This window comes from Euwallacea similis, chromosome 5 (assembly GCF_039881205.1).
Source record: "Euwallacea similis isolate ESF13 chromosome 5, ESF131.1, whole genome shotgun sequence".
Classification (NCBI taxonomy): domain Eukaryota; kingdom Metazoa; phylum Arthropoda; class Insecta; order Coleoptera; family Curculionidae; genus Euwallacea; species Euwallacea similis.
The window spans coordinates 4,656,895-4,873,304 of NC_089613.1; the positions used below are offsets into that span (position 1 = coordinate 4,656,895).

Here is a 216,410-nt window from a genome sequence, read left to right on the forward strand (position 1 = left end):
ATTTTCCGCTTATCAAAAAAAAAAGAGCCACATAAGATACACTTCCACATGCACATACAATACAAGAATAATATTATACAGGGTATTTCAGGTTTTAGCGTACTAATTTTAATCCCGTATTCTACATCCGAAAATGATCCTACTTGGCTCTATAAACCACAATCCAAAAATACTGTTTTCAGGAAATACAGGATATTCACTCCTAGATTACCCGTTCTAGTATTACACCTGCTCAAGTTCAATTAAAAAAATACAGAAATGAATTTCTCCAAAATGCCTTGAGATATTTGACTGAAAATTTGTGGTTGTAGATAACTAAGAAGAGCGCATATTTTGCAACAAAATGTGTAAATCCAGCGGCACGCATACCAGCAGGTTATTGAAGACTTATTGATTTTTCAAAAAATAAAAATTATATATTGCTTGTTCATTATTCTGAAGAAAAAGGCTATTCAGTTTTTCGTATAACGCACTGTGTGCAGGTAAGAAATTGCTAATACCGCCAATATGAGTATTTTTTTAAGAAAGGCCTGTGCCTACCTTACGGAACTTAAGTATTCTTTCAATGAAATGTTTTCGAAATATAATTTATGTATGAAATAAAGATTATCTTCGAACGCTGAATACATGGTTAAAATTTGTGCCTTCAAATCTGAACCGCCCTATACTACTAAAAATTGCTATAACTCAGTAACTATTAAAATTAAATTAACCAAGCACCTAAAGAAAACTTATGATTAAATAAAAAAAGAAATAAAATTTTTATACTCTGTCAACCGAAAATTAATAATTATTTATGTAATGAATACGCAATGAAAGGTTTTACGAGACAAAAGTGAAATTATGGTGATATTGCTCTAATACAAATTACCTCTGTAATTTGCCTGCGATTTGTTCAGCACCAGAATGGGAAACCATTGTTAAAATATCAAATTTATAGATTAATGAAATTGTCAATAAAAAAGTGTGTGAAATTGCGCAAAATTGTAGTAACACATGTCGAATTAGGAAGAAACCAACTTTCCCGCTTATGGCATCTATTAAATGTTCCCAACATTTTTCAAAAAATCCCACGTCTTTACCTCGCAAATGATAAGAGCTAGCAACATCATTTTTTTAAGCCTCAGGGCAAGACAATGACCTCCAAAGCGTTGATCCAAGCAGGTATCATTTTTCTGATATTATTTCTGAACGTATCATTGTCAAGGTTTGATTATTAATATTGGGACGAACAGAATATGTCCCTTCAATTGCATTTTGATAAATATTTAATTTAATTCAAATCACAATCATTATTTAAAGTAAACCAGCACCAAATGAGTGGCACAGAAAGAGCTCATACCAGCACTTAGAATCACTAATTACAATTTCATTAAGCAAAGCAAATTGATATAAATTATTCCTCGAAGCGCCGCAATTAAAAAAATATCTGATTCGGTCTGAGTAACTGTCAAACCCAGTGGGTTACGGCGCCAGAACCACGGGAAAATGTGGGCACCATTAAAGCTAAAACGCTAATAAAAGCGGAGCTCCATGGCGAAATGATAATGGCACGTTTCAAGATAGGAACTATACATTGTAGAGACATCAAAGTCTTCAGAGGCGCCATTGGGACGATTCTTGTACTTGAGCTTATCATCGATAATCTAGGTAAAGGTGCGCCTAATAGCTCATGGACTTATTATTATACGGAAATACCGGCAAACTAAAATTAGCCGCTATAGAAGACAAGAAGCTGCTGAATATTTATAATTTGCCTTCTACGGACTTTTTCACCTCAGAATCTAAATTTAAGCACCATAATTATTATACAGGCTGAAGAATCCGGGCACAGAAGAACCATTTACAGACAAGATTATGCATTTGGAACGGCGAAGTGTGTGCTTAGCCGTATTTGCAACCCGTAATTTCGCTTCGTGTAATGGTGAAATGAAGATGACATTAAGTTTTTGCCGATGGTTGATGTGAACGGAAATGGTCGTTATCTGAAGAGATAAATGGGGGATTTATTTATAAATTAAAATGCCGGGGGGCACGTCTAAAAGCGTCGGAGTCAAGCTAGTGTTGGATACGCATCACCACTATGGATTCTCAATTTTTTGTGTATATTTTGAAATAAAATATCTCATAATCGACCAACGGGGTCTGAATGTATCGGCTGTTGATGTCTCTTAAACATCAACAATAGAGTGTGGTAGAAAAGGCCTTGAAATGTAAAGACATTTTAGAAACACGTCTTTAATGGTATCGTTGTTTTATGAGATAATCGACCTACATATTTTAAGAATTGGATTAGATTTAGATTTTTAATCGAATGACCTGTCACTTTCTTGTCCAGCTCATTCCATCTGTACGCGAGGAAACCTCTTCGATAATTTGTACCCAAGTTTTAAAAATTCAACATATCCTCTTTGCGAATTCTTTATTTACGTCTCGTTTATACATATGCGAGTATAATAACAATAAATACATAATCAAACACAAATTTCTAATTTTATCTATTAAAACTCTTATTTGCCATCGCCATTTGCATCCATTCTTTTCTGATGTAGCTGCATTAATGAAGTCAAAAGATACGTGTTAACTGCACCAAGAGCCTATATTATTATTTAACAATATCAGCACTTCTACCAGCTTCCGCTTTCTAAACTTGTGCAATAAACATAGACAGCTATGTGATATAGAGTAGATGACACAAAAAATATTTTGTGGAGATGGCACAGTGGTGGCTAATGAGGGGTATAACAGTAAAAATCACGATTTTTCTTACTCACGCTCTCACTGAGGTCAGTTCAAGGCAAATGCATACCTATGCAAAGGACTCTACTATAAGTAATTATTTTACTTCAATCAGGATTTTACAAGAAATGCAATGTCGCTTAATTATTCCTGAACCAATTAAAATAGAATATTGATAAGGCCACGATAGTAGTGGTCGTGGATTGGCATTTAATTCATGCTAAGCCACTTGGTAAACAGAATTATGAAAGAATTTATTCAAATCAGATATCTGCGGCCAAGCGATGGTCAATTACCTCCTGATGTCAATTATTAGTGTTTAGACCCACATATCTGCATAATATTTAATCTGGTTTATTATACATTAAGTCATATCGTAGGACCTTGATGATGAGCTTTTGAAAAAATTATACAGGGGCGAGGCGTTGCAATATTAGAAATCATTGCCAAAACCAAAAATCTAGAAAGTGTTAGAACATCTACCTGCAAAATCATCAATCATAAGAGTGTATCATTTCGAGGTAATTTTCTGGTAATATCTGTCTGTCCTGCACTGTTCTCTTCTGACAACCCCTTTATAAATGACTGCAACTTAATTGCAACTATTACTCTGTTAAACTATGTTCATGTATCATATTTTACCTCGAGGTGAATTTTGTTAGTAAATAAATAAGCAACAATAATTAGCATTCATCCTCGACGTAATAGTCGTGTGAATTTGTCTATGGGCGATGGAATCTCATTAGATTTGAATCATAATTGCTAAGCTTAGGGGCAGACGTTGATCTGACAGTGATTTCATGTTTGGATGTTGATCTTCAATGATGGACATGTGTCTAGATTGAGGTGTTTTGATGTAGTGCTTGGAAATTACTCACTTTGAGTTCTCAATGTCTTTTAGAAGTAATAAATTACTGAAATATTCGGGGGCGAGGAGGCAATTTTGCGTTAACCGACTCGAGGTTTAGTTGCCATTCAATTAAAGCTATCTTGGGGACATCTTAGAAACGTAAAAAATAACAATTACTGTTGAAAAGAAGTTTAAAATGGTAATGACGACGTTCATTTTTTGGTCAGTTCCGAACTAGCTGGAAATGTATTCCAAAGAATAGCGGTTTAGCTAATTGATAAGTTTAGTAAAACAAAATATTATTATTAATTTTGACGTTGTACACATGTAAATTCATTTCAATTTCAATTCAGTTCATTTGAACTCAAGCATTAGAATTCAAGAAGAGGATTCTAATATCTATATTCTTATATCTTTATCTAATAGGGAGATCCAAAAAGTTTGATAGATACAACATATTTTATTAATTGCCAGAGATTTTAAATTACCGAACTTCCATTTACACGACTTTTAACTTCTCAAAATCGCGTTAATTACATGCAACTAGTGTTAAATATTTTTATTAAAAATTATGCTCGTTGCAGTTTTAATGCTATCTGTCGTGATTTGATCAGAATAGGACATATATAAAAAGATAAACGAAATTTCATAAAATGGCGGTCGGCCTAAAGTATAAAGCCAACAATTCATCTAATATGGAAAAAAATTGTAAAAATTCAAAGATTTGAAACGTTCCATCACTAATAATTCACATCCTGTACAATAAGGAATGAATTGCAGAAAACCTAGCGATAATAATGCATAGGACACATGTTTAGCTGAATAGCCAACGTCGGCAAAGAAATGTCAAAGTTATAGCTAGCCAAACTTAGGCAACTTTTTGAGTTTCTTAATTCATCTAGTACTCAATTTTGATCTGCTTATTGTCAAGAATGAAGAAAAAATTCTTGATATCTTGGTGAATACAAATATTCTACATTTTTACACTTTATTCTCAATATCTTTATATCTCAACTCCCTAACTAATATACATATTTATAATAATTATTATATGCCCGTTGATTCTTAGTAGCATCTTTGAAATTCTCGTTAACAAATATTATTTACATTAAATAATGTTTTAAACCTTCTCTTCTAATTTTGTACCAAACCCCTTTGACGTATATTTATTTATGATCTAATCATGTAGATATCCCTAAAAGACATTTAACTCTATTAGTAGACCTAGTCGGTACTATCATCGTCATCGTCGATAATTGCACTTTGATCCCCTGAAGTCGTTTTTCTTTGCATCAGTACCGCTTTTAGGTTGGTTTTCGTGGTAGAGCCCCATTTTTCCTTAACAGCCTCCGAAGACGTCATTAGAATAGAATAGGAGGAGTTACCTTCTCCTTCTTTACTATGGTGAATACCATAAAGGAAATACACCAACATACCTGAAATACATATTTACTTACTTAAGTCAAATCTAGAAATATATAGTTTGGGATTATTACCAATTATCATCCAAACAAAAAACCGCAACCATGTTAATATATTCAAATGGACCATAAACTCAATATTGAAAAGGATACTCAGAGCTGGGATGAATGGGACTAATGGGACTTTGAAGCGAAGGTTGGCAGTGTTTTGATGGTGGGCACAAATTACCACCAAACCTAAAATGCTTTAATTAATAATAAATCAATTTCAGCTGCAGCAATAACTCACATCCCACCAAAATTAGTATAAAGAAGGTGGCCAAAACGACAGTCCACCAAATTATACTCTCTAATTCCCAGGTTGCCATTTGGAAAAGAGTGCACAGGGCACAACTAAATGTTGTAAAAATGAAGACCGATCCTGTGACTACACTACCAGGTTCGCAGTTGCCGAAAATTGGTCCCAACCTAAAAAGGATGGTTTAAAGATGTCTAAGTTATTTAGGTTTAGGTAGGACTCATTATATGAACTTACCAACTGTATTGAACCCTTAAAGTCCCAGTTAAGTTGACGATTTCTGAAGCTGGTGTTGTAAGTTCAGACGTTGAAGCTGATATTTCGGAACCTGGAGTTGACGCTGGTTTGCAGGCGGTAGTTTCAAAGCTTGGCCTAAAAATCCAACTTCTTTTACCACCCGCTCTAAATAATGTCTTAACCATTTTACCTATATCGCAGAATGATAACACTCGCGCTTACAATAGTGTAAGCCAAAAGCGTCCCTATAGACATAAATTCAACCAATTTTTCCAAGTCGAAAAGCAGAGCTATTAGAGCCGAGGTCACTCCTGATATGACCAAGTTTACGAGCGGTAGCTGAGTCTTGCTGTTGACATTTCCTGTAAAATTGTCTATAGTTGAGGATTAGTTGAGATATGATTGATTACCAAGAAAGCCAAAAAGAAGACCGTCTACTGCCATAGCATACATACACCTAGGCAACGAAAAGAGAGACCCAAAGAGGGTGGTTGTCATTCCGCATATGGCCCCTAGGGATACCACGTATTTTACCCAGTGTTGTCCGACATTTGAAAAAGCGTCGGGCAAAGCAGCACTAAAAAATTACAATATAAAAAAGATATTACAAGATGTTTCTATGTATGTCTAAAATTCTTAATAATCAAGGTATTTTTTGGCAAAAATATTGGTCTGGCAACACGGTATTAGAGTGTTCTTCGTAGGATTCAGGAACTAAGAAAATTCACTTTTTCTGACACTCCTTTTACATTTGTCCTTGTATTTCAACTAACCTTGGATTGATTTCGTAATAAGGTACCAGAAGAGTCAAAGCGGCGCTAACTAAAATGTATCCAAGAGTGACAATTCCCATGGAGATAACCGTCGCCATTGGGATGGAAAATGAAGGATTCTTGGCCTCCTCTCCGGAAGTTGCTATACTATCGAAGCCCACAAATGCATAGAAACACGTAGCAGCACCTTTATAAAGAAATATTTAATTAGTATAATTAAACTATAATTCATTCTTATATTAATAAAACTGATTATAACATTTTAATTACCTGCCATAACCCCTCCGAACTTATAGGGCAAAAATCCGCCCCCTTTAGCCCAGTTTTCCTCGTCGGCATAATAAATACCCATTACGATCACAATACCCATGACCGATAAATTTATTATTGTTAAGAAACTGTTAACCATCGCCGAACCTTTTACGCCTATGCCTAAAAATTATATACTTCAATCAGATGCATTTTTCAATTATGCGTGTTTAGTAACTACCTAAAAGAAGAGCATAAACCAAACATACAGAAAAGGCCAAAAAATCCGGATATTTCCCCAATAATTCTTCGTGCATTTCCCCAGTTATACTTATAGTGGTGTTACTAATGATGCCCCCGAAAAGGGAGTCTACATAGCCACTCCATGCCCTTGCGACGGAAGCTGCACCTGAAGCAAAAAATTTCTCATCATTTGAACGTTGATGGAAGAACCTTTATTTACCAATCATGTGCTCTAAAAGAATATTCCAACCAATAACAAAAGCCCAAAACTCTCCGATGCTAATGTAGGTGTAAACGTAAGCAGATCCGGCTTTAGGTACCCGGGTTCCGAACTCTGCGTAGCAGAGAGCCGAAAGGAGGCAGGCCAACCCCGCTAAGAGGAAGGACAGGATTATTCCTGGACCTGCAATGTCTTTTGCCACTGTCCCAGTGAGAACATAGATACCAGCTCCTACCATATGGCCAACTCCTAAAGAGTAAAATGAGTGAAATGTGAATTTTTGAAAATTCGTGACTCACCGAGTAGGGTGATGTCAAAGGTATTCAAACAACGATTCAGGGGAGTATCCATTATGTCGGAGGGCAGCTGTTTCGACCGATTCATTTTGGTGCAAATTCCAGACATGACGTGTTTTAGAATTATTTTTCTGGAGCCAGGCATGTTAAGGACTGTCTACTAAAACTACTTAGACGGGAAGATCAAATATGCATAGTAAGAGGTGGAATGATTATTACACTTGACTACTTACCCAAAAAATTGACCGAGTGTGAACTAAAAAAAAATATTTACCCGAGGCTGATGGTAAAATTTGAACTATTATTTGTTAAGGAAAATCTGAAATTGTGCTGGGATTTGTGCAATATGTTTCTCCGACACTACTGGCGATGGCAAGGAGGTTCTGGGAAAACGAACTCGGATAGGCGCATGCTTTCCAGGAAATCGATTTCCTTATTTCGAGCCTGATTAAATATTTGAATTTATTATATCTTAATTTATTTTCTTTGGATTTTCTTCGGGTAGGCCAATTGGCTATAGATAATACGTACGTTAAGAATAATAGTTCTATAGGAGAATTGTTTACCTTCTTTTATTCTTCTAGTGATTATGGACATTCAGAACTATATGAATCATATGCTTCTATAGACGAGTAATAAAAGATAAAATTGAATACGAAAATTTGTAAAAAATTTTTAAACAAAATGTAATAATAAATAATTAAATTTACTATATTCTTGATATTATAGTGAAGAAAAATTTTATGAACTTTTAAGTTAAATTCTTCCTCCAAAAATATAAATTCGACAAAGTTTTAATGTTTAAAAATACCAACTAGCAGTGAAAGATACAATGCTAAAACTCGAGTATATTAGATCACTCGACTTGTTTGTTAAATTAACTCAAATAAATATAGGGACATTAAATTTTCCTTGAGGAAACATTTTTGTTTTACTCATTATTTCGTTACAAGGAAATTATTCACGTCAACTTTAAATTGTTACTATAGATTAAAAATGAAAATGCGAATTTGTGTATGATCCTTTAGTTCTTGATACTATGGTGATGGTAGTTTGTCTAGGTCCATATTAAATGGTTTTAACATTAGCATTGTTTAAGTGTTAGATACACTGTATCTTTTAATTCTATAACGGTTTCAAGAATTAGTCAGATATATACAATGAAGTACATATACAGTATGTACAAGATTGAACTGGAAAATATAGATCACTCTGTTCTCATACATTTACTTCACAGAAATGGGTAAGGGAAATATTAATTTTAATGACCAATAATTCGAGAAAAAATATGCTTTTCTATTTTTGTGTGCCTTTTCTCCTTCCTAAAATCTAATCAAAATTCCAACAACACAAAAAGCAAGAATTTTTTTAGCGTGCATCAGTTTAAGATCTAGAAAAGTAACTCGAGATGCTTATCATATTCACTTTAGTTACACCCCTTGTATTTCAATAATTAAATTTTTCATATGGATAGATTTACTAGCAATCCCATACTGTTGTTTTATTAGGTCAAAGGGCCACACCTTATAATGATATGCGGGACATATCTTCCTGCATTTTGTTTATGTTTGGTGAAGCACGATATGCAACTTGAAAGTTTCCGGATATACCCTTTTATGTTTCCGACCAATATACCCTTTTATGTCGTGTAATTAGATTTTTTTTAAATATAAGCGTATTAAATTAATTTTTTTTGTCATGTTAGATACAGAAAAAACGACTGAAGTTTTTAAACTGTGAATGATTTTCCAATAGTGCTAAAAGATAGTATGGTATACGATCACGAAAGGACCTCTATCAGAGTGCTCTAAATACCATTTCGTTGACGGCTTGTTTCTTCCCAATCTAATTACTCATATGTGTGCACTATCGGATCCAAACGGAAGCCCTACTTCCGCATGGGGGGCCCCACTGCGACGCTATTAGCGTGTTTAGCTCACCATTTCCATGCAGTTCAATATTATGGTTGTTGTACTTTTACCACCGCTTCGTTGCGTTGCGTGCCGTTTTCTTTCGTGATTTTGGCCGCTTTGTTTCTGGCTTGTGCACTGGGTATCGAACCACTGTGCGCGCTACTCCGGGTGCTTTACCGGACCGCGAAAGCTCCATTTGAGGTTTCGTCTTCTCTGGTTGTGTTTTAGTGCAGGAATTTCGGTTCTGGTTCATGCTCAATTTGTGTGAAAAAATCGGAAATTAGGTGAGTTATAGGTAGCGGAAAATGTTGTTAAACAGCACTTGAGTAGACAGGTGCTTTAATTAAATAGAATTTAGAAGTAGCAAGCATGGCGGAGGCTTTACTTGTAAATGCGGAATAAATTTTTTTTAAGTCATTTGTATCGCGTGCCATAAGTTTGGCTTAGCTTAGTACGCTTAAAATGATAGATAATATATACAATAAACAACAATCATGGCAAAATAGTCAATTTAAACTTACCTTAGGGAATAAGCATGTCGATGCAAATAGCGGTCAGTGATTTTTGGTCGTTAAATCTGGTCAAATTTTGACTACATTAGTATTTGTTTAGCTTGAATAAAAAACAAAAAAAGGTCGATCTCGTGTTAGATATTACTTAATTTTATTGTCTGTCAAAAATCCTTAATCCAGGATTTTATACAGAAGCTGACAACGTGGCTATTTCCAACGGTATGTACTGTCAAAATTTTAACTCCAAACTTAAAAACAATTGCAAGGCGCGGCGTTGCAATTTACATATTTAAATGGAGATCATAGGTAAAAATGAAATGAGATAAAGAAGAATTATAATTTAAAAAATCAACGAAGTATCCTGTCACTACAAATCTCGGGTTTTGGTAATCGCCATTTAATGGAAATCATAGATAACAATTAAACAATCAGAGAAGAACTATTACAATTTGCAACAAAAAATAAAGAAATAAATGTATAATAATAAAATATACACAAACATTTCTTAGAAATTTCCACTGATCCCGAGTCAAACTTTATCAATCTTTCATGGCTCAACCAAATATTATTATTATTAAACAATACTAATATACATTTTCATATTATCGTATGCTTTTTTCATTTGCCAATTTAGCAATACAATATTAATACCAAACAAATTTGTACAACAATAATAATTCCAAATTGCAAAACTTGGTAAATTTATTAAACGTGCGCATTATTTATAAGGTAAATTGCCTTCTAAGCTAAAGCGTGAAGCACTTGCCTGCATAATAATATTAAAAAGACGGTAATTTTAAATGGAAATTATTAACATTATATTTCATTAGGTGCTGCTTTCTTTTATGCTCAACATTACGAGCTATTAAAGGCATTCCAATTCTTAGGTGTAGAATTGATTAATTTTCAAATGTTATGAGAAATATCTTTTTTATTCAAAATAGAGAAAAAATGGAAAAATTAGTTTAATAAGTACAAAAATATGGGTTGAAGAATGTTTACGGTTGGGAGCACATTAATACAGGAAGCGTATGATGGTGAATCTATGAAACCATCAGAAATTAAATTACTTGATTATGCAAGAGGTTCATGTTTTTATTTTGATTTGAACGGTTAAGCCACTAACTCTCACATTATATCAAAATTAATAATCATATTTTCTAGACAAACTAAAGATGCATCTTAAATTACAAATATACGTTTAATTTCAATTAAATGTTGAAATTTTTCTATCTACCCACGCAAAGATCCGTTGAATTTTCCATCATGTATGATAATATGGTTCATCAAACTTCGGCCATTCAGATATATAAACCAGCGGCAATTTCGTCCATTTATCTATATTATTTTTATTTATATTTATGCATTAGTTTAGTAGAAAATTGCACGCGTAGGAAGATGTGCCTTAATATAGGTCGAACCAACTTTATGTTGTTGGTCGATAAATCCAAATTAAGATTATGCGGTAATATCATACTAACCGGTCAACCCATAGAAATTTGAAGTATCCTTTAAGTGGGTTAAGGATGCTGTAAAATCGATTCGAAGACTATAATTTCGTTTTAGTTGAATAATGCAAAGTAGAAATGCTCCCCGTTAAATGCCTGAAGACCATTTCCCTCTTTTTGCAATTGTTAATTAAACAATTTTTGGTACTTGTTCATCCTCATGACAATTCTACGATTTTGGTTTTATTAAAGAATAGAAATCTCGTGTTTCGTTTTTGTTTCAAAAATGTACAATTGACGTGATACTACTGAAAAGGTGATTTCCTGTCATATCAAATTCTCATCATCCTAAATATTGGTAATTTCTTAGTTAACATAGCAGGCCTAACCGGCACTGAAAATGTGCCATAAAACACATAGCATTTAGCTAATTTTGTGACCAGATGATCGAATCAATTAGGTCCGTCACACTTTCTTTTCCTGTCTAGAGCGATGTCAAGCCTGGCCATTACCGTTCCTATTGTTGAATTGCACAAAAAATTCAAGCTTCCATTAAATTATTGTCTAGGAATTGCACATTACTGTTGTTAGTTCATTTTGATAGGCGAGTTTGGAAATAATGTCATTACTTGTTCTCATTATGCACAAGAGAGGTACCAAAGTGTCGTGTTGTAATGGCTTCGACGTACACTGAGTACCAGAAGTATTCGTACACCAAGACCAAAAATAAATTGATACTATTTTTTATTCGTTTAAAGTTTTTAATCTCTGGATTAATAATTTAATGTTAAAGTGTTCGAATTAAGTCTTAATATGCCTAAACTAATTGTTGACCTCCATAAACAAGGAAATTCGTTACGTGAAATTTTTAAAAGTGTTAACAAAACCCCTAGTACCGTTGAATACGTTAGAAACAAAATTAAGAATACGGGAAATGTCCTATCAACTATCCGTGAAGGAAGACCAAGGAAGATAAAACATCGGCGACGCAGCTTTATTAACCGTAAAGTAAAACATAACCCTTCAATTAGTGCCGTAAAACTCACATCGGATCTTGAAAATGCTACTGGCTCCAGAGTATCCGCCCAAGCTGTTAGAAATGTGCTAAAAGAAGATGCATTCCATGACAAATTAACCGAAAAAATATCTTGGATTAACGATACCAGTCACAAGAAAGCACGTGAATAAGTCAGTGGAGTTCTGGCGTCGTATAATCTTTCCAGATGAAAGTAAATTTAATATTTTTTGATCACACGAACGTCTTTACGTGTGGAGATACACAGAAGAAGCCCTGAAAATAATATCTCAAGCCCATTGTAAAGCATGAGACCTTCATTTTATTGATGGAACTATGGAGAGGTTTATATACCCAAATATTTTAAGTGACCATTTGGAGCAGGAAATGTCAAACTTATTTTTTTGTTTCATTTCAAGGCCAACTGGGTTTTAAATCTGATGTTTATTTAATGGAGCATAGTATTCACCGGTTTGTTAAATATCAATTTGCACGAAAACTGTTGGAGATTTGGATTTTGAACAGCATTACCTTTTTTATATAAAAATCTTCAAATTTAATATTTTTCTTACAAAATCGTTAATACAGTTAAGAACCAAAACGTTTAGGCACTTTTTAAGCACCACTTTCCCTGTATCACCCGCTTCTGGAAAAAAATGTGACAATTTCATTCTAGAAGTTCAGAAAGAGCACAAAAAGTTACAATAACAGCATAAAATTTCATTGCTTAATCTCGAAACATTTCGAAAATTTTAATAAAAAAACCATCCTCAGAAACCAACATTTCACACCCTGTACATCGAACACGATGCGCCTTTCGATATATGTTTATAGTGAGTTTTCGTCATATTTTGGGACCTAGAATACGTGATTAAATTTTTGGCACTATGTTCAGGAACACCTTGTATAACATACCTCACGTATTGAGAGCACGCCCAGAGTTCCCAGAGCTCAATCTAATTGAGCACTTGCGGTCACACTTAAAGAAACAAATTGAGAAACATGACATAACAAGCAAATACGCTTTGCGAACAGTTCTTCTGCAAGAATGGTCCTCAATGTTTCAAGAGATTATTGAAAATTTGGTTTCTTCAATACCATGATGGTTGCCGAGTGTTGTCGATTTCAACAGGTACCAAACTATCGATAGATACACACGTTCTTATTTGTTTTGTTATTTGATTATGATTTCCCGTAGATGAACGAATACTTTTTCCGCTACGTACTGTGGTTCCTATGTTATATTTTAATATTCTAGTAGGGAAAGTTTGAGATAACCTTTATAGAGTAGAGTATTCAATCATATTAACTTCATCATTAAGATTTGTTATACCGATTCTACTAATGCGTTTATTAGATATTATGGCTAGGGCGAGCCAAGTAGACCATAATAAAAAAAATTAACACTTCCTATGGCAATTAAAATGCATTTTCCCCTCTGTTTGTATTCTGTGAGGTCTCGTAAGCTCCCGCGTCTCATTTAGAGATATAATTTTTTTTTTTTTTTAACATACAAAAAGCTCATAAATAATTGATGGCGCATCCTTAGAATGCATTTAGGGCAAGAAACGTTAATTTAATCTACTTAAGTAAGTACTTGCCGTAGTTTTCTCCTTTAAACATCTGCCAATTGGCTTTGCAATAAACCTAAAGAGAGAGAGTTTTATGGCACTTGAATGGCATCGAGATTGGACGAGTGAAGTAATATATTATCAATTTCTACGTGCCTTCACTTATTTAATTTGTTTCAAATTAAAAACTTATTTCCATTAAGTGAGTGTCTCGTGCATTTAATGGAAGAAATAAACAGCCACCGCAAGATCTCAGTGATATTACTGGTGGTAATAATCGCGTTAATGTATAATTATTTGACACGTGGCTTCTAATTACATTAATGAAGATGTTACATTTTCTTTGTAATAAACCAAACACCGTAGGATGTCGTTATTGTAACTAGATCAATTTTTCCTAGAAACTCCGCATTTTTAAATTATTAATTAAATTGCCTTTCTTCTTGTAATGTTAACACGTCACGATATGCGGACACTAACTAAATAACATCAAGTAAAAGTGTGTAATACACCAATTTAAAATTGGGACTTTCCAAGAATACCAAGTGAGAGTTTCACGGTAACGAAGCGTTTGTATGGTAATGTGCATTTTTAATTGCTACAAATTCGTCATCAAACATAATAACGAATCCGCGATTTCCTCCTTTATACAAAATACTTTGTTAATAAAATGATAAAGGACTACTAATTTCCTAGTCTGATTGTGGTTTCAGTTAATCTAATTCAGGTTTATTACGCGTTCTGCCTTAGTGGTCAATTATTTTTTCAATAGGTATTTAGGTGTTGTTGAAATCTGGTTACAATGAATTATTGATTAATAAGTGTTACGCGTGTTTGTTGCAGAATTGCCAAAGACATCATGGATAACGAGTATCAACAGATATTGCCCAAGGTGTCTGGGTATTTGGAGAAAAAGGGGAGGAAGGTAAGTTGTAGAATTTAGAGAAAACAAGCCATAAATAACAGAACATTTCTGTTTATCAGTTTTCGGGCAATTTGACTCAAAATTATATTTTCAAAATATTCGGAAATTATGGCTTAGCTTTGGACGCTAAAAATACACTTTCCTTATAGAAGATCTTTGTATTATTCGATTTTTTTAATCTCTCGCTCATTAGGATTAATTCACCGATAGAAATCCCTCTTTCTTCTCCATTTTTCCTTCTCCATCTCTTAATTTTCCAGTAAAATAAAAATTAATTTGATGAATTCTCCTTACCTCCTGAAAATTTTTTTCCCATTGGAGAACCTGTATATTACTGATGCCAATCATAATGAATTATTCTTTAGTATACTTTACTGTAGCTATCTTTATGGGTTTTTAAGTAATTTGAGCCTTCATGAGACTATAATTTCAAAATGTAAAAAAAAAATCCAGTTTTTCATATGGAGCACACTGTTTATTACCTGATTTCCTGAATAGCTACTCATTAAGCTGAATTAATTTGTCCAAATTCCTACATCCATCCCGCTTAGTTTTCAAGACTTAATGTCAACAATTTTTAATTATTTTTAAATTGAGGTTTGACTCTCTTTAAAATTTGGAAAGTCGACCGTTTCGTAACATCCCGCCTAAGTGAAGTTACAGAAAATTTTTTTAACTAAATAAGAGTAAGACAATTAAATCACTTAACAGGATTTGAGCCTATTGGGTTTGATTAGTGGTCAGATTCATGCGATAATGCACTTTTTCTTTTCCAACGTGGCGGTACAATTCATCCTCTGTTGATGTTATTTCAGATATGACACTCATAGGATGTTTAAGGGTGTTTCATGGTATTCCTTTAAGCCCTACTAAAATTGTGTATAAAACGTCAGAGTCATGTCACATTTCATTCTTTATAATTTAATATGAGGATAGCGCACGATCCCTTCACGATGTTGGTTCAATTGTAGGGTAAACAGAATTTTAGCATTAACCAAGTACGGAATCATGTTAAAATTATTATAATTTCTCAATTCAGTATTCGTTTAATTCATTGCAAACTTTTAAATCCCGAAGCTAAAGCTGAATCTAACTTCATGTTCAAATATCTCTATTATAATTTTTATATTATTTTCATTTTGAGGTGACATCGCATTCGATAGTTTTTGGGGTAAACTATTTAAAAAAAAACTAACAATCTAATGAAATAAAGGCCATTTAATTTTAAAAAATTTTAAATCCAGTTCTTCCAAGTAACGGCGAAAATTATCAATTGTATTTTATTAAAATCGAAGACATTATGCTGGTTGATTTTGTACCAAATAGGGCAAGATAACAAATAGTTTTCAAGGTAAATTATTTAAAAAAGTGCAATTGAAAAGTCTACGTCACTTAGTTTTTACAAAACCTGAGCTGGACTGCCACGCATCCGACATCTTTCGCCCGTTGTCCAAAAAATCATATTCTTAATTGATTTTAATATTAGACATTCGCCATATCCAGAAAAAAGCTTCAATTTAAAGAACGATGTTCTTCATTCACAGCCATTATTTTTCAGGTCTATATTCAATTATGTTATTCCCTTTTTTAATTTTCATTTTTCTCTTCAGAATTTTAATCAGGAATTCCACAAATGAACCAAAAATGAGAATTTTCCAACGTCGAATTTCTGAGGCGTGACAGTCGGATTATAACCCAAAACTAATTAAGAATTTTTGTATTGCCATCATTACATAATTGATCCTCTGCAGATAGCTAAAGAATTTTCTTGGAGAAAATAGATTAGGATGGCATTCAATTAAAAAAATTGGTTTTAATTGTGAACTAATGACAATGCGAAAAATGCAGGCAAAACCGTTTTTTGGGTTTTAGATTACATATGTAATTGATTTTGTTTCAAATCATGATTTGTTAACAAATAATGTTAGGGATGAAATTTTAAAGCTTTAATTTACTTAGTGAAAGCAAATGCAAAGAAAACTCTTCTTTCTCTCATAACAACCTGGAGATAGGATTTCTGTCTTCCTATAATAATGATCATAAAGTCATTCATAAAAGAGTTATTCAAAGGCTAATTTAGCAGCTGTCACGAGAGAAAGTAATAATAAAAGGTCATCGGTCATTTGATATACCTTTAATAACTACGATTTAGATTGTATTTATTTCCAAGTCAACTCACAGATTAACATTGAATACAATTAATTATATACAAGAAGTCTGGTGTACGCCCTATATAATACTTTTTTGACATTCGTTTTCCCCTAGTCTCATATCCTGAATAATGGCGTTGCCTGCTTCCTAAGAACTTGAAACTTTTCAGAAAATGATGAGTTGCTACAAAAAGTACTGGTTCGTATTAGAAGGACGTCTACTGCTCTACTACAAGTCTAAAGATGAATACGACGCCATATCCCCTTGCAAAGGATCTATCAATTTAGGCCCTACATCTAATGTTAAGCCTGGTAATGCTAATTCTGGAGTATTCCAGATTGAAAGCAAAACTACCACCATCACCTTGGTAAGAATTTGCACTCCCAGTAACAGACTCCTATTAGCACTATCATCTATCAGAGAGCTGAAAGCAAAGATGACCAGCACAAGTGGATAGAAGCATTAATATCTGCGTTAAATCAAAGAAGCGAGTACAGGAAATTGAACCACTTTAGATACTCTACTAGTGATTTGTCTCCCATTGCCAAGAAAGCCTTGTTGGACAAGCAAAAAACTCTTCCGCGGAGCTTTGATAGCGGCTCGGTGGACTTTCAAATGACCATTATAGAGAAATTGCAGAAAATGGGAGCTAGAAACTATGGTAACTTCAAATTGTTGCGTAATGAAACAATAATCTTATTTTTTATTTTATGCAGGTATTGGACCAAAACTTCGCAGATCCAAAACAACCTTGGCGCGGACTCATCAGATGTCTTATTCCAACGACTCTTTACCATCCAAAGATAATGATGAACTGCATCTTCATAAAACCGGATCAGTTATTATAGACAATGACTGCTATAATAAAATTAGCATCCGCAATAGTGTGGAGAGTGTTGAAGCTAGTTCTGAAGGTATTTACGAGAGAATTCCTTCTTCTGATTCAGTGTTTATACAAAGGTAAAATGTTACTTAATATGTAACATAGCTCATCAGCTTATAATTCAATCAAATCCAGAGAAACTTCAGGAAGTCTTAACAATAACAGATCATCATCGTTAATGACAGAGAATGACGTGTACTGGACTAAGTACACCGTAGATGTGCCTGTAGAACCTGAATCTGGCTACGAAATCATCGAGAATAATGATAAAATTCAATCTGGAATTACCAAAGTACTTAAGGAAGAAAACATTTATGCTGAAGCCGATTTGAAGAATGTCAAAAGCTTTGAAGGACTTGAAAATGATCAATACATTGATATAGAGAATTTTAGAACTAGTTCGACTTCCAGTCAGGGTTCTGCTGATGGTAATTTTGTAAATATATTTTATTAATGAGTTAAAGAAGTTTATTTCTAGACAAAGAGAGGAAGACAGGTTTGTTTGGTATCGGTAGGAAGAACAAGTGCGGTAAAGACAATAAGGAAGACAAGAAAGGAAAGATTAAGAAATCTGAAAGTTTTCTGCAAAGGGTGTGGAGTAAGAAATCGAAGAATAAGAAAAATAAGAAGAATATATCGTTAAGTGCAACAGATATTGTGGACAAGGTGGCAATGAGCGATAGTGAAACTCTGAAGACGTTAAGCGAGCTGCAGCAGATTCTTCAGAGGCAAAACAGCGCGATCAAAGTAAGTATAAGAACTGAGAAAAATTAGAAATCAAGGAATATGTCTTATGAAAATATCATTTAAAAGTGTTTTTTGACGACTTTCGACCAATCCCACTAATCTTATTTTTTCCCTGATTAATGAATAAAATTTCAATTAAATTAAAGATGGAGCCTTTTTAAAAAGGTACATCTCAAATTTGAAAATTCCGAACTAAATAATTCAAAAATTAGAAGAGCTGCAACGAGACAAATACAAAAAATCTGAAAGATCAACATCCTATATCTTTGTTATGTTTCACAAGAATTATCTTTACATACTAAATCATCTTATTTTCCAATTTTTTGTCAACTTCTAAAACCTTAAGCAAAACACACCTTTGACAGCGTTACTCCACTCACATATATCAAACATTTGGCCACAAATCTACCAATAACACCTACCCTAAAACTACAAATCGACCATAAATCAAGGCACTGAACATAATCCGAAAGACAATTCTTGACTGTCAAGTTCCCTAATTGTAAGCACGTGTTTATTTATCTAGATTGCCCTTTAACTTGTTCGAATGCCTTTATAAAATCGATGCCCCCATAATGACGTAATTTACCCTAATATCTTGATGTGCTTCAATTTAAGAAATGTTTCAGCAGCTGCACCAGAGAACTAGCGCTGTAAGTGCCATGGAAATGGGCATTAGTGAAATGGTTTATTGTGGAAATGACGATGTACTAGAAAAAAATATGACAGGTGAGTGTATTCGGGAATTACTATTTTTTATTTGAAAACTTGGAATATGTTTTTTCTCCCACTCACCGGAAAAGTTCCCTTTAAATGATTCAAAGCAAGCTGCAAAATGTCCTAAAAAGCCTAAGCAATAAAAAATATTTCCTGCCTAGGCAGCAAAGTAAAAAATACATTTGTATACATAACGCAAATTTTCTCCCTTAGATTTTTTCGTAACCTCGTCTGGGACTCAACTATAAATATCGCCTTGTGAAACTAATATTTATTTTTTGCAGGATTTAATCATGAAATTATAAGTCACAATGCCAAAGGTCCCTCCTTACCACCCAGAAACCACTCACAATCTACATCTAAATTTTCCTTAAGTCCGATATATAAAGAAGTGCCCATGCAACATCCCCCTGCAATCCCACCTAAAATGAAGCGCAAAAGGCACTCTGATGCCACTTTAGACCAGATTTACAACGATTATATGTCTAAACAGGAAATATTAGAAGAAGTGCTGAAAAACAAAGATATTGACGCTCAAAAAAAAGAAGGTAATATCAAAGACCTTTTTTGTTATTTTAATTGCTTAAAAAGTTTTCTTTGGGATATTAGGCAAAGTCAGAGAGCTAATAAAAAAATTTAGTAAAGAGTCTATAGCTCATGAAGAGGGTGTTGAACTAAGGAACAAAAATCAAGAATCGACGCGTAAATCTGAGATGTTCCCAACTAATTCTAAAGATCTTGATAAACTGCTAGAAGAATTGTCAAAAATCACCACGGCCCCCATTATGACTCCAGGAGTTACCATTAGTTTAATCAATCCAGAAATTTCCGATAAAGACGTAAGTTGTCCTTAAAAACAGAAATTCTCCCTAGAAACAGTTCTTCAACAGATCAAAAAAATGGCCCCAATTCGAAGACGAAGATTATCCGATCCAGACTATGACGTTCCACGTCCTCATAGGTCACTAGTAAATATTCGCAAAAGGGATGAAAATGCCCTTCAGGCGACGAGGTTCTTTGGACCGATATTGCAACCCTCGGATTTTGAAGACTGTGTACCACCAAATAAACCGTAAATACATTATTCATGCATATTTTTTTAATGAATACTTATATCTGTGTTTTCATTTCCAGGCCATCTCCCCCTACAGACTACCATTCGAACATCCCGAGCATGACTCCAGACTCTCTGGAGATAGATAACCGTAAAAAGGACTCAATTCATTGCCAAAGTCACGACGAGTTGCGGACCATTTCTTACGAGTCTCATGACTATTTGCGCTACAATAAGGAGAGTCATCACAATCTCAACCTTTTGATTGAAACGAATTATTCTGATTCCAGATTATTTTTTAAATCAAACAACGGTTTCAGTCCGGATTCACAGAATATTATCAATCTTAATCAGACTAAGATGAATCAGTCTGATAGTTTTTTCGTAGATTCGCTTGATCCTTAATCTGTTGATATAAGATATGGCGTAATTTTGTCAAAAAATCTGTAATAATATACCATATCTTTGGTAGAAACATTTAGGTAAATACCTAAACAAAATCAATGTTTTCCAATAAAAATAGCTGTGGAACACAGTTACTCAATTTGATCTAAGGCAAACTTATTCTGTTGAAGAACCAATTGCAATATAGTTTTTTTTCTCAGGACTACGTCGATGACTATAACCTGTACAAACGCAGTCAAATTACACAAAGCAACACCTGATTTTAGACAAACTTCTATACACACTAACAGAAGAATATAACCCAGTGCCATTTTGGCAAGATTTATTTAATAGCTTGTCGCAATTTTTAATTAATATGATCATTTTAATCCTTTCAAAAATTTGTATTAACAATCTATAAGAAATTATCATACATTAATTCATGATTTTTAGTTTGTTACATGGCTATTTAAAATTAATTGTGATGGCTGAACAACGATAAACTATTGAATACAGAAAAAAGTACCTTCAAATCTTTATATAAGAGATATAACCAGTAGTTTTAAAGCGCAAAAGTTATTATAAAAACCGCTTTAGCAGAATTGTTTTTACATTTAATACATAATTAATTTCTGTATGATTATTCTAAATATACAGATCTTAATTTATGTCACTTTGATGTTATTTTAACGTTTTGATTGTTAATTTTAAAAAGTTAAAGTTTCTAAAGTTTTCTTTGGTGAGGACTCGAGACGTTATGCAGAAGCCCATTTGCTTCTAGATCCGCCACTCTTTTGAATTTTTGGAAAATACTGTCTGTTCCAGAAGTTCATTTAATTTAGTATTTTGCGCTTTTTTATACCATACCATTTGCTATTTAAGTTTGTGTTTACCGTATGTATAATTGATTTAAATGTAATGAAAGATGAATTATCTTCGTATTTTAAAAAATAATTTTTTTAAAATTTAATTATAATTAGTAAATTAATAAAAAAATAAAATTATAAATAGTAAATTAAAATATTGCGCAACTTAAAGATGCCAAAGAACTAGCCTCATTTATTCCTTCGTTTCGTAAATTGCACATTTTTAACGTGCAACATAAGACATCATATGTTAGAATTTTAATCCTGTTACCGTTTATATTTAAAGAATGTAAGCTATGAAACTGGGAAAATGTCAAGTTGGAAGTACTATGAATTAAATTTCTGATTCAATCTGATTGTTTTTTATTTTTAGTGTGGTGCCCTTTCCTTTTTATACTCAAAAACCAAACACTCTCAATATACAAAAATTCCAAATTTATTTACACAAACATAACACAAAACATCATTTTTTGCCCTTTTTCTTCCCCCCTTTAATCTTCTTTCTGACCCCAGTAGCTCCTTCTGTATCATCCTCGTCATCCCGACCATCTTTCCGTTTTTTATCCTTTATATTAGTCAAGTCTCGCATTTCCGTTTTGGCAATTTTTTGAGACTCTGCCACTCGCTCTTGCAAGGACATCACTTCGTCTTCTTCTGTCTTGTACAGGGGCAGCTGTTTGCCTATGAGCTGTTCTATGCGTTGGTATAATTCCACATCATACTGAAATTTTTATTACCTCACTGCTCAAATTCGTGTGGTGTTTGTAGCAGTAAAATTATGAGGAATTAAATCAATGATAATGACGAAATAAAAACTTGTATATCATCGTGATTTAATTAAATTATGTAAAATTTCTGAAATAATTGAAATTTGATGTAAGAAAAACTTACTTGAGTGACGAAAGTGATAGCTTTCCCAGACCTGCCAGCACGTGCAGTTCTTCCTACTCGATGAATGTAGTCCTTACTGTGCGTTGGAATGTCAAAATTAACAACTATATCCACATGAGGAATATCCAAACCTCTGAAAAACATTACCATCTATTAAAACCTTGTACATCCTATTTTAAAGCAACTATGACAAATATTATATAAATTCTCAGAGGTAGTAATGAAACTATAGTTTCAGTTTCATAGTTTACTACTCAATCTTCAAATTATGCATGATAGGAATATAACATTGAACAAAAACTCTTATAGTGAAACTGAGGAATAAACCCACCTGCTTGCGACATCAGTAGATATCAAAATAGAACGGGTTTTGGCTTTAAATTTAGTCAATGCAGCCAGTCTCTTATTCTGAGACATTTGCCCATGCAAAGGAACAGCAGTAAAACCCAGATTTCTCAATAATAAGGCAGTCCTGATGGTATTATTGCATGTAGAACAAAAAATCATGAAACTGTTGCCGGCATTTTCGTTCAAAATGTGAACTAAATAAACATCCTGAAAATTGTAAGTTATTAATTATGCTATGCCTACTTACCTATTGTTGAAGGCATACTTTAAATTTCACAGGTATAAAAATGTAATACTGCTGCAATTTTTCCACAGTTTGGTATTTTGTGGATACTTCAACCCTTACTGGACTCTGCAGGCATGCCCTTTGCAGTTTTTTTACTTTTTTAGTCATAGTAGCAGAAAATAGAAATGTATGCCTTTCCCTAGGGATGACTTTAAGAATTTTATTCACTTCAACCTCAAAGTCCATATTTAGAATTCTATCGGCTTCATCCATTACCAAGTATTTTAAAGCTCTAAAATATTATAAACCCATTTTTATATTGGAAATTTTTAAGCAAATAAAGAATTTTAGATCAAAACATGTTTTTCTCAGAGGTAGTGACGAATGCTGTAGATAATATCATTACAGTATCAACCAACAGTGTATGCATCATTGATATTTCAAGAGTTAAATAATTTTCAGTTGTCTTAAAATATAAATAAGAATATAGTACCTTAAATTAAATCCTTTAGTGTTAGACAAATGGTCAACCAATCGACCCGGTGTGGCAATTATAATGTGAGGCTTTTTAGCTAATAATAAAGCTTGTGAGGTCATGTCCATTCCGCCAACAATGACCACACTTTTAACACCTATTGCTGATCCTGAAATAAAACAAAATTTTCCGTGCTCAAAAATTGTGTCAGATTTATAATTTGAAAAATGTATAACATTTTTAACACTAATAAATGTATTCATGCATAAAAAATATAAAAATTAATAAATTTTAAATAAAAATTATACTTTCTCATGCATTATTTTATTATTAAACCTTGCTTGGTCCCACATTTTTCCTTACCCAATGCTTCAAACTGCTCAGATATCTGAAAGGCCAATTCTCGGGTAGGAGTTAAAATCAAAGCAAAATGTCTCTGTGGATTTTTTAATAAGGCTTGCAGTATTGGTAAAGCAAATGCAGCTGTTTTACCAGATCCTGTTTCAGCTAACCCAATAATATCCTTCCCTTGCAGGGCCACAGGAATGGATTCCCTTTGGATCCTTGAGGGGGATTTCCATTTCAATTGTTCACAGGCTTTACATAAGGCATCTACAAGGCCCTAATAAGTTCAATAAGTAAATAATCGGCTGTTAGTAGTAAATTGAAACTTACCAGGTCTTGCCATGAAACTGGAACATCTTCAGTTTCTTCAACGGCATGTTCAGGTGCATTTTCTTCGACACCACTACCGTTTAAACTAGGCTCTTTATCACTATTTAGAGCCATAATTTATGCAAATATTAAATAATCCGTTTGGCTGAGGAAATTTCTATATTTATGAAAGTAGATTAGAACATCTTAACCAAGATGTTGAAACCTGAAAAAACCCAACTTTTGTAATGCTTTTATCCAGTCGCAGATTTTCCAATTCCACGTGGTTAATAGAAAAATGACAACAATAACCTCAAACCTCAACATTGGGAACGTAAAACGTAACCGCCGAGTAAGAGCTGCTTACTGTGCAATGGTTATATGGATTGTCACTTGTCAACTTTTAGAGCAAGTCGAACAATTGCACCAGTCAGAATCAGATTTCAATGGATTCCAATTTTGATTGACATTCAGTAGTATCGATATACTATAATTAATTTTTATTAATACTTGTAACGCAGTAATTATTTACATTTTTCTTCACAATTATTCTAAGGAAAGAAATGGAAGAGACAGAAAAATAAGATTACTTCTCAACTCTAGCAGAAAGTTTACGATAGTCGAATTGCTTATTGATCGTTAATTCTTATTTCTAGTTTCTAAAGTAGTTTAAAGACATAGAATTAATATCTCAACCAAAGAAGATTCTAGGTAATGCGTTCGTTAGCTGGAATCTTCTTTGCTCAAGCTCCTCATGAAATTCAGACAGAGATTTCTTAAAACCTTAAATCGACCCGAAAATCAAAAACCTAAAACCAAAAATCTCGATTCCATTCTTAATTTTTATACCGTTGAAGTTTTAAGTATCGATAATCTAATCCGTCTATTTCATCGGTACGTAGACTATGCCAAATACTTCGTCGCAGTTCTGAATTTTCTGATTCTGAGATACTGTCACTGTTCTCCCGTTCCGCCTTCCGTGTCGTTAAAATTCGTGTTTAGCAAGTAAACCGCCGACGATTCAACGGACATTCCTCGACGGTACGAACAATCCATTTCTTCTTGTTTCGCTTCGTTACGTTTGCTTGGCTTCGATGACTTGTTTTTCAACTTCAGCAGCTGAGATTCAACAACGTAGGCCGTTGGTAAGAAGTGTATAAAGACCACATTGGCTTGAACGTGCGGTAAAGTTCTATGACTTGAAGAGTGAACTCTGAAGAAACAGAGGAAAGAGACGACTATCGTGGTCAACCGATTCAAGGCGAGGAGAGTTGATGTTCCAATTTTAGATCAATTTCCTGGTTTGCGTTAGTTGAATTCTCCATTGAATGCCAACGATCTTTCTTCTTGAACGTATTAGTTTCTTTCGGATTCGCGAGAATTTCAACGAAAATGTCGGGGACAGAGTGTGTTGACTGCTGTGGGAAGGCGAAAAAGTGAATCGCCACCAGTGTTGTTTTTTGCGTCATTTTGACCGGGATTTTTTGAGTGATTCGGTGACATGACAATTTAACACAAAAATGGCCTCAACGTCAAATTTCCAGGCAAAGGTGCTTATGTCCAAGGGGAAGAGGGCCACTGCCGCATACATCCACGCGGATTGTGCCGCCGAGCGGAATCCCCAACATCTCAAGGAAGTTTTGGATAATCTACTAAACCCTATCAAACCCATAGATGAATGGGAGACCATCGACTGGTGCAAATGGCTCATGGCTGGGGGGCGAACGCCCGATGAATTTGCAAGCACAGGTAGGTTCCCATGTAAAATTCAGAATTGCCAACAGTGTGGCCTGTATTAACCTTGTCAGTGGCCTTCACTAAGCACCAATTGAGTCACCTCCAAATTTAAATACAATTTAAGCATTTTATTCTAAGTTTGAAGCCCAAACTTTAGGATGGTATTGAGAAGCTTGTTATTAAAATGGATTGAATATTTAGGCCTTGAATTGAAATGAGCTTAGGTACTTGCATTTCATTGTGTAATGCAGGACATGATATGGTATTAATTTTTAAATCATTTTTTAAAATTTTTTGTCCATCTGGAGGTTCATATTTGTCCTAGTGATTGTCAGATATAGCCTTGGATGTATCTAATTCTAATTAAGTATCTCATACTCTAATTTTCTGCTTCAGTGCTATTTTCCTACTATACCATATACTCTCCTAGTCAAGCTCCTAGTACTTGTCAATTTGCTTAATAGTTACGAAATTTAATACCTATATAATAGGTACTTAAAGTAAAAATATTTTCAGATTGATGCACCTGACTTGTAAATTTACACTTGCTCACATGTATTTATCCAGCTAGTTTTATAATGGTGCAATGAAATTGTCAAACTTTGCAAAATTGTCAGATGTCATTGAATCATGTTAATATGTAGTTATTCACCTTTAAAGTAGCTGTTACCTATAAACTCAGTTTAACTAACGTTGTTAGTTTTGTCACCAGTAAATCACTTTGCAAATTAGACATTGTCTACTTTTGATTTAATATTTACAGAAGATTTATGTCAAATATAATAAAATTAACTTTGTATCCAGTATTTCATTTTGGTATCTTGAGAAGAAAGTGTAAACATAGCAACAACCCTCAATTTATAATTAAATCGAATGTCGTCAAATTTTCAAAATTTCATAAATCTGTAATTGAAATTTTCTGAGGTATTGCTTAACTCTTACTGGTACAGAAATTTGAAATGAAATATTTTCCAAGTGGAGCAAAGATTTTTTTTTAAATGCTAAGATTATATTAAGATTGATTGCTATAAGTGGTTAAATAGAAAGTTACATATGCCCTATTTACTCTAATAATATACAGGGTGTTTGAAGAAATAGGTGGCTAAAATTATGTATGTACGTCCAGAGCACATAGGTACTTTATTAAATATTAGAACGATATTGCATATGTGGTTTAAAATTTGATCCACCACCATTGTAATGATTGGAAAGTGATGATCCATTTTATTGACAACGGTTGCTGTTAGAGTTAACTGAATCTTTAACTTGTTACTAAATCTTTATAACAAGTAATGTCAAAAGGAAAAGGTTTCAGCCAAAGGATCTGTTTTGCCAGAAAAATATGCAACAAGATTTTAAAAATGTTTAGTAAGAAATTGACAGTAGGTTGAATGACCACCAAATAATCACCATTATTTTATAAAAAAAAGAGATTTCAAGCAGTTTTGATATGTCTGGGTATTGAATACTCAATTTCATATTGACTTATGTCTACTTAGTAATTTTTTTTTGTTTACATTAGAAAATACTTTAAGGTTTAATAAAATAGTGTAAGCTTGCCTTCTCGAATGCCATGAATAATTTTTGGTGTTTTCACGTTATACGTCTTTTCAGTAAGAATAAAAATTTTTTTCTTAGTCACATATGTAAATTGATTTATTGCTATTTGGCAGAGCATTGATTCTCAAGTAAGATTTAAAGTTAGGAGAAATTGAAGCCAGTCATTCAAGCGAAGTTGTATATAAAAGTCAGTTCAATAGAGATTGAACTGGCACTTGAAAGACCATCTTTATCCCATAAGAATAGCATTATTTGACATTCAGTGATAACAATACTTTTCTTATATCCTTAATTTTTATGACATGATTCGAGTCATAGTTCTAGCTCAATTGAACCGACTTTCATAAAATTAGATATTAGAATACAATTATAGGTGCTTAATTTTTCAAAATTTTTACCTAACATTTAAATAACTAAACACATTTTATATTAAACAAACCCTCTTGACTGGAAATGGTAGGGTACTTTGGCCGAGTTGTTGAACGATGGCTTAAGCTCTATTCTAGTAAACGCGACCCTCAATTCTTATATACTATGAATACAACTAAAAAATTTGTTTGTCAGATTGCTGTTATTGTGCCAGCAATGCATCTCTTGTGGACGTCAAAATGTATGAGGGTCAGGTTAAGGTGAATCAAACTTAAGCCATAACTTAAAATTTTGAACTTCGAGTACCTAGGTAACTTGATTGGACCTCAAAAACAGTAGGAGATAATTTAAGGTTTTGCAAAAGGACCTACAACTTGATCTAATGAAATGGTTTGGATGGGTCATCGTCGTTTTTACTACTTAAGTATAGACTTTCTAGGATCAATGTCAAATTTGACGTAAAAACTCTCATAAAGCCGTGTAAAATTCAATGCGACAAAGCCCCTTTTTTCTCAACCAATGAAGTTACTAGTTAAGTTTTCTCAATACAACTTTGTCTATCATCTTCAACGGAAACTTATAATGAATTTTAATGAATACTTAATACATACTTAATTCAGACATCTTGAAATCATTTAATGTGTGAAATATTTTTATTTGGACATGCCAAGCACTCGATTGCAGTGGTTCTATCGGTACTTATCTCAGTAAATTGCCCTTGACTGAAATAGGATCTACTTGAGGATCTATCTCCCATCGGTCCAAACACGATTCATATGCAGACAGACTTTCAATAAGCAAAGTGCAACCATACACATACAATCTCAGAAGCATTTACATAAATCGAACGTTTAACCGTACGGTATTAATAATTTCAATATGATATTATTCAAGTTACGTCATAATCTAGTTCCATATGTATTTTTCTATTAAAATTATGCAATTGGTATGACTTGGAATATTTAATGGAAGTAAACAAGAACTCGATGGTGGTTACGCTATCTAAGAAGTGACCCTGAGCGAAGAATTTTTCTTTATTTGAGCTTTGTCTTCCTGAAATTGTAAATAATAAATTCCTGGGGCATTCGTATGCTGCTTGTTTGTTTTTTTGCTTGGAATTTCCTTGGAAAGGACAAAAATATTTTGCAGAAATCTGCTGTAATTTTCAACATTATGGTACCTTCTTCCTTCCTACTACAGGTATAGAGTGCTTATAAAATTGGCCCCTGCTTGTATTTTAATTTTATTACTTTTCAAAAACTTGTGATTTCTCAAGTGATCCGTACTGGAACTTGTGTGGTTCTTATATATTGTCCTTCACGGATTTGTTTTCAAGTCAAATATACCAGGGTTTGGAAAAAGATTTCTTTTTTAAATTTGTCTTAAAATTTTAAGAATATTTCATGTGATATGGGCTATTCTATTTTCAAATTGTTTTCAAGGTAAAGACGATTGGAATATGACAATTCTTGCATCTTCACTTAAAATCGAGTATAAAACAAAATATAAGAAACCAATATTGAGGATTTTAAAATCTGATAAAGTTGTGTAGATATTGATTCTAAAACATCTTTTGGTAATAACTTTAGTGCTGAAAGCAGAACTACAACTTAAAAAAACTAAAATTTCAATTTACAATATTTTTACCTTTTATAAGAGCATAGTTTCACCAAATGACAAGTAAAAGTGGACGTAGCAAATAATTGCGAGCATTCAACTAAAATTGCCGTCATTTTATCGTCAGAGATGTGTCACGTATCGGTGGCACAATCTGTACTTTTACGAGATGATAAGAGCTCATGATAACTTCATTTGTTCAGATTGCGCCACCATGAATTTCTACTGCATTTGCCGAAAAAAGAAGACCAAACTGTCAAAACCTACATATGTATAACCTTTTTAAATTAGGTCATTGGTTTTATCTACCTGGGGACATACAATCAAGCTGATAGTATATTATTCCAGCTTGTCTAAAATTTTGATTTGCTATTGAAAGTAGATGTTTTTTCCAAAATAATTGACAGACAGGATGACTGAATTTCACAAATGAGTAAGGTTAGAAATTCAGCAAATGTAAAATCTTATAAGGTAGGTGCTAAATCCTTAACTTCCCTCCTTCAGTTATTTAGAAGTTGAACCTGAATGCGAAACCAATATTTTTTTATAAATTGAAATAATTTATTATAGAGGGAGTGATAAGTTTCAATTCTTCCTCAATATCTATGCTAATTTTATATTAATAAAATAAAAAGTTCCTATTTGCTCAAATCGTCCTGATATATCTGATAAATACCTGATTTTTTTAATACCCAGTTAGGGAGTTACAGCTGTCAGTTAACAACTAACTAATTAAGCAACTGGCAAATGAAGTGTTTTTAAAACTAAAATTAAAGAGATCAGGGTAATCGCTAATGAAATTTTTATACACCGAAATACCTACCACTATAAATACAATGAAAATAGTTTACTTTATAGGTTAGGTATTTTCAATACAAATTATGTATTGAGTCACACTGTATTTGAACATATTAAAAAAATATCTTTAATTTATGCTCTCGATACATCATGCAAGCTTTTCCTGGATTTCTACCAGTTTGTAAGATATTTATGCTACTTAACTTTTTTAATGAAACAGGTTGATTATAAATGATTATAAATCAACCTGTTGTTTTGCAGTTTTTTCAGATTTATGTTTATTATTAACTTTAAAAATTAATTTTTTTTTGCTTTGAAATTTCACAAAACCTAGAAGTAAGTGTAAGTTTTAGCGCCAAAAAATAGGTGGTTAGATAAATGAATAAATTTGGTAGGGCAGTTGCTAAAATTAAATAATCGGAAGGTCGAGGTATAGTGGGGTTTATTACTATTAACAAAATTGGTGCCAATAGTTGCGGTTACACAAATCATGCAGTGAGCGTTTATTGGATGTAGTTACTTATGGCATCAATATTTTAACTCCCGATTTGGTTTTTTACAAGGAAGTTGTACATTTTAAATTTTTTATATCACACAGTGAAACCACAAAGTACGTAATTATGTCCCGAATTTGAGAATTTTTGACATTTTGAACCAATAAACTTATATATTCAAATTAGAAAAAAAATACTAGTCGGTGATGGTGGCGTAAAGTCGAAACGTCTGATATATAGAATGCCAGGTACATTTTATAGGTAAAGGAGGAAGCAAGATATTAATACAGACCGAATAAATATTAAAGCCAATCTTGCAAGTTTTTTAACTTTTTGAATTGATGGTGATGAACCTGAATTTGCGCCACCCTGTACACGTGGTTGTATGTTCGAGGGAAGTCCCTGCACTACTGTAAGATTTATTGTGATTTTTAAGGATTTAGCAAGGGATGTAAACATGTTTGTTTTAATATATGCTTTATATATATTGTTAATGGTGAAGTATTTGGACGAACCAAATCAAAACCCAACGTTCAGTGGCGCTCGCCCATCAGTCAAATCCCGAAATAATTACCACCATTCGCAGGAAGGTTCTTAATTGCCCCGGTGGCAACCGGTTTGAATTATGTTTAATTACATAACCAGAGCTGCGATGGCCAGCAGCTGGAATAAATTGACGACCATTGCGATTTCATTATGCTGACTTATGTTCCCGTGCTGATCACTGATGACCGGTGGAAGTGCACTTGTTCGCTCGTTTCCTTCCTTAAGCATCGTACTTCCACCAGTATAATGATATTATTCTTTCCTCAGAATTTTCATGGTCTTTAACACCTGTATAACCATAAAACAGATTCTTCTTCATGTGATGCCCGAAGCATTCAAAAGTACCAGCAGTAGTTGCTTTTCCTTTCATCAGTCAGTGGACTTGGGCTAGAGCATTGACCTTGCCAAAAAACGTGGTGCTGATGCTTGCTCGTGTTGGGTAAACAAACTTGGCTCCTTTGACCAGGCCACACGATGGGAGCTTCTCATTCAATCAATTTTTATTACCCATCATGCAGGTAGTTAAGGTCTGACATATTGATGTATTGTTCAAGCAATCTGCTTTATGGTAGATTTTCAATTCGAATAATAACTCAAAATCCTTTTGAATTCTCTTGATCGTATCAATTATTGCGCTATTTTCTTGTTGTGCTGGACTGACACCTACAGTATATTAGAAGCAAGAAAGTGTTTATACAAACCGCGCCGGTTACTTTCCCTTTTCGTACATGCTATTATTTGCTGGTCATGGGCAGGTAGAGAGAGAGAGAGAGAGATATGTCATGTCCACAATGTAGGTTACGAAAATTCCTTTATTTCGGCTACCTGCTAAATAGGGCTTTGTTAGTAAGGGTGCCTGCCCGTCGAGTTTGCACGACCATGGCGATGATTCTGCAAATTTTGATAGTGAAGCACCATTGTTTCTATTGAAAGCGGTTTCTCAGGAGAAATTCTTGTGTTACGAATTTTAATAACACAATATGTTTTTGATATTGAATACATAAATGAATATTAAATTCGTAGTAAACTTGCTAATGAACTTACATCAGCAATTGTAGTTTTGGAGAACGTATGTTTGTATTTTCAGATATTTTTCATGGGATTTGGTATTTCATACCTTGTTCGTCATCATCTTGCATTATTCCCTGATGAGGCTAGTAATTATTTCAATATCACGCCGCTTCTTAGAATAATCTCAGTACCATTAGTAAAGAATAAAGAAGTGAATTTTATCAATTTGGTTTTTACGATATTTTGCTCAATATTTGATGCGGCTTATTGAGTTTTGAAGGTCGAATTTGACTCATTATTGTAAGGTTCAAATACCTTAAATATACTCGAGATTTTTCGAAGTGGAATTCAATAATTGTATGGATCATTTGAATGAAGTATTATTAAATTGCAAGATTTGAGTAGTATAGATAATTAAATACGAAGGAGTTGCTTCACGATGAGGTTTCCAACCGGAAAACGCAATAATATACAGAGTAACATAAAGATTCGAGAAGATAGATGGAGATGTCTAGTACGGGGATCTCGTAAACAGGAGAAAAGTTGTGAATTTAACGGAGACATTTTTAACTAAAAATAACTTTGTAGATCGGGTTGCTACAAAGCCGAATTTAACGGACAAATTTCGCGGTACAACCCCCTTTGTAGACTGGGTAACTACCCAGTTATTTCGAAAAATAAAGTATGAAACTGTAGTCACTCTTGTAGTGGAAAACGGAGCGTAAATCTGTCTGACTGCTTGAGAGTACTGAAAAATCCTGTAAGAGGAGCAATGAACGTGTTTCCTAAGTTATTCGTTACATGAAACCTTTGAGATATTTTTTATAGCTCAAAAAACAATAGTTTGGTTGATAGTATAGTCTCAATGGACGTCTTAGTGGATTGTAGAGATAATAGGGTGCGTCTCTATTGTCTAATTAATGATTGATTATAATTGGACGGGCTTGCTTTGCTTCTAAAATTGGTATGTATAAGGCTATCTATTATACATATATTGGCCAAGTAGCTACCGGACTTATTTGGAAACACCCCTGTACCTAGAATTTTAGTTATACACGACATACTTACGAGAAACTTAGCAGATAGAAACTAACCAGAACTAATTAGAACAAACTAGAACCAAACCCAGCTATCCAGCATTTTCTTCGATTTAACTTAATCCTGAATTTGTTTCGCTATTATTGCATTAATTCCTTTCCAAGGCTAAATTTGTCATGAGATTTGTGCTGAGTGTTCTCAGATATACGAGAATAAATATCAAGAATAAGTAAATAAATTGTGTTTCAATCGAGGATATATTTGTTAAAAACGTTTTCTGTGCTTCTTTAGAGCATTTTGTCTTTTAACATGATTTAATGAAATGCTGTAGAGTAAATGTATAGAGAGTAAGCGGATAGGGCTAGAATATTAGAATGTGGACTATCCACTACATTTATAAAATAAAGTGTGAGCGAGGGAGTCAGTTTTGATTGAACTAATACCAATGTAAGTCGTCAAGGCTCATAAATTCTGTTAGGATCATGGCTCTTATCCGAATAACGTTGGTAATATTACGAGCACTCCTAGCGTATCGTACGTTGCTTGAAACTGGATTTATGTATTTTTTTCTTTTTCATATGTTGAGTGAATTACATAATTGAAATTCAAACTCAATCCAATTAACCCGTTTTCTTCAAAAAACTGTCGGGATTTTTAGGTCTACTTAAAGTGTATTAAAACGCCATGAAATAACGAATCGCGTCCTTAACGAAAATTTAGAGCACCGGTCAGGGTCACCTAGGTGTTCATGCTAGACCACGCCAAGTGTATCGGTCTGTGGATTTTAGATAGACAGAAATTAAATCATTAAATTCCACAGGATTATAAATTGCCCTGTGCTTTGGTTTAAATTAACATCCTATAATCCCCTCAACTTATTCACGGCCATTATTTCTGGTAAAGCGTGAGCAACTGAAGTCTTCATCTCGATCTTTATCAGTTACGACCGGCAGGTTATTAAATTAATTCAAAATTATGTTACAGATTTGGCGTGTTAGATTGTATATCAAGCATAATGAAGGATGAATTAAATTTATACTCCCTAAACATCATTCAGTGCAGCAACAACGTAATAAAATATCAAAATTGAAGAGCCTTGACCTATTAGGTTATTGGTCACAGGGTCATTTAACTTAGTTCATATTACATATTACAGCCTTATCGGCCATTCAATCTGCAACAGTGCAATGGCGAGAAGCTTAACCAAAGGAAGCGAAGCATGCACTGTAAACACAGCTATTACCTGCTGGTAAAGATCTCTTAAGGTCCTTTACCATAAAGCAATAAAATTATTATTAGGACGTGATTACCATGGCAGAATCCAGGATGTAATGTTAAATATTGAACCAGGTCTCACAACTGTAGAAATTGAAAATATTCCACAATTCTAGTACCTTTTTAAGCAAATGTATTCAAAAGCAAAATGTTATCTAATTTGAAGAATTTGGGTTAATTAAATACAATTATTCATGAGAGCTTTGGAAAATAAGCTATACCACTTGTTTTCCCTGGTCAAAATCTCCAAGTTTTCTTTACAATGGTTGTTGTCCCTTGTAATAATTGATATTATTTTGTCTTTTTGGTAATTTGTACTCAAATTTCAATAATTCAAGTTATTTTCTCTGTGAAACTTCCCTTTTTTTTTATTTCACAATTAAAAATGTAAAAATATTAAAACATGCGATATGAAGCAAAATGCGGGGGAAAATCCTCTATAATAACCCAATGGCTTATTAGATACATTGAAAAAAGTACTTGGATGAATTCTCGAATTAATTTGTAACCTCTTTGCCGCCACCAACTTCCTTTTTAGGTGTAAAGCACCCCGTGCACCTCTAGGACGCTACGACTGTATATTTACGCTGATGACTACTGTTTTTTGGATCATTTTCATTATGTACATATAATTTTTTTGTTGCAGTACGAGCCTATGATAACGCAACCACATGCGGTTTAGTATGGACCCCAAATTTCGTAGCTTATCGATGCCGCACTTGCGGCATATCACCCTGTATGTCCCTGTGTACAGAATGCTTCAAAAAAGGTAACCACCATAGACACGACTTCAACATGTTTCTGTCCCAAGCTGGAGGTGCGTGCGATTGCGGCGACACTTCTGTTATGAAGGAAACTGGGTATGTGTGTATTACCAATTTGAGTAAACAAAGTTGTTTTTGCTTTTCATCAACACGGTAGTTTTTACGTAAATGTTCACAGTTTACAAAGATTCTTTAATAGGTTTTGTGATCGACATGGTCCCAACAAAGCTTCAAGTAAGGGTTCAGCTCCAACAGACCTAATGTGCGTGGCAGAGGCGATGATGCCTCGAATCATCTTGAGGCTGATTCAGCATTTGAGGGAATTCAGCTCTCTTAAACCTGCACCTGATGCTTACAAAACAGCTATAAGAGATGCAGACGCGTATATCACTATGCTTTTAGACTTCAATAACATGGGAGGGCTTATGCGGAGAGTTATGACCTCTGCTTTAACTAACCCCACTGTATGATTTCCCATGGAACCAATTTTTCTCTAATTAATTTTTTTCATTTTATACAGAAATACAAAGTTTTGAACGAGATTCCAGAAGTAGTAGATTCAGAATATGCCCAGTACCTGCTTGATTCAAAAAGGGTGTATGAGGAAGCTTTGATGTCCCTACCAAATCCTGATCCGGACGTCAATGAAGATTTGAGGGATTGTCCTTCACTACAAAGAAACTTAGTACACAAAACGTTTTTAGAGGAATTGGTGTTTTGGACTGTGAAATTTGAGTTTCCTCAAAAGGTTTTTTAATGTTTTTGCTTTGATAAAACGCTTTACCAAGCAAATTTCAGATCGTTTGTCTGCTTCTAAACATGCTGCCCGATCCAGACTATAAAGAAGCTCTCACCAGAGCTTTTGTGCTACATTATAGCCGCATCAGCATTATGCTCGAAAACAGTGGTGATCCGGACACTTTGAGCAATCGAGTGGTTCACGTTAGTGTACAGTTGTTTAGTAATGAAAGCTTAGCGTTGCGCATGACGGAACAGCTCAGTTTGCTGCACGTGATGGTGGTTAGTTTGAAAAGTATGATGAGGAAGATACTCATTAGAAATACTTTACATTGTGAGTATTAATTGTTTAAGATTCTGCAATTTGTGAGCGGATTTTGTGTTAATGAAAATTTTTTCAATAACTTGATATTTCGTATGAAAGTTAAATGGAAAATCAACCCTGAAAAAATGCGGAAAAAATTTATAAACGTTACACGTTGACAAATTTTATAAAATCTTATAAATGTGTTCCATCCAAAACTTCCACACTGTATACGCATACAAGTATATGTACAACTGCATTTATTGGCTCGTTTAGAATCGGTGAATGTGCGCACACACGTATGTCTTTTTGCCAGTTCAGCAACTAACTAAACTCTCGGCCGATTAAAAGTGTGTTGTGTAAAATGACCCTTTAAAGATTGGTGCAGACTGCTAACTTGAACTAATTTGGACCAAAAGTCTGTAAACTATGATGGTGGTTAGAGATACCGTGGCCTGCACATTTTTGCCGACCGTTTAGACAATTGGTTGATTGGCATAAAGACGCATATTCATCGATTCTAAATTAACCAATACAATTAAATTATTTATGTCACTTTCAGATCAAGACGAAAACTGGCACAACGTGGTGGATTGTGCTAAGTCAGTAATGAAAGACCACTGTTACTGGCCGCTAGTCTCGGATTTAAACAATGTCCTCTCGCATAGGCCTGTAGCCTTGAAATTCATGGCTGATGACACCTTATTGGAGATGTGGTTTGCTTTTTTAGCAATGTTCCAAGGTACATCTATTTAACTAATTTCTTTCTCCATATTTCTGAATTCTGCATTTTCAGGCATGAACGTAAACCAAAGAGAATTGAATCAACACATTGAATTCGAACCTAATACTTATTACGCAGCTTTCAGTGCTGAATTAGAAGCTAGCGCATATCCGATGTGGGCTCTAGTAACTCATTTAACTGATCAGTCTACCGCTCGTTTGACTAGAAGAGTTTTAAACGCTTGTATTAAAGAGTGGTTTGATTGGTTGAGTGTTACAGGATATAAAGGCCCTATAGTGGTATGTTGGAGTCTTCTATTTGCCGTTCACATATTAAATGGATCTTGGTGCTCTTGTAAATTTTTTCAATATATGTAAAAGAGAGTTGATAGGAACGAGGTTTCAGATGAGATACATTTAATTTGTGGACAAGTTATATATGAGATGAATATTTGTGAAAATAGTTGGTTTCAGGAGGATAGCATGCAAGTTTCGTTTCATTTGCCATTGCACCGGTATCTGGCGGTATTTTTGTGCCAAGGAGTTGCCAAGCAGGGGATCAGAATAGAGGAGATTCTACCCTCCAGTGATACGTTACTGTCATTGCTTATTATGCATCCATTGCGAGTTCAGGTGAGTTTTAATAATGGGGAAAAATGAATGAGAAGGAGGGAGAAGTATGAGTAGATATTTATATTTATGTAAATGTAGTATCAAAGAGATCGGGTATTATGATTGTCATCGTTTTAACAATTCTGAGTATTTATTGAGTTGCATATAACACAGACAAAATATAACAAAAAATGGGATAATCTGATAAGAGCCTAATATTTTTCAATGTTGCTAGGGAAATTTTAATGATTTCTATATAGTGATAATGCCAGTTAATTAAATAATTCATATAAGGTTTTATCTTTATATGTCTAAAGCTGAAATCTCACACATCTATTCTGATGTCAATCCCTAGGGGACTCTTAGTGGTATTCTCCTGCCCCACTTCCTCCACAGGAAACTGTACCAATATCAACTTGCTATAGTCGTAAGTGATAAGTTTCGGAGCTACAAATCCTCCATAGCCGCCTTTGCCCCTATAGTACACTCCTGCTCCCCTTAAAGGAACTTGTGGGTAGTTTGTAAGTGGAGTAATATCGACGAATGGAACTGTTGTTTGCGCAGCATCAAGGTCCATGTCTGTATGGGTAAATTCTACATAAGGATCTTCTGTGAAATAATCCATTTCGGAAGGTGGCGAATTTGTCGGGATATCTGCCTTGTAGATTTCAATTTTATTCCTATGAGAAAAGATTTGCAGGGAGACTGTTTGGTTAGATGTTTTCTTACTTACTTTCCACCTTCAGCATTATAGGAGTAGTTTCCTTCAGTTACTAGTATTTTGCCGCTTTCGAAGTCAAATTTGTTGGCATGGATTTGGAGGCGTATTTGATTGTCAATAAATTGAAATCGGACTCCTGCAACATGAGTAATGAAATATCTTTTTACTTTGTAGCGATGAAATATTACCAGTCATCACCAGATCGCTGTCACTTAGCTCAATATCGTCCATTGCCATTTGCCTACTCTCGTATGTCATTGTGAAATAATCTTTCATGTTGTAGACTCCATCATTCGTGATTTTATAGTGTTCAACTGGCACCCACCTTACAGTACTATTATCCACATATCCGTAAGGCAACAACTTTCCTTCCTGTATTTGCAAGTGCATGATTCTATTCTCTTTGATAAATTTCAGGCCTGTTACTACCCTAATATTTTAAAGAAAATTTTAAGATTTAAATAATTGAATTGAGAATACAAGCGTACCTGTTATTTTGAATGTCAGCCATAACCGGTCTTAGATTGATGTACCTGTCAGACTTAGGCCCTTGTTCGTCGCAAATACAAAAACAATAAGAACAGCGCACGAACCACCTCCACCAACTGTCAATTGGTTTTTTCCAACAATTAGATTTTTTTCCGAAAGTGCGCCCACTTTGGTACTCGATGTAGTCGTACCTTCTTGAGCCTGTTTCCTGCAAAATACAATCCACAATCCGAGAGATCATTAAAATAAGGTCTTACTGAAGGACAAATATTCATATGACTTTCGATAAATTGACATTTTAACAGCCTGCCATTGCACCTTTCGGTTTCCCTGCAATATTTGCTTTCGCTGTCGTAACAACCGTGGCTTGTACCCGAAGGGTAAGCCGCACAAGTTTCACGGCAGGTGCCACCACTGCTCATATCCACTTCGTTTTGAATGTGGCCCTGAAGAAGTCTCGTAAATTCATCGTAGGTTTTGCCTATTTGAATATATATGAAAGAGTAATAGAAAAGTTAAAGATAATATTCTGTATTCGAGAATATAGCCTTAATTAAGTTACCTTTTACGTGTTTCTTTGGGTCGCATTGCCAAAATTCCGAAGGAACAATTTCCATGATGCCTCTAAATACTGACGTTGTTTCATTAACTCGTCGCTCAAAATTTGTTTTAGTTATTTGGGATAATTCGGTGTAGTTTCCTGCAAATTTCTTTTTAAAGAATGAAATTTTTGTGAATTTGTTTTGTCCAACCTGGTTGTAAAATTCTGTTGTTCAGATAAGCGAATTGAATCATCATATAACATTTAAGACCATTCAATGCGATAGCATTGTAGAGATTATAATAGATCTGCTGCGGTGATTGGTTGTAGGTTTGACAAGGATATTCTTTCATTAGTAGCTAAAAAATTGCAAAAACCTTTAAAATTGAATCTAATTGAAATTTGGTATTATATTAAAAAAAAATAACAGGTCTAAAACGAGAAAGTTTTATTTAGAACACTTTGAATTATGACGTCAAGAACTGAAAAGAATTGATATCATATGCTACCGATTTGCCGAAAAATTGGATTCCCACAAAATTTTGAATAACAGAATCCTTACGGAATGCTGTCCGGAAATAAAAAAAACGCCAGTCTGTGAACCAATGAAAATCAAGGGCCACATAGCTTCATTTACCTACTATCATTAATACGAATACTTTCTATATACGAGGGCCGTTTGATAAGTCAGTGTCTTTTTGAATGAAAGATATTTTTTCGGACAAAAAACGTTTTATTTCTGAACATAGTCTCCTTTTAGCTCGATATATTTAGTCCAGCGTTTTTCCAATTTTTTTTTATCCTTTCCACATAATAGGTTTTATCAAGGTTCTCAAAATAGGCGTTTGTTTCAGTGATGACCTCTTCATTCGAACCAAATCTCTTAGCGCCTAGCCATTTCTTCAGGTTTGGAAACAGGAAATAGTCGCAGGGGGCTAAATCTGGACAATATGCTAGGTGGGATAGTATTTCTTAGCCTAATTTATGGATTTTTGCCATCGCCTTGTTGGCCGACAGATCCATCTTGACCTTCTTTGATGCACGTTCACCTGGAGAAACTCACTGTTTCGATTGTTTCTTGGTCTCTGGTGTGTTGTGATGAATCCACGTTTTGTCAACGGTTACGAAACGGCGCAAAAACTCGTTTGAATGACGGCTGAACATTGCTAAACACTCTTTTGAAATGGTCACACGGAAGCATTTATGGATAGCTTTTTCATATCTAAATATTCATGTAAAATGTGATGTACCCGCTCAGTTGAGATGCCTACAGCCTCAACCATCTCACGCACTTTCATTTTTCAATCGTCCAATATCGTTCCATGGATTTTATCGACAATTTCTGAGGATCTCTTTTGGAAGATCTAAATGTTCTACGTCGCTTGTGCTGGTACGACCACAACGAAACTCAGTAAACCACTTATTAACCATTGAAATTGATGATGCAGAGTCTCCATAGTATTTAATAAGCTTTTCCTAGGTTTCGGTGATGATTTTTTACGTAAAAAAATATCTTTTTCATTTTCGTTGAAATTCACGAGGTCGTCTGCTTTTAATGACTGTTAAACACAAACCAAATAACGTAGCTTGCTCAAAATTGGATAGTAGTCTACTAAAAGATGACAGTTCACGAGAGTGGTGTTGCATTTAAAGTTATTACACGAGAAATTTAAAAAATCACTGACTTATCAAACGACCCTCGTACATTTGTATCTATTATATAGAATTTTTGTTTAATGTAAGCTGTTAGAAAAAGAAGAATGATGGTAAATGTAAGTATTATTAATGTCGTTTGTTACAAGGGCTACAGAAGGATTAAATTGGATCATTTTTTATCGCAATTTGAAAATTGGACATTATGGGGTATTTTTTTCTAACCGAATTAAAATTAACGAAATATTTCAAATATTATTCCTTTCAGTCAACCTACATCGAGAATATCTTTTGCCATATTTTCACTGCCAAACGTCAGGTCATAAATCTTATGAACCGTGACGTTTGCTCCTGTTTTAGTGTTTAATATGTCCTTGATTATGTCATCCAGGTTCACAGCTTCCTTCGCCAATGTTTCATCACTAAAGTTGCTGTCGTATAATTTAATTCGATCTTCTTGCGCTCGCCTGAATTTTTGATACAAATTCTCAGTCTGTTTGATATCGGAAAACAGAAAAAGATATGCGTGGATGTTTCTTATCGGTTCTGTGCCTCGAAGGTTGTCACTGGGCATCTATAGAATGAAAAGAATCCAATCGCTGTAATTTATTTCCCTTGTTTCACTTACTAGTTTCATGGTTTCGTCAAACTCCCGAAACTGTTTTATCACTTGATATTGGGCATCGATTTTGTTGCGACCTGGTGTGTCATGCAATACATATTTCCACAATTTTCCCTCGAGTTTCATGAAATCTAACCGCACTTTGTCCATTAAAAGGTGCTTTTCACACATAACTTTTCCTGCTACCACAGCACTTAGTATACATAATCGAATAATTGGATTTGCCATGTTAAGTAGCCACTAGAAGGAATTGTTAATGACTAGTTCTTTGTCGACGTTGGGTAAACAACTGAACAGTGATTAGGCGGCGTAGTGTGCGATAAACTTTGGATTTTTATGCTCAAAAGAGCAGATAAAGCTAAGTCGGGACAACGGAATATGTCTCGAAGTATGTATATTGTTGCTTTTGGTTTGATGGGTCAGTTGCCTTGTTTGATACTGTGAAATTCTTGAAGGACCTGGTATCATGGAATGACTTTGAAACTGTCCCTAATAAGTTTAGATTTGATATAAACAGGCTTATATTTCGAAGAGCAATACCTTTTTTTTTTTTTTTTTTTTGATAACCTCTTAATATTCCATTAATTGTCATGCTACTACAGAAAATTAATTTCGTATATGATATGCAAAACATATACAACGTGTAGAAATGACAATTAAAATAGAAATTATGATTATATCAAACCACAACCAGAGGAAGAGGTGCAACTTTACAAACTTTTAACATAAGAAATTATTTTTCAATTAGTAAACATTCTAATACATATATTTGAATATCTATTAAGCTATAATTTCCGCCAGATAGTCACGAGTTCTAAGAAAAGGTGCAATAAACCCCCCATAACCATCCTTGCCCTTGTAAAATAATCCAATTCCTGTGAGAGGTACTGCAGGATTCGTAGTTACTTCCTGGGCATCGAAGAACGGTACGATAGTTTGGGTAACATCCTTGTTAAAGTCAGTGTTGGTAAAGTTTACATATGCCGGTCGAAATGATTTCAGTTCTGAAGGTTTATCCGTGTAAGTTGAGACGTCCGGGTTAATTATGGGAATGTACTCTCTAAAATTATCTGATTACTCTAATAATTGCTAATGAATTGGGTGGCTTTTTGTACCTATTTAGTTCTATGTTGATTACAGTTTTTTCTTCCCCAAATATTAGAGCACCTCTCTCCAAGTCGAATTTATTGAATGTAGCGCCCAAATACAGTTTCATGTGAATTAGTTTAAATCCTACTCCTAAAATTATTAAAATGGAAATTGTCTTTACTGCATGGTCGTTTGGTACCTGTGAGAATGTAACTGTTATCCCCTGATTCAATTTCGTCCACAGCAATGGTTCTACTTATGTTAGTAAGCAAAAACAAATCCTCGATATTCATCATTCCTTCAGTTATTGTAGTGAAATTGTCTGGAGATAGCCAGGCCACATTGGATTGATTTATACAGCCATCAGCTAGCAGCTGCCCTTGCTGAATTTGTAGGTGTATTATTCTGTTCGTTTTCACGAATTTGAGACCTGTCACCACCCTTAAAAATTCGTTGTAAGGCGTGGAATCACCTCTTTATCTACATACATGTTTTCCTCAGTATTAGATTTAATCTGCTTCAAGCTAATGAAACTATCAGACTTCATATGGCGCTCACCGCATGAAAAGAATTGCTCTTCACTCCAGTTTTTGATGTTTGAATTATTGCGGTACTGCAACTGCTCCAATCTGGTATCGTTATTTATTTGAACGTAATCGTCTTTTGTGTAAGGGAAGCCCTGAAAAAAAAAATTGCTAGGTATGTAATAAAAAAATGTTAACGATGACGATATAGATGACTTATACAATATGAATGTGAGTTTAGGTTTCCATTGGTTGGTTGTACTTTTGGGTGGGCCTTTGGAGTTTTTGCTGCGTAAACTTAATAGTCTAAGACAATTATAAAAAAACAGAATATATGCTTGTTTTATCTTTTTCTGTATCTACGTGAATAAAAGCCAGATTTAACCTGGGAAATAGTAGAAAATGAAGGGTTTTTAATTATTTTTATTTTACATAAAATATTATTATTTAGCGTTTTCCTAAATGGGTTTTTGAACTTAAGTTAATTATTCAAATGGGTTTTTGTAAGAAAAGTCTAAAGGGTATTTTACGTTTTGCCAACTCAAAACAATTCACCATTCTGTCAAAAAACCATGACAGATTACGGTTGTGTCATCAATTTTCATGCATTTTAAGGTTGTTTTGTACTTACTGACAGGCAAATTTTACCACTCATTTCTACTGTGATGCATTGTAGTTGATGTCCATGGCAATCTGCCATCCAGTCTATTTCTAAGCGATATCCCTCTAGACTTGGGATAAAGCCTTGTAGTAGTTTGGTAAACTGAAGAAAATTTTCACCTGCAAAAATTTTGAAGATAAAAAGTTACTACTATATACATACTATATACCTCTTTTGAATGCAGGAGGATCACATCTTCGTATTTCAGTATTAAAACTTCGGTTGTTGTTTTTGATTAAGGCATGAAGGGTTTTTTTGTGAATATTTATGATAGAGTTCAAATGATCTAAACGTGAAATGTTTCATTGGGTTATAATTTTACAACACCAACTTACCGGTCAAATTTGTTTGTTCAACCATATCGATAAACGATGTCATTATATGCACTTTTAAGAGGGATACCTCTAAGAATTTGTACATTCTGCTTAACAATTTCTGTTCAAAAACAGTAACGCGATTACACCATGCTATTTCGAATCTCTAATTGTGGATGTGTATGAGATTAAAATTTTTACTACTCGTTTGCTACTTACTGTGAATTCAAACATAACATGCATGTTGACAAACCGGTACATGTGTGTTAATATACTTTCAAGACGATCTATGTAGGACGTTAATTTTGAAAATATATTTTTATAGTTGGGTATGGAAAAGTACAAAGCTATTTCTCTCAAATCTGTATCAGAGATTTTTCGATTCGGATTTTTTTGGGTGCAGTTCTCAATTTGTTGGATAAATGAATCATAGCCATTGGAGTCCACTACTCCCATGAAACTCTCTGTTTTATAAACAAAATATTTATACTCCGTGGATGGATGCCACCTTTCAAATGTTGAAAGCTAAAAATGTTATTGAACTTTGTAATATTCAAACTGTACCTATAGGTATGTCCCTTACCTTCTTAACTTCAACGTTATTAAAATTTTGAATGAATGTTACGAAATTGTACCGATCATCATCCCCATTTATTTCAACTCTCGCCGATTTATCAAACAAGTCTCGCGCATTTTTTACATTCAGTTTTGAACAATATAGTACGTGTACCGTAAGTAATGCATAAAAAACATACATTTTCAACATAGTTCCGTCTTAAGAGTGATATGAAACTGAAGAGCCTAGCAACTTACATTCGCTTTGTTAGTTGCAATTTTCGAATGATCTTTAGATCCTCTAAGTTTATCATTGATTGACCTAGTATTGCGAATATTCATTATTGCATTTAAATAATTTTATTTACGTGAAATAATTTTTTAAAAAATTTTAATGTTATGTCGTATATTTTTCAATATCCACGGATTTGTGTCCAAGACCTTCGGGACCTCTTTCGGGAGAAAAAACCCATAAAGGTGATTATGAGTCATCTACAGTTTTATTCTTTTAACGCATACGTGTAAATTGCAATTTTCTGACTTATCGTTTGTAACTCTCTGTCATGCTCTCTGAACTTGCGTGCCAATTCCTTCTCCTGCTTGAATAGGATGTAAGAGGTGTTTTTACTCCATTGTTTCCATAACTTATCTTCCATGATTATGAAATTTGCTTTTAGCTGGTCTATTCGCAGTTTTTTGTCGTTACTGCTCCATGAGCAATGGATAATGTTGACCAGGAACAATAGTCCCAATAGACTATTTTGTTACAACATCGTAAATCTCAGGTTTCTTTTATTGAATGGAGATTTTGTTTGCTGGAATTGGTTGGTTTAAATTATAAATTTGCTGTCCTGTTTAATTATATTATCGTGAGTTAAGGAGATTGATAAAATTGCATATATAAAACAGTGCTGGGAAGATGATTTATTATTGTGTATTGGTTTATTTTTAATTTATTGATACATTTACGGTGTCCCATACAATAATAACGGGTAGTTATTGAAAAAGCTCAAAGAAGAGGGTGAATTGTAAACGTAAGGCGTTTGTTCAAATCTCATAATAAGACAAATATAACAAAAATAATTTTGACGTATTCCTGATGAGATTTGAAAATGTGGGAAAAATTTGCGTCCATAATTTATAGAAAAATATATTATTCTATTACATTTATATATTAATTGTACCACACTATAAACCACTTTTTGTCACCTTTCACTGTTCTTCAAACCTCCAAAAGGGATTTCACAATGCATTTTTCAGGAAATCCAGTCGATACAAGGCTTCCATAATTGTAGGTTTTTATACGAGGCGCTACAAAGCCTCCGTAGCCCTCATTACCCTTATAGTAGATCCCTACCCCTGAGAGTGGAACCGCAGGCTCAGCGACCACTTCTTGTATATCCAGAAACGGGATTGTATTCTGTGCCGCATCCTTTCCAAAATCTGAGTGGGTAAACTCAATGAGCCTATTTATATTATTGTGAGATTGTGATGGTAATTTGGTTCTAGTCGGTATATCTGGAGCTTCAATGTTGATTTTGAATCTACTTTAAGTTACTTAAGAATAATCATTTCATTTATGTCGACATGTTCTTACCTGTTAATTATACCTTTGGAGATACTATGTCTGAGCCTGTGGTTAATTTTCCCGGTTATCCAATCAAAAGGATTAGTGTACATTTGAAGATGTATCACACCATCTGTGAACTTAAAACCAACTCCTGTATGAATCAAAAAACCTAAAATATGTACACGTGGCAATATATGTTTTTTTATTGACCTGTGATGACGTAGTTGCCATCTACTTCAAGATCATCCAATGCCATAGATCGTTGACTGTAAGTCATCATAAAGTAATCTTTGCCAAGCATTTGTCCGGACCCTACAAGGTTACATGTGTCCAGATCCACCCACCGCACTGTGTTTTGATCTATGACCCCATAGGGCAATAGCTTTCCTTCTTGGATTTGGATATGTAAAATTTGTTTAAGTTTAACGAACTTGACCCCTGTTACTATTCTGAAAGGTAATTTATTCGAGATTTGAATAGTGAAAAATAGTACCTATATATGTATAGTAGTATATATAATATATATAATAAGTAATACCTGTTGGTTTTACTGTTAGCCGTGGCCATTTTCAAACAGATATGTCTATGTGAGTTAATACTACTGGCACACAAACATATACAATAGTGACATCTGGCTAGTCCTCTGGTCCAGCTACTTACATTTGTTTGTTTGGGGCAGTAACTGGGCAATCCATAGGTTATCCCATTTTTAAATTTGATATACTCATAATCCCTTCTTCGTATAGAGTGGTTCTAAAAATAAACATCAGAAAATTAATTTTTTTTTCACAAACAATAATATTACTGAAAAACAAATTGAAGCCTCGGAATCCACAAAAAAACAGTCTCTAATCGTCCCTCTACATGCTCCAATACGTCCTAATGTGTTACAATATGAACTATTCTGTTCGTAACATCCATAAGAGCTTGAAACAGTATAATCATTACATGATTTTATGCATCGTCTATCTTTGTTCATGTCAGCCTCATTTTCAATATGTCCTTGCAGTAACCTTGTAAATTTGTCGAAATTTTGTCCTGTAATGCAGCTGTAATTATTGATTATCGTAATAATGGTCATATTTCACCCTGTCGAAATGCCGATGGGTCACATTTTTGAATGGTACGATCTTGTTCGGCTAGAGACAAATGCTGGTGCATAGTCTGTGTCCAGGATAGAAAACTCCGTTTTGTTGAAGCGGCATTATGAAGAATGTCTGAAAAAATATAGATATAAAATTCATTTAAATTGAAATAATATTTTCATACTAGTATAGTTCCCGACTAACAACATATTCCTCAAATTTGAAAATTGCAAAAGTATGTATGCCTTAAGTTGGACGATGCTTATTACATTGTACAGATTGTAATAGAGTTGTTGCACTGATTGAGAGATATCTCTAGCCAATCTATTATCCAATTGTGAACATTTAAGTATTTTTTTAATAGAATGTAGTAAGTTATTCTCTCCATCGAATACTGTTTTGTGCATACGATTTATAATACGCAAAATGCCATTATCTCGGTGATTTATGTCATTAACTAGCCCTAAGGTGTTGCATTGATCCATTTCATGGGTTAATTTGTTGTCGTGAGGATTGGAACAAAATCTCATATATCCTCTAAAACTCTCGTATGTTCGGTCAACTGCGCTGATTTGATTACACAATATCAAAGAGATTTCCAGATGTCGCAAATCAAACAATTGACTATATTCACTAGATATCTGTAGGGATTGAAATAAATTTTGAATTAGAAGAGAGTAGAAGAGTTCTTGCACTTACCTACGTTCCTTAGATCTTTATCGAATAATGCAAATTTCGATATCAACCATTTTTCGTTTTCGCTAGATGACTTGTAAAGCGAGATATATTTGTTTACGTGGTTCCATAATTCATTTTCGACTTCTAAGAATCTCACTCTAATCTTGTCCACTTGCAGTTTTACTACATCATTCCAACTACTTTGAAATAAGCTTAACAAACACAACACAGTTAAGTAAATTCTCAACATCATACTTGTAATATTCAAGAAATGGGAAAAGGTTCGATGTGCAACACCATCGCCTTGGGTTCAGTTTGATATTTTTGCTACTTTATTTACCAATAAAGGAAAATTTAAGTATATTTCGGTTGATAATCGTACACTTTAATATGGTATAATCTAGTTTAATCTGGTAAAGGTATTGTAGCCTTTAAACTGTTTGGTTTAAAATGCGGGTTCAAAGTGCGTTTTCCAAGACAGGAAACTCTTTTGTACACATGAATTGTGATCATAAGGTATTAATAGCTTCAGATTTTGCACTACCAATGCTTTAAATTAAAATAAACACGTGACAATTTTTCACTGACATGCACGCCCCATATTGAATCAGCAATGGGTTTTATTGGTATCTTGGAAATTAAATAGAAAATTCTAAAATTTAACTGCAAAATACTAACTATTTAATTACATCAAAATATCTATAGAAATAAATAAAGTGTTTGTTATTACTCGAGGAATTTAAATGTGCGATTTGGTCACACGGTCAAATATTGCATTATTTTTTGTTTTGGATCAAGTGTCAATATAATATCTGTTTGCTTATATTATGCCCCGTTTATTTCAAATTTGCGTGATTGCCTTAATTAACTGTTGCATTTTTTGATCAAATGTAGAGATTCCTTATTGGATATCAAAGGGGCAGTGACTTGGAGAAACTCGTAGATAGCATGTTTTAAATTTGCAATATTGATTTAATTTAACTGTTGTTCTCTTCGATTAGATACAGGGTTTGCTGCTGTTGGTTATCAAAGAGTTAGTGATTAAGCTTAGTAAGTACCTAAATTTTGATAGTTTCTAATTTGTGCACATTTCATTATAATTGTTTACATATTCTGCGCGTAATTAACGTTTTTGTTATGAATGAATATTTAATATGACATCATAATTATTGGGATTGCACGATTTAGATCATGTATCCAGAGTGTCCCGGATAACAATGTACTCTACAGGGACCTCGTAAACCATAAGAGATAGGGAGGAGGTGGTTAAATCAGAGAAAAGTTACGCCTTTCTGTGTTCTGCAAAATCAAATTTTCAAATTTGAAAAATTCCGATTGAATCCGAAGTTATTTGAGAAAAACCGACTTTTCGCGATTCCTTTTTTACTATTTTCTAATTTTATTTCAAAAGGTATGTTAAAATAAATTTGATATTGTCATTGTCACTTTTTCTCCTCTACAAGATGGCATTTTTAAACTTTCAATCTGACGTTTAGTTTCTTCGAAACCATGCCGCTTACTTGTTCTAAATTTACTTTATTTAGAATTGTTAAATTTTATTTTCACTTGTTATTGAAAAAAATCATGGAATCGGCGACATTCGTGCATTTCGGAAGTTTTTCGCCCAGTGTTGTTGACACGTACTTCTATACTACGCTGCTTACAATCATTTTTATGTGACCTTTGACTACAAAAGCAAGATGGTAATATCGATATTAAGTTTACTCGTTATTTGTAAATTCTGTGCATGCCCAAACTTTCAAAATTACACTGCTGTATTGGTTTGTACGGTATTGCACAGACGGTCTTGGGTATACTCAGACAGGACTGCATCTACACTACACCACACATGCACGTTTCAATCTGGATTTCATAGCCGACTAATTATTGAAAATTATGAAGATGGCAACTGCTCGTACTGGACGGCGTACGAGGAATATTTTATTCCTTACGTTTTGAAACAAAGGTCAGTAATGAATGAGCAGTATACTTGACCGTACGTGATTAATAAGGCACAGTGATTGAATCTAATAGAGCGGGCGTGGGCTTATTGCCCACAAGATTTGATTACTTTGGGGGAATGTTCTTCACACTTCATTTTTATACAGGATGTCCATTTAATAGTCTCTCGGACTCCTATGAATTTATTTGTGATTTCATAAAAAAATCAGTTATGGGGATATATATGAGGCTATTGAAGGTACATTTTAAAATTAGTGACAATTATACAGGGTATCCCAAAAAACCGGAGCGTCATAAAGTGTAATTTTTTTTAAATGGGACCACCCGCATTTTTTTCACGTGATAGAATCCTCTCTTAAATCTATGTTAGTTTCTAGTTTTCTTTTATCCTCGGACGCAGTGACTTGGAGCTATACCGTTTTAAAAGAAATTTTAGACATTTACAGTGCCTCATAAAAAAAGTAATATTGTAGTTACCTTAAGTTAGATTTTGATCATTTAAGGGTGGATTCTCAAAAAAGAACCCCCTAGCAGGTACTAATACTTATTTAGCCAAAAATGCATACAGGGTGTCCACAATAAAAACTTTAATTTTCACCTATTCAACTTCAAGTTTCTTGATTTTTTCAAATAGGATGATGTATTTTTTATCACATAGGATGAAAGAACATTCAATTTTCTTTATTTTGATATGAAATAATGTCATATTTATCTTAAATGTTAATGAAATCATTAATTATTCCAAGAAAACCTACATTCGTGGCTAAGTGTCTGAGTGTTTAGCTTGCGTTGCTATGGCTTCGATGTCTTTTGTTTTAAGTTTTCGCAGTTCATTTACGGTTTTTTGTTTCTTCGAAATTTGTTTATTTTAAAACTGGCCGTCGACATGAAGTATACTCAACACTCAAGTATACTCATTATTAGTATGATTTATGTAAATGGTTCGCGGGATGAAAATTGTTTATTCGCATCTCGGGTTTGCGCACAACGATTTCCTAATAGAAGGCCTCCTGATGTAGAGACTAGAAAGTCTAAAGGAGCTTTAGCAGAAATTCTAAAGAGTAAAACGCCTGATAGGCTTAACCTAAAAGCCAAAAAAAAGTTTATCATATTATTTTGGAGTAGCACTGTGGAAGCAATATCAGTATTTGTTTTCGCATATTAAATTAAATATGTGTAACTTACAAGGTAGTGCATTTTTTCTTCATATTTGATAATTGCAGAAGCATCTCATGAATGTAATCGGTATTTGTTTTACACCAATATCTACCTTATGGATATTTATATTTCACTTGCAAAAGTTTCATCAAGATGCCAATGGAACTTATCTCAAAATTATTATTTCTTTCTTACCTATGTATTTCTGTGGAAAATTTCGCTTGATCTGTCTATTATATGTGATACCAAAGTTCATTTCCTCCATTAGAATGTTGTTATTATACATATACAAGGTGTCCCATAACTAATAGTGCATAACTGAACCACAGATTTCCTATGTAAAAATATTAAGATCTAACCCAATTTACCTATATCCCAAGATAATGATCGAAATACAGGGAGGTAAAACTAAAAACTACCTTTAGACATTTTTAAATTATTCGCCAACAAAACTGGCACATGCCATTAAAAATCTGAGGTTGTCTTGAGATGGGAAATTGAAATTCTAATTAAACCGTAGACAACACTATCAACAACTTTTTCCATGCATTCAAAAGTTCATACATTTTTTGGTTTCTAAGTATATTCATAATTTGAAGAAACTGTTACATTTTCCAATTCGAATCTCTTATTTTATGTTCAGTTGCATGAAAGTCGATTCTGCTGATTCAAAACTAGTACTCGAGTCATCCCATAAGTGTGTTAATTGCAATACTATTTTTATGAGATGGTTCAAGTATCAGTTTCGATTCAGCCGAACAGATTTTTGTAAAACTGAATCTTAGTATGCTGTAGATTACAACAAAATTACAAAAACTTAATCTAACTAAGAACACTTATAAAACATTTTAATTTATTTCAACATTGTCTTCTATATACGGAACCACCCTGTGTCCCATCTGGGGCATCTTGCTCGACACATGCTTGGCAAAATTATAGGTTTTGATCCTGGGCGCGATAAAACCGCCGTAGCCCTCGTTACCCTTATAATAAATACCGACCCCCATAAGGGGCACTGCAGGCCTGTTTACCACCTCTTGGATATCGATGAACGGGATGGTCGTTTGGGCCACGTCTTTATTGAAATCCGTATGGGTGAATTCGACGTATTTCTTGGAAGCGCTAAGGTGCATCCTGGAGGGACTTGGAGTTTTAGTGGGAATGTCTGGCTTATTTATCTGACATTTGGTCCTAATGTTAGATAGAATATGTTTGAAATAGGTGAAGTCTCATGGAAACCTCTTTTTTTACCTTCCCTCACGACTGGTTTCGTAAATGTAGTGACCTTCCTTGTGGTTGATTTCTCCAGTATGCCAGTCGAAGGGACTCACGTGGATTTGGAGGTAAATTTTGCCGTTCCTGAATTGAAAACGCACACCTGTAATAATAACTTTTGCAAAAAATTGCAGGGTTGGTAGGTGTAAACTATCGTAATTTTGACCAGTCGTTTTAACCTGATTAAAGTGTGGAAAAGTATGGTTATTACCAGTGGTTGTATCACAACATACCACTTTAATTGTGGTGGTAGAATTACTTTGAAGCAATTAATGATCTCTTAAAAATAAAATCCAAAATCACCCTGTATTTGAATAGTTCAGAAAGTTCTTCCCAGGTGCAGAGAAAATCAAATAATTTTTCTGGATTTTAAAGAACAATTTTCAAATTCTCGATATACTTTTAAAATTTAGATTTGTATGGAAGAATTTCTCCTCGTTCTGAATACAAATTTTGAATTTCAAGGATAACAGAAATCTCCCCAGAATTTGCGAACAAATTTGAAATTGGCATATTCGAAAAAAAGTAAAAATTTTAGGTACAGTATTCTGAAAGAACCTAAACCCTAAAGGCAAATATATATATATATATATATTTATATTATTTTTTATAACGTGGATAATATGGTTTTCGATTGAATCACTTTGGACTAGTGTCCTAGTCAAAATGAAAAAGCGAGCATTCATATAATCCTATTTAATGTATATAAAAAAATTACCTGTAAGTACATGATTATCTTCATTCACTTGTATCTCATCCATGGCCATTGATCTCTCCATATAACTCATAGTGAAGAAGTCAATCTTTTCTTGGACCTCTCGATCTGTTATTTGATAATTGTCCAGTTTGACCCAATGCACTGTTTGCTCGTTTACGTACCCGTAAGGGAGCAGCTGTGCTTCTTGAATTTGAAGGTGCAGAATGCGATTGTGTTTGACTAGCCTCAGACCTGTGACTACTCTGTTGGTTTTAAAAGAATAACTTAAATTTGCAATGATAACATTTACAAGAACATGCCTGTTACTCTTTACATCAGCCATTACAGGCCTCAGATTGATGTATCTGTCCGAAGAAGGTCCCCGTTGATCGCAAAGACACATGCAATAGTGACAGCGGACGAACCACCTGGTCCAGCTGTCTACGGTTCTTTGGTTTGGACAGCTATTTACTTTCCCCATGGTTTTACCATTATGGTATTTCACATGGTCATACCTCCTATTTGATTTTAATACCTGTAGAAGCAATTTTTTGTTGTTTCGATTATGGTTAATGTTAGAGGAGTTATAACAACTTACAGAGGCGCATATCGTGCCGTAAGATTCTACGAAAAAGCAGCCTATAACGGTCCCGCTGCAACTTTCTAATTTTGAACAAAAATCACTTTTGTAGTCATAACAGCCATAGCTCTTGGTAAATTGGTAGGCGCCACAAGTCTTCTTACATGTTCTATCACTGTTAATATCCACCTCGTTTTGTATGACTCCCTGTAGAAGCCGAGTAAATTCATCGTAGGTTTTTCCTGTAAAATCATTACAACTATTGAGTGATTTGCAATATTATTGTATTCACTAACCAGGAACAAAGACCTTAGGATCGCATTTCCATATGTCTTGAGGCTGCTTCATGGCAAGAGCCAATCCATTAATGACATGGGTTGTCCTTTGCTCGTACTTTCGTCGAGCGGCAATAGACAAATTATTGTTATCGCCTTTAAAATAGGAAGCTATTTTATGAATAATTGCCTATAGTTTATAGGCTTACCTTTCTCCCATATCAAGTTTCCAAGGTAAGCGAACTGCTGCATCACGTAAGCCTTCAGGTCGGTTAGGGCAATGAGGTTGTACAGATTATAGAACATTTGTTGAGGAGATTGAGCTAGGTCTTTGCACCAGAAATTTTCAGTGGTGAACTACAAATTTATTGCTGATAATTATTGTGCTAAAAAATAAAAAGTTCTAGTATTTAAGAAAGAAAGCATAACCCTCAACATTATCTTTATGTGTAATCCCTCTATAAAATTAGAACATTTTTACTTGATAAATGATTTCTGGAATATTTGACCATTGCCATACTTTTAAAAAACTTTGTACACATTTAGTCCGTTAGTACTTACGCGATATATCTCTTGCTTTATGCTACCCTGATGATCATAAGCCAACTCGTACACTTGTTTCATAATTTTCTCTATACTAGTATTATTGTTCAATACATCATATGTTATATCCTCTATGGCCACCTTGTTTTGAGACCCTTGCAGTTGAAATTTTAGATATTCCTTGAATTTGTCATATTTAAGGTCTATGACCTTTAAGTCGGAGTAGAGGAACAGGAAGTCCGGAATTGTTCTTAAAGAAGACACCCCATAAAGAAGGTCCTGGGGCATCTAAAATTTAAGTTATTTTCTTGTTTGATGCTTAATAATGCATTTTTTTCTTGTTTCAGGTAAGCTAAACATTGGTACATAGCTGAAACGGGTAAGTGTTTACTACCTTCAATAATTCCTGGTTAAATCTGGAGAACTTCTTTGCCAAGTACATTTCTGCGTCTTCCTGTTTTTGGTTCAGTAGCCCGTTCTGGGACAGATTCCATAGTTCGTCTTCCAATTCTAGGAATTTCCATCGTAACTGGTCGATGAGTAGTCTTTGTTCGCAGGAAATAGCCCATAATGAGCTTAAAAGGAACAAAATTGGCCAAAGGATCTTCATTACTAAAGCTCTAGTGTTGGTTGGGAACTAACGATTTTGTTTTGTTGGTTGATAACCTCTCGCCTCGGTTATAGAGCTGATAAGGCATAGAATAGGTTTCAGTAAATTTCTCATATTGTTTCTTTTACGACTCGGTGTTTACTTTTCCTTGAGAGGAAATAGAATATGTTCTGTGTAGGTTAGTAGTTCGCAAAGAGAATACAAAACAAAATTACTCTGATCCTGATGTTAGTTAATGTAATTTTTGATAAAATTCTTTTTGACATCTTTAAAATTTTGAGCACTCCTTTATTTATCGCTTTTTTAAGTATATGTCCAATTTATCTTGTCTAAGTATTTAAAATTACTTGTTACATCCAGTAACGGTCAACAGCAATTTTGTTGTCATTATGATTGGTCAGCTGGAACACTGCTCGATAATCATATTTACACTGGAATTTTGCCATTTACAGACTTCGTTTTTTACTGGTGTAATCTCAAGCGAATGTCTCATAGCTAGGAAACAATGTTTTTCATTTGATAGCAATATAAATACATATGTGGTTTGCCCGGAGATTAATGTTTCACGAGATTATGTATGTTTTTTAATTTAATTACAGAATGAATTGGTGGAATGCATTTGAAAGGAAATCTATCTTCTGGTCTTTATGTGTAATTCTCACAAATTTAGTAGAGTAATATAAATAGATATCTCTACGCTTGTTTTTTTAAAAGTTGGGTCTGTCTTGGTTTTGAACTTCAAATGCTTTGAAAATTCAGTCCAGAAGAAGTTTAAAAGATTTCTAGGAAACGGAGAATATTTCTCTGTAGTTTTGAAATTTTCAAAAACCGAAACTGTCTACTCAGTATCACTAATCTAAATTGAGAAAATTAATTAAACCTCCCTAAATTCCAGAATCTCAAATCCCTTAAAAACTCTTATACAGAAGTATTTTGAAAAATCTGTAGGAATTGAAAAAAACTATGTGTGTGTGCGAGACTCCTAAAAATCGAAGCTCACTTTAGAGTGTGCAAGAAGTTTTTGGAACTGTCTTTCTTCTCTGATAGGTTCTTTTGACCCTTAAATAGGTTAGGATGATCTTCTTCGTGGAAAGGATGAACTATTTCACTGAACAGAAGGCACATTGTGTGAAAAGATTTGTACTTCATTTATTTCAATGTATTACGCATTTTTATTGCCTTAAAAACTTTTACAAAAGTAATTCTTTTTTCGTTTTTGTGCATTTATGCACAAATACAATTTATGCATTTATAATAATTAATGAACATCACAGTACAAATAACTTAACATTCTAATGCGTCTTAAGTTTAAAATTTTAACTGGTACAATAAAATGGTAACCAAAACTATCCCGAACTTACAGACAAATTTTAAGTCGTCGTTGGAAAAAAAATGTGAATTTTATTCATAGTTTAAAGACAAAAAACATATTTTGGAAAAAAGCCACTTAACTTTTTTTGACAACTTGATTTTGAAGGTTCCAACAACAAGGATATATTATTAACTAACTGATTGAACCTTCTTGCAATACAATGTTGTCCACACACGCGCGCACAATCTAATTACATTTAATAGTAAAAAATAAAAAAATTAGCACTTGATGAATACTTTTTTTCACGAACAATATGAAAGTAGCATCTTCAATGTATCTCCTCAGAAGGAAAAGCCGCCTTCAGGTATTTGCTTACATCAAAAGTAATTATTTTCGGGGCAATAAAACCCCCAAAGAATTGCCTTCCCTTATGGAAAATCCCCGCCCCGACCAAGGGAACTGACTCCAGGGATTCCACCTGAAAATCAATAGGATTGCAAAATTGGATTCTATTAAGAAATATTTTACCTTCTGAGCGTCCAAAAATGGTACTGTGGTTTGGGCAACATCCCTGTCTATGTCAGAATGGGTAAATTCAATAAACTGATCTGAGTGGGACGTTGGGATTGAAGGGCTAGTCGATCTTGTGGGGATGTCGGGGTGGGTTAAATGCAGTTTTTTCCTAGAAATGCATAAATTTAAGAAAAATAGAGTAAATAGACGGGCAAAATACCTAGGTTTATCAGCTGCCACATCAGTATTAGGATTGTCTTTCCATTTACTGTGCTCAGGCTTTAATCTCCCAGTATCAAAGTCGAACTTGGTGATGTAAATTTCAAAATTTAGGTGGGAGCCAATTTCCTTGAAACGCACCCCTATAAAATTGAGTTTATTCACAACTGCATAGTAATTTGAGTATTTTTACGATTTTACCTGTTAAAACATGCCCCTCGTCAGCCTCCAAGTCATCCAAATCTAGACGCCTCTTTTCCCAAGTGAGAGTATGATAATCCTGCCCATTAAATATCTTCCTGTCTGTGATCTTGTAGTTCTCAACATCTTTCCACGCGACTGTGCTCGCGTTAATGGTCATGCGGGGCAATAGCTCCCCTTCCTGGATCTGGAGATGGATCACACGGTTCTTTTTGATGAAACGTAGACCGGTAACAACCCTGGAAGTGCATCAGTTAGTATTTTTATTTTTCATTTTTCAATGTTCAATTTTAATATTATGCCAATACTTGTTGTTCTGGATATCCGAGATGGAAGCTCTCATGTTAAAGTACCGGTCAGAAAACCCTCCTTGTTCGTCACAAAGACAGAAACAGTAGGAGCAGTGCCAGAACAACCAACGCCACCAACTATCCACTTTTGTAACACCTCGGGCGCAGCCCTGTTTTCTGCCCAATACCCTCCCGTTTTCGTATTCCACGTATTCATATCGTCTGCCACTGAGAGGGTTCTGTTGACAAATAATGTCTTTGCTATAAATGTTGAAAGCTGTGATAGAAATACTTACAGCGTTACATATCCACATATCAGAATCAATGAATTTGCAACCAATAATCTTCCCACTGCACGTCCTTTGTTGCCTGCAGTAAAGGTTCTCGTAGCATCCGTGGCTCTTGGTGAAACTGTATTCTGCGCAATTTTCCCTGCAAGTGCCCTCGGAATTTAAATCCACTTCGTTTTGAATGTAGCCTTGCAGCAAGTTGGTGATTTCCTCATATGTTTCCCCTGATTGTAATATGCTATAAGTAATATCATAAAAAAAAAAATAATGAAAATTTTAACCTTGTACGTGTTTCTTGGGATCACACTTCCATAATTCCCTGGATACGTTCTCCATTGCGGTCTTAACTGTCAAAACACCGTTGTTGGTTCTTTCCTCGAATCTCTCCCTACTGTGCTGAGCTTCTTTGGTAAAATTTCCTTTAGTAACAGTATAGTGTCTTAATTCGACGATTTTTTGTGTGTTTAGTTTTACCTTTGCCATAGAGTCTAAGCAACATATAAGAGAATTGAATCATGGTGTAGCCTTTGAGTTCGGTAAGAGCTATCGCGTCGTACAAGCTATAAAGCACCTGTTGAGGACTTTGCTTGGCACTGCACATCATATCTCCCTCAACTTCCTATAAAAACGTCATTTAATACCAACATAACTCATTTTGTGACAATTGTGTGCAAAACTTTCTCTCTTTGACCAAAATTACCTTTCCGACATCTTGAAACAAATTTTTATCGATAACTTCCTTGATCCTATCCAAAGAGTATTCCACTCCATTTCTCGGATCATTCAGGACAGAGTCTGTGAAGTCCAGCCATGCCTGCTGAGGGGAGGGAATGCGCCCAGGGGCGGTTTGTTGTTTTTGGAACCTTCGAAATGACTCGTATAGAGCGAAAATGCCTCTGAGGTCTGCATATGCTAGTTGCAGGGACCACACTGAGTCCAGATTTTCCAAACCGTGAGTGAAGTCATGGTCAAAGTGCTTTAAGGGTATTCAAATTATTCTGATCTGAGCAGTAATTTTTGGTTCTACCTTTTTAATTACATGACCAAAATCTTCGAATTTCCTTATAAGAGTAATCTCTTGAGGTTCATTGGAGGTGGCAATGAGATTGCCATTGATAGTAGAGTCTCTCACAAAGTTCCACATTTCCTCTTCCAGTTTAAGGAATTCATACCGGAGCCGATCGACCAGAAGCAATTTTTCAGGATCTCTAGACTGGACATTGCTTAGACATAGAGTCAACAGGATATAGAAAGCAATTTTGAGCATTTTAGGGCCGGGGCATTATAGCATGGGAGTCCGATAGACAGGCGGTAACCTACATATTGATTGAAATTTAAAACAATACCAGCGACTTCTTGTTAAGCGAAATCATCAAAGACCCTTTTCCTAATCGCGTTTCTTTTGCCAACGAATATCTTAGTCATGTACGTTAATCCAAACAATAGTCATAATCTCCAACGTTGCCGTTTAATAATAAAATATAATTGGATTATTTCGTTGATTTTGTTTTAATGCCGAAATATTTAGACACAAAAATGTGAATAGGAAGCATTTTTTTATTATTAAAAACGATGAAAGTCATGGTGGTAGAATGTGTAGCCAAACACAAGTTAGAAAGAAAGTAGAAGATGACTTATATTAATTTATTAAATTATATAGTGACGTTAACTTAAATTTACTACAGAAGTTAGTAAATATAATGTGCAATTGTGTGTTTCCAAATTTCTGTTGGATTCGGCGACTTTCGGCAGTTTCCGGAATCATTGCCATTCATAGTTACTAACCGAGTGTCAGGGGCCTAGGCTATTTGCACAATACTTCGCAGAAGTAGTAATTTATAATTAGAATATTCTTACTATAATCCATTTTAAGGATTTTTTCAATATTCATTTTCGAAAATCTATACATCAACATGTTAATGTTTTAATGGCATTCTAGTTGATCTTAAAACCAATATAATTTTATAGATTTCAATTGAGCAATGTGAAACTATTAATTTTCTATAATTCTATAAATTTCTATAAATCTTTTCTATAATTGCTTTTAAACATTGCGTTTTGGTTTGCAAACGAATGTGCTTGTCGTATACGTTTAAATCTTCATAATGCAAGCAATAGTTTATTGCTGGCATCATCATTACCGTTTAATAATAAAATATTATATAATTGGGTTGTTCCGTTGGTTTTGTTCGTTGGCTAGAATTAGGTGTCGTATACCCGTAGATGTTGGTGGAATTTATTAGAGCTTCTATTTTGGTCTTTACTCCAAATCTGACTATTTCCAACTTAATGCCTATATGAACTTGACGGTAGTAGAATAAATTCAGCAACAATGGAACAAAATGTATATTTCTTTGTCATATAGATCAAGGCAAAGTCCAATGTACCCGAGGTGTCTTGTTAACATATCTTTGTCTCTGCATAATATAAAATAATTTCTGGTTAGCAACATTCATGCGTTAGTTGTTATTCAACGAAACGAGTTTTCTGCAAATAATAAATAGATCAGTCATATTCCCTTCAAGGTGTTTTATGGAAGTAATTTAGCAGTTATTGTACTGAGGTCAAGCATGATACAGATGTTTGTGTTAGTTTTAATCTTTGTCTCAACGCCCAATTAAAGCACGTGTCTCGTAAAACTCTCATTAGGTTTTAATGTATTAGCTTTGAAAGTGGCATACTGTCACGCTCCTGCAGCCATGTAAAATCCAAATCAGCGCTATTGTGTATGGCATGTCATCATCAAAAACGGAAAAAATTGAACAATAATAAATAATATATTTCAGGTAATAAGTGCTAATCGAATCTGCGTACCAGTTAGGCTAAAATATGTACTTTCTATTAGTCAAAGCGGCTGGCTCCTTTTATGTAACTTCTTTGGTTTAATAACTCAATAATTATTGACTTACACCCGTTTTTGATTTGTTAATCCTGTAAAAATATGTCACTCACATACAGCCACTTTCTACTTGATTTATCTCTTGTTGGCACCCGAATAATGGCAGAATCTAATCTTCCTAAGCAAACTTGCGACAAGGTTGGCTTTAAGATGTGTCTTCTCACTTCTACGAGCAACTGACTGACTTTAAAAGGTGCGCCAGCGGTACTGGTGGTACTCGATTAACTCAATTATCTGACCTCCGTATTGTATGTATCAGAAAGAGAGGGAGAATCACGAAATAAGGAAATGGCATGTGTGTGCGCGATGGTGAGACTCTACCAGGTGGTGGTAGCAAGCCTACACTTTGTCTAGGAGGGTTGATACCTGACTGCCTCATATGTCCATTGCTAGAACTTAATGGTATTGAAATTGATAATAATACATAATACATTTTTGTAAGCAGCGGACAAAAACGCTCAAAACATTAGGGTTCTACTAAAATCCCACCTTAATAGTGCAATTTGATGCACATTTTAAGCCTTTAGCATTCTTATAGAGGTAATACTATTTATATGTATATTCAGGGTATAACATAAGTAATAACTTTAATTTTAAAGGGGGATTCCTTGTCATATTTTATTAAAAAATGTTCATATAAACATGTGTCCTAACTTGAATCATTTTCCAGATGCAGGGCACCAAAGTTTTATTGAATAATCGATTTTTTATTAATTATTCAAAAATCTTTGCATCGATTTTGATAAAGATTTAAGAAGCCGACAAGTTTGTTTTTGTAAAATAATAAGAAATTTCTGTGATAAGTAAAAATAAAGGATGTCTAATAAAATTTGTTCTCATATAGGCTAAAGACTAAAAATGACTTTTGCCCGAATATACAGTGTGGAAGTTTTGGATGGAACAATCCAAATAACTACGATGCCGAACATATATGGCCAAAATCCTCGGATACGCCGATTTTTATTTTTTCTTGCGGTTTTTTTTTTATGGTAAATTCATGTATACAGGGTAGTCCAAAAATCAGGTACGACCATCAACTTTGTTTTTTCAAATGAAAACACCTATTTTTCATTTCATTTTTGAATTCTACGCAACATTCTAAGTATGTTTTACGTACCATGTCCTATACCTAAACGCAACCGGTCTCGAGAAATTTACGTGATTACGGTCGTATGTGATTTCTAGACTACCCTGTATATATGAATTTACTATTAAAAAAAATCGCAAGAGAAAATAAAAATCGACGTGTCCGAGGATTTTGGCCGCATATGTTCGGCATCTTAGTTATATGGACTGTTCCATCCAAAACTTCCACATTGTATGTATAGTACTATGAATATATATAGTACTGATTAAGTCAGTAAACGAGATAATCTAGATGCGATAGTATCTAGATGATTTCAGCGGATTTCAATTTATAGTGATGTGACGACGGACTGAGATATTTTGAACATAAACCAAATTAACCTGTACGTAGAAAATGAGGAAGAGCAGAGTTATACGATACCAAAACACAGTGTTGATTCCATTGAAAAGAGGTCTTGCATTCCAAAAAGAATATCTACTTAAAAGAAAAAACATTATAATAGAATGTTCGCGAATAAATTATGAACAAAATTCAGTTAGCAACAAAGTTATTCTGCCAATACAAAACTAAAAGGAACGATCCACAGAGTAGTGAAAAATCTTTTTAACCCCGGCCACCTAACCATGAAGCAATACTCTGCTTGTTGACTGGAGGTAAATAGAGGGTCATACTGCGTCACAGGGAATGAGTCATCTGCGGAATACAATTCTTATAGTCTATTCCTGCTGGTCATTTAAGTTATACATTTTGCTGGGATAACTTGCTTACTCGTTTTAGTGCACAACATCGTGCTTTAGTTGGTGTTGCAATATTATTTATAAGTTTATTAGATCTTATCGTTAGTAATGGACAATAACTATGGACATAGTATAGTACCTGTTATGCCAAGTGGAACTAATTATAAAACCGAAGGTGAGAAATGAGAAGAACGCCTGAACAAAATGATAATAAAACTTAAAATTATATACAAGATGGTGACTTGTTCTTAACACAATAGTTAAATTTTTAAAACAACAATAGTAACCTGTTAAATGAGGATAAATTTGTGTCATTTAGCGAGCTTTCGAATTGTTTCCAAAAAATGGCAGCGACGCGTTCGCGTTCTTTGTTTTCAAATTGGTATAGATATACGAGCATACTTCCAATATAAACTGCTCATAACCAATAGTTTATTTTGGTGACCTTAGAGTATCAAAAGGGGAAATGAGAACATTCATATTGACATTACTCATAATTTGCAAGTTCTATACATGTGAAAAATCAAGCCTACTTTCGAGATTTCACAGCGGTATTGAGAAGTTTGACACTTCATATTTGGACTCGGGCAAGAAAGCGACACCTCCTTCACCGTACCATGCATGCAATCACCATCCAGTGTTGCCAATATTTTCACGAGCCACCTCGACTTAGATGTAAGACTGATATAAAAATATTCCCTACACCGAACTAATTATTACTACGTAGTATTTTTTAAAAAGCAGAGACGCTTACAGAAACCATGATAAAGACAAAGAACAAAGCTAAAACGCCATACTCAAACGACATACTAGAGTGACAAGATAAACACACCTTAGAGTGACAATTTAATAAACGAATTCATAGAATTTCAGATCGAATTCGGTTTTACTTATTTATTAGATATAGATCATCTTTATCACAACAATGATCTTCACTGCCATTCTTTTCCTGCAATTAATATTTTCATTAATCTGCACTTCATATACAATTCGAATGTCTTTTCACAACTAAAACATCTGATTTACTGATAAGGTCTTGTTACATCCATAGATAATAAGAACCGGGACAAACTCGCTTCCTTTACATGAGTTATTGTTCAATATAGAACGAAGGTCAAAGTCATGCATTTTACTTTACAGCGCCGAGATGAATACTTTTCAAATTACGTCATGTGCATAGTTTTACAGATATTTTGAGTGTAACACACAAGTAACCATATAACACACAATGACGAATGCACATTGTTATTTTTTAACAATACATTTTAGTCTTGCACTAAAATCGATAATTTAAATTTGGGGAAATAATTTGTCAACTGATCACTTAAAATAAAAGTTTTGCACACATTAGGGGATGAATTAAAAACCCAAGAAGACAAACAGTTTTCCCTTTTCAGCTCAGTTGTACAGTCATGGTTAGAAAAAAAGTCGGTTCAGCTAAACCCAACTGGTACTTGAACCACCCCATAAGTGGTTCAATCACCAATTTGAAACTGGGCCTGAATGTTCCCCTTCCCAGAGACAAAAGTCTCCCAAATTCGAATATGAATATTTCATTTTCAATATTATTTATCAGTGTTAATCCGTTGAAGTCTGGCATTTGGACATCAGTCAAATGTGGATTACTATTATTTGGATTTTTGGAAATTAGTTCTAAATCTTACAATAACTTCTTTCCAAACTTACTTGCGTTGCATTGGCCAAAAGCTCAAACAGTCCCCCATGTGTGATGCCCTTCCGGTGGGGTACTATGAAGGCGTGGATTCGTTCCACCAAATTAACGATGGAACTGGGGTCATGCGATATGACAGTCTCAGAGAAGTCTTCTAAAGTCAGTCTTTCATAGTCTTTTTGCTCAGTGCTGTATTTCTGCATTCTTCGATAATTGATATCCATGCGAGTCATGTAATCGAGGAGGTCATTTAGGCGGAGCTCAAGACGTATCCTCTCAGGGAGGTTGTGGAGGATTGTGGTCATAGATTGAGTGCCTGATAACAAGTTATAACCAACTTTCTTATATTCATGGTCGTTGGTATAATACAGTTATATATATATTTTATTCAAAATGTGAATGTTTTGACAATTAAAAGCCAAACACATTTCTTTTGTTGGGCAACTTGCCTATTTAGTATTCAGATGAATTGTGAATACTTGCAAATCATTATGCGTTATTATTACTCATAAAAGTTCTAAGAAAGAAAAGTTTCATGACTTCATTGTCCTAATTCTGATGTGAATTAGTGGATTTTAAAGTGAATGGCCAAGACCTGCATTAATTAGCGCTGAGAGTCTTAAAAATCGAATAAAATAGTAAATTGCTTGTATAGCTCGGGATAGCCCCTGGATTTTCTCCGGGAAAAGGCAGACTAACTCTTCTCAAGATCAATTGTGTTACTAGATAAAAACTTTTGATGAAATAGTATGTATTTTAGCGATTCCGGGAAAAAAACAGTTATTTACAACGCATACGCCCATTACAACACACATATCGCAGAAAAATCTTGTATTTACTTTTATACACATTCACATTTTTTTCTTCCGTTTATTTCACAGATTACGTGTTTTATCAATAACATTTTATTAAATTTCAATTAATATTTATATCAATGTAATTGACTTTGGATCAAGGTGAATACACTTGAAGTATCATCATAGGCCTACTTTTCACAAAATATAAACATCCAGTCTGGAAGATCTAAACGGGCAGGTCATTAGCTTCTGGAAGCCTTGAAAAGCACTTCTAATAATTTCACTACAATATCACTTTCATTCACGCATTAATCGACGCCAAACAAGTAACAGTTATTGCTGGAGATATAATAGAACTGGTTGATTACAAATTACAACCAGTTTTTAACTACAACAACTCTTACCTATGGTATCGACTCTCGCAGCCAAATCCTCCAGCTTGGAGTTGATCCTCTCGATCTTCCCGAACAATTTATTCTCAGTCTTATGAAGAATAGGAATGGGAACCTCGGAGAAGTCGATGTTTTGATCCACCAAGTCCCACGTCTTCACTAAAGCGACGGTAACGTCTTTGGCAACTTTAATAATATCCAGCACCCCTGAAACGGTGATTAAGGCGGTAGTGTTGCTGATGTGAAAAGTGGCTAAGATTAGAGCGAATGCGAAGAACAACCGCGGCAGGGCCATGTTGTTCTGCTATGTTTCACATGGAATTTTGATTGATTTTGATTAGAGCGATATCGCAGCCATGCAAATGTTCAAAAGTGAAGCACGGTCGCAGAACTAACGGAGACAGGCTGTCGACAAAATCTAGTGAGAACCAACGGTTTCGTCTGCGAACGATCGAGTACGAAGTACCACCGAGCGAAATGTAACGAACAGCTGAACAAAGTAAGAACGAAACGCTTAATTGAAGAGGTAGTACCGGGCGCCACTGGGATAGGTACTGGTTTACTGTTATCAAGTTTTATTACACATATGTACATATATACAGAGTGATTGTCGTTTGTAGAATATTTCTGTCAAAGGCCATGACCCTGAATTTTATTTCATATTCTGTCTATTTTCACTGCAGAATATGTATAAGTGAATCCACGTATACCGGGTCGAACATTTAACTGGAACCCATATTACAAAAGCCAATCATTGTTAAATAGTGAGAAATTACTTAGAGATTTTAGTGCGCTTCTATTCGAGAGGAAAAATCTAATATAAAATAATATCAATATCATGATTTTCACCATCATTATGCATAAATTTTATTTAACAGACACAAAATACATTCTCCAAAATTGGTAAAATTAATAACTGGGACAAGCCATACAGGGACGTTTTTGAATCATAAGGAGTAATTTAATAATTATGAAAATCATATCTATCAAATTACACTGGCTATGTCAGCGACTTTTCCAGCTTGTGACAGTTATGAAATTCCTCCTAAAGCCTGGAAAGACCCTCGTAAATTTAACATCCATAAAAAAAAACCATTTTTATCACAATAATGTAGTTTGACATCCACAAATGTTTTACATTATGTATTCGTATATACGAGGGTCGGATTTAGCAGAAACTGAGCTTAAGCCATGATTGAATAGCTCTGCCTAAATCTAATATTTAAGTATTTATTTCGGAAACTAATTTCGCACTCTATATCTTATTACTCATATCAAGAAACCAATTATGTTATTTATTTTTCAAATAATAAGATCAACATTGTGTTATTTTGAGTCTTCTTATGGCAGCAGGTACCCCATTCATCTTCATATATTTACAATTTCATGCTGAGATCTACTCCAAGAATCTCATGATTCATTTCCTGTTCTACTGCTCACTCATATTCAATGCATCGGAGATATTCAATTTATTTTCTTTTTCGCAGCATTTTTTATGAGTCAGCTTTTCATGTCCAAGAAGTGTTATTAGTACGTCAATATTTACTTCCATAATTACTAAAAAAATGTCAAGAGAATATCAGTTGTTGTTGAACTTGACAAGCACCATACGTATCTGTGTTTTCAGGTAGCGTTCTATGAAATACTCAACGGTCTTTGGGTCCGGAACGGTCTGCAAATCAAAGGCCAAGCAATGACGTACATTCAGTGCAATTTTTGTAACTCCATGGTAGACGCTGATCTTTATCTGCTTCAAATATGCTGCACTCGAGTGAATACTGAGCGCTTTCTTAGTATGGTGATCGATCAGTAAGTATAAATTAAAACCCAAAGCTATAAATATCAGTTTGAAAATGTGCAGGTTCCATGTCAAAGAATTCATGAGCTTGGTGCCCTTCAGAACCCATCAAAACCCTTTTTTCGAGGGCGAGAACGACACTCCTATGTTAGAGAGCTGCCTAACATTTCTGGCTACTTTAATTAGCGTTAGAACCAACTTAGGTGGTACACAACCCAATGCTACTCCTTTTCATATAATAAGGCCCTTTGATATAGGTCTTCCTGATACTGTTCTGAACAGGCTGGAAATGGTAACGCTGCTCTGCATGGGAGATAAGACGCATTCACAGTTGATGGAATTGATGCCTGAGAGGTATTCTTTAATTTGCGTGTGTTGGTAAATCTCTTTAATAATTTGAATAAATAGGTGTGGTACTCAAAGTAGGGATTTTGAGTCTTTGTTGGCCGAATGCGCAGACTATAGAGCTCCAGCTTTAGAAGCCAGTGGCAACATGCAACAGGGCATGTACGTACCCAAAGCGAGTGTTTGGGAGAACCATTATGATCCCATTCATGTTTTACTGAGAGCGGTGCATAGGAGAGATTTTCAAAACTCTATTGATAGATACACCGAATAGTGAGCTGCTGACTTAGTTTTGACGTTGGTCTTGACGCTATCACGTAATGTTCAGTTGCAGGCAAACTAATAAACTGAAGCCTGGGGTAAATCCCTGGCCGCCCTTCAGGACCCCCGCGAAAGTAGGAGATAACTACATAGATCCCCGTCATATTTTGACTTGGAACGTCTTTCATGCCATGGCTTTTGTTATTCTTTATAAAGCAGTAAAAGGGCTGGTGTCCGAGCATGTCATGGCTTTAATTGTGTTCCTCTTGGAACAGTCCATTAACATTACCAATAATTTTAAGGGAACTGTAAGTATATCTGAGTACAATGTTGCATTTTCTAAAGTTTTACTTCCTTAGTATTCAAAATTGTGCTTGACTCAACAGAATAAGCCCCATCAAGTAATTGATGGGGACTTAGGCAACTGGTTCCAGACAGGATATGTGTTCGATAACTTCAAAACCGTGATTCCCAAAGTGATTTTCCCTACTACAGTGCCTGACATTGCCCCCACACCCATCATTTATAGTTCGGCTGAAAGTGAGTATTTGGATTTTTTGAATTCATATGGTTGCAGATTGTGGATGGTTTCTAAAAACAGGTGATATAGGGGAAGACGAGGCGACTTCTTCCGATTCCGACGACGTGGTCATGTCCTCAGCAGAAGCAGCAGATAAACCCTTAATGTTGGAAGCGAAAAATGATGAAAGAATCGATCAGGATGAAGATTCTGAGGGGGGAAATTTGAATATGGCTTTGATGCTGTATGCGACTGGTACAAGTTTATCGTTTTCTGGGTTATTCATTCTTAATAATTACTTGATGCATTTTCTTTTAGATCATGATCGAAGCATACCTGAGTCTCCAGTTGAAATTGTATCTCCTGCATTGGCCCTATTACCTTCGCCAGAATCCGCAATTGAAGCTATGGAGGTTGACGATCGCACTGTGGCCATTCCAGGAGATAGAACTTTGGCTAGGCAATGTAAGTAGGGTAACAGACATTCTCTCCATGTCTCTTCTTTTTTTTTGACGGCTAATCCGTGTCTGGGATTTTGATTGAAGTCGTGAGTATAATATTTATTATGAAGTCAAAAAGTCGAAAAATTGCTTGGACGTTTGATTGTCTATTGTACAACGGTACTGTCAAAAGTTGCAAATACTGCTCTCAAATCTCATTATAATTTATATGGACTTAGCGACAGAAGAGGGAAGATTATTATTTGATTAACTTCGACTCCCAGTTTTGATTAAACGGTGAAGAAAATATTCCTACTATCTGTTTAATTTACTCATACCAGGGAACGTTAAATTTAAGTATTTTAGAATTGAGACGGCTTCTTTTGACTCAACAATATGATTCTTACCTCAGGTCTTGTGCAGTACTATTGCAGTGTTGCCCGATGTCGGAGAAATATTTCTCTACATTGGTACTGTAATTTAATTTTCGTGTTTCTACTATAGCATTGAGGTTATGTATAAAGGTCATGTATAAATTCAATCGACAATTTAATTATTTCAATAAAAACTTTCCAAATAATCAGAACTTAGCAAAAAATTGCCTTCTTAATTCATTGTTTCTGGTGACTTTAGTCCGTGTAGGGGCACTATAATCGGTCACTTTTATATGAATAATTATTGTATTATTATATGTTTATTATTACATTGTGTCATTTTTGATTATCTAATATTAGTAATACTGATACATAATTATCAATTATAACTCTAGAAAAAATACCACCAGTAGATTCTCACAATGTAAAAGGTTAGCTATATTTCAAATTTAAGTTAAATATCTTATAAATTGTAAAAGTTATAAAGAAAAAATTCAAAATGTTTTAGAACTGTATCTCGAAATGATGCGTTTGCGAAATTATGTTTACGGGAATTTTTTATATACATATTAATTTTAAAAGTTCTGTTCTCTGTTAAAGTTATGCTAGAAAAAAAAACGGAAATACCCTCTATGTTATTTAAGGAAGAAGAAACTATAACTTCATAACTCTTCCCTGTTCCAACAACACATCTCTATAAAAATGAATTTTCCTTTAGCTCCCGATTCTCCGGCACCACCCGCACTACCTTCGCCTGCTTCCACCAATTTTCCCGCATTGATGGCCGGCAACGAAATGGTTAAAAAATTGCCCAGTAAGTATCTTAAACCTTTGGAAGAGGTTTCTTGAATGGTACTTACTCTCGGAATAATCGAATCCATAATATAATGGAAAAGATTTGAGGCGACAAGAAGGTGTGTGAAGCGGCTGTCCTTTAATTTTTAGTTGCCCTGTCTTTGATCAATATAAAAACGTGAGAATATGACATGGCATTATTCATCGTCGTCTTACAGCAAAGTAAATGAGTAACATACAAAATCCGCTGGTAACTTTGAAAGTGAAGCGTTTTACATAATACTTACTTATGAAAGTATAATTCAACGCAAAATTACTAGAAATTGTATAGCCAGTACGTATGGTACCAATTTTCATTATTAGGAAATTATATTATCGATTAGAAAATATTTTATTGGCCTTCAACTTTTTATGGTTACCAGGCGAAGATAATATGACCTTTAAGACTATGAAACACACAAGGAGATTATATCGTTCGCAAAAAGTTTACTTGCTTTCTTCTTGTGTGTACCTTATATTTCATGAAACATAAACCTGAACAAAAATAACGTAGTAAAAGAAATATTATATTTATTAATTTTACACAACGAACGTTTTGGGTACTCTCATAGTAATGGTTAATGTCGAAGACTCGATATTATCTTACTTTTTTAAATGTACATATGGATTTTTTTGTCCTACTGACAGAGTTATAGTCCCACGTTGTATTTAGTACACCCTGCAGGTTTTCATATCTTTATTTTTAATTTATTATGTTTTTATTTTTAGGTTCCTTAAGCAGATTAATTTCTCGCCAATCCAACTTAAAGCAGCTTCAAAGCACCAGAAACGAAAAGTTCGCGTTACCCTCAACTTCGTATACTTACAGGAGAAGGGCCGGCTACAAGGCTCGAAAATCTCCCGGTGTAAGCTGTTGTTGACATTTATATCCCCTCATAAATAATAGTTTGTTTTTTTTCAGAAATATCCTGAGGATCAACCATCTGTCGAAATCAATGAAAGCATAGTTTCCCTGCTTTTAAATCTTCACTCGCAGCTCTCTGGAATTCCCGACAGTTTTGATCCTGATGATGATGAGGTGGATTATTTTGTAGCCGGTGATGATAAGGTTGGATATTAAACCATGAAAACTCTACTTCGTACTGTCAATGAGCTTATTTAGGTGCCTTGCGGCGACGGACCTTTCTACGTAGGTAAATTATTGAAGAAAATCGCAATGTCCGACACAGGTTGCTACAATTACATCCAGAGCGCCAGGAATCTGTTATGGCCTTCAGTGGAAGAGAATGAGAAAGCTAAGAAAATGCGCGAGAACAAGGAGAGGGAGGAGAGACGACGCAGGGCAAAAGAAAGACAGGTAATATTATTTAAACTCGTAAAAAAAATAATTTGTGGAAATGTTTCTGTATTTCATGCAGGAGAAATTAATGGCAGAGTTTGCGAAAAAACAAAACGACTTTTGGAAAAGAGAGCAGGAACGAATGGAAACGGACGAGAATCCAGAAAACATGGATCACGCCGAGTTCCCGATTAGTAAGCAGGAATACGACTGTGTGATATGTAATATAAGGTAGGAATTAATTTTATCGTCGAGATTTGACAATCCAATGCACTTTTGAATTTTTAGCTCACCTAGTACAGAAGATAAACCCATGGGTCTAGTAGTTTTAATTCAAGCGACAAGCGTGATAGGTCATAGAAGGCGGTATGGAGAACCCGAAAGGGCTACTTTGCCCACTTGTGATGAGGAACGAGATCTGCTTCGGAAAGACGATACTTTGTCTGCCGAATTTGATAAACGGGTCGAAGAGTTAGACAGGCATTTCGATCCGGTGAGCAATTACTTAAGATGTATTTGTTGATTTAATTTCATAAATTTCATATTAGCAAGATAAATCTAATATCATTGAATAAGACATCATGGATTTTCCCTTTTTTTAGCAATCTTGGTTTCTCTCTGTAAACACTGGCTGGGACGGAGGCGTTCACGTGCAGACCTGCGGTCATCACCTGCATTTAGACTGTTTAAATTCTTATTTAACTTCTTTACGATCGCAGCAGCGGCAACAAACTTTGTCGCCTGAAAAGTAAGATATTTATTTACTCTCCTATTAAAACAGCATTTTCCTCTACTGTGTGTTAAAACAATTTTGGTTATAGGGGTGAATATCTATGCCCGCTATGTAGACAATTAGCAAATTCTGTATTACCACTGTCGCCCCAATACGGCGATAAATCTCAGATGGTTAGGGCTCGACCCAATGAGAGTATGTCACAAATGCTTGAAGAAATTAGTGGATTTTTAAAAGATAATGATCAAAAGCCTGTAAGTTCCTGCATAATGCGCTCTAATTTATCTTTCTTTGCTTTTTTTTTTGTTATAGAGTTCTTCGTGTATGGCGGAAGCTATAGGAAAAGTCATGGGCGATATGAGTAACAGCACGCAAATAAAGCCCCTGTTCAAGCCGAAAAATGAACCAATTCCTCAAAGTTTGTTTTTGTTTGTTACCTCGATAGCTCGAACGAATTTGGAGGTGGAGCTGGTGCAGCGAGGTGGATCGTTGGTGATCTCGCCCAGCGATCCTCCTAATCCTTTACTCCCAAAAAGAGATTGTATAGGTAATTGTATTGTAAGTGTAAAAATGTTGGACTAATTCCCGCCATTAGTTCCTCTACTTCACGTTCTGGCGGTCCACGCCCGCGTTGCAAGGAGTATAGCGCGATGGCCAGCCTGGATGACTTTCCAGCAGCTCTGCGGCCTTCCGTCCAAAGATCCCATTACCTCTCTAGCGCCGATAGAACGAGAAGTACCTGTATTACTTAAGGACCCCGTAGCTTTATTGCTCCAATTCGTCCTGTTATTGCCTTTACATTTAGATCAAAGTAATTTAAAACAAAATTCTCAAACAATAACTTACAATACATTTTTATGTATGATCTCACCTATAAGTGGGTTAAATACCGACGTTTCCATCTAATTTTCGATGGTTTTTTAAGCTTAAAATTAATATACTACTGTCCAGGTAGCTCTCAAGCACTGTTTCGATCGATTATGGCAAAGCTAATTAATGTATTATGGGATGCGAAAGCTATTGTGTATAACTAGAAAATTTGAAAAATTGAAATTTGGAAAATGTTGTACAGAACATCCGGGAATAACACGCACATACCGGGTAGTGCCAAAGTGCATCACTCTATATGCACAGCAAAAAAATCTTTGTACAAGCAAATAATACTTCAAAAAATAAAATCTTTTTTCTTAGTTTTTTTTTTTGTCGAAAATATCAATGCTAATGGACTAATTGTATTAAAACATAAAGATTTATTAATGTTTGAAGAAAAAATGTTTTCAGGTATGCTAAGGGCATGCATATCGACAGGTCCTTGAATATGTTTAAAGAAAAAACTGGTACGCCACCGATTTTTCAGAAAATAATGTTTTAATAATTTTAACTTTACTTTTGAAGGAAAAAGCTTTTTTGAGTTATTTCGCACGATGTACCGTTTTCGAATAAAAAATAATAACTTAGAATTTACATATATTTTTACCTCTTCACGTTTCACTCTGATTCTTGTCATAAAAGATTGCAGTTTGGAAAAGAAATGGCTAGAGCATAATACGATCATTGTAGATGCTCCTAAGTTCAAATTTCTAGTTATACTTTTCGCATAATCGCACGATGCAGTACCTGCTAGAACTGCATGTATTGTCTGTATAACACATACTTTTAGTGTTAAACATTAAAATTCCGTTCATAATTTCGGTATTTTAATAACTTCATGGTTGATTCCTTTGATATCGGTCTTAACCTGCAATACTGAGATCATAAAATTAATAAAGTATACAAATGTTCTTTACACCAAGTACTTTTTGCAGCCTATTTTACATCAACGGTTCAAATGGTGTTTAACCTGCTTTACTATCAAGTGGTAGCCCAAGTGTCATGCGGATTGACCAGCGCGGAACGGTCCAAGGCCACTAAAGACGCCTCCAATGAAACTGTGACAAATCTCTGTGACGCTTTAGGTTTAGTAAACGAGTGTCTCGGTCACACGGACCTCTATATGGACGACGATGACGATGATGAAAGCGAAAGTGAGCCCTCGTCTGAGGAGGAATCGAAGCGCAAATTAAATATTGTCGCTTTGGAGCAGCAGGTAAATACTTTAATGGTTGCAACTAATTAAATTTAATATTAATTTACGCAAATAAGGAGAAACATATCCTCAGATTCGTTTCAGTTTTTCAAGGTTTGAGTTTGGTGACAAAGATTTTTATATTTTTCTTGAAGCTTCAACTTCCACAATTACAAGACTCATTTACAAACAAAAATATTTATACTAATACTTTAATTGAACGAGAAAAAATACAGAGAAAACTTCATAGTGAGAAGTGAATTCAAAGAAAGGAGAATTTAATTGAAGACGCATTCGAGAGTTGAATAATTTAGGAAAAGAGAAATATTAGAGTGGTAAAAAAAATCAACTAAATGAAAGCATCAAATATGTGACAGGGAAACTGAAATAAAAAATTTGCTTTTGAGGAGGGCGGTAAAGGGCAAAAGTTAACTAAACGGCAACATTTCAAAAAGTGAAAAATATTGACTGAGAAAGAATCAGAGAAAATAAAAGAGAAACATTGAATGTGAGAAGTCAGTCCAAAAAAAGAGAAGGGCATAATTCATAGATTTAATATTAAAACACAAATCTTCTTCAAAGTAGACAGAAAGAAATGGGTGAGGATTAACTATTAAACAAACTAAACTTATTGGAAGAGAATATTTAAAAAAGAAAAAAATATTTACGTAGAAAAATTCAGACGGAAAAAGATAAAGAATATTGTAGAGAAAATGAAGAAAAAGACCCAAATCCTAATTTTGGAGTACATTAATTCTTGATTTCTGATTTATTGTCATTAAAAATATATAGTAACAGAAAACAGATTTTCTTGGAAACTTCAAAAATCATTCGTTAATGGATCCAAGTTTTGTTATTCTTCATATTGTCGTTCGGGTATTGTGACAATTCGGAAATCTAGGATGTTTGACCGTAGCAGAATACATTCGCTTCTCTCACTCTTCATTTCAAATGTTCGGCAATTGTACAAATCAAGCTACAAGATAGTCGAAAGAAGATTCCACTATGAAAAAAAATGTATTGATAAAATTGCTAATGATAACTTTTTTTGTAATACTTATTCTATATTAAAATATATGAATACATTTCTTTTTTTTTTTCTAGAAAAATTGCCGCCATAATTTCTTTAACTATATTCATTTTAGGTGCAAAAACTGTGTCTGCCATTTTTGAGGATAGCGTCTCTACTAAAGTTCCACATTTACCAGCAACCTCTTCCCGAGGTCCGAAATGCCCAAAGCGAATTCGTCCGCTTAGTGTACTATTTAGAATTAGTTACCGAATCCATGGATTGGGACCGCTTCAATGCTAGTGTAGCTTTAAATTGGCCTCAAGGCACAGGAGTGCATAGGTAAGGAAAATTCTAGTGTAAACATTTTGTAAAATGGAGCGGAAAAATACCTGTTTTTAATGGTGCCTCATGCTTTCTGTATGTGCTACAGAGTTGAAGCAGACGGACGATATATATAGACGACTTTATGAATTAAAAATTACCGCTAGTGATTTTGTCAGAATATGAATTTTCAGTGTATGGCAATTATTATCATATGTATAGCAAAAATTGAAGTAAGTATTTTTTACGAATGTTATTTTCTGATAGAAGCAGTGTTGGCCGACTAGTATAGAGAAATATTGAATTTTCATTGGAAGGAAGCAGAAATAAAACGTTTAATAAAACGTTTGAATAAAAATGTATTATCTTCATTAGGGTTAAGACAAATCACAAGATGGGGAATTTCTGTTTCGTAGAACAATAATTCGATTTGTTCTAATTGAATAAGCTATAACTACATAACCGCTCTGTTGTCGGTTTGATTGATTTCTGTAATCGTACCGTTATGGTTATTTTTCGCTGTCATGATTTCTACGACGTTAACAATCTTAAAGTTACTAGACACTTTAAATTTATGATTATTTTTGAGTTTTTATTAAAATTCTTAGACTTCAACGAAAAAAATAATATTAACATACATGTTTTATAAAGCTATCGGCGCATTTATATTTTCTTCCAACTTTACTTAAACTTAGATTCGTGAAAAAAAAGCTGAGTTTTTTTCAGCTTTTCAATTTAACTTATAATTACCATTTTATTTTGAGGCTGACCTCTCAGGTTGAAATGTAGACTTCATCTTCCATATTCGTAAGTTGTCTTCTTATGTTGTAGGCAGCCGCTGCAGCTGCTCTCCTTCTTGGCACCACAAGTTCAGATAATGATTCAGAGAATGTTTGGTATAAGCTTCGATGATCACTGGCGTGCACTGAATCTTTAAGATCATGTCGCTCCGAAGGAGATCTGATGCGCTCCGGAGAGGTTGCATCATTTTTAGCTTCCAACTTCGGAGCTTCCTGTTCCACAGCGTCCAGACTCGTAGACTCGCGGCTGGTACCTTGCAAATTTATCACTTTCTGATCCGTTGGCTTCAGAGCCGTAGCCTCCAAATCGATAGTATCAAGATCGATGCCTTCCAGATTCATGCGTTCTAGATTGATGCTTTCCAAATTAATGACATCCAGGTCCATAATATTATTATTTATATTGCTAAGTTCCGAATTGATAAGTTCAGGATTGGCAGGTTTCAAATTAATAGGATTTAGTAGTTGTATCATCATTGCTTGTTCCGCAGCGGCTGCATTTGCCTTTATTGCTTTCATTTTCAAAGTTCTTATCTGGTTATCTGAAGTAAAAAATGTATTATACCAATGATTAATCCCTTCAAAGTTGCTTTGCATTCTGCGAGATTGATTTATTCCTAAATACGGCGATTCGAATACATCCAGTTCATCAAATAGCCAAAGGTGTGGGTACTGATCATTGTTGATGGACTGCATTATGTATATATGACATTATAACACTATCGAGAAGTTGAGCACGTCGCACTGTCAAATATGTACAAAACTGAACCGTCCTTAGTCTAAGGACGTTCTAACAAGAATTAATGTCTTACGTCAGAAGGGCCTACTCGATTCTCGTCTAATTCGTACCCCTGTCGACAACGCATGCGTCTGTCGTAATACTGTTCACGGGCATTCTGTCTCCTCACTGTAAAGTGATTCAAAAGGAAGTACCTAGTTTTTTTTATACATCACGAATCAGCGAAAAAATGGCATTTCATAACAATAAGTGTCAGCCATGATTTTTACTAATATAATATCATTCCTTTCTGAAGAAATTTTAAAAAATAGACGGAAATTTGAACTTTATTAAGCTTCGGCCTGTATACATAGAACAACAGCACTCATTATTGTTTCTGTTTCTATTGCTTTCATTTTACAACTAGTTGTGAAATGTAATTGATTAATCACTACTTTCGATTATGTAAATTGTTATTTTAATTAGGTATATATTCAGCTTATTCAAAAAGAGTTGCATTATCTTCTTCAGTTTGCAAAATACTAGTAAATTTGATACCTATTTTAGTTTTTTCTTTCTTAAAAACAAAACGACGAACGAGAAACCCTCAATTTTCAACGCCATTTAAGTTATAAAAACGTTTTATTCGTTTATTTGTACTTACACTTATGTGGGAGCAATAAGTTAGTTTTCTCACTTATTTTTATGGAATTCTCAGTCGAAAATTGCTTAGGTTTTAAGATTATTTTCAGTTCTTTTCTTTAGAATTAATTACTAATATTTATCATTTCATTATCAAAACATTTGCTTGAAGATTTTTACCAATCTGGTGATTGTAAATTGTTGGTTAAATTGATTAGACATAATTTAGTTTAAATGATAAATGCCAGGTGACAGTGGTTTTTCACAGCAAAGGTAGGAGTTTTTTTCTATATATATTTTTATCCGTTTATTATCTCTTAATAATGTTCAAAACATTTAAAAAAAACAGATTTAAAAATTGTAGAAAGCAAAGTGATTTTGTTAATATACAATTTTTAATCTACTATGTTTAAAATTCTTTAATAAAACAGTTTAAAACTTTAGATCGTGAGTAAAACGAGAGTTTACAAACAAATAATTTTAAACATAACAACCCTGATTTTCTAATGTAACCGGAACTCCCTCAAACCCTTTAGAAAAACTTAGGCATATTTTGCACGTACACCAAACATAAATGATGATATTATTTTTGTGATGTTCTTTGTGTTTGGTTTAAGGAAAAGGGAATAGGAATTCTGCATTCGTGTTGGTACTTTACACTTTCGTCTACCAAAAAACGGAATACAATCGCTGATGGAAAAAACAGATTTATATTCGAGATAATATTCCATTGTTGGATTGCCTCAATATTTATATGTACAGAGTGGGGAAACTATAAAGTGAATCTGGATAATCATAGAAGATAGAGAAAAACAAATAAAGCACCCTTAAAGTCTTTTTTGGAGAGACGTCTAGTAGAGTACCATCATTTAGTTATTATATTAATTACATTAATATGATCCCTAAATTATTAGGAAATTTTTTTGACTAGATTGTAAGGATTTTTTTATAATTAGATCAGTTTTTCAGTTATAACATAAAGTTGCATTTTTTCATATTTAAGTTGTTAAATACGCCAACGATGCGACGTCCCGACTATAGGTACTTTAATCTTAAAAAACTGGTACTAGCAAAATACTTTAAGTATTTTATGGTATAGGTAAAGAGATCCGAAATTTAACAATATTCATTATTGTTGTCCGAACTTTCTTAAAATAAATACAGCTCAATTTTGTCTATTTTGCAAAAGCGCTCTCTTTTGTGATGTCGGATAGTGAAAGTAATCAATCTCCCGACTCTGAACCCGAGATTCCCAACAATAGTATCAAAAGACGTGTGGAGAAGATAATCAAGCAACTTGGGGATTATTTGACCGACTGCAGTGTATTTAAGAATTTGGAGGAGTGTAAATCCTTAGAAAGTCCTAGAAATGTGCAAACTTCCAAGAAAAGACCCAATCTTCAAGGCGCAGGTGATTCTATACCAAGCCCGGCATTAGCACTATTAGTGGTCCCACCTAGGAAACCATATTTTGAAAACTTGAAGATATCCAAACCGCCAAGTCCTTGTAGAGAGATGAAAGCCTGCAACAGAAGACGTAACAGTCAAGACGCAGTTTGTTCCACACAAAACCAAGCATTAGCGCTATTAGTGGTCCCACCTCGAAAGGCATATACTAACGCTATGCACCAAATGACCAATCAGTATAAAAATTCGGGTGGTAGTGGTGCCTACATATCTAGGTTGAGCTCACCTTCGGATAAATATTCACAGAAGAGTCGGCCACAAAAGGTAACTCCAATCAAAAAAATTCCGACACCGCCGAATTCCCCAAAAAAGAAAAGAGCGCTAATGGTAGTTTTCGCGAAATGCCTTAACGAAAGCCTAACTTGAAAATGATGTGGTATAAATAAGAGAAAACTTTTTATGGTAAAGGTTCTGGATGTCAATTTGTGTTTTCTCGTGCCGTTTACTTTTTAGAGTCAGTCCTAATTGTCCTACGTTTGTGCCTTATAGTATAACAGTTCTTTTAATTTGCAACTGTTAATGAGTAATTTTATATAATTAAGTTTTAATGTAACTTAAGGCTCGGTTTTTACATCAATTCCTTATTATTGTGAGGAAAGCGGTGATAATAAGGAGTTTAAAGTAAGGCGTAATTAAAAGTATTAAGGTCTATAAAAAAACTGACGACTGACTGGACCTAAAAACGTTTGACAAATTGTTACGTATAACATGCAAATCAGCTACAGTGTGAGATAACGATAGTGATAATAGTTTTATTATGCGTATTTTATAATTTTATGTGATAAGCCTTTGTTAATATGTTCGTGTAAATTATGAAAGTATGGGTGGTTGTTCGTAATATTTCATTTAATGAGCACAATTCTTTTTAATTGAAAATATCGATAATTGTTGATCTTGTTTGAAACAGAGAGTATTTCTCTACAATTTTAGACAAAACTTCTAATTTGTCAACACTGGTTATAGATTGGCACCTTACGGCATTTCGACGCATGTCTTTGTGTAAGAAATGGGATTAATATAACACTAATTACACAAAATAGCATTTTCTAATAAGTTTCATAAATGATTTTTTTCTAATGTTAACTTATTCAAGTTGTGCCTCTATATTATGTAGAACTACAGTAACCATTGTTGTTACTAACCTCATTTTTTAACTGAGTTATGAAATTAAACTTAATTCGTCATCGATTGTGATTACAAAAGCTATGTTCTTACTAACTGGTTACATAAATAGCTATTTTCCAATTTTCACAAGTAAAGTAATAATTTTCTTGATCGATATTACGGGTAGTTACATAATAAAATAGGGCTCTTTGATTTCATAACAAATGGGTACCCGTAACGGGAATAGTTGCTACAATTTTGCAAACACAAGGTACAGTTTGAATATGTGCAAATGTATGCTATTTTCTGTAACCCCTGTCATGTCGTGAGACTTCGCTTGGCTCGTCTCCCAAAATCCTTTTAGTTATTAACACTAAAAAAATGTAACTTGGCAATGATGGTACGGAGGTCAACTCGGTCATTTGTATTTGCAATCAAAACAGAAAGGACAACATAGCTATTTTTTTCAAATCAGGCCATATGTATGCACCTTTTTAGCTTTGTTCTTAATTATTTATTTGAATTTTGTAAATAAGCTTTATTATGTTCTGGTGCTAAAACTTTCGGAGAACCCTCTCGAGAAATACTTCACGTACATGGGTGAAAGCATTGTGTACACAACCAGCACTATTATAAGGTTTACTGAAAGCATCGTTGCAATACCGAATTAACAAGTATATATCTCCTCCTCAGGAATGGTTACTGCTAACGTACTATTAAAATACCAAACACGAAATAGATTAAACTAGCATTAGATAAATTTAAAGTAATAAAGAGAAACCTAGTTACTGATATGGTATTGTAGATTATAGAGAATATTATGTCACACCCTGTTGTTATTGTTGGGTTCTCATGTTGCAAATTAATAATTAAAGGTTTTCCGTCCACCAACAAATGGATTTTTTTCAAATATTTGATTTTTGATAATCTAACCTTTTACGATCTAACAAATGTTTTATTCTATTTCAGGTACTCTCCTCAGTCATGGTGTAATGAATTCGCCACGTTTGTAGGAAAAAGTCAAATCGCAGCTAGGTCATTTTTAGTAGATCAACCAATTTTGTGGCATCCGCCAAGATTATTAGCTTTACCTAGGGAATACGAAAAAATATTTACAGTAAGTATCTAATAAAGAAAATAGTCTACTCTACTCCTTTATGATGGTATTTTTGACCAAGGTCTTCGACATCAGACAGGTTTTATTGTCTTCCTAACAAGAATTATTGCACGTGACAGCTTTAAAATATTCAATTCTACCTCTTTTCAACCATTTTTGTAACTGCAGGTATTTTTCAAGGGCAAACCGAACCGTTGGACAAAGCACTGTGAGGATGGCTATAAATAGCTTAAACGTCCTGCATTAAAAACTATTTCGATACGCTCACTTAGTAAATACGCCATTACCAAAACTTTTTTCTATGTGAATATTTTAGATGAAAATGACTAAAATCACTAAAAGATTTTACACTGTCTACATCTAGAATTATACTTTAAATTTGGTGTAAGAGGTTTCGCGGTAGATCTTAACGTGCGTATGTATATGCGAGGGAAAACGTGACAGCCCGAAGATATACTATTGATGAATTGTCCTAACGAAAGTCGCATATTAGCATCTTTGACAATTAAGGCATTTGAATTAAAATTTTAACCTCTTGACCAGGAGTTTTTTGATACATCCTTTATTTTAATTTCCAGTATTATCACGAACGACCCTGCAATCAATGTCACTCTGTGGCGCAGGAAACGAGTATATGCCTATTATGTGGCACCATCGTTTGCCTGAAACAAGGCTGCTGTAAACAACAAAACGTGTGCGAAGCAGTGGCGCACGCCCAGGAGTGTGGGGCAGGCACCGGAGTTTTCCTAGTAATTACCTCGACTTACATCATCGTCATTAGGGGTCATAGGGCGTGTTTGTGGGGATCCCTTTATTTGGACGATTTTGAGGAGGAAGATAGAGATTTAAAGTAAGATATAAATGTTACCTATCCAAGACAGAATACTTAAGAAAAATTGAAATACAAGGATTTATCAATATTTTAGCGCTGACTGTTTTTTTTTGTATTTTTCTACTATACGTCTTATACACTGTGTCCAAGATAAGAATAGGAATCTCGAAAATGGCAAGAGATACGAATTTGGTTAAAAAGTTGAGCAACCAAAGAATTATAAAGACATATCGAAAAACACTGAAGACTATTTCTAGCTTTAATTTATATATGTAATAAAAAAATTTTTCAATTTTTAGAATTTTTAAATTAATTTTAAATTTAAAAAATAGCAATAATGATTTTTATATACATTAAAAAATAATTTAATGTTTTTCGTTGATTTCATAACCTGTATACGCCGATAGTTGATCTGATGTTAAGAAAGATGTCGAAGTAGAAATTTTATTTTTTGTTTTAACTCATATTTTTATTGTTTTGACACATTATAGTGCAAATTGGCATAGAAGCAATTTCCAAGGCCGAAAACCAAAAACATCTGCCTATTTTGTTATAGCTAGTCTATTATATTAAGCCTTCAACCATCTCGGCTATTTAAAAGAGCCATAAATGTTATTATGACCCTGCTGCTGAAAAATATCCTGGTTTGATTTACTTTCTAACTAAAAAAGGTATATCAGTTATAAATCTCAAGAAACGTTTTACCTGAATTTCCTAGAAAGCGAACTGTGTAGACCTTAACACGATATACCTTGCTATTCCAACAAAGCATTAAGTTTATTTAGAATGGAGAACCGGTATTTAATGTGCGTTTACACAGCGAAGGCTAGGACGTGACAATCTATTTCTATGCCATGTCCTGTCTGATACTCGGATTTTAATCTGTTAAGTTTTTGGATTGTTATTGTTACCAATTCATTAAGAAATAAGGTGCTCTTTTGTATGATTAGGCAGTCTTTCATCGAGGTTAATGGTAGCCATGTAGAACATTTGTTACTTAAGAGCTTCTTTTCTGTTATTAATATTTTCATTTTCAATTTTCATCATCAAAAATACATATCTGATGTTAAAATATTATCTACTTTTTCCCTGTTATTTCTCTGTAAATTCATTTGAGTCTACTGAGTTACTTTCTAGGTTTTGTATGAATTGCATAAAAAACTTCCAGTGGAATTTAGATCCAAATTCTAGCCACATAAAATTTAATAGTATATTTTATATTAACGTGCAAAAATGTATGCGACATTTCAACAGCAAAAATCTCGAAAGCGGTCAACTTTTAAGAGTCATAATTCGTATACCTTATTTAGATAATAAATCAGGATATTTTGCAACCGTAAAGCCCCTGCAACTACATAAAAAAAAGTTGCAATTCTTTTAAATAGGTAGTTTTCTATTTACCGTTTCGGAAAACTCCCTTCTACAAATTTTCAGTAGTCAAAAGATTGTGGCATAGATAACTGTCGGCAGATAGATCACAATATTTTAGAGGTCGGGAGCTGTTGTTGCTCTATATACGTGAAATTATTACTGGGCAATACGCCACTCGAAAATTGGGGACATAATGAGTTTAATTTTTTTTAACGATCACCCGTTGTAATTAATCCACTAAAAACATAAAAGTTTTTTGAAAAATGCAATCTTTAACTACTGGTTTATTAACTAATCGTAGTTTATCACATTTCAAAACGCCACTTTTAGATCTTAATACTATGCAGCATTGCCTTAATTTAACCGACTTCGTAATTTTGCAAAGAACCGAGACCTTCATAGTAGAACTCTAAGGACAGTCATCCTGTATATGCTTAAGAATTTTTTTTTTTAATTTGGCTAAATAAATAACCCTACCACTCAATGAAAGAATATTTCACTTTCTATTATTCAACCAACTTTCAAGTTTTATCGACAACTGGTTGATTTAAATTTATTTTTTCTTCATTTTATAGACGAGGAAAGCCTCTCTACCTCAGCAAAGACCGTTTCCAGCTTCTGGAACAACAATGGCTAGCCCACCGCTTCGACCATACGAAAAAGACGTGGGTGCAGCACCGCAATGCCCTCTAAAACCAAATACATACGCCTAACTTCCAATTGACTTTTATATTCGACATAATAAACCGTTGTTTGGATAACGTGCGAATCTTATTTTAATTTTGACTGTGATAAGATGTAGTAATGGCTGGAGGGGTACCGTTAAAACGGCTTGCTGTGACATTCTTTATTATTTTTTATGTAGCGAGCGTAAATTTTAGTTTTGCTTAGTATATGTTCAATCTGCTCTGATTTATTTTGTATTTGTGGCAACCGTTAAAGAGTTTGAAAGATTATCGTTTTTTATTATTGGATGAGTAAAACTGCCACTATTTATTATTTCTTTAATATTGTATCTGCTTAATTTAGTATACCATCTTTCCTCATTGTATTAACTATTTATTCTAGTCCAGTAATAGTTAGTCCTCGAGTCAGCAGAGCTTGCGATTTGCTTGAGAAAACTTTAATCAGAAACTGGAAAATATTCGTCGCTTTATAGCTTGCAGTATATTTCGTTTTTTTTTTTAATGCATTAACGTACTCTTTGGGAAATTCTAAACGTTTACTTTATACTCTTATAAATAACTTTTTGTACATAATTTTAGGTTTAACGTGGGTTGTTATTCTTGATCGAGCTTGCTTGTGATAATCCCTATTTAAAACCACTTTTTACCGGTAATGTTGGTGTCTTTATACTGTCTTACTGACTAATTAACCCTGCTGAATTAAATGACATTAAACATACATAAAAATGTGTTTAAAATGTTTAAACTTCCTTTTTGGAAATCTTTTTAGGGCAAAACAACAGTTCCCCTTAATACAGTGAATATGATTTTTTCGACGAATATGCGGTCCTCATTCGAGCACTTGACGAGAATGCTTAAGACTGCAGTTATTAACGAAACCACCATGATTAATGTTTATATTGTGGTACGTCCAAAATCAAAGTTAGCATTAAGGTTGTCATATTTTAATTTTTGTAGTAAAATTATGCTATAAATTTGTGAGTTCAAAGTTGGAGATGTGGTTTTATTTTCATCTAATTGTAATAAATGCCGAAAACAGCATCGAATTGTTGTGTTATGAACGAAACTAATGGAGTCTTAACAGGAGTGTTGCGATCTGTTTGAAGTTTATTTTCGTAAAAAAGACTATAAAATGGTCTTTATTTGTTAATATTGCTCAATCTGCAATTCAACATTCAAGACTCCGAAATCACTTGCAATCTTTAATTGAATATTTGGAGTTATTTTCCGTTGTACCTTTAATAACGATGGATCTTATCATTTTAATCAAAGTATTTAGAGGTAGAAAATGATTTTTTTATATTTGTGTTATCTCGAGCTCTTTTGAATCTTCTCCCTTTTCTTTAATATCGAAGAATGTAAACATAGCATAATTTGAAACGTTCAAAAGATATTTTAAAAATTACTACAAGTACATTAATCTGCTACAGTTAAAAAGTCTCTTTTTGAGACTAATTTACAAAGATAATAGAAACATCAAACAATTTTCATGTGCGTAAATTTCTTAGGAAGAAGGAAAAATGTAGCTCACATGAAAATTTCAAATTAAGCACTTTCAGGGACAGAGCTTATGGCACTTCCACCATTTTTCGTGGTGGAATCTTTCGTAGGCGCTATCTAAGTGTGAGTAGCAAAACTTACTATCGTGTAAAGTAAGACATTTTGCTTATATTTAAGACCTATTGCTTTGCATGATTCCTAGCTAGCGCTATAAAAAACAAAGCGTTTCGCTCTCTCTTGTAAAATATCCGTATTATAAATAAGATACACTTTTTCAAGTCTAAGATACTTCGTTGACTTTATTAGGTTTTTAAATTGCAGTAAAACAGAAGAATGTTTTAGAACCTTTCGCAGAGATTTTAAATTATTATCTTCAAAATCATTCCTGTATGGTACATTTTAAATTTAAACTCAAACAATGATTACAGACTGTTCTTTAATATACTTAATAATTCTCATACTCTTCAAAAGATGTCGCCACACATCGCAATTTGACTAGAAATTCTAATCTGTATTTAGGGCAATAAACCTTAAAAGAAAATAATAATTGCATTTGTTTTTAAATTTTACCCAAATATCGTACTGCTTTCTCTATTTCTATCCTTTTTTCGCAATTCTTATATGGGCCGAAATGTATTGGACCTACTCTTACTCTTTGTTCATGTACCTAGAAGATATATATGTAAGATTTCGGTATCGTTATGGAAAGAAAAAAATAAAACAAAAGCAAGTTTTGAGGTACTTCTTTACTTGTCAAGGATCCGAGTCAGAATGCCCCCCGTTACACATGTCTTATCCATCCCCGCGCTCTTTTCAAGAGCATTGATAAGCCACATTCCAGGCCTTTTCCCACGATTCCCTGACCCATCATCAATTTTTCTCTCGCCTATGTTAAGGAATTCATAAACAACCCTCTATCGTTTTCTCACGCTTATCTTAGAAGTAATTTACGGTTAACCCCCATGTCATTCTCACATGGTATTACTTGATAGTCTTAACATAAGCGAGGAATGCTCACATATACGAACATAGGCAGTGAAATCTCAAACTATTACAGAGAGGAAGTAAAACCACGTGTAAGTCATATGAATGTATATATTTCAGCATTAAATACTGGATAAAAATAAATTCTTTATGCCTAGCTGGGTTGTTATGGTATATTTAAAACGGTGCGATGTTTTAGGTACTCATCTTCCTTATAAAATAATAGTCAATACAAACATTAACAATGAAAACTCTGACGTCGTTTTGACATTTTCGGTTACCAAAGTGTGTTTTTAACCGTCATGAACTTTCAGAAGATTATAAAAATATCTTGACTCTATATTAAAAATACCGAAGTTGAAGTTATCATATAACCAGTTGTGGTAAAACCGGAAATTGCAAATAAGTGTCATTTATATCAAAAAATGGCAAACTGTTAAAATCCTGCATAATGAAGTGACTTATTACATGTCAAAATTGTGAAACACATTGTTCTAATCCGAACATTCAGTTTAAATCCTAAAGCGTGCAGTGTTGAGAGATCCAAAACGTGCATGTTATGAGCATTTCGCAACCACGGTGTACGTACGAGTATATGCGATTTTTTGCACTACTAGATTTAACTAGATTTGATAAAATTCTAATAAACTTACCAAAATTTAACACGTTAACCGCCCACCGTACATTTGAATTTTTAGTCGATGGGGCCCAAAACGAAACTTTGTTTTAAAATGATTTTTTGATTACATTACTGTCATATATATTTGAGTTTTATTATAAAAATGCCAAAAATCAGTAAAAACACACTTTGAAAATGAAACCCAACGTCTGGGATTCGGAGCCGATTTGACAGAAAAAGTGAAACCCGTGGTTTGGGCTTCGTGGCTGTTAACGTGTTAACATAAAATAAATCCGAAATATAAAAAAGCAATACCTCTGGAACAATGAGCGAAATATGTACGTGTTGTCATTAACCTGCTATTATCCAGATAGTCATTTAGTTATTTTAGAAAGTGGTGAGAAAACGTACTTTGCCAATTTACTCAGTAATAATGTCTGTTAAAGCTAATAGTGAAAAAAGAAATTCTCAAAAATTATGCATAAACTGAGGGGAGCACTTTGCTGATACACCCGGTATATCTAAATAGACAAGAAGAGAAATTTTCCAAAAACTTCTTTTTAATAGTTCTGAAAGTTCGGTGCAATTGAAATTGATTAGGTTCAGAATTTTGAATCAGCTAATCAATTGGATATTGGGTAAAAGCAAAACTTCGTATAATTGCATGGACACTTTCAAGCCCATTTCTTTCATGATATTAATATTTATTGTTTACGATATACTGGATACCATATAATATAAATATAATAATTTACTGAAGATAAATATAATTAATGGAAGCGAGAATCAACGTAATTTAATGGAATAGCAAATTTGATGGCAAACAGCAGTTTATCGTTGTTGCTTGGTGGTTGACTAGGCTTTATTTGAATTTGAATTATTAATAGTCATCAAATTAGTTGATATGTATAAACTACAATTATTGGTTCCCTTACAACTGTGTTTACTGTGTAAAAGGTTTGTATATGTATGCAATATAAATTTACTCAAGTACTCTCAGTAAAGGAATAAATTAAAAATATTTATGTACGTTTCATTATTCCGATGCCACTAGAATTATATCGTAGTCGCAGATAGGGATTTCTTTCTATGGGTGATCTAAATTATTTATAGCCATATCTGTTATGAAATAATTACTCTGTGCTTTGCCATTAATGTCCCGTGTTCTTTTCTGTCTTGACGCCTAAATTAAGTAAATAATTCATGCTATAATATATTAGCCAATTTGAAGCTTAAAAAGCATTAGCTATGTGCTCTGATGCATCATCAGTTTCAGTGTAGCAATATCATTAATCATGGAACCAATCATTCTTGTTCATGGAGGCGCTGGAGATATTCCAGATTCAAGAATACAACCCAAGTTCGACGGCAACAGGAAATCTGTACAGGTAGGTTACCAGATACTACAAGCAGGGGGATCTGCCTTGGACGCCGTGGAGGCAGCAGTAAAAGTTATGGAAGACGATGAAGCCTTCAATGCAGGTATACCAAAAAAAAACGATAAAAATCTTTTAATTCTATGGTCTTTTAATTTAATGCTCATGTCAGGCTATGGATCGGTTTTAAACTTCGATGGGGAAATTGAAATGGACGCAAGCATCATGGTTGGAGCGGATTTGAGGGCGGGAGCAGTTACTGTTGTCAGAGATATAAAATACCCCATAAGGTACCATACTATATACCATACATAATAAACTAATACATGATTTTTACATCAAACTCTCCCATTATAGTTTAGCGCGGTTGGTAATGGAGAAAACGCCTCACGTATTATTAGCAGGGGCAGGCGCCAATAAGTTCGGAAAAGAACAAGGAATTCCAAGACTCCCTTCTGGCAGTTTGGTATCCCCATATGCTAAACAAGCATTGGAAGAATTTAAGAAATATAAAGATAATAGGACCGAAATAGGAGAGAAGGTTGGATTAGAACACATTGAGGTATAAAACTAGTTTAAAATGGAGAGGTTTTTTTTAGAATCCTGGAGAAGTGGGCACTGTGGGGGCTGTCGCCATAGACCGCAAAGGAAACTTGGCAGCTGCAACTTCGACCGGGGGAATTAACGGGAAAATGGTGGGCCGAAGCAGCGATACTTCCTTGATTGGTAGCGGTACTTATGCAGATGATAACATTGGAGCTGTCTCAACCACAGGTAGTTTTTTGAGTAAATACTTTCCATCTATAAGACAAAATTTGCAGGACATGGGGAGTCGATAGCAAAGTTTTGTTTAGCTCACGCTATTATCAAAGCCATGGAATATGGAAACAAGACTGCTGATGAAGCCACAAATCAGGTAATAGAGAGCATGACAGCAAGGTTAAATAATTCTGCAGGTATAAGTTTCTGTACTGTGCAAATATTCTTTCCAAGACAATATTTTATAGGGGCAATAACAATATCCAAGACTGGGGAAATTGGTATAGGTTTTACCAGTCAGCGTATGTCATGGGCCTATAGGAAAGGGGATGAAGTGCACTATGGAATTGAGAAGGGGCAGCACAAAATAGAGAAAATTGCTAATTAAAAAACTGTAATGGTTAGAAACTATATTACTAATTAGTATCACAACTAAGAATGTGTTTTACTTGTTCTTGTTTAGTTTATCTAATCTTTTATACAATATGAGTCTATACTACGCAAATAGTGACATATTATGCAAATATGCTAGAAAAACTAATTGTTCAAAAATCATATAAAATGATTTGAAAGTTAAATAACTCATTTTACCAGCAAGTAAAGCTTCAAAAAATAATAAAATGGCATGCTGGTATTCGCAATCATACTGGTGAACTTGAAACTACATAAAAAAAAGATCTGTAACTTTCAACTTGGAGACCTCCTATTTTTGTTAATATTAATATTTCGGAAAAGTGCGAAAGAAGGCTTGCTTTTAAAGCCTCATTTGCGGATAAAATGAGTTCTCCCCTAGTATAGAATAATCTTGTACAGATATCTTATTTAGATGTGCCTATAGAAATGTTTAATATGTCATAAATGACGTTGCCAAATGTTTTTAGTTTTTGAGATTTTATGAAAAATATTAAAATTGCTCAAAGCTCAAAAGAAAACGTTTTAAAAACTGTTGGCTGATTAAAAAAAGTTTAATCGATTTTTTGTTATTTTTTTCCTTCTTACAACATGGGCTTATTATTACATTACATTTATTTAAATTGTTCTTTTACATTTTACATTTATTTTACATTGTTCAAGAACAATTAAGACATCGACATCGGCGGACGTTTTTTTAATTAGACGTTTCTATGTTATTCTTTGAAATTCCTTTTATTGGCCAATTTTATATTTTTCTTAAAAAAAGGTCGGAAATAAATAATTTGGCAACACCCTTTACGGCATATTAAAAGTTTTTAAAAATGGCAACATTTTTCTTGTTTTACCTATTTTAAAACTCTCGCCGTTTCGGACTTAGGAATATTTAGCACAGCTAAATAAAACACCCTGTACAGGGAAATATCAAATAGATTATAAAACTAATTTAATGTGTGTAATAATGATGACATATTAACAACACACTTTTTTAAGTTTTCTTCACACACGGCATTGAAGAATAAAAAGAATAACAATAAATCTATTTAAAATAAAATAACAATTATAATTGATTTCTTAGGTCAATTATAATTATTGCTCAGGCTAATTAAGTTCTTAATAAAATGAAAATAGTACACTAAACACCATAAAACTCCTAGGCTGAAAAAGAAGGTGTGTTTGCCAATAATTACTAATGAACAAGAGATCATTATTACTGTTTATTATTTTCTTATCAATTGATTAAAACAATGCAAAACCCTAGAGAAACCAAGCCATGTTGCAAATCATTAGCACTCAACATATATTTATCATAGAAAGTTCAGTCATACAGCCTTAGTACTTTGATGTAGTCAGGTCAACACCCCCTTTAGGTAAACATGAATAACCCCACAGAATCAGAAAACCCAGGTATATGAACGCTTATTTTAGCTCACTCTTATCATTGGAAAGTATGCTATTAAATAAATGCAGTATATGTGTGGGGCAAGAGATATGGGTATTTATCGAGCAATTATCAAGGACGTATTCGGGTATTCAACCAAGTGGCTTTTTTATGATAAATTTGTAACATCATGAGGCCATGATCACATTTATTACTAACACAGTAAGGCAGTCTTGAATTTTGATAACTAGTTTTTAGAATATCATGAACCCCAAATTCCACAAAATTTAATATGGGAATGTTTTTAGTAATACTCATTAATTAGCTCCTTTAAGTTTAAAAAACGGCTTTGGCAAATAATTGAACTTTCTAATTAATTACAAATAATTTTGCCTAGTTTATGTCTCTCAATTAATGATTAAACTACCCTTCCATTATCACTAAATTAAATATACCAAAGTTAAAACTGAATTCTTTCATAGATTCAGGTATATTTGCAACTTACACTAAATTAAAGTTCATTTGAAATAAATGTTAAGCACTTTTACCTAATGGGTCAAATTTAGCTTAATTAATGTAAATTCATTGAACTTTTTTTATCCATCAGTGCTATATGTGTCATTACTTCCATCATCATACCTCGTTTTTAGTTGTGTATTACTATTTATTATATTAAATTACATTTATTACACTAATTTAAATTAGTACAACTCATGTTTTTAGTGCTTGAATGTATATTTACCAAATGTCTTAATGTAAGTTTTTAATGAATTGAAAGTTTAAACTAAGTTGAAATTATTGAAATGAAAGGTATAAACTAGGCATATTAATAGGATTATAACTTTAATAAATTAAACTTCCTCTATACTATTCGTTGTAGGTGCAGTTTCACCGTAACAGTGTTTGGCTTTTGGGTCTTTATATGAATTTTCATGCTGAACACTTTGGGAATTTGTTCTGCATTTTGCTAAACACAACTCAAAATGATCTGACACAGAGGCAAAAAGAACATTGTTCTGTTCTGTGGCTTTTTTTAGTATGGTTTCGAGGACATCTTTCTAAAACACCCAACAAAACTGTAAAACAAACAATAGAATAAATGAAACTTGCCTTATCAGGATGCAAACAACATGAGATGCAATATTCATAAATAGCACAACATTGATTTATATTGCATGTTTCGCAGGTGTACTGAAATATGTTTTGAATTTCGCTATTGCAGCAACCATTAGTTAAAATTTCACTTCTCGGGCATACAAACCCTGCAAATAATGTTAAATACAAATAAATTTATTGGTGATTTTGCTGGCTTGTTATTACCTCTATCATCTACAATAAGAGCTTTCCCTTGAACTGAGTTTCTACATGTATCATCAATATCATTAGTAGCATTGTGCTGTTGCAGAGTCCTCCATATGAAGGGCTGGGTTCTCCTGATGGGGACTACATCGTCACTATCCATGAACTCGGACTGCAAGAAATAGGGGCATTAATATTGTTAAAATCAGGTGATAATAGATCTCACCTTGCCCACATAGCTGATGATGCAGTAACATAGGGATAAGGTAAGGATCAATCCCAGTATAATTCGGCGTCTTAGAAACCGAATAATAGCGGCGTACCACATATTTCAGGCGTCCAAAAAGACATTTTTAACGCGAAGTATCTGTTTAATTTGTAAATAAGTATGTCAACATTTTGGCAATTTTTTTTAGGTTATAATTGATTAAATGTTGACATTGTAATGACAATTGATAAATTAGAAGTGATTAATAGAGATGTACTGTATATTAAAAATAAAATTATAATGTAATAATTGTAGTAAAATTTTTTAAATGGCAGTAATTTCATCAATTTTTATAGTAGTTTTTTAGAAATAGAACTATCAAAATGCATTATAGCAAGTTGATATTTAAAAATTCATTTATTATGATTTTAAAAGTTAAAAATTAATTAGGGATTGCGTTAGTGAAAGTTACTAATTATATTAGCATGTATAATTTTAAATTTTGAATAATGAAAATTTCTAATTTTATGTAATTTACATATTGTTTAAAATATCTATTTTGTCGACGAATTTGCGTTTAGCAATAATTATAGTGACGGCATGTTTCCTACAAGGAATGTTTAAATTGACAATCGTAAAACTTCACAAACATCTCTTGCTACAACTTTAGTATTTTAGTTATGTCTATCCTAGTCCTATATCTGCCCTCTCTCTCTCTCCCTATCTAGTCGCTTTTCTCGTTTTCGTTTTGCCTCTCTCCTTTCTTGAATCTGAGGCGAAGTTGAGCGCTGTGTCCTTCACGTCCAAAATTAAGAAAAAGCAATAGTTTCTTCTAGTTTCTCGTATCCGTAACGAGATCAAGAGGTTGACAATGTCTTATAATACAAGAAGAAGTAGGTACAAACATTTCTATGCTTTAATACATTTAGTTATTTGTTCATGTTGCAATGCATGTAAAGATTCATTGTTGGAATCAAACATGGCGTCTCTGGCACGTTTGTAAATGTTCAATATTTAATTTTTATGATATTTTCTTTATAGGTAATCCGCAACAAAATGTGCCGCAAGGCTCTTCTGCTGTAGGACAACGGAGGCCTGCAGTATCAAATAATTTTGTTCCTGGAGGGCAGGTATGAATTGTTTTTTTTTAGTACAATTAGTTTTTCAATTAGTACGTATGGTTGAGAATTTGGCAACGTACACCACAAGCAAAACGTGATTTAAAATGTGCGGAATATGTTGGCCAACTTATAGATGTATAAGTACATGTACCATAATAAGATAGGAAGCTTTCTAATTCCATTTTTTAATATCTAGGTCCTATGGAGTCACACCGAGCTTGGGTAGTGGCACGTATATAGGCACCAATTATTATTTGATTCAATGAAAATTGATTATAGTCTAAACCAAATTAATTCAATTTTCCTACTAGATCTACCAAAGAATTGATTTTGAGTTATGACAATAATCAGTTTTTTTTGAACAGTTCTTATATCTTGACTGAATATTTTGTGTTTAGTTGTCTTCTCAAGACTGATTAGGGTAGAATCAGAGTGACAACAAGTCTCAATACTGATTTAATTTAAGGGAACCAAACAAAACAGTTATGTAGTTTACCATAAAATCAACTTTTTTGGTAAACTGAATAAATATTATATAAAGTTTGGTTGGTCTTGACTCTATCAGTATTTGCTTCAAGCAAAAAGAGTCAAGATATGAAAATGGAGATATCTTTAACTGCATGATGTGGTTAAAAAGATAGGTCAATACCACTTTGAGGGTCATTAAGGTTTTAACTTCAATGCCTTTAATAGTGAATATTGTCCTATCATCATGTCTTGGTTAAAGATGCACCTATATGGGTGTCTCAGGCCATTGAAGGGTTTATTGTTAATAAATTAACCCTGCTCGTGTAGCTGAATACACCTCAGAAACAACCTTTGCAACAACAACAGCAGCAGATCAGAAGTCCTCAGCAGCAAGGCCAACAGCAGTCTGGAATTAATTTCCGTGCTCAGGTAAGAAGGATGAAAATGTGCAGATCTATTTTTAATTGTGTATTCTATAATAATTACCTACTTAGAGCCACAAGAGCAGTACTTCTTTCAATGATACTAGATAGAAGTTTTACAACTTGTGGCATATGAATTTGATCAAAAGATTAGGTTTTGAATTTTCGATTGTTTTAAACTGTACTGTCTGATCAAACAGATTTTCCTGATTTAAAATGTCAATTTTTAGAAGAAGAAAAAAAAAGTGAAGAATTGTGGATCATATGAAATGAGATATATTCATACATACAAGGGACCCAACAAAAAGGACGCACCTATATTTATAATTTCTATTAGATTTGGAAATAACTTGGAATACTTTAATTTTGATTTGTAAAGACTTTTTCACTAAAACTCCATTATGTAGCATGATTCATAAAGAAGATAGCGCATTTTTAAATGAACATGTCCTATACCTATCTTTAATCATTTTGATACCATTTGCTTTTGTAGTTCAAATATTATTGGCTTTGTAAAAAGATAAGAAGTCTTGGAACTAATAATCATCTTTTACAATAATGTATATTGTAAATAATCCATTATATAGGATGATTCATAAACAAGATAAACATGAATAATAAAGGTACACATAAAATAATGATTCAAAATTTTAAAAAAGTATAAACTTTCATTGACATTCCTTGCCACTGATTGCAAAAGATTATTACTCTATAATTTGAAGGTAACCATGGAAGCAATAATTTACGACATTCTCCCAAGTTTCAGTTGTTCAATAATTTTGTAATGTTGAAATTACATATGTATATAGAATCAAAATGGTTGAAGATAGTTATAAAACATGTTATACCCATGTTACTAAATATTCAGGTAAAACTAAAAAAATTACATAAATCTGGGGTGTGTGATTTTTTCGCTAGGACACTGTATAATCGAATTGGAAAGTCAGCAATTCGCTGTCATAATTCAGAATATGTATCATTTAAAGCTATTTTTCATTATCGCCCTTCTAGATTTTCGTGCAGAATTTAGTAGTTTGGTTGTAATTTGCCGGATTACTATAGATATATTAATTTCTTTACGCATATAAGTACTTCGCATAGTATTTTTGAAACTTGAACATGGCTTTTTTTTTATTTGGAAAAATCAATGCATGTCGGATTTATGTTTAGATCTGTTGTAAGGTTTTTGCTTTTGAACCTGTTTTATTTGTCTTTCACTCTATTTTAATTTAATTGGCTAATTTGGGCTATTCTTATTTCTCTAAAAAATCACCACTATTTCTTCTTAGAGTCAGCCCCAGCAGCAACAAGGATTTCACAACCAATTTGGCATTCCACAGCAGGTAATCAAAATTATTCACTTTCAAGATTTGATCAAAGGAGTTTTTGAAATATTATATACTATTTAAAGTTCACGAAATGGTATCTCCATGAGGGCTAAAAAAGTAACTCTTGATATTGTAAAGTGACATTAAATTGGTAATTTTTCGTGGTCATTCAAAAATTCTCTATTATACTGCATGACAATACAAGTAGATCAGTTATGCCGACTTTTTTGCTATTTTATACGAGGTAATTTGCAACGCAATGGTTATAAAACAGGTGTGTGTAAAGGATCTTCAAATAAGCCGATTTTTCGGATGAATTTTTTTTTTCGTGTCTATAGTTACTGAGATATTGGCCTTAGAAAATATCTTTAAAAAATTCAAAAGATTTGGTATTTCAGCAATATCTTAACATAGAGTGTTAGTTATGTACGTAGGCAAACATTAAGGGGTGACTCTTGGAAAAATTTTAAGACGATAAGCTCATATTACTTATTTTTGCTACTTACTATTACTTTCTTCTCCAATCTTTTTTTTTTAATCAAAATTTAGGGTAATCAGTAAATTTTATTTTCAATTGGTATTCCTTAACATAATGAAATAGCAAATAAGTTACAGGCAATGTGAACCCTCTTTGGTGATACCTTAAGGGTTAGGTACATGATACGAATTTACAATGATAATAAATCTTCACAACGAAATTTTAAATAAGATGATTTATGCGAATTCTTTCCTGTTTCCTCTTCCGTGTGAAATTTAATTCTCACACATGTTTTGTACCAGAATTTTTTTGTAGTTATCGTCTTTTTTTAAGGCTCGTACACCGGTACAAGTTAAACAAGAAACGCCTCAACCGAAAACTACTTCTCCTCCTATACAGAAGTCGGTCTTTCCAGGAACTAACCCTCCTGCTCCCGAAGCAGAAGGTGAACAAGATAAAAAGAAGTTTTGGAAAATCAAAGGTAAACAAAATTGCATTCGTTCTGCAATGTGTGCCTGGGGTTGATCTTTTAGTGTTCTAAGAAATGATGACAAATCACTGCGCAAATTTGAAACAAGTTTACAACATTGTCGAACACGTTGCTCTGCGAAAACTTGTCATGTGAAGGTGTGATCTGAATTGCAGTTTCCTCAAAAATTACTAGTTTGTTCTTTTAATTTCAATTATATTTAATTTGATTATAATTTGCAGGTGGCAAAATCAGCAAAACTGAAAAGGTGCGAAGGCGTAACGTCAGATTGAGCAAGATTCTTCAGCCTAAGAATGCGATTATGATCCTCAACGAGCTGGTTAAGGGCTGCACTTACAACGTGGACGAGCTGCCTGTTAAAGTTGACTCTAACCAATTTAGAGGAACAGTCCTGTTCGACGATCAGGAATTTGTTGGCACTGGTAAGTTTTAAGGTCATCATTTTCTGTATTTTGTCCACATGGAGTCAGCAGAGCAAGACAAATCGATAGTTTGCTTAGCGTTACACCTGTGGAAAATAAAAGTTCAACCAGAAGCTTCGGCTTGACCGTTTTGGTTGAGTTGCGGTTTTCCGGGTTTTTACTGTGCTCCGGAGAGTCGGCGCATGTTCTTGCCATGAATTGAGCCATAGTATTGGAGCTTACATTAATTGTTTACTGCAATTAAGAGCAAACTTTACATATTCCTATCATTCTGGCTTCATGTTTTTCGAAAGTTTTGGAATATGCAATGCCGGAGAGACCAATGATGTACTTGAGAAAGAATGATATTTTGTCTACACGACTGCATGGGTTTCATTCCGGGAGATCAACGGATTCTGCTTTCTTGTCCTTTTCTGGATATCAATGATTGTAAAGGTGGAATACGTAAAACTACTGTTGTCGAGCCGGCATTTTGAAAACTGTTAGGAACAAAAACGAGAGTGGAAGAGGTAAGTTGGTTTTTATAGGTTGCTCTGATCAGTATGGTAACCTTAAAGCGGTGGTGCTGACCGTGGCTGATTTTCCTATTCAACTGTCACTGTCAAAACTTTTTAAAGGTATTTGATATTGACGTGCGAGCGGTAGATACTTTACAGCAGGTGTAAGTGTAAAGATTTTACCGTACGCTAACGTTTAGTTTAACTAATAAAAGAAAATAAAATTAACTTACAAGCGCTGGTACATATTGTGCCTTATACGTGAGAAAGTGTCTTATGCACAATTTATGTATTCTGGCCGTTTTAGTTTCAATATATTCTTTAATTTTAGGGCGTACGAAGAGTGGAGCCAAGAACGCGGCCGCTGAAGTTGCGTTGAAACATTTAGTGAAGAATAAGCAATTCCTCAAGAAATCTGAGAATGACGAGGACCAAATGGAAGTCGATAACGAGGAAACTGAGGAGCAAGTGATGCCTTGGTCTCACATCGCTTCATTCGCCATGTACAAGTTATTCTGCGCTTGGGGAGAAGACCCAAACATCGTTACCAAAATTCCGGTAAGTGATTAATTACCATTGATAATGGTTTTGTATATAATTTTTTTCGTAGCAGGGCGGAGGAGAAGGTTTGGGAGCTCCAGCGATTAATAACGCTCCTCGCGAACCTAAACCGGCTAGGAAAATGCCGGATAATCCTCAGACTATGAATCCAATGATGCTGATGAATCAAATGCTTCCAGGATCCGTTTGGAATGAGGTCGGTAAACACGGAAATCCTCCGAATGTTTCATTCACCTACCAAGTTACTGTTGGTGATAAACATTATTGTGGCACAGGTACGTCCGTATTGAAATTGTACTACCATTAATGTTAATCAATTATTTTGGATTTGTTTTAGGATCAAGCAAGAAGGCAGCGAAAAAACTCGCAGCTTTTGCCGCCTGCCATGACGTCCTTAAAGTAAATTATCCTTCCGATCTCTGGTCTCCACTATATTAAAAAATATCAGGTCTTTACGAAAAGTTGTAATGTTGGTTTTATGTATCAAAAGGACTTTAGGATTTGGAAAGGGTTTAATTTAAGTTGACACAATTATTATTCCTGATGATACATATGTAGCTTATTAGTTATTGACTTCGTACTGGGAATTGTAATGCCGTATTGTACAAATTGTGACAGAAATTTTAATTTTGATTGCACAAATTGCTTTTACGTAATGAGGCGTAATACGCAAACAAGCACGTTTATGTTGAATTTTTTATTGCTCCATTATTACACAAACGAAGACATAAAGATTTCTTTCTATTATAAATTTAGCAGTGAAAATTGCAAGTGACTATATAATTACTGGAAATTACTGGTTTATTATAAAAAGTTAATTTATTTGTTATTATGTTGTTGTATTTATAAAAATCCTTTTAAAAATCACGTACTACACGGCACCCTCAAACATAAAATACAATAATAGTTCCCACACTATTTCTAGTTTTTTTGGGTTATTTAAGTGGTTTATAATGGTAATCGGAATAATTACGTTTCCAGTATTACGCAAGCTTGAGTTGTATAGGAAGATGATATAAACTTTACCATGACAATTATATACACAAAATTGTTTATTGGGGTTAGAGTGCGATGTGTAATATTTTATTTACGTTTCCAATAAAAAGTATCAAGTATATAGAACTATTAAAAGAGTTTAATACAAAATTCCTCATAATTGTAGTTCTGATTGGAATACCTTGTCTACTGTTTCGTTTATTTGCATTTCTCTTGCTACGCTTAAAAAGCAGTGATTCAGTAGGTCTTCTGATAATCTACAAATATTTTATGAGTAGTGAGAAGAAACAACAGATCTTTTGGGGAACAATGATCTGAATGGCATTGATCCTTATATCAGCTGTTAGTTGAAAGTCAGAATTGAATTGATCCAGACCACTGTTTCCAAGAACCAACCGTTCTCGCTATATTACTAATTATATTTTAAGACAATAAAATCTAGAAACAGGCAAGGTATTAAAATTTGATTTTTAATATTCATATTCAGCAAAAATAGCAAGTGTGCAATTGCTGATTTCACTGAAGCCTGTCTATACTTACTTGCCCATTAAGACCCAAGGTTGACAAGTTGTGGACCTTTTATACATGGGATTGTTTTTGCAGAAGCGGTAAAAATCCAGCTTGTATTGAACCGCGTTTACAGCAACTCCCCTGTCTAACGATTTCAGAGGCCTTTTAGATTTCCTTAGACGACTGATTTTGATGTTTGGTGTATGTTTTCCCTTTTGAGTCGCCTTTGATGTCTACGAAAAATTATGTTCAATGTTGAAGAAGATTCATGTGCAAATATACTTTTACTTTATTATGAGCCTCCTTAAAATCTGTTTGAGTCTCTGAAGAAGTCTTGACAATCTCTATGGTTGTGAGTTCTTTGTTCTTTTCATTTGTTTCTGATAGTTCGATAAGGGAGTTGTCGTCTATTATGCAGATTAGTCGGGCGTTTTTGTCACCCGTAACTGTTATCTTCGGCCTAAAAGAAAAAATTAGGTTTAATAATATCGTTATAACTAAAGTGCATTTGCATGGCTTCGAATTGGAAATCAAGTTTCAGATTTGATTATGCAACCCGGCATAAGTGATAAGTAGTTACTGAGGGATAATGAAATTATTGGGATGTGCTTGTCATGAATCTTCTGTTAAAAGGACTGTTTCTTTGTAGTTAATAGGGCATCCTGCCCCTATCACTCACGGCAACGGACCGTAAACCTACAATAATACTCTTAATAACGACTCTTAAATTACAAGTAACTCCCGTTGAGTTGATCAAGAGAGCAATACATTACGACTTTGAGAATACCGCATAAAAAACCAAGACACCAGCTGTTGAACAATGGATGACCAGGAAAAAGAAATATTTCGGAAATCACCTCCCCGGATTGAAGGAATTTATTCTCAAAAATTGAGGTATCGCCTATTTATGACTAACCAGTACAATTTGACTATGGTTATAATTCAAGGTTTCCTAATCGGAGGGGAGCTCTGTTTCTTCTCTGCTCAATGCCAACAAGACATCCTTTTCAAGGAATAATAAAGAAAATATCTAGATAGCCTTTCTAGTATTTTAACTTCATTATTTCAAAACGACAATCTGCAAGGAAGACAGGCGACAAAGAAAGAAGAGTGTCCTGGAGGACAGAATAGAGCCGAAGAGTTCCCTGTTAGCGAGAAAACTTTAAGTCAAGATCTAGGAAACGATACCGATTCGCAGTGAGACATTCGAAAGAGTGAGGTAAGGGGGATGATTATAGCGATGGTAGGGTGAAAAGTGATAGTCCCACTTGACTTAGCTGGGATTAGATTTTGATGGCAAGAGTGATAACGCGTAAGTCCTGTTAATTTATCAGCCGCCTTTAATCAGATATTTAGGTATAATATTATTCTACTTGTAGAAGATTAAAAATAATATAAATTTCCTGTAAGATGAGTCAGGATCACTCCCTTGACCGAATAAAATTCAACTTTTCTGTAGATCAGGAAAATTCTATATTGGTTTCTGAGTCATTCCAAAGGCGATTTTTTCCTACTCGATCTGACACTTATAAAGTCAAACATGTATTCAAAAAATAGGAATTTCTAGAAAGGCCACACTCGTAGAACTAAAATGGTTAAAAGCCTTGAAGAAGTCATATACAATATGATACCAGCAAACTACTATCCACTGAAAGCACCAGTTACCTCATAAATCGTGTTTAAAATATTAAGACATGATGTTGAAATAGTCAGCAGAAATATTAGTTTGTGTTCGAGCTTCTACATCTTTTTAATAGATGCAGTTTGAAGAATCTCTTTATAACCCAGCTGATAGAAATTTGGCCACATTTCTGTACTCTTTCTGTTATTAAGATAACTATGTATTTATAGCTCAACTCATTCGCACGTAAACAGCAAAGTTTGCTTTATGTCATAATTGTCCGAGTAAGCCTTCGTAGAATTATTACGGGAGATCTATGATTATTGCAAGCGTCGTCATCTTGAAACTTAGTACTAAGTCCATTAATAACTACATGTTATTCACATATCACAACTAATTTATTTAAACTTCATAATCTTTACAATTGACGCAAAGTCGCTTTCACATCACAAAACTCCTATTGTTTAATCTGACAGAAAACTTTTCGATTCAAGTGAAATAAGTCAACAGACTTGTTGAAAATTTTACAATTCCATTCGTCAGATCAAAAAAAAACTTCCTAGAAAGAAATTATATATTTTCTAGTAGTCTTGCAAATGCGCGTGCCCATTCAAAATTAGAGATAACGATCATAAGACGCTTTATACCTATGTATATAAGTAAACGAAAACTGCAAAATTGGCTAATAATAGTAATCATATTACACCAAAGTGCTACTGCATTTAGCCATTCAGTGTAGGCATTTACTAATATATATATTTAAGGGAGAACTATTTATAACAGTGACCAACTTTCAGTTTTCACTATGGTAAGTTCGAATGACACACTAATTATATGATATCATTGTTTGCTTTCGGTGAATACAGGATGGAAAAGGTGATACATTTAATACAAAAAAAGTTTAAATTAACTACAGTTGTCTGAAACTATTTTATATATGAACTATAATAAAAGTAAACTTCATAGATTCGTTAGGTACAAACATCTGTCTTGAATACTTTTTCTGAACATTTGTAAATTTTGCAGTAAAATCAAAAAAATTCACCCTGTATATTGTGCCTTAAAAAGCGCTAAAATTCAACCCATTAAGGAATAGCGCGTTTATGGGGAGTTCCGAGATTGGTCCCTTTGCATAAACAATAAAAGAAACTATGCAGTGCACAATACTAAATGTATTAAAGTGGTTATTGGTTGACAATTTAGTGCTAAAAAAGTGTCTTCTGATCAATAATGGCAAGTAAGATTTCTTTTCTTTAAAGGGGTAAAAAGTACAACAATTTACGTCTCTCCTGAAAGGAAATTTAATTAAGTCGCACATTTACAAGACGACATCTGCTTTAATTTAGGCCCAATTCCCAAATTCAAAAAAGAGCTAATGGAACCGCGCCCACATCGATGTTGACACGCACTTTATTAATAAAAGACAACAATATGGGCGTGACTTACTTCGATCTATTTATACTTTAACGTAATGTATCAAATATATTTTTATTTTCTCGGAATCATCGAGATTTTGGTTTCCAGAAAATATTTTAAAAGTGTGGGTGTTTGTTACAATATCAACATGAAATTCAGGTTTATTAAGCACACAGAAAAATAAATAATAATTAAGAACTGTATCGTATTCGTGCCAAAATAAATGTGAATGTTTGGAGAAATAAATATGCGTTTACACGGAAATTAATATATCGGTATGAGACAAAGTACTGTAGTTTACTCTACTGATTTACTCATAAAATAAGGAACGGTTTAGACAATCGTTGTAGCAAGCTTTTGCTGGAAGAGCATTCATACCCTAGTGGTGCACGGGAACAATATTTTATGTACCAATTCGCTTTCGCAGATCTAACGATGTTTCTCATAAAGGCAAAAAATCCAGTCAACTGACCTTTTTCTTCTGAAGTTTCTGTAAAATTTTTCCGAGATCAATGAGCTATCAACACATTATTTAATTTCTAGGAAGCTTTTTCATTTAGGACACATTGTACATATATTATCAGATTTCAAGAATTAGCTACTTCTCAAACCTATTTCCCTTAGTCCTTGAGTTATTCGGCAATTTGACATAGAACGAGTTTTCAATGATTTTTAAAGGGAGTTTTTGATATGATTTTCATTAAATCATGAAAACTCGGATTTTTTAATTATCATTGGACATTATGAACCCCCTAACAATTCCTTAATATATTTTCCTGAAATTGTCTTTATCGGTTTTCAAGTAATTTCAACTTTCAATAGCCGATGTTCTTAATATTTTGGAAAACATTTTTATTACGTCTGAAATGTTAAAACTCCGCTTCAGTAAAAGTGTGTCTTATTTCATGAAAAGTCTGATTCTATATATTATAATAACTGCTTAATCCGACTAGTGAAGTCAAGGTAAGTGTATAATTTAATGTCAGAATTTCAATTAAATATTCGAAAACATTTTTGAAGTATTGGCATTATGTATATCGAAAACTGTAAACTTTCGTATAAAACTAATTTAAACAAATCGTAATAATTTTACAGAACAAATATGTGAATGCAGTTTGGTCCATTAGAAGGGGACCACCCTGTATATCCCTGCACCCACCTTTTTTAGTTCTTGAGTAATATAGCGTCTAATAAGAACAAATTTTTAATATTTTTCAAACAGGGTTTTTGATATGGTATTTTTTATGAAGAATCCTGTATATTATTAAATATTATGAACGTACCAATAAGAAGGAATAATTTCTCAATACATTTATAAATCTTTACCGATTATCAAATAATTAGAGCACCATTTCAAAATTTAAAAAAACTATTTTTACTATATTTTGAACGCTAACTTGTACTTTTATGATATCGAACATCCTGTATGTTATTCGTTCCTTCAAATTTCATCTTGAACACTGCTCCACAAAAAGATAGCTCCACCCATATTTTTTGGTAATTTACTAAAGTGTTTAAACTTTTCTTAAGTTTTTCTTTTGTATCATGTTTGTTGACCTAAATCATTAGGCTCTGCAAAGAACCATTCACATCCGCATCCTTATACCGTAATACAGTATACTAAACCGAAAACTGGCTTCCACATAATGATAGCTTCACTTCAAAAACAATAATTTATTTACATATTACCAATAAAATAATAATATTGACGACATTTCAGTAATCAGTGGCGCTGCCATTCCTCTGAATTACTTGAAATAAACGATTATCCATAGAATTTACAAGCCGAACAAGAAGGTTATTATCTAAATTTTCCCATTCGAGCACAATTGAATTTTTGAGCTCCTCAATGGTACGATATTTGCGTAAACACGACGTACGAGTATCGCCCAAACGTTTTCGTTAACATTTAAATCCAGTGAACGGGAAGGCCAGTCGACCAGTGGCAATTGTGCTCCATTAAACCAAGCTTTCGTTGATCGCGACACATGGATTGGTGCATTGTCTTGCTGATACTGGAATTCAATACCGTCATTTTCCTCGAGATAAGGCAAAAGACATGCGTCCAGCAGTTCTTGATATTCTTCTGAATTCTTTTTAGCGGATGGAAATGCTAAACGCACTTTACCGTGCACGCTGAACGCTGCCCACACCATTAGTGTGCCACCACCAAAGTTTCGACGTGAAAAAATTCGAGGCTCTTTCCTCAAATCTCTCCAATATGAATTGAATCCATCAGGGCCGTCGAGATTCCATTTTTTCTCGTCAGACCAAATGAACTAAATGAAAGGCGTTAAATAATTACATAACATTGCTGGTAACATTGAAAACTTACATTTATAAAATCAGTGCGAACATTAGCACGAGCAAATGCGAGACGTTGAATCTTGTGAACGTCAGACAATTCTGGTGCTGTGAGCATTTTTGAACGTTTAATAAAGCCACATTGACGAATCGTACGCCTAACTGTTTCAATTGACACATTAAGGTCCTGATCTTTTTTGATGGTGCTGCACGATACGGTAGCATTTGAAGCTGCATTAAATGATACGTCTTCTCTGACGGGCATTAAGCTTTTTCGACCGTCCTAGGGACTTTTTCGTACCGTAAGAAACCGGATCCTTCAAAAAAGAAATAATAATAACTCGATGATTACGTCCTATTTCACGAGCGATCCAACGATTTGAGCGTCCATACCGATGATGAGTCAAAATATCTGCTCTTTCCACCTCAGTTAAAGACGGACCACGTCCCATTATAACAAATACTGAACTAAACCGAACACGATCTTTCAAAACAATTTTTTACGCTGTCAAAAATAACAATATAAACAAAAACCCATCGATAAGTTACAAAAGCAAAGTGGAGCTATCATTATGTGGAAGCCGATTTTCGGTTTAGTATACTTTATTACGGTATAAGGAAGCGGATGTGAATGGTTCTTTGTAGAGCCTAATGATTTTGGTCAACAAACATGATACAAAAGAAAAACTCAAGAAAAGTTTAAACACTTTCGTAAATTACCAAAAAACATGGGTGGAGCTATCTTTTTGTGGAGCAGTTTATTAAAACTAATTTACTTATAAATATCTCTCTCACTTTTTGACTAATATAAGGATTAGGAAGAGCAGTAGAGTCTCGATGCATTTTTGATAGCTGCCTGGATTGCATAACGTTATTGCAAGTTTAAATGTATCTGTTTTCTAACTTTTAAATCACATCATAAACTGCTAAATCTTCTAATCCGGGTGACTATGGTCTTAATAAGTCGTTAAAAAATCCCTGATAGCAATTCATATGAAACTAGCTCTGCAGTAGTTTTTGAAGGAATTAAAAAAAAAAATTAAGTTTTTTTAGAAAAAGTTGTCTCTCGATTACATAAGCGAGTATTTTTAATTTTATTACCGGCCCTCAGTGTGCTATGTGTGTTTTCAATTTTTCAGCATCTTCTGGCAAGCCTTTCTATATGTGCTTCTGCACTCGGAACCACTACAAGCAATTTAATTTATTTTTATAATCTCTCCGGATCTATACCGACTTGTCATTGGAGATTAATAATGTTTTGAACATACAACGTTCATCATTTGCTAATTGTTACTTAACTATTTATCGGTTACATCACTCCATTTTATCTAATTATGTAAGCGCTATTACTATTACGAATCGATAATTTTAAACGTTGTCTTATAATGACATGACAGTTATGAGAATATACTTAAACAGCATGTTGCTGAGTTTCATGAAAATGCCAGAAAATATTACTTGTAGAAAGATAAGACTCGAGTAGTTACGTACAAATCAAAAACCCTTTCCTACGAATGCGGTAAATCGGCTTTACCGCGCGCATTTGCGAGTAAAAAGTAGCACTTTGCCGCATATGTGCAAGCTTTGCTATAAGTATGTTAATTAGCACGTTCAGTATCAAAAATTTTTATGGGTATTTATCATGCGTGCGGTAAAACTTTTTCCGCACGTGTGCGTGTAGAAATTGTACAACACGTTAATATTTTATTTAACTTACAAAAGCCAATAGACTTGTATACGCATTTGAAGGAAAAGTATTGTAACCCCTAACACGTGCTAAAATGTCTTTACCGTACTCGGCTTCGCGCTGTTCGACAATTGGAATCAACGTTCAATCAAGTATTAGTTTTCGCACTTATGAGGTAAATAACAATAAAAGTGCACTTATTCAATACTAAAGCATAGTATGTATGTAGTAATTAATTTTGATTATCAAATTTTCTTTAATTTTCAACATTTACTATTTCGGTGGAGTAAATGGTTTTATTATCGATTTTCATCTCAACTTTGTATGAAACAGAATTTTATTTAAGTTTCAAACAAGAGCACAATAATTTGGCGCTATCGCTGGAATCTTATTATAACACCCGATATATTTCTATAACTATTTCCCTATTTTCTCTACCGAAAACGTCATATCCCAGTGGTGTATAAGTGTCTTTTACCTTAGCAATATTAAATAACTCAAAAATTCCAGAATTTTAATCACATTCTCTTGTTCTAACCGATAACGTTGGTTTTACAGTATTTGAGTCATAATGACTATTTGATATTTTTAAAATGTTGAAACACTATTTTCGCTAAGGACGTCCTATATATATTATTGAATATTGTGAACCTACCAATCACAAGCATCAGTTTCTTAATACATTTTCTACATCTACCTTTATTTGTTTTCGAGTTATTTGAGTCTTCTTTTTTTGAAATTATGGGGCCATAAATAAAAAATTTTGCAAAACTATTTAGCTGAGACTCTAAAATTCTGCTTTGGAGATAGAACACACTGTACATTAGACTATTTTTGAATTTGCTACTCCTTAAGATTAATTTATTTATCGATATCTTTATACCTACCTCTTATAGTTTTAGAGCAGTTCAAGGATTAGTAACATGATTCCTTTTAAATCTCGTATATTATTGAATTTTGTATATCTACCAATCACAAGGAAATTCATTATGTTCTATAGAAGATTGATCTGAATATTTCTTCCACTTTCAAAATCAACGTTATGAAAATGTTTGACAATTCTATTATCGAACCCAGGGATCCTTAAATATCCCAAAAACCATATTTTGGCTTCTCTAAATTAGATAACTTATGATCCTTCCACTGGATCACGTAGCTTTAAAGAGCAACAATATTATTATATTATTTCTAATCCCCTGATCGTTATCAATAGATAAAATGAGATCATTTATGGGCTAAACCGCTAAAAAATGGGCTTACAATCCTTCTAACTGCTAGTTGTACTTCAACTTTCGTACTTATAGGATGCACCAAGTGTTTGTTTCAACAATTTATTTTGCATTTATATCAAATATCAGCAAACATGGTAAGTAAATATTACTTAAAAGCTTAATTGTATCGGTTGTTGATGTGTGTTTAGTTTCTCTGTCTTCGGTTGTACTTTTTGCTCCTAGATTTAAATGTTCATTGAGGAAAATTGATAAAGAATTACGAGGGCTCTAAATAAAGTCCTATTCTATTTCTATTTCTAGGGGTGTACTCAGTCTTCCAAAACCGAAACTGTACAGCAGGTAAAGCCTTATTTTATTCTTAGGACTATCTTTTCATTTCTAGTTTAGTTCATTGTCAGAATTAGTTTAAATACATAATATGGGGGGTTTCTATAAAGATTTTGTTAATGCAAATGGTTTTATTGCAAAAGTAAACGTGGGCCCGTATACACACGTAGACACACGTATGTGCTTAATCAAAATACGCAACATGTAACTTTTTTCTTTGGTTGGCAGGCCATTCCGAGGTTTAAAGGTGTTATTCATAGTTTGATTGAAACAATAGCCCGAGTGGGCCGAAGTTACGGACCAGCTGAACCACACAGGAAATCGAAATTTAATAATACGTTTGGGTATAAATGAAATTACTCCATACTCCCATATAAAAGAGATCATCGACGCTTTTAAACATATAAAGAGAGAAAAATTATTGTGGCCTTAAAAATACAAGAACGGGGCCATTTTTTGTCATTCAATAATATTGGTGTCAATGTCAATATCAATTTCAGGTTGTATATAAGTAACTAATAACTTTAACAACCCTCAATAGATATGCGGTGGAAGTTGTTTTGGAATTGTAAATCGCTTCAGTTATTGCTTGGTGTGAGTCCTGGACGTTGAGGACATTTAAGAGATTACATTTTTGTTTCCAGTTTCCCGGCAAATGGACAATCCCGAATATCCGGAGGTGTCCTGAATCGCGCTCTAAAACTAAAGATAAAGTGAAGACTGACGTAAGTCTTCTAACCTATTACAGAAGGAGAGTTTCAAAATGACTATGAACACAGAAATATTGAAAAAAAAAACATTAGAGTACACGATCGGTTAAATAAAGACAAAGTTGTGATTGTAAAAAAATATGAAAATATTGGATAATGCATTTTTAGCCTTAAAAATGAATTTTTACTTAAATTAGAAACACGACGTGACTCTTCCAAGTTTTTCAATTTTATAAACATTGCATCATAAACTTTTCCTCATTAAACCTGTAAATTCATTCCCTCCCCCTCAATTGCAGTCCTCATCACGGGGTGCCCTTGGGTTTTTGTTAATTATTAATATAAAAAATACCCAAGTAAACGTGAGATATGTGGGGGGGGGGGCTAGTCATTCAATTATGCCATTAGGTGTAATTTTCGCTCTTCAATCTGTACAATATCAATTTTACTAGCTGGTATTACCATATTAAAAAAAGATAATTTGGCGCTTGAAGCTAAATCTGGCAATTTTCCTCAACGCGCAGAAAAACCTAGAATTAATCACAAAACAAATTTTTGGCGTGTGAAATGGCATTAACTAGGCAACGTAACCAAATCTTTCTATTTTGCGACTAGTTTGAAATATAAGGCTAATTAAACCGCTTATTACTAAATCGTTGAGCATTTTCAGATGATTTAATTGGCAACATGTGTTCGCGATTTGTTTTTAGACACCGTTTACCTCAATCTCAACGTGACAGTTCAATAGACATTTTTAACTCTTAAAACTCTCAATAAACTATGAAATGAATCAAGCTTCTCAATTTATTAATACCTCGGAAAAACATCAAGCCTAAGTGGCAACATTGCGCACTTTATCATTGGGTAATATAGGTTGCCTACCACTACCACGCACAATTGTGCTTTAAATACACCAAAACCACGTTGCCAGATCTAATAATTTCGGCTAGATTTGGGCCAACAAGATATTATTAGGTGTACAACTTTGCTTCCGCCGTTTTTGAATAGATGTATGTAGCGGTAAGTAATGATCGAAATAAATAACCCCATGTGGGCATGCAGGAGCCTTGGGCACCTGTTAACATAACCTCATAAAAATATTAGTCTATTTGTGTCTTCATCATAAAGTTATTCGCAATTGAAAATGTCAGTGTACGAGCCAAATTCTCGTCATTTGCGGGAGGTTTTACTTTTCTGCTTCAATATGAAGAAATCTGCTGCTGAGGCTCATCGAATGCTCTCAGATACTTATGGGGAAGCCACTATTAGTGAAAGGACATGTCGTGAGTGGTTTCAGCGCTTCAAGAACGGTGATTTTCACGTCGAAGACCAACATTGCGGTGGAAGAAAGAAGGTTTTCCAAGATGCGAACTTGGAAGCATTACTTGACGAAGACTCGTGTCAAAGTCAACAAGAATTGGCACAATCATTGGGAGTGACTCAACAAACAATCTCAAAACGCCTCAAAGACATGGGAATGATTCAGAAGCAAGGATATTGGGTGCCGTACGAGTTGAAACCAAGAGATATTGACAGGCGTCTGTTCGCTTGTGAACAGTTGCTTGCAAGGCAAAGACGGAAGGGATTTCTGCATCGTATTGTGACTGGGGACGAGAAATGGGTTCATTACGATAATCCCAAACGCAAAAAGACTTGGGGATATCCCGGCCATGCTTCCACGTCGACGGCCAAACCGTCTATTCATGGTTCCAAAATCATGCTCTGTATTTGGTGGGATCAACTCGGCGTAATATATTATGAGCTGTTACAACCAACTGAAACAATCACAGGTGCTCTTTATCGAACCCAATTAATGCGTTTGAGCCGAGCATTGAAAAAGAAACGGCTGCAATACAACGAGAGACATGATAAAGTGATTTTGCAGCACGATAATGCTCGACCCCATGTTGCGCAAGTGGTCAAGAAATACTTGGAAACATTGAAATGGGAAGTCCTACCCCACCCGCCATATTCTCCTGACCTAGCTCCTTCTGATTATCACTTGTTTCGATCCATGGCACATGGGCTAGCTGACCAACACTTCCGGTCTTATGAAGAAGTAAGAAATTGGATAGAATCGTGGATCGCTTCAAAAGATGTCCAATTTTTTCAACACGGGATTCGTATGCTGCCCGAAAGATGGGAGAAAGTAGTGGCCAGCGATGGACAATACTTTGGATCCTAAAGGTATAATTAGTTTTTTACAATAAAATCGCGAAATTCGGAAAAAAAACGGCGGAAGCAAAGTTGTACACCTAATATTTATTTGAAAACAGAACATATTGTTGATAGCGTGAAAAGAGTATAAGATTGAATATGATATTTTATAAATTATGTTCACTCTATGTGTCTATCATGCATCATGATTCGTTTACTTTGAACGAAGTAAACCAATCCATTTGATCCTCTCTCTGAAGTAAAAACCCTAATTCCCAGCTTTACGATGTTTGGTCCGCAAAAATAATAGGAATAATACACGAAGTAGAGGAACATGCCAAAAGCAACAGGCAAAAATAGAAAATCGCCCATACCAACAACCGTAATGCAATGGCTGAGCAGTACACCAAATAAACGATAAATTACACTCAAATTTACTAAATTAACAGGAATTTGCATGTTAGAATGATTGTAATTACTTTCGACAGGAGCGTTTGAAGTTTGAGTTTTGGAGTAATTTATAAAGTATCGACCAAGTCAGAAAAACTCATATGAGAGTATTTAATTAATGAAAAATTAAATTTAGAAAAAGGATTTATGAGTAGTTGAAATTCATGAGTGCTGCACATGCATGTAGACGTTTCTGTAAGTGATGTTCAGAATTTGATGTGATCAAATTTCAACACATTTTAGAAAATGTATGAAATCCATATGGTTTTATTTAACCACCCATAGAACCCTTGAAGCTTGGTAAATAGCTTTCATCTCATTTTTTTTTATCTATAACACTATTTTGGTAATCCATCAAACTACAATTAAATGATCACTATACAGAGATGAGTATAAGTAATGGTTTTCAACATTCTCTAAAAATCTCTGAATCTATTTTAGGAAGTACCACTTGACCACTATTGAGATTATTGCCTGGCAGCTGCCCGGGTCAGTATCAAGGCAATTAATCATTTCGAACCACCTTTTTATTGAAAGCACAATTTTTTTAGTGATACACAATCTGGCCGAAATCGGGCACGATGATACTAACCTTTTCGGGAGCTTGGGTGGAATTTTTTCACGGCCACTTTAGCTGAATCATACCTAGTACTTTAAACAAGCAACATCATTTTTGTTTATAGTAGTTAACGGTTTTTTATGATGTACGGTCATTAAAACAAACAAAAACAGAATGTGTTGGAAATTGCAAAAAATCACCATATAAGGCGGCAATATTATGCTTGAGGTAATCAGAAGTATTGTGGGTTACCTACTTCATTGCCATAACACAGTTTTGAAAAATCAAAACCACGTTGCTGTTTTTAATTTTTGGACAAAACTTTGAGTTAAATTTCATTTTAAATATTTAACTTTAAATATTGATTTTGTAATTCTAATCGTCTTTACCTCGAACTGCACATTCACAATATCCAATTTTGGATGTCCCGTGTATACGCATTTATTGTATTACCATTACTTGGAATATTCGATATTTTAGCATAAATAACACAAATCGTTTGGTTTCAGAAATTGGTCGTTGATAACGCTTTAGTGATGGTTCAATACGCGGCGGTACTGTTTGAATTTGCACTGAATTATAATGGAAAACGTTGAAAAAAATATTTCGAACGATTCTAAAATTACCCTTCACTGCTGTATCCGGTGTCCAAAATGATATCATTATAACATTATCAAGTTTTTATCACAATTTGATGCTTAGAATGCCATACCTAAAGCTCAACAGAACAGGAACTCGACGAGGACGAAAACTAAATATTTCTGGTGACTCCAAAATTACCCTTCACTATTATACAGTGTGTCCAAAATTCGAGTACTATAATTGTGCATTCTCATCAAAATTCGTTACTCAAAATGCTGCACGCAAATGTTAACACAACCCGAACGTAATTATGTTAACAAGGACGAGTCGAGACTAAAACTAGATAATTTTAGATAGTCATAACAGATACTATAAGCCGACTAAAATAGATACAGATAGTAGACACTCCAGATATAATATTAAACATCTAAATAAACAACGAACTTTTCGGTCAAGTTCAATGACATCCGAATCTGGGTTATTTACTATCTATGGGTAGGTATTTATATGTAGGTATCACATTTAGAATAGACAGGTAATTGTTCTGAATATCCCAGAAATAAATAAAAATAAACAAACACATTTTTAGATTGTTCAACAACTATTTTGCATTTTAATCTGCCTTTAATCTGACAAAAGAAAGGTCTCGTTCTTCATCCCATTTTCCACCATTAATATATTGTTGGCATTCTTGATTGGCCAAAAATCTGTAATTACTTCGTGAGCAGAAGGAAAAAATTATTGGAAGTCGAATGTTACCAATAATATGAAATTTGGGGAATTTCATTTTGGTTATTCTCTAACTCTCGTTCTGTTCCCTTGTAGTTACGTTACTATCCCTTATTCCCATTGTTTCTCGTCAAAATCTCATTAAGTTTTTGTCCATGCAAAAATATTCGAAACTTCGCAATACTTTTCAGACTAAAATCTCTGATATAAAACATTCTCGTATTCGCTGTTACACTCTTTTGTCAAAGTCAAACTTGCCCTATCTATAACTTAAAAGCTTTTTTCGTGTCTTTTTAAGTGATCCCATTCTATTGCACAAAATCCTATATCCTATGTTTCTCAATGTACAAGTATCTATGTATCTGTCCTGTTATGTTAACGTCAAACATATTCCTCTCACATCCTAAGGGCTTCTTTCTCACTATCTTCATTCCACCTATTTAGGCAATTAGCCTTTATTGCAAGAATCTTAAGATCCTCAATCCTTTTCCAACGAAGTCTGAATCTCTTGAGGGTTATTTGGAGCACTTTATCTCTCAAACGTTATAACTTGTTATATGTCATATTAATGTCAAACCTGCTCTTTCACGTTTCAAAGGCTTTTTCTTTACTACCTGTTCACATAATCCAATTTCTTTACTGAGAGCGTCCTAAGCTTCTCAATTCTTTTCGAATCAAGTACATACATACATATGTGCAAATATCTCCGAAACAATGTGTCATTTGACACGTTAATGACGTTACAAAAAACCATTGCAGTTTCTCTTAAATCTCTTGCATATAGAGAACTAAAAGGTGTTTGTTAAAAGTATTATAGAGCTATGTCAAATTTACTGTATTCTCACAAGGGTTAAAACATATTATTATCAGTCAGCGCTTCAAGCATTTTCCCACATAATTCTGATTGTCAGCGTCCACAATTTGACTCTTGTATTTAGAAACAAACTAAAAATTAAAAAATCTAATTTTCTTTCTCAACAAGTCATAAATCATCTTTGATTCACCACTGCCACACTCACATTCGCTCATTCGTTTCGAGTTCGTCTTATCGTGACACGTCTGAACTTGACCGAGTATTCTAAAGGTTACCTGACCACATCTGCCGCCTTGTTTCGCTCGGTTTGTAACATGCAAAAAAACTACAACATTGTCTCTCGTTATATTTCACGATGTGTTATTCACACAAGCGATTTTCGATTCTCCTAATGAGGCCAACTCAACCGGTGGGAGGACATACGGGTTTAAGTCCTGGAGGAAACACACGTATTTTCAAAGTTTCCACTGAATTTTCGGGTTTGCAGCGCGTCGCGTCCAGTTGCTTCGTGGCTTTGAAACGCGCAATTTGATAGTAAAAGAGCGCTCGTCTAGTGCGTTTGTTCTTCAGTGATTGACTTAATTAATTTCTAAAATGGTAAGCTGATAGTCAGTTAATTTCCTGTAATGTAATCTATTTCGTGACTAATTTTCCTAGTTTCATCATTAATATACAGTGCATTTCTTCACAACATCGCCGACACTTGTGATATATGAAAGATAAAATTAAATACACAATATAAAAGTGCATTATAATGCTTAGATGATTGTAGTAATTCTATGAAGCTTTAAAACTCATACATAGGTTAATAAATTTTAGAAACATGTTATCAATAATTAAGTGTTCCTCTTACGTGGATTTTATTACCTGAGTACAAATAATAGTGCATCAGCTCCAAAAATAGAACTGTTTACGCAGAATGATTTACTATGTGTAATCAAAACCCGGCCCTCTACCTTACTTCCACAACTTGGACATCTTCTATCTTTAGGGCGAGTTCTGCAAGTATTCTTTCACATATGGGAATAAATTGCAAGACTCAATGCCTTCTCCCTCCTATCACTCAAATGCAATCGAAATTTGATCTTTCGGAAACTGACCCTGGTTTTGTTGCAGCTCTTCAACAACCGTAATAGAAACCGACCAACAAGTGTATGTATTTTTGGCAATTTTTAGATGTTGTAATTTTGTACCATTGTTTTTTTTCGACAAAAATAGATTAAAAAGCACATCTTACACGATCACATTTTACTGGTTTTCAAACAACTAACGCTACCCCTTACATATATATTTTCGAGTTCACGATAGCTTTTCAATAATCAGGTTAAATATCTGAGTAATTACACATTGCGATATGTGCTCCCACAGCTTTTCAAATTGCTTCCCAAGCGAGCTTATTAATAGTATTTCAAATGCGTGTTGTCGTTATAGAACCAAACCAATTTCAGGCTTGTGGTCAGTTGTCAGGATTTCGAAATTAACAGACGATGTGTGCGCTTTGCACACGAATCTACAGAAATCAAACACCATTATTGTCGAAATTTCCGAATTATTCATAGAATTTGAAAGAATGCCAGGAAAGCGGAATAGAAACGGTCGTTAAATGAACGAATTTGTCGCCCAACAGGTGAAGGAGAGAGATTATTTTGATGCTGATAGTTGTTTTCGAAAATTTGGCCTATATTAATTGAGAAGTTCTGAGTGGTGTAAAAATTATTTTTGAAGTCTGAAAACGAGATTTCGGATCAGTTTGCAAAAATGGAATCCACTTTTGATTTCAGTAAAAAAACATAAGCCAGGTTCATATTGTACCTAATCATGCTTTCTCATATTTTATTGAGTTTGTAAAAATAATATCAAAAAAGAGATGGAAACACAAGAAGCAGAAAGGTGTGAAAAAATACAGAGAAATAACACAAAGCCGTATGAACGAGAGAAATATACAATTTCCACATCCTGTGATCGATTTTTGTGAAACGAAAGTCGTCAGTAACAGAAAAGTCGTTGTCATTTTGGCATTATATATACAGGGCGTTTTTATAAACTCTACAGTTTGAAACGCTCTCTATCTTCTATTCATCCAACAAGATATCGAAAAAGTAAAAAATTGATTATGATAGTTTTCGCCATAGAATTCAATAACCCAGTTCGTTTTTTTCCCATTGTCTGACCTAGTTGCAATTAAGTATATTTATAATGTGTTTTAATGAAACACCACTACTATATATTAGTAGGTATTTCGAAATTTAAAAAAAAAGCGAATTTTTCATTATTTTTTAATTCAGTTCAAAAGCTAAAAGAGACACTTTTTGTGTCCGAATTGTAGGTAACTTTTTTATTTTCGATTATCTTTATAAAAATTTTTAATCCATAAACTCTTGTACAATGCTCTAATACCGAGACTTGTGGATATAGTTATTGGCAATCTGAGATTTTCTTTTCCAAAGTCACAGGCAAGAAAAAAAATTAATGCATAATTTTAACATTAAAATCAAGAGAGAAAAAACCATAAAGCATCAAAATTCCCGAAGATCGTAATACCCCAACACGAGGAAAGCGATACAAGCTAATGTAGTTCGCGATGAAACAAGCTAGTACACGGATGGTTTCAGATTGAACAGACTGGCTGGTGCGTGTCTCTATGTTATCACAGGGAAAATGGAAAGAGACTTTGCTCTAGGAGTTCTCGCCACTGTGTTTCAGACTGAAGTGTTATTTCAGTATCTCATGGGCATTGCCGAGGACTTTGATTGCAGCAGATGTTTTAAAGACGGCGGGACCCTGGAGAGGTGTCAGTGGAATGCCCTGCTTTCCTGTGAGCCAGAAGGCAGTACCAGAGACAACTAATTTTCATGCCTACTGAGACTAAGGAGGTATACCCTAACAGACTTGTTAATTTAATCAAATATACTGTAATATTCAAATACCACTGCAACTATAGTAAGGTATGACGTGAGGGACCCAATAAGTTTGCGTATAAGAGGGAAAGTCACTTTCTTGTCTCCTGTCTCTCTTAATAATTCATTCAATAGAGAAAAGTAAAACACAAAGCACAAAAAAAGATGTGACAGTGAGGGAAAAAGAACGTCATCAATGAGACGGCGGCTGAAACCATTTGGAGAAAAAATTATGCTGAAAAGGGATAATTATTAACTAATTTAAAATTCAATACATAAATATAAGCATTTTCTCAAAATGTGTAGAAATTTATTCTAAAAGTTAACATCAGCAACGATGCCCTGTTCACCTCACAACGGCATTATCGCCTTTACGATAGCTGGGAAATCCACCATGCATTATCACATATAAATTTGAACGGATGTCTTAGAATTAAATTGATAGTTTTAATCCTGTGAATTTCTCAATAATTCAATAGATTTAAGTTATTCAATGCATCATTTAAATTTACGTCAATAACGCTCCAATAGGTCTATGAACTATCAATAATTTCAGTTAGGGATGGCCGATATCGGATCAATAGATAAAAATAATGACATCTTTATCTGGAGAACAATTTCCAAAGAAAACTAAGACATTGGTCAGTAAATCTCCTCTATTTGATCATTTCTATGATTATCCTCTCGATAGTTATCTCGGTTCTGATTTTTCGGTCGTAAAAGCCAAATTGTTAACACACTAGCAAATTCATTAGGTAGTTAAATTTATTTGAAATAATCTACCTTCATTCAAAACCATCGATCCAAAAATCGGAAAAATTCGTCACTTATGCAAAAATATAATGACATCCATATCCAACAGGAGCATTATAGACTTTCCAAAGATCAGTAATATCATTCAGTTTACCTCACCGTTTGAAAGTCACCCATAACATACACTTCACTTTCTCCATGTGTTTGTTGCCACAAAAATGCTTTAAAAAATGACTGACATAATAAACATAATAAATGTAAAAGTTAGACATTCGATTATCTCACAGGTTTTTGATTTTAATATGAATTTTGAAAAATCGATTTTTAGTTTAGTATAATTACCTACAATAAAAGAAATTTGACACCTTGCTGAAACTATCCACTTTTATACCCTGAATAATCAAACAAAATGTTGGAAATTCGGGCCTGAAAAACACGCAGTGGCTAGAATTACCCACGTCAGGCCTATCAGTCATCAAAACGGTGTTTTCATCGGTAGATTGAAGTGGCGATTTGATGCAACTTTATTTTCGGAAAGTGTTTATATTCGGAGTGTTTATATTAAAAAACGTATGGGCCAACTGGCAGTTCACAAAATCCTCAAAACCCCCTTAAAATAACAAATAAATTGCTATTATACTCACTCTTTCCTCTTGGATTTTCCATCTAATATACCATCTGAGAAGTTGGAATCACTTTTCACAACGCTCAAAATAAGTTGCTGAACATTCTCATCGTTCTCTTGACCTCTGATTTGTTCTGAGCTTTCTTCTAGTAAGGAATTTACGACTTTCTTCAACAAACTGTCGTTCTCTTTGTTTTTGACTAAATGCAGGATTTCTGATATTGGAATGTCTTGTTTTGATTCAGGAGCAGTCTTGTTGCTGTGAGATTTTAAGATGAATTGGAGAAGTTTCACTAGGAGTTCCTCTTTAGTAGAGAGGATCTGAAATAAATTGTTGAATCAGGAAAGTCTGAGGGTTGGATTACCCCATTACTGATGAAACGTGGGAAACTCAGAGATTGTAATCTACAGCAGAGAGCTGCGAAATTATTCACAACAAAATTATCAGTGAAAAAGAGTTTTATTTGATTATACAGGGTGTCCAGAAAGATCATGTCATAAATTTTTGATTTAGGTGGAATATCATAAAAACTAACCTTCCTGGGAAACTAAAACAACTGGAGAGCTTAAATCTTGTAAAACTATACGACATATTTTCTACAAAATTACAGCACCTCAGAAAACGGGGTAACTAAATACTGCAGTAAAGGCGTCGCCAGCTCGAATCACGCAAAATGTATCATTTTCCTTAAGTAAACGAAGCTGTCGTGCAATACAGTCATTACTGTTAAGGTTGCATGTTAAATTCAATGATAATACAAAAACTATTGTCTGAAATTTCCGAAGAACAGTATGTTTCATATGTAATACTTATCAATATTGTATGATATAGAGGGGATTTGAAAAATTAAATTTGAATCGATATGCATAACATTCAGCTGCATAAAGGATGTTTGCTAAAAAGGGACACTTTAATATATCATTTTAGCGATATTTAACGAGGACCAAAAAATTATAATTAAAGAAATTAATAAATTCTTTGTTATTGAGGGTCAATACCTAAATGGGCTAGGCCTTTAAAAGGGCACGACCATTTAGCAGACAATACTACATCATGATGATTAACACAACGCTTGCATGCCAAATGTCAGGTGTACCGGGTGACTCCAGCCTTAAAGCCGGCTTATCTCGGCCTCGTACCAGTTTATAACAATGTTACGAAGAAAAGCGAACACAGCCAATTCTTATCAACTTTTCATGTTATGATGATTCAGATACTGAAAATAGTCTGAATCGATTTTTCCGAATTTTCGTGGCGCCAGTTTCCACCAGTTTCCTTTGTGATATATTCCGTGCCGATTCAAGTGCCAGTCGTAGTTAACTTTAGCCTTAACTAGTGTTAGTTCATAAGTTGAGAGATTGTCAGCAGCGATTGTATCTAATTGGTCGAAATTTTTAAATATCGATCTTAAATAAAATGGTAACGCAAGTTTTTTTGTTTTTTACAACATTTCTTGATTGTAAATCTATTTAAAACTTAATTGGATATTTTTATTAATAAGAAATTTCTTTTCTAGAGCACTCCAGCATCCAACGAACCTAAAACCTGTGCGCAATGCAAGGAAACCATTACCGGGGTGAGTTAATTTCGAATTACGGTGTTTGTTTTGAAATCTTAAACGGAACATTTGATATCCATAAAAACACTGAGTTTACTTACCCAAATAATAACACTTTTGGATTTGGAAAGTTCAGTAATTACCATAGAAACAACAATTTATTGCGACATTTCACAAGAATTCGTATAAGAACACAGCAACTTTCGCATAGTCTAAGACAGTTTAAGGCCTTAAAAATTCTAAGTTAAAAAAAGAAATTAACTTCACAAAATCTTCAATAATAATTCTTGAAAATTATGAAATTCGACAAAAGATGTTCAAAATTCCCTTAAATCAATAAATGGCAACGAGGCTCCCGTCTTTTATTTTAGAATTACCATTACTTTAGATTGGCCTGACTCCATCTACAAAATGCGGCCCACGTTGGCCAAACTTTGGATAAGGTTTTAAGTTTGAAGACTTTCTATGGAATGAATAAATAATTTTAATGTACAAAAAAATGTATGTAACTGTGCCCTATTCTATTTCTTGGTTTAAGATATGAAATATTGAGTTAAACGACTCTATAATCTATGTATATTTTTATTTCTAACCCTTCTGCCAAATTTCATGCCAGAAACTGAACTCTTTTTTCTTAGTTGTTTTATGATATTTGACAGTAAAATCTTATTTTCAGCCTTAGCTCAATAACATTTGATTCATAAATCATATTAGTTTTTACTTAAATTACTCTAGGCTAATCTTATTAACCTTAAAAGGGACAAAAATCGATATGTATAACGTAAAAAGCGATATGTATAACGTACATATTTAAGTGTGTTGCGACAAATGCTAACCTACTAACCCTTGCAATGCTAACATTGCTTTTTAGACAGTGCTGACTGCCCTGAAGCAAACATGGCATCCGGATCACTTCGTTTGTACGCTTTGTAAACAACCAATCACCGAGGAGAAATTCAACATCTTCCAGGACAATAAGCCTATGTGCTCTATGTGTCACGTTAACATGGCTAAAAGGTGTCATGCATGTAATGAACCCATTTTGGACGTAAGTTTACTAATTAAATCGTACCATAAACAGGAATATATCAGAGGAAAGAAGACCGATAACTTGTAACTCTAGTTCTTTTGCACATAGCAATGATCAAGACACTTAAAAAAGACACCCCATACCTGTATAATAGCTTCAATATACTGTCACAGATTGAAAGAATTCCGCGGGAATGAGTTGTGTAAAATGTCAGCAGTTAGTTCAGTCATTATGGCATTATGAGCAACAGTTTCTAGAGCAAGATGACTGGACAACTTCGTTAGTTAATGTAATGTTTATTAAGTTTATGCAAATCTTAATCAGTATAACACATCAAAGCTCTTCTTCAAGAACTAGGGATTCACCGATGATTTCTTAATGTCTTAATTCTTGACTTTTTTTATAAAATTTGTTGGTTTTACGTTAAATTTAAAATTCACGAACTTGGACGATACATTTCACTAATTTATATTTTTAACGTGTTGACCGCCCTGAATTTACGTAAAAATTGACGAAAATGAGAGTACGCTCCAGCCTGTGAATAATTGAGTTATTCACGTGATCAATATAGTTAAGTCAATATTGACAGGACAATGACATACGTACGTGAATCATCGCGTGTCTATCTATTCTTTGTACCTATATCTAATTAAAAAATTCAAGATTAAATCATTGTCAGGGTAATGAACACTTAATTATAAACAAAAAAGAGAAAATTGGCACATTAGAAATAGATGGCAACCGGGAGTTGCTTATTTCTCACACCAACATGGCCTCCGTATATTGCAGACCTACAAGTGTGACAAAACAGAGAAATAAGGAAGCGACATATTTGTATCTGCTGTATTGCCAAATCACAATTATTATTCCTATCAAGGAGGACAGTGTCCAAGTTGGTCAAACTTGGAATGAACAATGGAAGGAATTCATATCCAGAAAACGTCAAAATCGAGGAAAATTGATACACTTTTGATGCTGCAAACAACAAAAGCTACAGTTCTATTAGCAAGCAATTAACAAACTATTCAGTACTGTTACGAAATGTTTACTTGAGAAATTGTAACATGTTACAGAAATGTGTCCAGGCAATGGGTGCCAACTGGCACGAGGACCACTTCATTTGCGGTGGTTGCAAGTGTAAACTAGTCGGAACCCAGTTCATGGACGTCAACGGAGCACCCTTCTGTCAAAAGTGCTATTTGTCCAAGCATGCTGACCGCTGCAAGGGCTGCTCTAAGCCCATTGCCGATAAGGCCGTAGTTGCCCTGGATGCCAAATGGCATCAGATGTGCTTCCGATGTTCGGTAAGTTTGTTGTTTTAATTCCTAACTCTCTGTCATAAATAAATGACAGAAAAAAGTCATTACGAACTCTTCACCACTTTGATGTTACTCACACTACCATCTGACTACATTAAATTCCCCTTATAACACTTTAAATTTTATTGTGTTCAATCCCTACTAATAAATAATGAATAAATAAAAAAATAAGTAATCTCCACTTTTGTTTTTAATAAAATTTAGTTTATTTTTGGCTGAATCCGCACAGCTTTCAATGTATTTTTGTATTAACTCAAAAATAAGATAAAACATCAGGCAAATAATGAGAAGAACACAACGAAGATCCGTGGACTCGCACTATAAACACCAATTTTGGTACCAGATTTTTGAGACCACGGTACTATTTTTGCGATTTTTTTATTTTTTTACAGAAATGCGACAAACCCATCACTTCGGATCAGTCGTTCCATGTGGACGCAGAGAAACCGGTTTGCCAAAAATGTTAAACTTTGTCGGGGCTGTTATGAAATTTTAATGTTGTTTATATTTACGCTTGTTTTTTTTTCTATTGTTGGGTAACTTTAAATTATTATTAGCTTTGCTGGCAAAATGCATTTATACCTACAGTATACCAAAATTTATGTGCTTATAGATATTTAAATAAATTTTAGTACGGTCGACAGATGGTTTTTGTCTTTTCGAACGGTTTAAGGTATTAAAACTTCCAGGTTTTTATATGCATATTCCACTAAATGTATCTAGTCTATCTAAGAGCATAAAAAATAAATTATTATCAGAATTGCAGATAGTTTTATTTCATTGGAAATAACAGTTATTTCAAATGTTGATGGGAAGGAGCATTAAGTAAAAGTCTTGAAGAAACATTTTTTAAGAAATCACATTACACATATGTAAGAAATTTCAAATACTGAAACAAAATAGTCGAATTAAACTTTTAAAAGTTGCTTACTCGAACCTTTTTTATACAGCTCTCAGCAGTAAATTAATAATAAAAGAAACGAACTTGGGAGATAAAACCAAAATCGAAATTAAGCACCTTCCAGTCAACTCAAAACTTATAGTTATATAGTTTATAACATTATATAATTAGTTACAAAATTGTTATATCGGATTAGTGCATTTATGTAGTAATGCGGATCAGCATATATGTATGTAATGTGTCACTGATTATTTTTAACGCCCCTGTGATACACAGTTTCGTAATAATTACGTTAGCATATAATCTAATTGGACACCACTCGATGGCATATTTTATTCTTCAATTATTACATGTCCTTTCATCTATTTTATATTCACATTACTTTCATCTATTTAAATCGAGATTGTGTCATCATCACCTAATAAGTGCACTTTAAAATAAATTTAACATAATTTTCGAATACTTTGAGGCAATCTAAGTGTTAAATTACGAAATGTCTTTTACAGTCGGATGCCAGATGCATTATTGTATATTATATTAAAATTGTTATATTATAACTTATAGTAAAAATAAGTATATGTAGAGTGCTTATATAAATAGCCTCAAGTGTGACAGTTAGTTTTAGTTATAGAACAGCATTTTAATAGCAAAACACACAGATTTGTGTTCGCTCAAGGCACGCAAGTAATACAGCTTAAAATACTAACCAACGAAAAGGTCCTTATTAAGGGACACCCCTGTTTTTGGCTGCAGCAATAATCACGCTCAGCTTTGTGAAGAATTTGGTATGTATTAACAGAATTATCTTAGCTGAATTCAGGTTTAAGCAATATGACCAAAAACAACAGATTTTATTTTGCTGTCAATAAAGGTCATTCTGAAAGTCTGAATCGGCTCTATTTAAAAAGAAAATCAATAACTGATCTCTTCGGACCTACTTCTCTTTCAGAAATGTGAAAAACCTATTATGAAGGATCAATCCTACAAGCTTGACGCCAAAACTAGCAAGCCCCACTGCGTTAAGTGTTAAAAGGGCTCAATTTGGCACAAAGAGATCTGTCAAACGACCTTCAGGTTAACAACAGTACACGAATAAAGGATCTTCCAATAAGTACGAATATATTAATTTATGTTTTGTGAGTGTTTCGAATTCTCCATATTTTTAAGGTATTTTACTACTAACTGATTGATTATTGTAATTTGTCAGTATACTTATTTCAGCGTACGCTATGCATGTATTATTTTGTTAATAAAAATATGTATTTATTCAGAAGAGTTTTTGTGGTAGGATTTATGGCTTGGATGTCGATATAGGTATCTAGTATGATTTCAAAAGACGAAAACGCTTATTAAATGACAACGCAGCGTTGTTCATTTGTCACGCCAATATGGTCCGCAATATATCACCGGATCATGAGTGTGACAGAGACAGTGAAATATGACGCCTGCAAATTTGTATGGGTAGTGATGCCAAGATTTAATCATTTTCTCAGATATAATAAAAGCAATGAGTACAATTATTTCTGAAATGCGAATTGAAATATGTTATTTTTAATCACGTTATTGGTCAAAATTTGTGTGAAAATTATCTATTAAACTAAAACGATTTCTCGAATGAACTGGTAAAAGAAATAAACGATCATTTTTCGCATTCCCAATCTAAAATAGAACAATATTGTTTCGAAACATGTATAAAAGAGGAAGATTTTGTTATACACAACAAGGTACATCTGACATTGCAAAAATGACAAATCGACAAGATATACTATCGAAGGCATTTAGCAATTTAAATGAGAGGAGTAAAGGGAGGGAACGTGAAAAATTAGATAGTAACAGAGAGTTGGGAGTATTGACTTTTGCTTTGCAAACAACGTTAAGGGAAAACAGGAAGAGAGATGCCTCTTTCGTTTTGAAAAAAATCAATTTGTCAAAATGAGCTACTAGGTATAAGAAAGCATATACTATTTACCAACAAAAAAGTAAATTGAAGGGTAATGAAGCCATCGATTATCTTGCTAAAAAGACGATGGTTGTCTTCACTGAACAAGAACCAGTTCTTGGAATATCGAGGGAAATGACAAGGAAGTCTGTCACTATGTTTTGACTGGACAAGACTACCTGAACTTGTCCAATCAAAAGCGTACATTTTAGGGTTTCTTGCAATCAGGACAAGAAATCTGTTGAGCCTTGACAAGCAACAATTGCAAGCCGTTGTAAGACCTGGCACTATCTATAGTGGGCACTATCGAGTGGGATACTAAATTTACAAAATCGGTCTGGAACGCCGAATGCAGACTGTCTATGGATAAAAAGAAACGGTTGGATACATCCTAAAAGAACGTCTAGATGCTGAAATGCAAAGATTTCAAAGACTAACAAAATGGAGTTTGAAGGATTTTGGTACTTAATGCAACTTCAGTTTACAAAAAAAAACCGACCGTTGAACAATTTTCAGGATTTTTAAATAATATCCGCATTTAAATGAGTCAACACTGATCATTATTATATTACAAATATAACCTCTTGCCAATCTTATCGATACCACGATAGAAACGCAGCTCTTTCTAAAATAAAAATGGAAAAACTTTACTCACTTCTTCTCCCTTATCCTCAGTCCTTTTCTCTTTCTCAAAATGATTGTTCTCACTTTGCAACATAGTTTTAATGCAATCTTCATTGACTTGTAAGTCAAACTTGCAGGATCTCAAGAGACCTGGCTGATTCTCACACGTCAATGCTCTTAATTTGGGAATGGACATTAATTCCACGTCTTTCTGAATTGGAGGGCGATGCTTATAAGTGGCTGTTCGGTATTTTGACTTCACATTAAACCTAAAACACTTGTGTGAAAAAGAATTTGCGAATAAAATCAAAGAGCTACTTTTTCCTCGCTAGTGTCTGCACAACTCGTCCCAAAGGAATATCCTGTTGAAATGAGACAGCTTTGGAATACATAATCAATCGATCTTGTTTGGATTTTTTACTAGCATTTTTTGCTTTTTCTTCATTGTATTTGGTAAGAATAATATTGGATTTTTCGATCTTTAAACTACCATCTTTCTTTTTTTCTGATTTTGCAATGAATTCTTCCACTTTTTGTACGGTCAATTCAGCATTTATTTTGAAAGACTATTAAAACTGTAAATTAAAATCAATTCTTACAATCAATAACTAGACTTACATCAATAAACTCCATAATATAATTGTCTTCAGTGTCATTATTGAGACTGCGATGAAATCCACACACTACCATAATGTTCCCCATAAGGGTTTTAAGTTGGATATATGGAGCTCCTCCCACTGATGATGGAAGATAGGTTTGGTATGCTTGAAGAGCATTGTGAATGATTTGATAAGTGGATAAAAGTTTTTGGTTAACTAGCATTGGATTTATCTGGTTTATGGCTGAGAGATCTTTCAACTATGTAGACAGTCAATAAAAAATACATTTTTAAATTAATCAATCTTTCAAGAGTCCAGCAATTACCTGTCTAGCTAAAGGATATAAATAATTTCTAGAGAATCTATTGGAAAATTCTTTAACTCTCACAACCCTCTTGGACTCATCTTCCTTCCCATCAGGTGGCTCTATTCCTTTTGCCATAGTTTCTCTAAAATATCATTTAATACATTTGTACATATGTAAAAACTGTTTTAATATTAATTCATGTCTCTCACCGAATTTTAGCAATATTACTCAGAGACTTCGTCACCACAACCTTAAATTTACTTTCAAATACTGATAATGACATTTGTCTAGGGCAATAATTTTGCTGGGAAGACAGCCGACTCCTTGCACTCCTCTCTCCAACACTAGTACCGTTACTAACATTATTGTTTTTTTTCCTGAACTCGTAATTTTTGCAACTGGAAGGAGTATACTTCAACTCAGAATCAAATGAGGAGGTTGCTAAGCTTGATTCACTTTGATTGCTCTTTACATGATAGTTGCCCTGAAAGTCACAAATGGTCTCAGATTTCTGGAATATCTTGAAACTATTGTCAATGAAGTTAGATGCGCTGTGTTCTGAAGGATTGCTGACTATTATGGAAGGTTTTTTATGGAGGTATTTATGGAAGTCTCTTTGCTGAAAGGATATTTTTGATTAGTATGGATATACCTGGAGTCTAGCATCTATACTTTGTTTAAGTAATTACCAATTTTTTTGCAAATTTCGTAACTGATAGTTCAGTTACTATTTTTAAGTAATTTCTACAATTCGGGTTCATTTGACAAATTTGTTACCTTTGTTTCTTGGCCTCCTAACTGCATTGAATATTCTTCATGTGCAAGATTAGAGATACTTGACGAGAACCTAGCTTTAATTCTAGATATACAGGAAGCACTAGTGTCAGAATCACATTCAAACAGTTGTTGGGGATGTGTTTTAAATGTTCTAGGTTGAATCATATTATTCATTGCTGTCTCTTCAATCTGCATTTGCATTATTTTCAGCTGCTTCAACAGAGTTATATCTCTGGTCATACAGTTCTGCAAACAAAAAACATTATTAAATTTGAACAAATCTACCAAATGAAAACTTGCATAAATCTGAGAATGGATGCCAGTTATGTTGAACCACAGTGTTTCCAAGTACAAATACGAATTAATAAACCATACAAACTCACTACGCACGTTAAAAGTACAATGTATAAAGCAAAAACCTCAATAAACTTGACACAAACGGGAAATCCGCTTATTTGCATCCTTGACAACTTCCAAAAGGGGTTTATTCGTCATTGTTTGGTACCGTCACTACCACGTACCCTTGATCAGCTGTTAGTTGTCTGGTTTATGTTTTGATGCGTTACCATGGAAACGCCAAGACACAGTGAGCTACAATGGTGTAGAGTAGTGTAATGAATACTTAAAAATAAAAATTATTTTCTGTAGTTTTGTGCAAAAAATTTTTTTTTTTCAATAATTATATTAAAAAAGGTGAAAATAATTTTAAATTTTAGCACCTTTTATTTTGATTATTGTCAACTTTCAATCATGTGTAAAATATATTAGATGTTAATATTTTTACATAAAGATTCTGTAGCGCAGCTATGTACTATTAATTATCGGATACTTTGAATATTAGTTCAAGAATGTAAAATTCTTCATTTTGTAATATTAACGTCCGTTTAAACCAATAAATAATTTCTTTTTTTGTCCATAAATATAGTATATTTGACTCACTGCCTTAACATCTCTCCATTTGCCGCTTACGTCTTCTTGTAGCCTAGGCAACCCGACAAAGACAACAAATACGAAGTACCTCATCTCAGACAGAGACAAAAAGCGGCATTTCTGGAAGGGGTTTGTTGACTTTCCATGGGCGGCAAACTCTCGAAAGAACAACAAGGGCTAGGTTAATACTTTGAATTATGGATTTTTGTAAATGAAAGCAAAGTTGTAGGGTTGTAGTAATTAGGATACAAACACACGAAAGCTCAAAGCTTTTTATTCGTAGGAAGTGGAATTCTATGCCTGGAAATTCGTAGTTTAATACTGTTCGGCAGGTAGGTAATTTAGTTATATTTTATTTCAATACCATGCATCAGACTATGATTTTTCTAGCACTATAAACGCAAAAATGAGGCAAATCACTTACGCGAGAAGACATCAAATCGTGGAGAGCAGGAAAGTCCCTTTGAACACAATCATACTACCCCCTATAACGCCGCCGAGCCAAGAATGTGTGAACGGAACTGAGTTTCTTAGAAAGTTGATGGTAAGTTCTTGATGGGTACATTTAAAATAAGATTTTCTTTTTTTCTTTTATTCTGGTTGAGGATAACACCTCATACACAGGTAAGGATTGTTGGGTGAAATTGCATGCTATGCTGAGTTTAAAATTCACTGAAAGTTAGTTTTATTTTCGGGGGATTTTGTTCAACCATTTTCACGTTATTTAAGACATTATTAAATTTTAATTTTAAAAATATTCAAGATTATGTCACTTATCTTTTGAATCATCTTTGATATATACTTTTTTCACTAAAAAAGCGATATTCCACCTTCGCCATATTGTCAGTGTTGTGCGACATCAAGGGTCCAGATTCTCAATCTGAGGACGTTCCCTGTGACTGACATCAAAAGGCTTATTAAAACTTCAAACCATCCGGCTACGTACAATCTCAACATTTAAACTTCACAATTCGTAAATCTGACCTCAGAACCTACTCATAGTTTGGAGAAAAAACATGCTTTAGAAAAAGTGAATGTAGCAATATTTTTTACAGTTTTTAATTATTTGTTTGGGTAAACTAGGGAAATGATAACCTGAATTGGCATGAATGCATTCTAAATTGTTTTATATCTACCTTGTTGTTTTTGATTTAAATATTACTTAGTTAATTTCCCCTGATGAAATGATAAAAAAAGCTATAATTTTCAGCCCTGTATTATTATCCGAGACTTTAGAAGATTTTTGATAGTATTCCCGTTTTATTTTTTTTGTAGGCAATTTATGGAATTTGCGAAAATTTTTTGCAGGAGTTTCCCAAGATTAATTTTTATTACGATTTTTTGAATAAAAAAATAATTATAAATCTTAAGCAATATCGTAATAGTAATCCCATAATCCGACTGAATCGCGGCAATTCCAGTCTCTTATTGGGGCATTCGTTTTTCCCGGGGCAATCCCAATCCGTCAGCCCCAATAGATCTGCACGGAGCATGTGTCAAAACAGCCCTAATCAATAATACGGGTAAAGTTGTGCTTTTTCTTACGTTGAGTCAGTAAGTCCAGAATTTCCGTTACTGTCTCTATACATAAATTTTCTGAGAAGCAGTATTACTCGAGTGTTGTGGCATCAACACAGTGATTATTGTTGTCCAAGTTGAGATTTTCTGGGCACATTTCGCAGTGATTAAGGGTAAAGTAAATTTTAAAGGGCTAGTCAATTGCCGGTGACCGAACATGCTGAATTGATTACACATGCATGACCTTTTACAACCTTTGGGAGTTTGATTTTATTTAAAAAAAAAACAGAAATATTATAGGATGCAGTTTTGTTTCAGTTAATGCGATTAGAACGATTATTAATCTATTCCAAATGAATCGTGTCTAACAGCTCAAGAAGATGCACGAAAACATCTTCTCAATATTAACACCTTTGTGCTAAAACTTTCTGTACTATAAACCAGCAGCACTCGGCGTAGATACAGAAAAAAGGAAATATTTTTAGCATCTTTATTATTACTCATTTTCTCGTGTTTATTCAAAGGCAACTGACCAGACTCTCGGACGTTTTTACGCAGTAAATCAGAATCGTTAACAGGTTTTGTTCCGCTGATAATCTTTGGTGAGAAATATGGCTTCGAAAGTCATGGTTAAATTGCCTGTAGCTCCTTTCGGACAGGTAAGTCTCAAGACCCTAAAGTACCAATTTCCTGCTAAATAATTGCAAATCATCATCACACAAAACTGAGTGGGCAGATGATAATTTGCAAGGCGCATATGTTCATTTGCAGGTGAATAAAACAAAGACCAACGGAGTGGCTAATGAAATTATCATACCTAAGATTCAGGAGGTGCAGAAGATGGAGGACCAATCCGTCAAAACTCCAGAGCAAATGCGATTGGAGCAGAATATCCGGTTCTTGCAGGATCAGCATCAGCTCATGTTGGCAGGTTTGCATGGAGAGATCGAGAAGTTGAAGGCCAGAAACCGAGGTGGGAGAAGTTTCTGCTTATATGTTTAATAATTTGCACTTGTGGATAATTGTTAAATTTACAGAACTTCAGTTTCAATTAATATTCGGCAAATCACCAGTTTCTTCAAGCTCTACCTCACCTTCAACTCCAGATGAGGATATAAAACACAAGGTAACTTTCTTTAAGGTGTTACAGCTGCTTTCTAACTAAATGATCTATAGTTATACACAAGTCCTAAAGTGCTGACCAATGCTACACCACTTCAAGTAGAACTGCTTGAGAAGGAAATGGGAGAGCTCAAAATCCAAATGCAGGAACAGGAGAGCCGAAATCTCTATCTCTCTGCCATTGTAGATGAGCAAAAGAAGTGGGTGAGGAGTTTTCTTTTATGAAATATAATAAGGTTTCTTGTTTTGTGAAGGCAACTCGAACGCTACGATCGACGAAGAGAAAAAGAGCAACAGCAGCGCTCCAGTGGCCCTGCTGAGGCTGAAGTAGAGCTGATGCGCAAGTTGGAAGACGCAGAGAGTCTGATTCGTCGACTGCGCAGGGAAAACTCGGATTTGCGCAGAGAAAATCAGAGTATGAACGAAGCTGCTGCGCATGGATCTCATCAGCAGGGGAAACAGCAATATCGGGAAAACAATGGGTAAGCTACGCTTAATTTTCATCCATAGAGTATGTAGTAGAGTGATCATTTAAATCCACCATATTACCTTTACACAAATCTGATTAAACTTGAAAAAGCAACATCGCACTTCGCATTTCTTTCTAATAAAAATATCAGTACTTACACAACCTTTCGGATGGGATTTCTGGTGCAGGATTTTTTATTCCAAACTTATTTTTTATGCATCAATATTCCGCGGATATTCAATTTCTACTTTCAGGTAGGAAAATTCTAACCTAACATTCTTCCTCTCTTTATAAACAATTTCGTGGACTAATGTAAATAATTTGAGGTATAGGGTTTCTGTTTTAATAATTTATTCAAAAATGATTAAAGTTGTGAGAAAACTATTTGAGTAATTCTGAGACTTATTTTTCACTCAAAAGGTGTAAAGTGGTACTTGGTACTCTAATATGGTTTCTGACGTCAATGTCACTGTCAACTCTATTAACAATAAATCATGTTAACACCATTTCTCTACTACAGTAGTAATTCTTAGGAACGTCCCCATCGTTTAAGAGCCACAGGAAAAGTAGAAAAGGCACATTTGCTTATTTTTAGATAATTTTAATAACCAAAGCAATATGCTCTAAAATACCCCAGGATGTCATTATGACGTACCTAGTCTTTGACAGAAATACAATATCTGACCTGATAACGTAAATACATTAAAGGTGATGTAAAAAATTACCCAGATATCACTCTGCGGGTAGTGGGGGAGATTACTTTTTTATGTAACAGTTCTTTTATTACTGCAAATCACATTTCTCATCTGGAACTTCGAGTTTCTTTACTTCGGCAAACTCAATAGGAAGATCTCAACATCTTCCAATTTCAGCCCTGGAAGATAAAGTCCTTGACTAATGTGAACCAATCTCTATTAACTGAATTAATATATGTATATCTAAAGTAAAAAGCAAAATAGTTACTTTTTCGTCATTTAACCTTTCATTTGCAGCTACCAACCCTCAAGAGGGCCAAGAGGCAACGGTCGGGGTCATAGAAACACCAATGGACACTATAATAACAGGGGGGGTTGGTTTCCGCCGCTTCATACGCAGAATTTTTGGCAAGGTTTGAAAATTTCTTCTAATCTCAGAATATTCAGAATATTTAGGAAAAAAATCAAATAAAGCATTCGATTATCGATTTGGAGTAATAAATGCCAAAAGAAAACCTATTGAAACGACAAAAGCTAACGCGCGAAGTTCTCCTTTGCGATGTTACTTTTGTCTCTTGTACAAATATTTTATTAAATTGATTTTCATTTATTTTCTTTATTAAAAAGTGTGTTTATTTATTTTATTTGTTTTCTTTTGTTGATTCCTCACCTTATAACTCCTCCTCCTTTCACTAGCAACAGCTAAATCGTAGCGTTCACAAAAAAATTAAAATAACTTAAAACAACAAATTTAAATTAAAAGCACCGCCCCCTTTAGGAGGAAGACCTCAGCACGACCGTCCCCACCACGAACAGGCCACTAATCTGCCCGACATCCCCTCGTTAAATGAGGGCCCTTCGAGTTCGCACCAACCCCCCCAACAGCAGTACCAAGGCAGGAAGGGCTCCAACAACAACCATTGTCACAACGGAGAAAGCAGAAAATACCGAGGGGGCCATAATAGGGGAAACAAACTCTCGTAATGTTTTCCAGGGGCGTGGAGTTTTCTAGTTTTGTTGTCTGGAGCACGTTAACGCCGTTCTTGGATATTTAGGTTGGTACAACAAAGCAGCTTTGCAGACTGATGTATTTTTAGGCACTGGTTTTGAAGTCGATTTAAGAGGTATGAGGGTGAGGGGTGTGATGTTGACGGAGGTTCGAAATTAGTGCTTATTACGCTTATATGACTATTGTTAAATGATAATTTTTTATATTTTCTTTTATTCGATGATCATCCAATTTATTATTTTTCGTATAATTACAAGCTTATCTAGTAGTACCTACACACAATTTTCTAAAATCTTAGGACCGCTTCAAATACATAGGTGACAACATCAAATTATTAAATTAAATGTGTAGCCATCTTATTGTTAGCTTTGGAAAATAGTCATTGTATTTGTTCATCGGAATATTTATGTGGGTGTTTTTCTATCTTAATCCAATAATGTGCTTAGTTAATTTTGTCTGGTTCTAGGTACCTTCCCAAGGACCTTCTCGGGTTCCTTGTGAATTTTAAAGAATTTAAAAAACGTTGTAACTACCTATAGCATTTAAAAATTCGTTGAATCTTCTAACCCAACAGGTACCTTAAGCAAGACAAAAGCTCTAAATAGACTACTTATAAATTGCATGTCGTAACTTTACCGTGTGATAGAAGATTCTCAACCCGTAAGTACGTAACTATTAAAAATTGAAGATATACCTACATCAGCTACTCTCATTGTTAATTTACAAATCTTTGATATATTAAGAGATATACCTACCATACCTAGTCTAGCTGTGATTGCACTCTGTATTTTGACGTTTTATTATAATTAATTTTTATATTTGTTTTTCTATTAAATACTTAATATTATATGTAACTATTTAATACAAACTATTGTGATTTAGTATATTAATGAAATATAAATATATTATTTAAAAATTCAATACAAAACCTTTGCTTCTCTTTGCCTCAAACATTGGACACTATTACAGTACCCACATGTCGGCTATTTTAGGCACCTACCTGCTAATTATCAAAGTACATAAGTGTTTTACTAGAATGTCAACAAGTCCTATGAGGCTTCAATTGCGGCTCATCCATAGGGCAGATTTGTTATTACTGATGACTTGCCCTTGCTTTCCTCGAAGGTCTTCTGTTTAACTGAAAAAAATCCTCCGACCACGATTACATGTTTGTATTGGCGTTTCTCTACAAGTAAATCGTTACGTAATAGCGACATAATAAAACGTGCAGAATTTTCTTTTTCAATCTTTAATGAACAATCTTAGTTCCACTTAATTGAATTTAACGCCGTTCACCTTGTGCTATCTAATAATCCACGAGGGAATGTTAAAAAGCTCTAAGTACCTACTTGGTAATGGTTTACTTTACCGTTAAGTCCATATTTCTTTAGGTTTTATTAGCAGGTCATCTAATAATAAGTTCCCATCTAATATATCTATATACTGATTATTGTCCAAAGCAAAATCGCTTTAAGAAAGTACATTGTTAAATATTTGTTGTGCCAAAATGAAACTATTTTTACCTAAGGATGTTTTTATCTATTTCGCTGATTAGCAACAATTTTAACTAAAACGTGTTTTTCATTGTATCACTGTTTTAGTCAATTTGCTTAGCTATAGCGGCGGCCTGGGATACGGCTGGTCTTCACCAGCTCTTCCAAAACTTAGTGGGTCAGAAAACAATCCATTACCATGACCCATAACCTTAAACGAAGAATCATGAATAGCTTCTTTGTTGAGGTACTAAATTAAATCTGTTTTCTCTGTTTTTTTTAGCAACATATTTTTAGTTTGGGAGCAATGGTATGTCCCTTTGTGGCGGAGTTTTTCTCGGAGAAAATCGGCAGAAAAAGAACTCTGATTCTATTTTCGCTGCCCATGATTGTGGGCAACTTTATTACTATCTTTGCCAATAGAATTGTCCATTTTTATGTAGCCAGATTCTTAATAGGGGTGAGTAAATCATAAATTCCTCATATAATCTCTTTTTAATTTCCTTTATCCTCGCTTATTGACTGAGTCCAAATACATTTTTAAAGGACTTTTCTATGAAATTTCAATATTTTGGAAAATATGTTCAATCTAGAAAGATCAAAATTTAAATTCTACTATATTAGGAAAAGGAGTAAAAATATATTCAGAAGTGGAAACTGTTAATAAGCGAAATTCTTTAGAGAATAAAAAAATTCATAAAGAAGGCGAAAAAACCTAATGTGGAATTATCGAAATTATTATATAACATTGGGTAATTTCACTATTTTTGGTAAACTGTCCCGCTCACTTGGTTATCCTCATTGAACCGCTCCTTTATCCCTGTTTTTCTCCATCTGCATTTTATGTGAATCCCCAAAATAGTGCATTTCAATATTTCTAGTTAACTGAAGACTGCATTTTCTCGATCATCCCCGTCTACTCGGCAGAAATCTCAGAAAACCACAACCGAGGCACCATAGGCGCCATGCTACTGCTCTTTATCTCCTTAGGTCATTTCACTTGCAGCCTCATCCTTCCCCACGTGACAATCAGCGTGTTTAGTATCCTCTCCCTCATCCCTACTTTGCTGTTCGTGCTTATTTTCGGTCTTTTGGTACCTGAAAGCCCCTATTTCTATTTATTAAATGGTAAATCGGATGAGGCCAAAGGCTCCTTGAGGAAACTTAGAGAAAAGCATAATGTAGAAGATGAATTTGAAGAAATTAGTAAAGCTGTTGTGGAGCTGAGGAGCTCAGCTGAAACCAATGCTTTGAAAGAGTTCTTCAGTGTGAAATCCTCATTAAAAGCTTTTGGTTTGGCCTTAACCCTGATGATGTTGCAGCAATTTACTGGGCTGATCTACATTATTGATTATACGCAGAAGATCTTTGATTCAGCAGCGACGCCTTTAGCAGGTGATGTGTCCATCATTCTGGTCACCTTAGTGCAAGTAATCAGCATAGCTTCGTTTACGAACATTATCGAGAGAGTCAGAAGGAGTATCTTTCTTCTTGTCTCAGCAATCATAATATTTTTGTTGCAAATTGCTATGGGCATTTTCTTCTGCCTTCAGCAACTCCGAGTCAATTTGAGTTTAATATCCTGGTTGCCGGTAGTTTGCTTCATGCTTTACATCATAGCCTACCGAGCAGGGATCGGTTCCATCTCCTACATTTTTCCTGCAGAAGTCTTGCAACCCAATGTAAAATCACTTGAGACGACCATAGTGATTTCTCTAGGTCTCTTGGTGGAGTTTGGAATAGCTACGTTGTTTCCTATGGTGACGAACTCTGTGGGGTTTTTCATTCCCTTTTGGATATTTGCTTGCGCGTCATGTTTGGCTATCGCCTTTATCTGGCTTTATGTGCCTAAAACTACAGGAAAGAGCTTTCTAGACATTTAAGAGAGTATCAGAAATAAAAGCAAGTAGCGACGTTATTATGCAGTTTTATTTTGTTTGTTATGCGAATATGTGAGTAGGAAGCACTTTGCATGCAGGTTTTTCAACCGGTAATGTTTTTAATGGTATAAAACTATGTTGGACGTTGCCACAAAAGGTAGAAAGGAAGTAGTTATATACCCACATGGCCGACGTTATCTAAAAAAAAATTACATTCAATGAGGCTATTAATTTACACATTTTTAAGCAGCCCAGCAACTGTTTGGTTGTTTAGTTGTACTGGCAGTATAATCAGAACCCATTTGACTAGCAAAATTTGTTTAAGACTTAAACTATCACATTGATCACTGAATAGCTCAAAGCAAATAGAATTGCCTTGCAGACTGCAGACAACAATTAACGCCGTCTAGTTTTTTAAATCTTTGCGTAAATTACGACACGAAAATAAATAAGAACACATAGAGCTTAACGAGATTACGTGTTAATCGAAATGATATAAAAAATGTCCAATCGAAAATCTTATTATAAACTTGATATGCTACATATCTTTTAAGTTGGGCTCGTTTGGTAGTTTGAGTGAACAGTAAAGTGCATTTTGGACAATCGCGAATAACAGTTTCTGGGTCCTGCATACACAAACGAGTGAAAAATGCCAGAACAAATTACCAGCTTTTTTGTTTATTTTGCTGTAGTAGCAGGTGAGTACCTTCGATGTTTTTAAAGTAAATTTTTGCCCATTTCCTGTATGTTGCAACATGCAATCACAGACATGTCGAATTCCTATCTAACAAATTCCCGAAAATACGACACAAAAGTGAGGTACCTAGAAGTTCATGCTTCTAATGTTGCTAACTCATCGACATCATCCTATTCCTCTTGTAAAACTACACCCATAAAAAATCATCGTTAAGTGCAAGAAGGGCTCAGTTTAAATTAAAATTGAGAAAAAACTGAAAGGTATGTCGGATTGAAAGTTACTGTGCATGCAAACCACGTCAAAACCAGAATCGGCGTTAGTAAGGCTTGCACCCTGCGCGAAATTTTTAATCACCACTTTCCTATCTCCAAGATAAATCGCCCACTAGGAAAATACGCCGCACCGATCCATCGCTCAATCTCTCTCTCCCATAGGACCGGTACTATTCAAGACAAAACTTCTGGATGAAATTTTTCTTCAACTAAATATACAAGGCGTTAAAAAAAGATGCGGCAATATTTAAGGCGGTGATTTCTCAGGTCATTTTATGAAAAAAGTTCCTATAAACATAGGTTCGGATATGTATTGCTTCCAAGATACAGGATGTTAAATTTTTTTTAATAACGGTTTTTAAAAAATAATTCAAATATCTTTTGACCAATTTTTTTAGAAGTTGGTAACGTTGTTTGTAGTAACAAAGGGTTGATTTGGCTCTAACTATATTAAAATTATTAAGTTTAATAGCGTCAAGGGGGGACACCTTAATCAAATTCATTGAGAGAAGAATGTACGCCACTGACTTTAATTAAATTTCTATATATTTTTAGATAAAGCAACTAAAAATACAACTTTTTTGTCTCTCGAATTTGTTTTTGTATGATAAATGGACATGCAATAAGATGGTTTTTATTTTTTATCTCGCAAACGAAACAAGATATGACTATATACTAAATATAGAGCAATCTATTTGGTGCTGTATTACTGAATTGTTTGAGGGTCAATCTGACCAGATAAACTACGTCTTAAATAAGAATTTTTCCGACAATCATGACGCCATCTTGCATATCGTCACTGAGAAATGCAGATATTTTTCACACCTTAGGCCACATGATACAAGCAAGGTTGAACCTAAGCTCAACTTGAGCTTTAGCTCTCATGAGCCCTCCCATAAACATAAAATTAGCCACTATTCAAATTAAATTAACAGCAATATATGCTAATGAGCTAACGCTATAATTGAGCACAGCTGAAGCCATACTTGCACAATCGGATCTTAATCTATTGCGAATTATACATATAGTATTTGTTGTCCAAATTGAAATACCACCTTATATTTTCATTCAGATAAGTCACCTAAACGTTCTTAATTTAATAATTTTCAGTGAATCTCATCACCTTCTCAGCGGGGGGCTGTTGGTCCTGGACATCCCCCATCCTCCCGAAATTAAGCAGCAATGACTCAGACATCAACCCCCTCCCCAGACCCACCACCACCCTAGAAGACTCCTGGATAGCCGCCATCATGAATTTGGGGGCTTTAGTAGGACCCCTTGCGGGAGGAGTTTGTTCGGAAAAATTCGGAAAAAAAAACACTCTTTTAATTTTTGGGCTACCTCTCATTTTATCTCACACGCTCAGTGCTTTTGCAATCAACGTCCACTTCTTCCTAGTAGCCAGATTTCTCATTGGAGTGGCCGCTGGCACTGTTTTTGCAGTTCTCCCTGGATATGTAGGAGACATCGTTGAAGATAAAAATAGAGGCTTGCTAGGGAGTATGCTTGGAGTTTTCAACAGCTGCGGAATATTATTTATGTACACCGTAGGTCCTTTTCTCTCAGTTCAGGCTTTCAGTTTAATAAATCTCATAGCCCCTGTGGCATTCTATTTTATCTTTGGCCTGTTCGTTCCAGGCAGTCCATTTGATTTAATTAAGCAAGGCCGAAAGGCTGAAGCTGAAGTTAGTTTGATGAAGCTTAGAGGTAAGCGGACATCTGGAGAGATCCAGAAGGAACTCACCAATATTACTAATACCATCCAAACTTGTTCCGGTGCAGAGAACACTGGATTTACGGCTTTGTTTAAAAACAAGGCGCTAACTAGAGCTATGTTAATCAGCAACGGACTTATGGTATTTCAACAGCTTTCAGGAATATGCGCAGTTATTGGTTATATGCAGACCATCTTTGAAATGACTGAAAACTCCATGCCTTCAACATACTCAACCATTTTCATCGGTTTTGTGCAGTTGTTCTCCAACCTGGTCAGTGCTCATTTAATAGAAAAAACTGGTAGAAAGCTTTTGTTAATAATCTCCTGTGCTTTTTCCACGTTTTCCTTAATCGCCCTAGGAGGATACTTCTTAATGTTGTCCTCAGGCGTGGATATGAGCGATATAGGTTGGCTACCAATCGCCAGTCTAATAATCTTCATTGTGGCCTTTAACCTAGGTTTAGCAAACCTACCATGGGTTATCCTTGCGGAACTATTTCCCTCTAATATCAGAGCCGTATCCTCGACTTTTACGACATTCTTCAGCTTCGCTCTATCGTTTTTAGTCACCATTTGCTTCCCTTTTGTAAATGAGGCACTGGGGATGACAGCGACTTTGTGGATTTTTGCCGGAGTACTTCTGATAGGGTTTGTTTTTTGTATTTTAGTGGTGCCTGAAACTAAGGGTAAAAGCACGCAGGAGATTCAAAATATGCTGGAAGGGATTCAGAAGTGAGTTAAAAGAAGATGAATTTAAGGACTTTGAACTGTGATATTTAAAGTAATAAATTTAAAGTAAAAATTGTTTTTTTCCAATTCCAACCTGTTGATTCACATAAATACCTAGGCGAGATTTTTATAATATTTATTTATGATCTAATAATGGTGAAGATTAATTTTTTAACATTCGATTTAGTCTCGTCTGATCCTTATACGGTACCTTTTTTGCTGCTGTGCACATAGAGTTTTAGTGAGTACAAGCAAAAGGCAATTAGGCGATTGATAAGTGCGAGGACGACAGATTACCGTTCCTCCTTCCATCGTCACCGATCGTCTAGTGTCGTTAACTCGTCAGCAGTACGCCTCAATCTAAGGATGGATTATATCATAAAAAGGACTTTTTTTTCAATTGATGCGTTCCAAAAACCATTTCTACCATGATTTGTAGAGGTAAGGATACATTAAAATTTATCGTAGAAAATTTCTCGAAGAAAATTCAAATTTGCATCTTCTATTTTGGCGGATGTTCAACGAAAATTTGCATTACAATTTCCTGATCGGCGTCCTCCTTCGGTGAACACTATCAGGAATATTGTGAAAATTTTTTTTAAATATGGATATGCGAATTCTTCTCACTTTGTAAAAATAAATCTACACAATCATAACTGAAAAAACTTTTATGAGAAAGAAATACTGAACATTTGTCTTTCTGTTCAAGAAGAACTTCATAATTCTATTAAAATCAAAGCAAGTCGAATTGGTGTACCTAATTCAAAGGTATATGATACTCTTAAAAACAGTAAGTACTATAAATCATACAAACTGCATAAGTCAAATGAGATTTTGAATCCAAACCACGAGTTTTAGATGGTGATGTGTGAAACTTTTGTTATGTAGCCCGATGCAGGGAGATAGGTTTAGTCAACAAAAACGCGTTGGTTCTACTAGTCACTACTATAATCGACTATTCTGGTCTAGATTCTATTCGGAAGTGGCTGTTTTTAACCTAAAGCTGTATTTATGCATATATCTAATCAAATAGAAGGGTGATTACAAAACTAATTACTATGCAATGTCTATTGGAAAAACCCCGGACCTTGGCTTAATTACTTTATCTGTGGGGCCAAGGTTAAGTTAGTATTATTGGTTGGGCCAAAGGGCGAGTAAGTACAGAACAAATACAATTCTTCATGAAAAATACAAATAAGTTCGAATGTCAGTTAATTTATCCTAATTCATAAGATAGGTACATTACACCTTGATGGAAAAGGCTAACGTCGACGAAAATTTTTTCCAACATCATTTTCACTGACTAATCAAGTTTTTCATTGTATGGGAAATATAACCCATCTGTTGCTCAAGTTTAGGTTCGAAAAAATCTTCACGAGACTTATGATAGAGGCAATCAGAGGCCTAAAAAACTTAATGATTGGGCTGGGATTATGATTGTGTTAGGTGTTGCTAACAAAAAAGGGTGGTCTGTTTGAGCACCTTCTACAAATCTCTTATTTAGAGGAGATAGATTTTCTTGTAACTGCGGTTTTTATTTTCAAAAATTTTAATTTATTATAACACGGGATATATGCACGTAATTTGCGTCTTCCAAAGTCACATAGAACTACGTCCATCCTTAGGTTAATACGTATTGTTTGCGAATTAACGACACTAGCCAATCGTTGACAATGGAAGAGAAAACGGTAACCTGTTTCCCTTGCACTTATCAACCACCTAATTGCCTTTTGCTGGCACTTACTAAAATTCCATGTGCATAGCAGTAAAAAAAGGTATTGTATAACTCCGTGCTTTTCAAGGAATCAATGATACTCTACAAAAAAATGTTGGGGGATAAAACGGTGCATGATCCTACAATGTACATTTTCGCAATCATCAGTTGATATATGTTATGCTGTAGCAAAGATCTTAAAAAAGCTAGCTATAATCTTAATTTGAGCTAAATATTCCATAAAATTCAGTTTATCCAAATCACAAAGTTTCAGAACCTTAACTATACTGTAATGGAACTCGCGAAACAAAACTCGGGAACACTTTAGTAGATTTTTATTCCACTCGTTATGACACACACAACCCTTAATCGTTTACAAAACTAAAGATCTCGGGATTAAACTGACATTTCAATAGAGAGAGCCAAGAGTTAATGAGGGAAGTGACAAAATTCCGGGAACGTCGAATTATATTATTATAATGGTAAAATGATCAAAATGGTTATCCCCTTTTACAAGCTTCGGGGTATTTTAAGTACTAAATCTGGGGGTCAGTACCCTAGGCGTACTTCGGTTTTAGGCAATTAACGAGACAATCCACAGATGGTAACTTTCTAAATCTTTAACCCGTAACGTCAAGATAATGGTAAGAAAAGATGATTTACGGGGGTGTTGCAGCTGTAGTGAGATTTTAGCAAAATGTGGATATTTTAGACTTTTGTCTTGACGAGGAAAAGGAGTGAAAGTTTTTATGAAGGGTAACCCTTATTGGAGGATAATGGGTTCCCAACATATGGCCATCCCGGACATACCACTAAAGTAGTGATAATGCATAGGCGTAGCTTAAGGGTACATTACAATACTAAAAACTAATTGTGCACTTCCACAACTACAATCCACGTTTAAAATTCACTCTGAAAATTGCATAGATTAGCAAATTTAGTTTCTTAATACAGTAATGTTCGCTTATAACGAACCCGCTTATAACGAACTTTCGGTTATAACGAACTAATCTATGAAGTACGAACTCAAATACATTTAAACGTATGTTATTTTTGTCATTTATAACGAACCCGCTTACAACGAACTTTCGCTTATAACGAACCTTAAATTTTTAGAAGAATAGAAAAACTTTACGGTTATAACGAACTTAACGCGGGATTTTACCGAAATCCCAAAGAAGAAAAGTAAACAATTCTCGGGGAAAGTCCAAAATCGTTTGAAGCAAATTGCTGACACAAACGACACAGTTGTTCCAGTATATTGATAGCGTTCAAAGAATTCGTTCGTTAAAAAAATTATGAGTTATATCATTAAAAAAAAAAACGTAAAGCTTTAACTTTAAATTGTAAATATGACATTGTTAAACGGTTGCAGAGACATGCCAAACAGAGTGAAATTTGTTCAGAAATGGGATTAAGTAAATCAACGGTAAGAACAATAAAATATGCAATGTTCACAGATATTTTTTTTTGTTATTCCAGTAATTTTCCGGCTTTGTAATAAATTATGTAATTTGAAATAGCATTAATACGAATTAAAATTTGACTATACATATGTAATTTTAGGTTGCAACAATTTGGAAAAATAAAGAAACAATCCTAAAAACCTTCGAAAGTGGACAACATTCAAATGTAAAAAAAATCAAAAAGCCCAATAATTATGAAGTTGACCAAAGACTCTTAAAATGGTTTTCTCAACAAAGAAATAATAACGCAATTGTTAGCGGTGCTATATTACAATCAAAAGCTGAAGATTTTGCAAGTAAGGTGTCCGGAAACCAGGAACCGAAATTTAATAGAAGCTGGATCGAAAGGTTCAAAAGAAGGCATAATATTACGAGTGGAAGAATTGCTGGAGAATCGACTTCAGTTGATATGAACATTGTAGATGACTGGCTGCAAAACAAATGGCCAATAATTAGGTCAAACTTTAAGGATGAGGACATCTTCAATGGAGATGAAACCGGTTTATTCTTCAAGCTTACACCTGATAGAACACTAAAGTTTAAAGGGCAAACCTGTGAAGGTGGAAAGCTTTCCAAAGAAAAAATCACTATATTTGTTGTAGCGAATTTGACAGGATCCGAAAAAAGAAAGTTATTGGTAATTGGAAAATCTAAAAACTCTAGATGTTTTAAGAATATTGTACAATTGCCAGTAACTTATAAGTCCAATAAAAGGGCATGGATGAATTCAGAGATTTTTATAAATGCATTACGTGAATGGGATGAAGGGAAAATTGTCCGGCTCATCCCGATGTTAAAAATTTGATGTGGATTACGTTAGTGTTTATGCCACCAAACACTAGTTCTAAATTACAACCCATGGATCAGGGTGTTATCCATAGTCTAAAGAGTCATTATCGACGACTCCTCCTCTCGGAAATGATATCTTGTATGGATAGTGGTAAGGAAAAATTTATTATTACTCTTTTGGATGCAATACGCTTTATTCATATGGCATGGCAAAAGGTGTCAAAGCAAACGATTAGAAATTGTTTTCGACATGCCGGTTTTCTCGAAAATGAGAATTTTGATTCAGATGATGACTTACCATTAGTCGAATGGCTTAAAAAAAATCAATGCAAAAATAAAACCGATATTCAAGAGGATTTTCTTCAAACCAACAACGATTTTCATGAATTTGTTCATGTGGATGACAATCTTGTGAGCGTTGAGTTTTTAGACGATAATGCCATTATTGCGTCTGTGTCTTCTGCATCTGACACTTATGATGATGATGAGGAAGACGAAGATGCAGCATATGAGAATAATGAAATAATATCCGTTCCTACAACCACAGAAGCACTTCGATATGTTTCTAGTATTCGTCAATTTCTTCAATCGCGAAATACTCCACAAAATGTTCTCGATGGAATAGCCCATGTGGAATTACATATAAATGAAATTCATTTCACCACAATAAAACAAACCAAAATTAGCGATTTTTTTCTTTCTAATTCCTAAAAAGTGTTGTTAAATTTAACAAATATGTATTATTTAAATTGGTTACTAGTTGAAGAATGTTACTTGTTGACTTTTTTAAAATATATATGTATGTAAATAAAGTGAGTTATGTATTAATTAAAAAAACAATCATAACACCATTTATTGCTTATAGCGAACTTCGGTTATAACGAACTATTTACTACGGTCCCTTGGGGTTCGTTATAAGCGAACATTACTGTACTTTGGTGATCCAGAATTAAGATGATACCACATTAACAAATTGGTATTTTAGGCAGAATAATGGGGTGGTTTACCCCCCTCACTCGTAAATAGGACAATCTTTCAGTAAACAACACTGTCGTTTAACATACAGACTCATATGTATGTCACCAAATGAATGCATTTACCCTAGGCAATTTAAGTTCCCTTTCGTTCGTAGGATTTATGAGTATAGACAGAGGCACTTCAGTTCTAAGAACCCCAAGTACAAATTAGCCGCTTATCACATGTAGACTATGGGCTCGCTGTTCACAAAATTGAAAAACCCCACACCTCCCTAATTATCATTCATTATCACATAAAGTTCTCTATGCTGCCTCAGAGGTACGAAATTTATCAAATTAGACAATACTTAAAAACAGGAATATACAAACGCCAGAATGAGTGTAAAAATAAAAGGGAAAAATAATAAAACTGCATTACTTAGCAATATCTTTATCTTCCACAAAAATTACAATAAAATGAATAGAAATTTCTACAACGTTAGTGCCAATTAAACCTCGATTTCTTATTAGTACTATGTATGGAACCAATCGGTCCTTTATTGGCTTAAATTGGATTTAGATATGAGATCGGTTTCCAGATTCGTCCTAGCCCCTTGACAACCAAACTCATAAATGTCCCATTAGTCGAAGTTAAATGGTGGTGGCATATATTATCGCTACGAATGGTCCTATATCAGGTTCCACTAGAAGTGATTCTAGATCGATTCTAACTCACGTTAAAATTAACAACACCGTAAATTACAGTAGTGATATGCAGAGCCTTGGCACCTTTATGAATATTTGCTTAGACTTTTCAAGAAAACTAATCCTAAACAGTTCTATTGTTTATGTAATGAAAAACAGTAAAGAAAATCAATTCTGAATGGTCAGAAACAGTCCTGACTGACGTACTAAGCATTACGTGATACGTGAATTTTCTGTGATACTTGCTCTGTGTGAATCTAAAATACTTTCCTGCCAAAATGTTTTACGCTAATTTTATTTTGCCCAGTATATCTATATTATCATTATTAAATTGATAGAATGTTTAAAATTATTTAAAATTAATTGTAAATATTGATTTTAACGCTAATGCCAAATAAAGGGTATAATAACACAGAAGCAAGGTTTAAGTAATTAAAGACAATTCTTCAATTAAGTCTGGTAAGCTTAAGCACATAAAGTAATGAAAAATAATAGCACGTACTCTGATTTTATTCAATATTTGAAACACATGTGAATCATATAACACTTTACTGATATCTATGCGTAGTAAGCGTAAAGGTTATATGAGCAATACTCTTTGAAGATGACCAGTGCCAAAAAACGAAGTTAGAATGTTAAAGGGGCTATCAGAAAACCGGTTCTTCATCATTTTTGTTATTGTATGTTCGGAGGTAAATGTAAGAGCTACATTATGACAATAATTTTAAACAATTGGCAAATTTTGTTTTCAATCTCCATTGCTTAATTGGGACCTAGGTATCTTGATTTTCGTTCATTTGTAGAGTCCGGATTATTAATAATGGAATTTTTTATATATTTAGCTTTGAAAATATAGTTTTAATATTAAAAATGCAATAAAAAAGCTCTAAAATAAGATCGAAAAATTCGAGGACCGAATTAGTGAGATACGCGTTTCGTTAGATGGCACTAGTGCTGCGATTTATGAATTCTCTGTGGCGGAGCCAGCAGCGCGTGCAGTGTCACTCGTCTAATAATGACAGTGACAGTGCACTGCGAACCAGAGCAGTATCTCGGTTCTGTAGAGAACTAAAACAACGGCGGGAAAACATTTTCCGTAACGGTTTCCGGAAATACATTCTGGATAGTTCGATCCAAACCATATAAAACCGTTAATCACATCACCAACGGTCTCTTTTCTTTTCCGGGCCTCGCACCCTCCACATGTACTCCAACTGGTAACAATCATACTCTGTACACAGTAGAAATAAGTTTATTCTAAGTTTAGTAATAAAACACATCACGTTCCTGTTTTACGAGTTTGGTGTGGCAATCCTATTTCTGACACTCAATGGAAAACGCCTAGTGATTCCATACCACGACAGCAGGACATCTCTATTAAATGACTCATGTGACACTGGATATGGGCCTCCATCTGACGGATGCAGAAACACTAAGCATGAAAACTTCATTCATCATGGTCAAGAAACAAAGAAACTCATTAGGTTGTTTACAATATAATATATAGATAAAAAAACCTTCATTTCCAGAAGAACAGACGATTGACATTTGGACTTTCTCGCCTAGTTCACAGTGTAAGAATTTTAAATACGTAACACTTTAATTTTCGACGAACATTTAAGGAAATTGGTTTATCTGTGCAAACTCATTCTTTTTTCGCTAAAAGTGATATGATAAGACCAAAAAATTAGTATCATAATAGCAATTATCGACCTAATGGACAAAAAACTTGATAATTTTAAAATAAAGCAATTTTCTCTTATACAGTGAGTCTCATAATCTTCGCAGTGGACAGAAACTTGACGTGGCCCTCACCAATCTCCTCTAAGCTTAAAAGCATTAATTTATTAAATCAACCCTTTACTTTGACCGATTATCACTTTGGAAGAATCATGGATAACTTCCATCCTGTATATGGGGAGTGCAATCGGTGTCCTCTTGGTCAATTGCTGCAGTCACAAATTGAGAAATAGAAATACTTTGCTTCTGTTAGCCTCACTTCTCATATTTACTCACATTCTATGCACAGCAGCATATAAAATTTCATTGATCCTTGTTGCAAGATTTTTGATGGGTATCACTGCCGGTGTAGTGTTAGGTGTGTTTTCAGGTTACGTGATTAAAATTGCAGAAAACCGAAACTAAGGAATATTAGGAAACGTGCTAGATGAGTTTAACAGTGGCGGAATTGTCTTCATTTACGTTATAGGCCCTTATCTATCAATTAGGGACGTCAGTTTAGTGAATCTTATCACCTCAACAGCATATTGTCTTGCATGTTGGTTGATTGTTCCTGAAATTCCTTATGATTTCATCAGAAAAGGCCAGAAGGCTGAAGCTGAGAATTACTTAATGAAGCTTCAAGGAAGACTGGCTGCCTTCCTTGATATCTAGATGTTCAAAAGAACTGGGTTTATATTACTCAACACATTCGAAGTTCAAATGTACCAGCCAAAGAGATTAGAAACCTTAGAGACAGGACCGCAGTAAAAGACATGATAATCAACATTGGTTTAATATTTTTCCCGTAATTGTTAAAATCTGCGCAACCCTAGGTTGCACGCAGACAATATCCAACATTCTATGGATTTATTCTGCAATGGTGTTTGGTTTCATGCAACTGGTCGCTAATATAATTAGTTTCCGCCTAATAGAAAGAGCTGGGAGGAAATTTCTCGTCTTGGCTTCTCTTATAATGTACACAATGCTTCTAATAACTCTAGAGACATATTTCCATATCACATTATCATCAGAGATATCTCCCACAGCCAACCCAGCGGTGTTTATAATAGGGTTTAATTTGGGGTTGGTAAATCTCCCATAATTGATGTTAGTTGAGTTGTTTACCCTCAACTTGAAAGCCAAATGGTTAGCAATAACAGTGTTTGTCCATTTCATTTTGACGTTTATAGTCACAGCTTTCTTTTCTCTTCTGAGCGAAGCTCTAGGACTAGCATGGATGTTTTGGATCTTTGCAAGATTATCCCTAACTGGACTTGTGTTTAGTATTGTTATGTGCCTGTAATCAAGGATAAGAGCCATCAAGGAATTCAGTTTATGCCAGAGAGGAGTGGTAATAAGTGATTAGTTAGCATGTGTTTTGTATTGTTCATAATAAACAATGCATTTTGAAATTTAATAATTATTTTATATAACGCATGAAACTTAAAGGCAGTACTTAAAAATTTTACATAACATATAGCTAAATACTTGGTATAAACTTCCTACTCTTCTGATTTATTGTCTCTTTGCAGAAACTTCTGAATTTCACCCAAAGACTTCCCTTTGGTCTCAAAAAGAATATAATGCACGAAAAAGTATCCAATAAAACAGAAAAAAGCAAACAACCAAAAACTACCAGCCATTCCCAATATCTCAGATAAGATCGGAAACAAGAAAGTAACCAAACAGGCAGTAATAAAAGACGTGGTTGAGGTCATCGCTGACGCTATTCCTTTGACATTGGAAGGAAAAATCTCTCCCATGACAGTCCATGGTAGAGGTCCTAGTCCGAAACTAAACACCAACATGTAGACTATCAAACAAGTTATTGGCAGCCAGAAGACTGGTTCTACATCATATTGATTTCCTTTCAGGAAGAAATAAATTCCCAAAACAGTCATTGAGAGAAAACAGAAGATACAGCAAATTTGAAGAAGCATTTTTCTGCCCATCCTCTCTACCATGAAAATGCAGGCAGTGTTCGATAACACTTGAACGCTACCAGTGATTATGGTGCATATATTAGGGGGAATTGTACTTCCTGCAGCTTCGTAGATAGTCTTCATGAATGAAAGAAGAGGGTTAATTCCAGCAAACTGCTGCAGAGCCACTAATCCCAGGGATATATACAATCCCCTTCGGCCTGCAGGTGACATAAACAAATCTTTAACTCCAGCAGTATTTTGCTTTTCCTGGTTTACCACCTCCTTAATATCTGCCATCTCCGATCTGATATCTGTGCCACGTTTTCTGAGCTTTCTCAAGCCCTTATCAGCATCATCAAAGTTCCCCTGAGCCACCAAGTAATACGGAGACTCTGGCATGAATATTGCAAAGACTATTATGAAAATTATGAGAGGTATTGCGCATGTTAAACTGTAGACTGGTATGCTGAGATGAGGCCCTATAGAGAAAGGATATATGATGCCCAGGGTGATCAAGACTCCCATGGCACTTCCATATTTTCCTCTATTACGAGCCTGGCTGATTTCACTTACATACATTGGTACTACTGCGAAGGCACTTCCTGAGCCAAGACCTAGTAGAAATCTAGAATTTATCAGTAAAATATTAGTTGCAGGGTATGTGGAAAATATCTACCTAGCGAAGTAGTATAAACCAACATTTTTAGCTCCAGCTAAAATGAGGAAGCCTGCTACCATAGGTAAAGCTAGGAAGAGAAGGGCTTTCTTTCTGCCCAGTTTATCTGCGCAGTAACCTGCAGCCAAAGGGCCTATTGCGGAGCCTAAAGGGTTGTAAGCAGCAATCCAAGCTTCTTCAGTAGTAGATACTACATGGTCAAATGGGTTTTCCTCTCCGTGGAGTTTCGGAATCACTGGGGAAGTCCAGGACATTCCAACGCCAGCGGCAAATAGGGGAATATCAGCTGAAATGTAATTTTTTTTAACTAACCTTGAAAATCACTATGCCAATACAGATTTTTTTCTAAACTATGTTTAATAATAGCGTGATAATTGAATACTTCCTTGATTGTATCAAAGGATTAGGTAAACTAGACTGTCATCTATTGATCGCAAATTCAAGGCTATTTTTTATTTCACTGTGTTCCATGTTAATATTACATAATTTATGCTATTGTTAACTTTCTTAACCGGATAATTTTTACTCATAGTTACAACAATTGATATCATAAAGATTTACGCATGTTGAAATGTGACAATCCTTTATTCCCTAATTTTGATCCACATTCGAGTAACTATATTAAATGGAATATTTCAACAATTTATGAGTTTACTCATGAATATTGATTTAAACACACGTAGTTAAAATATACGCGTAACCGCCTAAAAATCTACCAAAACATCTTCGTAGAGAATTAATAGGTAACGCATTCCGCTAGATGACGCTGGAACTGAGATTTTTGAAACCGCCTGGAAATAATTAAAGGGGAACTTGATAAGGGACTCCACTTCACATCTAACAAGGGCATTAGCTAAAAAAGAATTCTTTCACTATTCCCTTCACAAATAAATGCTTAATTATATTATAACCTTCCTTCCTCTTTATTCTATATTATACATATAAGGTAATGAAAGAATTTTTAAAGAATTACATATGGTTATTTCAAAGTTTTCCATTTTGTTTAACATGCATATTAAATCCACGAAAGCTAGCTGAAGTATACTTATTGTTACCGGTTAAAATTATCATACAAATTATACATTTTACCTGTAATTGCAGCCCAATGCAGAAACCAACACGCTCCCTCCTTTGCACCATCCTCATCTGTTTTAAACAGAGACCTATTTTCATTTGTAACAGTAGGTCTATATACCACTTCTACTAAATTCTTATCATCAGTCACTTCATCACCATTAACATTACTATCCCCCTTCAACACCATGGTTGCTTCAGGAATCGCCGATAATACTACGAACTGCTCATTCTAGCGTCTTCTGTACAGAATTATCTTTATTAAAAGCGAACTGGTACCAATTAAGAGGTACCATAAAGATTCTCTTGGGAAAATTGCACTCACTATAGATATACCAAAGACCTTCACTCTGACGTCAAGCTAATCCATATTACAATGCGCCCACTGCGCAGGTAGTCATAGAGAGAGGTTTTTTAATTACGAGTTAAATAATAATTATTTCAAATCTTAACAACAACTTTTTCAAGTATTGGTCATTTGCATGACTTTGTTTATTAAGGTTGGTGTCTCACAATAGTAGGGCTATCATACATACGTCTGGGACGTAGGGAAATGTAGTTCGCGACATTTAGTTTTGAGTGTTTTTAATCGTTTTTGGTATCAGTTAATTGGTTTTTAATTAATAGAATAAAAGCTGGAATTGTTTCAAGTACACCAGCCTTAAACAGAAGAGTTACAGAAGTTATCCTTCACTGATTCGCTCGGAAGCGTGTCGCGAACTTGAACCATTACATTCTCTGGACTGGTCAAGCATTAATAATTTTTTTCGGTTACAAATGTAAAATGTTCTTGTTAGAATTACACGTTTTTATTTATTTTTATTTATAGGTTGGTTTTGTTTCTGACACTTTAAATTCGATCAATTTTCTAGCAAAATTCCCATCGGGGCATCGAATATTTTAGATCCTGAAAATAGTGGTTGAGTATTAATCAACTCAGTACGTGATGTGCCAAGAATTCGAAGAACAAATCTGCTTTGCAAATACCACGAAAAGGATGCGGAACCAAATAAAGTTGTTAAGAACTTAATTTGCACATTTTAATGCTTGAATAAACTGCATTTGCACTCGACATTTTTCATCACTCTAGGAGCTTTAAGTATGCGGTAAGAAACTTATTTTTAAGTTACAAATAAAAATTAAATCATAAGCACAAAACTAGAAATAAATGTATAATTCATATCTACAAATAACTTTCTTATTTGCTGAGAATTTCTTGAATCTCAGTCACATTTTTGCCCTTAGTCTCAATCATTACCAACTTGATAAAAATCGCCCCAAAGGCGCAACAAACCCCAAATACCCAAAACGATTCCGCCATTCCTAGTGTCTCACTGACGATGGGAAATGCCAAAGTAACCAAGAAAGAAACCCCAAAACAAGTGGCTGACGCTAAAGCTGAGGCTATAGATTTCACGTTATCTGGGAAAACCTCACTGAGGACCGTCCATGGTACTGGTCCAAGGCCCAAATTGAAACTCACAATATATAGCAATAAACAAGCTATTGGTAACCACCAAAAATAAACCAGCATTGCGAATTGGTGTCGCTGGAGAAAGAAATATGCCCCAAGTAAAATTACTGAAACGGAGGCTCCAAGAGTTGAAGCCAAGAGAAGCAATTTCCTTCCTAATTTTTCTACTACAACTGAAGTGACTCCAACTGTAATTACTTGAATGGTTCCTACCATCATCGTAGCAATCTGAGGTGGAATGCTGCTTCCAGTAGCCATAAAGATATTTTCCATGAATCCAGTCACTGCATTTATTCCAGAAATTTGTTGCAAGATCAACAAGCCTGATGCGATTATAAAGGCCTTCCTCGTTCCTCTCGACCTGAAAAGCTCCATAATCCCCCCTTTGAGGTGTCTTTGATGCTCTTCAATTTTCTGCAGCTCTATTACGTCCTTTTGAGCCTGTTCACAGGAAATTGAACGTAAATTTATTAACGCTCTTTCTGCTTGTTTATAATGACTATTTCGGACTAGATAAGAGGGACTATCTGGGGCATACAAAGTGAAGAATATGAGAAAGATTTGAAGAGGTAAGAGGCAGGAGAGACAGAAGATTTTCACTGTCATGAAGCTTCCAATGGCGAAAGGGTACAGAACGCCTAGTGCCACGAAGATTCCTAAGATGCAGCTAAATTTTCCTCTATTGAAGTCTGAGGTGATTTCTCCTGTGTACATTGTGAGCACTGTGAAGACACCTCCCGTGCCCATACCATAGAGTAACCTACAAGGGAACAAATCTTATGACTCTCTAATGCAAATGAACTTACACATATACCTTCCGAGATAATATATCTCTACTTTATCAGTGAATGCTAAAAAGATGATTCCAGCAGTCATTGGCAAGGAAATGGCGATTAAAGTCTTTTTTCTACCGATTTTGTCTGCTGAAAAGCCAAAGAGGAACGGTCCAATTGCAGCTCCTACACATAGAATTGAGGCAATTAGGCTGGCTTGGGAGGCGTCTATCTGGGAGTTTAGGGGAGTGTCGGTACTCTGGAGTTTTGGAAGAACGGGGGAGCTCCATGAGAAGCCGATGCCTCCAGCGAAAGCCAACAAATTTCCTGGAAAAGAAACGAATTTATGATTTCTGTATCATTTTTACTCCAACCTGAAGGATGCTATGCATATGTATACAAGGTGTTTTCAACATGAGTATTTAGTGCAATGTATCGTTTTTTTTTCAAACGAATTACAAGTAAAATCGTTTAATAGGCATGATGATTATTTATAAGGGCGATTTAACTTTTTGCGCTCAATAAGTGTGCAGACTTTCGAGATCGAATGACAGGGAAGTTTGTAACATAGTTGTTGTTGGGAAAATACCCAACATCTTCACCTAATAATAAATTTCTTTCTTTGCCAAAGTAAACCCTTCTTAATCACCTTTAAGGGCAGTGTTTACATTATCCAAATCCATACACATTCCACACTCTTCCCACGCTCATAACTCTTCTCACCCATCATTTTTCTCACACCTTCATGGCACCATATTGATAAGCAATCCTTATTCCCTTGCATTAATAATTCACACTAATTGGTATGACTATGAGGTGGTAAAAATATATATGGATAATATAAGGTTCATATTCGGTGGGGAAGTTTTTGAGACGGTCTCAGACAGTCTCATATAGTCTCTCACACAACACGCAACGCCTCTTCAACACCTCTCCAACTCTCTTTATATACTCCTACAGCCTTAGTAGGGTCTCAATACTGCTCTCAATTAAAACATAACATTTCCCCTGTTCCAAAAAACTCCCGATCGTCAAAGGTTCTTGATAATCGGTGGTCGCTTGTGGTTCTCTAGTTTACCCTATTTTTACACTTTGTTATGATTTTTGTCACCTGTGCAGTAGTGTTGGACATTTAGTTAAATAAAAATAAGTGTTTTGTTATCAAGTGTGTTTGTCCTGCATTGGTTCAGCGCCAAATAAGCTGTGGTCCTTCGAACAAAAATAAGATCTAAACAAAAGAGATACAGTTCACCTCGGCACTGCCAATCAACTGTGCCCCCCTTGTGTCTGGGGTGAGACAGCAAGCAAAACACACACTTGCCCCGTTCAGTTGTAATGGGATATTTATTAAAAATTTTGGTACAACTCAACGATGACGTGAGCTAAAAAACACCATCCAAAACATTTTCATAAATGAAGACCTGTTAAGCAATTTTGACTATGCTGATTTGAAAAAAAAACAGTGAAGTGCATAACATTAAAATAACTATGGCTCATGTTAAAAATGTACCTGTATGACAGAGTTAAAAACAGTGCAATCAATTTAAGAGCGTAATTTGCTTTGACATTGTCCCAAACTTTATGGTAATTATCAAATTATTGTAATCATTCAATAAATGGATAATTTGTTATTTTTGGCTATCTCAAATTATTTAATTATATTTTTGTTTAGCATAAAATTAAAGGATTAAATTTGAAAATGGCCTTTTTTCTTTTCGACCAAACAAAAAGTAAAATCTTTACAATGGTGTAGATATAATACAGTTCGAAAATGATGATGAGAATACTCACTAAACATAGTAAAATGCCTTTGATAATCCTTACAATACTGGGTCTTAGATCGTGGAAGGATTGAGGATCTAGATTTTAGGAAACAAGCAGAAACAGTATGTCACCAAAAATCGATTTAATGAATACAAATGTAAGAGAACCAAAAGATAATGAGCACCTCTCTTTTAGTATCTAAACCAAATATTTCCTATTAACAAAATAATGAATCAATCTTTTTTCACGACTTTAAACTTATCACACACGCACATACATACAATGAAATCTTACCAAGAAACGCAGTCCTATACAAAAAAAACGTATCTCCAGGCACTACCTGCTTTTCCGGCTTCAAACTCTGGAAACTTTCCTTCCATTTACCGTGGTTATCCAACGTTGTCGGTCTATAAACGACTCCGGTATCATCCTTTTGATCAGTTAAATTCCGCTTATCTGTATTAATATCCAAACTTATAGATACATCCTGACCATTTAGCGGCTTTCCGAAATTGCTTTGAGACATTTTCTAATTGAGATGCGTACTTTCAAGATCTTGAGAAGTGGCTTTTCAAATGAAATAATAGTATCCAGTCACCGCATATTCTGCAGTTCCAATATTGTTTAAGTTTAGTGAAGACAGAAGCTTTAGTGATAACATATGTGAAAAAACTGGAAGGCTTTGGCATGGAAGCAGGTTTGTTACCTTGGTTGTATAAATCTTTGGGTAAATATAATTTGAAAATTGCTATTATATTTTGTGTGCGGGTGTTTAAGTTTTAAGAGAAATTGATGTTATCCATTGGCAAATAATAAAGGCATTGATATTTCAGTCACCTGTTTAAAATTCATTATTTAAATAGTTATCTTGTTCAATTGTTGCGCCATTCTACTGGGTAAATATTAGGTCGTGTAGTATGAAATGAGTAGAATTGAATTGAAACTTTAGTAATTTTTTTTTTCATATGAAATGTTTCTATTGTCAATCGAAATTTGCACCACCATTATCAATACACTTCTGCCATTTAACGGGAAGTTCATTGATTCCCCTGCTGTAAAAGCCTGCAGGCCGGGAGTCGATAAACTCTTGGAAGGCAGCTTTGACAGCCTCGTCGGAGTTGAATGTTTTCCCTACCAAGAAGTTATCCAAATTTTGAAAGAAGTGGTAATCAGTGGGTGCTAAGTCGGGTGAATACAGTGGATGACGAAGAGTTTCCAATTCCAACTCCTGTAGCTTGGCCAAGGTGACTTGTGCGGTGTGTGGCCGAGCGTTGTCGTGCAACAATAGCGGTGCGCTTCAATTGACTAATCTTTGCTGCTTAACCGTCAGTTGCCTCATCATTTCGGTCAGTTGTCGGCAGTAGACATCAGCCGTAATCGATTCACCAAGTTTCATGAAGCTGTGATGGATGACACCTGCGTTGGACCACCAAACGGACACCATAAGCTTCTTTTGATGAAGATTTTTTTTCGCACAATGTTTTGGTGGTTCATCTTGATCCAACCACTGCGATGAACGTCTGGTATTGTCATATAGGATCCATTTCTCATCACAAGTAACAATCCGATTCAAAAATGGATCGTTATTATACCGGCACAACAAAGAACAAGCTTCGAGACGTCGTTTTTTCTGTATGTCGCTCAACTCATGCGGTACCCACTTGTCCAGCTTTTTCACCTTACCAATTTCAGCCAAATGAGTCAATATTGTTTTTTTGGTTACACTGAATATTAACGATAATTCGCTTGCACTTTGACGTGGATTCGCTTCCACCACGGCTTTCAGATAATCGTTATCCACTTGAGTTTCAGGTCGTCCACGTGGTTCATTTGTTCAGGTTAGTTCAGGTCAAAATTGCCAGAACGAAATTTCATGAACCAACGAGATACTGTTTGCTGTGAAGTGACTTCAGTACTAAACACATCATTAATATTGCGAGCCGTCTGAGCTGTTGTGGTTCCACGGTGGGACTCATATTTCATTAACACACGAATTTCACAATTTTGCATGGCTGCACAAAAATTTTTATAAAAATAAAAGTTTTCAATAATTTTTAACACTTTAAACTCTAATCGAAAGAGGAAGAATGTACCTTTTCCACATAAAAAAGTCAAGTCCAAATATAGATTTAGAGTGAAGTTATTCGCAGTTGAATGTGGCATTTCGAGAATCTACTCATTTCATACTACACGACCTAATACATAAATATAAATAATGGAATGTGGATGAGGTCTCCAATCCCACAGTTGTAAATATTCTTACATTGATTGAATACATCGAATTTTTTTTGTATTAATTAAAATAATCGCAAATATAGAATAAAATTACGTGAATTACTATGCAAAATGTAAACTAAATGCAATTAGTTATTATAAGTCAAGCACTTTTCTATACAGAAATGTTTACTTGACTGATAATTCTGAAAGTAGTGAATATGTAGTTTTAAATCATGTATGTACTTTTGCTTCACTGTCTACATAATTAAACAAAAATTCCTGTAGCAAATATTCAAATTTGCGTTGGGAGCGTATACCTGGTTGCGATTTAAAATTGGCCGGAGGCTACGCGGTGGTAAAAAGAAATAGAGGCAGATTGTAAAAGTAAAAAGTTATAGAATAGAAGAAGACTATTTCAGAACATTTGAATTTGTCGTGGATCGAATAGATTAATTATGTATTTAAATAAATATAATGAAAATGAATAAAAAAAGTTTCCGAGGTATAGTATTTTTATGTCCCGTAATTTTTTAATGTCGAAAATGAATGTTCGAAAAAAGTGCTTTTCCAAAGCTTCAGGACCTCAATGGTAGTATTTACGGTCAACACAGGTCCAAGATTTTTAATTGTAAATTAGGGAATAAAATTCAATTTTTTTGCATTTGAAGTATCAACTTTGGGTGTCTCTAGTTTGAATTGAAATTATGTGTAAATTTTAACTCTTCCGGAAGTAACTTTAGAAGTTTCCAAGATTTTTTTATGCATAGAGAATATTATGCATAAACGTGTTATTAATAAAAATTGTGAATTATGGATAATTTAGTGGAGAAAGTTCTGTTTCTGCAGGATCACAACACGACGCTTTTGACTATTGTTCATAAGAGTAAATGAAAATTTATTAAATCATACACAAAATGTGAAAATTGAGAGTGGCTATATTTTTGTTATACATATTAATTACAAACATGACGTATGAAGTTCTAAATGAACGTTGCTTTTTAAAAAGCTGTGACTTCGTTTTCGATGAATTGGGCTTTTGAAATAACAAATTTATTTATCTGGTATTTTGCTTGGGTTTTTAAATAATTTTGTGTTTCTAAGTGATATCAATTTGGTTTTATGTGGATGTACTGAAATTTTATTTGTGAGAGGGATCAACTAAAATTACAATTTATTACATTATTCATTTCCTTTATTAATAATTATTACGATTACAAAGGAATTCTTTAGTAATCATGGTTTAGTAATGAACAATATGTTATTTTACTTTATTTATTCATCCATTAGGAGCATAAGATATTCTCGTTGGCGTACTGGTAGTTTTGAGATTGTTTTATATTAGGGGGGGCATTGGGTATCGAGTTATGAAAATTTTGTATTTGCGAATTAATTTATTATATATACGCTTTACTATTGAATGAAATGACGGAAATTTCCATCAAATTATTGATTTTTTTTATGTGTGGCGCTATCTGAGAACCTGGGTGGCAAGCACTTGCAGATTTCTTCTTTGTGGTAATTTTGTGTACATCGTGCACGACAATAATGACATTTTTCAGTAATTGTGCTGTGAGAGTTTTTCGTTTGTTTATATTAATTGAAATGTGAAAATGAACTTAAAAGTGTGCGTTTGAACGGAAAATGTGGAATTTAAACTTGAAAAGCAAAAAACAAAAGAGGTGTCATCTTAGTCAAACGATAGAGTATCTGTAGAATTTGGAACTAGGAGGTAAAATAGAAAACAAACCCACTGCCGAAGGAGTTTTCAATAATTCTCTATTTCCAGTACCTATACTAATACTTACAGACCATACAAACTAGTAATAAATATCCCTTTTTTCTAATGCAATCAAAACTTATTTTTGGTACCGTCGTAAAAAAGTTTTTTCATAAAGATCATTGTTTTGCCTCACCTTGTACTTGTCATTACAGGTTATCTCGTGTGAGTTGCAAGATTAGTGGGATTCCAATACTTTTGTGTTTAATTAATGATATTTTGAATATTACATTCTTCGTAGAAAGATACGTACTATAGCTGCCTGTCTCTTCTTTTCAGGACAAGAACTGCAGCCAAAGATATGAAATTGTGGTTCCACCATGAATGCAGCGAAAAAGATTGTACCATATCTAGGAAAGTGCAAGTTGCCTGCTAGTGGAAGTATTCCTGACAGCAACAGAAAAAGGTAGGAATTTAAAATTTTTATGGTTTTAGATTTGAACAAGAGTTACTATGCAAGGGATGAAAATAATTGTTATCAAAGAAATAATTTATTTTCAAAATTGTATGAATATTACAACAGCGAGTTAATTTGAAAACGCCCCACTTTTGATATTTCTGGGATTATAGAAAATGTGTTAATATACAAAAATAAGTGGATTTTATTTTCAAGAGGGATGTTTTTCTTTGGGATTTTTTTATTAAATTGGAAGTACTTTTTAGTAGGGGTGAAAAAAACCACTAAGATTTAAAATGGGTAGCAAAGTTGAGTGATACCTAATTTGAAAGGTTTTTTTAGGAAAAATAATGTTTAAAGTATAAAGAAGCTTCATTATTAATGGTATCGAAGAAAAATTAGTTATTAAGATGTTAATTATTCTAAAGGGCGTTTATTATTTGTCAAATAAGAATAAAGTGAATTGTTTTTACACTTTGATATTTCTAGAAGCTTACACTTGAATTTGCTTGCATGCAGTGGTAAGTTTACTTAAGCTTTGTTGTGAATTATCATATGGACGTCACTTTTAATTTGTTTTTTTCCTTTTTTATAGTAAGACCTTAAAAGTGAATAGAATAATTACTTTTAAGAACGTTTCATACCAATATAGGTTCATAAACGTTTTGTTTTAAAGATATCGGGTGTGGAAAATTTTAGGAGAAATTTTAATTATTTTTCATAACTTTTTTAAAATAAATTTACCTAAGAACTATTAACGTTTTGTCGTAATTATTATTTGAGTGTTATGGATCAGGAATATGTAGTAATTTAAGATAGAAAATAAACTACATATTATTTTTAAGGAGATTCCGTAGGTATTAATATTTAATTTTTTAGATGATTTTAATATGTATATAAGATAAGAACACATAGTGCAAAGGTACTAATGATTTTTATCACGATACAGGAGTTATGTGTATAAAATAGAATTGTAAATTTGGAATTGTTTGATGCGTACGTTATGTGAAATAATCGTGTCAAGACAATGGGTATTCATAACAGGACCAATTAGGATTAAATGGTGGATGCGAAAGAAGAGAGATTTTTTATGTGTGGCGTCATCTGGGAACCTGGGTTGCAAGTTTCTTCTTTGTGCGATTTTACAGATTTCTTTTTGGTGTCTCTTTGCAGATTTCTTCTTCGTGTGTACTTGTAGATTTCTTGTTTGTGGTAATTTTCTGTACATCGTGCATGACATTAATGACATTTTTCAGTAATTGTATCCTGAGAGTTTTTTGTTTTTTTATTTATATTAAATGAAATGTAGAAATTAACTTAAAAGCGTGCGTTAAATGAAAATGTGGAAGTTAAAATTGAAAAGCAAAATACAAAAGTGGTGTCATCTCAGTCGATCGACAGAATATCTGTAGAATTAGAAATTAGGAGGTAAGAAAGAAACAAAACTCATTGTCCAAAGAGTTTTTAGTAATTCTCCACTTTCAATAACTATTCTAGTACTCACAGATTAAATAAATTTGTCTTTTTTCTAACGCAATGAAAACTTATTTATTGTAGCGTCTTAAAGCAGCTTTTTGATAACGATCATATTGTTTTGACTCACCTTGTACTTGTAATTGAAAGTTATCTAGTGTGAGTTGCAAGATTGGTGAGATTCCAATACTTTTGTGTTTAATTAATGATATTGAATATTAGATTCATTGTGGAAACGTAGGTACTATAGCTGCCTGTCTCTTCCTTTCAGCACAAGAATTGCAGCGAAAAAGATTGTGTCATCTCGGAAAGTGCAAGCTGCCTGCTAGTGGAAGTATTCCTGACGGCGACAGAAAAAGGTAGGAATTCAAAATTTTTACGGTGTTAGATGTGAATGAGAGTCACCATGCAATTGATGAAAATAATCGTTGTCGAAGAAATAATTTATATTCAAAATTAATGGAATGAATATTACAACAGTGAGTTAATTTGAAAACGAACCACTTTTGATATTTCTGGGATTATAGAAAATGTGTTAATATACAAAAATAAATGGATTTTATTTCAAGAGGGATGTTTTTTGGGGTTTTTCTATTAAATTGGAAGTACTTTTTAGTAGGGGTGGAAAAAACCACTAAGATTTAAATTGGGAATTTTAAATGGGTAGCAAGGTTGAGTGATATCTAATTTGAAAGGTTTTTTGGGAAAAATGATAATTGTTAAATAAGAATAAAGTGAATTATTTTTAAAGTTTGATATTTATAGAAGCTTTTACTTGAATTCTTTACATGTAGTTATAATTTTTCCAGGTAAGTTCACTTAAGGCTTGTTGTGAATTATTATATAGATGTCACATTTAATTTGTTTTTTTCCTTTTTTATAGTAAGACCTTAAAAGTGAATAGAATAATTACTTTTAAGAACGTTTCATACCAATATAGGTTCATAAACGTTTTGTTTTAAAGATATCGGGTGTGGAAAACTTTAGAAGAAATTTTAATTATTTTTCATACTTTCTTAAAATAAATTTACCTATGAAATATTAACGTTTTATCGTAATTATTATTTGAGTGTTATGGATCAGGAATATGTAGTAATTTAAGATAGAAAATAAACTATATATTATTTTTAAGGATATTCTGTATGTATTAATATTTAATTTTTTAGATGATTTTAATATGTATATAAGATAAGAACACATAGTGCAAAGGTACTAATGATTTTTATCACGATACAGGAGTTATGTGTATAAAATAGAATTGTAAATTTGGAATTGCTTAATGCATAAGTTATGTGAAATAATTGCGTTAAGACAATGGGAATTCATAGCAGAACCAATTAGGATTAAATGGTGGATGCGAGAGAAGAGATTTTTATGTGTGGCGCCATCTGGGAGTCTGCGTTGCAAGTTTCTTCTTTGTGTGGTTTTGCAGATTTCTTTTTGGTGTGTTTTTGCAGATTTCTTCTTCGTGTAAACTTGTAGATTTCTTGTTTGTGGTAATTTTCTGGACATCGTGCATGACAATAATGACATTTTTTTATAATTGTACTGTAAGAATTTTTCGTTTGTTTATTTATATTGAAATGTGGAAATTGACATAAACGCGTGCGTTTGAAAGGAAAATGTGGAATTTAAAATTGAAAAACAAAAAAGAAAAGTGGGATGTCATTTTAGTCGATCGATAGAATATCTGTGGAATTAGAAATTAGTAGGTAAGAAAGAAACAAAACTCATTGTCCAAGGAGTTTTTAGTAATTCTCCACTTTCAATACCTATTGTATAATTTATAGATTAAATAAATTTCTCTTTTTTTCTAACGTAATGAAAACTTATTTTTGGTACCTTTATAAAAAAGTTTTTTCATAAAGATTATATTATTTTGACTCAACTTGTACTTATAGTTCGAGGTTATCTAGAGTGAGTTGCAAGATTGGTTAGATTCCAATGTTCTTGTGTTTAATTAATGATATTGAATATTACATTGTTCGTGGAAATGTATGTACTATAGCCTCCTGTATTTTCTTTTTAGGACAAGAACTGCAGCCAAAGGATATGAAATTGTGTGTGTGTCCACCCTGAATGCCGCGACAAAGATTGTGTCATCTTGAAAAGTGGGAGCTGCCTGCTAGTAGAAGTATTGCTGACGGGACAGAAAAAGGTAGGAATTTAAAATTTTTATGGTGCTAGATTTGAATGAGAGTTACTATGCAACGAAAGAAAATAATTGTTATCAAAGAAGTAATTTATATCGAAAATGAATTGAATGAGTATTACAACAGTGTATTAATTTGGAAACGAACCACTTTTGATATTTCTGGGATTATAGAAAACGTGTTAATATACAAAAATAAGAGGATTTTATTTTCAAGGGGGGACTTTCTTTTGGGGTTTGGTATTAAATTGCAAATACTTTCTAGTAGGGATGGGAACAATCACTAAGATTTTAAATAGGTTGAGTGATATCTAATTTTTTTATTTATTTTTTTTCGTTTTATTGAAAGGTTTTGGGAAAAAATTATGTTCAAGCCGTAAGGAAGTTTCATTATTAAATGTTTTGGGAAAAATGATGTTTAAACTGTAAAGAAACTTCATTACTAAATGTTTTGGGAAAATATGATGTTTTGTCATTAATGGTATGGAAGAAAAATTGTTTATTAAGATATCAATTATTCTAAAGGGCCTTTATTATTTGTTGAATAAGAATAAAGTGAATTGTTTTTAAACTTTGGTATTTATCGAAGCTTTTACTTGAATTTGCTTGCAAGTAGTTATAATTTTTGCAGGTAAGTTTGCTTAAGGTTTTTGTGATTTATCATACAGCTTTTACTTTGATTTGTTCTTTTGCTTTTTTGTAGCAGGACTTTAAGAGTACATAGAATAATTACTTGGAAGAACATTTCATACCAACATAGGCTCGTAAACGTTTGGTTTTGAAGATATCGGGTGTGGAAAATTTTAGAACAATGAGGTTATTTTCATAACGTTCTTAAATTAAAATTACCTATGTACTATTAAAGTTTTGTTACAAAAAGTGGGCCACTGTATTTAGTATTTCATGGTGTGTTTTATTATTGCAAGTTCTAAAATTGAAGGAATTCTAACCTAGATGAAGATTCGCGGTTTTTTTTGCGACGTTGCCAGTTCCTCCCTTTTCTCCCAAAACGAAAATGAATGATTTAATTTTCATTTGATCTTTGAATTTCACGGTGAAATAGCACATTTAACAAATTCATTGCTCAGGGAAATTATTTATCATCATATTTTAAATAGGAAAAACCATCCCCGAGGTGTTTCGGGCAATAAACGTGTTAAAAAACACCTAAGAAACAGATGATGTATCAATTATTACTATTAGGTCATGAGTATTTGCATTTACTCGATTTAAATGGTTGTTTTAATAATTATTATGAAAATTTGGAAACAAAAACACGTGTAGTAAAGGATACCGAGGAAGGAATAGTAATAATTGATACATGATTGATTTATTAGTGGTTTTTTAACACATTTACTGCCCGAAACACCTGGGGTGGTTTTGTCTATTTGAGATATGATGATGAATGAATTCCCGGTTTGGGGAAGGTGTGAAAATGATAATTTTTGAGAGAAAGGGGGGGAATGGGGGATATTTTTGCAGAGAAAACTGGGGATTTTCATCCGGGTTAGAATTTCTTGAGATTTTAGGATTTTTTGCACAAGCCGGCAACACTGTACGGCACCGGGCCCAAAGAGGGCCCGGACAAAGTGACGGACGCAACGCAAAGTTACGTGGAGGCGATTGGCCTCCAGGTAACTTGGCGAGGAGTCGGCCAGTTTGGCCGACCCCTCTTTGGGGGTCTTCAACCTCGTTTTTCGGATTCGGCAGAACGACAACGTCGACATATCGGAGTCATCCCCTTAGAGAGCGGGGGAACGCGGGAATTATTCATGGGGCCAGCATGAATAAGGCCTTTGTTCCCGGCGCTTTCCGAAAAGATGGCGGCGACATGCGCCGCTGCCGTTGACTGGTCTCGAATCCCGAGTAGATGAAGACGGTGGGAATCGGCAAAAGCGCGAATGTCTATACACTTGTTTCTTTGGAAGCGGTGGGTTTTTCGCGTGGCTCCATCTTTTAAGGGTTCGGAAAGGTAGTTAAAACGGTAAAAGACGAGAATGGGATAACCTCTCGGATCGTCAAGAGTGTCTGGAAAAAGTAAATGAAGATGGAAAATTTTGGAAGTTAATTATTAAAAAATAAAAGAATTGATTATCTACGGGATTCAAGATTAGAAGATTGCGATCCACAAATTTACAAAGTAAGAAGAAAGTAAAGAAATACTGGATTTTTCCATAAAATTTACTCTAACAGTGGAATTTGAAATGGTACCGTGGATGGAGAAATATTACAACAAAGAGGTAAATTAAGGATCTAAAAGCATATATTTCCAGGAAGCAAACGGAGGGACGTATTAAAAAAGGGAACACAGAAAGAGTGGGTCTGGAACAAATACTTTTTTGGTTAGGTTTACGAGCACGAGATTAGTAGTGAGGATTTTCAAGAGAAAACCTAAAAGGATGGACGTTTAACCTACACATTAGGAAGAAAGAAGGTCGGTTGCTCCTCAGATTTGATATAAATAAGATTAAACCATTAAGATTATAGAGGATTTCCTCGACAGATCAACAATGACCAAAGGTCCAGAGGTAGACACACTTAACTTTATTCAAAATTTGTAAGGAAAGTTAGATTATTGCTCATATTCATCGATAGGAAAGGCACATTTTTGAGTGGAGGATCGAAAAGAATCTAGGTTAAGAGCAAAAAGATACCAAGGTAGTACATTGTAGCTTTATCGAAGAATAGTGCTTTATTTATTTCTTCTTAGCCAAAAGGATATGATTTATAAGGGAAGGAAAGAGGGTGGTTACTTGGATACATGGAATTTTGAAAGACAAAAATTGGAAATTACAAGAACAGCAAAAGTGAAAATGATCGAGTAAGGAGAAAAAGAAAGGCAGCCAAAGTATTTTTTCAGCAGGAAGGAGATATCGAGATTTGGAGGATTGCAAGTAAGTGGATTATTAGGAGAATGCTTTTTGTCTTAAGAGGAATAGGAATTTCTTAGTTATTTTGATGCATCAGAAGGACATTTGATTAATTTAAAAGGAATTGTGTGAAAAATTGTACCATAACTTATGGATTATTTTGGAATTGAATATTTGAGAAAATAGAGTATTTAATTGGAGCACCGTACTACCGGAAAGGGTAATTTTATTTTGAATTTGTATGTGAGTATAGTAGGTAGGGTGTTTTATGGATATTTGGAAAATTCACCATTATAAGTATTATTTGTCTTATTGGAAATAATTTATTTAAAAGGTAAGAGACAACAGAAGGTATTACACATTGAAGATTAAAATTGATTTATGTAGAAATGGTGAAAATATATTGTTACATTAGTAGATATTGTAGGAAATTAAATTGTGATTATTATTTAAGTGTTATAGGTAAGGAGGATGTAGTAATTTAAGATAGAAAATTAACTGTGTATATTATTTTTTAAGGAGAAAAATTAGATAGATTTCTGTAAGTATTGATATTTAATTTTTTAGAAGATTTTAATATTTATATAAGGTAAGAAGAAATGGTGTAAAGGTACTAATGATTTTTGTCACAATATAGGAATTACGTGCATAAAATAGAATTGTAAATTTGAAATTGTAGATGTATATGTTATGTGAAGTAATTCTGTGAAAATATTAGGTATTCATAGTAAGTAAAGGTAGGGATATAGTACAGGATTTCTCAGGGTATTTTTCTTTTGAGGGAGTGGATAAAAGATACGGAGGGGAGGTAGATGGAAAAATGTACGAGAAACATGCATATAGAATGTAAAACTTTAAAGAAACTGGGTAGGATAGCAATTAGGAGTAAACGGTGGATGCGAAAGAAGAGGAGAGATTTAAACACAAAAATAGGACTTTATTTGTTATATGGAGGGATAATATAAAGACATGTAAGAAGAACGGGAGGGAATGCAAATAGCTGCATAAAAGAATGGAGAAATTTGTTAGTAGATTATTTGTTAACAGCAAAGATTATTCCTCCTGGATTTCGAGGATAAGACTAAGAAAGAACATTTATTTCAGAAGGAACAAATGAGCATGCATATTAAAATTAACGATATTAATAAAGGTATTAGGTAACTTATGGAAAACTTGTTTAGAACGATAGAATAAGGGAAGTTATATTATTTTTTTAATTATATTTTATTAGTGTTAGTATGTAGTCATTGCCAACTAGGAGCTTCCTAAAATTGTAGAGGAACTTTAGGGCTTAGAAAAGCCATTGGGGCGATTTTTCTCGGAAGATCTTTGAAAAAACACTGGTTTTTAAGGATAACTTGGGGATTCTGGGACAAAATGGTGAACGAGATATATTCACTGGAACCGTGAAGTTAGGAAAAGTAATTACAGGAAAAAACCGAAATTGTGAGGTCTAAGTGGAATTAGGGACGACGAATTTGGAAGGTTTAGCGATTTGGTGTTTTTGGAAATTTCTAAGCAGCTCAGGAAGGGCTGGAAAAAGACTTGGAAGAAAAAGCATTGGACAAGTCAAGTGAGAAGTAGAGATTGCACGGGGGTGCAATATTCATTGGAGAAGATATAAGAGAGAAGGTGGAAAACAAGATTGGTTTATTTTGAGAAGGGTTTGAACAAGTGGAATCGTGTGTAAAATAAAGGGATGAATTTGGACGATATGGCAAATGAGGTTTTCTTAAGAAAATATTAAAAGGAAGATGGATTATAGAACGTCATAGATTTGAAAGATTTTTAAAGAAATTATTTTAATTGTTTCTAAATTAACATTATGTATGATAATTTTTTATAGTGTTGTTTACGTATAAGTAGGATATTTATTAGTTTTAACTTTTGTAATTGTAAACTAAGGTAAAAGAGATAATAGGATGCTCCACATAATTTGCACACAAGTGGGCCAAGTGTGCAAATTATTGGGATAACATTAAACTGGCACCAACAGGTACTATCACGGTTCTAAAGGATTTATTAGAACTGGGAATTTGCTAGTCTGCTTTTTCGTGTTTTTACTTCATTTTATGATTGATTAGTATGTTATACTGTGTTTCTTGCAGGAGTAGGCTCTTTACGTAGTCTACATACTGTGCTGGTGAGATATAATTTGTATTATTTCAGAATTTTATTAGTGCTTTAGTCTTGTGTGAAATAGACTGTTAGGACGTAGGTTCTATTTTAATTGTACAGGGTATAGGGAAATAACTTTGTCAAATTTAACCGACGATCGAGAACATTATTTGGAACGGAGAGTTCTTTTGAACAGGAAAGAGAAACGTTTGTAAATTGACGAATTATTATTTAGAATTAGAAAATTAGAATGGCTAACCCGAACTAACCAGGATTAGAATGGGAAGTACGAAGGTAGCAAAGTTATTTCCCTAACACTGTATATTATATTTACGGCGGGTGCGTGTAATCCCCGGCGAGTTGGAATTGACGAAGCTAGAAACGTAACGTTGCTTTTGTATTTAATGAGAAAGTAAAGCAAATAGGGAAATTACCGTGATATTTGAGGAGATTTAATTTTTGGACGTCGTCGTAAAGAAGGGAACTATTAAACTGAGTCATTTAAAATGGCCATTCGAAGTTGAATCATTAGTAGTCAGCTGTGGAATTTTACACGAGAGAAATAGAAGATGAAAAGTAGGTCGCAGCGGGATCGTACGAATTTGAACGACAGGGCAGAGTGAGGTTATATTGCTTTATTTATTACTACTTTTAACTTTGAAGATTTCGATTAAACATTTAAGCTATTTTTTAAGAAAAGAGGTCGAATTGTTTAAAAAATGAACAATAATTGTCGAAAATGTCGTCCATTCACTTGAACGTACAAGTTTACCAGAACTTTGATACTTTTGAAGACAGTGTCGAAATTTCTGTGGTGATAATTGGTCACTGCCCAAATTCGTGCTTTGAGACTTTGATTACGTGTACTTACGGGGTAAAAGTGTTATTTTATAAAACTGGGAACAAGAAGCAACCCAGAGGTGTGATGTGCGGGGGCCAAGGTGGGTAGATATGCTTAGTGCACGAACTTATTAAACGATCGATTGAATTCTGGAAGGTAAACTAAGGTTATAAGAGCTGTGGTTATATTATGTTGAACATAATCGTGTGGTAATTTGTCTAAAATGTAAAGCAGCTTTTTGATAAAGATGTGATTGTTTTGAGTCAACCGGTACTTGTACTATGAAGTTATTTAATGTGAGTTGCAAAGATGAGATGCAAAGATTCCAACGTTCTGGTGTTTAACTAAGAATATTGAATATTATATTTTTCGGGGAAACGTATGTACTATAGCTGCTTCTCTTTTCTTTCCAGGACAAGAACTGCAGCCAAAGGATGTGAAATAGTGTGTGTGTGTTTGTGTTCGTCCCAAATGCAGTGAAATGATTGTGCCATCTCCGAAAGTGGAAGCTGTTTGCTGGTGGAAGTATAGCTGACGGCGACAGAAAAAGGTAGGAATTTAAAATTTTTATGCTGCTAGATTTGAGGGAATGTTACTATGCAAAGGAAGAATATAATTGTTATCAAAGAAACAATTTATATTCAAAACGAATCGAAAGAGTATTAAAACAGTGAGTTAATTTGAGAACGAATCACATTTGATATTTCTGGGATTATAGAAAAAGTGTAAATATACAAAAATAAGGGGATTTTATTTTCAAGGGGGACATTCTTTTGGTGTTTTTTTATTAAATTGCAAGTACTTTCTAGTACGAAGGGAAAGAACCAGTAAGAATAAAATAGAGAATTTTAAATAGGTAGCAAGATTGAGTGATACCTTATTTGAAAGGTTTTTTTAAAATTTTTTTGGTTTTCTGGAAAGGTTTTGGGAAAATTGAAGTATAAGCGGTAAAGAAGTTTCGTTAAGAAAGGTTTTTGGAAAAAATGATGTTTAAACCTTAAAGAATCTTCGTTACTAAATGTTTTGGGAAAAAGGATGTTTCCTTATTAAAGGTATCAAAGAAAAATTGTTTATTAAGAGGTTAATTATTCCAAAGGGTCTTTATTATTTGTCGAATAAGAATAAAGTGAATTGTTTTTAAACTTTGATATTTATCGAAGCTTTTACTTGAATTTGCTTGCATGCAGTTATAATTTTTGCAGGTAAGTTTGCTTAAGGTTTTTGTGATTTATGAAACAGCTTTTACCTCGATTTGTTCTTTTGCTTTTTTGTAGTAGGACTTTAAGAGTACATAGAATAATTACTTGGAAGAACATTTCAAACCAACATAGGCTCCTAAACGTTTTGTTTTGAAGATATCGGGTGTGGAAAATTTTAGAACAATGAGGTTATTTTCATAACGTTCTTAAATTAAAATTACCTATGTACTATTAAAGTTTTGTTACAAAAAGGTGGGCCAGTGTATTTAGTATTTCATGGTGTGTTTTATTATTGCAAGTTCTAAAATTGAAGGAATTCTAACCTAGATGAAGATTCGCGGTTTTTTTTGCAACGTTGCCAGTTCCTCCCTTTTCTCCGAAAACGAAAATGGATTATTTAATTTTCATTTTATCTTTGAATTTGACGGTTAAATAACACATTTAACAAATTGATTGCTCAGGGAAATTAATTATCATCCTATTTTAAATAGGAAAAACCATCCCCGAGGTGTTTCGGGCAGTAAACGTGTTAAAAAACACCTAAGAAACCGAATTATTACTATTAGGTCATGAGTATTTGCATTTACTCGATTTAAATGGTTGTTTTAATAATTATTATGAAAATTTGGAAACAAAAACACGTGTAGTAAAGGATACCGAGGAAGGAATGGTAATAATTGATACATGATTGATTTATTAGTGGTTTTTTAACACATTGACATGACTGCCCGAAACAACTCGGGGGTGATTTTGTCTAATTGAGATATGATGATGAGTGAATTCCCGGTTTGGGGAAGGTGTGAAAATGATTTTGAGAGAAAAGGGGGAATTGGGAAATTTTTGCAGGGGAAACTGGGGATTTTGATCCGGGTTAGAATTTCTTAAAATTTTAGGATTTCTTGCACAAGCCGGCAACACTGTACGGCACCGGGCCCAAAGAGGGCCCGGACAAAGTGACGGACGCGACGCAAAGTTACGTGGAGGCGATTGGCCTCCAGGTAACCTGGCGAGGAGTCGGCCAGTTTGGCCGACCCCTCTTTGGGGGTCTTCAACCTCGTTTTTCGGATTCGGCAGAACGACAACGTCGACATATCGGAGTCATCCCCTTAGAGAACGGGGGAACGCGGGAATTATTCATGGGGCCAGCATGAATAAGGCCTTTGTTCCCGGCGCTCTCCGAAAAGATGGCGGCGACATGCGCCGCTGCCGTTAACTGGTCTCGAATCCCGAGTAGAAGAAGACGAAGGGGGTCGTGAAAATCGCGAATGTCTATACGCTTGTTTCTTTGGAAGCGGTGGGTTTTTCGCGTGGCGCCATCTTTTAAGGGTTCGGAAAGGTAGTTAAAACGGTAAAAGACGAGAATGGGATAACCTCTCAGATCATCACGAGTATTCGGAAAAAGTAAATAAAGATGTAAAATTTTGGAAGTTAATTATTAAAAAATAAAAGAATTGATTATCTACGGGATTCAAGATTAGAAGATTGGGATCCACAAATTTACAAAGTAAGAAGAAAGTAAAGAAATACTGGATTTTTCCATAAAATTTACTCTAACAGTGGAATTTGAAATGGTACCGTGGATGGGAAAATATTACAACAAAAAGGTAAATCAAGGACTTAAAAGCATACATTTCCAGAAAGCAAACAGAGGGAGTTATTAAAAAACAGAACACAGAAAGAAATGGTCTGGAACAAGTACCTTTTTGGTTAGGTTTACGAGCAGGAGATTAGTAGTGAGGGTCCTCAAAGGAAAACCTAAGAGGATAGATGGAAAGTTTAACCTAGATATTAGAAAGAAAGAAGGTGGGTTGCTCCACAGATTTGATATAAATAAGATACACCATTAAGATCATAGTGGATTTCCTCGACAGATCAACAATGACCAAGGGTCCAGAGGTAGACACACTTAACTTTATCCAAAATTTATACGAAAAGTTGGATTATTGCCCATATTCATCGATAGGAAAGACACATTTTTGAGTGGAGGACCGAAAAGAATATAGGTTAAGAGCAAAAAGATACCAAGGTAGTACATTGTAGCTTTATCGAAGAATAGTGTTTTATTTATTTCTTCTTAGCATAAAGGATATGATTTATAAGGGAAGGAAAGAGGGTGGTTACTTGGATACATGGAAATTTGAAAGACAAAAATTGGAAATTACAAGAACAGCAAAAGTGAAAATGATCGAAAAAGCTGACTGGGGCCGAGTAAGGAGAAAAAGAAAGGCAGCCAAAATATTTTTTCACAAGGAAGGAGATACCGAAATTGGAGGATTGCAAGTAAGTGGATTATTAAGAGACCGCTTTTTGTCTTAAGAGGAATAGGAATTTCCCAGTTATTTTGATGCATCAGAAGGAAATTTGATTAATTTAAAAGGAATTGTGTGAAAAAGTGTACCATAAGTTATGGATTATTTTGGAATTGAATATTTGAGAAAATAGAGTTTTTAGTTGGAGCACCGTACTACCGTAAAGGGTAATTTTATTTTGAATTTGTATGTCAGTAAAGTAGGTAGGGTGCTTCATGGATATTTGGAAAATTCACCATTATAAGTATTATTTGACATAATTTGTTTAAAAGGTGAGATAACAGGTGTTATTATAAATTGAAAATTAGAATTTATTTGTATACACATAGTGAAAGTATATTATTTTTGAATTAGTAAATATTGTAGGAATTGTGAATTACATTATGATTATTATTTAAGTGTTAAGGATAGAAAGTAAACTGGATATATTATTTTTTATAGGAAAAAACTAGGTACATTTTTGTAAGTGTTGATATTTAATTTTTTAGATGATTTGAATATTTATATAAGATAGGAAAGATAGTGGTAAGGTACTAATAATTTTAGTGAGGATATAGAAATTATGTGTATAAACTCGAATTGTAAATTTGAAATTGTAGATGTATATGCTAAGTGAAGTAATTGTATTAAAATATTAGGTATTCATAGTAAGTAAAGGTAGGGATATAGTACTGGATTTCTTAGGGTATTTTTCTTTTGAGGGAGTGGAAAAATGTACGAGAAACATGCAAACAGAAAGTAAAACTTCAAAGAAACTGGATAGGATAGCAATTAGGTGTGAAGGGTGGATGCGAAAGAAGAGTAGGGATTTAAACATAAGAATAGGACTTTATTTATTATATGGAAGGATAATACGAGCATTTGTAAGAAAAATGGGAATGAATGAGAAAGAATGTATATTAGAAAAGTAGAATTTGCCAGTAGGTCATTTATGTATTTATAGTTCATAAGAAAGTAAAGATTATTACTTTTGAATTGTAACAGTAGAGGTGAGGAAGAACTTATGTATATTTTAGAGGTAAATAAGAGGAGCTTTTAGAAGGAACAAATGAACACGTACATTAAAATTAGAGATAATTTATGGAAAACCTATTTGGAATGATAGAATAAGGGAAGTTATTACTTTATTATATTTTATTAGTATTAGTAAGTAGTGATTGTGAACTGGGAGCTTCTTAAAATTCCAGAAGAGCTTTTGCAGGAGCTAGAAAAGCTATTTGGGCAATTTTTCCTGGAAGATCTTTGGAAAAACACTGTTTTTTCAGGATAACTTGGGGAGTCTTGGACAAAATGGTGAACGGGATGTATTGACTGAAATTGTGGAGTCAGGAAAATTGACTATGGGAAAAAACCGAGATTGTGGAGTCCTAAAAGGGGTCTAACTGGAACTTGGGATGATTAATTTAGAGGATTTAGGGATTCGGTGCTTTTAAAAATTTGTAAGAAGTTCAGGAAGGAAGGGAAATGGTCAGTGGAGATAAGATTTTTTCCTGAAAGAGGAGAACTGGAAAAAGACTTGGAGGAAAAAAGCATTAGGCAAGTGAAGCGAGAAGTAGAGATTGGAGTACGAAGGTGCAGTAGTCATTGTATAAGACACGAGAGAAAAGACAACTAACAAGATTGGTTTATTTCGAGGAGAGTGGGGAAAGTGATAGGATGAATTTGAACGATAAGGGGAAAGAGGTCTTCTTAAGAAGACATTAAAAGGAAGATGGATTATAGAACATTAGAGATTTTAAGGATTTTTAAAGAAATTGTCTTAATTATTTCTAAATTAGAAAACTATTTAGGGATAAGTAGGATATTTATTAGTTTTTAACTTTTGTAATTGTAAACTAAGGTAAAAGAGATAATAGGATGCTCCACATAATTTGCACACAAGTGGGCCAAGTGTGCAAATTATTGGGGTAACATTAAACTGGCACTAGCAGGTATTTTCACGGTTCTAAAGGGTTTATTAGAACTGGGAAAGTTGCGACGGTAGAGACAAAAACAGGTGGCGAATTTGCTAGTTTGTGTTTCTATTCTTTTTTTATATATTTGCTTTTGAAGAAACACGGAAAAGTATTTTATATTTGTGCGTTTTACACATTATCTTTAAATTGAAGAATTTTTCACGAGTGCTGTAGTCTTTCGTTAGAGAGACTATCATTTTATTTTAATTATACATCGTGTCGGGGAAATAACTTCGGAATAGGAAAGAGGAAGAAGATTCGTAAACGTAACTATTTTGATTTCTTTGGAAAAAGAGAGACACATTTGAAGAATTGGCAATGTGTCTTTTAGTTTGTTTCATTTGGATACTTCTTTAGAAAAGGAGAAATCAAAGTAGGAAAGTTATTTCCCTAACACTCCGTACAATTAGGATAAGTGGGTGTCATCGTTAGTTACTTGTGAAGGACGACGAAATTAATATTAAATTGCAACATTGCTTTTATAAGCATGGAGACGAGGAAGTAACGAAAAGAAAGAGGACGGGATGATTCCCGCGCATTTTCGGAAGTTATCGTACCGAGGGAACCATCAGAACCGACATCTGCACCGAAAATTGACGTTCGAAGTTTGCACGAGAGAAACGGAAGACGAAAAGTAGGTCGCGAGGAACGCATCGCGTAGCTCGACCATTTTCTGTCAAAAAGAACTTTTTGACAGAGCGGAGAGAGGTTACGTCGCCATATTTACTTTGTATTTCGAAGACGTTAAGGCGTATGACTAATTTTTAACAAAATTAGTCTAATCGTTCGACAAATGAACAATAATTGTAGAAAATGTCGTCCATTCACTTGAACGTACAAATTTACCAGAACTCCGATACTTTCGAAGACATCGCGGAGAACCGGTGGGGTGATAACTGCACACTGCTCAAATTCGTCCTTTGAGACTTTGATTAGGTGTGCTTACGGTGTAAAAGTGTTATTTTATAAAACTGGGAACAAGAAGGAACCCACCCAGGGGCGTCAGGCGTGGGGGCCGAGGTGGGTAAATATGCTCGGTACTGGAACTTACGAAAGGAATGACTACATTCTCGAAGATAAACTAAGGTTATTCGAGCTGTGGATGAAGGAATTTGTCTAACAAGTAAAGCAGCTTTTTGATAAAGATCTAATTGTTTTGAGTCTTATATTCTGGGGTCATGTAGTGGGATTTGCCACGATGAAATGTAAAGATTTCAAAGTTCTCATGTTTAAGGATATTGAATATTAAATTCTTCGTGGAAAGTATGTGCTATAGTAGCTTCTCTTTTCCTTCCAGGACAAGAAGTGCAGCCAAAGGATGTGAAATTGTGTGTGTGTGTGTGTGTCTACCTCGAATGCAGCGATAAAGATGGTGTGATCTGGGAAAGTGCAAGGTGCCCACCAAAGGAAGTATTCCCGAAGAAGACAGAAAAAGGTAGGAATTTAAAATTCTTATTGTGTCAGATTTGAGGGTTAAGCAGTTGACGAAAATAATATTGAAAAGAATTGGAAAGAGTATTTTAACAGGGTGTTAATATGAAAACGAACCACCTCTGATATTTCTGGGGTTATAGAAAAAGTGTAAATATACAAAAATAAGTGGATTTTATTTTCAAGGGGGAATTTGTTTTGGGGTTTTGTATTAAATTGCAAGTACTTTTTAGCAGGGGTAGGAAAACCACTAAGATTTTAAATAGGTGAAGTGATACCTAATTTTTTAAAGAATTTTTTGTCTTTATTAAAAGTTTTGGGGAAAAATGATATTTAAACAGTAAAGAAGCTTCGTTACTAAATGTTTTAGGAAAATTGATGTTTAAACAGTAAAGAAGTTTCGTTAAGAAAGGTTTTTGGGAAAAATGATGTCTAAACAGTAAAGAAGCTTCGTTACTAAATGTTTTGGGAAAAAGATGTTTCCTTATTAAAGGTATCAAAGAAAAATTGTTTATTAAGATGTTAATTATTCCAAAGGGCCTTTATTATTTGTGGAATAAGAATAAAGTGAATAGTTTTTAAAGTTTGATATTTATCGAAGCTTTCACTCGAATTTGCTTGCATGCAGTTATAATTTTTGCAGGTAAGATTGCTTAAGGTTTTTGTGATTTATGATACAGCTTTTATCTGGATTTGTTCTGTTGCTTTTTTGTAGCAGGACTTTAAGAGTACATAGAATAATTACTGGGAAGAACATTTCAAACCAACATAGGCTCGTAAACGTTTTGTTTTGAAGATTTCGGGTGTGGAAAATTTTAGAACAATGAGGTTATTTTTATTTATAACCTTCTTAAATTAAAATTACCTAAGTACGCTTAAAGTTTTGTTACAAAAAAGTGGGCCACAGTATTTAGCTTAGTATTGCATGGATGTGTTTTTATTATTGCAAGTTCTAAAATTGAAGGAATTCTAACCTAGATGAAGATTCGCGGTTTTTTTTGCGACGTTGCCAGTTCCTCCCTTTTCTCCGAAAACGAAAATGGATGATTTAATTTTCATTTGATCTTTGAATTTCACGGTGAAATAGCACATTTAACAAATTAATTGCTCAGGGAAATTATTTATCATCCTATTTTAAATAGGAAAAACCATCCCCGAGGTATTTCGGGCAGTAAACGTGTTAAAAAACACCTAAGAAACCGATGATGTATCAATTATTACTATTGGGTCATGAGTATTTGCATTTATTCGATTTAAATGGTTGTTTTAATAATTATTATGAAAATTTGGAAACAAAAACACGTGTAGTAAAGGATACCGATGAAGGAACGGTAATAATTGATACACGATCGATTTATTAGTGGTTTTTTTAACACTTACTGCCCGAAACACCTCTGGGGTGGTTTTGTCTAATTGAGATATGATCGAATGTGCTATTTCACCGTGAATTTGGGGATGGTTTAAAAAACATGATTGAGAGAAAAGGGGGGAATTGGGAACTGTTGGCAGAGGAAACTGGGGATTTCGATCCGGGTTAGAATTTCTTAAAATTTTAGGATTTCTTGCACAAGCCGGCAACACTGTACGACACCGGGCCCAAAGAGGGCCCGGCAAAGTGACAGACGCGACGCAAAGTTACGTGGAGGCGATTGGCCTCCAGGTAACCTGGCGAGGAGTCGGCCACTTTGGACCGACCCCTCTTTGGGGGTCTTCACCCTCGTTTTTCGGATTCGGCAGAACGACACCGTCGAGAACACATCGGAGCCATCCCCTAGAAAGCGGGGGAACGCGGGAATCTTTCATGGGGCCAGCATGAAAGATGCCTTAGTTCCCGGCACTTTCCGATAAGATGGCGGCGACATGCGTCGTTGCCGTTAACTGGTCTCGAATCCCGAGTAGATGAAGACGAAGGGAATCGTGAAAATCGCGAATGTCTATACGCTCGTTTCTTTGGAAGCGGTGGGTTTTTCGCGTGGCTCCATCTTTTAAGGGTTCGGAAAGGAAGTTAAAACGGTAAAAGACGAGAACGGGATAACCTCTCGGATCGTCACGAGTATTCCGAAAAAGTAAATAAAGATTGAAAATTTTGGACGTTAATTTATTAAAAAATAAAAGAATCGATGATCTACGGGATTCGAGATGAGAAGATTGGGATCCACAAATTTACAGCGTAAGAAAAAGTAAAGAAATACCGGAATTTTGGATAATATTTACTGGAACAGTGGAATTCGAAATGGAAACGTGGATGGGGAAATATTACAAAGAAAGAGGTAAATTAAAGACCTAAAAGCAAACATTTACAGGAAGCAAACGGAGGGGCTCACGGAAAAACAGAACACAGAAAGAAAGGGTCTGGAGCAAATACCTTTTAGGTTAGGTTTACGAGCACCAGATTAGTAGTGAGGTTCTTCAACAGAAAACCCAGCAGGAAGGATCGAACATTTAACCTACAAATTAGGAAGAAAGAAGGTGGGTTGCCCCACAGTTTTGACATAAAATGATGGAACCATTAAGATCATAGTGGATTTCCTCGACAGATCACCAATGACGGAGGGGCCAGAGATATAGACAAGGAACTTTACCAAAAACTGGTATCGAAAGTTGGATTATTGCTCACATTCAAGGATAGGAAAGATAGATTTTTCACCGGAGTAGTCGGATTCAAAAGAACTTAAGTTAAGGGCAAAAAGATAGCAAGGTAGTACTTTGTAGTTTTATCGAAGGACAGTGGTTTATTTATTTCCTCTTAGCAAAAAGAATAAGATTTATAATGGAAGGAAAGAGGAAGCTCACTGATATAGATTCTTGGAACTTTGGCAAGAGAGAAGTAGGAAATTACGAGAACAGCAAAAGTGAAAATGATCGAACAAGCTGACTGGGGCCCAGTAAAGGGAAAAAGATAAGGGCCAAAGTATTTTTTCACAAGGAAGGAGATTTTGAGATTTGGAGGATTGCAAGTAAGTGGAACATTACGAGATTGCTTTTTTGTGTTAAGAAGAATAGGACTTTGTTAGTAGTTAATAAGTAATTTGTGGGTTTAGTTTTGAAAGTGAATTAACAATTTTCTAGTTTCTAGTTATTTTGATGTATGAGAAGGATATTTGATAAATTTAAAAGGAAATGTGTGAAAAATTGTACCATAACTTATGGATTGTGGATGGACTTGTGGAATTGTAATTTGAGAAAGTAGAGTATTTAATTGGGGCACCATATTACTGTAAAGGGTGATTTTATAAGTTAGTACAGTAGGTAGGGTGTTTGATTGGTATTTGGAAATGTAAGGTGAAAGATTCACCATTATAAGTATTATTAGAAATAATTGAGGATTAGATTTTATTTATATAAACATAGGAAAAGTATATTATTTTTAAATTAGTAGATATTGTAGGAATTGTGAATTACATTGTGATTATTATTTAAGTGTTAAGGATAAAGATGTAGTAATTTAGAATAGAAAGTAAATTGGATGTATTATTTTTTATAGGAAAAACTAGGTACATGATTTGTAATTGTTTAGATGATTTGAATATTTATATCAGATAGGAAAGCATAGTGTAAAGGTACTGGTGATTTTTGTGAAGGTACAGGAATTATGTATTTAAAAGAGAATTGTAAATTTGAAATTGTCGATGCATATGTTAGGTGAAGTAATTCTGTTAAGATATTAGGGGTATTCATAGTAAGTTTAAGTAGGTAGGGACATAGGAAAGGACTTTTTAGGCAATTTTTCTTTTGAGGGAGGAGATGTAGGTGGAAAAATGTAACAGAAACATGTACATAGAATGCAAAACTGGAGAGAAATTGGAAAAGATAGGAATTAGAAGTAAATGGTGGGTGCGAAAGAAGAGGAGGGATTTAAACATAAGAATAGGACATTATTTATTATATGGAAGGATAACTTGAGCATATGTAAGAAAAATGGGAAGGAATGTATATTGGAAAAGTAGAATTTGCCACTAGGTTATTTATGTATTTATAGTTAATAAGAAAGTAAAGATTATTTCTTGTGAATTTCAAGGATAAGAGTAAGAAAGTACATGTATTTCAGAGGGAAGTAATTAGAGCTTTTAGAAGGAACAAATGAATATGTAACATGTATATTAAAATTAGTGATATTTATAAGGGTATTAGGTAACTTGTGAGACACACGTTTGGAGGGATAGAATAAGGGAAGTTGCATTATTATATTTTATTAGTGTTAGTATGTAGTCATTAGAAATGTGTCAGCTAGGAGCTTCCTAAAATTGTAGAGGAACTTTAGGGCGTAGAAAAGCCATTTGAGGAATTTTTCCCGGAGGATATTTGGAAAAAAGTCTGTTTTTAAGCAATACTTGGGGATCCTTGGACAAAATGGCGAACGAAATTTATTCACCGAAATTGTGAGGTCTTAGAAAGGATGTAACCGGAACTAAGGACAAAGGGGAAGATTTGAAAGAGGCTTAGGAAGGGGTCGGAACTGGTGAAAGGAGATAAGATTTATTCTGAAAGATGAGGAAAACTGGAAAAAGACTTGGGAGAAAAAAGCATTTCCAGCAGTGGACAAGTCAAGTGAGAAGTAGAGATTGAAGCACTGTGGTGCAGTATTCATTGGAGAAGAGAAGAGATAAGAAAAAAGGTGGAAAACAGGATGGGTTTATTTTTAGGAGGGTTTGAATATAGTGGGCAAAGTGATAAGATGAATTTAAACGATATAGCGAATAAGGTCTTCTTAAGAAAGCATTGAAAGGAAGATGAATTTGAACGATTTCTAAAGAAATGGTCTTAATTGTTTTTAAAGTAAGATGTTATGTATATAGGATTATTTTTGTGAATGTAACATTAATAGAGAATAAGAGGGAAGAGGAGGGTAGGCTGAAGGGGCCTTTTTAGGATGCCTCACATAATTTGCACACAAGTGGGCCAAGTGTGCAAATTATTGGGGTATTATTAAACTGGCACTACTAGTAGGTACTTTTACGGTTCTAAAGGATTTATTAGAACTGGGAAAGTTAAGAAAAAGAGAGGTAGGGAATTGCTCGTTTGCTCGTTTGCTCGTTTACTTTTCCAAATTTGTACTACATTTTATGATTGATTAGTATTTTATACTGCGTTTCCTATAGTAGTAGATTCTTTGTGTAGTTCACGTACTGTGTGGGTGAGATATAACTTGTATTATTTTAGAAATTTATTAGTGCTTTAGTCTTGTGTGAAATAGACTATTAGGACGTAGGTTCTACTTGAATTGTACAGGGTATAGGGAAATAACTTTGTCAAATTTAACCGACGATCGAGAACATTATTTGGAACGAAGAGTTCTTTTGAACAGGAAAGAGAAACGTTTGTAAATTGAGGAATTATTATTTAGAATTAGAAAATTAGAAGGGCTAACCGGAACTAACCACGATTAAAATAGGAAGTAGAAAAGTAGCAAAGTTATTTCCCCAACACTGTACATTTACTGTAGGTGTATAATTCTTGGCGGGTTTCGATTGACGAATTTTAGGTTAGCATTAGCAGTCAGCCGTGGTAATTTACACGAGAGAAATAGAAGATGAGAAGTAAGTCGCAATTCGATCATGCGATTTGGAATGACAGAGTAGAGTGAGGTTATATTAATTTATTTATTACTATTTTTAAGTTTGAAGATTTCGATTGAAAATTTAGGCAATTTTTTAAGAAAAGAAGTGTAATTGTTTAAAACATTGATAATAATTGTGGAAAACGCGGTCCACTCATTTGAAAGTTGAAGTTTACCAGAACTTTGATACTTTTGAAGACATTGTCGAGAACTTGTGTGGGGTGAAAATTGCACACTGTCCCAATTCGTTCCTTGGGGCTTTGATTACGTGTGTCGATTGTCTCGGAAGTAATTTTTGAAAACTGGGGACAAGAAGTAACCCACTGGTGTAAATTGGAATTGGTCGAAGGATTCCACATAACATTCTCGAAGATGAACTGAGGTTATACGAGCCATGGCTCCATCACCTCGGACATAACCCCATCGTACTTTGTCAGGGTGTGCGGATGAAGGTATTTGTGGAACACGTAAAGGTGCCTTTGGAAGTATTTGAGGATTATTTGTATTTTAGATTTGCATAGTTTGAGAATTTGCACATTCCGAGCTATGAAAGTAGGTATTATGACTGAGGAGGGATGGATTCGAAAGATTATTATGTGGTGTCTCATGGGACTAGGTGCAATGAATTGTCATTGTTTCAGATTCCGAAGGATGAAGTACTCGGAACACTTGCATTTGGTGATAGGTGCCAGAAGATAAGTCGAGGGGACAATGTCTTCAAGAAAGCATTGGAGGTTTGAAGCTCCTTAATTAATTTTGTGAGAAAACAGATGAAATGCATACAGTAACTGAGAAAGGAAAAGGGAGAAATGGAAGGACCCAATGGTAGGTAAGTGATGAAAGTAAGAAGTAGTGATAGGTCGAGGGATTTGAGAAGAAGAGTATTTTGTGAGGAACGAAAAGTGAATTGTACTTTTTCCTCTAAATTTGAGAGTCGAGTAGATGTGTAATTGGTACTCGAGCAGTACAGTTTGTGATATTGTGTGGTTCTTTAGCATTGCTCATGACTCGTGTAACAAGAAATGATGGATTCTTTTGAATTGTAAAAGGGGTTAAGGGATAAATAAATGGAAAGATTTGAAAGTACATTGAAGGGTACTAGTTTCTTAATGAATTTTTGAGAGAAACATATGAATTTAGTAAAAGTGCAAAGAAACTTTTCGTTCCTAGATAGGAAATGAGTGTATTTTCGATTTTATGATTATGAAAAGTGTTATTTTTGATAAAAGATGAAATTTAAAATTGAAATAACTAATTTTCTATGGTTTATGTATTATTTAACTGATTTTTGATAACATTTCTGTTTGTATTTTACTAACTGGATATTATATTTATTAAATTTGTGACTCTTTTTGTATTACTTTTGATGAGTCGAAAGAGTACTTGTCGAGGTGATACATTGGAGTGGTGGTATATTTGGTAACTGTATATTATTTATTATTATTATTATTATTATTTTTTAAGAAGCTTTTAGAACTAAAAGAAGGGTGTTTCTTCTGACTGCAACTAATAAAAGCAGAATTGAAGGATTTTGTGTGAGATTATTTCTAAACCTGTTACCCGACGAATAGGAAAGTGGTCTTTTGGGATTGGGGAGAGGATTGTCTTATTTTGTGGAAATGTAGTAACTTTTTATAGGTATTGTCTATATTTTTGGAAACATTCCCCGCAGTATTATGACTGATTTAGAGCTTGTACTTTGATATTTTGTATTTATTTATTGGATATTATTGGTGTTTCTATGAATGAAGAAGAGATACATGGTCTGCATTATATTGAGAGATGAGTAAAGTGTTTCTAAAGACATGTACTCTTATTTATTTATAATTAGAGGATAGTTTAGATATTTAAAAAAAAGTGACACATTAAAGGGTGGTATATATTGATTATTAAATTGTATTGTGAGGGTCAGGATGCACTGTGGAAATTTGGGGATGTAGGGAAGACAGAGAAACTAAAGTAATTTGTATTTTTCTGATTTGACTGTCTTTTGAGAAATTGAATAACTTTGAATTTTGAAGTAAAGGGGAGATTATTCTTTGGGAAAGGCCAACAAGTGATTTAGATTTTTTGACTTGAAGTGTGTAGTAGATTTAGGGGGACATTTCTAGTGTAATTTTGTATTTTTTAGATTTTCACGGGTGTTACTAGTGATTTGTAATTATTTAGATAGAACTATTGAGATAATTTTTGTATTTCTTTATTGCTGAGATGATGTATTACTTTATTTATTTGTCTGATACTGCGGGGAAAGAGATTAGATGATTTGGAAAGTATTTAAAAAAAAAAGGGACATTCTTAGGGAAGATGAGATTTGGGAGGGGGAACTGAGGATTTTAGAAAAAAGGGAATAGAAGAAGATGGGGGATTAAGGGACATTATGGAGGGAAATTGGGGGTTTTATTAATAAAAAGGGCTGAGGGATAAGGGACAGGAGTATTTGGATACTATAAAAAAAGGATGAGGGACAGGAGTAAGGGAACATTAAAGAAAAGGGATGAGGGAGAGGAGTATGGAAACATTATAAAAAGGAGATGAGGGATAGGAGTATTTGGATATTATAGAAGAGGGATAAGGGGCAGGAGTATGGGAACATTTTAGAAAAGGGATGAGGGATGGGAGGACACGGAATAAGGATGAAGGATAAGAGTGTACTAAAAGGGGATGGAAGAGATTAAGAGGAAGGATAAAGGGGGGACTAGAAAGGGATGAGAGATAAGGTGAGTATTATGAAGGAGAAGGAGGAAAGGAGCAGAGAGGATTGGCAGGATAGGAGAAGAAGACGACGACGATGCTGAAGCAGAAAAGGGGGACTAGAGAGGATATAGATTTTAAGAAGGAGGGGGAATGGGGGCTTTTATGAGGGATGAAGGAAGGGGGGCTTTAAAGGAAAGGGAAGGAAGGCTAGAAGGTGAGTATTTTAGAAGGGATGGAGGATAAGAGAGAGGGAGGGGAATTGAAGGCTTTTGGAAGGAAGGTGGGATTATGAATGGGATGGGGGAATGCTGGGGGACTAGGAAGGGAGCTATGAGGGGGAAAGGGGGATTATAGGGATGAGGGAAAGGAGTATTTGAATTGGGAAGGGAAAGGGATGAAGGATGGGAATTTGTGAACTCTGGAGAAGGGGGATGTGGGAAAGGAGTATTAGAACTTTCACGGGGAAGGGATGAAGGATAGGAATTCTTGAACATTAGGGAAAGAAGTATTGATACAATCGGGGACGAACGATGAGGGACAGGAGTACTAGAACATTGGGGGAAAGAAGTATTGCTATTACAGTGAGGGAAGAGAGTATTGATACAATGGGGGACGAACGACAAGGGATAGGAGTAGGCTAACTAGAGATTGAGAAAGGATGGGATTTAGAAGCGACGGGGGGACTAGGGATGAGGGACAGGAGTGTGTAGATATTATTAGAAGGGATGATGAATAGGGGACTAGTGAGAAGGGGATTATAGTGCTTTAGTGGGGATAAGAGAAGGCACGGAAAGAGATGAGATGAGCTGGAAAGGGTGAAGGGGAGAGACTGGAAAGAAGGGACGTGTACTGATGGGGGATTAGGGAAGGAAGTATTGATATTACTAGAGAACTGGGATGTAGTGGGAGGACATAGGGAAGGATTCGGAGATATTTCCAAGGGAACTCGCAAGCGGGGGCTTGTAGGGATTAGAGAGAGTGAAGAGAACTAGGAAAGGGATGAATTAAGAGATATTAGAAGATGTGAGAGGGAGAGATAGTGAAGGAACTATTATTGTAGGGATGGGAGACGGAGATGATTGAAGGAAGTAACTTAACTTGGATAGTAAGAGAGCTATTTATGAAGGATTTATAGGAGAGCTACTATGATTAACTGTGTGAGAAGACTATTTAGAAGGGACTAGATGATTTACTGAGCTTTGAGCGGATAGCTATGAGAGATATTTTAGGAAGAAGGGAACTAGATAAGGAATTTATAAGAACTGTAGAGAAGGAACTACTAGAAGAAACAATGACGGGATATTATTAAGACATTATATTCCTGACGGATAGAAAGAACTACTGAAAGATGAGTGATTTAGGCATTAGGGGAGATAAGAAACGGATGGATTATTAAAAGAACTGTGAGATTTATAGAGGAAGGTGAAGTATTAGATTAATGAGAGAGAGATATGAGTATGTATTGATAGCTAGAGGATGGATTATTAGGAGAACTATGAGAACATTGATATTTTACTAGATTAGAAGGATTTATTGATGATTATCGAGCAGGATTATAGATCTGATGACTATATTATAAAAAGACTGTAGATATTACAGCGTGGGGAATGAGGAGAATAGAGATACTAGTATTGAATTTGAGAGAGATATTAGGCGATGGGGATAACTAATCTAACTTATGAGAACATAGGAAAAGATGAACGAACTATGGGAATGATAGATATTAGAGGAAAGTAACGGATGATATAGATATTATAAGAAATGTAGGATATTTGTGAATCTATTTGGATGTAGCTTGAGAGATGTATTGATTAGAGAGGATGTGATATTAGGAGAAGAGATGGGATTAGAAAGGAAGGATGGATATCAGTGTATTTCTTTGGATTTGATGGAAAGGGGGGAAGTATCGAAACGTACAGAAGATATTATGAAGGGATTAGATTGATATAGGATAGTGTGAAATTACTGGAATATAAGGAAGATGTGAGATGGTGGAAATAATACTAGACATAAGTACTAGTATTGATGATTGAATCGGATATTTCGGACTTATTGAAATAGAAAGAAAACAAGGAGATCTGAACTAACTATCTAAAACAGTAACTTTTAGTGCTCTTAGGAATTAACAAGAAACTTGGGCAATTGTGTGACTTCTAGGATTATTGGAGAGATAGGAACTAAATGATTAAATCATTACTTCGAAGGAATATACGGATACTTGCACTTTTTTGATACTTTCTAGGATTCATATAAGAAACAAAATAAATCCTAATTAACCGTCTAAAACAACAATCTTCGAGGGAATTGATAAGAACTTGAACTTCATGATATTTTTCGTATTTTCTAGGATTCTGAAAAAGAAACACAATAAACCCTAACTAACTGATTATGGAACTTTACGAGATAACTACTATTTTTTGTACTTTTCATGCTTCTTCGTAATTTTAGGGATTTATTATAACTTTGAGATTTCTAGGATTCTTGAAGAGTGTGAATCAACTGATTAAAGCAAAGTAATTATAGGAACTTGCATAATTTAATGAAAACATAGAAAACTGAACTAATCCCAACTAAAACAGTAAACTTAAAAGAAGATAGATTTAAACTATTTTTAGGAATTTATAGTGATTCAACATTATTTTAGGATTTTTGAGGAAAACAGCACTTTTTGAAACTTCTTAGGAATTTACGGAAACTACCTTTTAGACACTTTTCACGACTTTTCTATGATTCTCAAAGGAGATTGAATTAACTGACTAAATGAAGATAAATTGCGACTATTTCTTGCAATTTTAGGATTCATAGTAACTTTGCTATTTTTCAGTATCTCTTCGTGATGACTTGATTTGAAACGAGATATGATTAATCGACTAAAACAACACTTTTTGGGAATTTCATGGTAACTTGTAACTGAATATTTTCTAGGAATTAACAGATACGTACAGGATTTGATTATTTAATTTATTTCTTTGTAATTTTAAGGGATTTATGATATTTCTTAGAAAAGACAAAATTGACTCGAAGTGAACAATTTACAGAAACATACTTTTTGTACAATTTAAGGGATGGATGGATTAAAGGATATTTTCTCGGGTTAGCTAGGATTAGATTATTTCTTCGTAACTCGATGATTTTCTAGGATTCTCAAAGGAAATTGAATTAACTGACTGAAACGGTACGACTAGGAATTTACAGGAACACACTTTTTGTACAATTTGAAGGAATTCTCAGGTTAGCTACGATTTGCTTATTTTATTTCCTCGTGATTTTATAAGAACATAGGAATCGACTATTCTTGAGAAGAAGGGAGAAGAGACGAATTTGGAAGTTTTAAAAGAAAAGAAGGGAAACATAACTAACAACACTTTTCGAGCAACTCGATGATTTTCTAGGATTCTTCACACTTCTGATAAATTTGGAAGTATGGGGATTTTACAGTATTTAGACATTTCTTATGATTCTTCATAATTGTAGTAACTTCTCACATTTAGGGATTTTATAGTAACTTTGTCATTTCTTGTACTTTTCATAGATTGTAACATTTTTCACACTTTGCCGATTTAGCTAGGATAAGACACTTTTTTCGATTTTCGCGTATTTTTAAAAGAAACGAAACTAACCGGACTTGTAACAAAAGAATACTTTTCTGTGATTTTAGGAATTTACTATGATTTGGACATTTTACAGAGATTTGAACTTTCTGCAATTTATATGGATTTTGTAGGATTCATGGGAACTTTGTACTTTTTAAGGATTTCTAGAATTAGACTCTTTTTGCATTTTGTATGATTTTGATAGGAACTTGAACTTTTTAGACTTTTGTGATTATAAACGACTTTTCGGATAACTGTGCTTTTCACGGTACTTTTTAGATATATTCTATGATTTCCACTTTTTGTAATTTTGAAGAGACAAAGGAAACCCGAACTAACTAACTAAAACAACACTTTCCTATGATTCTTCATACTTTTAATAACTTAGTAATTTTTGAGACTTTTAGGGATTTTACGGTACTTTTAGCATTTCTACGATTCTTCGTAAATTTAGATACTTTTCGTCTTTTGTAGAGAATTTCACACTTTTCGACTATTTGTACATTTTCGTGATTCTTAGTAATCGAGATGATTTTCGGATTTGCTAGGATATTTAGACGCTTTCTTATATTTCTAGGAATTTACAGGAACTTGTACTTTTGTAACTTTTGATATTTTCTAAGGATTTCTAGAATTAGACACTTTTCGACATTTCGTGTGATTTCTTATAGAACAAAAGAAATCCTAACTAATCGGAACTAAAATAAAAAAGAGAACTTTTTGAATTCCTTGGGGATTTCACAGCTTCCGACTACTTTTATACTTTTCTGTGTTTCTTAGTGAATTGGGATTCTTATTGTCTTTTCTTGTATTTTAGTAAATTATGATACTTTATGAGATTTCTTGCGATTCTTCAAAGAACAAAAGAAACCCGAACTAACCGAGAATAAACAACTTTTGGAGTAATTGTACTTTTCATAGTACTTTTGATATTTTCTGTGATTCTTCTATGCTTTATGATTTTTCGTAATTTAGGAACTTTCGGATTTATTAAGATTCTTAGGGACTGACATTTCTTGTGATTTCTTAAAAGACAAAAACTAACCATTTTCTGACTTACTTCGTATATTTCTTAGTACTTTGGCATTTTCAGTGCTTCTTCGTGATTTAGGATACTTTTTCGAGTAACTACATTTGTGCTCTTATGGGACTTGATGGATTTGCTGTGATTCTTCGAATATTTTGAATTTCTAGAGTAACTTTACAAGACAAGATTTTCTTTGGATTTTAGAAGGATTAAGATACTTTAGTATATTTGTACTTTTATGGGATAATTAGATATTTCTTGGATATTATAGGATATTTGCATACTCTTTGACATTTCTTGTGTTTCTTAAAGACTAGAAGAGATTTAAACTAACCAACTGTAAACAAAAGAACACTTTTCTGTGCTTCTTCGTGACTTTGTACTTTTACGTGATTTCTCGGATTCTTAGTAATTTAGATGCTTTGTGCTTTTATTGCATTTTACGTGTCAGCTAGGATATTTGGATTTCTTATAGAACACGCGAGATCTATACTAACCGACGATAAACACTATTTTTGATTCTTTGTGCATTTATAAGACTAGCAAACCTAACCGACTAAAACATACTTTTTCGTCTTTATTTAAAATTAGACACTTTGTGAAGTTTCTTGTATTATGGGATATTTGCATAGTTTTTCACATTTCTTGTGTTTCCTAGGATTCTTAGATATTTCTAGATTTCTCGTGCTTTTTATAGAACAAGGGAAATCTGAACTAACCGAGTATAAACAACTTTTTTCGGTATCTTCGTAAATTTGGATACTTAATTATATTTCTAGGAATTTACAGAAACTTGCACTTTTGTAATTTTAGACGCTTTTCTTCGTACTTTTAGGAATTTCTAGGATTAGATACTTTTTGTCTTTTCTTGTATTTTAGTAAATTATGACTCTTTCGAGCGTTTCTTATAACTTCAGAGTCGGATTATACAGGATTAGGATATTTAGATACTTGGACATTTTTTGTGTTTCTTAAATATGACAAAGGAGACCTAAACTAACCGATTATAAACAAAAGAAAGAACTCTTTTGTGTGATTTGAGATACTTTCGTGTTTTCTATTATTTTACAGAAACTTATACTTATTATTATCTTGTGGATTTTACACGATCACACATTATTTTCGACATTTCTCGTATTTTCTTAAAGGACGACACTAACTGACTTGGATACTTTATTCACTTTTTCCAGTAACTTGTCAGGATTGTACTGATACTTTTCGTGTTTCCTCGTATAATTAGAGTAGTTTTCTAGGATTTCTAGTGTACTTTACGGAACTTTCGATCGGATTTGCTAGGATATTGAGATACTTTTCACTTTCCTAGTGTTTTTTAAAAAATGACAAAGGAGATCCGAACTAACCGAGTACAAACACTTTTTTGTAATTTGAGATATTTCTTTGAGTAACTGTACTTTTAGACATTTTTGTGCTTTTCTTGGATTTGTAACGATTCGTGGAGACTTTTACATTTCTTGTGTTTTCTTAAAGACTAAAGAGAGATCTGAACTAATCGAGTAAAAACAACTTTTCTGTAACTTCGTAGATTTAGACACTTTTGTATGTTTCTTGTATTCTGATAGGATTTTTTTTTTATGTTTCTTAAAGACTAAAGAGAAATCTGAACTAACCGAGTATAAACTAGAAAAAGGATTTAGGATACTTCGTACATTCTTTGTGCTTTTATATGACTTCGCGTTAGCTAGGATATTTAGAGATCATTTCGGATTAAGACAACAAAGGAGACCTAAACTAACCGAGTATAGACACTTGATTTTTTGTAGATTTCTTGTACTTTTCTATGCTTCTCTCTCTCTCTCTCGGGTTTGTACTGATTTTGAGAGACTTGTCGAGTTTTCTAGTGATTTTTAACAACATAATTTAGTATTTCTTGAAGGATTAGGATACTTTTGTGTTTCCTCGTACTTTTCTAGGACTTGCTAGGATAATTAGATACTTGACTGTTTTTGACATTTTTTCTTAAAGAACAAAACTAACCGATTATAAACACTCTTTCTTTCTTCGTAAATTTAGATACTTTCGTATGATTTTCCTGTGTTAGCTAGGATTCGTAGACTTTTTTTTTACTTTTTCTGGCGTCTCTCGGATTTGCTATGATTCTTATGATACTTTTCGGATTTTATATATATTTTGAGTAGGATTTGGGTATTTCTAGTGTTTCTTAGAACTTCGGTGTCGGATTATTACGAATTAGGATATTTTTATGCGTCTTTGTACTTTTTTTTTTACGTCTTCTAGTATATTTCTCAAGTTAGCTAGGATTCTTATAACACTTTCTTGACGAATCGAGATACTTTACTGTGTTTCTTAGATTCTTACGATCCGTGGAGACTTTTTTCCCTTTTCTAGTAAGTCTCTCGGGTTTGCTTAGATTAGAGAGACTATTTCTTATTTTTTTTCGAGTGTTTTCACAACATATTTAGGTATTTCATAAAGGATTAGGATATTTTGTAGGATTTGCTTATATTTTCACGGTTTCCTATGAACTAAACTTCGTGAATTTAGATACTTTTCACTCTTTCTTAGTGTTTCTTATAGAACAAGAGAGATCTGAACTAACCGAGTATATACTTTTTTAGGTACTTTTCGGTGTTTCTTATATTCTTCTATGACTGATTTTGAGAGATAATTTCGAGTGGCTTAGGATATTTATGTATGATTCGTAGGGCTTATTTCTTATAAGACAAAGGAGATCCGAACTAACCGAGTACAAACAACTTTTTCTGTAATTTCGTAAATTTAGATGCTTTTGTACGTTTCTCGTATTCTTCTAGAATTTTGACATTTTGAATTATTTTAGAAGGATTAGGATATTTTCGTACTTTTCTATGCTTCTCTCGGGTTTGCTAGGATATTGAGATACTTTTCTGCGTTTTTGACATTTTTCTTAAAGAACAAGACTAACCTGTACTAACCGACTGAAACATACTTTTTGAAGTTTCTTGTACTTATAGGATATTTAGATATTTTTTTGTGATTCGTAGAGACTTGAACATTTTCTAGTTTCTGAGATTTTTGAGGGATTATTTTACATTTTTCTAGTAAGTCTCTCGGAATTGTAACGATTTTGGGATACTTTTATTACTTTTTCTAGTAACTTCTCGGGTTTGCTAGTATTTTCAAAGTAGTTTTAACTGTGTTTTCATACAACTTTAGAGTGTTTCATAAAGGATGAGGATATTTAGATACTTCTACATTTCTTGTGTTTCTTAAAAAATAACAAAGGAGATCCGAACTAACCGAGTGTAAACTAGAAAAAAAAAAAAGGACTCTTTTCTGTGTTTCTTGGTAATTTTAGAAACTTGGTACATTAGAGATTATTTCGGATTAAGACACTTTTGTGTGTTTCTTGTACTTTTCTAGGATTCTCTCGGGTGTGCTTATATTTTCTTGTTTCTTAAAAATGACAAAGGAGATCTGAACTAACCGAGTACAAACAACTTTTCTGTTTCTTCGTATATTTCTTGTACTTTTCTATGCTTCTCTCGGGTGTGTTAGGATATTGAGATTATTTCGGATTTAGACACTTTTGTGTTTCTTTGTACTTTTCTAGGATTTTGTAGATTTTCTCGAGTTTGCTTATATTTTCATAATTTCCTACTTTTCTTGTTTCTGAAAATGACAAAGGAGATCTGAACTAACCGAGTATAAACTTCGTAAATTTAGATACTTTTCGGTGTTTCTTTACTTTATACGATTCTCTCGGGTTTGTTATGATACTTAAGACACTTTTCGAGTTTTCTAGTAATTTCAGAGTAGTTTTCTAGTGTTTTTAACAACATCATAGAGTATTTTCATAAAGGATTAGGATATTTTGTAGGATTTGCTTATATTTTCATGGTTTCCTACTTTTCTTGTTTTCTGAAAAGGACAAAGGAGATCTGAACTAACCGAGTATAAACTTCGTAAATTTAGATACTTTTCGGTGTTTCTTTACTTTATACGATTCTCTCGGGTTTGTTATGATACTTAAGACACTTTTCGAATTTTCTAGTAAATTTCATAGTAGTTTCTGCCTATTTCTCGGGTTTGTTCCTATTTTCAGAGATACTTCTCGGGTTTTCTCATACTTTCACAGTAGTTTTCTAGTGTTTTTGATACAACTTGAGAGTATTTCATAAAGAATTAGGATATTTTGTAGTATTCTCTCGGGTTTGTTCCTATTTTCAGAGATACTTCTCGGGTTTTCTAGTAATTTCATGGTAGTTTCAGACTATTTCTCGGGTTTTCTCATACTTTCAAAGTAGTTTTCTAGTGTTTCTGATACAACTTGAGAGTATTTCATAAAGAATTAGGATATTTTGTAGTATTCTCTCGGGTTTGTTCCTATTTTCAGAGATACTTCTCGGGTTTTCTAGTAATTTCATAGTGGTTTTCTAGTGTTTTTAACAACATATTTCGGTATCATATAAAGGATTAGTTCAGGTTAGTTCAGGTTAGTTCAGGTTAGTTCAGGTTAGTTCAGGTTAGTTCAGGTTAGTTCAGGTTAGTTCAGGTTAGTTCAGGTTAGTTCAGGTTAGTTCAGGTTAGTTCAGGTTAGTTCAGGTTAGTTCAGGTTAGTTCAGGTTAGTTCAGGTTAGTTCAGGTTAGTTCAGGTTAGTTCAGGTTAGTTCAGGTTAGTTCAGGTTAGTTCAGGTTAGTTCAGGTTAGTTCAGGTTAGTTCAGGTTAGTTCAGGTTAGTTCAGGTTAGTTCAGGTTAGTTCAGGTTAGTTCAGGTTAGTTCAGGTTAGTTCAGGTTAGTTCAGGTTAGTTCAGGTTAGTTCAGGTTAGTTCAGGTTAGTTCAGGTTAGTTCAGGTTAGTTCAGGTTAGTTCAGGTTAGTTCAGGTTAGTTCAGGTTAGTTCAGGTTAGTTCAGGTTAGTTCAGGTTAGTTCAGGTTAGTTCAGGTTAGTTCAGGTTAGTTCAGGTTAGTTCAGGTTAGTTCAGGTTAGTTCAGGTTAGTTCAGGTTAGTTCAGGTTAGTTCAGGTTAGTTCAGGTTAGTTCAGGTTAGTTCAGGTTAGTTCAGGTTAGTTCAGGTTAGTTCAGGTTAGTTCAGGTTAGTTCAGGTTAGTTCAGGTTAGTTCAGGTTAGTTCAGGTTAGTTCAGGTTAGTTCAGGTTAGTTCAGGTTAGTTCAGGTTAGTTCAGGTTAGTTCAGGTTAGTTCAGGTTAGTTCAGGTTAGTTCAGGTTAGTTCAGGTTAGTTCAGGTTAGTTCAGGTTAGTTCAGGTTAGTTCAGGTTAGTTCAGGTTAGTTCAGGTTAGTTCAGGTTAGTTCAGGTTAGTTCAGGTTAGTTCAGGTTAGTTCAGGTTAGTTCAGGTTAGTTCAGGTTAGTTCAGGTTAGTTCAGGTTAGTTCAGGTTAGTTCAGGTTAGTTCAGGTTAGTTCAGGTTAGTTCAGGTTAGTTCAGGTTAGTTCAGGTTAGTTCAGGTTAGTTCAGGTTAGTTCAGGTTAGTTCAGGTTAGTTCAGGTTAGTTCAGGTTAGTTCAGGTTAGTTCAGGTTAGTTCAGGTTAGTTCAGGTTAGTTCAGGTTAGTTCAGGTTAGTTCAGGTTAGTTCAGGTTAGTTCAGGTTAGTTCAGGTTAGTTCAGGTTAGTTCAGGTTAGTTCAGGTTAGTTCAGGTTAGTTCAGGTTAGTTCAGGTTAGTTCAGGTTAGTTCAGGTTAGTTCAGGTTAGTTCAGGTTAGTTCAGGTTAGTTCAGGTTAGTTCAGGTTAGTTCAGGTTAGTTCAGGTTAGTTCAGGTTAGTTCAGGTTAGTTCAGGTTAGTTCAGGTTAGTTCAGGTTAGTTCAGGTTAGTTCAGGTTAGTTCAGGTTAGTTCAGGTTAGTTCAGGTTAGTTCAGGTTAGTTCAGGTTAGTTCAGGTTAGTTCAGGTTAGTTCAGGTTAGTTCAGGTTAGTTCAGGTTAGTTCAGGTTAGTTCAGGTTAGTTCAGGTTAGTTCAGGTTAGTTCAGGTTAGTTCAGGTTAGTTCAGGTTAGTTCAGGTTAGTTCAGGTTAGTTCAGGTTAGTTCAGGTTAGTTCAGGTTAGTTCAGGTTAGTTCAGGTTAGTTCAGGTTAGTTCAGGTTAGTTCAGGTTAGTTCAGGTTAGTTCAGGTTAGTTCAGGTTAGTTCAGGTTAGTTCAGGTTAGTTCAGGTTAGTTCAGGTTAGTTCAGGTTAGTTCAGGTTAGTTCAGGTTAGTTCAGGTTAGTTCAGGTTAGTTCAGGTTAGTTCAGGTTAGTTCAGGTTAGTTCAGGTTAGTTCAGGTTAGTTCAGGTTAGTTCAGGTTAGTTCAGGTTAGTTCAGGTTAGTTCAGGTTAGTTCAGGTTAGTTCAGGTTAGTTCAGGTTAGTTCAGGTTAGTTCAGGTTAGTTCAGGTTAGTTCAGGTTAGTTCAGGTTAGTTCAGGTTAGTTCAGGTTAGTTCAGGTTAGTTCAGGTTAGTTCAGGTTAGTTCAGGTTAGTTCAGGTTAGTTCAGGTTAGTTCAGGTTAGTTCAGGTTAGTTCAGGTTAGTTCAGGTTAGTTCAGGTTAGTTCAGGTTAGTTCAGGTTAGTTCAGGTTAGTTCAGGTTAGTTCAGGTTAGTTCAGGTTAGTTCAGGTTAGTTCAGGTTAGTTCAGGTTAGTTCAGGTTAGTTCAGGTTAGTTCAGGTTAGTTCAGGTTAGTTCAGGTTAGTTCAGGTTAGTTCAGGTTAGTTCAGGTTAGTTCAGGTTAGTTCAGGTTAGTTCAGGTTAGTTCAGGTTAGTTCAGGTTAGTTCAGGTTAGTTCAGGTTAGTTCAGGTTAGTTCAGGTTAGTTCAGGTTAGTTCAGGTTAGTTCAGGTTAGTTCAGGTTAGTTCAGGTTAGTTCAGGTTAGTTCAGGTTAGTTCAGGTTAGTTCAGGTTAGTTCAGGTTAGTTCAGGTTAGTTCAGGTTAGTTCAGGTTAGTTCAGGTTAGTTCAGGTTAGTTCAGGTTAGTTCAGGTTAGTTCAGGTTAGTTCAGGTTAGTTCAGGTTAGTTCAGGTTAGTTCAGGTTAGTTCAGGTTAGTTCAGGTTAGTTCAGGTTAGTTCAGGTTAGTTCAGGTTAGTTCAGGTTAGTTCAGGTTAGTTCAGGTTAGTTCAGGTTAGTTCAGGTTAGTTCAGGTTAGTTCAGGTTAGTTCAGGTTAGTTCAGGTTAGTTCAGGTTAGTTCAGGTTAGTTCAGGTTAGTTCAGGTTAGTTCAGGTTAGTTCAGGTTAGTTCAGGTTAGTTCAGGTTAGTTCAGGTTAGTTCAGGTTAGTTCAGGTTAGTTCAGGTTAGTTCAGGTTAGTTCAGGTTAGTTCAGGTTAGTTCAGGTTAGTTCAGGTTAGTTCAGGTTAGTTCAGGTTAGTTCAGGTTAGTTCAGGTTAGTTTGTAGTTCAGGTTAGTTCAGGTTAGTTCAGGTTAGTTCAGGTTAGTTCAGGTTAGTTCAGGTTAGTTCAGGTTAGTTCAGGTTAGTTCAGGTTAGTTCAGGTTAGTTCAGGTTAGTTCAGGTTAGTTCAGGTTAGTTCAGGTTAGTTCAGGTTAGTTCAGGTTAGTTCAGGTTAGTTCAGGTTAGTTCAGGTTAGTTCAGGTTAGTTCAGGTAGTTCAGGTTAGTTCAGGTTAGTTCAGGTTAGTTCAGGTTAGTTCAGGTTAGTTCAGGTTAGTTCAGGTTAGTTCAGGTTAGTTCAGGTTAGTTCAGGTTAGTTCAGGTTAGTTCAGGTTAGTTCAGGTTAGTTCAGGTTAGTTCAGGTTAGTTCAGGTTAGTTCAGGTTAGTTCAGGTTAGTTCAGGTTAGTTCAGGTTAGTTCAGGTTAGTTCAGGTTAGTTCAGGTTAGTTCAGGTTAGTTCAGGTTAGTTCAGGTTAGTTCAGGTTAGTTCAGGTTAGTTCAGGTTAGTTCAGGTTAGTTCAGGTTAGTTCAGGTTAGTTCAGGTTAGTTCAGGTTAGTTCAGGTTAGTTCAGGTTAGTTCAGGTTAGTTCAGGTTAGTTCAGGTTAGTTCAGGTTAGTTCAGGTTAGTTCAGGTTAGTTCAGGTTAGTTCAGGTTAGTTCAGGTTAGTTCAGGTTAGTTCAGGTTAGTTCAGGTTAGTTCAGGTTAGTTCAGGTTAGTTCAGGTTAGTTCAGGTTAGTTCAGGTTAGTTCAGGTTAGTTCAGGTTAGTTCAGGTTAGTTCAGGTTAGTTCAGGTTAGTTCAGGTTAGTTCAGGTTAGTTCAGGTTAGTTCAGGTTAGTTCAGGTTAGTTCAGGTTAGTTCAGGTTAGTTCAGGTTAGTTCAGGTTAGTTCAGGTTAGTTCAGGTTAGTTCAGGTTAGTTCAGGTTAGTTCAGGTTAGTTCAGGTTAGTTCAGGTTAGTTCAGGTTAGTTCAGGTTAGTTCAGGTTAGTTCAGGTTAGTTCAGGTTAGTTCAGGTTAGTTCAGGTTAGTTCAGGTTAGTTCAGGTTAGTTCAGGTTAGTTCAGGTTAGTTCAGGTTAGTTCAGGTTAGTTCAGGTTAGTTCAGGTTAGTTCAGGTTAGTTCAGGTTAGTTCAGGTTAGTTCAGGTTAGTTCAGGTTAGTTCAGGTTAGTTCAGGTTAGTTCAGGTTAGTTCAGGTTAGTTCAGGTTAGTTCAGGTTCCCGTGGATTGAGCAATCTATCGGGCGCGTCCCCCGGGTGGCGGATAGGGGAACGGCCAGGACTTCTTACGAGGTCACTGGTTAGTGGGAGTGATAAGTGATGGCTTCAGCTTAAAAACTGCAAGTCCGGAACGAAAACTTCCGCCGTGGACCAGCTTAACAAACCGTAAACAGCTGATGGATTTCGGCAACGGGGACAAGGATGTCTTCGGGGCCGGGGTGGATCAGGTGAACGGGGATCTCTTCGGGGATCGAGTGGTGAGGCCACTATAACACCTTCCAATTCTCGCGGCATGGCGCGCGCCCAAGAGATGCAAGGATGGGGGGAAGCCCAATCCTCAGCGGCCTCGAAGGGGTCCACACTGTGGATACGGGCTTGGCGAGCGCGCGGTACCTTAGCTGAAATTGTACTTACCTCAAAGAGTGCAACTTCTCCCAACTCACCTGACGTCCTTAGAAAATCCAACTCTTCGGAGTATCCTGTTCTTCCAACAACTTCCAAGGAGCAAACCGCAAACAGCCGATGGGTCTTGGTGGGGGCTGCAGTGATGTGGTCAACAACCGGGATGATCGGGTGCGTGGGGATCCTTTGGGATCGCGTGGTGAGGCCACTATAAATACCTCCCAAATCCTAAGGTGGGGTGCGCGCCGAAGGGATGCGTGGCTGGATGGAAGACCAGTTCCTAGCGGCTCCGTGGGGGTTCACCTTCATCCAGTGAACACAGACGTGGCGAATCTGCGGTACTCGAGCTGAAATTGTACTTCAATCCCAAAGTGCAATTTATCCACTTACCTTATCCTTATCCCTATCCTTGTGATGAGCCGCCTCCTCGGAGTATCCTGAAAATGATCCAAATTACTAGCCTATTCCTATCCTAAATAACCTATACTTACCCAATACTTACCTGGATGTGTGGCGTCCGTATATGTGTTTAAATTACAGTTATGATGAGTGGTCACCCAAAACGTGTACCCCAGGCGGGTAATAATCCCGCCATTGGTTCCGACCGGGTGAAAGCCCCGGTGACCAATGCTGGCCCCAAGGATTCTGGGGGGGGCCAGAACCGCTCCGACGCTGAAGGCGTCGTTGGAGATGTGGAGGACCGGGATATGGAGAGCCCGTTCGCGAGGAGTGGTAGGATGCGGCGATCCCCGCCCACTCGCAGGGAGACTGCTCCGGGCGAGGCGTGGAGGTCGCTGGCGGTGTCCGAGGCACTACCCACTAGGAGGGCATCGGAGGGGGCGGTGAGCGCCCTGGGGGGGGAGGAGTTCTTCTCCGCCTTCTCCTTGGAGATGCCCCCACCTACAAGCACCCCTAGCCAGAGGGGCAAAAGAAGGAGAGAGGCGGAGGAAAGCTTCTCCCAGTCCACTGAGGAGAGGGGAACGGCACTGGAGGAGGCCGTGGCGAGGGCGGACGACCTGGAGAGGCAGCTCAAGAAGAGCTACAGGCCAAACCAGGACTTCGTGAACGCTGTCTCCGGGCTGCGGAGCGTCCTGCGCAGAGCAGCCCGGGAGGAAAGGACGTGCGAGGAGACGGAGAGGCTGCGGGAAGAGAACGGGGCCTTAAGGAGGCGGATCGAGGAGATGGAGAGGGTGGGCAGGACGGCGGTGGAGAGGGTCGACTGTGCCACCCAAACGGAGTCGGAAGAGGAGCGGAGGACCAGGGAGCAGAGAGAGCGGATCCGCCGACTAGTTGCTTCTGGAGAGCTGCGTGCGGCGATCCGGGAGCGCTGGGAGGAGGGTCTGTTCTCTCAAACGGAGCAGGTGAGTGGGGATGCATGGGGGGAAGGGTATGGGAGCGACCTGGCGGTCATAGTGGGGGAGGAAGCTTCCGCGGCACGGGACGGGGTGTTGAGGATGCTCCCCGAACTGAAAGAGCTGGGGGAGGACCAGAGAGGAAGGGTGCCATTCTTGGTACAATCGTGCCGGCTGCGGAAGGGGGGGAGAACCGAGGAGAAGACACGATACGTCTTCTACCGGAGGTTAAAGGGGGAAGTGAGCCCGGAGGGGGTTTACGAGGCCCTTAGGGAGCTCGTGGAGACCGCCAGGGAGGAGGGCAGGACCAGGGTAGTGGTCCCTCATGTTCAGGGGACGGATCCCCTGAAGATGAGGAAGTTGGGGGAACTGGCGGCAGAGGGAGGTGGAGTTAAGCTCCGCTTCTACCTGACAGGGGCTGGGGAGAGCGGAACGGGGAGGGCCACCTCAAGGGAGGAGGAGGCCATCTTCGTCACCAGAGAGGCGGGGACGACCTACCTGGATGCCCTGAAAAGGGTACGCCAGGTGGTCGCGACCGGGGGGGGAGAGGTAAAGGTGGGCACGGTCAGGGAAACCAAGAAGGGCGAGGTCCTTCTGACCGTGCCTAAGGGTGGGAAGGGAGAGAGGCTCAGGGAGCTTCTCGCCAGGGAGCTTGGAGGGGGGCGTGTGCGGGGGGGGACTGGGAGACCGGTGGCCTTCCTGGTATACGGCCTGGACGGGGTTACCACGGGGGAGGAGGTGGTAGGGGCGGTGGCGACCGCGGCGGAGGTGGAGCAGGGGCGGCTACGGCTGCTGAGCATCCGGCCCAGCTTCGGAAGCTGCCAAACCGCCACCATCCTAGTGGAGGCCGAGGTGGCGGCGAGCGTCCGGCGGATCGCGGATCTCCGGGTCGGCATCTCGCGGTGCCGGCTGCGGGAGAGAAGGGAGTCCGGCCGATGCTACCGGTGCTGGCAGGGAGGCCACAAGGCTGGGGAGTGCAAGGGGGAGGACCGCTCGCAGCTTTGCGCAAGGTGCGCGCAGGGGGGCCACAAGGCCGCCGCCTGCCAAGCGGAGCGGTACTGCCCCCTGTGCAAAAAGGGGGGGCACAGTGCTGGGGGGCCCGGGTGCGAGCCCAAGCCCAAGGGGGAAACCGGAGCCAAGGGAGGACCCAAGGCTGAGGGTGGGCCCAAGGCCAAGGGGGAACCCAAGGCCAAGGGCGAACCCAAAGCCAAGGGAAAACCCAAGGCGAAGGGGGAGCCCAAGGGCGAGGGGTCGGAGGACACCCCGAAGACGAGGCAGAGGCCGGTGGCGGCCTCCACCCCCAGTGGGGAGCAGGATGGGGACGACTCTCCATCAACCAGCTTCCTGCGGTCGCTGGTGGCCGATGGAGATGGAGGAGCCGTGGAAGGGACGGGGAAGGACTAGGAGCGGACACGGGTGAGTGTGCGTGAATGTGAGTGTGAGTGTTGGTGTGGGTCTGTATGGGGTCATGGCGTCGGACAGGGAACTGCGGTGCCTGCAGATCAACCTGGACAGGGGCCGTCTCGCGATGGACCTCATGTACCAGGTGATCAGAGAGCAGGGCATCCACGTGGTGCTCGGTCAGGAACCGTGCGTGGCCGAAGGGAGCCTAGTAAGGGACAGGTGCGACGACGCTTTCATCTGGCTTGCGCCGGGTGTGAGCGTGCAGTCAATCCACCGAGACCGGGGGTTCGTTGCAGCGGAGCTGGACGGTGTCACTCTCGTCTCCGCGTACTTCTCTCCGAACCGGACCACTGCTTCATTCGAGGCGTGGATTCGGCGACTGGAGGGGTATGTCAGGGGGCGTGATGGCAGGAAGGTTCTCATCGCTGGGGACCTGAACGCCAAGAGTGGGCGGTTCGGCTCCTGGGTGACGAATGCCTACGGACGGGTCCTGGAAGAGTTCCTGGAGGCCGTGGAACTCGTCCCCATCAACACCGGGGGCGAGTGGACGTTCGGGAACCGGAACGGCAGGTCGCTGATTGACGTGACCATGGCAGGTACGACTGTGCATGGTTGCGTGCGTGATTGGAATGTTGAAGTGGGAATGGAGAGCGGAAGTGGCCACAGGTACATCTCCTATCGCTTGACGCGTGGGGGAACTGTACCTGTTGGCGTGGATAGAAGTGAGAAGAAGGTAGGATGGAAAGTGAACGAGAAGGGGTTAGGGCGATTGAGCCAGTACGTGATGGTGCATGACGGTCTGGGCGAAGTGGAAACTCCCGAAGGAATAGTTCGGGAGATAAGCGAAGCTTGTGACCGGTGTTTAAGGAAACGTGAGTGTGGGAATGCGAAACGAGAGGTGTACTGGTGGAATGAAGAGGTCGCCGAAAGGCGGAAAGCATGTGTGAGAGCAAGAAGGAAGTGGACGAGAGAGAGAGGAAGGGGGCGGCACCGGTCTAGATCCGAAACGGGCGAGACCGAGGCAGCCGACAGGTATAAAAGGGAAAAGAAGGCTCTCAAGGCGTCCGTAAGGAAGGCCAAGAGAGATGAGTGGAATCGTGTGTGTGCGGAGCTGGAAACGGACGTCTGGGGACTCGGCTACAAGATTGTGGCCGGGAAACTTGGCCGACTGAGAAGTGGTCCCCTGCCCACGGCAGAAATGCACAGGCAGGTGGACACGCTGTTCCCGGTGAAGCCGCGGGTAATGTGGGAAAAGGTGCGGGTAGTGCCGGATGACGTGCCTCGGGTTACGGCGGAGGAGATCCGCCGGGCGGTCGGGGAACTCAAGAGCCGCAAGGCTCCGGGACTGGACGGAATACCGAACGAGGTCTTGAAGCTGTATCTTGGGGCAGTGCCCCAGGGTATGGTGGGTTGCGTGAATCGCATCTTGACCTCGGGAGAGTACCCTAAGGTTTGGAAGAGGACTCGACTCGTGCTGGTGGAGAAACCGAAGCGTGATCCGGGTGCGGAGGCCACGTACCGGCCCATATGCCTTGTGGACGGACTCGGGAAAGTGGCGGAAAAGGTGGTCAAGACCAGATTGCTGGAAGAAGCGACGAGGTATGGCATGATTGATGAGAGACAGTATGGGTTCGTTAAGGGCAGGAGCACCCTGGACGCCATGCGGTCTGTCATGCAGGTCGTGGAGGGGATCAGGAGGAAAAGTTACACGCATGCGGGCTTCTGCGTCATGGTAACGATAGATGTGAAGAACGCTTTCAATAGTGCACCGTGGGACCTCATCATGAATGTGTTGAGGAGGTCCGCGGTGAGCGGGTACCTCTTGAACGTAGTTCAGTCGTACCTGCATGCTCGGGTTTTGGTGTTGCCAGACGGGGGGGTCCGAGAGTTGTCGTGTGGGGTGCCTCAGGGGTCTGTGCTGGGCCCCGTCTTGTGGAACCTCTACTACGACGGGATACTGACGGCCGGATACCCGCGTGGAGTCACTCCGGTGGCTTACGCGGACGACCTGGCGTTGGTGGTCACGGCGGGGGACGGGGAAACCCTAGAGACGCGGACTAGGCAGGCCATGGAACTGGTCGCCGATACGTTCGAAAGCATGGGACTTAGCATGGCCACGGAGAAAACCGAAATGGTTCTCCTGGCCGGGCGAAGGAAAATAAGGAGTATGAGTCTGAGAGTGGACGACGTCTCGTACGAGACGAAAGAATGCGTGAAGTACCTGGGAGTGTGGTTCAGCAGAAATGCTCGCTTCGGTGAGCATGCGCGCCGGACCGCCGAAAAGGTATCTAGAGTGATTGGGAAGCTCGAAGGCATTTTGCCTAGAGTCGGTGGATTGGGGTATGAAAGACGGAGGTTGATGGTGATGGCGGCATCGTCGGTTCTGCTGTACGCAGCTCCTGTCTGGAAGACGGAGATGACGTGCGGCAAGTACGTGGCCATCCTGGAGAGGGCAAATCGTTTGCTCGCACTCCGGGTGGCCAGTGCCTACAGAACGGCACCAACCGAGGCGGTGTTAGCTTTGGCCAAGATACCTCCGGTGCGGATTAGAGTACTAGAGAGAAGTATGCTGAGTGAAGGTGAAGGTAGGAGCGAGGCGAAAGAATGGGTGATGAGAGAATGGGAGAAGGACTGGGAGAAGTATGAGGGCTGGATTAAAACCTTCATACCCCGGATCCGGATCTGGTACGAGTGTGAGTGGAGTAAGAGCGGGTATGCGCTGTCACAGGTATTTACCGGGCACGGTGTATTTGGTAAGTATCTGAAGCGCATCGGGGTGGAGAGGAGTGCGCGTTGCTGGTTCTGCGATGCGAATGAGGACACACCGGAGCATACGCTCTGGGAATGTCCAGAATGGGAGGGCTATCGGGTGGAGGCCAGGGAGAGCGGACTCGACCTGGACCGAAACAAGATAGGAAATGAATTGGTGGATAGTGAGAGAAAATGGGAAGCATTTGTGGGCCTGACGGAAAAAATCCTGATGGCCAAGATTGCAAGGGAGAACGAGAGGAAGAAAAGTGGGGTGCGTGTCCGCACCTAGTCTGGGAGATCGAGGAAGCCCCGATGTAATGCCGAAAGGCGGTCCCGGGGCAGAAGAGGGGAGGTGGGTTTAGTGGGTAGGCGGGCGACGTAATGGTCGGTCGAATCCCACACTACCCGGCTGTGGACCAAGTCGGGTGTCTTAAGAAGATTCCCTCCTCCTCGCAAAAAAAAAAAAAAAAAAAAAAAAAAAAAAAAAAAAAAGGTTAGTTCAGGTTAGTTCAGGTTAGTTCAGGTTAGTTCAGGTTAGTTCAGGTTAGTTCAGGTTAGTTCAGGTTAGTTCAGGTTAGTTCAGGTTAGTTCAGGTTAGTTCAGGTTAGTTCAGGTTAGTTCAGGTTAGTTCAGGTTAGTTCAGGTTAGTTCAGGTTAGTTCAGGTTAGTTCAGGTTAGTTCAGGTTAGTTCAGGTTAGTTCAGGTTAGTTCAGGTTAGTTCAGGTTAGTTCAGGTTAGTTCAGGTTAGTTCAGGTTAGTTCAGGTTAGTTCAGGTTAGTTCAGGTTAGTTCAGGTTAGTTCAGGTTAGTTCAGGTTAGTTCAGGTTAGTTCAGGTTAGTTCAGGTTAGTTCAGGTTAGTTCAGGTTAGTTCAGGTTAGTTCAGGTTAGTTCAGGTTAGTTCAGGTTAGTTCAGGTTAGTTCAGGTTAGTTCAGGTTAGTTCAGGTTAGTTCAGGTTAGTTCAGGTTAGTTCAGGTTAGTTCAGGTTAGTTCAGGTTAGTTCAGGTTAGTTCAGGTTAGTTCAGGTTAGTTCAGGTTAGTTCAGGTTAGTTCAGGTTAGTTCAGGTTAGTTCAGGTTAGTTCAGGTTAGTTCAGGTTAGTTCAGGTTAGTTCAGGTTAGTTCAGGTTAGTTCAGGTTAGTTCAGGTTAGTTCAGGTTAGTTCAGGTTAGTTCAGGTTAGTTCAGGTTAGTTCAGGTTCCCGTGGGTTGAGCTACCTATCGGGCGCGTCCCCCGGGTGGCGGATAGGGGAGCGGCCATTGATTCCTTTGGGTGTCAGTGGTCAGTGGGGGCTATAAGTAGCTGTTTTCAGAGTAATCTAGAATGACTACGAAAACCCCCACCGTGGACCAGCTCAAATAGCAATAGTGATGATAATGCCTGATCACGAAAAAAATAAGACTACGGTGCAAGGGAGGGAAACCCTAGTACCGGTCGATGTGGGGGTGGGCGACCAGGCCTCCCTCGACCGTCAGCCAACTACTGGTAGAAGATTTTTAGACTTGGGCAGACCGAGGAGTGTCTCACTCACCGGTGGGGAAATATTTAAGAAAAGAAAATTTATAGACACGTCTTTTGGTAGTGTCGATAATGTAGAGCCGTATAAGGAAAAGGATTGTACGGCGTGTAACGTATTAATAGATGCAATTCAAATGGTAACGAAAATAGAAAGAATATTAGTGGCAAATGTTGAACAAAATACAAAAAAGGAAATCAAAGAGGCTGTGAGAAGACTGAGCAGACAAATAGAGACTATGAATAGCGATGTGGTAACTGAGTGGCTGACACAGCATAAAAAGGAAAAGGAAAAACTAACAATTGATGTGGACGTACAGGTAAACTTAAAAGATGTAGAAACTAGTAATGTCTTTACACAAACTACAAATAATGATGAAATTGATTCAATTGTACCGAGTGAAGATTATGAGGTATTTATAGCTTTAAGGGATAAGAAGTGGAGTAAAACTGTATTTCGAAACACTGAACTCAAAACAGGAAACCCTTTATCAACTAAGGACTGTACTGTGAAAGTTGCTATTGGTGAGCTCACAAATGATGGCATTAACCAGGGATTTGTAAATATGTACATGAAAAAATATCCTGAATTAAAAGATGTGGTGGACGATTTTGTTACGTTGGAACAAAATTGTAAAATAAGAAGTAACGATAAGGAAACTCAACTGAGAAATAAAATAGTATCAATAAAATTTAATGGAACTGAAGAAGACCTTTTTAGGAAAATGATAAAACTAAAAAAAGAATGCAGTAACGAGGAAATAATTGTGCTACACCAGCCAAATAAAACAAAATTAGACCATTTTCAAAAAATGATTGAATTATTATTCCAGGGGACAGACACCAATGTGTATATATACAGAGATAAAGATGAAAGTATCCAAGAAAGGCAATGGAAACGCAGAGAACGACTGACGTATGCTGTGGTTGTTGGTAGTCAACAGAAAGGTTATAATGAGACACTTGCGGAAGTTAAAAAAGCCTTGGAAGGAAACAAAGTAACGGAGGACATTAGATCAATAAAATCAACTAAAGAGGGAAAACTTATCATAACAACAGATAGAAAACAGGAAAGTATAAATGAAATACAGAGGATTTTAAAGGATGTGCAGGGGTATGATGAAAAGGACATTAAAAAATTTGGACAAATTGAACATGGAAGAGATTCAGTATATATTAGAGGCATAGATGCATTAACTAAAAGAGATAATGTAATTGAATCGATTAAGAGAGAAATTCCTGGAATAACTTATAATTATATAAGTGAACTGAGGCCTATGGGTAATGGTATGCAAGCTGTTACTATTAGTGCAGAAAAAAATAGCATTGATGCGTTATTATATAAAAGAATAATTAAAATAGGAATGGTACGATGTTATGTAGAGAAAAGGCACATTATTAAAAGATGTCTGAAATGTTGGCAATATGATCATACAGTGGATAATTGTCAGGGTATAGATAGAAGAAACCAATGCTATAAATGCGGGAAGGAGGGGCATTCAATAAAAGATTGTGATAACGGGGAGGAATGTCCCATATGTAAAGAAAGTGGACATTCGGCAGGCAGTGGCAAATGTCAACTGTTTAAGAAACAATTATCTGTTGTCAGAAGAGAATATCGGAGAACTTTCTCTCAAATAAACCAAGAAACTAAGAGCCAACTCTAGGAAATAAATAAATAAATAAATAAGTAAATAAATAAATAAATAAACAAATAAATAAAATTTTAACCTGATAGTGTATATAAAACTTATTTAAATCGCTTTAATAATAATAATATAATAAATAAGATGAGATACTCTGATAAAACGATAAAAACCATAAAAGAAATAAAAATCTTACAGATAAACTTAAACAGAAGACGTGTGGCGCATGATGTGGCATATAAAACAATACAAGAACATAAGATTGATATTCTGATAGGACAGGAACCAAATATAAACCACTCTTATAAGCAATATTGTGATAGGAGAGGGGACTGTTTTGTTAACATATATAATGCGGCTATTGATATTAAAAGGGTCTATTCTGATGATGGTTTTGTAGCAGTGGAGACAAATTTATTTACTGTAATATCTGTATATTTTTCCCCAAACAGGGTTATTGAGGAGTTTAAGGGGATGATAAATAAACTCGAAGAATTTCTAAAGCAACAAAATAAAGAAACTATAATTGCTGGTGATTTAAATGCGAAAACACAAGTATTTTATTCTAGAAATGAAAATGACTGGGGCCGAATTGTGGAAGAGTTTATTGATGCAGGAAATCTTACTGTGATAAATGAAGGATGCAAACCAACTTTTGTTGGAGCTAATGGTTCATCGATAATAGACTTTACCATAGCAACGTCTGGCGTAGGAAGTCTTATTACGCAGTGGACGGTACAGGACCAGTGGGAGAATATGAGCGATCATCGCACTATAACGTACAGAGTTCAATGCGGGGTAGAACAGGTAAACACAGAGCCGTATAAATGGAAATTCCCTAGTGGCGATAATCAGAGGGCTTGGCAAAAATTTATTGATGACTGTATGGGTGTTTTTATAACGGGAACTGGACCGGAACAAATTATGAATACTCTAAAAAGTATATGTGATAAACAATTCTGTCAAGGAATCCATGCCAATAAACCTTCAATATATTGGTGGAATTCTGATATTGCGGAGAAAAGAAGAGTATGTATAAAAATTAGAAGAAAATTAACTAGAAATCGGCCAAAAAATAACACATTAACAAAAAAACAGGAGGACGAATTGAAGAAAGCTAAAAAAGAACTGAAGAAAGAAATTAATAAGAGCAAAAGAAGAAACTGGATAAAACTATGTGAGGAATTAAATGAGGATCCTTGGGGTAAAGCCTATCAAATTATTATGAAGAGATTTAAATTGACTAAATTTCAAAAAATCAGTGAAGATATAATTGATCGTGAAGTTGAAAAGTTATTTCCTATTGAGCCTAAAAGTGTCTGGGTGAGTCCAGTTGGATTGCAAAGTGCGATTAAGAAATTTTCAGCAGAAGAACTGGATGAAGCTTTATCTCAAATTAAAATAAAGAAAGCCCCGGGTCCTGATGGATTTATACCAGATATGGTCAGGAAGCTGGTTTCGACTTATAAAAATGATTGCTTGGAAGTTTATAATGAATGCCTGATAAAAGGAGAATTCCCAGAAGTGTGGAAAATAGCGAAACTTATACTAATAGAAAAACCGAAGAAAGCGGATAATGTGCAAACCTATAGGCCTTTATGTCTTATAAGTGTTTTTGGAAAGTTATTAGAACTGTTAATTAAAAATAGACTACAAAAAGAAATAGATGAAAGAAATATGATACATAGGGATCAATACGGATTTGTTAAAGGTAAATCAACTGAAAGTGCATTAGGAAAAGTTAAAAATATAGTAGATGATATAAATAGAAAAGCGCATAAAAATAGGGAAATTGCTGTTATGGTCTTGATTGATATACAAAATGCGTTTAATACGGTATTGTGGCCAAAAATAATTAATACCCTACAAGATAATAAAATTAGTGCTTATTTAATTAAAGTTTTGCAATCTTATCTGAGCAATAGAAGAATAATTAAACCGAATGGGGAATTGGTAGAAGTTACTTGTGGGGTTCCCCAGGGATCCATTTTGGGGCCAGTGATGTGGAACATTTTTTATAACAAAATTTTGGAAACTGAGATTGATCCGAAAGTGTCTTTGATAGCATATGCTGACGATTTGGCAATAGTGGTAAAAGGGAAAACAACTGAAGAAATAAAAGAGACTATTCTATATTCAATAAACAAAATAACTAAAATCCTGGAAAATGAAATGAAACTAAAAGTGGAATACTCTAAAACTGAAATGCTGATTATAGCAGGAAGGAGAAAGTTTGAGAAATTAAATATAACACTTGCAAATGGCATAAATCTGGAAAGCAAAAAGTCTGTGAAATATCTTGGAATATATTTGGATAAAGACCTTAGAATGATAGAACACGTTATGCAAATGAGTTTAAAGGCCAATAAAATAATCAATCATTTGAATAGATCTATACCAACGATACGAGGGCCGAGAACGGGGAAACGAAGGATAATAACAAGTGTTGTGATTTCTACAATTTTATATGGAGTACAATTTTGGGAAAAAGTTATAAAATATAAAAAATATGCAAATATGCTGAAGGCTGTAAACCGTCGTCTATCACTAATGATTACCAGTGCCTATCGTACTGCTCCCATAGATGCTGTTGAGGTTATTGCGAGCATGGTCCCTATAGATTTACTGATTCAAGAAAGATGCAAGTTGAGAAGAGGAAATAGTAAAGACAAAATAATGGAAAGAACTATAACTATGGAAAATTGGCAGAAAAGATGGAATATATATAGTGGATGGACAAAAGTTTTTATTAGAGATGTAAGGAAATGGTTTGGTAATGAGACGGATTACTATGTGACGCAGGCTTTGACGGGACATGGGATTTTTGGAACATATCTCTATAAAATAAAAAAGGCTGATGCTGAAGAATGTTGGTATTGCGCAAATGTCGATAGTCCGGAACATACTCTTTTTTTATGTGAGAAATTTAAATTACAGAGAGATGCAGCAGAACAAGTTATAGGTGTGAAAGTTACTAAGGGGAATATTGCTGAACTTATGGAGGAATCGGATAAGACGAGAAAGGCAGTGACTGAGATGCTAAGAGGAATTATGAAGATCAAAGAGGAGGAAGAGAGGAGACGTGAAGCCGTGAAGTTTAGAAGACAATGATAGGAATGAATAGAGTAAAGATAAATAAGAATGAACGAGAAAGAAAAGAAAGAGGAAAGGAGGAAGAGGAAAAGGAAGAAAGAAGGGAGAAAAAAAAAAAAAAAAAAAAAAAAAAAAAAAAAAAAAAAAAAAAAAAAAAAGAAAAAAAAAAAAAAAAAAAGAAAAAGAAGGAAAAAAGGAAGAAATAAAGAGGAGAAAGAGGAAAATGGAAGGAAGGGAAAATAGTACAAAAGACACAGTATCCACCCCCTCCCCCGAAGTAATGCCTCGCGGCGGTTCCGGAGGGAGGAAGTCATAGGGTGAAGAGAGGAAGGATGAGGGTTTTTTAGTGGGTATTGCGCATGCGCACGCCGAGTCCCACATACCCAGGTCACACAACAACGGACCATCGCGACCTGGGATGCGTAAATGCATTTTTTGCCCTAAACCTCTATAAAAAAAAAAAAAAAAAAAAAAAAAAAAAAAAAAAAAAAAAAAAAAAAAAAAAAAAAAAAAAAAAAAAAAAAAAAGGTTAGTTCAGGTTAGTTCAGGTTAGTTCAGGTTAGTTCAGGTTAGTTCAGGTTAGTTCAGGTTAGTTCAGGTTAGTTCAGGTTAGTTCAGGTTAGTTCAGGTTAGTTCAGGTTAGTTCAGGTTAGTTCAGGTTAGTTCAGGTTAGTTCAGGTTAGTTCAGGTTAGTTCAGGTTAGTTCAGGTTAGTTCAGGTTAGTTCAGGTTAGTTCAGGTTAGTTCAGGTTAGTTCAGGTTAGTTCAGGTTAGTTCAGGTTAGTTCAGGTTAGTTCAGGTTAGTTCAGGTTAGTTCAGGTTAGTTCAGGTTAGTTCAGGTTAGTTCAGGTTAGTTCAGGTTAGTTCAGGTTAGTTCAGGTTAGTTCAGGTTAGTTCAGGTTAGTTCAGGTTAGTTCAGGTTAGTTCAGGTTAGTTCAGGTTAGTTCAGGTTAGTTCAGGTTAGTTCAGGTTAGTTCAGGTTAGTTCAGGTTAGTTCAGGTTAGTTCAGGTTAGTTCAGGTTAGTTCAGGTTAGTTCAGGTTAGTTCAGGTTAGTTCAGGTTAGTTCAGGTTAGTTCAGGTTAGTTCAGGTTAGTTCAGGTTAGTTCAGGTTAGTTCAGGTTAGTTCAGGTTAGTTCAGGTTAGTTCAGGTTAGTTCAGGTTAGTTCAGGTTAGTTCAGGTTAGTTCAGGTTAGTTCAGGTTAGTTCAGGTTAGTTCAGGTTAGTTCAGGTTAGTTCAGGTTAGTTCAGGTTAGTTCAGGTTAGTTCAGGTTAGTTCAGGTTAGTTCAGGTTAGTTCAGGTTAGTTCAGGTTAGTTCAGGTTAGTTCAGGTTAGTTCAGGTTAGTTCAGGTTAGTTCAGGTTAGTTCAGGTTAGTTCAGGTTAGTTCAGGTTAGTTCAGGTTAGTTCAGGTTAGTTCAGGTTAGTTCAGGTTAGTTCAGGTTAGTTCAGGTTAGTTCAGGTTAGTTCAGGTTAGTTCAGGTTAGTTCAGGTTAGTTCAGGTTAGTTCAGGTTAGTTCAGGTTAGTTCAGGTTAGTTCAGGTTAGTTCAGGTTAGTTCAGGTTAGTTCAGGTTAGTTCAGGTTAGTTCAGGTTAGTTCAGGTTAGTTCAGGTTAGTTCAGGTTAGTTCAGGTTAGTTCAGGTTAGTTCAGGTTAGTTCAGGTTAGTTCAGGTTAGTTCAGGTTAGTTCAGGTTAGTTCAGGTTAGTTCAGGTTAGTTCAGGTTAGTTCAGGTTAGTTCAGGTTAGTTCAGGTTAGTTCAGGTTAGTTCAGGTTAGTTCAGGTTAGTTCAGGTTAGTTCAGGTTAGTTCAGGTTAGTTCAGGTTAGTTCAGGTTAGTTCAGGTTAGTTCAGGTTAGTTCAGGTTAGTTCAGGTTAGTTCAGGTTAGTTCAGGTTAGTTCAGGTTAGTTCAGGTTAGTTCAGGTTAGTTCAGGTTAGTTCAGGTTAGTTCAGGTTAGTTCAGGTTAGTTCAGGTTAGTTCAGGTTAGTTCAGGTTAGTTCAGGTTAGTTCAGGTTAGTTCAGGTTAGTTCAGGTTAGTTCAGGTTAGTTCAGGTTAGTTCAGGTTAGTTCAGGTTAGTTCAGGTTAGTTCAGGTTAGTTCAGGTTAGTTCAGGTTAGTTCAGGTTAGTTCAGGTTAGTTCAGGTTAGTTCAGGTTAGTTCAGGTTAGTTCAGGTTAGTTCAGGTTAGTTCAGGTTAGTTCAGGTTAGTTCAGGTTAGTTCAGGTTAGTTCAGGTTAGTTCAGGTTAGTTCAGGTTAGTTCAGGTTAGTTCAGGTTAGTTCAGGTTAGTTCAGGTTAGTTCAGGTTAGTTCAGGTTAGTTCAGGTTAGTTCAGGTTAGTTCAGGTTAGTTCAGGTTAGTTCAGGTTAGTTCAGGTTAGTTCAGGTTAGTTCAGGTTAGTTCAGGTTAGTTCAGGTTAGTTCAGGTTAGTTCAGGTTAGTTCAGGTTAGTTCAGGTTAGTTCAGGTTAGTTCAGGTTAGTTCAGGTTAGTTCAGGTTAGTTCAGGTTAGTTCAGGTTAGTTCAGGTTAGTTCAGGTTAGTTCAGGTTAGTTCAGGTTAGTTCAGGTTAGTTCAGGTTAGTTCAGGTTAGTTCAGGTTAGTTCAGGTTAGTTCAGGTTAGTTCAGGTTAGTTCAGGTTAGTTCAGGTTAGTTCAGGTTAGTTCAGGTTAGTTCAGGTTAGTTCAGGTTAGTTCAGGTTAGTTCAGGTTAGTTCAGGTTAGTTCAGGTTAGTTCAGGTTAGTTCAGGTTAGTTCAGGTTAGTTCAGGTTAGTTCAGGTTAGTTCAGGTTAGTTCAGGTTAGTTCAGGTTAGTTCAGGTTAGTTCAGGTTAGTTCAGGTTAGTTCAGGTTAGTTCAGGTTAGTTCAGGTTAGTTCAGGTTAGTTCAGGTTAGTTCAGGTTAGTTCAGGTTAGTTCAGGTTAGTTCAGGTTAGTTCAGGTTAGTTCAGGTTAGTTCAGGTTAGTTCAGGTTAGTTCAGGTTAGTTCAGGTTAGTTCAGGTTAGTTCAGGTTAGTTCAGGTTAGTTCAGGTTAGTTCAGGTTAGTTCAGGTTAGTTCAGGTTAGTTCAGGTTAGTTCAGGTTAGTTCAGGTTAGTTCAGGTTAGTTCAGGTTAGTTCAGGTTAGTTCAGGTTAGTTCAGGTTAGTTCAGGTTAGTTCAGGTTAGTTCAGGTTAGTTCAGGTTAGTTCAGGTTAGTTCAGGTTAGTTCAGGTTAGTTCAGGTTAGTTCAGGTTAGTTCAGGTTAGTTCAGGTTAGTTCAGGTTAGTTCAGGTTAGTTCAGGTTAGTTCAGGTTAGTTCAGGTTAGTTCAGGTTAGTTCAGGTTAGTTCAGGTTAGTTCAGGTTAGTTCAGGTTAGTTCAGGTTAGTTCAGGTTAGTTCAGGTTAGTTCAGGTTAGTTCAGGTTAGTTCAGGTTAGTTCAGGTTAGTTCAGGTTAGTTCAGGTTAGTTCAGGTTAGTTCAGGTTAGTTCAGGTTAGTTCAGGTTAGTTCAGGTTAGTTCAGGTTAGTTCAGGTTAGTTCAGGTTAGTTCAGGTTAGTTCAGGTTAGTTCAGGTTAGTTCAGGTTAGTTCAGGTTAGTTCAGGTTAGTTCAGGTTAGTTCAGGTTAGTTCAGGTTAGTTCAGGTTAGTTCAGGTTAGTTCAGGTTAGTTCAGGTTAGTTCAGGTTAGTTCAGGTTAGTTCAGGTTAGTTCAGGTTAGTTCAGGTTAGTTCAGGTTAGTTCAGGTTAGTTCAGGTTAGTTCAGGTTAGTTCAGGTTAGTTCAGGTTAGTTCAGGTTAGTTCAGGTTAGTTCAGGTTAGTTCAGGTTAGTTCAGGTTAGTTCAGGTTAGTTCAGGTTAGTTCAGGTTAGTTCAGGTTAGTTCAGGTTAGTTCAGGTTAGTTCAGGTTAGTTCAGGTTAGTTCAGGTTAGTTCAGGTTAGTTCAGGTTAGTTCAGGTTAGTTCAGGTTAGTTCAGGTTAGTTCAGGTTAGTTCAGGTTAGTTCAGGTTAGTTCAGGTTAGTTCAGGTTAGTTCAGGTTAGTTCAGGTTAGTTCAGGTTAGTTCAGGTTAGTTCAGGTTAGTTCAGGTTAGTTCAGGTTAGTTCAGGTTAGTTCAGGTTAGTTCAGGTTAGTTCAGGTTAGTTCAGGTTAGTTCAGGTTAGTTCAGGTTAGTTCAGGTTAGTTCAGGTTAGTTCAGGTTAGTTCAGGTTAGTTCAGGTTAGTTCAGGTTAGTTCAGGTTAGTTCAGGTTAGTTCAGGTTAGTTCAGGTTAGTTCAGGTTAGTTCAGGTTAGTTCAGTTAGTTCAGGTTAGTTCAGGTTAGTTCAGGTTAGTTCAGGTTAGTTCAGGTTAGTTCAGGTTAGTTCAGGTTAGTTCAGGTTAGTTCAGGTTAGTTCAGGTTAGTTCAGGTTAGTTCAGGTTAGTTCAGGTTAGTTCAGGTTAGTTCAGGTTAGTTCAGGTTAGTTCAGGTTAGTTCAGGTTAGTTCAGGTTAGTTCAGGTTAGTTCAGGTTAGTTCAGGTTAGTTCAGGTTAGTTCAGGTTAGTTCAGGTTAGTTCAGGTTAGTTCAGGTTAGTTCAGGTTAGTTCAGGTTAGTTCAGGTTAGTTCAGGTTAGTTCAGGTTAGTTCAGGTTAGTTCAGGTTAGTTCAGGTTAGTTCAGGTTAGTTCAGGTTAGTTCAGGTTAGTTCAGGTTAGTTCAGGTTAGTTCAGGTTAGTTCAGGTTAGTTCAGGTTAGTTCAGGTTAGTTCAGGTTAGTTCAGGTTAGTTCAGGTTAGTTCAGGTTAGTTCAGGTTAGTTCAGGTTAGTTCAGGTTAGTTCAGGTTAGTTCAGGTTAGTTCAGGTTAGTTCAGGTTAGTTCAGGTTAGTTCAGGTTAGTTCAGGTTAGTTCAGGTTAGTTCAGGTTAGTTCAGGTTAGTTCAGGTTAGTTCAGGTTAGTTCAGGTTAGTTCAGGTTAGTTCAGGTTAGTTCAGGTTAGTTCAGGTTAGTTCAGGTTAGTTCAGGTTAGTTCAGGTTAGTTCAGGTTAGTTCAGGTTAGTTCAGGTTAGTTCAGGTTAGTTCAGGTTAGTTCAGGTTAGTTCAGGTTAGTTCAGGTTAGTTCAGGTTAGTTCAGGTTAGTTCAGGTTAGTTCAGGTTAGTTCAGGTTAGTTCAGGTTAGTTCAGGTTAGTTCAGGTTAGTTCAGGTTAGTTCAGGTTAGTTCAGGTTAGTTCAGGTTAGTTCAGGTTAGTTCAGGTTAGTTCAGGTTAGTTCAGGTTAGTTCAGGTTAGTTCAGGTTAGTTCAGGTTAGTTCAGGTTAGTTCAGGTTAGTTCAGGTTAGTTCAGGTTAGTTCAGGTTAGTTCAGGTTAGTTCAGGTTAGTTCAGGTTAGTTCAGGTTAGTTCAGGTTAGTTCAGGTTAGTTCAGGTTAGTTCAGGTTAGTTCAGGTTAGTTCAGGTTAGTTCAGGTTAGTTCAGGTTAGTTCAGGTTAGTTCAGGTTAGTTCAGGTTAGTTCAGGTTAGTTCAGGTTAGTTCAGGTTAGTTCAGGTTAGTTCAGGTTAGTTCAGGTTAGTTCAGGTTAGTTCAGGTTAGTTCAGGTTAGTTCAGGTTAGTTCAGGTTAGTTCAGGTTAGTTCAGGTTAGTTCAGGTTAGTTCAGGTTAGTTCAGGTTAGTTCAGGTTAGTTCAGGTTAGTTCAGGTTAGTTCAGGTTAGTTCAGGTTAGTTCAGGTTAGTTCAGGTTAGTTCAGGTTAGTTCAGGTTAGTTCAGGTTAGTTCAGGTTAGTTCAGGTTAGTTCAGTAGTTCAGGTTAGTTCAGGTTAGTTCAGGTTAGTTCAGGTTAGTTCAGGTTAGTTCAGGTTAGTTCAGGTTAGTTCAGGTTAGTTCAGGTTAGTTCAGGTTAGTTCAGGTTAGTTCAGGTTAGTTCAGGTTAGTTCAGGTTAGTTCAGGTTAGTTCAGGTTAGTTCAGGTTAGTTCAGGTTAGTTCAGGTTAGTTCAGGTTAGTTCAGGTTAGTTCAGGTTAGTTCAGGTTAGTTCAGGTTAGTTCAGGTTAGTTCAGGTTAGTTCAGGTTAGTTCAGGTTAGTTCAGGTTAGTTCAGGTTAGTTCAGGTTAGTTCAGGTTAGTTCAGGTTAGTTCAGGTTAGTTCAGGTTAGTTCAGGTTAGTTCAGGTTAGTTCAGGTTAGTTCAGGTTAGTTCAGGTTAGTTCAGGTTAGTTCAGGTTAGTTCAGGTTAGTTCAGGTTAGTTCAGGTTAGTTCAGGTTAGTTCAGGTTAGTTCAGGTTAGTTCAGGTTAGTTCAGGTTAGTTCAGGTTAGTTCAGGTTAGTTCAGGTTAGTTCAGGTTAGTTCAGGTTAGTTCAGGTTAGTTCAGGTTAGTTCAGGTTAGTTCAGGTTAGTTCAGGTTAGTTCAA

General features: G+C 35.1%; 17 protein-coding genes and 1 long non-coding RNA gene across 34 annotated transcripts; 9 read left to right on the plus strand and 9 right to left on the minus strand.

Annotated features, from left to right (window-relative positions):
- Window positions 1–4,628: 4,628 nt before the first annotated feature.
- LOC136408977 (cationic amino acid transporter 4) lies at window positions 4,629–7,722 on the minus strand. Of its 2 annotated transcripts, none has more exons than XM_066390229.1 (12): window positions 7,560–7,722; window positions 7,330–7,495; window positions 7,031–7,279; window positions 6,809–6,976; window positions 6,589–6,750; window positions 6,319–6,505; window positions 5,956–6,122; window positions 5,736–5,907; window positions 5,546–5,680; window positions 5,300–5,478; window positions 5,086–5,247; window positions 4,629–5,025 (listed from the first exon to the last, which is right to left on the minus strand). In XM_066390229.1, exons 2-12 carry the CDS (start codon window positions 7,469–7,471, stop codon window positions 4,814–4,816), a joined length of 1,935 nt encoding a protein of 644 aa, XP_066246326.1. In that variant the 5' UTR covers window positions 7,472–7,495; window positions 7,560–7,722; the 3' UTR covers window positions 4,629–4,813. The 2 variants fall into 2 exon arrangements, with proteins under 2 accessions (XP_066246326.1, XP_066246325.1); XM_066390228.1 differs by having other exon boundaries at window positions 4,631–5,025; window positions 7,330–7,492.
- A 1,562-nt stretch (window positions 7,723–9,284) lies between these two features.
- Window positions 9,285–21,098, plus strand: LOC136409223 (putative leucine-rich repeat-containing protein DDB_G0290503). Of its 2 annotated transcripts, none has more exons than XM_066390591.1 (12): window positions 9,285–9,523; window positions 14,629–14,710; window positions 17,031–17,228; window positions 17,282–17,522; window positions 17,578–17,821; window positions 17,880–18,172; window positions 18,223–18,491; window positions 19,121–19,220; window positions 19,493–19,756; window positions 19,818–20,047; window positions 20,099–20,280; window positions 20,343–21,097. In XM_066390591.1, the coding sequence occupies exons 2-12, from the start codon at window positions 14,645–14,647 to the stop codon at window positions 20,665–20,667; spliced, it is 2,412 nt and encodes an 803-aa protein (XP_066246688.1). In that variant the 5' UTR covers window positions 9,285–9,523; window positions 14,629–14,644; the 3' UTR covers window positions 20,668–21,097. The 2 variants fall into 2 exon arrangements, with proteins under 2 accessions (XP_066246688.1, XP_066246687.1); XM_066390590.1 differs by lacking the exon at window positions 9,285–9,523 and adding an exon at window positions 11,570–11,659 and having other exon boundaries at window positions 20,343–21,098.
- Window positions 21,099–21,931: 833 nt separating this feature from the next.
- pths (porthos) lies at window positions 21,932–24,363 on the minus strand. Its single transcript, XM_066390231.1, has 7 exons — window positions 24,128–24,363; window positions 23,816–24,074; window positions 23,471–23,621; window positions 23,017–23,269; window positions 22,735–22,958; window positions 22,404–22,536; window positions 21,932–22,233 (listed from the first exon to the last, which is right to left on the minus strand). Exons 1-7 carry the CDS (start codon window positions 24,239–24,241, stop codon window positions 21,976–21,978), a joined length of 1,392 nt encoding a protein of 463 aa, XP_066246328.1. The 5' UTR covers window positions 24,242–24,363; the 3' UTR covers window positions 21,932–21,975.
- Window positions 24,364–25,107: 744 nt separating this feature from the next.
- Window positions 25,108–85,435, plus strand: Ubr3 (Ubr3 ubiquitin ligase). Of its 2 annotated transcripts, XM_066390174.1 has the most exons (31): window positions 25,108–25,855; window positions 35,198–35,411; window positions 35,515–35,779; window positions 35,836–36,063; window positions 36,114–36,387; window positions 36,920–37,099; window positions 37,154–37,380; window positions 37,555–37,713; window positions 67,331–67,512; window positions 67,565–67,704; window positions 67,759–67,855; window positions 67,910–68,119; window positions 68,175–68,415; window positions 68,467–68,647; window positions 68,718–68,888; window positions 68,946–69,092; window positions 70,160–70,255; window positions 71,005–71,141; window positions 71,198–71,344; window positions 71,399–71,593; window positions 71,655–71,806; window positions 71,864–72,068; window positions 72,178–72,323; window positions 72,397–72,562; window positions 72,621–72,855; window positions 72,904–73,119; window positions 74,114–74,394; window positions 75,519–75,724; window positions 81,407–81,554; window positions 82,133–82,404; window positions 84,333–85,435. In XM_066390174.1, exons 1-31 carry the CDS (start codon window positions 25,627–25,629, stop codon window positions 84,448–84,450), a joined length of 5,865 nt encoding a protein of 1,954 aa, XP_066246271.1. In that variant the 5' UTR covers window positions 25,108–25,626; the 3' UTR covers window positions 84,451–85,435. The 2 variants fall into 2 exon arrangements, with proteins under 2 accessions (XP_066246271.1, XP_066246270.1); XM_066390173.1 differs by having other exon boundaries at window positions 68,709–69,092.
- Window positions 37,825–45,084, minus strand: LOC136409046 (uncharacterized). Its single transcript, XM_066390332.1, has 19 exons — window positions 44,890–45,084; window positions 44,526–44,831; window positions 44,328–44,472; window positions 44,162–44,278; window positions 43,963–44,111; window positions 43,296–43,486; window positions 43,007–43,248; window positions 42,834–42,957; window positions 42,500–42,778; window positions 42,092–42,314; window positions 41,725–41,958; window positions 41,374–41,670; window positions 39,655–39,802; window positions 39,465–39,602; window positions 39,160–39,383; window positions 38,902–39,110; window positions 38,602–38,843; window positions 38,426–38,549; window positions 37,825–38,372 (listed from the first exon to the last, which is right to left on the minus strand). Exons 1-19 carry the CDS (start codon window positions 45,070–45,072, stop codon window positions 38,018–38,020), a joined length of 3,930 nt encoding a protein of 1,309 aa, XP_066246429.1. The 5' UTR covers window positions 45,073–45,084; the 3' UTR covers window positions 37,825–38,017.
- Window positions 46,084–48,447, minus strand: LOC136409047 (uncharacterized). Its single transcript, XM_066390333.1, has 8 exons — window positions 48,220–48,447; window positions 47,701–48,157; window positions 47,520–47,648; window positions 47,237–47,469; window positions 46,970–47,184; window positions 46,642–46,880; window positions 46,459–46,582; window positions 46,084–46,405 (listed from the first exon to the last, which is right to left on the minus strand). Exons 1-8 carry the CDS (start codon window positions 48,445–48,447, stop codon window positions 46,084–46,086), a joined length of 1,947 nt encoding a protein of 648 aa, XP_066246430.1.
- Window positions 51,991–66,013, minus strand: LOC136409048 (uncharacterized). Its single transcript, XM_066390334.1, has 22 exons — window positions 65,716–66,013; window positions 64,529–64,830; window positions 58,594–58,738; window positions 58,401–58,538; window positions 57,848–58,343; window positions 57,540–57,778; window positions 57,340–57,481; window positions 57,135–57,288; window positions 56,940–57,084; window positions 56,747–56,852; window positions 56,295–56,402; window positions 56,086–56,150; window positions 55,725–55,789; window positions 55,079–55,321; window positions 54,703–54,972; window positions 54,351–54,498; window positions 54,163–54,297; window positions 53,885–54,108; window positions 53,607–53,821; window positions 53,308–53,549; window positions 52,566–52,692; window positions 51,991–52,505 (listed from the first exon to the last, which is right to left on the minus strand). The coding sequence occupies exons 1-22, from the start codon at window positions 65,996–65,998 to the stop codon at window positions 52,163–52,165; spliced, it is 4,335 nt and encodes a 1,444-aa protein (XP_066246431.1). The 5' UTR covers window positions 65,999–66,013; the 3' UTR covers window positions 51,991–52,162.
- A 3,366-nt stretch (window positions 85,436–88,801) lies between the features above and the next one.
- LOC136408889 (probable isoaspartyl peptidase/L-asparaginase GA20639) lies at window positions 88,802–90,120 on the plus strand. Its single transcript, XM_066390096.1, has 6 exons — window positions 88,802–89,028; window positions 89,095–89,212; window positions 89,280–89,463; window positions 89,522–89,696; window positions 89,744–89,878; window positions 89,930–90,120. The coding sequence occupies exons 1-6, from the start codon at window positions 88,842–88,844 to the stop codon at window positions 90,067–90,069; spliced, it is 939 nt and encodes a 312-aa protein (XP_066246193.1). The 5' UTR covers window positions 88,802–88,841; the 3' UTR covers window positions 90,070–90,120.
- On the minus strand, window positions 90,059–93,201 carry LOC136408890 (SREBP regulating gene protein). The gene is made up of 4 exons (XM_066390097.1): window positions 92,999–93,201; window positions 92,794–92,944; window positions 92,580–92,735; window positions 90,059–92,527 (listed from the first exon to the last, which is right to left on the minus strand). Exons 1-4 carry the CDS (start codon window positions 93,098–93,100, stop codon window positions 92,325–92,327), a joined length of 612 nt encoding a protein of 203 aa, XP_066246194.1. The 5' UTR covers window positions 93,101–93,201; the 3' UTR covers window positions 90,059–92,324.
- Window positions 93,202–93,739: 538 nt separating this feature from the next.
- LOC136408947 (double-stranded RNA-specific editase 1-like) lies at window positions 93,740–99,898 on the plus strand. Of its 5 annotated transcripts, XM_066390179.1 has the most exons (10): window positions 93,830–93,873; window positions 94,022–94,110; window positions 94,298–94,329; window positions 94,897–94,998; window positions 96,281–96,334; window positions 97,131–97,278; window positions 97,509–97,709; window positions 98,538–98,764; window positions 98,817–99,042; window positions 99,105–99,898. In XM_066390179.1, exons 3-10 carry the CDS (start codon window positions 94,303–94,305, stop codon window positions 99,203–99,205), a joined length of 1,086 nt encoding a protein of 361 aa, XP_066246276.1. In that variant the 5' UTR covers window positions 93,830–93,873; window positions 94,022–94,110; window positions 94,298–94,302; the 3' UTR covers window positions 99,206–99,898. The 5 variants fall into 5 exon arrangements, with proteins under 5 accessions (XP_066246273.1, XP_066246274.1, XP_066246275.1 ...); XM_066390176.1 differs by lacking the exon at window positions 94,298–94,329 and having other exon boundaries at window positions 93,740–93,873; XM_066390177.1 differs by lacking the exon at window positions 94,298–94,329 and having other exon boundaries at window positions 93,740–93,873; window positions 98,820–99,042.
- LOC136409289 (uncharacterized) lies at window positions 99,881–128,688 on the minus strand. The gene is made up of 10 exons (XM_066390700.1): window positions 128,192–128,688; window positions 127,624–128,033; window positions 127,433–127,556; window positions 127,127–127,366; window positions 126,827–127,074; window positions 126,540–126,777; window positions 119,156–119,457; window positions 100,562–100,733; window positions 100,304–100,506; window positions 99,881–100,020 (listed from the first exon to the last, which is right to left on the minus strand). Exons 1-10 carry the CDS (start codon window positions 128,429–128,431, stop codon window positions 99,918–99,920), a joined length of 2,280 nt encoding a protein of 759 aa, XP_066246797.1. The 5' UTR covers window positions 128,432–128,688; the 3' UTR covers window positions 99,881–99,917.
- Window positions 128,689–129,314: 626 nt separating this feature from the next.
- On the plus strand, window positions 129,315–134,862 carry LOC136408864 (differentially expressed in FDCP 6 homolog). 4 transcript variants are annotated; one of them, XM_066390059.1, is made up of 8 exons: window positions 129,315–129,453; window positions 129,512–129,665; window positions 131,411–131,612; window positions 131,677–131,765; window positions 131,816–131,961; window positions 132,016–132,243; window positions 133,223–133,338; window positions 133,704–134,862. In XM_066390059.1, exons 2-8 carry the CDS (start codon window positions 129,528–129,530, stop codon window positions 133,907–133,909), a joined length of 1,125 nt encoding a protein of 374 aa, XP_066246156.1. In that variant the 5' UTR covers window positions 129,315–129,453; window positions 129,512–129,527; the 3' UTR covers window positions 133,910–134,862. The 4 variants fall into 4 exon arrangements, with proteins under 4 accessions (XP_066246156.1, XP_066246155.1, XP_066246154.1 ...); XM_066390058.1 differs by lacking the exons at window positions 129,315–129,453; window positions 129,512–129,665 and adding exons at window positions 130,632–130,812; window positions 131,218–131,298; XM_066390057.1 differs by lacking the exons at window positions 129,315–129,453; window positions 129,512–129,665 and adding exons at window positions 130,633–130,812; window positions 131,164–131,298.
- A 628-nt stretch (window positions 134,863–135,490) lies between these two features.
- On the plus strand, window positions 135,491–137,345 carry LOC136408954 (facilitated trehalose transporter Tret1-2 homolog). The gene is made up of 3 exons (XM_066390188.1): window positions 135,491–135,674; window positions 135,725–135,887; window positions 136,309–137,345. Exons 2-3 carry the CDS (start codon window positions 135,735–135,737, stop codon window positions 137,308–137,310), a joined length of 1,155 nt encoding a protein of 384 aa, XP_066246285.1. The 5' UTR covers window positions 135,491–135,674; window positions 135,725–135,734; the 3' UTR covers window positions 137,311–137,345.
- A 9-nt stretch (window positions 137,346–137,354) lies between these two features.
- On the plus strand, window positions 137,355–140,778 carry LOC136408953 (facilitated trehalose transporter Tret1-like). Its single transcript, XM_066390187.1, has 2 exons — window positions 137,355–138,005; window positions 139,387–140,778. Exons 1-2 carry the CDS (start codon window positions 137,957–137,959, stop codon window positions 140,727–140,729), a joined length of 1,392 nt encoding a protein of 463 aa, XP_066246284.1. The 5' UTR covers window positions 137,355–137,956; the 3' UTR covers window positions 140,730–140,778.
- Window positions 140,779–147,751: 6,973 nt separating this feature from the next.
- Window positions 147,752–152,063, minus strand: LOC136408991 (facilitated trehalose transporter Tret1-2 homolog). Its single transcript, XM_066390243.1, has 3 exons — window positions 151,765–152,063; window positions 150,676–150,961; window positions 147,752–150,624 (listed from the first exon to the last, which is right to left on the minus strand). The coding sequence occupies exons 1-3, from the start codon at window positions 151,937–151,939 to the stop codon at window positions 149,577–149,579; spliced, it is 1,509 nt and encodes a 502-aa protein (XP_066246340.1). The 5' UTR covers window positions 151,940–152,063; the 3' UTR covers window positions 147,752–149,576.
- A 780-nt stretch (window positions 152,064–152,843) lies between these two features.
- LOC136408978 (facilitated trehalose transporter Tret1-like) lies at window positions 152,844–156,432 on the minus strand. Its single transcript, XM_066390230.1, has 3 exons — window positions 156,055–156,432; window positions 154,038–154,323; window positions 152,844–153,983 (listed from the first exon to the last, which is right to left on the minus strand). Exons 1-3 carry the CDS (start codon window positions 156,284–156,286, stop codon window positions 152,948–152,950), a joined length of 1,554 nt encoding a protein of 517 aa, XP_066246327.1. The 5' UTR covers window positions 156,287–156,432; the 3' UTR covers window positions 152,844–152,947.
- A 5,012-nt stretch (window positions 156,433–161,444) lies between these two features.
- LOC136409167 (uncharacterized) lies at window positions 161,445–183,766 on the plus strand. Of its 7 annotated transcripts, none has more exons than XR_010752161.1 (9): window positions 161,445–161,579; window positions 161,896–161,983; window positions 163,654–163,782; window positions 170,019–170,155; window positions 176,366–176,503; window positions 178,803–178,968; window positions 179,021–179,197; window positions 179,250–179,456; window positions 182,698–183,766. It is a non-coding gene; the product is annotated as an uncharacterized lncRNA (long non-coding RNA). The 7 variants fall into 7 exon arrangements; XR_010752157.1 differs by having other exon boundaries at window positions 179,037–179,197; window positions 182,698–183,765; XR_010752159.1 differs by lacking the exon at window positions 161,896–161,983 and having other exon boundaries at window positions 161,457–161,579; window positions 179,037–179,197; window positions 182,698–183,763.
- A 15,097-nt stretch (window positions 183,767–198,863) lies between these two features.
- Window positions 198,864–201,074, plus strand: LOC136409290 (golgin subfamily A member 6-like protein 2). Its single transcript, XM_066390701.1, has one exon. It carries the CDS (start codon window positions 198,864–198,866, stop codon window positions 201,072–201,074), a length of 2,211 nt encoding a protein of 736 aa, XP_066246798.1.
- Window positions 201,075–216,410: the final 15,336 nt, after the last annotated feature.

Coding starts and splice junctions, on each gene's coding strand:
- LOC136409048 (XM_066390334.1), bottom strand. CDS start 65,998: ATGGCCCTGCCGCGGTTGTTCTTCGCATTCGCTCTAATCTTAGCCACT. Junction 58,539..58,593: donor GCTTAGACTCTATGGCAAAG/GTAAAACTAAAC, acceptor CTGTTACTAAAG/GAAATTTTACCAAAGAAGCT. Junction 54,109..54,162: donor TCCTAAGGTCTTTGTTCCTG/GTTAGTGAATAC, acceptor ATGATTTTACAG/GAAAAACCTACGATGAATTT.
- LOC136408864 (XM_066390059.1), top strand. CDS start 129,528: ATGAGGCAAATCACTTACGCGAGAAGACATCAAATCGTGGAGAGCAGG. Junction 131,613..131,676: donor GTTGAAGGCCAGAAACCGAG/GTGGGAGAAGTT, acceptor TTAAATTTACAG/AACTTCAGTTTCAATTAATA. Junction 131,766..131,815: donor ATGAGGATATAAAACACAAG/GTAACTTTCTTT, acceptor AATGATCTATAG/TTATACACAAGTCCTAAAGT.
- LOC136408890 (XM_066390097.1), bottom strand. CDS start 93,100: ATGTGGTACGCCGCTATTATTCGGTTTCTAAGACGCCGAATTATACTG. Junction 92,945..92,998: donor TCATCAGCTATGTGGGCAAG/GTGAGATCTATT, acceptor TATTTCTTGCAG/TCCGAGTTCATGGATAGTGA. Junction 92,736..92,793: donor TCTTATTGTAGATGATAGAG/GTAATAACAAGC, acceptor CATTATTTGCAG/GGTTTGTATGCCCGAGAAGT.
- LOC136408991 (XM_066390243.1), bottom strand. CDS start 151,939: ATGGTGTTGAAGGGGGATAGTAATGTTAATGGTGATGAAGTGACTGAT. Junction 150,962..151,764: donor GCATTGGGCTGCAATTACAG/GTAAAATGTATA, acceptor ATTACATTTCAG/CTGATATTCCCCTATTTGCC. Junction 150,625..150,675: donor GGTTTATACTACTTCGCTAG/GTAGATATTTTC, acceptor GATAAATTCTAG/ATTTCTACTAGGTCTTGGCT.
- LOC136408889 (XM_066390096.1), top strand. CDS start 88,842: ATGGAACCAATCATTCTTGTTCATGGAGGCGCTGGAGATATTCCAGAT. Junction 89,213..89,279: donor GATATAAAATACCCCATAAG/GTACCATACTAT, acceptor CTCCCATTATAG/TTTAGCGCGGTTGGTAATGG. Junction 89,464..89,521: donor GGACCGAAATAGGAGAGAAG/GTTGGATTAGAA, acceptor GGTTTTTTTTAG/AATCCTGGAGAAGTGGGCAC.
- LOC136408947 (XM_066390176.1), top strand. CDS start 93,852: ATGTCTTATAATACAAGAAGAA. Junction 94,111..94,896: donor ATTTTGTTCCTGGAGGGCAG/GTATGAATTGTT, acceptor CTGCTCGTGTAG/CTGAATACACCTCAGAAACA. Junction 98,765..98,816: donor ACATCGTTACCAAAATTCCG/GTAAGTGATTAA, acceptor TTTTTTTCGTAG/CAGGGCGGAGGAGAAGGTTT.
- LOC136409290 (XM_066390701.1), top strand. CDS start 198,864: ATGAGTGGTCACCCAAAACGTGTACCCCAGGCGGGTAATAATCCCGCC.
- LOC136409046 (XM_066390332.1), bottom strand. CDS start 45,072: ATGTTGAAAATGTATGTTTTTTATGCATTACTTACGGTACACGTACTA. Junction 43,249..43,295: donor TCTAATACTGAGGAAAACAT/GTATGTAGATAA, acceptor CGAATTTTTAAG/GGTGGTGACAGGTCTCAAAT. Junction 42,958..43,006: donor TAACAGTTACATTCTCACAG/GTACCAAACGAC, acceptor TAATAATTTTAG/GAGTAGGATTTAAACTAATT.
- LOC136408953 (XM_066390187.1), top strand. CDS start 137,957: ATGCCAGAACAAATTACCAGCTTTTTTGTTTATTTTGCTGTAGTAGCA. Junction 138,006..139,386: donor TTATTTTGCTGTAGTAGCAG/GTGAGTACCTTC, acceptor AATAATTTTCAG/TGAATCTCATCACCTTCTCA.
- LOC136408977 (XM_066390229.1), bottom strand. CDS start 7,471: ATGCCTGGCTCCAGAAAAATAATTCTAAAACACGTCATGTCTGGAATT. Junction 6,751..6,808: donor GGTTTATGCTCTTCTTTTAG/GTAGTTACTAAA, acceptor TATAATTTTTAG/GCATAGGCGTAAAAGGTTCG. Junction 5,908..5,955: donor TCTTCTTTTTGGCTTTCTTG/GTAATCAATCAT, acceptor ACAATTTTACAG/GAAATGTCAACAGCAAGACT.
- LOC136409223 (XM_066390590.1), top strand. Junction 19,757..19,817: donor TGACGCTCAAAAAAAAGAAG/GTAATATCAAAG, acceptor TTGGGATATTAG/GCAAAGTCAGAGAGCTAATA. Junction 20,048..20,098: donor CAGAAATTTCCGATAAAGAC/GTAAGTTGTCCT, acceptor GTTCTTCAACAG/ATCAAAAAAATGGCCCCAAT.
- LOC136408954 (XM_066390188.1), top strand. CDS start 135,735: ATGGTATGTCCCTTTGTGGCGGAGTTTTTCTCGGAGAAAATCGGCAGA. Junction 135,888..136,308: donor TAGCCAGATTCTTAATAGGG/GTGAGTAAATCA, acceptor CAATATTTCTAG/TTAACTGAAGACTGCATTTT.
- LOC136409289 (XM_066390700.1), bottom strand. CDS start 128,431: ATGACCAGAGATATAACTCTGTTGAAGCAGCTGAAAATAATGCAAATG. Junction 128,034..128,191: donor TAGGAGGCCAAGAAACAAAG/GTAACAAATTTG, acceptor ATATCCTTTCAG/CAAAGAGACTTCCATAAATA. Junction 127,367..127,432: donor TATATCCTTTAGCTAGACAG/GTAATTGCTGGA, acceptor CTGTCTACATAG/TTGAAAGATCTCTCAGCCAT.
- LOC136408978 (XM_066390230.1), bottom strand. CDS start 156,286: ATGTCTCAAAGCAATTTCGGAAAGCCGCTAAATGGTCAGGATGTATCT. Junction 154,324..156,054: donor GTATAGGACTGCGTTTCTTG/GTAAGATTTCAT, acceptor TTTCTTTTCCAG/GAAATTTGTTGGCTTTCGCT. Junction 153,984..154,037: donor GAGATATATTATCTCGGAAG/GTATATGTGTAA, acceptor GTTCCCTTGTAG/GTTACTCTATGGTATGGGCA.
- pths (XM_066390231.1), bottom strand. CDS start 24,241: ATGGCTCTAAATAGTGATAAAGAGCCTAGTTTAAACGGTAGTGGTGTC. Junction 24,075..24,127: donor CAGTTTCATGGCAAGACCTG/GTAAGTTTCAAT, acceptor TGAACTTATTAG/GGCCTTGTAGATGCCTTATG. Junction 22,537..22,734: donor TCTACTGATGTCGCAAGCAG/GTGGGTTTATTC, acceptor AATGTTTTTCAG/AGGTTTGGATATTCCTCATG.
- LOC136409047 (XM_066390333.1), bottom strand. CDS start 48,447: ATGATGTTGAGAATTTACTTAACTGTGTTGTGTTTGTTAAGCTTATTT. Junction 46,881..46,969: donor GCTAACAGTAAAACCAACAG/GTATTACTTATT, acceptor ATTACCTTTCAG/AATAGTAACAGGGGTCAAGT. Junction 46,406..46,458: donor TCCAAAGGTATAATTAACAG/GTAAGAACATGT, acceptor AACTTAAAGTAG/ATTCAAAATCAACATTGAAG.
- Ubr3 (XM_066390173.1), top strand. CDS start 25,627: ATGGCCTCAACGTCAAATTTCCAGGCAAAGGTGCTTATGTCCAAGGGG. Junction 37,100..37,153: donor TTTTTTAGCAATGTTCCAAG/GTACATCTATTT, acceptor CTGCATTTTCAG/GCATGAACGTAAACCAAAGA. Junction 72,856..72,903: donor CCCAAAAAGAGATTGTATAG/GTAATTGTATTG, acceptor TCCCGCCATTAG/TTCCTCTACTTCACGTTCTG.